The sequence below is a fragment of the Ranitomeya imitator genome, chromosome 9 (genome assembly GCF_032444005.1).
Source record: "Ranitomeya imitator isolate aRanImi1 chromosome 9, aRanImi1.pri, whole genome shotgun sequence".
NCBI lineage: Eukaryota > Metazoa > Chordata > Amphibia > Anura > Dendrobatidae > Ranitomeya > Ranitomeya imitator.
In genome coordinates, this window is record NC_091290.1 from 34,243,154 (window position 1) to 34,497,294 (window position 254,141).

At 44.0% G+C, this 254,141-nt stretch overlaps 4 protein-coding genes and 3 non-coding genes across 7 annotated transcripts; 6 read left to right on the forward strand and 1 right to left on the reverse strand.

The window, feature by feature from the left end:
- Positions 1 to 4,623: 4,623 nt before the first annotated feature.
- On the forward strand, positions 4,624 to 11,563 carry ZDHHC24 (zinc finger DHHC-type containing 24). Its single transcript, XM_069740565.1, has 5 exons — positions 4,624 to 4,708; positions 5,230 to 5,487; positions 5,641 to 5,918; positions 10,062 to 10,411; positions 10,786 to 11,563. The coding sequence occupies exons 2-4, from the start codon at positions 5,240 to 5,242 to the stop codon at positions 10,373 to 10,375; spliced, it is 840 nt and encodes a 279-aa protein (XP_069596666.1). The 5' UTR covers positions 4,624 to 4,708; positions 5,230 to 5,239; the 3' UTR covers positions 10,376 to 10,411; positions 10,786 to 11,563.
- Positions 11,564 to 16,624: 5,061 nt separating this feature from the next.
- On the forward strand, positions 16,625 to 30,229 carry LOC138649566 (serine/threonine-protein kinase D3-like). Its single transcript, XM_069740068.1, has 4 exons — positions 16,625 to 16,751; positions 21,200 to 21,389; positions 25,174 to 25,257; positions 27,168 to 30,229. Exons 2-4 carry the CDS (start codon positions 21,266 to 21,268, stop codon positions 27,191 to 27,193), a joined length of 234 nt encoding a protein of 77 aa, XP_069596169.1. The 5' UTR covers positions 16,625 to 16,751; positions 21,200 to 21,265; the 3' UTR covers positions 27,194 to 30,229.
- A 42,178-nt stretch (positions 30,230 to 72,407) lies between these two features.
- Positions 72,408 to 170,180, forward strand: LOC138649539 (serine/threonine-protein kinase D3-like). The gene is made up of 19 exons (XM_069740024.1): positions 72,408 to 72,504; positions 93,888 to 94,514; positions 128,894 to 129,032; positions 131,111 to 131,239; positions 132,573 to 132,757; positions 133,863 to 134,046; positions 138,538 to 138,621; positions 142,048 to 142,183; positions 142,629 to 142,740; positions 143,403 to 143,480; positions 145,197 to 145,440; positions 157,861 to 157,889; positions 159,191 to 159,263; positions 160,562 to 160,668; positions 161,439 to 161,600; positions 164,563 to 164,661; positions 166,497 to 166,764; positions 168,535 to 168,620; positions 169,440 to 170,180. Exons 2-19 carry the CDS (start codon positions 94,365 to 94,367, stop codon positions 169,617 to 169,619), a joined length of 2,445 nt encoding a protein of 814 aa, XP_069596125.1. The 5' UTR covers positions 72,408 to 72,504; positions 93,888 to 94,364; the 3' UTR covers positions 169,620 to 170,180.
- A 7,792-nt stretch (positions 170,181 to 177,972) lies between these two features.
- Positions 177,973 to 178,045, forward strand: TRNAV-UAC (transfer RNA valine (anticodon UAC)). Its single transcript has one exon. It is a non-coding gene; the product is annotated as a tRNA-Val (tRNA).
- Positions 178,046 to 179,886: 1,841 nt separating this feature from the next.
- Positions 179,887 to 179,959, forward strand: TRNAV-UAC (transfer RNA valine (anticodon UAC)). Its single transcript has one exon. It is a non-coding gene; the product is annotated as a tRNA-Val (tRNA).
- Positions 179,960 to 185,455: 5,496 nt separating this feature from the next.
- On the forward strand, positions 185,456 to 185,528 carry TRNAV-UAC (transfer RNA valine (anticodon UAC)). The gene has a single exon. It is a non-coding gene; the product is annotated as a tRNA-Val (tRNA).
- Positions 185,529 to 201,877: 16,349 nt separating this feature from the next.
- RCE1 (Ras converting CAAX endopeptidase 1) lies at positions 201,878 to 211,824 on the reverse strand. Its single transcript, XM_069740521.1, has 8 exons — positions 211,626 to 211,824; positions 211,440 to 211,542; positions 210,663 to 210,746; positions 210,501 to 210,579; positions 210,225 to 210,392; positions 207,819 to 207,890; positions 207,624 to 207,686; positions 201,878 to 202,927 (listed from the first exon to the last, which is right to left on the reverse strand). Exons 1-8 carry the CDS (start codon positions 211,796 to 211,798, stop codon positions 202,692 to 202,694), a joined length of 978 nt encoding a protein of 325 aa, XP_069596622.1. The 5' UTR covers positions 211,799 to 211,824; the 3' UTR covers positions 201,878 to 202,691.
- Positions 211,825 to 254,141: the final 42,317 nt, after the last annotated feature.

Below are 254,141 nucleotides of genomic sequence, written 5' to 3' on the forward strand. Positions count from 1 at the left end.
AGGATTATTTAGTCTAGAAAAAAGACGACTGAGGGGCGATCTAATAACCATGTATAAGTATATAAGGGGACAATACAAATATCTAGCTGAGGATCTGTTTATACCAAGGAAGGTTACGGGCACAAGGGGGAATTCTTTGCGTCTGGAGGAGAGAAGGTTTTTCCACCAACATAGAAGAGGATTCTTTACTGTTAGGGCAGTGAGAATCTGGAATTGCTTGCCTGAGGAGGTGGTGATGGCGAACTCAGTCGAGGGGTTCAAGAGAGGCCTGGATGTCTTCCTGGAGCAGAACAATATTGTATCATACAATTATTAGGTTCTGTAGAAGGACGTAGATCTGGGGATTTATTATGATGGAATATAGGCTGAACTGGATGGACAAATGTCTTTTTTCGGCCTTACTAACTATGTTACTATGTTACATATGGAGGCAGATAGTGAGTGACAGACCCTGCACTACATATGGTGGTAGCTAGAGAGTGACAGGCCCTGCACTACATATGGAGGATAGCTAGAGAGTGACAGGCCCTGCACTACATATGGAGGATAGCTAGAGAGTGACAGGCCCTGCACTACATATGGAGGACAGGTAGAGAGTGACAGACCCCGCACTACACATGGAGGACAGGTAGAGAGTGACAGACCCCGCACTACAAATGGAGGCAGGTAGAGAGTGACAGACCCCGCACCACATATGGAGGACAGGTAGAGAGTGACAGACCCCGCACTACACATGGAGGACAGGTAGAGAGTGACAGACCCCGCACTACACATGGAGGACAGGTAGAGAGTGACAGACCCCGCACTACATATGGAGGACAGGTAGAGAGTGACAGACCCCGCACTACATATGGAGGATAGGTAGAGAGTGACAGACCCTGCACTACATATGGAGGATAGGTAGAGAGTGACAGACCCCGCACTACATATGGAGGACAGGTAGAAAGTGACAGACCCCGCACTACATATGGAGGACAGGTAGAGAGTGACAGACCCCGCACTACATATGGAGGATAGGTAGAGAGTGACAGACCCTGCACTACATATGGAGGATAGGTAGAGAGTGACAGACCCCGCACTACACATGGAGGACAGGTAGAGAGTGACAGACCCCGCACTACAAATGGAGGCAGGTAGAGAGTGACAGACCCCGCACCACATATGGAGGACAGGTAGAGAGTGACAGACCCCGCACTACACATGGAGGACAGGTAGAGAGTGACAGACCCCGCACTACACATGGAGGACAGGTAGAGAGTGACAGACCCCGCACTACATATGGAGGACAGGTAGAGAGTGACAGACCCCGCACTACATATGGAGGACAGGTAGAGAGTGACAGACCCTGCACTACATATGGAGGATAGGTAGAGAGTGACAGACCCTGCACTACATATGGAGGATAGGTACAGAGTGACAGACCCTGCACTACATATGGAGGATAGGTAGAGAGTGACAGACCCCGCACTACATATGGAGGACAGGTAGAAAGTGACAGACCCCGCACTACATATGGAGGACAGGTAGAGAGTGACAGACCCCGCACTACATATGGAGGATAGGTAGAGAGTGACAGACCCTGCACTACATATGGAGGATAGGTAGAGAGTGACAGACCCTGCACTACATATGGAGGACAGGTAGAGAGTGACAGACCCCGCACTACATATGGAGGACAGGTAGAAAGTGACAGACCCCGCACTACATATGGAGGACAGGTAGAGAGTGACAGACCCCGCACTACAAATGGAGGCAGGTAGAGAGTGAGAGACCCCGCACTACATATGGAGGACAGGTAGAAAGTGACAGACCCCGCACTACATATGGAGGACAGGTAGAAAGTGACAGACCCCGCACTACATATGGAGGACAGGTAGAAAGTGACAGACCCTGCACTACATATGGAGGACAGGTTGAGAGTGACAGACCCCGCACTACACATGGGGGCAGGTAGAGAGTGACAGACCCCGTACTACAAATGGAGGCAAGTAGAGAGTGACAGACCCCGCACTACACATGGAGGACAGGTAGAAAGTGACAGACCCTGCACTACATATGGAGGACAGGTAGAGAGTGACAGACCCCGCACTACATATGGAGGACAGGTAGAAAGTGACAGACCCTGCACTACATATGGAGGACAGGTAGAAAGTGACAGACCCCGCACTACACATGGAGGACAGGTAGAAAGTGACAGACCCCGCACTACATATGGAGGATAGGTAGAGAGTGACAGACCCCGCACTACACATGGAGGACAGATAGAGAGTGACAGACCCTGCACTACATATGGAGGACAGGTAGAGAGTGACAGACCCCGCACTACACATGGAGGACAGATAGAGAGTGACAGACCCTGCACTACATATGGAGGACAGGTAGAGAGTGACAGACCCCGCACTACACATGGAGGACAGATAGAGAGTGACAGACCCTGCACTACATATGGAGGACAGGTAGAGAGTGACAGACCCCGCACTACACATGGAGGACAGATAGAGAGTGACAGACCCCGCACTACATATGGAGGCAGGTAGAGAGTGACAGACCCTGCACTACACATGGAGGACAGGTAGAGAGTGACAGACCCTGCACTACACATGGAGGACAGATAGAGAGTGACAGACCCTGCACTACATATGGAGGCAGGTAGAGAGTGACAGACCCCGCACTACATATGGAGGCAGGTAGAGAGTGACAGACCCTGCACTACACATGGAGGACAGATAGAGAGTGACAGACCCTGCACTACATATGGAGGCAGGTAGAGAGTGACAGACCCTGCATATGGAGGACAGGTAGAGAGTGAGAGACCCCGCACTACATATGGAGGACAGGTAGAGAGTGACAGACCCTGCACTACATATGGAGGCAGGTAGAGAGTGACAGACCCTGCACTACATATGGAGGCAGGTAGAGAGTGAGAGACCCCGCACTACATATGGAGGACAGGTAGAGAGTGACAGACCCCGCACTACATATGGAGGCAGGTAGAGAGTGACAGACCCCGCACTACATATGGAGGCAGGTAGAGAGTGACAGACCCCGCACTACACATGGAGGCAAGTAGAGAGTGACAGACCCCGCACTACATATGGAGGCAGGTAGAGAGTGACAGACCCTGCACTACATATGGAGGACAGGTAGAAAGTGACAGACCCCGCACTACATATGGAGGCAGGTAGAAAGTGACAGACCCCGCACTACATATGGAGGCAGGTAGAAAGTGACAGACCCCGCACTACATATGGAGGCAGGTAGAAAGTGACAGACCCCGCACTACATATGGGGGCAGGTAGAGAGTGACAGACCCCGCACTACATATGGGGGCAGGTAGAGAGTGACAGACCCTGCACTACACATGGAGGCAAGTAGAGAGTGACAGACCCCGCACTACATATGGAGGACAGGTAGAGAGTGACAGACCCTGCACTACATATGGAGGACAGGTAGAGAGTGACAGACCCTGCACTACATATGGAGGACAGGTAGAGAGTGACAGACCCCGCACTACATATGGAGGACAGGTAGAGAGTGACAGACCCCGCACTACATATGGAGGACAGGTAGAGAGTGACAGACCCCGCACTACATATGGAGGACAGGTAGAGAGTGACAGACCCCGCACTACATATGGAGGACAGGTAGAGAGTGACAGACCCCGCACTACATATGGAGGCAGGTAGAGAGTGACAGACCCCGCACTACATATGGAGGCAGGTAGAATGTGACAGACCCCGCACTACATATGGGGGCAGGTAGAGAGTGACAGACCCCGCACTACATATGGAGGACAGGTAGAGAGTGACAGACCCCGCACTACATATGGAGGCAGGTAGAATGTGACAGACCCCGCACTACATATGGGGGCAGGTAGAGAGTGACAGACCCCGCACTACACATGGAGGACAGGTAGAGAGTGACAGACCCCGCACTACATATGGGGGCAGGTAGAGAGTGACAGACCCCGCACTACACATGGAGGACAGGTAGAGAGTGACAGACCCTGCACTACATATGGAAGCAGGTAGAGAGTGACAGACCCCGCACTATACATGGAGGATAGGTAGAGAGTGACAGACCCTGCACTACATATGGAGGACAGGTAGAGAGTGACAGACCCCGCACTACATATGGGGGCAGGTAGAGAGTGACAGACCCTGCACTACATATGGAAGCAGGTAGAGAGTGACAGACCCCGCACTATACATGGAGGATAGGTAGATAGTGACAGACCCCGCACTACATATGGAGGACAGGTAGAGAGTGACAGACCCCGCACTACATATGGAGGACAGGTAGAGAGTGACAGACCCTGCACTACATATGGAGGCAGGTAGAGAGTGACAGACCCCACACTACATATGGAGGACAGGTAGAGAGTGACAGACCCCGCACTACATATGGAGGCAGGTAGAGAGTGACAGACCCCGCACTACATAAAAATCTGTACAAATATTTCCTGCTAAAAAAAATAATCACATTTTCGCTACGGACACTGCACTATTTTCACACACTGTCCGGGGATTTCCGCTCTGCAGTAACATACACACTCGGCTCTGCTATGTGCTGACACACTCTGACTCCTCCCACACAAGGGGCTGGTCACATGATCATGACGTCAGGAAAGGTCCTTCAGCCTCTCCAGATGAGGAGGACATGGGGAGGACGCAGCTCCTATAGTGACAGCTGAGCTCAGGACCTGTGTGTGGGTGTCCGCTCCTCCAGGGCCGGGTGTGAGGGGGGAACATGCACTAAATATGCTGCGTCTTAGGCCGTGTTCACACAATCAGTTTTCGATCCACAAAAATCGCAGCGTCTTCCAGTTCCTGTAAAGTGGATGGGATCTATAGAGATCTCCTGCCCACCGTGCGTTTTTTTTTTTTTGTACGGCACTGACCCCGCGGTGCGTGTTTCAAATCCGCGACATGTCAGCTTCTCTTGCGGGTGCGCAGAGTTTTCTCTGCAGATTTTCCCTATAGATTTGCATTAGATGCAGAAAATCAGTAGGAAAAACCCCCGTACGTTTGCTATTAGTGCGTTTTTATTTGTATAAATGTATTTTTTTAGACTTATTTCTAAAAGTTGGGCGGCACTTTGCACTTTTAATGCATTTTTTGCTCCAAAAGAAGGTAGTAAAAAAAAAAAAGTGCCGGTGCTAAAATTCTCACAGTTGTAGGAATTTTTATAATTTTTTACTTTTTTTAAAATGTTTTTTTTTCCCCCCAGGTATTTCAGCATGCCGTGCCCCCGCTTGGACCCCGCGCAGGTCTTACCTGTGATCATCACGTGCGTTCTTGTCTCCTCCGTGACACTGGAAGTGTTTTACCTAATCCTCGCTACCCCGGGGGGCGCACAGTTACCCCTCCTAGGGGCGGCATCGTACCTCTTATTTAACGTGGTGGGGAATATGGTGAAATTCGTCCAGAGTAATTCCACTATTAAAGGCGTCTTCCTGGAGCGTGGGAGCCTGGGGCAGGGCTGGCTGTGAGTACACAGAGTATATACTGAGAAATACAGTACCGATGTGAGGGTCGGGTCATCTCCGTGAAAATCACGCATTTATGTTTTTATTGACCTCTGCCATCCCGCCCTTTTCGTTGCATCCTCCCTTGTGACCATTGCTTTTGTCTTCTCTAGGTATTGCTATGGCTGCCAAACCCACATCCCGCCAAGATGCCACCACTGCTATAACTGTAACGTGTGCGTGCTGCGACGTGACCACCATTGCACCCTCCTTGGAACCTGTGTCGGCTACTCAAACTATCGCTACTTCTTTTGTGCATTACTGAACGGGCTGCTGGCGCTGCTTCTTGCCACCGTTCTCAATGCTGAAATTTTCATGAATTTGCTCCATCAGGGCTTCAGCTTCCACAGCCTCTTCTTGCTTCTTTTGCCATGGATGATGTTCATTACAGGTAAAGGTTTTCGATCAGCTTTTTTTTTTAAAAGGGTATGACTGTTCTGACCTTTAACAGGTATTTGGTGCACCCTTGGTGTGGCCGAGCAGTTCAGTGTATAGGACAGGCATTTAGTGCATCCCTGGTGTGGCCGAGCAGTTCAGTGCACTGCACAGGCATTTGGTGCCCCCCTGGTGTGGCCGAGCAGTTCAGTGCACAGCACAGGCATTGTGGTGCCCCCCTGGTGTGGCCGAGCAGTTCAGTGCACAGCACAGGCATTGTGGTGCCCCCCTGGTGTGGCCGAGCAGTTCAGTGCACAGCACAGGCATTTGGTGCCCCCCTGGTGTGGCCGAGCAGTTCAGTGCACAGCACAGGCATTGTGGTGCCCCCCTGGTGTGGCCGGGCAGTTCAGTGCACAGCACAGGCATTGTGGTGCCCCCCTGGTGTGGCCGAGCAGTTCAGTGCACAGCACAGGCATTTGGTGCCCCCTGGTGTGGCCGAGCAGTTCAGTGCACAGCACAGGCATTGTGGTGCCCCCCTGGTGTGGCCGAGCAGTTCAGTGCACAGCACAGGCATTTGGTGCCCCCCTGGTGTGGCCGAGCAGTTCAGTGCACAGCACAGGCATTGTGGTGCCCCCCTGGTGTGGCCGAGCAGTTCAGTGCACAGCACAGGCATTGTGGTGCCCCCCTGGTGTGGCCGAGCAGTTCAGTGCACAGCACAGGCATTTGGTGCCCCCCTGGTGTGGCCGAGCAGTTCAGTGCACAGCACAGGCATTGTGGTGCCCCCCTGGTGTGGCCGAGCAGTTCAGTGCACAGCACAGGCATTGTGGTGCCCCCCTGGTGTGGCCGAGCAGTTTATTGCACAGCACAGGCATTTTGGTGCACCCTTAAAGTACCTTCACACTGAACAACTTAACAACGATATCGCTAGCGATCCGTGACGTTGCAGCGTCCTGGATAGCGATATCGTTGTGTTTGACACGCAGCAGCGATCTTAATCCTGCTGTGAGATCGCTGGTCGGAGCAGAAAGGCCAGAACTTTATTTCGTCGCTGGATCTCCCGCAGACATCGCTGAATCGGCGTGTGTGACACCGATTCAGCGATGTCTTCACTGGTAACCAGGGTAAACATCGGGTTACTAAGCTCAGGGCCGCGCTTAGTAACCCGATGTTTACCAGTGTAAATGTAAAAAAAAAACAAACACTACATACTTACATTCCGGTGTATATCGCGTCCCCCGGAGTTCTGCTTCCCTGCACTGTGAGCGCCGGCCGGCCGTAAAGCAGAGCACAGCGGTGACGTCACCGCTCTGCTTTACGGCTGGCGCTTACACAGTGCAGGGAAGCAGAACACCGGGGGACGCGACAGACACCGGAATGTAAGTATGTGTAGTGTTTGTTTTCTTTTACATTTACACTGGTAACCAGGGTAAACATCGGGTTACTAAGCGCGGCCCTGCGCTTAGTAACCCGATGTTTACCCTGGTTACCCGGGGACTTCGGCATCGTTGGTCGCTGGAGAGCTGTCTGTGTGACAGCTCTCCAGCGACCCCACAGCGACGCTGCAGCGATCTGCATCGTTGTCTAGATCGCTGCAGCGTCGCTAAATGTGACGGTACCTTTAGTGTAGCCGAGCAGCTCAGTGCACTGCACAGGCATTTTGGTGCACCCTTGGTGTGGCCGAGCAGTTCAGTGCACCACACAAGCATTTTGGTGCACCTCTGGTGTGGCCGAGCAGTTCACTGCACAGCACAGGCATTTGGTGCACCCCTGGTGTGGCCCAGCAGTTCAGTGCACAGCACAGGCATTTGGTGCACCCTTAGTGTAGCCGAGCAGCTCCGTGCACTGCGCAGGCATTTGGTGCACCCTTGGTATGGCCCAGCAGTCCAGTGCACAGCACAGGCATTTTCGTGCACCCCTGGTGTGGCCGAGCAGCTCATTGCACTGCACAGGCATTTGGTGCACCCTTGGTATGGCACAGCAGTTCAGTGCACAGCACAGGCATTTTGGTGCACCCTTAGTGTAGCGAGCAGCTCAGTGCACTACACAGGCATTTTGGTGCACCCTTAGTGTAGCGAGCAGCTCAGTGCACTACACAGGCATTTGGTGCACCCTTAGTGTGGCCGAACAGTTCAGTGCACTACACAGGCATTTGGTGCACCCTTAGTGTGGCCGAACAGTTCAGTGCACAGAGCGGTCACAGAAAAAGCTTTATTTTCAGCATGAAACACCAAAATTAGACAAAAAACCACAGCATCAAAAACATTATAAAAACACATGTAAAAAAAAAATGCAAATAAACTAATTTAAATAATAGGTGCAGAAATTCTGAAACATTAAAAAAAGCAACAAAAGCTCATTGTGGGAATATAGCCGCCTAAAAGGGAACGTGACCTCAGAATATAACTTATTGTTTAAATCGGAATTTTACGTTATATTTACTTTTGTGATTTGTTTTTTACTTTCCTTATCATTCTCTATCCACAAAAACAAAACAGAAATCTTGCAATTTTAGGCTGACGGCTAAGACAAATACTAGACTCCTATTCTTTTATCTATGTAGAAGGCTTTTCAGAAGCTTCATTATCGTCACAGACAGTGTTACAATGGCAGGTATCACTTCTATAAACAGCAGATAATACAGGATCCAGCATTCAGAGCAGGCGATGTCACAGCTCACCTGCTCCCCCTCTCTTCATATTGATCTTTGCCCAGATAAAAGGATGCACAGATAATGTTTCTATACAAAACAATTAAAGTCTTAGTTAATGCTGGGGACACCACAGATGGGATGAGATTAGCAGGCTCTGGTCCGGCGGCCACGGACTACTTATTCAGACGCTTGATACGGCAACTGCAAATCTTTTTGATTCACTTTTATAGAGTTCGATCTGGAAAATTTTAAAAATTTGAAAAAAACCAACATGAAGTTACCATAAAATCCATCATTTTCTGGCGACACATTCCCTTTAACTGCAACGGGCTAACACGTCGGTTATGTATTATGCCTCTTCATTAAGTTTCTGGATGCATTGCTACAGTGATTATATCTATATTCTTCATCATTGAAAAGGTTGTCCTCACCTTAAAGGACAATTTAAACACATTTATTGTGGCCTATAAATAATTTTTTGCAGTTGTTTCATTAAATCTGTTGCACCGGATGCCTTTTATAGCCTCTATGTTGCACTGTCTATTACTGGCTGCAGAATGAGTTAACTGAGGATCCATCAGTGAGCTCGTTTCGACCATTTACAGGAGAGCTTGTAACTCTTTTATCTCTTCTTTTCCGAGCTCCTCTCAGCCGACTTATGAAACACAGACCACATGAAAGTTGAATGTGCAGGAAAACAAAGAGCCTGTGGAAGCCAAACAGCGCAAATGTTTTAAAGATGAAACCCAGCGACAATAATAAATATATATATATATATATATATATATATATATATATATATATATATATATTCCCAAATACATGCATTTAAGTGTTTCTTTTATGTAAATCCGTGTTTTGGAACTACAATATTTTGTAGCTGGGTTTCATCATTAAAACTTTTGCAGCGTTTGGCATTTTGATTTCCTGGAACGCTTATATGAAGTGAGGATTCTCCTGTGTCAGCGCCGGTAGTGGGAGTTTATGTGACTGCAAGTATGATCTATACATTCTCCTGGCCACATTCCGACTAGACTGTATAAAGCATCATCAAATGAATTGAGCGCTTCTGGATACAGTCTAGTCGGCATGTGGCCAGGAGAATGCATAGATCATACTTGCAGTGAATCCGTAAAGCGAGCAGTGCACTTGATGTATGAAGTTGTCGAACTTGTTCTGTGTCCGTAATTCTTACTCCCTACTAGTGATGAGCGAGCACGCTCGGATGCTAATAGAGTATCTTCGGCGTGCTCGAATACTATGTTAGAGTCACCGCGAGTGTTAGCCAGCCACTACATATGCAGGGATTACCTGTTTGTTGGGCAATTCCTGCATGTGTTGCTGCTGTCCAACAGCTCAAGGACTCGAACACAGTATTCCAGCATGCCGAAGATACTCTTAGTACTCGAGCATGCTCAGATAACACCTTATCTGAGCACGCTCACTCGTCCCTACTTCATTGTATATTCCGCGAAAGTTTTCTAACTTATGATTTTCTGTCCTCCGCAGGTCACGTCTCCGGCTCGGCTTTCGTATTTGCCTTCATTGCCGATACCTGCGTGGTCGGCTTTCTCTTTTGCCTTGCTTTCTTCGTCCTTCATTGTTTTATTCTTTACCGTGGATCAACAACCAAAGAGTGGTTTAGTGGGAATGACCGAGATTATGACCAGGGTTGGAAGAAAAACGCCAGGAAGTTTCTCGGAGAAAGGTGGTATCTTGTCTGGCTGTCTCCGTGGCTCCAATCAAGATTGCCTGGAGATGGAATTCACTTTGAGCCTAGAGATCCCTCATCAACTGGATCATCCAAAAACGTGGATCAGTAGCCAAACGGATGTGCACTCGGGCTCATTCCCCGACTTGTAAGTAGTTAATTCCCACATCCTTAGGAATACTGTTATACCCATGGAAGCACCATTCCGAGCAACACTTACCTGGGGTTTCGCACCACCTTGATATTGATGACCTGGTTATAAGTTACGTGATCAATATCAAATTGGTGAGGGTCCGTCACCCCCCACAATCAGAGGCTACCAACTCCCATCAGCAGCCAGATATAAACATTTCTAGCTGGTAAGTTCGGGTCACTAGTATGAAGGTGTAGAAAAAAAACACTTTACTAGTAGAAGTATTCTTAATAATTTGACTTTTATCATAAAACGGTGCAACGAGCAGCTTCAGCCTCCAGGTGAGGATACTGCATTACAAACATATACCTTTTCCTCTTGTTTTTTAGGTACAACCCCTGAAGTCGTGGAATAAACTGATGAACCAGAATGAATCCATTACATATGCATATTGCGAGGTTGCCTTATATCTGCACCTTTATAACGAAGGGAGCTGTAGAAGGTATATCCCTCCATTAGCACTGGTGCAATCCTTTCCAAAGACAAGCAATAGGACCGCATATGGAGATTTTGTCATAGTCTGTTTTAAACCCTTCACCTCTGTTAGTGGCTACACAAGATATATATATATATATATGTACATACATACATACATACATACATACACACATATATATATATATTAAAACAGGAATATTTTTTGCAAATAGTTTGCATTTTACTCCTTACGTGAAATTCATATTTTACAGAATAAATTTAGTTGTTCAGGTCGGAGTGATTTCGTCTATGGGAAGGTGAGAGGCAGGGGAAAGGAATAATAGGGATGATGGTGGGGTAGGAAATGTATTTATTTATGCATACATACGTTATGCAAATAGTCACTCCCACTTGTATAGGGGTCAAGTAGCTATAAAGTAGGTTTCCTTCTTACCCTGCAGCAGATGTATAAGCAGGACAGATTTCCCGGCTGGTTACTTTACATTACACATGTCATACCAGTCTCCTGCAATTTGCAAAAATAAGATTTTAGGAAAGAAAGAAAACGCATGGATTACCTAACTGCACATGTGATTTTAGCATCTAAACAAAACCTACGGTATGTCTCGTGCAGGGTATGGGGGTACTGCTTCTCCTTTTTTTTTTTTTTTTTTAGGGGGAGGAAAACAACATATCCAATTTTAGAATATGTGTACGTGCATCAGTTTTTACCATCTGCTTAGATACCATGCAGCAAAAAAAAACACAGGGAATTGCTATTATTTGCAATGCTGTTTTACTTTCCACCCCTCGTCCCTTGTACTTTATCCATTCTTACCTCTCCCCCTTGTGGGAAAGAAAAGGAAACCCCAATTTTACCAATACCCTTAATGTCACATTGTCATTTAAAATGATAAAGATTTGTTATTGTATGTTCTTCTGCCTTGTTTTGTTTCCAATTTGCACTGATAATTTTTAATAAAATCGATTTCCTTTTATAATAAAAGTGTAAGAATTGCATTAGTATTTATTTTGCGACTTCCCTGCTATCAAACAAGAACTGGCGTACAAAGTTATCAACCCATAGAGGTTGAATCGATCATAAAGTTGTTTTCTCCTTAGAGGGTAAAATTGCCAAGTGGCAGTAAAAAAAAAAAACAACTTTGCAATTTTCCTCTCGTTAAAAATCCTCTCCATTCTCCAGAACAAAAGGAGTTTTAATCCTAGAGTTTACTGCATTTATTGGTCACCACAGTAGTCTACCAGTGGTGGCTGGTCTGTTAGGCTAGGTTCCCATTGCGTTAGGGCAATCCGTTAAGCGCATAGCGCTAGCGGATTGCGCTAACGCAATGTTTATTTTGTGGCCGCGTTCACCGTCCCCGCTAGCGCAGATCCCCGATCTGCGGTAGCGAGGGACGGACCTCGGACGCTGCAAGCAGCGTCCGAGGTCCGTCACAAAAGAACGGCACATCGCTAACGCGTGCCGAAAATGGCACGCGCTAACGATGCGCTACAGGCCGAAATAACATTGCTGTCAATGGGTGCGCTAACGGACCCGTTGCACGGCGTTAATTGCGACATTTTCGCCGTGCAACGCTTTCCGTTAGCGCTAACCCATTAACGCAATGGGAACCTAGCCTAAGGCAATGAGCATAGTGCCTGCAAGCTCTTTGTTATAGTAGGCGCTGCTCTGGTTCTGGAAAGGCGTCAGTGACCCTTCGCTCCTCCAATGCTGCATAGTCAAAGTTGCCTCTTCGCAGCTCAGGAGACCAAGTTTGATGAGGTTTCTGTCCTGATGAAGAGGTCCTGCTTGACCTCGAAATGCGCTGACCATATAAACCTGTTTTATTAATACATTTTTATCTATTGGAAACCATTGTGGATTCATCAGCAGCAGCGCAGGAGTGACATCTACCTCCCGATTGTTTCACACAGCTTAGGAGAGGGCACAGTTTGGGCCAGCGGATCAACCATGCTGCTGGTCCAAACTATCAATCTCAAGAAGAGGAGTGCACTGACCCCCTGACAAGCTGATATCTGGGAGCCAAGAGAGCTCTTCGGTCCTGAAGATCTTCACTACTAGAGCAGTTGATGCAAATCAGCTACAAAGCACAACATGGCTCTCAGGACCAAAACTGTTATATAGTGAAGAACAATTCCCGGAAACCTTTGAACTACAGTAGTAGAAGAGGACGCAGATGCTGAAATCCGCCCTCAGGTGTCTATACTTCGTACAACAACCTCTAATATCCATCTGGGATCCCACAGATTTGACAAATTCTCAAGTTGGAAAAGTCACTTATCCAAGCTATCACCTCGGCCTGTCCAACATAGCTCGATCGTTTAGAGACACTAGAACTTGTGACAGACAGATGTAAAGGCTGGCATCATTGTAAAAAAATACCTAGTCTACCTCAGACTTAGATTTTTCTAGAAAGCACGTTATCCTCACTGAAGCCTACTTCAGAGAAATCCAATGCCTTATGAACAAAACCTCAATACCAGGAAACAGTGTGTTGAGAAAACTTTAGACATTTATCGACAACGGTGGCCTACTGGGAGTAGGAAGCCGAATTAAAAAAGCCAAAATGGAGTTTATGGAGACATTCCCTCTTATACTTCCTGGAAAGTGTAGCTTATTTAATTGTGCAGTGCTATCACAATCTAGTCAAACACCAGGGAAGACTACAGAAGGGACCATAAGAATTTCTGGCCTATGGATTGACTGCTCAATGAAACTCATGAGCAGTGTTATCTTTAAATGTATTACCTGTCGCAAGCCCCATGGTTCTTCTCAAACCCAAAAGATGACTGACCTACCAGTAGACAGACTCGGCATGGACCCTCCTTTTACCATTGTTGGTCTTGATGTGTTTGGACCTTGGTCAGTTGTTACCTGACGTACTAGAAGCGATCAAGTCCATAGTAAACATTGAGAAGGCATGTTTACCTGCATGTCTATCAGGGCTGTCCTTATAGAGGTCATTGAGTCCCTAGACACTCCGAGTTTCAATGTTCTCAGATGATTTACTGCCATCCGAGGTCCCATCAAAAACATACGTTCAGAAAGAAGTAGTAACATTGTTGGTGCAGCCAAAGAATTAGGGATTTCTTCAAATCTGGACTGCAAAACTATTAAGAGATTCCTTAGCGATCACAGTAGCACATGGATATTCAACCCACCTCATTCTTCTCACATTGGAGGGTTTTGGGAAAGAATGATTGGTGGAGTTGGAAGAATTCTTGACTCCACTTTTCTACAAGCGGGCACAGCAAGATTCACCACAAAAGCTTTATAAAGTTCATGGCCGAAGTTGTAGCTATAATAAATGCTATACCCTTAGCTCCAATTTCGAATGACTCTGAAGAGCCCTTATTATTGACTCCATCCACTCTCCTCACCCCCAAAACAGGGCTATTCAGCGCTCCTCCAGGAGAATTTGATGTCAAAGACTTCTACAAGTGACAATGGAGACAGGTACAAAGTCTTGCAAACACGATCAGGAACAGGTGGCACAAGCAATACTTCTCTACACTGCAACCACGGACAAAGTGGCAATCTATAAGGCCCAGTCTCAACACTGGTGATCTTGTTCTCGTGAAAGACAGTCAAACCCACAGAAAGCAGTGGCCACTTGGTCTAGTCGCCGCAACATTCCCTAGCAAAGACGTAAATGTAGAAGTGAGGATGATCAGAGGAGAAGAACCCAAGACGTTCCTCAGACCAATATCTAAACTCTACTGAAATCTACTCCTACCCTTTAAGGCAGGAGTGGGGAACCTTTTTTCTGCCAGGGGGGGTCATTTGGATATTTAGACAATCACTTGGGGGGCATACAAAATTATCAACTTGAAAGTTACTCTGCTATATTTGCTCATACGTTTCATTAACTCCGTAATGTGATGGCTGAAGCTGCTTCTCTTTGCTGTGGCTGTGATGTTACATGGTATAGATGATATTGCTACTCGCAAGTGATTTTCCAGATTTGTGTTGGTCTGGAGCGCAATTAAATATATTTTGCAAAGAATTTGCAGCAGTAAGTTCTGAATATAGATGTATATTACACTGCAGGCCTCCACACAGTGGGAAATCCATCTCTGCTCACTTTACTGTTATAGAATGCAAACAGTTTGGGTTCTGCAGTATACACATCACATAGGAAACACTGGGGCTGCAGCATGTACATCACATAGGAGACGCTGGGGCACATACATCACAGGATGGGCTGAGGTAAATACTTCACAGGAGGTATTGGGGGAACACATACATCATTGGAGGGACTGGGGCACATACATCACAGGAGGGGCTGGGGCACATACATCACAGGATGGGCTGAGGTAAATAATTCACAGGAGGTACTGGGGGAACATACGTCACAGGAGGGACTGGGGGCACATACATCACAGGAGGGGCTGGGGCACATACATCACAGGAGGGGCTGGGGCACATACATCACAGGAGGGGCTGGGGCACATACATCACAGGATGGGCTGGGGCACATACATCACAGGATGGGCTGAGGTAAATAATTCACAGGAGGTACTGGGGGAACATACGTCACAGGAGGTACTGGGGGAACATACGTCACAGGAGGGACTGGGGGCACATACATCACAGGAGGGGCTGGGGCACATACATCACAGGAGGGGCTTGGGCACATACATCACAGGAGGGGCTGGGGCACATACATCACAGGATGGGCTGAGGTAAACAATTCACAGGAGGTCCTGGGGGAACATACGTCACAGGAGGGACTGGGGGCACATACATCACAGGAGGGGCTGGGGCACATACATCACAGGAGGGGCTGGGGCACATACATCACAGGAGGGGCTGAGGTAAAAAATTCACAGGAGGTATTGGGGGAACACATACATCATAGGAGGGACTGGGGCACATACATCACAGGAGGGGCTGGGGCACATACATCACAGGATGGGCTGAGGTAAAAAATTCACAGGAGGTATTGGGGGAACACATACATCACAGGAGGGGCTGGGGCAGCCACTGGTGTTACTCTGCCCAAAAAGTGCTGGCGCAGGCCGTAATCCTTTAATCCACACGCCACAGCGTTCAGTAATGATCACAGTGTCTGTGGCAATTAAAGGGCTGGCCCGGAGAAAATGTCATGGGCCGTAAACGGCCTGCAGGCAGGAGGTTCCCCATCCCTACTTTAAGGAATAGAATGGTGCCATTCATTGATGCCAGGCGGGGAGTGTCATAGATTCAGCATTAAAGGGAATCTGTCACCGGAAATAACACCGTTAACTTGCAGATATGGGGTGAATTTGCAGGTTAACAGCGTTATTATGCTTCCCGGTTCTTGCATGTAGCAGAAGGGAGAAAATTAACTTTATTCTCCCTGTCAGCATTGTTTCAGTCACGGGGACGGAGTATACAGAGTGGCCCTTGTATCCGCGTCCCCGGCCCTGACTGACAGCAGAGCCCCAATGCAGGGGGTGTACCAGTCAGGGCTGAGGACACGGTTACAGCCGTCGCCCTGTATTCTCAGAGCAGTGACAGAACCGGCGCCGTCTCCGTGACTGAAACAGAGTGCCGGAGCTGAGAATAACAGTTAATTTTCTCCCTGCTGCATTCGGCTGCGTGCGAACTTCGGGCGGCATCATAACTCTGTTATCCTGCAGATTAACCCTATAGCGTTATTCCTGGTGACAGGTTCCCTTTAAGTTTCATTACTGAGTATTTATTTGCAGTGCACAGAGTCCATCTGGTGGCTGAATTTAAGCTTTCTGTCCCTCTGCACTTCCTGTCTCTTGCTCCATATTGGTGCATTGTAGGAAGAAGAAGCTCATTACCTCACAGACTGCTGTGCAGAAGACAGCCACCATTTTATTCCCCTTCCTCACAACATTTCTGGTAAGAAGGATTATGTGGTCTTTGTTTGCAGCCACCAGATACACAAGACTGTCACTCCTGCATTAGTCAGCTGCATTTATAATACTGGATAGCAGGCTGGTGCAACACCAACAGAATAGATATCCTATCTAATAAAAAGGAATAACGCTCTAATAGGATGATGAGGTCAGGGAAAGGCATAAGCTGGGTAAACTGTTATATATATTACATTTATTAAAGAATTGTGTGACAAATTTTGGTGCCCTTTTTTACCCATTTCCCCCTTGTGAAAATGTAAAATCTGGGGCTAAAATACAATTTTTGTGGTAAAAATGTAAATATTTTTTCTTCACTGCCCAGTGGTATAAATGTCTGTGACACACCCGTGGTGCCAATATGATCACTGCACCCCTATATGAATTTATTGAGAGATGTAGTTTGTAAAATGGGGTAACTTATAGGGGGTTCTGTTATTCTGGCACCTCATGGGCTCTACAGTACCAGTGGGTCATGGCACCCTCAAACCATAACAGTAAAATCTGCACTGTAATATGGCGCTCCTGCCCTTCTGAGCTTTGCACTGCGATTCAGAAGTAGTTACTGATTACGTGTAGGAGAAATTGCACAACAAACTGAGAGGTCAATTTTTTACTATTCTCCTATCAGTCCTTATAAAAATTAAAAAATTCGGGGCTAAAACAACATTTTACTGGAAGAAATGTAATTATTCTTTCTTCACCGCCCAATGATATGAATTTCTGTGAAGCACATATGGTGTCAATATGGTCTCCGCACCCCTAGATGAATTTATTGAGGGGTGTAGTTTGCAAAATGACATCACTCATGGGGGTTTCTTCTGGTCTGACACCTCAGGGGCTATGCCACGGTGACATGGCACCCTCAAACCAGTGCAGCAAAATCTAAAATCCAATATGTCCCTTCTTCCCTTCTGAGCTTTACACAGTGCCTCAAAAGAAGTTTTCCCCCCACACATGGGGTATTGGCACAATAAGGAGAAATTGCACAATACATTTTGCTGTCCAAATTCTCTTGTTACCCTTGTGAAATTAAAAACATTTGGGGCTAAAAGATAATTTTTGTGGAAAAAAATATTTCTTATTTTCACGGCTCTGCGTAATACACTTCTGTGAAGCAGCTAGATAAGTTTCTTGAGGGATCTAGTTCCAAAATGGGGTCACTTGTAGGGTGTTTCCATTCTTTATTCACATCAGGGGCTCTCCAAAAGCGACGTGGCGTCCGCTCTCAATTCCAGCCAATTTTGTGTTCAAAAAGTCAATTGGCGCTCCTTCTCTTCCGAGCCCTGCCGTGCGCCCACACAGTGGTTTTCCCCCACATATCGGGTATCGGCGCACTCAGGAGAAATTGTAGAACAAATATTAGGGTCCATTTTCTCCTGATACCCTTTTGAGAAAAAAAAATTGGTTCTTATGTAAAATTTTTGCGAAAAAAGTTAAATGTTCATTTTTTTCTTCCACATTGCTTCAGTTCCTGTGAAGCACCTGAAGTGTTAATAAACTTCTTGAATGTTCTTTTGAACACCTTGAGGGGTACAGTTTTTAGAATGTGTCACTTTTGGGTATTTTCTGTCATATAAACCTCTTCAAATGTATGGTGGTCCCTAAAAAAATGGTTTTGTAAATTTTGTTTGAAAAATTAAAAATCGATGGTCAACTTTTAACCCTTATAACTTCCTAACAAAAAAAAAACACGTTTCAAAAATTGTGCTGATGTAAAGTAGACATGTGGGAAATGTTATTTATTAACTATTTTGTGTGACAACTTTCTGATTTAAGGGCATAAAAACTAAAAGTTTGCAAATTGTGACATTTTCAAAATTTTCGCCATATTTCTGATTTTTTCACATATAAATGCAATTCATATTGTATACATTTTTCCACTATAATGAAGTAACATAGTAACATAGTAACATAGTTAGTAAGGCCGAAAAAAGACATTTGTCCATCCAGTTCAGCCTATATTCCATCATAATAAATCCCCAGATCTACGTCCTTCTACAGAACCTAATTGTATGATACAATATTGTTCTGCTCCAGGAAGACATCCAGGCCTCTCTTGAACCCCTCGACTGAGTTCGCCATCACCACCTCCTCAGGCAAGCAATTCCAGATTCTCACTGCCCTAACAGTAAAGAAAGAATCCTCTTCTATGTTGGTGGAAAAACCTTCTCTCCTCCAGACGCAGAGAATGCCCCCTTGTGCCCGTCACCTTCCTTGGTATAAACAGATCCTCAGCGAGATATTTGTATTGTCCCCTTATATACTTATACATGGTTATTAGATTGCCCCTCAGTCGTCTTTTTTCTAGACTAAATAATCCTAATTTCGCTAATCTATCTGGGTATTGTAGTTCTCCCATCCCCTTTATTAATTTTGTTGCCCTCCTTTGTACTCTCTCTAGTTCCATTATATCCTTCCTGAGCACCGGTGCCCAAAACTGGACACAGTACTCCATGTGCGGTCTAACTAGGGATTTGTACAGAGGCAGTATAATGCTCTCATCATGTGTATCCAGACCTCTTTTAATGCACCCCATGATCCTGTTTGCCTTGGCAGCTGCTGCCTGGCACTGGCTGCTCCAGGTAAGTTTATCATTAACTAGGATCCCCAAGTCCTTCTCCCTGTCAGATTTACCCAGTGGTTTCCCATTCAGTGTGTAATGGTGATATTGATTCCCTCTTCCCATGTGTATAACCTTACATTTATCATTGTTAAACCTCATCTGCCACCTTTCAGCCCAAGTTTCCAACTTATCCAGATCCATCTGTAGCAGAATACTATCTTCTCTTGTATTAACTGCTTTACATAGTTTTGTATCATCTGCAAATATCGATATTTTACTGTGTAAACCTTCTACCAGATCATTAATGAATATGTTGAAGAGAACAGGTCCCAATACTGACCCCTGCGGTACCCCACTGGTCACAGCGACCCAGTTAGAGACTATACCATTTATAACCACCCTCTGCTTTCTATCACTAAGCCAGTTACTAACCCATTTACACACATTTTCCCCCAGACCAAGCATTCTCATTTTGTGTACCAACCTCTTGTGCGGCACGGTATCAAACGCTTTGGAAAAATCGAGATATACCACGTCCAATGACTCACCGTGGTCCAGCCTATAGCTTACCTCTTCATAAAAACTGATTAGATTGGTTTGACAGGAGCGATTTCTCATAAACCCATGCTGATATGGAGTTAAACAGTTATTCTCATTGAGATAATCCAGAATAACATCCCTCAGAAACCCTTCAAATATTTTACCAACAATAGAGGTTAGACTTACTGGCCTATAATTTCCAGGTTCACTTTTAGAGCCCTTTTTGAATATTGGCACCACATTTGCTATGCGCCAATCCTGCGGAACAGACCCTGTCGCTATAGAGTCCCTAAAAATAAGAAATAATGGTTTATCTATTACATTACTTAGTTCTCTTAGTACTCGTGGGTGTATGCCATCCGGACCCGGAGATTTATCTATTTTAATCTTATTTAGCCGGTTTCGCACCTCTTCTTGGGTTAGATTGGTGACCCTTAATATAGGGTTTTCATTGTTTCTTGGGATTTCACCTAGCATTTCATTTTCCACCGTGAATACCGTGGAGAAGAAGGTGTTTAATATGTTAGCTTTTTCCTCGTCATCTACAACCATTCTTTCCTCACTATTTTTTAAGGGGCCTACATTTTCAGTTTTTATTCTTTTACTATTGATATAGTTGAAGAACAGTTTGGGATTAGTTTTACTCTCCTTAGCAATGTGCAATGTGCAATGTACAATATGTCACGAAAAAGATTTCTCAGAATCAGTGGGATCTGTTGAAGCGTTCCAGAGTTAGGACCTCATAAAGTGGTCAGATTTAAAAACGAGGCCCAGTGATTAACCTACAAAGTTTAGTTTTGCCTTATAGACAAGTCATTATATGGGAAAGAATGTTTCATATCATTTTTTCCTGTAAACTCCATTTCATCTTCGGTTTTGTATTTTTTATTGTCAGTTCGTAAAAGTGGAGTAATACTCCTGACAACATTGTTCCCACCAATTTTGCAGCGTTTTTTGACTTGCATTGTTTGATGCATTTCTAACAGGCATTGGAATAAGTGAAAAACTTAGCAAAAACACTGAAAGAACTGACTTTCTGCACATATCAAACTACTTCAAATCTATAAGGAAAAAATAGGCAATGTGTGCATGACTCTTGAGGAATCTCATTCACTTTGCAGATACTAGGAAATGCTGCAGTTTTTGTGGGAAAAAAACACACCAAAAATGCGGCAAGTACTTAATGTGTGCACCGGCACCGGCCTTGCCTTCTTTATATCGACATTGTGCTATACGGCTATCATTCTATAAACAGGCACATATAAGGTTTGTTGTCATCATGATACATTTACATAGAAGATTTTTTTTCCCTTATATTATTTCAATAGGGGAATACCAAGAAATCTTGTGTTCTCTTCTTCAAGGGGCGACTTATATTGAAAGATTGGCTGAACATGGATATGGACAGAGTGAAGGTCTCTCATACTTTCGAAGACCGTACATACACACGTCCCACATTTTGTCAACACTGCCAAGGTTTTCTTTGGGGGATGTTCAAACAGGGCATGCAGTGCAAAGGTAAATGTGTGTTATTCCACTTTTCATTTGTTCACCTCCAATGGTGTGTTTATCATTATTTTTGCAAACACCCGAGAAGTCATAATGGACGATCAGTGACTTTTTTTTCTGAAGCCGACCACTGACTGTTATATGTTTTATAGATGGCTGTAGTTTAATGGGGTTGTACGCTACTAGAACAACCCCTTCTTGAGCTAAATCCAGGCCAAAAAGGAAAAAATAGGTGGCACTCCGTAATGCAGTAAAACAATCCTTCCTTTATTCAATAGAAGTAGAACATTGATGCAGGGAGCTGGTGCAGCAGAGGACGACGGGTCCGAAAATAACTGGTTCAAAAATTGCTCTGTAAAGGGAAATCACAGATGTGGCTCTTGCCTCTTCTGTCTTGTTCACTTGAAAACGAAACCAATCTCCATAGGTGGAATATCACATTTTGTTAATCAATTTATTTCTTGTAGAACTCAGTTTGTTGTGTATGTCTTTTTCTGCCCGTGCAACAGGTTCTATATAGGAAAAACTATTAGGAACATTTTAAATCAATCTCCACAGGGACAGAATCAATGCGTCTAATTGAGCATATACGCGATGGACGTTATTCAGACCCGAAGGTACTCAATTTTGCTGGATTAGAAAGGGTGTCTTTACCAGACCAAGGTGGTGATTTAAAATGTACTTTTACGTAGGTAGACCAGGTGGATAATAAGCACAAATGCACAAGGTCCATGTGGCTTCAGTACCCGGACCCTTTGAAGCGTCGATTGACGCAAAACTGCCGTTGTCCTTCACTACACCAGCTCCGCTGCATCCATATACTATTTGTATTAAAGGGTTGTCTTACTGCATCAGGGAGTGCCACCTATTTTTTTCCTCTTTGGCCTGGACTTTGTACGACACTGATCATTTTCAGATGTTGCTCCCGGGATTTGGCAAGCCGTACACTGCTTGTCCGCCGAGTAAGCTTGAAAAGGTATGTAATAAGTAGTTTGGTGCTGGCTTACCTTATTTTACACGTCTTCTTGAACCTAATGTTCAGCCCCGATAAACAAACCTATACTCACCTCCCGTGCCTGCTCCATTCCAGCGGTGTCAACACTCGCGGTCCCGGGGCTGTGATGCGCTGCAATGAGACATGATGCCTGGCACTCAATCAGCGCCGGCGTCACTGTCCCTGCCTCCTGTAGAAATGAACATGAAGAGGAATTCCATGATCAGTTGCAGCGTCAGTTTGTAAAAGCACTGATTGGTCCCCAGGCATCATGTATCATACTACCACATCACAGCATCGGGACTGTGAATGCCAACACTGCTGGAAAAGAGCCGGCACAGGAGGTGAGTATAGGTTTGTCTCTTTTATCGGGGCCGTAATATTTAGTTTAAGAAGGGGTTGTCCTAGTAGTGTATCACTACCTGTATCACCGTGACTGACTGCACCCTCTCTCCCATATCACCCCCGATTGAGCCCCATCCCCGTAGCACCCCTGACTGAGTCCCTCTTCTCATGTATCACCCCTGACTGCACTCCCTCTCGTATAAACCCTGACTGACTGAGCCCCTCTTCCTCTATCACCCCTGACTGATTGAGCTACTTTTCACCCTGTATCACCCCTGACTGCACCCCTCCACCTGTATCACCCCTGAGTGATTGAGCCCCTTCTCACCCTGTGTCACCCTTGACTGAGCCCCCTTTTCCTGTATCACCCCTGACTGAGCCTCCTCTCCCTGTATCACCCCTGACTGAGCCCCTTCCCCTATATCACCACTGACTGCACCCCTCTTCCTGTATCATCCCTGACTGACTGAGCCCCCTTCATCATATTGCCCCATCTCCATGTATCATATCTGACTGATCCCCCTCCTTCTGTATCACCCCTGACTGAGCCCTATCTCTATATTTCACCCCTGACTGAGCCCCCTCTCCATGTATCACCTCTGAGTGACCTCCCACCTTCTATATCACCCCTGAATGAGCCCTATCTCTATATTTTACCCCTGACTGAGCCCCCTCTCCATATATCACCTGACTGACCCCCCTCCTTCTGTATCACCCCTGACTGAGCTCCCTCTCCATGTACCACTCCTGACTGAGCTCCCTCTCCATGTACCACCCCTGACTGAGCCCCCTCTCCATGTGTCACCCCTGACTGAGCCCCCTCTCCATGTGTCACCTCTGAGTGACCTCCCACCTTCTGTATCACCCCTGACTGAGCCCTATCTCTATATTTCACCCCTGACTGAGCCCCTTCTCCATGTATCACCTCTGACTGATCCCCCTCCTTCTGTATTACCCCTGACTGAGCCCCCTCTCCATGTACCACCCCTGACTGAGCTCCCTCTCCATGTACCACCCCTGACTGAGCCCTCTCCCTGTATCACCCTTGACTGAGCCCCCTCTCCATGTATCACCCCTGACTGAGCTCCCTCTCCATGTATCACCCTTGACTGAGCCCCCTCTCCATGTATCACCCCTGACTGAGCTCCCTCTCCATGTATCACCCCTGACTGAGCTCCCTCTCCATGTATCACCCTTGACTGAGCCCCCTCTCCATGTGTCACCTCTGAGTGACCTCCCACCTTCTGTATCAACCCTTGACTGAGCCCTATCTCTATATTTCACCCCTGACTGAGCTCCCTCTCCATGTATCACCTCTGACAGAGCCCTCTCCATGTATCACCCCTGACTGAGCCCCCTCTCCATGTATCACCCCTAACTGAGCCCCCTCTCCATGTATCACTCCTGACTGAGCCCCTTCTCCATGTATCACCCCTGACTGAGCCCCCTCTCCATGTATTATCCCTAACTGAGCCCCCTCTCCCTGTATCACCCCTGACTGAGCCCCCTCTCCCTGTATCACCACTGACTGAGCCCCCTCTCCATGTATTATCCCTAACTGAGACCCCTCTCCATGTATCACCCCTGACTGAGCCCCCTCTCCATGTATCACCACTGACTGAGCCCCCTCTCCCTGTATCACCACTGACTGAGCTCCCTCTCCATGTATCACCCCTGACTGAGCCCCCTCTCCATGTATCACCCCTGACTGAGCCCCCTCTCCATGTATCACCACTGACTGAGCCCCCTCTCCCTGTATCACCACTGACTGAGCTCCCTCTCCATGTATCACCACTGACTGAGCCCCCTCTCCATGTATCACCTCTGACTGAGCCCCCTCTCCATGTATCAGTCCTGACTTGAGACCCCTCTCCATGTATCACCCCTGACTGAGCCCCCTCTCCATGTATCACCCCTGACTGAGCCCCCTCTCCATGTATCACCCCTAACTGAGCCCCCTCTCCATGTATCACCCCTGACTGAGACCCCTTTTTTTCGAATTCACAAGTATTGTAGGAATGCTTCCTTCACTAGGGGCAATAATTCTGTTAGTTGCCTAACTCAATTATCTTAATATTTTGCCAGGACAGATCAGCTCCTTGGCGCTTCCGTTGGCACCCATGTTACATGCCCTGTCAGGCCTATATGTCTAAAAAGCAATTTGGAAGTCAAAATCTGCAAAATATACAGTAATAAAACACTGATATAATCTGTTTTTCTCCTTCGCCTCATTGGGGGACGCAGACCGTGGGTTAGCCAAGTGATATTTTTTGAACTGTAAAAAGAAACGAGTTCAGACATTGCAGTTGCCATAAATTTGCAATCCACATCCCATATGTTAATTTCTGCAATTAAGACATAAAAAGATGATGGCATAAATAATGGTCTTCCATATTTGCATCAAGGAGTGCACTGTATAGGCCTACAAATATTGTATTAATCTATTCTCTACAGACTGCCAATTTAATGTCCACAGACGATGTGTAGCAGATGTGCCAGATGAATGCCCGAGAGACACAACTAATACCGATGAAGAAGGTAGATGTGATACATAAAATATTCTTTCACCTTTTTGCACACAGTTTTGTTCATGTTATTGCTTCCTAATTGCAAAATGTATTAACTTTCTAACTATACTTCAATAACTATTTATTACTAATTTGTTGTTGTAAAGCCTGTGCTGCTGCTGTACATAGCTGGCTGTGATGCTAGTTCTGCCATACGTCCTAGCTATGATGTTACACAGCTTCTAGCTGATGTTTGACATAATTTATCTGTTTAAGCCCTTGTTTCGTTACGGTTCAAAGAATTGTGATGAATAAATAAATGCTCACACGACAATTGAATAAGATAAAAAATTAATTTACTTAATAAAAGATAATACATATAAACAGTCACTCAAAATAGCACATAGTCATACATTAAGGTACCTTTTCAAAAACCTGACCGGCACATCCAAACATAGACTCAGTGTGAACAGGTGCTGAACCTAGAGTCGCCAACTCGTATAGAGTTAAGTAAATAAGGCAGCACACTGCAGCGCTAGAACATACAAACTTGAAAAACGAAATTTGAACTGCATTACTGCACTAGAAATATGAAAAAATGAGAGCTTTTAGCGCATAAAAATGGCCAATTTGAAATCATTTAAAATATATAACATACAACACAGCCCTTTTCACATGTCTGTGTTTCTGCTGCAAGTGGCGTCATTTTTCACACGTACCAGAGACGCGTACACATGCATACCCATTATAATTTATGGGGCTGCACTCATGACCTTGTTTTCACACGTACCGTTTGACCCACACGTAGACATGTCCATTTTTTTTCGGTAGCACGAATGACAATACGTGCCGCACACGTGCACACGGATGACATGACTGTGACATCGGTGTGCCGCCTGTGTGACACATATAAACTGTAAAGCAGACAGCTGTGAGCTTATATTGTCAGGTTTGAAAGGTCCTTGGTTATTGGCCCCTTCCCAGCCTAAAAATACTAGTCCACGACCGCCCCAGAAGTGGCGCATCACATTAGAGGTGCCTATTATGGCACTTTTCCATGGTCTCTTCCCAATTGCCCTGTAGGGTTGGCAATCGGGGTAATGGTAGTTGGGGTTGATGTCAGCTGTGAATTGTTCAAAAACACAGCTGGCATCAAGCCCCGGGGTTAGTAATGGAGAGTGGTCTACGAAACACCCTCATTACTAATCAAAGAAAAACAAAGAAAAATAAACATATACACAGATACTTTAATTAAAAAAAACACTCCCTAACTATTTCCCAACTATGTGACTGCAGACTTGTGCATCCTTACAGGACGCAATGTATGGATTCTCCAGTGCTGGCTCCAGGAGCAGTGGGTACATTTCCTTAAGTATGCGATTAACATTCTAACAGTCACAATCCAACTACATGTGTCCAACAGCGCTCAAGTCACTTGTATTGAGTGAGGCTGCGCCTTCCAGGCTGCACATGATCGCATGTATACAGATCGCAATACTTGCGGTCATGTGTCCGCTCCGCTCCTGGTCCCGACACCGGAGAATTCTAACAGTGTGCATTGCGAAGATTCACAAGTCTGCAGTCACATAGAGTGACTGCAGACTTGGACCAAAACCTGGACAACCCCTTTTAAGATTGTGCTGTTTTGCCAATATCTTCACCCTCACCACCTTGTTATAGATGACCTGGTTATAGGGTAGATTGTCAATATTGGTCCGTCACCAGCTACAATAAGATGTTACCAACTCCAGCAGCAGCCGGATATAAACATCTCTAGCTGGTAAGTTTGGGTCACCAGTATAAAAATGTAGAAAAACCCCTTTAATAGTTGAAGTATTCTTAATAATTTGACTTTTAACATGAAATGGTGCAACGAACATCTTCAGCTTCCAGGTGAGAAGGATACTGCATTACAAATATACGTTTTCCTCTGTTTTTTAGGTGCAACCCCTGAAGTCATGGAATAAACTGATGGACCAGAATAAATCCATTCCATATGCATATTGCGAGGTTGCCTTATATCTGCACCTTTATAATGAAGGGAGCTGTAGATGATATATCCTTCCATTAGCACTGGTGCAATCTTTTCCAAAGGAAAGCACCATCTCTTGCTTGCTTATGTAACTGTGTAATAATTCTTCCACCTATATAACAAGATTTAATGTATACAATTATTGAAGCTGCAGTATGATCTTCTACAATATAACTATATGATAGGAGCTGTCTAATTATCATCAGTAACTGTTATAGAAGTTTCTGCCCTTTCCTGCAAAGAAATGTTTTGTGGCACAGTCCATGCAGTTTCATGGTACTGTAATTTCCAGTGACCCTGTTAGAAAACACAAAGCCACGTAATTCCCAAGGGTGGTCACCATTATTGGAGTGCTTTTATTTATGTGACCAAATTCTATTTACCATGATGTGCCTTTTTGTGAAATAATCTAATGCAAATACTGACGTGATTTGGACACATTTCCGGTCAATTTTTGGAGACCAACTTTTTGTTGTTTTTTTTGTTGGCTTCCGGTTATCTTTTGAGCTTTCCCATTGTCTTGTATCGTAAAGTAAAACACTAGCAGAAGTGACCGGTCGTTTCTTGGCGTTTTTAGATCCTAAAATCATTAAGACATTCAAAAGCCTGGACATATGAACAGCGAATCGTTTTTACATAGGATTGCATAGGTTCCTTATCTTTCAACATTGTTTTATTTTACCGCTTTTAGGCTTAGGCAGCAGATAGTGTCGCTATAGACCAGGGATGTAAAACTCAAATACACAGGGGTCCAAAATTAAAATTTGGAGAAAGTCGAGGGCCAACCTTGATATTTATTTTAAAAATGTCTATAATTGAGGAGGTATTACCTTATCAAATATATATATGAACTTTTTCATATGGAATCAAACTTATAGGGGTTGTCCCACGAACAAAGCATATGTTAGTGAATACATTTTAAAATAAAATATTGGAATAATATATTATGTAAGAGCAGTAAAAATCGTATGGCCCAATGGACTAATTTAAATATGTATTAACAAAGGATAAAAAAATCTTGAATAATACAGTAAGTATGTAGTAATATGTAATATAGTATGTAATATATATAAAATATGTAATATAGTAAGTATGATGCCAAAAAATGTGCCCCAATCACAGTATGATACCCCTACAGTGAATTCCTCCATAGTACCCTCCATACGCACACTATGATGACCCTTCTGCACCCCCCCTCAATCCCTTTGACAAAGAATGGTGACCCATCACAGTGTAGTGCCCCAACTGTGATTCCCACCCAACCCTCCATAAAGTATAATGGCCATGAAAAAAACTGCTCCATACAGTATAATGGCCCCACATAGTCCTCCATACAGTATAATGGCCCCATATAGTCTTCCATACAGTATAATGGCCCCATATAGTCTTCCATACAGTATAATCGGCTCCACATAGTCCTCCATACAGTATAACGGGGTCCTGCATTGCCTTCCATACAGTATAAAAGCCCCACATGGTGCTCCATACAGTATAATGGCCACAAAAAGTGCTACTCCATACAGTATTATGGCCTCATATAGTGCTCTATGTAGTAAAATTGCCACACATAGTGCTCAATATAGTGTAATGGATCCCACATAGTACTCCATACAGTATAATGGGCCCCATATATTGCTCCATACAGTATAATGGCCCCACGTAGTGCTCCATACAGTATAATGGTCTCACATAATGCTCCATACAGTATAATGTCCCCACCTAGTGCTCCATACGGTATAATGGCCTCACATAGTGCTCAACACAGTAAAATGGCAACAAAAAGTGTTCCATACAGTATAAAGGCCCCATATAGTGTTCCATACAGTATAATGGCCACAAAAAAGTGCTCCATACAGTATAATGGTCCCATATAGTGCTTCATACAGTATAATGGCCCCACATAGCTCTCCATATAGTATAATGGCCCCACATACCTCTCCATACATTACAATGGCCCCACATAGTGCTCCATACAGTATAATGGTCCCATATAGTGCTTCATACAGTATAATGGCCCCACATAGTGCTCTATACAGTATAATGGTCCCATATAGTGCTCCATACAGTTTAATTGCTACAAAAAGTGCTCCATACAGTATAATGGCTTCATATAGTGCTCCATATATTATAATAGGCCCACCTAGTACTCCATACAGTATAATGGCCTCATATAGTGCTCCATATTTTATAATGGTCCCACCTAGTACTCCATACAGTATAATAGGCCCCACATTAAAAAAACCCTCACCTCTGCCCGTTCCCCCGCTGCTCCTGGTCTCTTCAGGGTGTCTTCAGATCATCTGCACATCTCGGTACAGTGGGCACATTGTAATGATGTCATTGCACCCGCTGCCCTGAGACGTCAGACGCAGAGAGGTAATGATGGGAGAGGTGGCGTCATCTGACGATCCTCCCTCCCTCCATTTTGGCTTTCCACTGTATCAGCATCTAGGATGCCATTATAGTTGAAAATGCGATGTCGGGCAGGGGACCCCCAAGGGATTGCAGGCCAAATATACTTGAGGGATCTGCTCGGCATCGCGGGCCAAATATACTCACCCCGAGGGCCAGATTTGGCCCATGGGCCGGAGTTTGGCATACGGTATGTGTTTTAGACCATGTGCCCACTTGGCGTAAAGACTGATGTTTATACTGCGGTATTTTTTAGGGTTTTTTTTTTTGTGTGTGTACAGAAAATCTTTGCCATTTCTTACGCCACTCCTGAATGTCTTTGCCATTTTTTTTTAAGTGAATGGAATTGCCAAAGACAAAATCATAATAATTTACTCCCCACCAGTGCTATAGATATGTGCGCCGGTCGAGGGACTGGACATTGTTTGCAGTAGCAGCCTGAAGTCGTGCCAAACTAGTTAAAAGGCATACATACGTACATCTTAATGAGTCTTCTGCCTTGTTTTCTGTTTCTAATTTGCACTGATAATTTTTAATAAAAATCTATTTCCATATATCATGAATGTGTAATAATAGCATTATTATTTATTTTTTAACTTTTCTGCTGTCAAACAAGAACTGGCCTACAAAGTTATTAACTTTTAAAAGTTGAATCCATCTTAAAGTTGTTTTCTCCTAAATGGGTAAAATTGCAAAGTGGCAGTAAAAACAAACAACTTTGCAGTTTTCCTCTTGCTAAAAATCCTCTATGCTCTCAAGGACAGAGGGATTTTTAATACTGCATTTACCGACCACCTCTGCAGTCTTATCAGTAGTGGCCGGTCTTTTAGGCAAAGAGCATAGTGCCTGTATGTGCTCCTCTGAATCTGCCCAGTGTCCCTGCTCTCCAATGCTGCAGTGGCAAAGTTGCCTCCGCCTGCAGCTTAGGAGAGGGCACAAATCGGGCTACCATGCCTCTGATCCAAAGTATCAATCACTAGGAGTGGGCTGTCCCCCCCAGACAAGCTGGTATCCAGGAGCCAAGAGAGCTGTGTGGTTCTGAAGAGAAGATCATTTGAATGACCCATTAAGGTCTTAGGTACAGTACATGAAGAGGAAATAAGTGCAGCATAGAAGATGTGCTGATATTAATTAATGAAGCATCCTGGATACACACAGTGCTCATATCAAGCCTGTATTACTGAGAGGGACACTCCAGCAAGAAAACAATCTAAAACTTGGATCAGGCTGCAAACTGCATATCAAGAGGAGTAAAATGAATGAAGAGATGAAGATTACAGACTGAAGCTTGGTTATTTACTTTTAGTTAATAAAATCACACTGTCATGCAACATGGGGATATCAGAGAGTGGTCAGATCATATAGGAAGTAAATATTAAGCCTTGTTGTAAATATTTATACCTTCTCATTCATTTAAAGGGTTTGTCCAAAATAGGTGATAAATATATGATTGTTGGGAGTCTTGGTAATGATGTGAACACTGCTTCATTCACGGTCTATAGAAGTGGTGGTTGCACTTGTTCATTATTTTTATATTCACCGAGGGGTCTCCAATTCTCGGTATCCTTTATGGTCTCATCTGTTGTACCCCTACATTATCTATCCTGTGCATAACCAATAATTGATGGTGCACTGCATTGTAAAATAATATTTTGTATCGGGCAACAACTCTTCTGAATGCAAAATGCAAGTCTGTCGGATAACCAGCCGCATTCTACAGAAGGGCCAACAGGGGGAGGTAAGATCCCAAATATATCCCAACCGCAGGACACACCACTCTACTATGTGCATGTAGTATATGAGTGATACATTGATTAAACTGTGACATCACGGCAGAAGAGGTTTGATGCAGTGATCAGGATGGTCTCTCGTAGCAGAGTCCTGTAGGTAAGAGGACATCACACTTATCTCACTTCTCGCCTAAAACCAAAGTATGAAGTAGTTGTGGATATGGACGTTCCATAACTCGTCCCTTTTAGTCATTCATCCACTGTAGCCAGTTGTCAGGGGCCAGGATAGACATCCACCCATGGCTGTTAACTGGTTATATGGCGCAGTCAATCACTGACAGCAGCATTTAATACTTGCCGGCAAAAGCTCCTCACAAATCGCACCCATCAGCGCTCTTGTCATGTGATCTTGGGGCGCCGATGGGCTGTCATGACAGCCGGGGGTCTGCAGAAGACCCCTGTTTCTTGTCATTGTGAATTTCCTATGGACACCAACTCGTGAACAGCATTCATAGGAGATTGTGATTTTTGATCCACATACCACATGCAACTGGTTGATCACAGCTTCAAGTCTCATAAGGGGACTATTGAAGCCAGTAAAAAGTATGAAAAAAAGTTTAAAAAAAATAGTAAATAAAAAAAGCCACAAAAGTTCAAATCACCCCCACTGAAAATGAAACAATAAAAAAAAATACACGTTTGGTATCGCTGATTTATTAAATGGTTTAGTAAGAAAAAACGGATCGAAATTCCAGAATTTCGTTTCCAGAATTAGTTTGTTTTTTTTGTCGCTTCAACATTGCAATAAAATGCAATAACTGGCAATCAAAACATCATATCTACCTAAAATGGTATCACTAAAAACATCAGCTCGGGGTGCAAAAAATAAGCCCTCACCCAACCCCAGATCCTGAAAAATGGAGACGCTACAGGTATCGGAAAATGGCTACATACGCAATTTTTTTTTTTTACAAGTTTCAGATTTTTTTTTACCAGTTACAGATGCTTCTGACAAAATTAAAATATAATCAAAAAGTTAATTTATTTCACTTCTTCAATACAAAAGTCAAACTCGTCACTATATCACTTCTCCCCTATGCCTCAAAACTACTGGAACAACACGTCCATCTTGAACTGTCCTCCCATCTATCTTCCTGCTCCCTTTTCGACAATCAGGCTTCCGGTCACACCACTCCACTGAAACTGCCCTAACTAAGGTCACCAATGACCTATTAACTGCCAAGAGCAAGCAACACTACTCTGTCCTCCTTCTGGACCTGTCTTCTGCGTTTGACACAGTGGACCATTCCCTATTATTACAGACCCTCTCATCCCTTGGCATCACAGACTTGGCCCTATCCTGGATCTCGTCTTACCTAACAGACCAGACATTCAGCGTCTCCCACTCACACACCACCTCCTCACCTCGCCCCCTATCTGTCGGAGTCCCGCAAGGTTCAGTCCTAGGGCCCCTGCTCTTCTCCATTTACACTTTTGGCCTGGGACAGCTTATAGAATCTCATGGCTTTCAGTATCACCTCTATGCTGATGACACAGAGATCTACCGTGTTTCCCCGATAGTAAGACACCCCCGAAAGTAAGACGTAGTGGGGGTTTTAGCGGGGTCGGCTAATGTAAGACGTACCCCGAAAGTAAGACGTAGTAAATACCGTAGTGCTGAGTAGTGTCGGGGTCGGCCGAAACTCGATGGTTCCCAGGGTCTGAAGGAGAGGAAACTCTCCTTCAGGCCCTGCGATCCATATTTAAGTGTAAAATAAAGAATTAAAATAAAAAATATCGCTATACTTACCCTCTGACGTGCCCTGGTACTAACCGGGAACCTTCCTTCCTTCGAATCAGCGCTTCCAGGACCTGCGGTGACGTCGCGGCTTCTGATTGGTCGCGCGAGCGGTCACATGGGCGGTCGCGCGACCAATCACAAGCTGCGACGTCACCGCAGGTCCTGGGAGCGTTGATTCGAAGGAAGGAAGGTTCCCGGTTAGTACCAGGGCGCGTCAGAGGGTAAGTATAGCGATATTTTTTATTTTAATTCTTTATTTTACACTTAAATATGGATCGCAGGGCCTGAAGGAGAGTTTCCTCTCCTTCAGATCCTGGGAACCATCCAGAGATACCTTCCGATACTTGTGTCCCATTGACTTGTATTGGTATCGGTATCGGCGATATCCGATATTTTTCGGGTATCGGCCGATACTATCCGATACCGATACTTTCAAGTATCGGATGGTATCGCTCAACACTAGTACGGTAGTAAACTGTACGTTGGAAAAAAAAACGCAGACATACCCCGAAAGTAAGACATAGTGGGACTTTTCAGTGGTAAAAGAATGTAAGACACAGTCTTACTTTCGGGGAAACACGGTACATCCCTGGACCAGATATCACCTCCCTACTAACCAGAATCCCTCAATGTCTGTCCACTATTTCATCTTTCTTCTCCGCTAGATTTCTAAAATTTAACATGGACAAAACAGAATTCATCATCTTTCCCCCATTTCACGCAAACCCCCAACGAACCTATCCATTACCATTACAGTAAACGACTGCCCAGTCCCACAAGCTCACTGCCTCGGGGTAATCCTTGACACTGATCTCTCCTTCAAACCACATATCCAAGCCCTTTCCACTTCCTGCTGCCTTCAACTAAAAAATATTTCACGGATCCGTACATTCCTAAACCAAGAATCTGCAAAAACCCTAGTGAATGCCCTCATCATCTCCCACCTTGACTACTGTAACCTCCTGCTCTGTGGCCTCCCCTCTAACACTCTCGCACCCCTCCAATTTATTCGAAACTCAGCTGGCCGACTAATCCACCTGTCCCCCCGCTATTCCCCGGCCTCTCCCCTCTGTCAATCCCTTCACTGGCTCCCCATTACCCAGAGACTCCAGTACAAAACCCACAATCCACAACCTGTCTTCTCCATACATCTGTGACCTCGTCTTCCGGTACTTTCCTGCACGCAGCCTCCGATCCTCACAAGATCTCCTTCTCTACTCCCCTCTTATCTCCTCTTCCCACAATCGCATACAAGATTTCTCTCGTGCATCCCCCCTACTCTGGAACCCTCTACCACAACATATCAGACTCTCGCCTACCATCGAAACCTCCCAAAAGAACCTGAAGACCCACCTCTTCCGACAAGCCTACAACCTGCAGTAACCACCAATCGACCAAACCACTGCATGACCAGCTCTATCCTCACCTACTGTATTCTCACCCATCCCTTGTAGATTGTGAGCCCTCGCGGGCAGGGTCCTCTCTCCTCCTGTACCAGTTGTGACTTGTATTGTTTAAGATTATTGTACTTGTTTTTATTATGTATACCCCTCCTCACATGTAAAGCGCCATGGAATAAATGGCGCTATAATAATAATAAATAATAATAATAAACTTATATATTGTATAGAGTCATTACAAACAGTGATCTATTTCACATGTTTATTTCTGTTAATGTTGATGATTATGACTTACAGCCAATGAAAACCCAAAAGTCATCATCTCAGTAAATTAGAATAATTAACAAAAAACACCTGCAACGGCTTCCTAAGTGTTTAGAAAGGTCCCTTAGTCTGTTTCAGTAGCTCCACAATCATGGAGAAGACTGCTGACACGACAGATTTCCAGAAGGCAGCCATTGACACACTCCACGTTTCCATTTTATTTGAGCTCCAGGCTTCCCCAAAACTTTTGACTGCAAATTGACACCTAGCTCCTTATGTGCAGTTTTAAGTCAATGCATGTGTTAGATAATTACTAAACTGTAATGCATTTTGCACATAGGAAGATCTTGTTGTGTTTTCACTATTATGGCTTGAAGAAGAATATATGTATTATTTATTATGCTTTGCTTATATAGCACCATCATATTCAGCAGCGTTCTGCACACATTATCACCACAGTCTCCATCGTGGCTCACAATCTAGATTCCCTATCAGTATGTCTTTGGAGTGTGGAAGGTAACGGAAATCCTGGAGGAAACCCACGGAAACATGGGGAGAACATACAAACTCCTTGCAGATATTGGCCTTGGTGGGATTAGAACCCAGGACCCCAACTCTGCAAAGCCAATGTGCTGCCCATAAGTGATCACAGGTTTACAGAAGTGATCATCCCCTGGATCCCACAGTCCATGTTGTGGATCAATGAGCTATAACAGATGCAATCTATCATCAATACCTCCATGATGTTCTTTATACCCCGATGTGTCTGGGTGAAAGAGTGGTGTATTATCTCATGGTGAAAAAATGTAACTGAAGCAAAGCGAAAGATCACAACAGGATTAGCAGTCCTAGAAAAGATACAGCTAAAATACTAAATAGCAAAAACGTATAAAAGTCAGAGGTGACGGACCATGGAACGGAGAGAAAGCTGCCGTGGAAATGTCAGATCCTAATAATGGAAATTATTCTTTCTAGGCTGTAACCACATCCCAGGATATGAATAGAAGATTGAGATGCCATAGAACTAAAAAAAAACTTTTACGTAAATATGAAGCTGTTCAACATTTGTTCATATTGCGGGCGGAGACACAACACATTGTATTAAATACGTTGCAGCAGTTTCCAGTGATTGTTCTGGGAAGGTCACAACGTCTTAAACATTAAGAGTCACTTATAGATTTGCAATGAAGATTCTGGGACAAATTCACATAAATTGTTTCATATTCTTATAGTATCACCTCTACAATGTTTAACAATGTATTGCACAGACTAATATACAGTATGTAGTATGTACCAAAGGATTAGTTATATAGATGATAAAGACAAAGAAGCAACATCTGGGCATGAAGCCATGAACATTTATAGGGTTTAAAAGCTTCTCCGACACGCTTGATTTTGATTTGGGAGTTTGAACCTTCACTTTTCCTATTGGTCATATACAGTCATGATGTACACTGCTCAAAATAAATAAAGTGAACACTTAAACAATACAATGTAACTCCAAGTCAATCACACTTCTGTGAAATCAACCTGTCCACTTATGAAGCAACCCTGATTGTGAATCAATTTCTCCTGCTGTTGTAAAAATGGAACAGACAACAGGTAGAAATGATCAGCAATTAGCAAGACAGCAAGGAGTTGTTCTGCAGGGGGTGAACACAAACCATTTCTCTGTTCTTTTTCTTTTGGGCTGTTGTTTTGGTCACTTTTACATTTTGTCATTGCTCTCACCCCTAGAGGTACAGTACAGTAGCATGAGGCAGTATCTACAACCCACAGAAGTTGCTCAGGTAGTGCAGCTCATCCAGGATGGCACATCAATGCGAGTTGTGGCAATAAAGGTAGCTGTGTCTGTCATCACAGTGTCCGGAACATGGAGAAGATACCAGGAGACAAGCAGTACACCAAGAAACATGGAGGGGCCACAGGAGGGCAAAAATTCAGCAGCAGGACCACTACCTCCTTGTTTGTGCAAGTAGGAACAGGAGGAGCACTTCCAGAGCCCTGCAAAATGGCCTCCAGCAGGCCACTAACATCCATGTGTCTGCTCGAATTGTCAGAAACAGACTTCATGAGGGTGTTACGAGGGCCCGATGTCCACAAGTTGGTGTTGTGCCTACAGCCCAACACTGTGCAGGATGACTGGCATTTGCCAGAGAACACCAAGATTGGCAGATTCGACAATGGCGCCCTGTGCTCTTCATGGATGAAAGTTCACACTGAGCACATGTGACAGACGTGACAGAAACTGGAGATGCCAATGAGAACATTCTGCTGCCTGCAACATCCTCCAGCATGACTAGTTTGGCAGTGGGTCATTAATGGCGTGGGAAGAAATTTATTTGGAGGGTTGCACAGCCCTCTGTGTGCCCACCAGAGGTAGCCTGACTGCCATTAAGTACCGAGATGAGATCCTCAGAAGCATTGTGAGACCGACCATATGCAGATGTACTGGGCCCTGAGTTCCTTCTGATGTATGACAATGCTAGGTATCCTGTGGCTGAAGTGTGTCAGCAGTTCCTGCAAGATGAAGGCATTGAAGCTATGGACTGGCCTGCCTGTTCCCAAGGCCTGAATCCAATTGAGCACATCTGGGACATCATGTCTCGTTCCGTCCACTAATGCCACGTTGCACCACAGACTGTACAGGGGTTGGCGGCTGCTTTAGTCCAGGTCTGGGAGGAGATCCCTCAGGATAACATCCGCTGCCTCATCAGGAGCATGCCCAGGCTTTGTAGGGAGGTCATACAGGCACGTGGTGGCCACACATGCTACTGAGCATCACTTCCTTGTCTTGAGGCATTTCCACTGAAGTTTGATCTGCCTGTAATTTTATTTTCCACTTTGATTTGGAGTATCCTTCCAAATCCAGACCTCCATGGGATATTCATTTTGATTTACATTGATCATTTTTATGTTTTATTGTTCTCAACACATTCCACTATGTAATGAATAAAGATTTGCAACTGGAGTATTTAATGCAGTGATGTCTAGGATGTGGTATTTTAGTGTTCCTTTTATTTTTTTGAACAGTGAATATACCCAACAGTTAGCATTGTCTGAGGGGTTGCAGTTGCATCTATTCACCATATGGAGACATTGTGATGGCCCTCAGTATAGGATACAGTTAAGCGCACACAATGGAGATTGCATACTGTCCAGATGGGCTAAAAGGGCACAAGTTTGGCCTCCGTCTGTTGAATGGGCACCTATAGGAATTTTTGAAGAGGACTTGTCACCTTTCAAAACTGTCTAGTTTTTGTCCTGTTTTTATACCCCATGGTCCCCTGAGTATTTTTTTTAATCCACCATATGGTTTCAGAGATATGGGCCTTTTTATATTTAGTGATAATTTTTATTCTCTTCTCCAATGGGATGTTGCTCATAGGGTAATAAATAATGCAGGACAGCCCAAAGACACGCCCCTGAGGATCCTGTGAGCCCCGCCCCCCTCTGAAAATACCATAAAAAGAAGCACCAAATAAAAAAGCCCATGTCTCTGGTACCGTTTGGTGGATTAAAAAAATAAACAGAATATAATAAAACAACAGAATATTCAGGAAAAGAGTTGAAATAAAATAAGAGTGAAAAATTGTAAATTTTTGACCTGGTGACACTTCCGCTTCAAAGTTTTGATCAAGAACATTTCCCAGCATGTAGATTATCAGTGTGCCTTATGTAATGAAGACAAGAGTGCTTTACTACAGGCCGTATACAAAAGAGCAACATATCCCATCTCTACAATTATTTTTGTGATTGAGGAATTCAGACCCTGCGTATATTCCATACACATGGGGGACCACTTGTGACCCTTGAAAGGAAGTGCCAGGAATCTATAACACCGGAAAAGCCAGCTCACTCGTGTTTCGAGAAATGTCAAAGTGAATGGCTGCTCTTGCTGGAATTAGTCATAAGCCATGTAAAAACGCATTAGTTGTTCCTTAGCAACAATCTGTAAACTTCCCCCGAAAATAACAACAAAGGCTGTAGCCGGAGAGATTTCTGAGATTAATACAAAAGAAAATAACTTTTTCTCAGAAACAGTCGTGCTCTTGAAAAGTGAAAGGGGTGAACTGCAATACCAGACATGGCCAATAAACAAGAGTGGCGCTGTTACTAAAATATTTAAAAAAAATAAAAAAGGCAAAAAAATTTCCTTCACCCTTAAAGGGATTGCAAGGAATCACCTATCCATAAGACGAGTGATAAATTACTGATCATTGTATGTTCGACCTCTGGGACCCGCACCGATCAGCAGAACTGAGCTGTTTTATCCCCTTAGAAAAGAGTGCGCATGTCGGTGGTGACCGCGGCTCTATTCATTCTCTGTGGGGGCTGCAAGGAATGAATGGAGTGTGGCCACTGCCGTTCTTTATTCTCACTTGGTCCCAGCGGTCTGACTTTTTCACATTGGATTTGATGTTGATTTTGGGGCAGCTTCATCGACACGTCAGCTGTTCCAGTTGCACAGGTCCGTCCGCCTCTATCGCATTCCTGCAGAAGTCTTTAAACGCAGCTAAGGGGTTTTTTCTACCTTTTTTTTGCATTGTATTGTGACATCACATTCAGAACATATTTGTATGCATAGAGGTCATACAGATATATATACAGAAATATACCAGAAATCGGCCAGACGGTAAGACTAATCACTGTCTTCTCAATTTACTTGCCTTTCTTTTTCTCCCCTGCTCGTTAACCATGCTCACATTTCCCCCACTGTTTTTCTCCACTAATCCTCACTCTCCCCCACTAACCCCATAGCCTTGCACCCTCAAACCACATAACTATCTCCCCCTCTCTCTTACCCCCACCTCGCTTCATCTGCAGACCTGTTCTCTAACCTCAGACATCTACCACCAAAATATAATATAAGCCAATCACTCTCCTTCACCCACCTGCTTCTTTCTCTGCTTATTCTCACTGCTGGCGACACATTCCCCAATCCTGCCCCCCCCGCCTCATTCATCACTAATCCTCACCCCTATCCTCACACTATGAGAAACTATCGCAACCCCTCACACTTAAAATCTGTGCCACTGACCCCCACCCCCCTGCTTCCTCTCTCTGGGGCACTTTGGAGTGCCCGCTCTATATGCAACAAGCTCCATGTGATCCACGATCTCTTTACTTCCCGCAACCTTTCCTTCCTGGCCCTCACTGAGACCTGGCTGACGCCCCCTGACACGGCCTCGCCTGCTGCACTGAGCTACGGTGGCCTCCAATTTACCCACACTCCTCGCTGTGGCAACAGACATGGCAGAGGAGTTGGTATCCTTCTTTCTAAAAACTGTTCCTTCAACCCTATCCAACCCCCACCCTCCCTTATCCTCCCTTCTTTCGAGGTTCACGCTGTCCATATCTACTCTCCCTCCAATCTCCAAATGGATGTCATATACCGACCACCGGGCTCAGCCACTGCTTTCATCGACCAATTCTCCACCTGGCTCCTTCACTTTCTCTCTGCTGACATCCCAACCATCATCATGGGTGACTTTAATATCCCTACTGACACCCGCCAGCCAGCAGCCTCCAAGCTACTGGCCCTTACTTCATCCTTTGGACTCAGTGGTCCTCCACAGCCACCCACACAGACGGACATACACTAGACCTCATCTTCACCCGCCTCTGTTCCTTATCTAATCTCACAACCTCTCCCTTCCCCCTATCTGACCACCATCTACTCACCTTCTCATCCTTGTCCTCCTCACCTGCCCCCCAGGTCCAGCCATTACCACATCCTCGCAGAAACCTCGCCCATCTAGACATTCACAGACTCTCAGACTCTCTCCTACCACTGTCCTCCATATCTTCACTCCACGACACGGACAGCGCCACCGCTTTCTATAACTCCACCCTCACATCAGCCATAGACTCAGTCGCCCCTCTCATGCATGGCAGAGTGCGATGAACCAATAGTCAACCTTGGCATAACAAGCTCACAAAAAAACTTCGACAAGCATCCAGGGTTGCGGAGCGGCGTTGGAAGAAAACACAGCTGCCAGACGACTTCACTGATTTCAAGCAAGCTACATTTGACTTCAAATTAGCCCTCACCTCCGCTAAACAGACCTATTTCACTAACCTTGTATCTTCACTATCCTACAACTCAAAACAACTACTCAGCACATTTACCTCCCTCCTCTGCCCACCACTGCCACCTCCAACTCCCCTCATCTCCTCCGAGGACTTTGCCACCTACTTCAAAAACAAGATCGACCAAACAAGGCAAACCTTTACTGTTCCATCACCCCAACCACTCCATATACCTCTGCCCTTCCCTAATAACCTCCCTCTCCAACATCACTGAAGGAGAGCTTACTCGCCTCTTTTCCAAATCGCACCTCACCACCTGTGCACTTGACCTCATCCCCTCCCACCTGCTCCCCAACCTCACTAACATGCTAATTCCAGCCCTAACCCATCTCTTCAACCTATCGCTATCTTCTGGAACCTTCCCCTTGACCTTCAAACATGCCACCATCACACCCATCCTCAAAAAAACTAACCTTGACCCAACTGCTATGCCCAGCTACTGCCCCATATCACTGCTCCCGTTTGCTTCAAAACTCCTTGAGCAGCATGTCCATGCTCAAATATCCTCCCACCTCTCATCTAACTTTCTCCTTGACAACCTCCAATCTGGCTTCCTACCTCACCACTCCACCGAAACTACCCTGACAAAAATTACTAATGACTTACTCACAGCCAAAGCCAAAAGACAGTTCTCCATCCTCCTCCTTCTTGACCTGTCCTCTGCTTTCGACACAGTCGACCACTGCCTACTGCTACAGATTCTTTCTTCCCTTGGCATCAAAGACATTGCCCTGTCCTGGATTGCCTCCTACCTTTCCGACCGCACATTTAGCCTTTCCCACTCCCACACCACCTCCTCATCCCACCCTCTCTCTGTTGGAGTCCCTCAAGGCTCTGTCCTAGGGCCCCTACTTTTTTCCATCTATACTCTTTGGCCTAGGACAACTCATAAAGTCCCACGGCTTCCAGTACCACCTGTATGCGGATGACACTCAGATCTACCTCTCTGGCCCAGATGTCACCTCTCTTCTGTCCAGAATCCCGAAGTGTCAGTCAGCCATATCCTCCTTCTTCACCTCTCGCTTCCTAAAACTCAATGTAGACAAAACCGAACTCATCATCTTTCCCCCATCTCACGTATCCCCCCTACCTGACCTATCTATTATGGTAAACGGCATCACGCTCTCTCCCGCACCTGAAATCCGCTGCCTCGGGGTAACTCTCGACTCTGCCCTGTCCTTCAAACCGCACGTCCAAACTCTTGTCGCCTCCAACTCAAAAATATTGCTAGAATCCGTTCCTTCCTCAGCCCACAATCTACCAAAACTCTTGTGCATGCCCTCATCATCTCTCCCCTCGACTACTGCAACACCCTCCTCTGAGGCCTCCCTGCTAACTCTCTTGCACCACTCCAGTCTGTCCTCAACTCTGCTGCCCGGCTAATCCACCTCTCTCCTTGCTACTCCCCTGCTTCTCCCCTCTGCAAATCCCTCCACTGGCTCCCAATTCCCCAACGAATCCAGTTCAAACTACTAACACTGATCTACAAAGCCATCCACAACCTGTCCCCTCCCTATATCTCTGAACTAATCTCCCAATATCTTCCCTCACGTAATCTCCGATCCTCCCAAGACCTCCTTCTCTCCTCCACACTTATTCGTTCCTCACACAACCGCCTCCAAGATTTCTCCCGAATATCCCCCATCCTCTGGAATTCCATGCCTCAACACGTCCGACTATTCACCACCCTCGGCTCCTTCAGACGGAACCTGAAAACCCATCTCTTCAAGAAAGCCTACAGCCTGCAATAACCATTCTGCCGCCTCGCCATCGCCAGAGCCACCGCCTCGCCACCACCAGAGCTGCCGCACCCCGACCTTCTGTCTCTTCCCCACTATCCCATAGAATGTAAGTCCGAAAGGACAGGGTTCTCTCCCCTCTGTACCAGTCTGTCACTGTAAATTTGTTTACTGTAAACGATATCTATAACTCTGTATGTAATCCCTTTCTCATGTACAGCACCATGATATTAACCTTCGTCCGGCTGAGTAGGTACATTTGTAACTATTCCGTTTTAAAATTGCAATAACTTTTTTTTTCGAAAAGCCGTAGAGGGCTGAAATTTCGTGACATCTCTGCAGTTTTGGGCCAGAATATATTGGCCAAATTTCAATAAAATATATATGAAGATACAATTGTACCTCTGCAGCCTGTTAACGTTGTAAAATCATGCAGCCTAACGATTAATGGTGCTATATAAATAAATAATAATAATAATAATAATATATCAGCGTTCTATTGTATTGTTATCATGGTTATTGTTATAGTCATAGCAATGACCTATAAAAATACAACAACTACCATAACAACAACAACTATTATGTTATAACTGTCACTTATAGAAAAGCCTAAAGACAAAAAATGTGTTTAGATGTCAAAGTAATTAGGACACTTTTTTTTACAGCTATTTTGTCCTCCACAGAGGTGCCATATGCACACTATACCTCTGATGGTAGAAAAAAAACAAGATGTGAACAAAGCCTTAATGAACAAGAAGCTTATTTTTATTTTTATTATTATGCATTGCTTGTATAGCGCCATCATATACCGCAGCGCTTTACAGACATTATCATCACTGACCCCATTGGGGCTCACAATCTAGATTCTCTATCAGTATGTCTTTGGAGTGTGGGAAGAAACCGGAGAACCCGGAGGAAACCCACGCAAACACGGGGAGAACATACAAACTCCTTGCAGATGTTGTCATTGGTGGGATTTGAATCCAGGACCCCAGCGCTGCAAAATAACAGTGCTAACCACTGAGCCACGATGCAGCCCGTAACATATGTACAGTACAAGAACCAAGCTAATAACAAAACAAACTAGTAATCCACAAATATTATTCCAGCAACACATAAGAAAGGAAAGACAGTTGTGCCCTGATTCATCAAGGCTGCCATCTTGCGCTGGCATAAAATGCCCCAAAGTCTCGTAATTTGGTGGGTATTTCAGCCCCTGTGCTCCATTGCAAGGAATGTGCGCCAGTATTTGTACTGTCATAATTTTCGCCACTTTTTTGCCTTAAATAGTGACAAATTTGACGGCTACGCTCAGTCACGCCTCTTCTTCATTAAGCTTTATCCGCTTTTCAGAAAGTCAAAAGTTGTGTAAATGTTTTAAAAAAATTAAACAGACTTCTGTCGAAAATCATTCGACTATTTGGCTCCTTGAACTTTATTCCGCGCCTTTTAAAAGAGTGCACATCCATGGTGACTCAGTCATGTGTTTTGGACTAATTGATGATCTTTGCTCATAGCTTGTATGAAAGATGAAAGAATGAAGGAAAGATCCGTCCCACTCCAACTTAATTTGAGGTTTTTATTCATCAGGCATGCGCGGTCTTTTAAAAGATTGCTGAGGTTGAAATGTTGCATACCTGGTGAATAAAAACCTAGAAAAAAAAAACAAAGTATATCTTCTTTTTATTTCTTTGGTTTGTTTTGTGTTCTTGCACCCAGACAAACATCCAGTGTTTATTTATGGGTTGTTAATTTTGCCTTCGTGTGACATAATATACCGTAATATAAATATAATATACATTATAATGTAAGATGAGGCTGCATATACTAACACCTATATAAGCTGCAAAATCTACAGTAATAATAAAAATGCATGGGGTCTGCCAGGACATGTTGGAGTGAAGTTTCAATTACAAAGTTACACAGCACCAGAACCAAGTTCATTAGATATATACAGCACCAGAAACAAGCAGTACAGGAATCGATTGTAAAGTCAGGTTAGCTCTTTTGTACCACATAAAATTATAAGTCCAAGTTTACTTTAAGGCTACGTTCACATTTGCGGTGTTGGACGCAGCGTCGGCGACGCATACCCACGCATGTGTCATGCGCCCCTATCTTTAACACGGGGGGCGCATGGACATGCGCCGGTATGCGTTGTATTGCGTTTTGCGACGCATGCGTCATATTGACGCACAGAGAGGGCGCAGAAAACGCTACTTGCAGCGTTTTTCCGGCGCCGAAATTCCTGCTCTGTACGATCCTATGATAACGCATGCGTCGCAAAACGCTGCGTTGTGTATTTGCGTTGTTGGTTGCGTTGCGTTGCGCTGCGTCGCCGACGGTGCGCTCAACACCGCAAATGTGAACGTAGCCTAACATTGTCAAATGTATGCTGGGAATTATTTAGCCAGCAAGAATGCTACCATCCATCATCAATATGAAGACCATACAGCGACTATAGTACCGATGAGAAAAGGTCAAGACAAGTTCAGCAGTGATGTCTTCCTCGATTAGCATTATTCCTCTTACCAACTCTTCTCTATCTAGTCCAACTTTCACAAGCCATGAATTGTCTCTACAGAATTTGATTGGTTTTGCCGCCCAATACGCACTATTCTCCGATAATACCGCCACACACTGTTCCCCCTATATAATACAGTTCTACACTATTGTATGTGGCCCATTAAATATATTACTGCTATGCTTTGTGTTCTGTGAATATACTAGATGCATAAAGTGGCAAATACATCATTTTTTCCTCAATCTTAATTTACTTCTACGCTACCACATTGAGTCTAGAATCAAAGCCACTTTTCCGTCCATTGTCAACTGGATGTCCATTCTCCTTGTCAAAAGGTTGTGCTTCTATACAATGACAATCATCATGGGCCGTTTTAGACTGTAGGGGCACCTCCTCTTGAAAGAGGAACGGCTATAGCCAGTTTTCAGATAGTTTTGGGCTATATGAAGACATAAAACTAAATAGCAAAGCCACTAGAGACTCAAGGTCTACAAAAATTCAATTTTCAACAGCAGAAAAAAAGGCAGCAACACTTACCTGCCCAGATCTTGGAACAAATGCACTGAAGTGTGCAGCCAGCCCATAAAGCAAGATGTTAGCAACACAGGTGCAAAATACCAGATCAACAGCCACTCTCCACATACCCACTCCTGGAGGGGGTGACTGCCCAGTATGCAATTGCACAATAAAGGCCCACATAGGACGTTGTTCACACAATGGTACTGCATAGTGTCTGGTTCACAGCCTATTAGTCACGCCCATACTTTTCGATTAGGCGGGCTGGCCAGTACACTCTCAATGCATCCCAGTGCGAACACCCCTCATGCGAGACCGAACGTGTTTGGGCTTGGCTGCACCCCGAAAAATAGTGCAAAAATATACAAAAATAGTGAGGTATTGGTTGATATTGTGCACCTGTGTTGCTAACATCTTGCTTTATGGGCTGGCTGCACCCTTCAGTGCATTTGTTCCAAGATCTGGGCAGGTAAGTGTTGCTGCCTTTTTTTTCTGTTGTTGAAAATTGAATTTTTGTAGACCTTGAGTCTCTAGTGGCTTTGCTATTTAGTTTAGTGTAGGACTCGTAAGCGTGGGGACCCTTGGCGTGGGTTACGAGCTTGCGTATTTTGGCCAAAATATCAACCAATACCTCACTATTTTTGTATATTTTTGCACTATTTTTCGGGGTGCAGCCAAGCCCAAACACGTTCGGTCTCGCATGAGGGGTGTTCGCACTGGGATGCATTGAGGGTGTACTGGCCAGCCCGCCTAATCGAAAAGTAGGGGCGTGACTAATCGGCTGTGAACCAGACACTATGCAGTACCATTGTGTGAACAACGTCCTATGTGGGCCTTTATTGTGCAATTGCATACTGGGCAGTCACCCCCTCCAGGAGTGGGTATGTGGAGAGTGGCTGTTGATCTGGTATTTTGCACCTGTGTTGCTAACATCTTGCTTTATGGGCTGGCTGCACCCTTCAGTGCATTTGTTCCAAGATCTGGGCAGGTAAGTGTTGCTGCCTTTTTTTTCTGCTGTTGAAAACTATATGAAGACATTTTGTAAAAAAAAAAAAAAAAAACCAGACAGGTCAGGAGAGGCGTCAGCTCCTTTATCAAGAGACTTTGAGATGAAGTCCTTCTTGATTGTAGATGATCTCACTTTTTTTTCCCCTTAATTACAGTCAGTCCATATTGTTACCACTACTATTCCTGACACCTGCACCGTTTTCTTCCAAGACATCTTTGGTTTCTGTCTTCTGCACCCATTACGACCCTTTTTTTATTTTAAACGGAAGTGAAGTCAGATTCCGGACACGACTTTTTAATTAATCCAGATCTCAAACCAAAATCCTTAAAAATCCAGACTTCCGATCAAACCTCAAAATAAGTACAGACCCAGGAACAAAATACAGAACCTTAAATACAGACTAAAAACCGAACCCTTAAACAAATTTTGTAATATTCCCTAGATAAATTCAAACCCCCTGAATACAGACCCTAGACCGAAATACTAAACTGCATCTCAATATTTAACTCGTGGAGTCCATAATGCACCCATGATTCATAAATCACCATCAACGAAAAAAATGCCAGACTTTATAGTAATAAAACATCATCTTTATTAATTCATTGGTTTCATAAAAGTATTTAGTAAAACCTACACGCAGAGAAGGAAAAACAGGATGGGCGCTTAATGGAGCAGGTGGAGAGCGATGTGTGTAACTAGACCTATATATATCAGGCTGAACAAAGCAATCGCTCCCAAAAATCTATGTAGGATATCAAGTAGTGATCAGATGCAGCAATGGCAGAAGAAATACAGAGGTAGATGCAATATAATGGGGTAAAAACGGTATGTACACATACACACACATGTAACAAATGGCTCCAGAAAATAATTAGTGTGTATGTGTGTAACTTAGGCAAATGGGGTGAAACGCTAAAATAGCATGCCTCTAATATAAGTGAACCTCCATCCCCTACCATTGTGGTGAGAACACCTCGTAAAATACATCATAAGTAAATTACAATAAGTTGAACATGCACTAAGTGTTAAAAAATGGTTATTTCGCACATTTATTTAATCAGGACTATTCACCAGGTGCGTTACTCTTAGAGAAAAATGTCATGGTAGTCTCATAAAAAGTATAGTGGTTTATTGAATTGTCCACAGAAAAACCACATTGCAGCAAAACATAAAAGTAGATGAAATAGTTACGAACAGATTGTCCATGTGTAAATATCAGCGCTTGTTACTCATCTTTCCCAAGGTCCTGAATGGTAAATCTGTCTGTGTGTCCTCTGAAATCATCATGGCATGGAGTACAATCGTGGCATGGCTACCAGCTGTTGTTCCTTGTGACTTGTCTCATGTCCATGGATAATGATCGCAAAGGCAGGAGGTGACAGCCCCCATGTGACCAACCTCCTCCCTCCTAAGAGACGTTATTTATATGTCCCACAGATCACGTGTTCTCTGTATATATTGGTGTTAACTTATACTCGGAGCTACATACACAGAAATAGCTTTTTGTAATGTCAGCAAGAAGCAATGTGCTCAGTACAGAATAAGAATAATTCAATTAATTAATATTTAACACTAAGTGACTCAACGCTCCCAATTTATGATTCGCTGCAAAGGCTTCCTCCTGTCCACACTTCCTAAATTGAGACCCTAGTCAACACCCCCTAAATGCAGACCCCAGTCTTCACCCACTAAATACAGATCCCAGTCCTCACCCCAGAATACAGACTCCAGTCCTCACCCCCTAAATGCAGACCCCAGTCCTCACCCCAGAATACAGACTCCAGTCCTCACCCCCTAAATGCAGACCCCAGTCCTCACCCCAGAATACAGACTCCAGTCCTCACCCCCTAAATGCAGACCCCAGTCCTCACCCCAGAATACAGGCTCCAGTCCTCACCCCCTAAATGCAGACCCCAGTCCTCACCCCAGAATACAGGCTCCAGTCCTCACCCCCTAAATGCAGACCCCAGTCCTCACCCCAGAATACAGACTCCAGTCCTCACCCCCTAAATGCAGACCCCAGTCCTCACCCCAGAATACAGGCTCCAGTCCTCACCCCCTAAATGCAGACCCCAGTCCTCACCCCAGAATACAGGCTCCAGTCCTCACCCCCTAAATGCAGACCCCAGTCCTCACCCCAGAATACAGACTCCAGTCCTCACCCCCTAAATGCAGACCCCAGTCCTCACCCCAGAATACAGACTCCAGTCCTCACCCCCTAAATGCAGACCCCAGTCCTCACCCCAGAATACAGACTCCAGTCCTCACCCCCTAAATGCAGACCCCAGTCCTCACCCCAGAATACAGACTCCAGTCCTCACCCCCTAAATGCAGACCCCAGTCCTCACCCCAGAATACAGACTCCAGTCCTCACCCCCTAAATGCAGACCCCAGTCCTCACCCCAGAATACAGGCTCCAGTCCTCACCCCCTAAATGCAGACCCCAGTCATCACCCCAGAATACAGACTCCAGTCCTCACCCCCTAAATGCAGACCCCAGTCCTCACCCCAGAATACAGACTCCAGTCCTCACCCCCTAAATACAGACCCCAGTTCACAACCCTAATTAAGGACCACAATTCATACCCCCTAAACCATTACAGACCCTTTTAAACAAATACACGCCCACAACAAGCGATTAGACCCCATTAGACAAACCCAGAACCCATAAATACTCAGACCAGACCCCTCAGATAAACTTTAGACAAGATCCCCTAAAATAATACCAAACCTGGATAGAGCCCCTTAATTATAGACCCCAGACTATATGCATTATTAACCCCTAGATGCCACCTTGGTGAAATAGGAAACTCCTGCTGCACTTTAATAAACAATTATTCCCCTACTGTGGAAAGACGTCAGTGGCACAGAGAACACACAGTGCTGCCGCCATTTTTTATTGTACCTACAACTCATGACGTGCATACAATTGATATACTAGAAAAAGGATTGGGTTGTCATTTTGCTTTTTCCTGGTTCCGCAAGCCAACTATTATTGTAGCGTACAGTTTGAAAGAGCAAACTAGACTTTTTTTTTATAGGAATCAACTGTACAAGCTAAGATAGGAAACTACGCTTTCCATGCAATGAGCCTTAACGCTCAAAAACTGCTCAAATCTGTCTACGTTTCTGTCTTCAGTGTAGGATCAAATCTCACCTTATGCCTATAGAAGTTTAAGAAGTTCGGAGGCTGGAGAAGAGATGAGCAGAAAAAAGGCTTCTATTGCAGTGGGAAAAACTGCAAAAAATGCAGAAATCATAAATGCAGAAGGCACAGGACACCATATCCTGAAAAGTCACCTGATGGTGAAGTTACATTTTAACATCCAGTTCAGGGAATCAGCAATATTCTCATTCCTGGAGTCGGAGGAGATAACTTCCAGCAGGATTGTGCCTGCCTGCATTTTTTTTCTCCGTGGATAAGTTTATTAAAAATCACAGATACAATTTTTACTAACAAATAGATATCATGGGTAGCAAAATATGTATGCTAATAATTACACATTATCTGCACCTTCTGCGTCCGGTGATATAAAAATGACAGTCAACCCGGGTTCATACGAGTGTGTAAAAGAATCGCTCGAGTTTCATCATCCAGTTAATATTTTTCTCATTTCTCAATCCGTTTTTATACAGCAGCAATTATTAAAAATTTACAAGACCAAATACAGTTTCCTATATTACAGAACTGCAATGTGTCCGTAAGAATTGGATGCAATATGGTGGCTCCGTATGGAATTTGTTTGGGTTTTGGTTTTTTTTGCGCCGCTATGGGCGAGTCTCATCCGACACAAAGAAGAAGCTAGACGAAACTGTGATTTTTTTTCACCTGTAGTATCCGTCTGGGGAAAAAAAAAATGATTATCTGCACAGCCCTGTTGAATAATATCGGTTTGAGAGCTGTCCGTTTGCTGTCTCTTTTTTTTTTTTCATGGACAGCGAAAATATGGTTGGTCTCACCCGTTTACCTTCACGGACAATTAAATAATGTATTATGTAATTATTATGTATACCCCTCCTCACATGTAAAGCGCCATGGAATAAATGGCGCAATAACAATAAATAATAATAATAATAAATAAAGTTTTCTTTTCTTACGGAATGTTCAGAAAGTAATGAGCACTTGATATTCCTAAACAAACTTTAGACATTCTGTCTGTCTATCTGCACTACTGACCAATACTTTACATGTGTTTATAACTTACACAGATACAATCTGACACTTTAGATGCAATTGTTGTTTATTTTACATATAGCGAAACATTTGAGAAATGTAAACCTGCGCCTCCCGATGAAAATCTAAGTGCTTACTCCCGCACTACCTGCATTTTCAATTGCCTGCACATATTAATTGTAGGTAGAAAAGCTTTTTTGTTGGCTGCTGACGTGAACTGGGGGGTGGCCTTCACCATCCATAAACAGTTTGCATTGTCCACCTCTAAAATCCCTTCCTGTTTTTGGGGCAGTGATTTCCTTTTCTGCGTGGGAGGCTTTATTTATAGAACGGAGGGGGATCTGAGCTTATAAAAACCTTTGCAGGTAATAAAAGAACTCCACTTATCTGATCTAAACCATTCTCTTACAAAGCTAAATTTGGTATTTTTCTGCAATCTGACCTATAATTATAAGTTCATACAAAGGGTGACAGGTCCTTACTGTAACACGAGGCCAACAACGCAATGGTGCAACACATTTACTAACACTGAACGTATTTACCCAGGTCACGGCGTTAGTTGTTGTGCTTTGCATCCAGCAATGGACTGAGATGTCCAGTAAAATTAGTACTGGGACACTGTACACCCCATGTCACGGGTTTACCACAACAGAGAGGAACCAGAAGTCTGCAGCGTCTAATTTTTCCTACTCCTGCACTGGTTAGAAGCACTTCGCCTTGATATTAAACAGTGAAATTTTCTTTTAGCAATGCAGGGGTTAATCTGCTCAGTTGAGAGCTTCTGGAAGCTTTCCTGTGTTAAGGCTCTCAGCTGTTCACTGTTAGCCACTCCCCTCTCCTATATAATCTGGGCCCTGGCATGCACTCATTGTCAGAGGTAGCTTATGCTGCATGGCTGGAGGTTGTTGTTGGTGGTTGTTATTGGATAAAGCGTTTGGTGGATTTATCTGTGACTGTTGCTATGTTTTGAGTTTGTGATCATTCCCCTTCTTCTCCTACTTAGGTTTAACCCCCATCCTCCACTCCCCGGTGCATTCCCCTGTTGTTTATGTGTGTATATTTGTATGTTTGGTATTTTTCGTTATCCCTGTTCGCATTACCTTGTTAGTCTGGTTGATGTATTGCAGTACACTACTACTCCCCTCCTCCTTGGGTGGGGGAAGGGTACAGACTAAGATAGGATTCAAGAGATATGGCAAGGTATGTGGCCCCGACGTCTTCACCATCAGAAGTAATCTGGTAATCATTTCTATATGTTTGCACGACTTACACTGTCAACAAATTGTTCTTTTTATCTGTTTACCAAATCTAATTTGTTTATGTTTACTTATTTCGCTCCCTGATCTCATATCCCTGCCCTTCCCCTCCTCCCCTTCCTTGCCTATCCTACCTGGTTAAATATAAAATCCCAATAAAACTTTTGAAAAAGAAGTTATCTGGAGAACAGGATGAGCTAGGACGCCCCTAGCTGTAGGGACAGGTAAGTCCTGATACACCCGACAATAGGCTCATGATACCCCACTGAGGGTTGCACCTTGTTTCCCTGAGGGTCAGTCTGGGCCTGTTCACATCATAGCTTTGGCCTATTTGATCTCTCAAACATGCAGATTAAAAAAAAGACATGCTCTGTTGTCTTACCTTTTATAGATTTGTTTAAAGCCCTATTACCCCTCCCCCAACCAAAAAAAAACTATTGTCATTTGTTTAGCAAATGTCAGCCAATTACACTTGACCCAAAATTTAAATAAAGAAATAGGAAATGGTGTGGAGCATGGGCATACTTAGCAGAAGTCTTTCTTGTGCCCTCCTTTTTCTCCTACCGCCCAAAAAATGTATTTGGCAGAGTAGGTGGGGTCATGGTGAATACTTCCCAACTTGTAGAGGTAAGGACAGGGACATGCACTGAATCTTGCACACAAAAATAGTGTCCCTACCCCTTTCATGTCCCTCATACAGTCTGAGGTTCCCTCAGTGAATTCTCCCACAATATATTCCTATATTCCCCTCCGCACAGAATGATCACACACAGTACCCCAACACAGTACCCACCATCACAGTGTGATGCCCCCACAGTGCCCCTCAACACAGTATTATCATCTTCAGTGACACTCTGACACAGTAGTATGCCTTCAAAGTGCCCCAAACTGAGTATGAGGCCTCCAGGACGCTCCCCAATGCAATATAATGCCCCACAGTGACCCTAACACAGTATGAAGCTTATACAGTCACTCCACGCATGGCATAAAACCCCACAATGCCCCGTAAAACAGTATAATGCCCCCACAGTTTCCTCACACTTTCTGAAACCCAATAGTGTTTATTCTGGCAGCACAATGTCCTCACCGTGATCCTTACACATTACGATGCCCCCACATGCATTATGAGGCCTCACTATACCCCCAAACACAGTACTGATTGACAAATTTAAAAAACTATCTGATCCTCTTCCTTGACTAACTGTACCAGTCTGTGCTATGGCTTCATGCAGCAGGGGCAATCTAATGATGTCATTGAGTCTGCTGCACCAATATTATGGTGGTGCAGAGAGCTAGTGTAATGGCTCCCTGCTCCACCATTGTATTCAACTGAAGATAAGATATAAGATGCTGGAAAGAGGCCCCATAATGGTCATATGCTTTTATTGGTATGCCATTAGCTTGCAGATGTATTCTTCCTGGCATAAATCAGATATTATACACAATATGACTTCACATGCAGAATAATTTTTTCACAAATTTTTAAAACCTATTTAGAAAAATGTGATAATAAGGCTACGTTCATATTCACGTCTTTGGACGCAGCGTCGCGGACGCGACGCACGAAAGACGCATGTAAAACGCAGGCTTTTTTGATGCATGCGTTCAACCTTTTTTTATATATATAGGGTCTTTTAGTGTCTAGACACCGTCTATACAAGAACGCATGCGTCGTACAACACACAACAACGCAAGTACTTGCGTCTTCTGCGTTGCCAATACACTTCAACGGGGTTTTTGACGCATCGACAACGCAAATGCAACGCAAGTGTGACGCATGCGGTTTTTTAAAAATTTTGGACGCAGAAAAAATGCAACATGTTGCATTTGCGGCGCCCTGGCAGGTGCGTAGAAACGACGCATGCGGCGCAAAACGCACCAAAACGCATGACAACACATGCCCATGCATCCCCAAAGTTAAAGATAGGGACGCATGGAGCATGCGTTGTTTTGCCGCGACGACGCTGCATCCAAAGACGCGAATGTGAACGTACCCTAACATCTTAACAAGGTGCAGCTATTAAAAAAAATGTCATGACATCATCGCTGTATCAGGATGTAGAGACCGATATGGGATGAAGACAACTCATAAATAGGAGGCTGCAAAGGCCTGCAGGTAGCTTAAGGGTAAGTTCACACTAGGCATTTTTTTCAGCATTTTTTTTCTTCAGGAAAGAAGCTGCAGGTTCTTCTTGTTTTTTTCTTGCGTTTTGTTTGCTGTGTTTATGGCAAGTTAGATTTGTCTCTTGTATATGCTGATAAAGTTTAGTGTAAAAAAAAAAAGCCTACAGAATCAGGTTTTGGCACAAAAAAATGCAGCAATACCTGATAACTGCGTTTTGCTGCGAGTTTTCAGCATTTTTTTTCACCACCCATTCATGTCAATGTGTGCAAAATGCTGAAAAAAAACATGAAAGAAGTGACATGCTCTATTGTGCAAAAAAAAACATGCAAAGCACAAAATAATGATGACAAAAAAAATCTGATAGGCTTTGCCGGTACTGTAAAACATAGGTGAAAATTTGCATTAAAAAACGCTAAAAAAAGCCTTGTCAGAACTTACCCTTATGGGCTTTGTGCACTGCTGCTTTCCCAGGCACGTGATTGTAAAATGCTATGGGTAACACCATTAGTTTTTTTCATTGACTGAAGTGCAGCGCCCCAGAGTCCTGGTCGTTGCAGTAATGTCGCTTTGCCACTAAGGGGAGTGATGTTATGTCTGATTGCACTAAAGGAGTTCACCTGACCAGGTATCACAAGCACACATTACACTTCACACTCCGGCCACCAGGGGGAGCAAAAGGCACTATGTATTAGGCCACTCCTCACACTGGTAAAACTTGGGGTCGGATAGGAAGTTAGAACAGAACGCAGCCTGGGAGAGCTCCAGGGAGGACCTGCCAGGGGTGGGTTCCTGACAGGGGCCTAGCAGAAAAGATAGAGAGTGACGGAACCGCGCCTGCACTACCTTGCGGCTGGTATCCCAAGGAAGGACACGAAGAGAAGGATATTGTGGAAAAGTGAGAAACGAGATCAAAGCACAAAGGAGAGCCAGTAGGAGTCGTGCCCTGAGAACAGCAACATCCTACTGAGGCGCGTAGCCGGTGACCGGAACACCGAGGGAGTAACTGACTTCAAGCATTACTTCAAATACTGCAGGACAGTTGATTTTAGGTTGGCTGTCTACCATACATCACCTAAGAAGACATAGGGGGCAAGCGTTGAGAGGGGCGTCTCTAGGGTCCCAGAATAGCTCCGAGCCTTCCGTCAAACGGGTGCGTCCTATCCAGATAAACTTGGGGACGGAGAGAGAGAGAGAAAGAACGAACACGAGAGTTGTGAGGACTATCCCAAATGCTCAGCAGGGAAGAACTACAACACACAGGCGCTAGTGGTAGGCACTGATTTCCACCTGCAAAGGGAACTCTGGATGTGCCTTCGGACCGGCTGGTCTCAGACAGCCCTGTTAACAGTGCTCTGGATTGAGGATCCCGAAGTCTTCAGTAAAAGGTAAAGAGACTGCAACCCTGTGTCCTCGTTATTAACTGCGCCTCACATCATCGCCACCTACAAAACTGGGAAGCCCTGGGGACATACTTCGCCTGTGGGAAGGTATACCATCTAGCTGCCATTCCATCACCCCAGCGGACCCCTAAGCAGCGTCGGTCACCCTGACTAAATACCACAGGTGGCGTCACGAACCCTTGACAAACTATCATCACCCCTTTCATTGGACGCCCCTTAGCAGGGTCACGGACCGGGTCCAGCCACCGTGACAACCCCAGCACCGAGACAGAGAGGACCGGTACGGAGAACTTGTGGCCCTGTGTCTGGGGGCGCTCTAGAAGCATGATCAATATAGCAATACATCATGGTAGCTCATACATGGCAATTCTCCCAGAACGGCTAGGAGGCCGTTGCAAACATGGGAGTTCTCTGGTCATTGCTGAATCCTCCTAACTCCCTCACAACCCCCCAAACATGTTGCGGCCGCAGAGCTTTGCAAGTCACAATACAACGCCATTCATTGCGATGTAGCGCGGCATAGCGCGCTCTTTGGCCTGGTGTTGGTGAGCGAGATACGAGTATGTGCAGGGGTGGAACATGTGCTGTGGATTCGGCCCTAGTGAAAGGACTGATAATGGGAGACAGGCACATTTCTCCGATCCTTACCTACTGTAAGTATCTTGTTCTATTGCAAATGCTTCTAGGAGATTTTCTGGAGAAGCAATAATGAGATTTTCCTGTAACCTTCCTCCCTCTTCCTTCCTATGTATTTCCTTTGAATTCTTCCAGACAAACAGGAGAGACTTGAAGACACGGAATCCTGTTCCAATCATCGTGTCCTAGCGGATTACCACTTTTGAAACTGTTTTTGCATGTACGCCACTCAGTGTATGAAGGCGATACAAAGGAAACAAGAGTTCTTTTTGGAATCCTGGGGAAATTTTACTCAGGGCGACCCTTAATTATAATTCTTCACAGTGGAGGGGAGGTAACAGTTTACAGGCACACAGCTATGACACAGTTCGGAGCTGGAGTCGATCACAGAGGTTGTATTCAAGCTTATTTTCATCACACAGAATCACTTCTCTTCATGGAATGCTTCATCAACATATATGAAAGTCTCTTCACAGATAACTTCTCTTCACACACAGTGTCTTTACCTAAGCAGAACTGTACCTTCCTCATGCAGTGAGATGGGGGCAGGGGGATGAGTCCGGTGCTATAGCTCTCTCATTTCTATCTTAAGGTATTAAAGATGCTCCTGGCTGTCCTGACTGATTCTATGATTACAGCAAGAGCTGGACTATACAGTCTGTCTGATTTCACCTTTCACATGGATGTCCAAGACACAATAGCAACTTTCCCAGTATCCCCTGGGACTGAGCTAATCACTCTCTGTCTCCTCTAACCATTTTAACCCCTATAGTTGCTGGATGATTCTAAATCAAGAGTGCATATTTTATCTGTCACACTTTGATAAACGGTAAGAAAAGGCTTCTTAAGCCCACCAAATACGTGATTGTTAACTAATTAACAAAAGTTTTTCTAGCTTTCCATTAGGTTCACTTGTTTTTTAAGTCCTTTATGGCTGAAATTTTTTTAACTCATTAGATCACCATTAGGTGGAAATTACGATTTAGATTTTTCAAAGTTGCCTGAAAGAAAAAAAACGGTCATTGTTGCCCATAGCGACCACTGTTTAAAAGAACAGTTTAAGAAAATGAATGCTGAGCTCTGTTTGGTTGCTATGGGCAACTAAGACAGTTTTTATTTTAGGCCGTTGACATAAGTGAGGCCCCGTATGTGATTTTGACTAGAATAGATCTCTGCCCCTATACCCTTCAGTGCCAAAACCTAAAGAACGCAGCATATCCAGCTAATGTTCATCACAATAGACCATAAATAAGGGTCAAAGCTCTGATCTGTCCAATACATCCCCGAGGGAGACAAAAACGTCAATGACCTAGATGACCGAATCTGACGAAGTAGACTTAGCTGGGAAATTAGATTTACGTAAAAAAATTAGCTGTGATTCCAATCTTCCAGGAAGGAGTTAGAAGCACATATTTTCTTCACCTCTCCTCAGCCTTCCCCATACATCTTCCGATGCTGGTGGTCCTCCGATTGCGTCTTCTGTCTTCATTCTTCAGCCTTGTTCTTGTTCAGAGCCTTCGGTTCTCCTCTTCTCTAGATCTCGTGGATCATGTTGCAAGTCATTGATGGCATGGAACCTAGTGAAGAACACAACACCTAAGGCATTGAAAATGGAGAAGACAGAAGAGGGAAAAATTTGAGGACTGAGTGGACAGTATGGGGTGGGCTAAGGAGAGGTACACATAAGACTGGAGCTACATGATGACTTTGGCGGCAACACCTGCCATGTGACCAAAATTCGTTAGGTATCACTGCTACATCGCAGGACTGCGAACTTGACAGGTAAGCTGCAAGAGGTCCAATCACACTGGATTTTTTGCAACTTGCTTGACCCCATTCACTTGCATTGCGGTGCGATGTAGCAGCAACACCTAACGGACTTTGTAGCGCAATGAGTTTTGCAGCCTAAATCGCCCTAGCCTTAGTTTTTCTTAACCCCTTCCCAGCCATCATAATTTAGTAAAACTCAGTTGGATTCGTGCAAATTGAATCCCAAAAAGATCGGATTCATTACAATCTGAATTTTTGGGGAAATTCTTAATGAATTAGAATTCAAAGACGAAGAAAACAAATGCATCTCTACAGAGTGTAAAGCGTGAAGGAACTTTTATTCAGGCCACGTTCACACGTTCATTATTTGGTCAGTGTTTTACCTCAGTATTTGTAAGCCAAAACCAGAAGTGGAACAATCAGAGGAAAAGTATAATAGAAACATATGCACCACTTCTGCATTTATCATCCACTCCTGGTTTTGGCTTACAAATACTGATGTAAAATACTGACCAAATACTGCTAGTGTGACCGTGGCCTAATGGTGATAGTAATACTCACTGATCGCCGTCTTCTGCCGTTTTCAGAGGTGCAAATACTGCGCATGAGAACATGGCCGAACCGTGAGAAAAGGCGGTCTTCCTATCTTATAATGTGATGCAATATCATTAGGATCATTTGTGATCAGTGGGAGGTCCGGCCGTTGCATCTTCTTTCATTGTGCAGCAATACTTCTGAACGTTGGATAAACGTAGTGAAAAGGCCATGGCATTAAATCAGCGTTACGTTCCCTTCATCCCCAGCATCAGAGGTTGGACCTCTGCCAATTATAAAGTGTAAATTCTTGAAATTCACCATCACTTTATAATATGAAAAAACCCTTTTCCCTTTCAGGGAGCCCTGAGAGGGGGATGGGTAGTACCCAGCGGATGATTAGGCAAGGGAGGAATGTGCACTATGAGACTTGTCTGATCAGGAAAAAAAATTATGCAAGTGGTTTAACTGGACATAAGGATTTAGAACAAAGGTGACATTACTGCCATCAGACCTCTCGCCTCAGTTTTCCAAAGAGCTTGTATGGTTGTCTCCATTATATAGAACTGCTAAAATGCAAAACCTAAAACAGAAGCAAAATGAACATATACCCTGCTGCAAGTAAATAAGTAAAAGCAATGGTGTATATAAATAACAGCGGGGACTTGGTAAACACCATTTTTTATTTAAAAAAAGCATAAGGGTATGTTCACACGTTCCTGATTTCCATCCTTTTTTTTTCAGGACTGTTTTTTAAAAAACTGCAGCTCTTGGCAGAAAACGCAGGTCCTTTTTTTGGTCCTTTTTTTGTCCTTTTTTGATGCGTTTTTTAATCCTTTTTTTGATCCTTTTTTTTATGCAGTTTTCTATGCAGAGTCTGTGTGTTTTCTAGGAAGTTTTTTAGGGTTAAAATGGCTGAAAATACTCTAACCCTACCCCTAACCCTACCCCTAACCCTAACCCTACCCCTACCCCTAACCCTACCCCTAACCCTACCCCTAACCCTACCCCTAACCCTAACCCTACCCCTAACCCTATTCTAACCTTAGTGGAAAAAAAAAAAATTCTTAATTTTTTTTATTGTCCCTACCTATGGGGGTGACAAAGGGGGGGGGTGTCATTTACTATTTTTTTTTATTTTGATCACTGAGATAGATTATATCTCAGTGATCAAAATGCACTTTGGAACGAATCTGCCGGCCGGCAGATTCGGTGGGCGCACTGGGCATGCGCCCGCCATTTTGCAAGATGGCGGCGCCCAGGGAGAAGACGGCCGGACGGACACCGGGACGCCGGGTAAGTATAAGGGGGGGAGATTAGGGCATGGGGGTGGGGCATCGGAGCACTGGGGTGGGGCATCGGAGCACAGGGCGGTGGGATTGGAGCACGGGGGGGCGGGATCGGAGCACGGGGGGGCAGCCACACTCCGCCCACGCACTTCCGCCCGCTTCCCCGCACTTCCTGCTGCAGCGGTTCTGCACCACAAACCGCAGTAAAACCCGCAGATATTTTTTTCATCTGCGGGTTTTACTGCGGGTTTGACCTCACAATGGAGGTCAATGGGTGCAGAACCGCTGCGGCGCCGAAAAAAAGAAGTGATATGGTACTTCTTTTTTCCCGCAGCTATTCAGCGCGGCTTTTTTTTTTTATTTTCCGCATTGTGGGCACAGCAGTTCCTGTTTTCCATAGGGTACAATGTAATGTACCCTGCATGGAAAACAGCTGCGGACCCGCAGCGGGAAAATCGCGGCAATTCCGCATGAAAAAAAGGATCGTGTGAACTTGGCCTAAAAGACATTCTAGCAGCGTCAAGGTGCACCCAAATCAGGATGGTCCCAACCACTAGTATTAAAGCCATATTACACTGTGTGCAGAATTATTAGGCAAGTTGTATTTTAGAGGATTATTTTTATTATTGATCAACAACTATGTTCTCAATCAACCCAAAGGACTCATAAATATCCAAGCTTAATATTTTTGGAAGTTGGAGTGGTTTTTTTTTTAGATTTGGCTATCTTAGGAGGATATCTGTTTGTGCAGGTAACTATTACTGTGCAGAATTATTAGGCAACTTAATAAAAACCAAATATATTCCCATCTCACTTGTTTATTTTCACCAGGTAAACCAATATCGCTGCACAACATTTAGAAATAAACATTTCTGACATGCAAAAACAAACCCCCCCCAAAATTAGTGACCAATATAGGCACCTTTCTTTATGATGACACTCAGCAGACTCCATCCATAGATTCTGTCAGTTGCTTGATCTGTTTAAGACCAACATTGGTGCAGCAGCCACCACAGCCTCCAGACACTGCTCCGAGAGGTGGACTGTTTTCCCTCCCTGTAGATCTCACATTTTATGAGGGACCTCAGGTTCTCTATGGGGTTCAGATCAGGTGAACAAGGGGGCCATGTCATTATTTTGTCTTCTTTGAGACCTTTACTGGCCAGCCACGCTGTGGAGTAGATGGAGGCATGTGATGGAGAATTGTCCTGCATGAAAATCATGTTTTTCTTGAACAATACTGAATTCTTCCTATACCACTGCTTGAAGAAGTTGTCTTCCAGAAACTGGCAGTAGGTCTGGGAATTGAGCTTCACTCCATCCTCAACCCGAAAAGGTTCCACAAGTTCATCTTTGATGACACCAGCCCATACCAGTACCCCACCTCCACCTTGCTGGCGTCTGAGTCGGAGTGGAGCTCCCTGCCCTTTACTGATCCAGCCTCTGGCCCATCCATCTGGCCCATCAAGAGTCACTCGCATTTCATCAGTCCATAAAACCTTTGAAAAGTCAGTCTTAAGATATTTCTTGGCCCAGTCTTGACGTTTTATCTTATGCTTCTTGTTCAAAGGTGGTCGTTTTTCAGCCTTCCTTACCTTGGCCATGTCCCTGAGCATGGCACACCTTGTGCTTTTTGTTACTCAAGTAACGTTGCAGCTCTGAAATATGGCAACACCGGTGGCAAATGGCATCTTGGCAGCTTCACGCTTGATTTTCCTCAATTCATGGGCAGTTATTTTGCGCCTTTTTTGCCCAACACGCTTCTTGCGACCCTGTTGGCTATTTGCCATGAAACGCTTGATTGTTCGGTGATCACGCTTCAAAAGTTTGGCAATTTCAAGACTGCTGCATCCCTCTCACAATTTTTGATTTTTCAGAGCCAGTCAAATCTCTCTTCTGACCCATTTTGCCAAAGGAAAGGAAGTTGCCTAATAATCAAGCACACCTTATATAGGGTGTTGATGTCATAAGACAACACCTCTCCTCATTACAGAGATGCACATCACCTGATTCACTTAATTGGTAGTTGGCTCTCAAGCCTGAACAGCTTGGAGTAGGACAACATGTATAAAAGTATCATGTGATCAAAATACAACTTGCCTAATAATTCTGCACACAGTGTATGTGTCAAAGTAATGTCAATGTGAATAAGGGCAGGCCCCGAATATGGATACCCAGCAAAGTGTTCACATGATGAAATACAAAACTCAGTGGGAGATTTAATTAAAAGAGGAGTAATAACAAGAATGAAAAGCCTACTGCCGCACGATGCACTTAATTTATAAAGAGAGGTGCACGCACTTAATAAGTTAGGAGGGTCTCTTGTGCTGGAGGTGATTTGTGCTGTGATTTACCCTGATCTCTGGCATAAATTATAATACATTTCTTGGATTATGAGTGACCTCTCCCTTTCCACTAGGTATCACAAGCAGCAGAATATGTGAAAAAAAAGTGGCAAATGTCAAGTACACCGTGAAAACTGGCTTAGGGGGTGATAAAGCCAACTCAAACCGCAATGTAGTAACGGCTATGAGTCAAGTCAGCAGTCTTCCCCATGATTGTGGAGCTACTGAAACAGATTAACAAACCTTTATAAACGCTTAGGAAGCCATTGCAGGTGTTTTTTGTTAATTATTCAAATTTACTGAGATAATGACTTTTGGGTTTTCATTGGCTGTAAGCCATAATTATCAACATTAACAGAAATAAACACATGAAATAGATCACTCTGTCTAATGAATCCATATAATAAATGAGTTTCACTTTTTGTATTGAAGAACTGAAATAAACTAACTTTTTTATGATATTCTAATTTTGTGATATCCACTTCTACATATTTAAAATATTGAGAAAGCCATGTATCATTTCCTTTACACTTCACTTAATTGTACTGACCTGGAAATTCACATTCCCGGATCATAACGTCGTAAAAATGAAAACTAAAGAAAAAGAGAACAGAATTGGGTTTTTTCTATTATTTCAAGTCCAATTAGAAATGTTTCTGGTTTTTTTTTTAGTGAATTATATGGTAAAAGCTAATTTTGTCATTCAAGACTACAAATTATATTGTGAAAAAAGTACAAAGTCCTCGTTAAGACGCAAAAATAAAGTCATCGATCTTGGAAGAAGCTGAGGAAAAAACGAAAAACACAAAAATGAAGATTGGCGGTATCTTTAAGGGGTTAAACATATATAAATAAAATGAATATGCGCGTTCAAACACCTAGAAACGCACTTATCTGAGTTCACAAAACTCTTTTGTGTTTATGCCCCTTTTGTTAGAAGAGGGAAAATAATTAATTGTCCAGAAAAAATAACATAATATTTTTGCTTTGTTCATATATTAGATATTTTGATTAATGCTTTTGAAATACTAAACAGGGATGTCAGTAATATCATAGGTTAACGTATCAGTGGCCAGAAATAATGTTTTACCAAATGGTTAAATTCTAGCCAACCCAGCAGGCATTGGCTAACATATTTGTTCCTGGTCTCCAGTATTTAAAATGTATTTTTATTAATGATTAATACCTATTGTCACTTGATGTTAATAATTCCTTTTTAACCATATTAAATCCTGTTCAATCAGTTTGTACAAATTGTTCTTTCTTTTTCTTATCTTTGATAAGCCTTCACCATCTGTTCACCTTTTTCAGTTTTTGAAACCCTAATTTTATAGATGAAAATGCACCATACGCTACAATAGGAAACAATGCCGTCACATTAATTACAAGTGTGATAGATGACATCAATGCAGTGAAAGAAAAATAGTTTCAAGAGTTCCCCACTGTCAACCGCCCATTTGCTGCACACGTGACTTGGATGCGACTGTAGGGACTCCGCTTGTCGCACTAATTCGTCCACTCACCTATCGCAACAGGCTAAAAATGAGCTAAGTGTACCCTACAGCCAAGTCACGTATCAACACCACACTCCTTGCTGACACCACCGACTCTTTTGTTAGGCCCCTCGAGGACACGTGTATTGTTGTAATGTGTATTGCGACGTGCGGTATTGGTAATACTGTTGTGTTCTGCCTGACAGTAGGGAGAGTTAGGGTTAATGTTTGAAGCTAGCCCAGAGGGAGAGGTGCAAAAGTGAAGGGACAGACAGTTTCTTGTCAAGACCTCAGATAGGGTCCAGTGTGCGCCAGAAACAGATCTAAGGTCTGGACAGTAAGCAATGCCGCATAATATGGGTGCCCCAAAGTGAGAGGAGACCAAAACAGTGGTTAGTGTGATCCTGAGTAAAGAGGAAGAAAGACTAACACAAGGACAGAATGGTTAACCGGAGACGAGTCCTGGGATAGGATGCCTAGCAGTATGGGCCCGGGTTTATAACTCAGAGAGGTAATGGGCCAGGGTGGGACAGAGAGCATGAGACAAAGAGAGTGCCACAAGTAGGAATTCCAAGGTGTCAGAAATGGAGAAGCTAAGTACAGGTAATAATTCCTTTAAGAGGGAACAGGACACAGGTTGAGAATAGGCCTCTCACTTAGAGTAGTACTGTGCTGGGTAATCGTGAAGATAGAGGACTGACTGAGATAGAACCAAGTTATTCCAAGAAGTACAGGAAGAATGTACAGTATTTGAAGATGTTGAACAGGTTCCGTGTGTGAAAGGAAACGTTCATGAAGTATTGAACCCTCTATCTATTGTACCTAGTTCCCACCAAGTTGCTGTTAGGTAAAAGACGGTTTATTTTTGCGTGGTGGTCTCCCTTATTGAACTGTTCAACAACTGGTCCTGGCCAACCAAAGTCATCGGCATCATGTGGCCTGCAAGGATGTAGCACCCCCAACGCACAAGTCCACCCACCCAGCCAGGAACTCTATCTTCATGTGACATGATGAGGTGTAACAGACAAGTACCTCTCCCACAGTTACTGCCCCTCGTCATGATACATATACACAAGGCTATACTTTCCCTCTTTGAGGTGGTGGGTACGTTTTGGACAGTATGGAGAAAACTTATTACATTTTAGATTTTACATACTAAAGGTACAGTGCTTACAAAAATGCCCAGAAAGATAACAACAAGGAACAGAGAAGAAAAGCAAAAAGGATAAAGAAAACTTCTTACTTATTGGACGGGTGATAGTACCTGCAGAGGTGAACCGCTAGAACTTGGACAGATCTTCAATCCTGGATGTATCTCCTGGGTGTCTCTGGATAAGATATTATAAAAGGCTCTTATCCAAGCACCTTACCTAACCTCCTGGCCAGGTGAGAAGAGGTTGGCTAATTATATGAAAGGACATAATTCTTATATATTTCATATTTTCCCTTAGGACCCTCGTAGTGGAATAATATGACCGCCATAATTCCGAGCACACTTTCACCATCTCACACACAGCAAACATGACTATTATATATTTATAATTTGAGTTACTATTACCCAGGGTTGAAAATCCTGGCGCTTGAAACAACACAAGCGATGACGTGACTCAATGTCAGCTATATTTGTGACTTGTTTTGAAATCATATTATTCTAGAGATGACATTGAAATATTGCATTTTCATTGTGCCATCTTGATGCCCCTGGTCTAGGTACGGCTTCCTGTTGTGCCGTTATACTGGATTCTTATTGACCTAATCTATAACCCGCCTCTAAATATAGCATATGTTTAGGCAAAGACAAAGGTAAGCTGTGCAAAAAGTTGGATTTCAAACTTTTATTCCCAAGGTCTAGTTTTGTCTATAGAGCCCAATTGGACTTGGGCACTGGTATTTGAAGACGCCTAAAGGACTATCTACTAGTGGTGAACCAAAATGCCTGGATAAGGTGTTATCGGAGCATGCCCGTGTGCTAACCGAGTGTCTTCAGCGTGCTTGAAAAATATGTTTGAGTCCCCGCGGCTCCATGTTTTGAAGCTGTTAGACAGCCGCAACACATGCAGGGATGGCCTAACAAACAGGAAATCCCCGCATGGGTTGTGGCTGTCTAACACCCGGGAGACATGCAGCCGTGGGCACTTGAACATATTATTCAAGCACGCCGAAGACTCTCTGTTAGTACCCGAGTGTGCTCAGATAGCACCTTATCCCGGCACGTTCGTTCATTGAAGAAATCAATATTGCAAAGAGCAATAGTGGAGGAGGCTATGCTAAACCTTACATGGGGCCCAACACCAGCCGCCCCTTTAACAACCAAAGACTTCAGACAATGAACAAACCTAGAACCTAGCATAAAAACAAAATGAGCAAATACCCTATAGTAAGCAAATAGATACATAAATAAATTAAATAGTAATAGTACATATAAATAACATAGGTGACTTAGCGTAAAAGCCATCCCACCCCACGACAAGGTGTACCCAATCGGGACGAGCCCTAACTCTTGCAGTTCATGTAACAATGTGTCAGTAGACCTCAAATTAGATGGGGTCAAAGCAGGACCCAGACCCGACTGTTCAGATACCTCCCCATGGAAAGCTGTATAGATGAAATGAGCCACCCGAAAATGGGGAGCCGTGGCCTACATTTTACAAAGTAAAAAAAACTAAAGTAAAACCTATTAAATGAGTCAGAACACATGTTGATGTAAGTGAAATGTGTTGGTGCACGTTCACACTGTGGCCATTTAACAGACAGAACCTAGGATAAAAGCAAAATGAACATATACCCTATAGCAAGGGACCCCAACCTGTAGCTCGGGAGTCATATTTGGCTCACGATCCCATCAATTGTGGCTTGCGACTATCTGCCAGCTTGGTGCATTAGCTCCAGGTCTAGCAAACAGGTATGAAGAGTACATCTCAAAATGGTGAACTTTGTGAGTATCCCTGCACAGAAGAGCAGACCTGGATGCACAAATACTGGTCTTGGGGGTTTAGAGAACATTTAGATACGGTGTGCTGCAGACAGGATGATCCTATCGGTCAGAGGAGATGCTTGAAGCTGGATGTGACATCGTGCTGGGAGTGCTTGATGGGAGGGTGCTGATCACGGGTATTGTGTGAACCCCTGGATCTTGGTATACTACTTCGGGGTGATTTCTGTTAAAAATGCTTTGGTTATATTCATTATTCCCATAATGAGGGCTTTGGTTGCATTACTGTGAGGAGGGCAGGAGCTGGATGTGGTTCGCAACCCACTCTCGGAGCTGTATGTGGCTCGCGACCTTCTCACTGAACTGAATGTGGCTCTTAAGATCAGAAAGGTTGAGGACCACTGCCCTATAGTAAGTGACTAAGTAAAAACTGTTATACATGTAAATAACATACTGGACTTGTTTTGATCAAAAGAGTGTAAAAGCCATCCCAACACGTCAAGGTGAACCCATTCGGGACGGACCCAAATCTTGAAATTCATCTCGTTATGTGTCAGTAGACCTCAAAATAGATGGAGACAGAGTGCAAAAAAATTAACGCACTGAGTCAGCTTTAGGCCTCTTTCATATGGCAGAACAGCATATGCCAGCCTGTATGGCTTTACATGGTGCCTGTGTGTGGTTCTAAGGTGCCTCTATAAGATATTCCACCCTGGAGATAGTAAGATTTTTCTTACTATGGAGCATGCCAGGATTGACCCAGAGGTATATACAGTACAAACCAAAAGTTTGGACACACCTTCTCATTTAAAGATTTTTCTTTATTTTCATGACTATAAAAATTGTACATTCACACTGAAGGCATCAAAACTGTGAATTAACACATGTGGAATTTTATACTTAACAAAAAAGTGTGAAACAACTGAAAATATGTCTTATATTCTAGGTTCTTCAAAGTAGCCACCTTTTGCTTCGCTGACTGCTTTGCACACTCTTGGCATTCTCTTGATGAGCTTCAAGAGGTATTCACCAGAAATGGTTTTCACTTCACATGTGTGCCCTGTCAGGTTTAATAAGTGGGATTTCTTGCCTTATAGTTCATAGTGAATAGACTGTTAGAATTTGTATTATGGCAAGAAAAAAGCAGCTAAGTAAATAAAAACGAGTGGCCACCCATCATTACTTTAAGAAATTAAGGTCAGTCAGTCTGAAAAATTGGGAAAACTTTGAAAGTGTCCCCAAGTGCAGTGGCAAAAACCATCAAGCGCTACAAAGAAACTGGCTCACATGAGGACCGCCCCAGGATAGGAAGACCAAGAGTCACCTCTGCTTCTGAGGATAAGTTTATCTGAGTCACCAGCTTCAGAAATCGCAGGTTAACAGCAGCTCAGATTAGAAACCAGGTCAATGCAACACAGAGTTCTAGCAGCAGAGACATCTCTACAACAACTGTTAAGAGGGGACTTTGTGCAGCAGGCCTTCATGGTAAAATAGCTGCTAGGAAACCACTGGTAAGGACAGACAACAAGCAGAAGAGACTTGTTTGGGCTAAAGAACACAAGGAATGGACATTAGACCAGAGAAAATCTGTGCTTTGGTCTGATGAGTCCAAATTTGAGATATTTGGTTCCAACCACCATGTCTTCGTGTGACGCTGAAAAGGTGAACGGATGGACTCTACATGCCTGGTTCCCACCGTGAAGCATGGAGGAGGAGGTGTGGGGGTGCTTTGCTGGTGACACTGTTGGGGATTTAATCAAAATTGAAGGCATACTGAACCAGCATGGCTACCACAGCATCTTGCAGCGGCAATCTATTCAATCCGGTTTGCGTTTAGTTGGACCATCAAATATTTTTCAACAGGACAATGACCCCAAACACACCTCCAGCTTGTGTAAGGGCTTTTTGACCAAGGAGAGTGATGGGGTGCTACGCCAGATGACCTGGCCTCCACAGCCACCAGACCTGAACACAATCGAGATGGTTTGGGGTGATCTGGACCGCAGAGTGAAGGCAAAAGGGCCAACAAGTGCTAAGCATCTCTGGGAACTCCTTAAAGATTGTTGGAAGACCATTCCCGGTCAGGGCCGCCATCAGGGCATGACAGCCGTGACTGGCGTATGGGGCCCGGTGAGCAGAGGGGGCCCGCATCGGGCCCCGTCTCATCTGCTCACCGGGCCCCCCCTGCAGGCGCTGCGGGCGGCACACTATTGACGTGCGGGCCTGCGCCCGCACGTCAATAGTTAACAGCCGCCAGCCAGTCTGAGGCTGGCAGCTGAATAGGGCCCCGGCAGCAGTGCGCACTCGCCGGCGTCTGACGTCATTGTCAGCCGCCGGGCCCGGCGAGTGCGTCTGTGTGGAGCCAGGGGGGATCTTCGCCCGGCGCTGGAGCATGGCCAGGTAAGAAGTCGTGTTTTTTTTTTTCTGAGAGCGGCATCCAAGGGGGCCCAGGGGGCAGAATGCTGGACACACAGGGGCAGAAATGCTGGACACAGTGGGGCAGAAATGCTGGACACAGTGGGGCAGAAATACTGGACACAGTGGGGCAGAAATGCTGGACACAGCAAAGATTGTGCAAAGCAGTCATCAAAGCAAAAGGTGGCTACTTTGAAGAACCTATAATATAAGACATAATTTCAGTTGTTTCACACTTTTTTTGTTAAGTATATAATTCCACATGTGTTAATTCATAGTTTTGATGCCTTCAGTGTGAATTTACAATTTTCATAGTCATGAAAATACAGAAAAATCTTTAAATGAGAAGGGGTGTCCAAACTGTTGGTCTGCACTGTAGTAAAGTCTCTCTGACGGTTATCAGTACCGTATAATGGACCCGTACATGAGCCGTGAATGGGGCTGTGTATTAATTCATTGCACATAGGATAAACAGATACACAGAAAAATGTAAGTGGTTGCATTCTGTGGGTTCCAAGGTGTGCAAACGACATTTCTTCAGATTAGCAAGCCATGGCACATCCTAATGATATTGCATCACCTGTAATTTGGAGAAAATCTCTTTAATGACACATTGTGAAAGCTTAGCACAAGTAATGACAGTTCATTATTGGTTTCTTTTAAGTCACCAAACGCAGAACATCCTAACAGGAGGAGAAATACAAATGAAAGTGTTGTACTTTCCCATTTTTATTACCAGTTTCCCAAATGCATGCAAAAGCTGGAAAGTGTATACACGACCTTCACTACCGCCGCCGACACCGATAGCACTTGATCGGCAGGGGTGCTGGTTGTCGGACCCCGAACATTCAGACATTGATGTCCCATCCTATGGATAATCCATCAATGAAAAAGTAGTGGACAACCTCTTTAATACCTGTCCCGACAAAAAGATGGATGAACGCTGAGTTGAGTCTAAAGCGGTTTCTGAAGAGGGTATTTTTACGCACTACTGAATTTTTAGTCCTTTGGTAACCTACAGTAAGTCCCCCACCACCACGCAGACACATGTTACACTGTGGTGAAGGAGCAATCATGAAATTCCATTTATACACTCACTAAGATTGAATACTGTCCTGTTTTCAGGGCATGATGTACATTTTAAAAACCGTAGTTAAAAAACTATTGGCTGTGATTATTTTTTCGATATTTTACAGGATTACTCTAGGACTTCAATAGGAAAACCACATTAAAGGGGTTGTTCAACCTTTGGCTACAAGTTCTCTGCTGTTATAATTGCATCCACACATTGTTACCCCATCCCTTACTGAGGGACTGTGCACTTTTGCCAAGCCAGGGGAATGTGCAGGATCCCTCAGAGGGGAGGAGGTGCGAAACAAGTTGTAGTTTTTGGAGGAAGAGGTAGCTTCACGGAGGTCCTAGATACAGAGAAAAGCAGCATGCTCTCTGCAAGTCCAAGCTGCACAAGGCAGGGTATCAGTCCCTAAAGCACAGAGACTTCCAGAGTCTGTGCAAAACTGTGAGTCTGCTCTGTCTTTATATAACTAGCAGAAGAGTGCTTTTGCCTCAGAGATCAGCAACCGTGCAGATCTGACCAAAACCTTGTGTGTGAATTTTATGGACGCTTTTGGAACTATTTGCAGAACTTCAGTAAAAGGTACCAGCTAGTGACGAGCGAGTGTGCTCGTTACTCGAGTTTTCCGAGAATGCTTGGGTGTTCTTCGAGTATCTTGGGCGTGCTTGTAGATTATGTTTGTGTCCCTGTAGCTGCATGATTTGTGACTGCTAGACAGCCTGAATACATGTGGGGATTACTTAACAAACAGGCAATCCCTGCATGTGTTCAGGTTGTCTAACAGCCTCAAATCATGCAGCTGCGGAGACAAAAACATAATCTACAAGCATGCCCAAAATACTCGGAGAACACCCTTATATCCATTCACTCACTCATGTTACCTGAACCTTAAAAACATCTAAAAAATCAGACCTTTTCTCACCTTTGAAACTGCAAAAATTCTTACTGTAACTCTTTTTCGTTCTTTTCTGGTCTACTGCAACTCTGTACTGATCCGTCTCCCTTTAACCAAACTCTCTCCTCGCCAATATATCCCGAATGTGGCAGCTAGGGTCAGATTTTGGTCCAGCCGCTTCACCGATGCCTCCACTCTGTGCCAGTCATTACACTGGTTACCCAACCACTACAGAATACAATATAAACTCATCTCTCTCACCCACAAAGCTCTCCACAGTTCTGCACCACCCCTCCCTTAACTCTATCACCATACCCATGCCTTCCATTCTGCAGCTGATCTAAGGCCAACATCCTCCATAATCCGAACGTCGCACCTCCATCTCCAAGACTTCTCTTGTGCTGCACCAGTTTTCTAGAATGCTCTGATTAATACATAGTCCCCACTTTTTAAGCGTTCTTTAAAAACACATCTCTTTAGATAGGCCTATAACCTCACTTTACTAATCTAACTCTTCCCTGTTCATCTGTCTCCACATCCCCCATGGACCCAATAGCACAATGTAACTGCACTTAGACAGATCATGGCCAATGGCCGGATCATGCATCTTAGTATGAAAACCTTTATTAATTATAATGATAGCAGACCGTATATAACATCTATTGTGTCCCCCTATTTCCTTAAAGAGCAGGACCCTCGCTCCTGTAACTGGTGAACTATGTGTTACTATTTAATGTCTTTATTGAATGTCCATGTTCCTGCTTAATTGTAAAGTGCTGTGGAATATGTTGGCGCTATAGAACTAAAATTAATATTATACATACATAAAATATACAGTATATACACATATAAAGACAATACAAAACTACAGAAAAAGACACATAATAAAGCAAAACACACATCAACAAACAATGAGAAAAAGGAAGACGAGACACACAATTGTAAATAGCTCTCGGAGACATTGCAAGTCTCATAGCGTCGCTGTTCATCTAACTTTGTTGTAGATGCAAGAACAAAAAACTTTTTTTCCCTGATATTTTACAGTCAAGGAAACTCTAGGAAACGTAAAACTGCAAATGAAGTGCTTGGTATTCTTTTGCGACGTGATGCAAACATTGGTGAGACGTTTTTTTGTGGCGGCGACTTATCTGCCCAGTTTTTCCATTTCCTAATTGGCCACACAAGGCTTTTATTCGTGCACCAGGCGCACAGATGCCTCATCCTTCATGTCACAGCCTCATCTCCTGTATGAAGTGAAGGAACTTCCAAGCAGGGAGGGGAGGGGCGAACAGGACAGAGCAGCTCACGAATTTCCTGTCTCTGAAGAAGTTGTACACAGAAAATAAGAACACTTGAGATGTTCAGGGAGGAAGCAGCCCAGAGAGCTGTCACTGGCAGCACAAGAAGTTCTGAGCCATGGTAAGGAAACTTTCTTAGCGTTACTTTTTTGCTTTATATTATTACATTTGTATCCTTTCTTCTTTTTTTTTCTCTCTCTTTTACTTTAGGACTTTTTTCGCCTTTGCCTTCTGCACTTCCAGTCCCTTTCATGTTGCGGTTTCGCGTTGATTATGTTTTCGCTTGCCCTCAATTATTTGTCATCGCCTTTTCGTTTTCTTTCTTCTTTTATTTAACCCCGTATTTATCTTTGCTTTGATATATTTGATTTTTTTATCCGTCTTCCATGCCTATTCTTATGTTCGCTGCCTTTAGACTTGGAAGTACAGATACAACATAGAGACTTTTTTTCCTGATTTTTCATGATTCTTTCTTGTTTAATCATTGCAACATTTCATCATTTGAGGCCTTCAAACATTTTTTCCATTACTCTGTGTTTGAGATGTAGCTCTATCTTTATATTATTAGTTTGGGACCATAGATTGCTCTATGCTCCTGCTAGTCTGTAGCAAAGTGCAAGTGAATGCATTGTACCGCCGCGCGACCTCAACGAGCAAGAAGCAAAATGTCAAAATCGGTTTTGTGTTTTTTTTTTGCAACTTGCAGGTCGCAATGTGTCACAGTCACTGTAGCAGCGCCATGAAGCGCCTTTTGACCATGCGACATGTTTCGTGACCAAAGACGGCCGTGTAGCCTCCAGCCTTAAGAGTACCAAGGATAAAGCAAGTGATATATAATTATAAGGGCTCGTGCAGGCGACCATAATTTCCTAACATCGGATCGCACTCTGACCAATGTTTTCTATGGGGCTCTGCATATATCTGATTTTTTTTTTTCCCTCGGACCGAGCCTATCCGAGGAATAAAAATCGCAACATGCACAATTTGCATCCGATATTCAGATGCAAGTGAAAGAATGCATGGAAAAAAGTTGGACGGCCTTTGGATGACATCAGGGACTGACAGAATGAAGAAGATGGAGAAATTGTTTTTCCTTCTTCATCTCATCCGAGAAAATCGGATCAAATGCTGATCAGAGTGTGATTGGCAAATTCAGTCCGATTCTCTCGGATGAAAGAATATACGCTGGTGTGACCCCCTCCTCCCTTTTGCACATAGCCACAAAAGGGCTGCGATAGAAGTACATGGGGCCAACATCTTTAAATGGTTTTGTGCTAGACCCCATAACCGTGCCCCTTTTTACTGGCCTCGGCCCTTCCGGCCCTTTCCCACTACCTGAGTGTTGCATCTGGACATTGTGGCTCAGTTTGATGTGAAACCCGTCAGGAAGCCCTACTTTCTGGGAAGTGTATATGGGGCTTGCAGGATTTGCCAGCTTTTCCAAGAATCTGAAAGGTCTCTTTTTTTTCCCCTGGAGCATCCTGGGTGTTCCAGGAAAGTTGGCAAATATCTCCACAACAAGATGATCAAGTGAGCAAAGTATTACTCCTCCCTTTTGCACATAGCCATATTACCCCTCCCTTTTGTACATATTCGTATTACTCATCCCTTTTGCACATAGCCGCATTACTCCTCCCTTTTGTACATAGCCGCATTACTCCTCCCTTTTCTACATAGCCGCATTACTCCTCCCTTTTGTAAATATTCATATTACTCCTCCCTTTTGTACATAGCCGCATTACTCCTCCCTTTTGTAAATATTCGTATTACTTCTCCCTTTTGTACATAGCTGCATTACTCCTCCCTTTTGTACATACCCGTATTACTCCTCCCTTTTGTAAATATTCGCATTACTTCTCCCTTTTGTATATAGCTGCATTACTCCTCCCTTTTGTTCATAGCTGCATTATTCCTCCCTTTTGTACATGTTCATATTACTCCACCCCTTTGTACATGTTCACATTACTCCTCCCTTTTGTACATAGCCGCATTACTCCTCCCTTTTGTACATAGCCACATTACTCCTCCCTTTTGTACATAGCTGCATTATTCCCCCCTTTTGTAGATGTTCATATTACTCCTCCCTTTTGTACATATTCATATTACTCCTCCCTTTTGTACATAGCCGCATTACTCCTCCCTTTTGTACATAGCTGCATTACTCCTCCCTTTTGCACAACGGCTTGGATAGAAGTACATGGGGCCAACGTCTTCAAATGGTTTTGAGTGAGGCCCCATAACCGTGCCCCTTTTTACTGGCCTCGGCCCTTCCGGCCCTTTCCCAACACCTGAGTTTTGTATCTGGACATTGTGGCTCAGTTTGCTGTGAAACCCGTCAGGAAGCCCTACTTTCTGGGAAGCGTACTGTATATGGGGTTTGCAGGATTTGCCAGCTTTTACAAGAATCTCAGAGGTCTCCTTTTTTTCCCCCTGGGACATCCCGGGTGTTCCAGGAAAGTTAGCAAATATCTCCAAAACAAGATGATCAAGTGAGCAAAGTCAGTCACATGAGTCACATGCCAGGTGCAAAGCAAAGGAGTCTCGTGTTATAATTCAAGTCATGTAATTAAAAAATGTGGCCACAACTGCTGTCAGTGAGAAAATGACTTAAAAATGAGCACTTATCATTTTATGCTCCGTCGTTCCAGCCCAGTCGTGTCTTTTGCCCTCCCGCCAGCCTTCTGTTCATATGGCTGCAGCAATGATGTCCTGTAAACTTCAAGTGACCGCTGCAGCCACTCACCGTCCTTTCTTATTCGCCAGTCACATATCGCTGAGACAACCATTAGGTTAGAATATCAATTATCTAATATATAATTAGGATCAATTACAATTAATCTGTAATTTGATTATTTTCTAAAGATGATTCCATGTGAATTGAATGTCTTGAATTTTAGGAAATTCTTTACACATTGCAGAAGACTGTGCAGCTAGAGAAGGCTCATGTGACATAGCCGGGGGCGGACCTCCCCATAATACCTTGCCCTTATCACATCACATGGTATAGCACAGCCAATCAAAAGCGACTATCATAGCCCGTATAAAATCAGAGGCAGGGAATGCAGCTGCCATTTAAGAATAAATCTCTATTGTGAAAGGATGTCATAATTCACAGCTTACAAAAAGAAAAAGGGAGAGAAATGGATTAATTTTAGTTGAGCCTGTACATATAGACTTTTTCAACAATTTACACAGCGAAAAAAAGGGAACAGTTGCCGATGAAGTTGCTACTGGCTTTCAGCAGCTGAACAGTTTGACTGCTATTTTTTACGTATGGCGGAGCATCTCGGCATGCTTCGCTAGCGCCAAATGATTTTTTATTTCTATTTGTTACTTTCTTGAACAGATTTAAAGCAACCTTCCACCCTGGCAATGAAAAGTGGCTCTGTATTGTCATGTATAGTCACCTTCCCTAGTGCGCTAAATTTTCCTCCTCCATTGATAAAAGTGTTCCAGTCCACCTGTATCAAATATGGCCACAGGAGTGGTATCAGGTGCACAATGCTAAGTATTAACCATGCCTTCCTTGACTTTTCTCAGTGAAGAAGGCACCATGTCCAATATGTGCACACAACTTTTTTTTCTTTTTTTTCAGGCAGATTCTACCTTAGTTTCTCCTGAAGAAATGCTAAAAATTATGCCAAAAAAAGAATGCTCAAAAAAAATGCACTGCAATGTGAAAATCACTTGCTGTGTACACGTGCCGTGTTTTGCTCAAAGAAGTGACCGGTCCATTCTTCTGGCGGTTTCCGCTTGGAATTCGCCACTGTGATAAATATGGAATTAAAAAAAAAAAAAAAAGCGTTTGAAAAAACCACGGCAAAAGGCATCCAAAAAGTCATCAGAAAAGCTAAAAGATGTCATTCTCGTAGGGTGACGATATATGATAAATGTACAGTCACTTTTCAGTGCCAAGATGGTATAAGCTGGCTACTCGCCAGTGTGAGCGCTCGCTAAAAGAAAAAAAAAACAGATGTCCAATGTCACATATTAAGCAACAAAGATCACGTTCTGCCGCTGCTACACTGCAGCGTAATGCAAAAGAATGCTAGTCACAGAAAAATACACCCAATAGATTCTCATTTAGCTAAAAGAACGAATGGATCCTAATGGGAAGGAATGTCTAAAATCAAACCTTTAACTTCCCTTTACATGGCTGGGTGTGTAGAGTCTTAAAGGGAACCTAGCACCTGAATTTGGCGGGACCGTTTTTTGGTCATAAGGGCGGAGTTTTCGGGTGTTTGATTCACCCTTTCCTTACCCGCTGGCCGCAATATTGGATGGAAGTTCATTCTATGTCCTCCGTAGTACACGCCTGCGCAGGTGACAGGTTCCCTTTAATGGAGTTGTCAACAACTTCACTGTTGATGACCTATTTGACCTATTGGTAGGAAACGTCATCAATATCAGATCGCTGGGGATTCGACATCCAGCACCCCCCGCCCCCCATCACTAATTACCCCGATGCCACTTCTGGGGCAGCTGTAGGCTGCCATTTTTTGGCTGGGAAGGGGCCAATATCCATGGACCCTTCCCAGCCTGATTATAATATCCGACCTCAGCTGTCTGCTTTACCTTTGCTAGTTAATACAAAAAATGAAGGGGGGAGGGCCCACATAATTTCTCCCCCCCCCCAATCATTTATTCATTAGGTTAATACATGTACAGTAAACTAAATACATAAGGCACAAAGTATATAACTCGCGGAGATCTATCTATATCTTTGCACGCATTTAATGTGTAATTTATTTTCTGCATTCTATTCTGATACATGTCACACGGACACCACAGAAAAGCACACGGATGGTAACAACGGATCTTCTCGTGTACGTTTTTTTTTTTTAAGTGGACGTGTGAAGAGGGCGCTGAGCCATATCACACGGCCGTTTGGGGAGCGGATCCGTTACACTAAAATGTATCGCAGCAAAGAAACGGTTAATACATACAATGTGGGGAATGATCACAATGCAGGGAAGTACAAACACGTGAGCTAAGAATGAAAGCAGCACGGGAAGCACAACACGGGGGATCACTTCATTGGGAAATCGCTTTGTAGTTCATTTAACTTTTTTTTTTTGCATAAAGTTAAAGTTTAAAACGCACCATGTTTTAAAAAAATATGCAAAGTCAAAAACTCACCTCATCGTGGGAACTTAAACATTTTGCATATTTTGCATTTAAAGGAAGTAAATGTAAAAAAAAAAAATCTCTCTCCACTGTTGCACAACTTTCTTCTTACTATTATATAAGTAGGAAGATTTTTCGTGACCGCGTGTTACGCAACATTTGCATCATCAGATTCCAGTTGTGTGACTTGGCTGGTGACGCTCCACTGAAAACATGGAGTAAAAAGGACAAATCTAAAGGGGTCGTCCAACTGTGTCCGTCCCTTTTTCTTAGAATTGGCCGCCAATGAAAATTTGGTCTGAAGTGATTCTATGCTGACCGTCCCTTTAAGCTGTAACCAATGAGAAAAGCTGCAGCAACTGCTTAGTTTCTCAGTTGCACAACCACAGGTGAAATTAAAGGTTTTTTTTGCCTGTCTGCAGATTTTTTTGTAAAGTGCTTTACTCACCATCACCGGGTCCAGCACTAACTCCCCCCCACTCTGCTCCATGTGTGTTATTGTCTGCAGTTCTGACGTCACATTGACAGCGCTAAAGCCAATCAGCCAGCTCAGCAGCTTGTGCCGCCGACGAGCTTAGTTATCGTCTGCAGTGCTGTCAACATGACATAACCGCTGCAGACAATCAGATCAGACAGCAAGAACAGCGGAGACTCAATGCTGGACCCAGGGAGGGTGAGAAAAGCAATTAAAAAAAAAAAAACTTCAGCTGGGAAAAAATATTTCCAAATCTGGGAAACTCCTTTAAATGTTACTTTTTCAACCAAATACATAGGGATCCTGAACTCTGAAATGTTTATTTTAATCCAGAGAATCCCTTTAAAGGGGTTGTCCGGGACTTTAACATTAATGGCCTATCCTTAGTATAGGTCATCAATGTCTGATCGGTGGGGGTGCGACACCCGACACCATCACCCATCAGCTTTTCCCATAGCACAGCACCGTTGACTACATACTGGTCGCGGCTGGTACTGCACATCCGCTACCTATTCAAATCAATAAGGGGTGTATGTGCAGTACCGGCCGCGGCCACTATATAGTCAACGGTGCTGTGCTATGCAGCTTCGGCCAAACCGGGAAATTCTGATCTTCGATGGTGCCGGTGTCGCACCCCCACTCATCAGACATTGATGACCTATACTAAACATAGACCATCAATGTTAAAGTCTTAGACAACCCTTTTAAGTCAAATGCATGTTTTATTTTTTACTCCTTGACTATTTTGCCTGGAAGTTGGAAAGATGAATTTACAATACGGGATGAGACAAATACGGACTTTCCTAGTAATTCTTCACACAGTAATACCTGTCATGATTCCAATGGCAGGGAATCACAAAAGGACAAGCACCAACGAGCTCTAGGGTGATGGAACCTGAGCTGATCGCGACCCTAAACCTGAACACACAAATAACAATAGCCGGGGAACGTGCCTACGTTGATCCTAGACGTCTCGAACCAGCCGAAGATCTAACTTCCCCTATTAGAAGAAACACAGACCTCTCTTGCCTCCAGAGAAATACCCCCACAGAAATAGCAGCCCCCCACATATAATGATGGTGAAATGAGAGGAAGGCACATACACAGTATGAAAACAGATTCAGCAAAATGAGGCCCGCTAAAACTAGATAGCAGAGGATACAAAAGTAAACAGCGCGGTCAGCAAAAAACCCTTCAAAAAAACATCCTGTAATTACTTGAACTCATGTTCCAACTCATGGAACATGAGGAGCAATTACAGCCCACTAAAGCAACCAGCAGCAAAGAGACAATTATATGCAAGCTGGACAAGACAAAAATAAAGCAAAACGTGGAACAAGAAAATCAAAACTTAGCTTGTCCTGAAGATTACTGAAGCCAGAAGCTGAGGTAACAAAACACTCTGATAACCTTGATAGCCGGCGGGGAAATGACAAGAAAGCCCGGTTAAATAGGAAACTCCCAAATCCTAATAGAATAGGTGGACACCAGAGACAGCAGAACACAAATCACCCAGTACCATCAGTAACCACCAGAGGGAGCCCAAAAACAGAACTCACAACAGTACCCCCCCCTTGAGGAGGGGTCACCGAACCCTCACGAGAACCACCAGGGCGACCAGGATGAGCCCTATGAAAAGCGCGGACCAAATCATCAGCATGAACATCAGAGGCAACCACCCAAGAATTATCCTCCTGACCATAACCCTTCCACTTGACCAAATATTGGAGTTTCCGTCTGGAAACACGAGAATCCAAGATCTTCTCCACAACATACTCCAATTCTCCCTCCACCAGCACCGGAGCAGGAGGCTCAAGCGAAGGAACAACAGGTACCTCATACCTCCGCAACAACGACCGATGGAACACATTATGAATAGCAAACGATGCCGGGAGATCCAAACGAAACGACACAGGGTTAAGAATTTCCAAGATCCTATAAGGACCGATGAACCGAGGCTTGAACTTAGGAGAAGAGACCTTCATAGGAACAAAACGAGAAGACAACCACACCAAGTCCCCAACACGAAGTCGAGGACCCACGCGGCGACGGCGATTAGCAAACTGCTGAGCCTTCTCCTGGGACAACTTCAAATTGTCCACCACATGACTCCAAATCCGATGCAACCCATCCACCACCATGTCCACTCCAGGATAATCAGAAGGCTCCACCTGACCAGAGGAAAAACGAGGATGAAACCCCGAATTACAAAAGAAAGGAGAAACCAAGGTAGCAGAACTAGCCCGATTATTAAGGGCAAACTCGGCCAGCGGCAAAAAGGTAACCCAGTCATCCTGATCAGCAGAAACAAAACACCTCAAATAAGTTTCCAAGGTCTGATTAGTTCGCTCCGTCTGGCCATTCGTCTGAGGATGGAATGCAGACGAAAAGGACAAATCAATGCCCATCTTAGCACAGAACGTCCGCCAAAATCTAGACACAAACTGGGATCCCCTGTCAGAAACGATGTTCTCCGGAATCCCATGCAAACGAACCACGTTCTGGAAAAACAGAGGGACCAACTCAGAGGAGGAAGGCAACTTAGGCAAGGGTACAAGATGAACCATTTTAGAAAAGCGGTCACACACAACCCAGATGACAGACATTTTTTGAGAGACAGGGAGATCCGAAATAAAGTCCATGGAAATGTGTGTCCAAGGCCTCTTCGGGATAGGCAAAGGTGACAACAATCCACTGGCTCGAGAACAGCAAGGCTTAGCCTGAGCACAAACCTCACAAGACTGCACAAGAGAACGCACATCCCTCGACAAGGAAGGCCACCAAAAAGACCTGGCCACCAAGTCTCTAGTACCAAATATTCCAGGATGACCTGCCAACGCAGAAGAATGGACCTCGGAGATGACTCTACTGGTCCAACTATCCGGAACAAACAGTCTCTCAGGCGGACAACGATCAGGTTTACCCGCCTGAAACTCCTGCAAAGCACGTCGCAAGTCTGGGAAGACGGCCGACAAAATCACCCCATCCCTAAGGATACCAGTGGGCTCAGAATTTCCAGGGGAGTCAGGCACAAAACTCCTAGAAAGAGCATCCGCCTTCACATTCTTTGAACCTGGCAGGTATGAAACCACAAAATTGAAACGAGAGAAAAACAGTGACCAACGAGCCTGTCTAGGATTCAGACGCCTGGCAGACTCAAGGTAAATCAGATTTTTGTGATCAGTCAAGACCACCACACGATGTCTAGCACCCTCCAGCCAATGACGCCACTCCTCAAATGCCCACTTCATGGCCAAAAGTTCCCGATTACCCACATCATAATTCCGCTCAGCGGGCGAAAATTTTCTAGAAAAGAACGCACATGGCTTCATCACCGAGCAATCGGAGCTTCTCTGTGACAAAACCGCCCCCGCTCCAATCTCGGAAGCATCAACCTCAACTTGGAAAGGAAGCGAAACATCAGGCTGACGCAACACAGGAGCAGAAGAAAACTGGCGTTTAAGTTCCCGAAAGGCCTCCACAGCCGCAGGAGACCAATCAGCAACATCAGCACCCTTCTTAGTCAAATCCGTCAAAGGCTTAACAACACTAGAAAAATTAGTTATAAAACGACGATAGAAATTAGCAAAGCCTAAGAACTTCTGCAGACTCTTAAGAGATGCAGCCTGCGTCCAGTCACAAATAGCTCGAACCTTGACGGGATCCATCTCAATAGTAGAAGGGGAAAAAATATACCCCAAGAAAGAAATCTTCTGGACTCCAAAGAGACACTTTGAGCCCATTACAAACAAGGAATTAGCCCGCAGGACCTGAAACACCTTCCTGACCTGCTGAACATGAGACTCCCAGTCATCAGAAAAAAACAAAATATCATCCAAATACACAATCATAAATTTATCCAGATATTCACGGAAAATATCGTGCATAAAGGACTGGAAGACTGAAGGAGCATTAGAAAGTCCGAAAGGCATTACCAAATACTCAAAATGGCCCTCAGGCGTATTAAATGCGGTTTTCCACTCATCACCTTGCTTTATTCGTATAAGATTATACGCACCCCGAAGATCAATCTTAGTGAACCATTTAGCCCCCTTAATGCGAGCAAACAAATCAGTCAACAAAGGCAAAGGATACTGATATTTTACGGTAATCTTATTCAAAAGACGATAATCTATACAAGGCCTCAAGGACCCATCTTTTTTGGCCACGAAAAAAAAACCTGCTCCCAAAGGGGACGAAGATGGACGGATATGTCCCTTTTCCAAGGACTCCTTAACATAATCCCGCATAGCAGTATGCTCTGGCACTGACAGATTGAACAAACGACCTTTAGGAAATTTACTACCAGGAATTAAATCTATAGCACAATCGCAATCCCTGTGAGGAGGAAGCGAACTGAGCTTAGGCTCCTCAAAAACATCCTGATAATCAGACAAAAATACAGGAACCTCAGAAGGAGTAGATGAAGCGATAGAAATCGGAGGTGCATCATCATGAACCCCCTGACATCCCCAGCTTAACACAGACATTGTTTTCCAGTCAAGGACTGGATTATGAGTTTGTAACCATGGCAGACCAAGTACTAGAACATCATGTAAATTATACAATACCAGGAAGCGAATCACCTCCTGATGAACGGGAGTCATACGCATGGTCACTTGTGTCCAGTACTGAGGTTTATTCATAGCCAAAGGTGTAGAGTCAATTCCCTTCAAAGGAATAGGGACTTCCAGAGGCTCAAGACTAAACCCACATCGCTTGGCAAATGACCAATCCATTAGACTCAGGGCAGCGCCTGAATCTACATAGGCATCGACGGAAATGGATGATAATGAGCAAATCAGAGTCACAGACAGAATGAACTTAGACTGTAACGTACTAATGGCAACAGACTTATCAACCTTTTTTGTGCGTTTAGAGCATGCTGATATAACATGAGCTGAATCACCACAATAAAAGCACAACCCATTTTTCCGCCTATAGTTTTGCCGTTCACTTCTAGACTGAACTCTATCACATTGCATTGTCTCAAGTGCCTGTTCAGAAGACACCGCCAAATGGTGCACAGGTTTGCGCTCCCGTAAACGCCGATCAATCTGAATAGCCATAGTCATAGACTCATTCAGACCCGTAGGCGCAGGGAACCCCACCATAACATCTTTAATGGCCTCAGAAAGGCCATCTCTGAACTTTGCAGCCAGGGCGCATTCATTCCACTGAGTAAGCACTGACCATTTCCGAAATTTTTGACAATATATTTCTGCTTCATCTTGCCCCTGAGAGAGAGCTAATAAAGCTTTTTCAGCCTGAATCTCCTGGTTAGGTTCCTCATAGAGCAAACCCAATGCCAGAAAAAACGCATCCACATTAAGCAACGCAGGATCCCCTGGTGCCAATGCAAATGCCCAATTTTGAGGGTCACCCCGCAGGAAAGATATAATAATCTTAACCTGCTGAGCAGGGTCTCCAGAAGAGCGAGATTTCAAAGAAAGGAACAGCTTGCAATTGTTCCTAAAATTCAGAAAACTAGATCTATCTCCAGCAAAGAACTCTGGAATAGGAATTCTAGGTTCAGACATAGGAGCATGTACAACAAAATCTTGTATATTTTGAACCTTAGCAGCAAGATTATTCAAGCTGGAAGCTAAACTCTGGACGTCCATGATAAACAGCTAAGGTCAGAGCCATTCAAGGATTAAGAGGAGGAAAAAAAAAAAAAAAAAATATGCCTGGCTGCAATTAAGGCTAAGCAGCAACCTCAGAGGAGAGAAAAAAAAAAAACTTCCCCAGACTACTTTTCCTCCTACTTCAGCCCAAACATTTTGGCCGGCTTTACTGTCATGATTCCAATGGCAGGGAATCTCAAAAATGGACAAGCACCAACGAGCTCTAGGGTGATGGAACCTGAGCTGACCGCGACCCTAAACCTGAACACACAAATAACAATAGCCGGGGAACGTGCCTACGTTGATCCTAGACGTCTCGAACCAGCCGAAGATCTAACTTCCCCTATTAGAAGAAACACAGACCTCTCTTGCCTCCAGAGAAATACCCCCACAGAAATAGCAGCCCCCCACATATAATGACGGTGAAATGAGAGGAAGGCACATACACAGTATGAAAACAGATTCAGCAAAATGAGGCCCGCTAAAACTAAATAGCAGAGGATACAAAAGTAAACAGCGCGGTCAGCAAAAAACCCTTCAAAAAACCATCCTGTAATTACTTGAACTCATGTTCCAACTCATGGAACATGAGGAGCAATTACAGCCCACTAAAGCAACCAGCAGCAAAGAGACAATTATATGCAAGCTGGACAAGACAAAAATAAAGCAAAACGTGGAACAAGAAAATCAAAACTTAGCTTGTCCTGAAGATTACTGAAGCCAGAAGCTGAGGTAACAAAACACTCTGATAACCTTGATAGCCGGCGGGGAAATGACAAGAAAGCCCGGTTAAATAGGAAACTCCCAAATCCTAATAGAACAGGTGGACACCAGAGACAGCAGAACACAAATCACCCAGTACCATCAGTAACCACCAGAGGGAGCCCAAAAACAGAACTCACAACAAATACCCTAGCATTGTTTTTTGAGCCCATCTGAAAGGCGCAGACATTGGCCAGATACATCCGCTTATGCCGCATACGTCACAGATATACATCGAGATAAATGAATTATCTGTGACAGAGGAAGGAACCATTGTGAGTGCGGCTTTTGATAAATCATCTCTTACCTTTAAACTCTGTCCAGAGCCAGCTCAGAAATATTCTCATTTATTACATTTACTAGAGACGGAATGGAAAATATAGTCCTCCTGTTTCTATTTATTCCATTGACAATGCTATACCCGAGCGCCTTGTGATCAAATATCCTTTTTTTTCTAAGATTTTTGCACTGGTAAAATGCACGTTGGACTTTCTTATAAACCTAGAGGCACAATGGTCATTATGGGAAGCAGAAATTCCATATATTTCCTGTTACTGCCTCAATTATATAAGAGTTCATTCAGGCATCAGTTTTCCAAATAAGAGTTCTATTGGTGTTTTTTTATGTAACTCTCATACTCGGGCTCGGACTGGCCGGTAGGAGAACAGGGGAATCTCCCGGTGGGCCCCCAACCCCAATCTATGGGCAGTTCTTGGCATAATTCACCTGATTCACTCTGTACTGAAAAAATATCAGCCTCTCATTATTCATTTACCATACTACCTAGTTTATTATTATATAAAGATGAAGATAAATTTGTGAAAGAGGGTAGTGGAATATTTGCATGCGGGTGAAAAGTTGGACCCCCAAAGTCAATGTTACTGGTGGGCCCTTAGTACCCTAGTCCCACACTGCTCATACCTATGCTTTTCTAAGGAATTAGTTCACATGCCCTTTTTTTTCCGGACTGTGTGGTCTGCAAAAAAACACGGAAACTTGTCCAATGCCATACATTTTTCACGGACTGTTTGATAGGAAAACCTGAAAAACTTCCATTAGTTTTTTTTTCATCTGTAAAAATTTATGAAACTCGGACCAAACTCTGATGGTAAAAACTGACAGACGGACCAGGCTCTCATAACACCCCTGATCAAAATCACTGATGAAACTTGGACCAGATTTACGCACGAGAAAGATCACTGATGTCTGAATGAGCCTTAAAAAAAATGGCAAGTGGACCCTAGCGGGAGCAACAGGGGCATTTTACAATTCACCAAGTTTTAAACCATATTGACTCTTAAAAACCCATTAAATGTTTTTTTCACAGAGCCATCACTTACGGGAGGTTGACGTCCTGTACATCAGTCATTTGACCCTTGCAGCCAATCACTAGCCTCAGCATTCAGGTGACTGATGATCAGCCAATCACTGGCCTAAGCATTCAGATGACTGATGATCAGCCAATCACTGGCCTGAGCAATCAGGTGACTGATGATCAGCCAATCACTGGCCTGAGCATTCAGGTGACTGATGATCAGCCAATCACTGGCCTCAGCATTCAGATGACTGATGATCACCCAATCACTGGCCTCAGCATTCAGGTGACTGATGAGCAGCCAATCACTAGCCTCAGCATTCAGGTGACTGATGATCAGCCAATCACTGGCCTCAGCATTCAGATGACTGATGAGCAGCCAATCACTGGCCTCAGCATTCAGGTGACTGATGATCAGCCAATCACTGGCCTGAGCATTCAGGTGACTGATGAGCAGCTAATCACTGGCCTGAGCAATCAGGTGACTGATGATCAGCCAATCACTGGCCTCAGCATTCAGGTGACTGATGATCAGCCAATCACTGGCCTCAGCATTCAGATGACTGATGAGCAGCCAATCACTGGCCTCAGCATTCAGGTGACTGATGAGCAGCCAATCACTGGCCTCAGCATTCGGGAGACTGATGAGCAGCCAATCACTGGCCTCAGCATTCAGGTGACTGATGAGCAGCCAATCACTGGCCTCAGCATTCAGGTGACTGATGAGCAGCCAATCACTGGCCTCAGCATTCGGGTGACTGATGAGCAGCCAATCACTGGCCTCAGCATTCAGGTGACTGATGAGCAGCTAATCACTGGCCTGAGCAATCAGGTGACTGATGATCAGCCAATCACTGGCCTCAGCATTCAGGTGACTGATGTACAAGGGTGGGGGTGAGAAGATCTCAGTGCCAGCAGCAGCGCCGGGTATTGCTGTGCGAGACTCATCCGAGTCTCGTGCAAGTGAGTATGAGCCCTAAAATGTCATTTAAAAAGCTTGGGAATAGCCCACACTTCAGAAGGGTTTAGATCAGATAAGAAGAGAAAGCAACTCCTGCTTCAGGTGTTCAGTCAAGGTCAGAGGAGTGGAGTGAGGAAGTCCAAGACGGTGACAGGTTCAAGGTCAGCGGATGCTTAAATGGTGAAGGGCCTTATCAGCTTCAAGTCTTCCACACAGTGTGAACTTACATCTGAAGTTTCGCGGAGATGCTGGGGTGGTCCAGGACCTAGGACCCCTAAAAGGCATCAGATTTCGTGGCTCTTACTTCACTAAGTGGAAGAGGTCAGTTGGGTCATAGCGAGAGGGAAAGATGGTGGGCCTCAGAGAGGCTGTACTGCCGGATAGAAACCTCCAGGTACCAGCAGGGTCTGTTGAGGTTCTAGGTAGGCTGGGCAGGACGGAGGCGAGATCGGATAGTGCATCGGGCAATATGGAACATCAATCAAAGGGGACTTTGTCTCATACTGTATGCCGCAGCCGAATGTATCCGAATTGCAGAATAAAATCGAACCTGTTGAAGCGGACAAATTGACTCCCAGCGTGTGTGTTACTGGTACTGGTCCCATGGACGGAGAGGTATCAAGGACTCCTGAACGTCGAGTGCCCACAGCAACCGGCCCTGTGCCTTCCTTCAGATGCATGGGACGTCATCCCTTCCGGTGGAGCAGCAGGCGATTGGAGCAGAAAGTAACATTTATTTTTTTATTTTAGATCAATTCCCTTCCCTTTGGCAAATTATGTAAAGTTATATGTGGTTTTGTTTTTTTTTTTATAAGGAGAAACTAGTGTGTAAGGATACAAATACAACATGAAATACATAGTAAAATGAAAGATAGAAAATCAGATCACCTCAATTGCAAGTTGCCTCCCGCTGGTGCATGGAAGCATCACATTGCTAACGGATCCATATCATAAATTGCAAAAGATTCTACATTTCACTAAATCAGATCAACATGTGTCCAATGTTAAAGGGGCACTCCATAGACAATGCAACAACCAATACCATATATCATGCACGTAGGACAAGGAAGAGATCCCACAAGATGTACATAAAAATAGTAATTTTATGAATCAAGATTTTAAAAGGAATACATAAAAAAGCAGAAATGTCATTATAGGGGACTATATGAAAAGGTATGGGTACAACAGTAAGAGCAGTACATGGAAGGATGTACCAGAGAGGTGCTAGTCCAGTGATAGCCTATAATAAGTGTACAGCTAAGATGTTAGCCAATACCCATGGGTACAATGAAAACTGCTGACAATTAGGCCCCTCCAAATAAAGTTATGGTACCACAGGATCAAAAATAGATAAATGTAACAACTAAAGTTATATGGAAATCCAAATCAAGGTTAAAATGCTATGACCCCGAATACAGTAAGGCAGGAGCTGACCACATAGACAATAGTTAGCCGACCCAAAACCCCTATCAATCCAAAGAGGTTGGTCCAACCTCTTACATAAGCAACGCGAATGCCATAAACAGAGGTAATTACCTGTGAACAATAGTGGTCGTGGCATCCCCTCACCCCGACGCGCATTTCGCCGCCATCTTCGAAGGCCACATGACAGCAAATATGTGATATGTAAACTTCCGGCTACATTCAGACTAGACTGTTTCCAGCCCCATATAGTCGAGAATGTGGCCAGCAGTATGCATATTGCATACTTGCTGTCACATGACCACCCATTTCCATCCCCCGCACTGATGAATCATCGCAGTGTGCGCAATGTGAGAATTCACAAGTTTGCAGTCACATAGAGTGACTACAGACTAGTAAGTTAAGACTGGACAACCCCTTTAATTACCACACAGAAGCAGCAGTATTGAGGACATTATGCAGCAGTATTGATAGGTATAGGTATCAATCCAGCTCTAGGGTGAGGTAAAAGACTTGTTAGAAAGCTCAATAGAATCTTTGTGTGTCTTCTTCTACATTTTTTCTCACTTCTCCTCTCTGCATAGAGGATAATTACCGTATATACTCGAGTATAAGCCGACCCGAGTATAAGCCGACCCCCCTAATTTTGCCACAAAAAACTGGGAAAACTTGTTGACTCGAGTATAAGCCTAGGGTAGGAAATGCAGCAGCTACCGGTGAATTTCAAAAATAAAAATAGATGCTCCATATAAAGCTGTGCCACATATAATGCTGCATACTGTTCATTATTGCCCCATATAAAGCTGTGCCACATATAATGCTTCATATCGTTCATTATTGCCCTATAGATGCTCCATATAAAGCTGTGCCATATAGAATGCTCTGCACCGTTCATTATGGCCCCATAGATGCCATAGAAATCTGTGCCATATAAAATGCTCTGCACCGTTCATTATGGCCCCATAGATGCTCCATATAAAGCTGTGCCACATATAATGCTCTGCACCGTTCATTATGGCCCCATAGATGCTCCATATAAAGCTGTGCCCCATATAATGCTCTGCACCATTCATTATTGCCCCATAGATGCTCCATATAAAGCTGTGCCACATATAATGCTCTGCACCGTTCATTATGGCCCCATAGATGCTCCATATAAAGCTGTGCCACATATAATGCTCTGCACCGTTCATTATGGCCCCATAGATGCCATAGAAATCTGTGCCATATAAAATGCTCTGCACCGTTCATTATGGCCCCATAGATGCTCCATATAAAGCTGTGCCACATATAATGCTCTGCACCGTTCATTATGGCCCCATAGATGCTCCATATAAAGCTGTGCCCCATATAATGCTCTGCACCATTCATTATTGCCCCATAGATGCTCCATATAAAGCTGTGCCCCATATAATGCCCTGCACCGTTCATTATGGCCCCATAGATGCTCCATAGAAATCTGTGCCATATATAATGCTCTGCACCGTTCATTATGGCCCCATAGATGCTCCATAGAAAGCTGTGCCATATATAATGCTCTGCACCGTTCATTATGGCCCCATAGATGCTCCATAGAAAGCTGTGCCATATATAATGCTCTGCACCGTTCAATATGGCCCCATAGATGCTCCATAGAAAGCTGTGCCATATATAATGCTCTGCACTGTTCATTATGGCCCCATAGATGCTCCATAGAAAGCTGTGCCATATATAATGCTCTGCACCGTTCAATATGGCCCTATAGATGCTCCATAGAAATCTGTGCCATATAAAATGCTCTGCACCGTTCATTATGGCCCCATAGATGCTCCATAGAAAGCTGTGCCATTTATAATGCTCTGCACCGTTCATTATGGCCCCATAGATGCTCCATAGAAAGCTGTGCCATATAGAATGCTCTGCACCGTTGATTATGGCCCCATAGATGCTCCATATAAAGCTGTGCCCCACATATATATATGCTCTGCACCGTTCATTATGGCCCCATGGATGCTCCATATAAAGCTGTGCCCCACATATATATATGCTCTGCACCGTTCATTATGGCCCCATAGATGCTCCATATAAAGCTGTGCCCCACATATATATATGCTCTGCACCGTTCATTATGGCCCCATGGATGCTCCATATAAAGCTGTGCCATATATAATGCTGCTGCTGCAATAAAAAAAAAAGCACATACTCCCCTCTCTTCGCTCAGGACGCCGGCGCTTTCAATATTTACCTGCTCCTCGTGCGGCTCCGTCTCCAGCACTGACGCTCAGCAGAGGGCGCGCACTGACTACGTCACCGCGCCCTCTGACCTGAGCATCACTGCCAGAGGACGCTGGAGACGGAGCCGCACCGGAGCGAGGAGCGGTAAATATCACGCAGCGCTCCCCTCCCCGTATACTTACCTGCTCCCGGCGCGGTCCCTGGACGTCCCTGCTTCTTCCACCGCTGCATCTTCTTCCTGTATTGAGCGGTCACAGTTACCGATCATTACATTCATGAATATGCGGCTCCACCTCTATGGGAGGTGGAGCCGCATATTCATGACTGTAATGAGCGGTACCATGTGACCGCTCAATACAGGATGAATCTGCAGCGCTGGAAGAAGCAGGTGAATAGGTGAGTATAACTAGACAGCCCCCGCTCCCCCTCCCCTGCCGACCCCTGCGTATGACTCGAGTATAAGCCGAGAGGGGGACATTCAGCCCCAAAAAATGGGCTGAAAATCTCGGCTTATACTCGAGTATATACGGTAGATTAGTAACCTGACATCTCTCTGTGCTGGCAGTGGCCACATGATGGAATTTAGTTGTTTTTTTATTTTTAGAGTGCATGGTGAGTTCACTAGGAAACGTTGTAATCTATCTTATTGGAAAATTCTGTAATAAATAGAAATTTAATACAGTAGAATAAAGACATAATATTATAGAATAATATGTAGAAACTTTGTAACATATCTTGCTGAAATATATAGAAAGTGTATAGAATAACAAAATAATATTATAAATATATAGAAACTTTGTAGCATATCTTACTGTAATGTATAGAAACTTTATAGAATAAAGAAATAATATTATAAATAATATGTAGAAACTAATATATCTTACTGGAAAATTCTGTAATATATAGAAACTTTATAAAATAAAGAAATAATATTATAAATAATATGTAGAAACTTTATAACATATCATAGTATAATATATAGAAACTGTATAGAATAAAGAAATAATATTATAAATAATATATAGAAACTGTAATATATCTTACTGGAAAATTCTGTAATGTATAGAAACTTTACAAAATAAAGAAAGAATATTATAAATAATATATAGAAACTTTGTAACATATCTTACGGTAATGTATAGAAACTTTATAGAATAAAGAAATAATATTATAAATAATATATAGAGACTGTAATATATCTTACTGGAAAATTCTGTAATATATAGAAACTTTATAAAATAAAGAAATAATATTATAAATAATATATAGAAACTGTAATATATCTTACTGGAAAATTCTGTAATGTATAGAAACTTTACAAAATAAAGAAAGAATATTATAAATAATATATAGAAACTTTGTAACATATCTTACGGTAATGTATAGAAACTTTATAGAATAAAGAATTAATATTTTAAATAATATCTAGAAACTTTGCAACATACAGTGGGGCAAAAAAGTATTTAGTCAGTCAGCAATAGTGCAAATTCCACCACTTAAAAAGATGAGAGGCGTCTGTAATTTACATCATAGGTAGACCTCAACTATGGGAGACAAACTGAGGGAAAAAAAAAATCCAGAAAATCACATTGTCTGTTTTTTTAACATTTTATTTGCATATTATGGTGGAAAATAAGTATTTGGTCAGAAACAAACAATCAAGATTTCTGGCTCTCACAGACCTGTAACTTCTTCTTTAAGAGTCTCCTCTTTCCTCCACTCATTACCTGTAGTAATGGCACCTGTTTAAACTTGTTATTGGTATAAAAAGACACCTGTGCACACCCTCAAACAGTCTGACTCCAAACTCCACTATGGTGAAGACCAAAGAGCTGTCAAAGGACACCAGAAACACAATTGTAGCCCTGCACCAGGCTGGGAAGACTGAATCTGCAATAGCCAACCAGCTTGGAGTGAAGAAATCAACAGTGGGAGCAATAATTAGAAAATGGAAGACATACAAGACCACTGATAATCTCCCTCGATCTGGGGCTCCACGCAAAATCCCACCCCGTGGGGTCAGAATGATCACAAGAACGGTGAGCAAAAATCCCAGAACCACGCGGGGGGACCTAGTGAATGAACTGCAGAGAGCTGGGACCAATGTAACAAGGCCTACCATAAGTAACACACTACGCCACCATGGACTCAGATCCTGCAGTGCCAGACGTGTCCCACTGCTTAAGCCAGTACATGTCCGGGCCCGTCTGAAGTTTGCTAGAGAGGATTTAGATGATCCAGAGGAGTTTTGGGAGAATGTCCTATGGTCTGATGAAACCAAACTGGAACTGTTTGGTAGAAACACAACTTGTCGTGTTTGGAGGAAAAAGAATACTGAGTTGCATCCATCAAACACCATACCTACTGTAAAGCATGGTGGTGGAAACATTATGCTTTGGGGCTGTTTCTCTGCAAAGGGGCCAGGACGACTGATCCGGGTACATGAAAGAATGAATGGGGCCATGTATCGTGAGATTTTGAGTACAAACCTCCTTCCATCAGCAAGGGCATTGAAGATGAAACGTGGCTGGGTCTTTCAACATGACAATGATCCGAAGCACACCGCCAGGGCAACGAAGGAGTGGCTTCGTAAGAAGCATTTCAAGGTCCTGGAGTGGTCTAGCCAGTCTCCAGATCTCAACCCTATAGAAAACCTTTGGAGGGAGTTGAAAGTCCGTGTTGCCAAGCGAAAAGCCAAAAACATCACTGCTCTAGAGGAGATCTGCATGGAGGAATGGGCCAACATACCAACAACAGTGTGTGGCAACCTTGTGAAGACTTACAGAAAACGTTTGACCTCTGTCATTGCCAACAAAGGATATATTACAAACTATTGAGATGAAATTTTGTTTCTGACCAAATACTTATTTTCCACCATAATATGCAATTAAAATGTTAAAAAAACAGACAATGTGATTTTCTGGATTTTTTTTTCTCAGTTTGTCTCCCATAGTTATGGTCTACCTATGATGTAAATTACAGACGCCTCTAATCTTTTTAAGTGGTGGAACTTGCACTATTGCTGACTGACTAAATACTTTTTTGCCCCACTGCATCTTAGTGTAATATATAGAAACTGTATAGAATAAAGAAATAATATATGGAAACTGTAATATATCTTACTGGAAAATTCTTTAATATATAGAAACCTTATAAAATAAAGAAATAATATTATAAATACTATATAGAAACTTTGTAATATATATTTCTGGAAAATTCTGCTTTTTTCTCCACTTATGAGCCTCTTCTTAGTGGCTCCTAAGTGGAGAAAGAAGCAGAATTTTCCAGTATGATATAGTATATTACAAAGTTTCTTATAAATGCTCGTTCTATTGATTTATGCAAAGTTTGTTGAAAGAACAATTCTCTTTTGAAGGGAGACCGTCAGCACAAATGACTGTGTAAACCAACACAGCTGCTCGGTGCACTCAGGTCATTGCACCTTCTCCCATATCTGTTTTCCCAAAACTTTTCCCAAAAAGAAATGACAAATATTACAGGCTAAAGTCTGGTCGCTGACTGTATTCTTTCCTCCATGCTGCTGTTCCTTTCATGATCCTACCCATAATTAATATCCAGCTCGTTTTTCTTTGTTGTACAGAAAGAAGGCTGAAACAAAAATCAAGTGACAACGACTTAACCGCGCTCTTTAATGCTGGAAATCTTACCCCGCTAACATCAACACTGGACGTGTTAATCTTTTTGAAAGCCTTAAAGAAAAATGAGTAACGCGTGTTTGGATTTCTTGGGACTTCCTGGAAAGGTCTCAAGTTAAACATCAGAGGAGAACATCACAGCGAAACTATTATTTGCCGGATTGCTTTGATTTTTGCAACTCTTGGATTACCGGTCGGTAGAGTTCTACATTCCGTATGTTTACTTCTTCAGATTCGGTTCAAGAAACACTGGATTTCTGTTACGGATTTTTGGATCATTATCAACCGGAAGTGAGAGATGGGTTATTATAATGTGCGAGTTGCTGGTCGATAAATGTTTCCTTCCATTTGTGGGGTAAAAGGAGCGGAATACCCGTCTTCTAAGTTAGTATCACTTGGCGCCGCTCCAGTATTCTAAGTAGATGTTCACAATGACTTTGGATAAAGTTTCTCAGGGGAAAACAACAGTGCGGCTCCAGATAGGTCTATGTCGTGAGGCTTATCATCTACACCCAAGTGAGACCAACTATGTCACGCTGAAGAGACTTGCCATGGACCTCGTAGAAAAGAAGGTAGGTGCCTTATATCATTGTTAAAGTGGCTTTCTGAGCCCTGTCTGTTCTCCCCGGTCACAGACCGCTCCTGCCGGCGATTCGGCTGCTTCCGTTGATGTCGTATCGACAGAGCTCTGGCTTCTTATCCACTCTGCTCAGATAACGGGCTGTGACTGCCAACGTCATGCTGATTTACACCCGGCTCCCTGCTGCCTAACTGCGGGGAACCAGCAGTCAATCAGCATGACGTTGGCAGTTACGCCCCGTCAAGAAAGCAGCCCAGAAGAGGAAGAGCTGCACGGTTGATGCGAAGCAGCAGAATCGCCGGCAAGAGCGGTCTGTGATCACTCTGGGCCAGCAACAGGTAGAACAGGCAGCTAATTTTTAGGCCTATAGTAAAACAAAAATAAAATAGTCCAGGTTAGGAAATAATAAATGGCAGTCAATAAAATTAATTGGAGTCCATGTAAAACACAGACAGATCCTTGCAAAGTGGGAGTTGGCCCTTTAAAGGGAATATGTCACCTACTTTTTATAACCCCATCTGAGAGCAGCATGATGTAGGGCCAGAGACCCTGATTCCAGTGATGTGTCACTAACTGGGCTGCTTGGTGCAGTTTTGATGAAATCACTGTTTTTTTCTGCAGCAAATGTACCAGTTCTCTGCATGCTGAGCTCTGTATTACCCCACCCACACCACTGATTGGCTGCTTTCTATGTATACTGTGCATATCTAGAGAGCTGCCAATCAGTGGTGGGGGTGTGGTTAGAGTAGGAGGCACAATACACCTAGTCCTCCACCAGTGATAATATCCTGCTGATAAAACACTGATTTTATTAACACACAGCCTTTTAAGTGACACATCACTGGAATCAGAGTCTCTGTCCCTACATCATGCTGCTCTCAGACGACATAGCAAATAACCTGCTGTCAGATTCCCTTTAAATCAGGCCAATCTTTCTGACTACCTTCCTACATCCAATATTAGGATGACCATAAGCTTATAAGTCTGTAACAGGAGCCCTGCCGCTGGTCCCGACATAGTTGTCGAACATGTGAAACGGACCTTAAAGGGGAGTATCTATAATAGTCTTATACGGGCATATGGACAACCCCTTTTACAAGCTTGGTATTAAAGGCCTGAAGGTATACGTGAGATTCTGATGGTAACATGTCCAAATCGCCATCTACAACAATATCTACTGGTGAACTTGCATAGTTGTGGCTACGCGTGTATGCGACGACATCAAAGCAATAACCACAAAGACCAGAAATGAGCATTCATCCCCCGGGGTATGCAAACATGCAATATTAACACTGCCAGGATGGAAATGTTGGCAGAGAAGCGGTGCTTTCTCTAATAGCCACGGACGGGATCGCATTCTGTGCTGTGACAGCAGGAAAGCTTTTCCCAAAGGCAAATTCATGTGTCCCTCAAAAAGTTAATTTTGTCAATTTGAGGCCATTTGACATTTAGTTATTCCCCTATATAAGATATATCATGGCCTGTGCCCTGTGGATGAAGGTGAGACAGAGATATGGAGCAGTGAGGTCTAGGGTATGAAGATCCCAAAAGACAAATAAATGTAGTACCTGATGGGCAGCGCGGTGGCTCAGTGGTTAGCACTGTATGGTGGCTCAGTGGTTATAACTGTATGTGGTGGCTCAGTGGTTAGCACTGTATGGTGGCTCAGTGGTCAGCACTGTATATGGTGGCTCAGTGGTTAGCACTGTATGGTGGCTCAGTGGTTAGCACTGTATGTGGTGGCTCAGTGGTTAGCACTGTATGGTGGCTCAGTGGTTAACACTGTATGGTGGCTCAGTGGTTAGCACTGTATGGTGGCTCAGTGGTTATCACTGTATGTTGGCTCAGTGGTTAGCACTGTATGGTGGCTCAGTGGTTTGTACTGTATGATGGCTCAGTGGTTAGCACTGTATGGTGGCTCAGTGGTTAGCACTGTATGGTGGATCAGTGGTTAGCACCGTATGCTGGCTCAGTGGTCAGCACTGTATGATGGCTCAGTGGTTAGCACTGTATGATGGCTCAGTGGTTAGCATTGTATGGTGGCTCAGTGGTCAGCACTGTATGATGGCTCAGTGGTCAGCACTGTATGATGGCTCAGTGGTTAGCACTGTATGGTGGCTCAGTGGTTAACACTGTATGGTGGCTCAGTGGTTAGCACTGTATGGTGGCTCAGTGGTTATCACTGTATGTTGGCTCAGTGGTTAGCACTGTATGGTGGCTCAGTGGTTTGTACTGTATGATGGCTCAGTGGTTAGCACTGTATGGTGGCTCAGTGGTTAGCACTGTATGGTGTCTCAGTGGTTAGCACTGTATGGTGGCTCAGTGGTTAGCACTGTATATGGTGGCTCTGTGGTCAGCACTGCAGCCTTGCAGCGCTGGAGTCCTGGGTTCAAATCCCAACTAGGACAACATCTGCAAGGAGTTTGCATGTTCTCCCCATGTTTGTGTGGGTTTCCTCCGGGTTCTCCAGTTTCCTCCCACATTCCAAATACATACTGATAGGGAATCTAGATCGTGAGCCCCAATGGGGACAGCGCTGTTGAATAAGATAGCGCATAATAATGAATAATGCCGGGTACAAAAAATGCAACAAATGACCAATATAAATGTTGATCCAGTCCAAATGTATCCTAACTATAAGGAGATGTGCACACAGTCAGTATTTGCAGCCCAAAAATCTGCTGCAAATACTGACATGTTGGCAGGATAAAATGCAGCATAAAATAAATTGTGTTTTTTTATGCATTTTTAACACTTTTTTTTTTACCCACTCATTAGTATAGAGGAGATCTGCAGCAAAAATGCTGAAAGAATTGACATGTTGCAAGGAAAAAAAAGCAATGTGTGCATGAGACTGCAGGGATCTCATTCACTTTGCTGGTACTATGAATATCTTCAGGTTTTGTTACAAACCTGGGCATAAAAAAACACAACAGAAAAAGTGATAAAACCGCGACGTGTGCACAGACCCTAATAGGTCTTAAGAGGCTCTTCTGCCCCTACCAAAAAAAGTGTTGTAAATGGCTCTTGGAAAATTTGAGGCTTCCATGAAGATTTGGACACCAAAGATTATTCTATTGTAAGGTCACTATCATTTTATGATGAAATAGATGAAGAAATTCCATCTTCTGCCCCAGTCTTCCCATCGTCACAAAACGCCCTGCCTGATAGTGTCCTGTATTAAATGCAGGAAAGAGCAGTCACGTTCCCCTAAAAACTGCCCTGACGTAAACCCTGTCACCTTATCAACAGGTAGAACCTTTGTTATTACTTGTGCAACTTATGAAAGTTCTTTACCGTATTCATGAGGCCGAATGTGAGATAAGTGACGGTGACCTCACTTGCTATAATAACTCCATGAGTCAATGGTAATCATGAAGACGAGTCTACAAGATAGAACAATGGCGGGGATCCTGAACGTGTTCAGAATTGATAGGTGCTGCAACACATGTGCATTCATATCATGGAATGCTAGAATGGTTGAGTTGGAAGGGACCTCCAGGGTCATCATGTCCACCCCCTGCTCAGTGCAGGAGTCACTAACCCATCTCAGACAGATGTCTGTCCAGCCTCTGTTTGAAGACTTCCATTGAAGGAGAACTCACCACCTCTCGTGGCCGTCTGTTCCACTCGTTGATGACCCTCACTGTCAAAAACTTTTTTCTAATATCTAATCTGTATATTCTCCCGTTCAGTTTCATTCCATTGTTTCTCGTGTTTCTATGTACAAATAAGAATAAGGATGATCCCTCTACACTATGACAGCCCTTCAGATATTTGTAGACAGCTATTAAATCTCCTCTTAGGCTACGTTCACACTAGCGTTCGGCTAGTGTGCGTCGCGCTAGCGTCGGGCGACGCAGCGGCGACGCACGCGTCATGCGCCCCTATGTTTAACATGGGGGACGCATGCGTTTTTGCTTGTTGCGTTTTCCGACACGTGCGTCTTTTTTGACGCTAGCGTCGGACCAAGAAAACGCAACAAGTTGCATTTTTCTTGCGTCCGATTTTCGTCAAAAAACGACGCACGCGTCGAAAAACGCAGCGTTTTTGCGTGCGTTTGCACGCGTTTTTCGGTGCGTTGTGCGTCGCGTCGCCGACGCAGCGGCGCACAACGCTAGTGTGAACGTAGCCTTAGCCTTTTTTTTGCAAGCTAAACATTCCCAGATCCTTTAACCGTTCCTCGTAGGACATACTTTGCAGTCTGCTCACATCTCGGTAGCTCTTCTCTGAACTTGCTCCAGTTTTTTTATGTCTTTTGTAAAATGTGGTGCCCAGAACTGGACACAGTATTCCATATGAGGTCTGACCAAAGAGGAGTAGAGGGGGATAATTACTTCACGTGATCTAGGCTCTTTGCTTCTCTTAATACATTTCATTTTAACAACTTTGTTATAGTTTTAGAACAATTAGAGATGAGAGAATCTTTTGAAATTCAAATTCGCTTTGTCAAACATTTTCCCCATAATCCAATTTGACGAAATGTAAAGCCTTCAATTCGCCTGAAAACTAATGTGTAACACTCTGAGGTCCCCTGGGACTGTTCTGAACACTTTCCAAGCTCTTTAATGCCAACACACTCAGTAATTTCAAAGTGACCTCATAATGCAGATGGTATCTTTAATGTTTATTTAGTGTGTTAAAGCTTATATTGCTAAACTATGAGCTGTGACGTCCTCTCACTATCCAGATTCACTGCAAAGTGGCTGCTGCATTCCCTGCCTTTGCTTTTATACAGGCTCCGATGGTCCCCAATGATTGGCTATGCTATCACGTGTGATTTGATAGCTGCAAGGCACTAAGCACAAGACTGCCTGGCCGCTCCTGCTGTCACATGAGTCTTCCCTGGTTTATGCAACCTTCTGCTTTTTTGTAAATTGGTGGTTAACATTCTTTTGCTATTCGCGCAAATCATATCGCAAACTGTTCAAATTCACTGGGTCCAACAAACTTCGAAATTAATTCAATTTCCATCTCTAATAATTAAATGGTGATGTTGTGGAACTGAAGTGTATATTTACTCAGTATTATGGTTGTATACAGTCACCCATTTCTTCAATCCCCCTGTCCCCTCTTTTTACCAACCAAAAGCATGCAATTGGAAGTGGCTGACAGTGGTTCAGTCATTGGACTGTACGGTCGGCCAGACCCACCATAAATATTTACAATCTTGCAGAGGTATCTAGTGTCACATACCGCAGGTAGAAGAAGAAAAAAATTAAAGGGAATGTGTCATGCCGAAAATGGTCTTTGACCTGCAGACAGGATGTTATAGGGCAGGAGAAGCTGATCAGACTGATAGGCATGTCTATGCGAAAAGTTTTAGCAAAGTTTGTATTTTATTCATTAAAATCCCCAGTGTTTGTATGTAAATGAGTCCCGGGGGCGGTTCTATTCAGTGATTGACAGCCTTTCCTGTAGTGTAGATGCAGAGCTTAGCTATAGGACCGCCTACTGGACTCATCTACAAACAGACTCTGGGGACTTCAAGGAATATAATACAAGTTACACTGAATGTTTTCCCACATAGTGAGAGGAAATCCCTCCCCATGCCCCTTTATTGTCATCCTATTGAGACACAGTGCAGATCAGATTGTCAGTTAAAGGGCAGGGGTAGTGAATACAGCTACCAAATTGTATAGGAAGCATTGACTGTAATACCTCCCTGCACCATTCCGATGACAGGAAATGAGCGGCTGCAGGGAAGATATTATTTCCTTTTCTCCCTGTAGTCTCTCTTCCAGTTTGTCCCACAGCCATAACTTTTTTATTTATCTGTCCACATAGGCATATGAGGTCTTGTTTTTTTCGGGACGAGTTGTACTTTTGAATGTCTCCATTTATTTTACCATAGAGTGTACTGGAAGATGGGGGAAAAACCAATCCAAGTGGGGAGAAATTGTGAAAAAAAAAAAAACAATTCCGACATAGATTTTTTTGTGGGGGAATTGTTTGCAGTGTGAACATTTTGTGTTAAAAATGACCTAGCAATATAATTCTCCTCATCAGTATGATTACGGTGATACCAAACATGTCCAGGTTTTTTTATTCTTTCAGTGGTGGAAAAAAAAACATAACTTTGAAAAAAAAAATTTTTTTTGTTGTGTGGCTGTATTCTGAGACCTCTAACATTTTCATTTTGCAGTTGATGGATCAGTGTGAGACTTATTTTTTTTGTGGAAAAGAAAATGTTTTTATTGATGTCGTTTTGGGATAGATAAAATGTTTTGATGGCTTGTAAAACATTTTTTGTACTATTGCAGCGATCAAAAAAAAACATAATTTTGGTGTTGTTGAATGTTATTGTTAACAGTTTTTACCGATCTGGTTAATTATTTCTATATTTTGATAGATTGGACTTTTCTGAATGCAGCGATACCAAATATGTGTATTTTAAAAAAATTACATATTTTTAATAGGGGAAAAGGAAGATGATTTAAACTTTTATGGTTTTTTAATTTATTTATTTTTTTCATATTTTTAAAATGAGAAAAGAAACTGAAAGACAATAGCGCAAAATAGGGTCTTACCTGGCTAGTGGATGGAAGAACTAGAGGTGCAGGGATGTGGGACCAGAACACCATACAACACTCTTTTCACTTTTCACTATTGTTAATTGTCCCCTTAGGGGACTTGATGCTGAGATTGTCTGATCGCTTGTGCTCACTACTGCAATACCACAGTATTTCAGCCTAAAAATCACTGTCATGTTTGATGCCCCGCCACAGCTTGGAAATGTCAAGCATGGAGGTCTTCAACAGACCCCCCCCCCCAGCTTTCATCGCAACCTATCGACGACCCGCGATCACGTCAAGGGCGCGCTGATGGAATGACAGTGGTATTTAACAGATTAACAATTGTTAGGGGCAGGTCCTGGATGTAACACACCTGCTGACACACCGTGAGCCCTCTCCATATATTCACTCCCGACTTGCGCCAAACATGTACGGCAGGTGTCGTGATGGGGTTAAAAAGGATATCTACCTGTAGATTACCTCTATTTCTGGATATTACCATTTTTTTTAGCTGACAGGTTCCCTTTAAGGGACAATAATTGTAGCTATAAAATCTTGAACTGTTAATGTGCCATTGCCACATAATATGGGACATTCTGAGACGTTGTGTGTTGTGAATTCTGTGGCAGAGCTCCCTCCTGTGGTCACAAGTGGTACTTCGGCTGATTCTCTCTGTGAGCTTCTGTTGGTGGAGGGAAGTGGTACTGCGGCTTCTGAGTTTCCTCTCTCAGGTGATCTGGTGAGGTCGTTAGGTGCTTCTCTACTTAACTCCACCTAATGCTTTGATCCTGGCTTCCTGTCAATGTTCCAGTGTTGGACTTGCTTTTCCCTGGATCATTCCTGTGGCCTGCTGCTCTGCATAGCTAAGTTCTTCTTTGCTATTTGTTTGCTATTTTTTCTGTCCAGCTTGTCTAATTTGTTGCTGGAAGCTCTGGGACGCAAAGGGTGTACCTCCGTGCCGTTAGTTTGTGTAGACTGCAAAGTTACCTTTTCTATCCTCGATCTGTTAAGAAAGTCGGGCCTCACTTTGCTGAATCTATTTCATCTCTACGTTTGTCTTTTCATCTTAACTCACAGTCATTATATGTGGGGGGCTGCCTTTTCCTTTGGGGTATTTCTCTGAGGCAAGGTAGGCTTATTTTCTATCTTCAGGCTGGTTAGTTTCTCAGGCTGTGCCGAGTTGCATAGGCAGAGTTAGGCGCAATCCACGGCTGCCTCTAGTGTTGTTTGGAGAGGATTAGGGATTGCGGTCTGCAGAGTTCCCACGTCTCAGAGCTCGTTCTATGATTTTGGGTTATTGTCAGATCACTGTATGTGCTCTGACCGCTATGTCCATTGTAGTACTGAATTGCCTTTCATAACAGTACAGGAAGCCGAAAGTACTAATGATTCTCAATAGAGGGAAAAAAGAAGTTCTGAGACCATTTTTTTTTCTTTGCACTGTGTTTTGCCTTTTTTTTCCCCTAGACATTTGGGTGGTTCAGTACACAGGTGTAGCGATGGACATTAGAAGTCTGTCTTCATTTGTGGATCAGCTCTCGGCAAGAGTACAAAAGATTCAAGACACTATTGATCAGAAAGCTATGTTGGAACCAAGAATTCCTATTCCTGATTTGTTTTTTGGAGATAGAACTAAGTTTCTGAGTTTCAAAAATAATTGTAAATTATTTCTGGCCTTGAAACCTCGCTCCTCTGGTGATCCAGTTCAACAGGTTTTGATTGTTATTTCTTTTTTGCGCGGCGACCCTCAGGACTGGGCATTTTCTCTTGCGCCAGGAGATCCTGCATTGAGTAATATCGATGCGTTTTTCCTGGCGCTCGGATTGCTGTACGATGAACCTAATTCAGTGGATCAGGCAGAGAAAAATTTGCTGGCTCTTTGTCAGGGTCAGGATGAGATAGAGGTATATTGTCAGAAATTTAGAAAGTGGTCCGTGCTCACTCAATGGAATGAATCTGCACTGGCAGCTATGTTCAGAAAGGGTCTCTCTGAAGCCCTTAAGGATGTCATGGTGGGATTTCCTATGCCTGCTGGTTTGAATGAGTCTATGTCTTTGGCCATTCAGATCGGTCGACGCTTGCGTGAGCGTAAATCTGTGCACCATTTGGCGGTATTACCTGAGCTTAAACCTGAGCCTATGCAGTGCGATAGGACTTTGACCAGAGTTAAACGGCAAGAACACAGACGTCTGAATGGGCTGTGTTTCTACTGTGGTGATTCCACTCATGCTATCTACGATTGTCCTAAGCGCACTAAGCGGTTCGCTAGGTCTGCCACCATTGGTACGGTACAGTCAAAATTTCTTCTGTCCGTTACCTTGATCTGCTCTTTGTCATCGTATTCTGTTATGGCATTTGTGGATTCAGGCGCTGCCCTGAATTTGATGGACTTGGAGTTTGCCATGCATTGTGGGTTTTTCTTGGAGCCCTTGCAGTGTCCTATTCCATTGAGAGGAATTGATGCTACGCCTTTGGCCAAGAATAAGCCTCAGTATTGGACCCAGCTGACCATGTGCATGGCTCCTGCACATCAGGAGGTTATTCGCTTTCTGGTGTTGCATAATCTGCATGATGTGGTCGTGTTGGGGTTGCCATGGCTACAAGCCCATAATCCAGTATTGGACTGGAAATCTATGTCTGTGTCCAGCTGGGGTTGTCAGGGGGTACATGGTGATGTCCCATTTCTGTCTATTTCGTCATCCACCCCTTCTGAGGTCCCAGAGTTCTTGTCTGATTACCGGGATGTATTTGATGAGCCCAAGTCCGATGCCCTACCTCCGCATAGGGATTGTGATTGTGCTATCGATTTGATTCCTGGTAGTAAATTCCCAAAAGGTCGACTGTTTAATTTATCCGTACCTGAGCACACCGCTATGCGCAGTTATGTGAAGGAATCCCTGGAGAAGGGGCATATTCGCCCATCATCGTCACCATTAGGAGCAGGGTTCTTTTTTGTAGCCAAGAAGGATGGTTCGCTGAGACCTTGTATACCGTATATACTCGAGTATAAGCCGAGATTTTCAGCCCATTTTTTTGGGCTGAAAGTCCCCCTCTCGGCTTATACTCGAGTCATATACCCGGGTGTCAGCAGGGGAGGGGGAGCGGGGGCTGTGTAATCATACTTACCTGCTCCCAGCGCGGTCCCTGCAGTCCCTGGCTTCTCCGGCGCTGCAGATTCTTCCTGCACTGAGCGGTCACATGGCACCGCTCATTACAGAAATGAATAGGCAGCTCCACCCCCATAGGGGAGGAGCCGCATATTCATTGCTGTAAATGATCGGTGCCATGTGACCGCTCAATTACAGGAAGAAGCTGCAGCGCCGGAGAAGCCAGGGACTGCAGGGACCGCGCCGCAGCAGGTAAGGGGAGCGCAGCGCTATAATTACCTGCTCCTCGCTCCGGCTCCGTCTGCAGCGTCCTCTAGCAATGACGCTCAGGTTAGAGGGCGCTGTGACGTAGTCAGTGCGCGCCCTCTGCTGAGCGTCAGTGCTGGAGACGGAGCCGCAGAGGAGCAGGTAATTATTGAAAGCGCTGGCGTCCTGAGAAGAGAGGTGAGTATGTGATTTTTTTTTTTTTTATGGCAGCACCAGCAGCATTCTAAGGAGCACCTATGGGGCCATAAAGGTGCAGAGCATATATGGGGCACAGCATTATAAGGAGCACCTATGGGGCCATAAAGGTGCAGAGCATATATGGGGCACAGCATTATAAGGAGCACCTATGGGGCCATAAAGGTGCAGAGCATAAATGGGGCACAGCATTATAAGGAGCACCTATGGGGCCATAAAGGTACAGAGCATATAAGGGGCACAGCATTATAAGGAGCATCTATGGGGCCATAAAGGTGCAGAGCATATATGGGGCACAGCATTATAAGGAGCACCTATGGGGCCATAAAGGTGCAGAGCATAAATGGGGCACAGCATTATAAGGAGCACCTATGGGGCCATAAAGGTACAGAGCATATAAGGGGCACAGCATTATAAGGAGCACCTATGGGGCCATAAAGGTGCAGAGCATATATGGGGCACAGCATTATAAGGAGCACCTATGGGGGCCATAAAGGTGCAGAGCATATATGGGGCACAGCATTATAAGGAGCACCTATGGGGCCATAAAGGTGCAGAGCATAAATGGGGCACAGCATTATAAGGAGCACCTATGGGGCCATAAAGGTGCAGAGCATATAAGGGGCACAGCATTATAAGGAGCACCTATGGGGCCATAAAGGTGCAGAGCATATATGGGGCACAGCATTATAAGGAGCACCTATGGGGCCATAAAGGTGCAGAGCATATAAGGGGCACAGCATTATAAGGAGCACCTATGGGGCCATAAAGGTGCAGAGCATATATGGGGCACAGCATTATAAGGAGCACCTATGGGGCCATAAAGGTGCAGAGCATATATGGGGCACAGCATTATAAGGAGCACCTATGGGGCCATAAAGGTGCAGAGCATAAATGGGGCACAGCATTATAAGGAGCACCTATGGGGCCATAAAGGTGCAGAGCATATATGGGGCACAGCATTATAAGGAGCACCTATGGGGCCATAATCAAAGGTGCAGAGCATATATGGCACAGCATTATAAGGGGCATCTATGGGGCCATAATCAACGGTGCAGAGCATTCTATATAGCACAGTTGTATATGGAGCATCTATGGGGCAATAATGAACGGTATGGAGCATCTATTTTTATTTTTGAAATTCACCGGTAAATGCTGCATTTTCTACCCTAGGCTTATACTCGAATCAATACGTTTTCCCAGTTTTTTGTGGCAAAATTAGGGGGGTCGGCTTATACTCGGGTCGGCTTATACTCGAGTATATACGGTAGATTACCGCCTTCTAAATAAGATCACGGTTAAATTTCAGTACCCCTTGCCATTGTTATCTGATTTGTTTGCTCGGATTAAGGGGGCTAGTTGGTTCACCAAGATAGATCTTCGTGGTGCGTATAATCTGGTGCGAATCAGGCGAGGAGATGAATGGAAAACTGCATTTAATACGCCCGAGGGTCATTTTGAGTATCTAGTGATGCCATTCGGACTTGCCAATGCTCCATCAGTGTTTCAGTCCTTTATGCATGACATCTTCCGAGAGTACCTGGATAAATTCCTGATTGTGTACTTGGATGATATTTTGATCTTCTCGGATGATTGGGAGTCTCATGTGAAGCAGGTCAGAACAGTTTTTCAGGTCCTGCGTGCTAATTCTTTGTTTGTGAAGGGATCAAAGTGTCTCTTTGGTGTGCAGAAGGTTTCATTTTTGGGGTTCATCTTTTCCCCTTCTACTATCGAGATGGATCCTGTTAAGGTCCAAGCCATCCATGATTGGACTCAGCCGACATCTCTGAAAAGTCTGCAAAAGTTCCTGGGCTTTGCTAATTTTTATCGTCGCTTCATCTGCAATTTTTCTAGTATTGCCAAACCATTGACCGATTTGACCAAGAAGGGTGCTGATTTGGTCAATTGGTCTTCTGCTGCTGTGGAAGCTTTTCAAGACTTGAAGCGTCGTTTTTCTTCTGCCCCTGTGTTGTGTCAACCAGATGTTTCTCTTCCGTTCCAGGTCGAGGTTGATGCTTCTGAGATTGGAGCAGGGGCTGTTTTGTCGCAGAGAGGTTCTGATTGCTCAGTGATGAAACCATGCGCTTTTTTTTCCAGGAAGTTTTCGCCTGCTGAGCGAAATTATGATGTGGGCAACCGAGAGTTGCTGGCCATGAAGTGGGCATTCGAGGAGTGGCGTCATTGGCTTGAAGGAGCTAAGCATCGCGTGGTGGTATTGACTGATCATAAGAACTTGACTTATCTTGAGTCTGCTAAGCGGTTGAATCCTAGACAGGCTCGTTGGTCGCTGTTTTTTGCCCGTTTTGACTTTGTGATTTCGTACCTTCCGGGCTCTAAAAATGTGAAGGCGGATGCTCTGTCTAGGAGTTTTGTGCCCGACTCTCCGGGTTTGTCTGAGCCAGCGGGTATCCTCAAGAAAGGAGTAATTGTGTCTGCCATCTCCCCTGATTTGCGGCGGGTGCTGCAAAAATTTCAGGCTAATAAACCTGATCGTTGTCCAGCGGAGAGACTGTTTGTCCCTGATAGGTGGACCAATAAAGTTATCTCTGAGGTTCATTGTTCGGTGTTGGCTGGTCATCCTGGAATCTTTGGTACCAGAGAGTTAGTGGCTAGATCCTTTTGGTGGCCGTCTCTGTCGCGGGATGTGCGTGCTTTTGTGCAGTCCTGTGGGATTTGTGCTCGGGCTAAGCCCTGCTGTTCTCGTGCCAGTGGGTTGCTTTTGCCCTTGCCGGTCCCGAAGAGGCCTTGGACACATATCTCTATGGATTTTATTTCTGACCTTCCCGTTTCTCAAAAGATGTCAGTCATTTGGGTGGTCTGTGATCGCTTTTCTAAGATGGTCCATCTGGTACCCTTGTCTAAATTGCCTTCCTCCTCTGATTTGGTGCCATTGTTCTTCCAGCATGTGGTTCGTTTACATGGCATTCCAGAGAATATCGTTTCTGACAGAGGTTCCCAGTTTGTTTCAAGGTTTTGGCGAGCCTTTTGTGGTAGGATGGGCATTGACTTGTCTTTTTCCTCGGCTTTCCATCCTCAGACTAATGCCAGACCGAACGAACCAATCAGACCTTGGAAACATATCTGAGATGCTTTGTTTCTGCCGATCAGGATGACTGGGTGTCCTTTTTGCCTTTGGCTGAGTTCACCCTTAATAATCGGGCCAGCTCGGCTACCTTGGTTTCGCCATTTTTTTGCAATTCTGGGTTCCATCCTCGTTTCTCTTCAGGACAGGTTGAGTCTTCGGACTGTCCTGGTGTGGATACTGTGGTGGACAGGTTGCAGCAGATTTGGACTCATGTAGTGGACAATTTGACCTTGTCCCAGGAGAAGGCTCAACGTTTCGCTAATCGCACACGCCGTGTAGGTCCCCGACTTCGTGTTGGGGATCTGGTTTGGTTATCTTCTCGTCATATTCCTATGAAGGTTTCCTCTCCTAAGTTTAAACCTCGTTTCATTGGTCCGTATAGGATTTCTGAGGTTCTTAATCCTGTGTCTTTTCGTCTGACCCTTCCAGATTCTTTTTCCATACATAACGTATTCCATAGGTCATTGTTGCGGAGATACGTGGCACCTATGGTTCCATCTGTTGATCCTCCTGCCCCGGTTTTGGTGGAGGGGGAATTGGAGTATATTGTGGAGAAGATTTTGGATTCTCGTGTTTCTAGACGGAAACTCCAGTATCGGGTTAAATGGAAGGGTTATGCTCAGGAAGATAATTCCTGGGTTTTTGCCTCTGATGTCCATGCTCCTGATCTTGTTCGTGCCTTTCATGTGGCTCATCCTGGTCGGCCTGGGGGCTCTGGTGAGGGTTCGGTGACCCCTCCTCAAGGGGGGGGGTACTGTTGTGAATTCTGTGGCACGCTCCCTCCTGTGGTCACAAGTGGTACTGCGGCTGATTCTCTCTGTGAGCTTCTGTTGGTGGAGGGAAGTGGTACTGCGGCTTCTGAGTTTCCTCCTTCAGGTGATCTGGTGAGGTCGTTAAGTGCTTCTCTACTTAACTCCACCTAATGCTTTGATCCTGGCTTCCTGTCAATGTTCCAGTGTTGGACTTGCTTTTCCCTGGATCATTCCTGTGGCCTGCTGCTCTGCATAGCTAAGTTCTTCTTTGCTATTTGTTTGCTATTTTTTCTGTCCAGCTTGTCTAATTTGTTGCTGGAAGCTCTGGGACGCAAAGGGTGTACCTCCGTGCCGTTAGTTCGATACGGAGGGTCTTTTTGCCCCCTTTGCGTGGTTTTCTTTAGGGTTTTGTGTAGACCGCAAAGTTACCTTTTCTATCCTCGATCTGTTAAGAAAGTCGGGCCTCACTTTGCTGAATCTATTTCATCTCTACGTTTGTCTTTTCATCTTAACTCACAGTCATTATATGTGGGGGGCTGCCTTTTCCTTTGGGGTATTTCTCTGAGGCAAGGTAGGCTTATTTTCTATCTTCAGGCTAGTTAGTTTCTCAGGCTGTGCCGAGTTGCATAGGCAGAGTTAGGCGCAATCCACGGCTGCCTCTAGTGTTGTTTGGAGAGGATTAGGGATTGCGGTCTGCATGGTTCCCACGTCTCAGAGCTCGTTCTATGATTTTGGGTTATTGTCAGATCACTGTATGTGCTCTGACCGCTATGTCCATTGTAGTACTGAATTGCCTTTCATAACAGTTGTGCCTGCTCCAAATTACATTGTAAAATTCAAATATGTGCACGGAAGAGCCACGCTGATGCACTGAGCATCAATGCAGATCTCTCTTTATTACATCATTCGGTCAGTCTTTATATAGGTTATTAGTATTCATACATTGTAACAATATAATTGGCTCAGCTTATCTCTAAATATGTGATGGCATTAGCATATATACTTCTAATTGGCTAAGTTAACATTATTGACACCCAGTTTATGTCTAGGTGTTGTAATACCTCCCTTAGTTTTGTTTTCTCTGTTATCTCTATGTCTTTACACAAAGACATTCCTGAGACCCCCTCATCGGATCATAGACTCCATCTTGCAAGGAAAGAGATGCATCTGAACACATCATCTTTCCTCCATCTCATAGATCTTCCTTACCTGATCTATCTATCACCATTAATGACATCACACTTTCCCCCGTACCGGACGTCCGCAGCCTCGGAATAACCCTTGACTCTGCCCTGTCCTTCAAACCTCACATCCAAGCTCTCGCCACCTCCTGTCGCCTCCAACTCAAAAATATCTCCAGAATCCGTCCTTTCCTCAACCGTCAATCTACTAAAATGCTTGTGCATGCCCTAATCATCTCCCGCCTCAACTACTGCAACATCCTTTTCTGTGGCCTCCCTGCTAACATCCTTGCACCTATCCAGTCCATCCTTAACTCTGCTGCCCGACTAATTCTTCTCTCTCCTCGCTACTCCTCTGCTTCCCCCCTCTGCAAATCTCTTCACTGGCTCCCATTCCCTCAGCGTATCCAGTTCAAATTACTAATACAGACCTACAAAGTCATCCATAACCTGTCTCCTCCATATATCTCTGAACTAATCTCCTGATATCTTCCCTCACGCAATCTCCGGTCCTCCCAAGACCTTCTCTCCTCCACACTTATCCGCTCCTCACCCAACCGCCTCCAAGACTTCTCCCGAATATCCCCCATCCTCTGGAATTCTTTGCCCCATCACGTCCGACTATCAACCACATTTGGATCCTTCAGACGGAACCTGAAAACTCATCTCTTCAGGAAAGTCTACAGCCTGCACTGACCCCGCTGCCTCCTCACCACTACCGGAGCTACCGCCTCACCAACACCGGAGCTACCGCCTCACCAACACCGGAGCTACCGCCTCACCAACACCGGAGCTACCGCCTCACCAACACCGGAGCTCCTGCAACCCTCAACCTACTGTCTCCTTCCCCATAATCCTGTAGAATGTAAGCCCGCAAGGGCAGGGTCCTCGCCCCTCTGTATCAGTCCGTCATTGTTAGTTTGTTTACTGTAAGTGATATCTGTAACTTGTATGTAACTTCTTCTCATGTACAGCACCATGGAATCAATGGTGCTATATAAATAATAATAATAATAATGTATGAAGAAGTGAAGATGGAGTCAGGATAGATAAATATAAATCTAAACGTTGTATTAAAAAATACTAGAAAAGTGGAGAAATCTACGTCAGCTTGCTGAGATACATATTGAGAATCGTGTCTGCTTTGTAAACTATATTGCCAGTTTGGAAGAAGTCGGAATTTTTCTTTGACTTTGTATTTGAAGATACACACATTTCTCACTTTTCTGTGTGTTTTGGACAGATACTTCTTCTATATTTAAAACCACAGAGAGCGCTGCTCGGGTTTCCTGCAGTTTGGTTTGAGTTCACAGAATGTCTAAAAAAAAGAAAAATATTCTCCTGCATGCAACTGACAAGGGGGCCGCAAAGTAAATGTCCCCGGTATTCAATAAGCAGGACATTGTCAAGGCAGAACATTCATGTCACATTTATGTAGTGTTCCATCACATGCACATGTTTTGGGGTAGTGAGCTGCAATAAGGTACCCATGAAGGTGCTTAGGGATTTTACTTGTGCCTCTATTTGCCCCTAATATAGAGTCTTCTCCTATGAGGTTTAATATAATTTTGATAAAATGCAAAAAAAATAATAATAATGAGACATTCTGTTCTTGTATCATTGGAGTTTTACTTATGGCTCCGTACACACTAGACGTTTTTTTCAGCATTTTTTTTTTCTGCAGCAAAACCTAATCTCTTGGCAGGAAAAAAGCATGTTTTCCTTGTTTTAATGACTTCTTTGTGCATTTTCGGTATGCGAGATTGGTCTCTTGTGCATGCTGATAAAGTTTAGTGTAGAAAAAAGTCCTACTCTAAAGAATCAGGTTTTGACACAAAAATGGCATTTTGGTGCGTTTTTTCAGCGATTTTTCACCACCCATTGCTTTTAAAAAAAAAAAACACTGAAAGAAGTGACATGCTCAATTGTGCAAAAAACATGCAAAGCACAAAATACCGATGATAAAAAAAACAAGGTGCGTGCATGAGATTTCTGAAAACCCATAGACTTTGTTGGTACTGTAAAACGCAGCTGAAAATTTGCATTCAAAAACGCGTCAAAAAACGTTGCAACAACGCCTAGTGAGAACTTAGCCTTAAAGGGAAACTTGTGAGGTCCTCCATGCCGTCCAACCCAGCCGCATTCACCCTGCCTAACCAACCCTGTATTATTATTATTATTTATTATTATTATAGCGCCATTTATTCCATGGCGCTTTACATGTGAGGAGGGGTATACATAATAAAAAACTGTATAACGTTATGGTGAATTTAGGTTGTTTCTTTATATAAAAATTTCAGGAATGTGACAAATTTCCCAAAATTTGCAATTTTCAAACTTTGAATTATTAATCTCTTTAATCCAGATAGTTATAAACACATAAAAATAGTCATAAAAATTGTTTCCCTCGTGTCTGCCTTACATCAGCACCATCCTATAAAATGTTCTTTTATTTAGTTAGGAATGTTAGAAGCTGTAAAAATGTACTAGTAATTTTTCATTATTTTTCAAGGACATTTACTAAACCTAATTTTTTTTATGGACCATGCAATCGATGTAGATGAACTAAACGGAAAAAAAAAGAAAAAAGAAAAAAACAATTTCTTAGATCTCACACTGGGAAATTATCATTAGGAAAACACCCAGCATAATGAACTTTAAACTTTGAACCCTCTGTTCAAACAAGTCACATCAAAGAAATCCCGAGTCCAGGATCACACCGTCTGTCCCACATAAGAAGGACTGGTGTTGTTAATTCCTCCGGTACATGTACTTTAGAGTGATCTAAGGAAGTGACCCCTAGAATAAGTTCCTTAGCCCCTATGTTCATCCTTTTGTTGCCCCCAGAAATATTCCCTTTTTAAAGAAACTGCAAATTGTGATTTTATAAACAAAACTCACTAGATTGTTTTGGAAACTTTCTCCAACGCTTTATTCATACTGAATTCGCCATGCACAATTGTTTTGACTTTTTGGTAACTCGGATCAACCAATCAGAGCTCAGCTTTCAGTTTTTTTTAAATTGATCTAAAAAAAAAAAAAAGTAAAAGTTGCACTAAAAATAAACCCCTTTCTGTTTTACGATAAACATATGATGCAACTCTGGAGACTACAGATAAAGAATCATGCCGAGCTTGTTTGACAATCCTCTCCAAACTGTAGAATTTTAGCTTAGGTTATATAGGTTAAAAAAGTTGCATAAATTCATCAAATTCAACTTTTCTTGACCGATTCTACATTTTTACTGCTAGATTATAATCTAAGCGTTTGTTAATAGATTATCATCTAGACCTTTTAACATTCTGATACAGTATTTTCCACTACTTCCTCTTGTGATCAGGCTTTCCACAGTCTGACTACTGTAACTGTTGTGGTATGAATGCAAAAATAAATACAGCCCTATGGGGCAAAACAGGAAAACAAAGGAAACAAAATGCTGCAACACTGTCCATACGTTTGCGAGTAGCGACCCACTCTGGAGCACCACAGGATCATTCTTTTCTCCTCAGGACAAAAACCTCTGAAGATCCTCTCTCCAGCCCTGCTGAACCAAGACTGCTTCTGGAGTCCAGCTATTTAAGCCGCAGACCACAACCTAGGGTGGAGATAAGGTGGACATCCTCCCACCCGCTCTATGGATGTCCACATAAAAGCCAGCCCATTATACAAATTAGCTGTTAACTTCTCACCACACTTGTGTGCTGGAGGAAAAACTCTGAATTTTATATCACTGACGCCATGTCTCCCCTCCAGCACTTTACCAGTGACTTTGTCACACTGTAAATAACCCTTTCCTATTTTGATGTCTTAATCTCCTTTCCTCCTTAAGTAATGAATATCCGATGATTCTTGGTAAGGGTCTTGGAATGAATAAATCATGGGCCAGTTCATTGTATTGACCACAATTATATTTATACATGTAAATGACGTCACCTCTGAGGCTCCCCTGCTCCTCTGCTACATCACTGGGTAGCTCTGCAATACCACTGGCCAGTTCTGCCTTGGACATTGTCACAAACCCATCTCTTCTTTATCACTGAATTAAGTCTGTTGAACCTCTGCAAATGTAAGGGTTAATCGCAGTTTACTTTATTGTTGAAGAGTTGTGATGAAATATATGATATGGCCAGTAGACAGCAGCGGCAAGAGGCCGGAGTTGAGCGCTAGGGTTTTTGGCGGTTGGGAGAGTCTGGGTGGAAGTGAAGCTGTGGATCCATGAAGAAAATCTGGATAGGGCGGTGCAACTCTGGATCTGTTGTTGGTGACTCTGGAACACGTTGTTTGGCTTGACATGAGATGACTCGGTGAGGACAACCAAGTATACAACATCTTGAGCTAGACCATGTTAGACACTATCTCTAAGGACTTAAGGAAGCCATGTGTTGAAAAGATCTACAGTACGTTCCCTAACAGCTTCAAGACTGTGTTTCTGTCACTAAGGACTTTAGGTAAGTCCTGTATTGAAGAGATCGGCATTCCCTAAGAGCTTCAAGACAGCGTTTCTATTGCTGAGGACTTAGGGAAACTCTGCGTTGGAGAGTTCAGAATTCCCTATGGGCTTCAAGACAGAGTTTCTATTGCTAAGGACTTAGGGAAACTGCATTGGAGAGATCGGCATTCCCTATGGGCTTCAAGATGGTGTTTATGATTATTCGGGACTCAGCCAAGCACATATATAAATAGAACACCAAAAGAAGAAAGAGAGCGGCACAGCCCTTGAATCCGAGAAACAAGGTGGCGCACAACCAATGTGCATAGCAGTCTGAGGGATAGGGATGGAGGTGCAATCCGCAGGAAAACAGTCCAAGAGAGATTCAACAAAAGAAGAAAAAAGCAGATGCACTCACCAAATGCAGTTACAAGCGTCCTTTATTTCAGTACCAAACGGCACATTCTTCACGGCACGGGGGAGAGGAAAGTGAACAGGGAGAGTGCGGCAGGTAAGACGACGGCCGTTTCGCGCTACCTAAGAGCGCTTCTACGGGTCCATAACCAGACGGGAAGTGACGCTAGGCTAAGTAGGCAGAGAGATACGAACTTCACCTGCGTCACTAACCCGCCAGGCAATAGAAAAAGTGCACAATACATTAAAAATAGTTAAAAACAAAAACATAATACTGACATAAGGAAGAGACATATATATATAATCCTCCAATCAATATAAGATGTTAATATATAATGCCACAACTATATGACATTTAAATACAAAAAGTGTCCACAATATCTATAGCGGGAATGGCAGCATAGACACACCTATTAATACTGTTTATACACGAAGCTTGACAAGACGGTATAACAACATCACAGCGCTAAATAATATCCAAAAAGAAATTCAAATGAGACAGGGGAAAAGAAAACATAACGAAAAAAATGCATATAATGAAACCAGAGCTACAAAAATACAGACATGTCGACTCTGTCATTAAGGCCAGCTGGCCAGTATTATGTTTTTGTTTTTAACTATTTTTAATGTACTGTGCACTTTTTCTATTGCCTGGCGGGTTAGTGACGCAGGTGGAGTTCGTATCTCTCTGCCTACTTAGCCTAGCGTCACTTCCCGTCTGGTTATGGACCCGTAGAAGCGCTCTTAGGTAGCGCGAAACGGCCGTCGTCTAACCTGTCGCACTCTCCCTGTTCACTTTCCTCTCCCCCGTGCCGTGAAGAATGTGCCGTTTGGTACTGAAATAAAGGACGCTTGTAACTGCATTTGGTGAGTGCATCTGCTTTTTTTCTTCTTTTGTTGAACATATATAAATAGCCTTATAGACATCCAGTTACTTTGGAGAAAAGGCATCTTCTGTAAGAGAGACTTCGAAAACTGCTCCGAGTAGGTGATTATTAACATGTTGGCACAATACTGTTTTATTGATTTATGCATAGAAAGGGTCAATCATGTTGTATTTTCCTTGCATATTACTCGTATACTCTTAGTTTATACATTGTTTACCTATCATCCTTTCCTTTATTTTATGAACTGGTTAGTAAATATTCATATTATACTGTCTAATCTTTGTGTGTGTCTGCTGATGCCTGCTGTACCCCTCATCCTGTGGCCATACCTCGTCCACGTTTCTGTACCTCTGTCAGTTCTGCATTTGACTTGATAGTCAATATAGTCTCTATCTGTAACACATCATGCAAAAGGCAATAGTCTGCCATTATTTTCAGCAGCACAAGATGATGTGACGCCAAGAATGATTATTCTAAGTCTGCGGAATAATAATTTCACCCAATGAGCGATCATTTTGCTCAACCATCGGGTGACTGGCAGCCTGTTTATGAGCAAGATTATCATAAATGAGCAATCCTAAGAGCGCTCGCTGACGATAATCTTTCAGTGTAAACGCATCTTAACTTTGCTAACTTGATTTCATTTTTTCGTTTCCTATTGAGATTATTGTACGTCTGGAAAACTATTTATGACCCCTCTTAAGCCCCAAGGGTGGTTTGCACATTAATGACCAGGCCAATTTTTACAATTCTGACCACTGTCCCTTTATGAGGTTATAACTCTGGAACGCTTCAACCGATCCCGGTGATTCTGACATTTTTTTCTCATGACATATTGGGCTTCATGATAGTGGTAAAATGTCTTTGATATTACTTGCGTTTATTTGTGGAAAAAAAAACGGAAATTTGGCGAAAATTTTGAAAACTTCGCAATTTTCCAAATTTGAATTTTTATGCCCTTAAATCACAAAGATATGTCACACAAAATACTTAATAAGTAACATTTCCAACATGTCTACTTTTCATCAGCAGAATTTTGGAACCAATTTTTTTTTTTTTGTTAGGGAGTTATAAGGGTTAAAAGTTGACCAGCAATTTCTCATTTTTACAACACGATTTTTTTTTAGAGACCACATCACATTTGAAGTTGTTTTGAGGGGTCTATATGATAGAAAATAATGAAGTGTGACACCATTCTAAAAACTACACCCCTCAAGGTGCTCAAAACCACATTCAAGAAGTTTATTAACCCTTCAGGTGCTTCACAGGAATTTTTGGAATGTTTAAAAAAAAATGAACATTTAACTTTTTTTCACAAAAAAATTACTTCAGCTCCAATTTGTTTCATTTTACCAAGGGTAACAGGAGAAAATGGACCCCAAACGTTGTTGTACAATTTGTCCTGAGTACGCCGATACCCCAAATGTGGGGGTAAACCACTGTTTGGGCGCATGGCAGAGCTCAGAAGCGAAGGAGGGCAATTTGACTTTTCAATGCAAAATTGACTGGAATTGAGATGGGACGCCATGTTGCGTTTGGAGAGCCCCTGATGTGCCTAAACATTGAAACCCCCACAATTGACGCTATTTTGGAAAGTAGACCCCCTAAGGAACTTATCTAGATGTGTGGTGAACACTTTGACCCACCAAGTGCCTCACAGAAGTTTTTGATGCAGAGCCGTAAAAATAAAAAATCATATTTTTTCACAAAAATTATCTTTTCGCCCTCATTTTTTTATTTTCCCAAGGGTAAGAGAAGAAATTAGACCCCAAAAGTTGTTGTGCAATTTGTTCTGGGTACGCTGATACCCCATATGTGGGGGTAAACCACTATTTGGGCGCATGGCGGAGCTCAGAAGGGAAGGAGCGCCATTTGACTTTTCAATGCAAAATTGACTGGAATTGAGATGTGACGCCATGTTGTGTTTGGAGAGCCCCTGATGTGCCTAAACATTGAAATCCCCAATTGTAACTGAAACCCTAATCCAAACACACCGCTAACTCTAATCCCAACCACACCCCTAACCCCAACCACACCCCTAAGCCCAACACACCCCTTACCCTATTCCCAACCCTAACCACACCCCTAACCCTGACACACCCCTAACCCTAATCCCAACCGTAAATGTAATCCAAACCCTAACCCTAACTTTAGCCCCCAACCCTAACTTTAGCCCCAACCCTAACTGTAGCCCTAACCCTAGCTTTAGCCCCAACCCTAACCATAGCCCCAACCCTAGCCCCAACCCTAACCCTAGCCCCAACCCTAACCCTAGCCCCAACCCCAGCTCTAACCCTAGCCCTAACCCTAGCCCTAACCCTAGCACTAACCAAAATGGAAAAATGGAAATAAATAAATTTTTTAAATTTTATTATTTTTCCCTAACTAAGGGGGTGATGAAGGGGGGTTTGATTTACTTTTATAGTGGGGTTTTAGCGGATATTTATGATTGGCAGCCGTCACACACTGAAAGACGCTTTTTATTGCAAAAAATAGTTTTTGCGTTACCACATTTTGAGAGCTATAATTTTTCCATATTTTGGTCCACAGAGTCATGTGAGGTCTTGTTTTTTGTGGGACGAGTTGACGTTTTTATTGGTAACATTTTCGGGCACAGGACATTTTTTGATCGCTTTTTATTCCGATTTTTGTGAGGCAGAATGAACAAAAACCAGCTATTCATTAATTTCTTTTGGGGGGGGGCATTTATACCATTTGGTAAAATTGATAAAGCAGTTTTATTCTTTGGATCAGAACGATTACAGCGATACCTCATTTATATCATTTTTTAATGTTTTGGCATTTTTATATGATAAAAACTATTTTATAGAAAAAATAATTATTTTTGCATTGCTTTATTCTGAGGACTATATCTTTTTTATTTTTCGCTGATGATGCTGTATGGTGGCTCGCTTTTTGACAATATGACGCTTTCAGCGGTACCATGGTTATATATATCTGTCTTTTTGATCACGTGTTATTTCACTTTTTGTTCGGTGGTATGATAATAAAGCGTTGTTTTTTGCCTCGGTTTTTTTTTTGTTTGTTTTTTACGGTGTTCACTGAAGGGGTTAACTAGTGGGACAGTTTTATAGGTCGGGTCGTTACGGACGCGGCGATACTAAATATGTGTACTTTTATTGTTTTTTTTTTATTTAGATAAAGAAATGTATTTATGGGAACAATATATTTTTTTTCTTTATTTAGGAATTACTATTATTTTTTTTTTACACATCTAAATATTTTTTTTTTACATTATGACATTGTCCCAGGGTGGGACTTCACACTATATTGACAGATCGCTGATCTGACACTTTGCAGAGCACTATGTCAGATCAGCGATCTGGCATGCCCTGCTCCTGGCTTACCAGCGCCTGCTCTGAGCAGGCGCATGTAAGCCACCTCCCTGCAGGACCCGGAAGTAGCCCCGCGGCCATTTTGGATACGGAACCTGCAGGGAGGAGACGCTCGGTACAAGGTGAGCACATCGCCTTGTACCGAGGGTCTCAGGGAAGCCCGCAGGGAGCCCCTTCCCTGCACGATGCTTCCCTATGCCCCCAGAACGCTGCGATCATGTTTGATCGCAGTGTTCAGGGGGTTATTGTACCAGGAGCGGTCCGTGACCGCTCCTGGCACATAGTGCCGGATGTCAGCTGCGATAGTCAGCTGACACCCAGACGCGATTGGCCACGCTCCCCCCGTGAGCGCGGCCGATTGCATATGATGTACTATCCCGTCACTGGGAATTAAGTCCCAGGCCACCTTGATGGGATAGTACGTCATATGGCATTAAGGGGTTAATGTTTTAAATGCCTTTTGTGCAGACCCTGGGTCAGTGGTGCTGTCGTCTGTTGGCCCGAGACCACATGGACCAAGGATCATCCAACTGAAAGCCCGCTCGCCTTTCCGGTGTGCATAATACTACTCAGACAACACAGGGTGAGGGTAAAACAGTGTGGCAATAATTTATTGAATCTCTAACAGACAAATAACATATGGAACAGTCCCAGCAAAATACCCAAGATGGTGCAAACTTACAGGGTCTCACCCTTCCGCTGATTCGCCGGGATTAGAGCAGCTGTGACTTCGAGCTTCCAGGGCCTACTACCCCACCTGTAGCAGCCACAGAGAGGAGGCAACGACAAGCTTAGGAGGCTGACAGTCTACTGAGCTATGTGGCCATGTGACCGGAAGGTTACAACCTGGCTTCTCCGAATGTCTCCATGGAGCCAGGTGACCGATGGATCCCAATCTTGGCTTCCCCAATGCATCCATGGGTTCAATGATGGTCAGTGGAGCAGATCTGTATTCTTCCAGCTGGTGCCATGGTCCCCTAAGCTGACAAGCTGTAAAATTTTAAATCTTTGTTCCTCTTGATGGAGTCTGGTTGTCTTGGTAGAATGTTTCTTTATGGAATCAAAGTGTCCTGGCTGGTGTTCTGTCAAGTCTATTGATTATTTTGTGGGATGATATAAATGCCTTTTTATACTCACATCTGTGGCTCAGGTGATTATCCACAGGTCAGGGGGAAGGAGGGATGAGTATAACTCATTGTTTGAGTATTTAATCAATCTGCATAGTTAATTCTTCTCTGTTTTGCAGGTCAACATACTAGCTGGCCTGGTACAATGTTTAATCAACATATTAACAAACATCTATTGTTCAACTACCCTGCATCCCTGTCATCCAAGATAACAACACAATATGTCACAACAAACATTAACTCAAAAGTCAACATGCAGGGTCATCCGGACAATAGTCTGTGCTTCTTGACCAACCAAAGAAAACCACATAAATTCAAAAGTCATCATAAAGATAACATGCTATGCCTCCTGGCCTACTGCAAATAGATGTATGGATAATTAAGATTAAATGATGTGTTGTCAGACCTTTAATTTTTTTGCTTTAAAGCCAAGTTCACATGTCACAGATTTGTCCCAGATTTGCAGTACAGACTCCGAACCATAAGTTCACAGAGATTTTCAAAATCCCAGTTACACAGGGAAAACAAAATTCCCCAAGAAAATGAAAACAGGGTGCGGATTTTAAATCTGCATCGTGCTCCTTATTATGTAGATTTTCATTGCAGTTTTCACCCTATTCAATGTTAGTAAGAGGAGTAGGATGAAGTTCACAAACAAATCTACAAGTAACACATGAAGATTACATCTGCGGATTCGTTGCGGAATTTTTTCCGTAACATCCGATCATTGCCTTACTGTACTTAATTCTTCTTTATTTAACCATAGTGTTATATAGGTTGTTGCTATGTAATCTGACAGCAGCATGATGCAGGGGCAGAGACCTTGATTCCAGTAATGTATCACTTAGTTTACTGGGTACAGCAGTTGTGATACAAGCAATGTTTTATCTGCTGCAGATCTAGCAGAGCTCTGAATGCTCAGCCTTCTATAACCCCGCCCACACCACTGATTGACAGCTTTCTATGTATATTAAATATTTATAAAAAGCTGCTAATTATTGATGTGTGCAGGGTTGGACCTTGAGTGATGAGACACTTAGTCCTGTTGTGTTAATTTCCTGCTTTGAATAAAACTGCAACACGCAGCCTAATAAGTGACACATCACTGGAATCAGGGTCTCTGCCTCTACATCATGTTGCTCTCAGATTACATAGCAAATACTTGCTGACAAATTCCATTTAATTTAATGTGTATGGGGACCTCTAGAGTAGGTAAAGGCGTGAAGTAAGAACAATTGAGTCTGTAGGGCTGAAATGTTCATAATTCAACTTGGATTATTTATGTTCACTTTGCCTTTGGTTCCTGCTACTTTTGGAAGGGTCGGGGTCGATTTCCAGTTTCAAGATTAGCGAGACTTAGCATTAATATTCATCTCAATCTATCCCACCTTAGTATCCTCACATACTGTTGATATGTCGCTTTCTCGCTTGTCAATACAAATGTACCAATTTATATCAGCTTAGAAAATCCTGACGATTGTTAATGAACAATATGAGGGTCATTCAGTAACTGTAGCGCCATTCATTAACCAGCTGGATGATCCTCTGCACTAGCATGATGCTTCAGTTAAAGTAAAGCTGTGTGTGTATAGAACTTGTGGGGGCTTAGGCAGGGCTGGTGTTTGGGGCAGGCAGACTAGGCAGCTGCCTAGGGCCCCGCTGTCCCAGGGGCCCCCAGCCAGGGGCAGACATACTGACATATCCATAGCCTAGGGGGTCCTTACAGTTCAATAATACAGATCTCTGTGCCATCATATGGTGCTTTCAGGCATCTACAAATTCTAACATCACTGTATCCCTTCCATAAATGTTTGTGTATGGAGCTGCAGCAATGGCCCTTTCACTAGATACAGTAATTGCATGTATTGGTGAAAAATGTCACCACCCCACATTGTATTTTTTCTTCTGCTGCTTCAGTGCTTTGTTCAACACCCAAGTCTCGTGTTGCTTCTGATGTAACAGTTCACACCACACCTTTAAAGCCTTTCAGAAATGCCTTGTTCATAGTTAAATGTTTTTTTTCCCTTTAACCTCCCCTCAATACTTTTAGACAATACCGTGCATATTCCATGGTCTACCTCACCTGCATCATCTTCCTCTGCTACAAAGTTGTATTTTCTGTATTTGTAGGTGTGAAAACTATAGAAATGACGACATGTGGGTAAATGAGAGCAACAAAGCGACTCCTCAAGTGAGATCATTTGTATCCAGACTGTCTCCTACCCACACCGGGAGAATTATTTTATTTGGCCAATATTTGGAATTGTTGAGAAATTGCTCCTCGCTCGCCCATTTTGAGACATGAGTTTTAAAAAGTAATCTTTATTTTATTTATTTTTTTTATAATTTTCAGAAATCAATAGTACACATGAAAATATAAAACTTTGCAATATATCTTATCAGAGAAATCTGCTTCTTTCTCCTCCCGGACTGATCTTTCAATCTCAGAAATTCTCAATCCAGGGGTAAAATCTGTCTTCAGTGCATATATATTTTCCCATTACAGAGATGGGAGGTGACAGTTGGTGCTTGTAAAGTTCTATGGAGAACGTGCAGTTAGAATGTCTGTGCCGGCCCCTTGCTCCTCCCATCTCCATAGAATATTATAAGCACCAACTGCCATCTCCTAGCTCAGCAGTGGGAAAATCTGAACAAAGATTTTACAGGTTTTACCCATGAATTGTGAAGGAAAGTTCAGTCCAGGAGGAAAAAGAAATGGATCCGATAAGATATATTGCAAAGTCCCTTATTTTCATGTGTAATTTTGATTTATGAAATAAACATTTAAATTTAAGGGTAAAGGTCTTTGATAGTATTGGTCTTCACAAATGGGCCAAAGGGTCTTTTTGGGTTGCCCTTAGAGCAGTGGTGCCCAACTCCATTTCTAAAGAGTCACACATGGATCATGTTTTCTGGATATCCCAAGGAAATTGGGCGAATTTTATAGTAAGTTAATTATCCGATCAGTATGTTTGTAAAATATAAGAGAAAACTGGAATACCCGGAGAAATCCCGAGCAAATCCAGAGGGAACGTACAATCATATACAGATGTTGACTATGGCAGGAAATAAAGTTTATCCGACTTCATGTTTCTCCTTGCTTCAAATGTACAGATGACTTTAGTTTTAACCCACAACCTTTTCTTCAACTTTTCTCTCGCATGATTTACCAACCAAGTCACAATAAAATGTCACCAGTTATAACTATTAGCCTAGGTGCAGATGGTGACAGATACTATCATCGGAGAGAATCAGACAGATTATGTTAATGACACTCCGATCAGAGTGGGATACGATTCTCTCGGGTGAGGGGAAGATGGAAAACAAAATCTCCATCTTCTGCATTCTGTCAGTGTTTGGAAATGGGACAGCACTCAGATGTCATCCGAGTGCAGTTCAATGTTTTCCACAGACTCATTGACATGCATGGCCGAGTGAGATCCGAATAGCAGATCAAACTCGGACATGCAGTGGACATGTGCACGGCGCCGTAGAATAACATTCGTCCGGGTTTTGTCGGATCGCATGTGCCTGTCCTTAGTATAGTTTCCAATGTCATCCTTAGCCTTATAGCCAATTCTATAAATTTTCCCTAGATTGTGCCTATATCGGCTGTAATTATTACTGCAGCTGTAAGGGTTGTGTGACGCTAGTCACTATTCACGGACTAGCTATGAGGCAGACTGGTCAAGAGGGTCAAGATCAAAAGCCAGAGGGGTAAGTCAAACGGAAAGTCAGGGTCAAAGTCCAGGGTCTGGTAATGAAAGTTAGAATACTTCAAAGGCAAAATGGGTTATACAAACGAGTAGTCCAAGGTCCGGCAACAAAAGATCAGAATATCAAAATACAGAGCAACAGAGTAATACCACTGAGCTGAAGCTACATTTGGCAATTATCTGACAGTTGAATAGCCTGGCAATTACCTGGAAATGAAAACACCTGGAGGAAATCCAAACACAACACTGACAACCCGACATGTTCCTGCTATCTATAGGGCGGCTGAGCTGTCACTCACAGCACTGACAGCCAGACATGCCCCTGCTATCCATAGGACAAATGAGCAGTCACTCACAGCACTGACCGTCCGATACGCCCCTGCTATCCATAGGGAGGCTGACCAGTCACTCACAGCACTGACTGCCCGACACGCTCCTGCTATCCATAGGAAGGCTGACCAGTCACTCACAGCACTGACCGCCCTACACGCCCCTGCTATCCATAGGGCGGCTGAGGGGTCACTGATAGCACTGATAGTCCTACACGCCCCTGCTATCCATAGGGAGGCTGAGGGGTCATTGATAGCACTGATAGCCCTACACGCCCCTGCTATCCATAGGGAGGCTGAGGGGTCATTGATAGCACTGATAGCCCTACACGCCCCTGCTATCCATAGGGCGGCTGAGGGGTCACTGGTAGCACTGATAGCCCTACACGCCCCTGCTATCCATAGGGCGGCTGAGGGGTCACTGGTAGCACTGATAGCCCTACACGCCCCTGCTATCCATAGGGAGGCTGAGGGGTCATTGATAGCACTGATAGCCCTACACGCCCCTGCTATCCATAGGGAGGCTGAGGGGTCACTGGTAGCACTGATAGCCCTACACGCCCCTGCTATCCATAGGGAAGCTGAGGGGTCACTGATATTACTGATAACCCTACATGCCCCTGCTATCCATAGGGCGGCTGAGGGGTCACTGATAGCACTGATAGTCCTACACACCCCTGCTATCCATAGGGAGGCTGAGGGGTCACTGATAGCACTGATAGCCCTACATGCCCCTGCTATCCATAGGGAGGCTGAGGGGTCACTGATAGCACTGATAGTCCTACACGCCCCTGCTATCCATAGGGAAGCTGAGGGGTCACTGATAGCACTGATAACCCTACATGCCCCTGCTATCCATAGGGCGGCTGAGGGGTCACTGATAGCACTGATAGCCCTACATGCCCCTGCTATCCATAGGGAGGCTGAGGGGTCACTGATAGCACTGATAACCCTACATGCCCCTGCTATCCATAGGGCGGCTGAGGGGTCACTGATAGCACTGATAGCCCTACATGCCCCTGCTATCCATAGGGAGGCTGAGGGGTCACTGATAGCACTGATAACCCTACATGCCCCTGCTATCCATAGGGAGGCTGAGGGGTCACTGGTAGCACTGATAGCCCTACACGCCCCTGCTATCCATAGGGAGGCTGAGGGGTCACTGATAGCACTGATAGTCCTACACGACCCTGCTATCCATAGGGAGGCTGAGGGGTCACTGATAGCACTGATAGCCCTACACGCCCCTGCTATCCATAGGGAGGCTGAGGGGTCACTGATAGCACTGATAGCCCTACATGCCCCTGCTATCCATAGGGAGGCTGAGGGGTCATTGATAGCACTGATAGCCCTACACGCCCCTGCTATCCATAGGGCGGCTGAGGGGTCATTGATAGCACTGATAGCCCTACATGCCCCTGCTATCCATAGGGCGGCTGAGGGGTCATTGATAGCACTGATAGCCCTACATGCCCCTGCTATCCATAGGGCGGCTGAGGGGTCACTGATAGCACTGATAGCCCTACACGCCCCTGCTATCCATAGGGCGGCTGAGGGGTCATTGATAGCACTGATAGCCCTACATGCCCCTGCTATCCATAGGGAGGCTGAGGGGTCACTGATAGCACTGATAGCCCTACATGCCCCTGCTATCCATAGGGAGGCTGAGGGGTCACTGATAGCACTGATAGCCCTACATGCCCCTGCTATCCATAGGGAGGCTGAGGGGTCATTGATAGCACTGATAACCCTACACGCCCCTGCTATCCATAGGGAGGCTGAGGGGTCATTGATAGCACTGATAACCCTACACGCCCCTGCTATCCATAGGGAGGCTGAGGGGTCATTGATAGCACTGATAACCCTACACGACCCTGCTATCCATAGGGAGGCTGAGGGGTCACTGATAGCACTGATAGCCCTACATGCCCCTGCTATCCATAGGGCGGCTGAGGGGTCACTGATAGCACTGATAGCCCTACACGCCCCTGCTATCCATAGGGCGGCTGAGGGGTCATTGATAGCACTGATAGTCCTACACGCCCCTGCTATCCATAGGGAGGCTGAGGGGTCATTGATAGCACTGATAGCCCTACACGCCCCTGCTATCCATAGGGAGGCTGAGGGGTCACTGATAGCACTGATAGCCCTACATGCCCCTGCTATCCATAGGGAGGCTGAGGGGTCATTGATAGCACTGATAGCCCTACACGCCCCTGCTATCCATAGGGCGGCTGAGGGGTCACTGATAGCACTGATAGCCCTACACGCCCCTGCTATCCATAGGGCGGCTGAGGGGTCATTGATAGCACTGATAGCCCTACATGCCCCTGCTATCCATAGGGCGGCTGAGGGGTCATTGATAGCACTGATAGCCCTACACGCCCCTGCTATCCATAGGGAGGCTGAGGGGTCACTGATAGCACTGATAGCCCTACATGCCCCTGCTATCCATAGGGAGGCTGAGGGGTCACTGATAGCACTGATAGCCCTACACGCCCCTGCTATCCATAGGGAGGCTGAGGGGTCACTGATAGCACTGATAGCCCTACACGCCCCTGCTATCCATAGGGAGGCTGAGGGGTCATTGATAGCACTGATAACCCTACACGCCCCTGCTATCCATAGGGAGGCTGAGGGGTCACTGATAGCACTGATAGCCCTACATGCCCCTGCTATCCATAGGGAGGCTGAGGGGTCACTGATAGCACTGATAGCCCTACACGCCCCTCCTATCCATAGGGAGGCTGAGGGGTCACTGATAGCACTGATAGCCCTACACGCCCCTGCTATCCATAGGGAGGCTGAGGGGTCATTGATAGCACTGATAACCCTACACGCCCCTGCTATCCATAGGGAGGCTGAGGGGTCATTGATAGCACTGATAACCCTACACGCCCCTGCTATCCATAGGGAGGCTGAGGGGTCATTGATAGCACTGATAGCCCTACATGCCCCTGCTATCCATAGGGAGGCTGAGGGGTCACTGATAGCACTGATAGCCCTACACGCCCCTCCTATCCATAGGGAGGCTGAGGGGTCACTGATAGCACTGATAGCCCTACACGCCCCTGCTATCCATAGGGAGGCTGAGGGGTCATTGATAGCACTGATAACCCTACACGCCCCTGCTATCCATAGGGAGGCTGAGGGGTCATTGATAGCACTGATAACCCTACACGACCCTGCTATCCATAGGGAGGCTGAGGGGTCACTGATAGCACTGATAGCCCTACATGCCCCTGCTATCCATAGGGAGGCTGAGGGGTCATTGATAGCACTGATAACCCTACATGCCCCTGCTATCCATAGGGCGGCTGAGGGGTCACTGATAGCACTGATAGCCCTACATGCCCCTGCTATCCATAGGGCGGCTGAGGGGTCACTGATAGCACTGATAGCCCTACATGCCCCTGCTATCCATAGGGAGGCTGAGGGGTCACTGATAGCACTGATAGCCCTACACCCACCTGCTATCCATAGGGAGGCTGAGGGGTCACTGGTAGCACTGATAGCCCTACACGACCCTGCTATCCATAGGGAGGCTGAGGGGTCACTGATAGCACTGATAGCCCTACACGCCCCTGCTATCCATAGGGAGGCTGAGGGGTCATTGATAGCACTGATAACCCTACACGACCCTGCTATCCATAGGGAGGCTGAGGGGTCACTGATAGCACTGATAGCCCTACATGCCCCTGCTATCCATAGGGAGGCTGAGGGGTCATTGATAGCACTGATAACCCTACATGCCCCTGCTATCCATAGGGCGGCTGAGGGGTCACTGATAGCACTGATAGCCCTACATGCCCCTGCTATCCATAGGGCGGCTGAGGGGTCACTGATAGCACTGATAGCCCTACATGCCCCTGCTATCCATAGGGAGGCTGAGGGGTCACTGATAGCACTGATAGCCCTACACGCCCCTCCTATCCATAGGGAGGCTGAGGGGTCACTGATAGCACTGATAGCCCTACACCCACCTGCTATCCATAGGGAGGCTGAGGGGTCACTGGTAGCACTGATAGCCCTACACGACCCTGCTATCCATAGGGAGGCTGAGGGGTCACTGGTAGCACTGATAGCCCTACACGCCCCTGCTATCCATAGGGCGGCTGAGGGGTCACTGATAGCACTGATAGCCCTACATGCCCCTGCTATCCATAGGGCGGCTGAGGGGTCACTGATAGCACTGATAGCCCTACATGCCCCTGCTATCCATAGGGAGGCTGAGGGGTCACTGGTAGCACTGATAGCCCTACACGCCCCTGCTATCCATAGGGAGGCTGAGGGGTCACTGGTAGCACTGATAGCCCTACACGACCCTGCTATCCATAGGGAGGCTGAGGGGTCACTGATAGCACTGATAGCCCTACACGCCCCTGCTATCCATAGGGAGGCTGAGGGGTCACTGATAGCACTGATAGCCCTACACCCACCTGCTATCCAGGGTCCATAGGACACAGAAACTTGCGGAATCGTAACAGTTTGCAGTAACAGTTTGCACATGTGATATTTACAAATAATTTTTCCTTTCTCTTTTTCTTGAATTTTCAGTGTTTCTCTTAGTACTAGTGATTACAAAATTTGAGGCCAAAGTGAGCGGTCATTGATAGAACGATCCAAGCTCCCGTGAAATATTTGGCACATTCATACCGTCCCGTTCCTTCCTGTCTGGGTGCATCGGAGCACAGCGGTCATGACCTGCACAACAAGTTCTACCACAAGCCTGCACACTGACAAGAACAAAAACGTATTGAGAAGGATGTGCTCAAAAGTTGTTATGTATATTTTTAAATCTGGCTTCAGTCATTATAGTATATGGAAAAAAAATATATATAATTTAGAGTTATAGAGAAAATGGTAGCCGGGACACAATCTCCTAACTTATCAAGTCATCTTCATGTACATCCTATGCTAGCTCTACAACATTCCGTTGTGTTGACATTTCCACATATTTAGAACATCTAGACTCTTGACCATCATTAATCCTTTTTGTTTTCTTTTTTAGTACCCTGAATATGGATTTTTGGGAGTTTCCGAAAAGATTCAACTCTTTCGCCATAACCTGAACTCAGAAAATGTCCTACAGCGCCTTATACCCAGTAATTTTATTGGAGAGGGAGACTTGATTGAAGTTATTCTTCCTGGTGAGTATCTCACTGCTTTATTATTTTAACATTAGCTTAAACTTATTTTTAGTCTTTTTTTTTTTTTAGAAAGGGTAATTTTCAAAGCAGAATTTTGAGCCAAAGCCACAAATGGGAAATATAAACGAGTTATTGGTTTTGGCAAGAAAAAAACAAGTGCATAAAAATGCAGTGATCTTGTGAGCAGGACCACTAATAAGGGGCTCGTCTCATAGAATCATAAACTTTGTTAGACTCTAGAACAGACCAATGAAAGTATTGAGACCCCATAATAGCCCCTAAAATTAATTAAAAGACCAGAGCAGACACAGAAAGGAAAAATATATACTGACCAATCCCAGGTCCTCGTTAGTTTCCAGATGCCTTGGCTCGTAACGCCTTGCTGCTGGCTAGTGTCAGGACCTAGTGTGCCTGACACTGGGCTAGTTTGTACTGTGGAGAAGGAACGGCACCCCTTGTTTGAAGGTGCACGGATGGGGTCCCAACCCGTTACTTAGAGAAAGTCCAAGAATCCAGAACTCAATCAGGTGAATATACTTACAGTATGAAGAAGGTGTACAAAACCGTTTCGGTCGTTAGACCTTCATTAGTTGTACACTAAATGGTTCAATTAGATTCAGAGAGATTCAGAACATATAGAAAGTGCGTATCTGGCTTTTTTTCAAGCATAAGCTTGTGTTTAGGGAGAGAGCCTATTATAGTCCGCAGGGTCACGACTCCTGTGGCTGTGGTGACTGGGTTAGTTTGCATCTTCAATAGATCTATTGTTAACAGGTACGTAGATGCAGCAGCATAGACAAAAAACTATTTATTCAATTAATACAATTAAAGGGAGGCCTTCGGAGTATACAGCAACTCGGCATACTTGGCCCACTTGTCACACTGGACGCCTTCATTCCCGGTCCCCACTTTGTATTGTACGTATACACTACAAGAGATGGCTCACCCGAATGTTACTCCTTGCGGCCTAGTTGTTTCTCTTTTAACACTGGATCTGCTCACTCGACTCTGATTCCTTCTCCCAGGGCTGGTCTCTCGGTTCCTTTACTCGGGTTTGGTTTTCTGAGTCTTCACTTAGGTCTGGTCTCTCGGTTCTTCACTCGGTCTGGTTTATCGATTCCTTTATTCGGCTCTGGTCTCTCGGTTCCTTTACTCAGGTTTGGTCTCCCATGTCTTCACTTGGGTCTGGTCTCTCAGTTCTTCACTCTTTCTAGTTTATCAATTCCATTACTCGGGTCTGGTCTCTCGTAAGGGTAGCTATAAACCAACTACGCTACTCAAAGGACCATAGGTCTAGGCACCTACTCCTCCCCTTCTTGGCATTCCCAGGCCTTTTATAAGGCTAGGGTCACACTGTATCATGGCGGTACGTTTAACGGACTACGTTACACCGTGGCATAACGCGGTGTAACGTAGTCCGTTAACGCCGCCATTGATTGTAATGGCGAACACATCGCTAGCGCACGCCCACATTTTCAGCGCCGTCATTTGCAGCGTTCGCAGTCCGTTCCTCGCTAGCGCAGATCGGGGATCTGCGCTAGCAGAATCGGCTAACGCGATCCCTTTTGGGGCATTGCGTTAGCGCAGTCCGTAGCGCTATGCGCTAAACGGACTGCCCTAACGCAATGTGACCCTAGCCTAATACAGAGTGTATCCAGTGTATGTCTATATTCATTAGCTTATAAATCAATACTGCTTCTATCCTGCAGTTATTAGCTTTTTATGTGTGGTCTTCCTTATCTATAGTGTGTTTTCTCTGTCCTCCTTGAGACTGTTGGTCATTTTTCCCATTTCCACAGAGATCTGCATATAACCCCCTCCCCTCCATGCTGCTATCTCTAACACTGAGAGAAGGGAAGCAGGAGGAAGTGGGTAAGGGATTTCAGTGCTGCAGGCTTCACATGATGATGCGCCCAGGTGGCAGGGAACACATGACTGAGGCCATGTTTAGTCTTATACTTTGATCTTTATCAGCATTGACTCAATCACCATGTGCTGAATTTTAAGAATTTACCTTTGTCCATTGCCTAACATTTTACCAAGTGATTAACTGTCATCATTATTTTCTTTTTATACAGCGTCTGTGTCCCTCGACTTCTCGATTCGACCTCACATCCTTCTAGTTCACACTTACAAATCCCCAGCATTTTGTGACTATTGTGGAGAAATGTTGTTTGGCTTGGTGAGACAAGGCCTAAAATGCCAAGGTAATTTATAAAAAAATCATATCTCTCCTTCCAGGGATGATTTTAGCTTTTCTGAATTCCGGAGACAAAAACTCAAATAACTTCCACCTCCCTGCCCCCCACACACACTTCCCAGAGAAAAATCATTAGTACACAAAAATCCACACAAAAATAAAGTCTCAAATTGTCCTTCTCTAACTTGGGTATATAACACCAGTAAATAAACTGCACGCACAACTACATTCCAGCAGTGAAAAAACATCATACATCAGGGAACAAAGTATAGCACTGCACGCCAAGCCTAAGATACTGGCCACCGATTGCAGTGGAGGTCTGTTTTTGAGAATGGAGAGGATTTTTAATCAAAGGTAAAATTACAAAGAGGTTGTAAAAACAAACAACTAAGCAATTGTAACCCTTTATCATGATGAGAGTAACCCTTAAAGCCAGGGATGTCAAACTCAAATATGAAGAGGGACAAAATAAAAATCTTGGACAAAGTCGTGGGCCAACCTTGATATATATGCTAAAAAAAATATCCACAATATGAAGTTTTTCATTATAAAATAAATAAAAGTATTAAATAAATTAAATAAAAGTATTAACTTTTGGAATGATATTGGAATAATTATAATTATAATATGTTATGTAAGAGCAGTAAAAAAACATATTACCCAATGGCCTAATTTAAATATGCAATAACAAAGGATAAAAAACTTGAATATAGCAGATAATAAAGTATGATGCAAACAAATGTGCCCCCAAACACAGTATGATACCTCCGCAGTGAATTCCTCCACAAGCACAGTATGATGACCCTACTGTACACCCTCCCTCAATCCCCCAACAAAGAATTATGACCCCATTACAGTATGTATCAAAAAACTTGGCACTCAATAATGCTTGTAGAAAATAAAGTCATTTATTTTGCATCAGGACAAACAGATCAGCTGTAGCTCGTATCTTGCTAAACGTTTTCGGTCCTTTGTGCCAAAATCATCAGTATTAAAACAATAAAAGACCTGACAAATTTCAGTTGGTGGATAATGAATCTATAATATATGAAAGTTTAATTGTAATCATTACATTATGGTAAATAATGAAATTTAACACTATATGCTAATTTTTTGAGAAGGACCTGTATGTGTGTGCAACCATGATTAGCTCTTCAATGATTAGATGAGGTCAGAGATTATATAAGGGTTACGGTTGCTCAGAAATTTGAGATCTGAAAGTGAAAAGTCGCAAGCTAAAGGACAGAAATGCAATTTCTTAGTTTTATTAAAATAAATATTATTAATATGGTTGATAGTTTATTTGTGATTTTTTTTTTTACCTTCACATTGTTTTTCAGGCTGTGGTCTTAATTATCACAAAAGATGTGCTTTTAAGATACCTAACAATTGCAGGGGGGTAAAAAGAAGTCATCTTTCCAGCAGATCATTTACAGGAGCAAGTTCCATCACTAAACAAAGAGCTGTGACGTTACCAACCGGAGGCAGTCTGGAGGACCTGGGAGGACATAACTCAGAGCCGCAGGTAAAATGTGCCGTTTTATGGCCATCACAGCTATAACATATAACCAGGGTCGGACTGGCCCACCGGATAACCAGAGAATTTAGGCTTTAGTTTTTGCATACTAAGGGGTCATACTCATGGTTGCATTCTGGTTCTATGTATAATAACTAGTAGCAAGGACGGATAGGAAACCATACCTGAAAGCCAGAGACAACTTTCTTAGGCTTTTGTGCACACAAAGTCTTTTTGTTCAATTTTTGGAGCAGAAACTCAAAGTTTTTGAGGCTTTCTGAGACTTTGAGCAGGATCTTGGAGAGTTAATACTGAGATTCTGCTCAGTTACGACTTCAAAAATGACTCGAAAAACTCTGTGTGCACATAGTCTTTGCCACTAATTAATCTGCTCCTGCATAAAGCATAAAACTCGACAGAACGTGGTAAAGATAATGTCTAGGTCACAGCAGCCGCTAAGCATTTAGAAAGACAGGGTGTGAACAGCCTCTTCCATGCACTTGCTCAAAGGCACCCCCATCCTATTAACATTAGGTTACCTAAAAAGATAAGTTAAACCCTAATATCCGCTAGTAATGCTAATGGCATTTCCTAAACTTTAAACAAGCGTTCCCTCACCCCGACGCGCGTTTCGCCTCCAGTTTCTTCCCGGGGCGCCTGTTATTTTTTATCATTTGTGAAAGTAACAAGAAAACCACAGTAAGGGTATGTGCAGTTAACTATTTATGAAAAAGGAGCAATCTGCTCCCCTGTATAAGCGCACAGCAAAATAATCAGCAACAGTCCAAACAATAGCCGGCCCTCACATCATCTTAAAAGAATTGCTCCCAGGCAACATGTTTCAGACCTGCATGATCTGTTTTAGTTTTTGGGGGGGATCACAGTTTAGGAATGTCCAATAAATAGTTCTGATACTTAATCGGAAATTTCTCAGGACAAGAAATAGGAAGTTGAAGAGAGAACAGAGGAATCAGTTCCTCTGATTTTAGTATCAGATTATTTTTCCCTTTTCTTTTAGGATTGTTTAAATGTATTGCTGCACATATAAGGTTTGTTGTCATGATACATTTACTTAGAAAAAATCTTTTTTGTTTCTCTTCTATCGTTTTGACAGAGTACCACAAAGAAATCTCGTGTCCCCTCCTTCAGTGGGCGACCTATATGGAAAGATTGGCAGGACATGAACAGAGTAAAGGTCCCCCACACTTTCCAAGTCCACACATACACACGTCCCACAATTTGTCAGCACTGCCGACGTCTTCTTAAGGGGCTGTTCAGACAGGGCATGCAGTGCAAAGGTAAATGTGTGTTATTCCACTTTGGATTGATCACATTAAATTATAGATTTAGCATTATTTTTGCAAACATCTGACAAGTCATAATGGGCGATCAGTGCCTATTTTTTCTGATGCCGACCAGAGACTGTTATATGTTTCATAGACGGATGAGATTTAACCTCTGAGATGAATGCTTATCCTCTATGTGAGAAAAAGAAAAAACTCTGTACAGAGATCTGTGACGTTACCATTGCCTTATGTTACAATTATTGTAGCATTGTTTTTTTCTGGATCATTGCAACTTGAAGCCAGTCAACATTAACCCTGCTGTTGTTTTCGGTCAAAAACGACCGACCTTGAACTTCAATATTCTTTAAAATATTCTGCTCTGAAACCCGTGGCCAACCGACCCATCCTCATTTAAGTCAATCAACCACAAGTTTCAGAACCGCATCTTGAACACCCCCAAAAATACCAAAGTTCAAAATCGGTCTCCCCAGACCGAAGACAACAGCAGGGTTGGGCACACACTGAGCGGCCGAGCGAACTGTCAATCAAAGTGCTGGGGCAGTGACTATGCCTGCTCTGTGCACGCCTCTATAACTGAAAGCTGGCGGCTCCTGGGAAGAATAAAGTTAATTTCCTCCCAGTAGCCAGGATTTCAGTCCATTGGCCAGACAGCATTGGAACGCTATTAACCTTATGATAAATCCTATATCTGCAGATTAATAGCGTTTTGGGGACCTGACAGGTTCCCTTTAAATGCCTATCTACAGCATGCGTGACTACATGAAAAGTCCCAGTGCTCTTCTTTGCTGCTCCTTACTTGTGTACATAACCCTGAAGAATCTCCTGTCTACTCCATAAAATGTGATTTTTAACTTCTAGGAGCTACCGTCTTACTTTTTTGGGGTAAAAATTTTTTGATTACTTTGCCTCAATTTTAAATTTTAGTTTTTTGGGGGATGACATTTTTGGAGTGACCAATAGATAGTTCTGATTCTTAATCAGAAATTTCTCAGGACACAAAACAGAAGATTTTGAAGAGAGAACAATAGAATCAGTTGATTTTAGTAGCAGATTTTTTTTTTTACCATTTTCTTTTGCGATTGCTAACGGTGTGTGCACACGACGTCTTTTTCCAGTTGAAGTTTTCAAGAGGAAACCGTTTCAGGAAGCGCTATTTTTTTTTCTTATTTTTTTTTAGCTTTTCTTCTTGATAATTTTCTATGTGCTGTTTAATGTTTTTGATAGCAACATTTTTTGAGTGATTTTATACCATTTTGGAGGCATATTTTTGCCTGATTTTTTGTTTATGTACTTTTTTTTAACTTCATTTAACACTAAAAAATAATCATAGATTTTGAAGCTGGAAAAAAACTCAAAAAGACGCCTGGGCATCTTCCGGGCATCTATTGAGCCTTCCCATTGACTTGTATTGTAAAGCATAGAGCATCTTCAGAAATTACCTGAAGAATGAATGGGTCACATTTTTAACTACTCTGCGACTTTGAAAACCTGAAGTGGTTAAAAGACACTCAGAAATGTAAATGTTCATTATTTTGAGTGCTTTATTAGTACTTTTTAGGCAAGACTTGGAAGGGACCCACATGAGAAAAATGTCATGTGCACAAATCCTTAAAGTTTTCCCATCTTACAAGTGAAATTTTGAGCAACTGGATGTCAAAGATAACAGCCAGGGAACGGTCAAGCAGATCCCACCACTGCCACAAGTTTGTCACATATAGCAGCCGGGGTGTAGGGGAGCGGTCAAGCAGATCCCACCACTGCCACCAGTTTGTCACATATAGCAGCCGGGGTGTAGGGGAGCGGTCAAGCAGATCCCACCACTGCCACCAGTTTGTCACAGATAACAGCCGGGGTGGAGGGGAGCGGTCAAGCAGATCCCACCACTACCACCAGTTTGTCACAGATAACAGCCGGGGTGGAGGGGAGCGGTCAAGCAGATCCCACCACTGCCACCAGTTTGTCACAGATAACAGCCGGGGTGGAGGGGAGCGGTCAAGCAGATCCCACCACTACCACCAGTTTGTCACAGATAACAGCCGGGGTGGAGGGGAGCGGTCAAGCAGATCCCACCACTGCCACCAGTTTGTCACAGATAACAGCCGGGGTGGAGGGGAGCGGTCAAGCAGATCCCACCACTGCCACCAGTTTGTCACAGATAACAGCCGGGGTGGAGGGGAGCGGTCAAGCAGATCCCACCACTACCACCAGTTTGTCACAGATAACAGCCGTGGTGGAGGGGAGCGGTCAAGCAGATCCCACCACTGCCACCAGTTTGTCACAAATAACAGCCGGGGTGTAGGTGAGTGGTCAAGCAGATCCCACCACTGCCACCAGTTTGTCACAGATAACAGCTGGGGTGTAGGGGAGCGGTCAAGCAGATCCCACCACTGCCACCAGCTTGTCACAGATAACAGCCGGGGTGTAGGGGAGCGGTCAAGCAGATCCCACCACTGCCACCAGTTTGTCACAGATAACTGCCGGGGTGGAGGGGAGCGGTCAAGCAGATCCCACCACTGCCACAAGTTTGTCACAAATAGCAGCCGGGGTGTAGGGGAGCGGTCAAGCAGATCCCACCACTGCCACCAGTTTGTCACAGATAACAGCCGGGGTGTAGGGGAGCAGTCAAGCAGATCCCACCACTGCCACCAGTTTGTCACAGATAACAGCCGGGGTGGAGGGGAGTGGTCAAGGAGATCCCACCACTGCCACCAGATTGTCACAGATAACAGCCGGGGTGGAGGGGAGCGGTCAAGCAGATCCCACCACTGCCACCAGTTTGTCACAGATAACAGCCGGGGTGGAGGGGAGCGGTCAAGCAGATCTCACCACTGCCACCAGTTTGTCACAGATAACAGCCGGGGTGGAGGGGAGTGGTCAAGCAGATCCCACCACTGCCACCAGTTTGTCAGGGGACACAACTCAACTCCACTGCCTCCAATCATCAGGACAAATACGTAATTCACTGACGAGTGATTGGCGAGGCCACGGCTGCTTCCACTAGTAGGCCGGTTATTTTAGAACTCACAGTGAGCATATGGTATATTGTATACACATCCGATTCCAACACATGGACTATATAGCCTGATATGGTCACTGCCAACAATGCAAAAAACATAAATGAAACCACTACTAGCTGCCAGGCAACCAATCATTTATACAGGCCAATTGAACACACTTTACAGGTAGCGTATGACTTCAGGGGTGCGGTGTACAGAGCAAAAGGAAAGGCGCTATTACATTTTATCATTATGGAGGGAAGGGCTCTGATTGGGAAAATGGGGCACTTTCACAGTGAACTATGTCTTCCTGAATGATCAAAGACAGTGACCAAAACTGTCATTTTTATTAGCTCAATGCTATACCCACATACCTCTCCTTCATTAGCTCATATGGGGGATGATTGTGGCATTTGCTAGGTCTTTCAGAATTTGATAAGATCCCCAACTTACAGCATACCTTCACCCCTGCAGGTCCCAGGTGGTAGATATAGTCATCATGTTTTCTATTGTCATTTAATCTTTTTATAGATATTTAACATGACCTGGGTATCACCATCCATCGGACCATTATTATGTTGGAGGGGTTAGCATGGCCTTATGTTTGTTCCTTCGCTACACTGCTGAAAATATATCTCTCATAAATATTGGATTGATGCAAACCCCAATATTCATATCTGGACAAAGTGTCTAACTGCAGTTGTCCAATTTTTCTTTGAAGAGAAAAAGAGTTACCTCTGAATATGTTAGATTTTCCACTTCTCTGCCTCTTGAACATAGGGATCTCAGTCTTTGTGTCTGTTTCCCAGCAAATCTCCCTGCTGTAATTATGTGGTCACAGCAGGAGACCCCAACTTCAATGGAAATGGGTGTGATAGCTCTCTCTCACCTTTCCCTTGTCTTAAAGGGACTCTGTCACCTGAATTTGGAGGGAACAATCTTCAGCCATAGGGGCGGGGTTTTCGGGTGTTTGATTCACCCTTTCCTTACCCGCTGGCTGCATGCTGGCTGCAATATTGGATTGAAGTTCATTCTCTGTCCTCCATAGTACACGCCTGCAGAAGCCATTGGTAGGCTTGTCTCGCCTGGGGCAAAAATTAATTTAGCTGCGTAGTTCAATTATCTTAATATTTTGCCAAGAGAGACCAGCTCCTTGGCACCTCCGCTGGCACTTAGTCAATCCCTATAGATCTAAAAAGCAATCTAAAAGCTAAACAAAATCAACAAAATATAGAATATTAAAGACATAAAACACAGATAATTCAGTTTTTATGTGATATTTTTAGAATTATAAAAAGAAACGATAAATTGTGCAGAGGTCATACATTGCAGTTGCCATAAATTTTGATTTTCACATCCCATATGTTCATTTTTGTAGTTACGATGTAAAAAGAAGGCGTAAATCAATATCTTTCATATTTGCATCAAGGAGTGCACTGTCTAGGCCTAAAAGTAAATTAATGTATTTATCTTCTATTCTCTACAGACTGCCGCTTTAATTGCCATAGGCGATGTGTACCGGATGTACCAGATGAATGCTTGGGAGAGATAACTAATGCTGATGGAGAAGGTAGCTTTGATACGTAAAATATTTTTTCGCCTTTATACCTTTTCCCACAAAGTTTATTTTTCATGTTATTGCTTTCTAAATGCAAAATGTATTAACTTTCTAACTATACTTCAATAACTATTTATTACCAATTTGTTGTTGTAAAGCCTGTGCTACTGCTGTACATAGCTGGCTGTGATGCTAGTTCTGCCATACTTGCTAGTTCTGATGTTACACAGCTTCTAGCTGCTGTTTGATCAGGGTTTATCTCATCATAATGCACAATTCCACCTATTCTAGAGGTAGAAATTTGCCTCCCTACTTGTCAGACCCCTGTGCAGCTGCAGAGGTTGGATGAATGATATGTCCACCCCTGCACGGCGTCAGTAGCTGCATAGTCGGCAGAGCAGAGAGTGGTCACACAGGTGCTGTATCAGTGTATACAAAAAAGTAAGGTAGTACTGGCTTAAAGTTGTGCTAGTTTGACGGCAGCAGCTTTTTTGGATTCACAAAATGACATCCAACCTTTATTACTGGAAGGAACACACCCCTAAGTGTCCAGTCTGAAAATAGGAGCAGATTGCAAACTGGATATCACAAAAAGGAATAAAAAAAAAAATGGAAGATTGCAATTGTACAATCACGATCGTCGTTTTCAGATTTAGCATATGACACACATTTTATAGGAAATAAGTCATTAACTAAAACCACTGCGTAAACGGCTAAAAACTGGGTGAGGAACAGACGACCTCTGCTGCTAAGGTGAGGCTATCGAAGACAGTTTCATGTCACTGGTCATTCACAAAATTGGTATTTACGACACTCCTGTGGATGGTGTCCAAGTAGGATCCTATCCCATGTAAATCTTGTAGAAAACTTGGCACTCAGATAAATGTTGTAAGCAGATCATTTTACTTTGTGCAGGCAACTCAAAAATAAAGAAAGGTTTCAGTCCTACGATGACCTTCATTAGGCAGACAGAATGTCATTGTAGGACCTGTGAGATAACGCTACCTGAGTGGGTTGGGGAACACTCGCTTGGCAACGGGATTAAAGCACTCAGGCATGGTTTCTCACAAAACAGTCTATTTGGTTTATTTAGGCATCATAAACCGCACCGTAGGCCATGTTGCACATCACAGGCCTACAGAGAGTCCATAACATTTTAACTTGCCAAACAGTTTATTAACGTCCACGGAACACAACAAGCACCAACAGTCTGTTCCAATGGCAGATACTCGTCTGCCCGTAACCCCCTTTATCTGGAGTTACCTTACAGGAGCTCCTGCTCCACATGCTGACTCCTGTCAGTGCAGGATCCCAGGGTTGCTGCCTAACTGTGATCACCGTCCTTGTGACCAGGGCACTTCAGATAGTCCAAACCCACTGACGGAACTGTAGCTTCCCCAACACAGTAGCCATCACAGGCTCTGCAGATACGGCCTCTTCATGCGCTATTCATGAAATCCAGTCCCAGGCACTTCCAACACACAGGCCATCAGTCCATGGCCTCACCATGTGCTTCCAGGAATCCAGTCCACTCCAGGACATTCCAACACACAGGCCATCCAGGATCTTACACACTGGCCATTCCGGTCCATACACTCTGAACATGTGACCCAAACCATGGTCACATTATGTACCTGTAACCACTCCCATAGATGGAAGGTGTGTGTGGTTAGCCAGTCCCGCCCAGCTCTCCGACTAACCCTGCAAGCCTCCCTTTTAACTATACAAATACTTGTGAGACTTTAGGTCCCAGAACAATACTACAGGCTTACAGCGCAGACTCCCTCTGCGACACATACCGGCCATTTACAATCATGCCGGACACTGTTTCATTATCACCATTACAGATACGCCTCCATGCGTATCAGCGCCCCCTGGCTGTAACTTGGGTCACTGCATAAGAGACCAAAACACTTCTTTATTTTTGGATTGCCTGCACAAAATAAAATTATCTGCTTACAACATTTAACTGAGTGACAAGTTCTCTACAAGATTCACAAAGGCAACAACAGATAAGGTAGTTATAGTGCATCAGAAAGGTCTTTCTCAGGCAAAAATGTCAAGGTAGACTGGGGATCCTATATGTGTTGTTCAAGCTCTTTTTGAAGAAGGACCAAAAGATGAACCACACTATGGACTGTAGACGCCAAGGTTGGTCAAGGAAACTTGGTGCAGGGGATGAAAGATACGACCTACTTATGTCCAGCAGTGTCATCATCTCAGAACTGTCAGCAGGCAGTGGGACCCAGCTACAGCCATCTACTGTTCGGAGAAGTTTGGCCAGAAGTGGTCTTCATGGAAGAAATGCAGCAAAAAAGCCATACATTTGATATAGAGGAAAGGCCAAGTGACTCAACCATATATGAAAACATAGGACCCAGGGTGCATAAAAAATGCTATCAAGTGATCTGGACTGAGGAGTCAAAATGTGAAATAATTGTCTGTTCTAGAATTTTTTTTACAAAAAGACTGGAGAGCGGTGCAGTAATGAGTGTTTGCAGGCAACAGTGACGAAGGATGGAAGTACTTTGCAAGTTTGGGGTTGCATTTCAGCAAACAGAGTTGGAAATTAGGTAAGGTTTATCTGTCAGGATGTTTTTGGTGCCCCACCTAAGAGTAGCATGATATATGAGGGGAGACCCTGTTTCCAATGATGTATCACTTACTGGGTTGTTTGCTGCAGTTTTGATAAAATCACTGCTACATCAGCAGGAGATTATAATTTCATATCATCACAGGTTTCTCTGGTTCAGATCTAGTAGAAATAAAGCGGTTCTCGGAATGCTGAGCCCTGCTCCACTCCACACCACTGATTGGCTGCTTTCTGTGTATACTGTGCATAGGCAGAAGACTGCTAATCAATGGTGGTGTCACGGTTATAGAAAACCCATGAATTTGGAAGTCTACGTGGCATCAAGTTTATTAGTCCACCACTTATAATCTCCGGTGATTTTATCAAAAGTATGTCAAGCAGCCGAGTAAGTGATACAGCGCTGGAATCAGGGTCTCTGTATCTACATTATTCTGCTTTCAGATTAGGTGGGGAAAAAAACCTGGTGACAGATTCCCTTTAACGGTGAAAAATAACTCTGTGCTGATTATTTAAAAAAAAAAATAATAATAAAAAAATAGAAGAATTGATGGTGTTTTGGAGACAAAGAACAGTCCAACAAATATAGATTTCAGTTCTATTTATTTTTTTATCCACTCACTCTGCATTAAAATTGCTAAACCTAAACTATGAACACCTATGCTATTTTTGAAAGCGTCTTACTTTGCAGCATTTTCCCCCTCCCCGGCCTGAAACTCTTGGGCAGTACTGTATATGGAGGGGTAATATTATCATGACATATGTGCAGTATAAGTGCACTGTTTAATCCGTAGATAGTAAAATGTGTGATTCAACCCAAAATGCTAAAAATTGTTGTTATTTGGCAGATGGAGAAAACTGTAGCATAGAAGATGAGACTGAGAGACTAATCCCGCTCAGCATTGGTGCACAAGAGGAGGAGGACATATCTGTTAAAAGCACTGAAAGCACAGTTTGTCCTTGTGATAACCCAATGTTCGATAGGTAAATATGTCACTTACTTCTGCGTTTTTTAAGCTACATTATTAAAGGATCTCAGCACTGAATGACTGTTCAAACCAAGCACAGGTGCTCGGTGCACCCTTGGTGTGGCCAAACAACTCAATGCACCTTCTCAACTACTTGTTTTTTTTAATCTATCTCTGTGCTTATATGGCCAGAGCTGTCCATCAGGAAAAAGAAGGATGGACATAGATAAAAAAACGAGTAGGTGGAAAGGTGCATTGAGTTGTAAGGTGGAAAACAACTAAGTGGGAGCTGTTTGGTCACACCAAGGGTGCACCAAGCACCAGTGCTTCATTTAAAGAGTCCATTTGTGACGGCAGACCTCTTTTAATCGACCTTGTAAAAATGATGGATTATTAGCATTAGAAAACTGCACGTTGCGAAACTACCTATGGCTCATAAACATTGTTTTCTCTTTGGGTAGTAACTTCATCCCACTCATGAGAGTCGTACAGTCTGTGCGCTATAACAAGAAGAAAAACAGTTGCGTGCTGATGGAAGGCTGGCTTGTCCACTTTACCAGCAAGGACAGTATGGTGGGTAGAAAATAACTAAAAATTGGTTCATTTTTGTAAAAAATAGCTGATTTTACTGATGGAAACAAATTTGGCATTTTACAACAGAACACTGGACGTCAGTTAAGACTGATTCACACTTCCGAGCAAGAAAAAAATGGACCAGTTCTTCTGATCAGAGTGTGGTCTTAGTGTTATCAATTTTTCTCATACGCGTAGAAATTAAATTTAAAAAAAAAAAATTCTCCGCCTTCTTCATTTTCAGTCTGTGAAAATTGGACTGCACTCGAATGCCACCTAAGTGCAGTCCATTTTCCCGCAGACTGAAGAAGAATTACAGACAAGTAAATGGCCCCATAGACTAATGCAGATGGGCTACTGTAGAGGATTGGACAATTAAATCCAGTCTCACCTGCGCAGACACAACAGTACAACAAATTCAGAACGGCTTTGGAATTGCAAAATCATAAACTGACATTTTTTACAAAATCGTTCACATTCAATATTCTGTTATTTGACTCCGTATTCTGGAATCATACATAGCCACAAAAAATAAAACATCTTCAAAATAGAAAATTTATGAGTGAATAATTAACATTTTAATATTTCTTAATTTTATATATTTCTAAAAAAATGGATATTTCAGATTTTATATGTAACATGGTTTTCCATTTATTTTACAGAGGAAAAAACATTACTGGCAACTGGATAGTAAATATATAACCTTATTTCATAATGAAGCTGGTGGCAAGTTTTACAAGGTGGGTTCTTCCCTGTGCGATTTTCTATGCCTGCTTTTTGCAGGTGAATTGATTGCACTCCTTACATATGACAGTCTTTGTTTTTGTTTTTTAATAACTTTTTTTGTGCATTCTTCAAAATAATGATTAAAATGCAAATACAGTAAAAATGAGATTACCACATGTCATGTCTCAAAATGTGTATATTAACATAAGCTATAAATGAAGCTCTACTATTCAATAAATCAATACACGAAGCTTATATTAAAAATATATGTTTTTAAAATGTGACTACTCGGACAACTCTTCCTCAGTCCTGATTTTTCCCTGTTGTAAAATAATAACACCTTTACTCAGCTTATCAGTGTTGGCATTGGCTCTCCTGGGGCTCACGTAACACAATGTAACGTGATCCCTGCAACCAGTGACCACAGGTGTGTCAGATACTACAGACAGTCGCTCTTCATCTGGCTGCAGAAGGTCTGTGCGTTTGGCATTGCAGATGCCTTCTTAATCCTTCTGACTTTTGGACCCAGTGACAACCTTCCTCCAGCTCTTTGACACACCTGGACCTGGGTGTTTATAGACTCCCTGTCTGCCTCAGGAAGTCGCTGTTGATATTCACATTTTCCCTTGCGAAGGCTTGGAGCTATGGCAGTCGGCTTACTTCCTCTCTGGTGCAGTTACCTCTCTGAGTCTGTTCAAGCTAAGTTGCTTCCCCTTTGTTTGTCTCCCTTCTTCTCTTTAGTATACAGTGGGGACTGACCAGTGCTCATCCCCCTCTTCCCTTTTCACAGCCTAGCTATAGATAGAGATATACAGGGCTAAGGTTCCTGCTTGGCGATTGGTGTGGAACCAATATAGGGATGTTAGGAGAGGCAGGGTGCTATTAGATCTGCCTATGGGTCTCCATCCCCCCTTTCCTTAGCTTTTGAGCTTCCTTTCCCTCTTGTTGCTCTTAGTCTTCCCACACTGTGCGTGACACCACTTCACTCTCCTCTCCTTTGGACAAATTAATGTCCAGAGCAAGCGAGAGAGAAGACGCAACTCTCGCTTCTTTCAGAAGTCAATCATGTCCAAAGTGCAGGGGAGTGACGAGGCCGCTAATTAGCCTCAGGGATCGCATAACATATCAATGTCACGCAAGCCCTGGGAAAGCCAGTGCCAACACCACTGGACCGGCAACAGAGGGGATAACACCCACTTAGACTTAACTAAAGTTAACTCATTAGGTGCCAAATACTTTGATTCCTCAACAGAGGGGCTAAATTTAAGAAGCAAAAAAAAAAAATTTTTATTCCGCTCTCAGCCATTGTTACATCACGTGTCCAGCTCAACATGAAAAATTTGGTGAAAAGTCTCCTTTAACATGATTTAGGATTTAATAGCCTCTATGAGATATAAAGCACATTGGGGTAATATACACTTGAGTGAATTTAATAAGATCAGGAAAAATAAAAATATCATCCAATATATTGCTGGATACAACAGTGTTATACAGAATATTATTAAAGAGTTTTTTTTTATTGATGTATTGAATTTTGAGAAAAATCAGAGAAATGATGATAAAGCTGGGATGTAGAAAACACGGGAGGTCTTTTAACAAAGGAAAGAAAACAGCAAAAAATTCAATTTTTTTTTTTACAAAGAACCTATTGTATGAGACAAGGGAATAATACACAGACTTGTATAGTAAATAAAAATGTGGAACTTTTACAATTTACATTCCATTTTTAGGAACTGCCCCTTTCTGATATTCTCCACATTGAGATCTTTGACCGAAATGTCAGTGGTGTGACTAAAGATGGGGAGACGCCTCACTGCTTTGAGCTGCTGACAGACACCTTGGTGTATTATGTTGGGGAGCAGCGCCCCCACCCACACGCTGGAGATACCTGGTATAGGATGATTCGCCAGGCCCTGATGCCGGGGATGGACGTGAGTGCCACCACCAAACATTCAGTCCAGTCAAGTATTCCCGGTAAGATAATGTTCCAGATCTGTCAGCGTTATTGCTATGTGGTGCACTAAATAAATAATGCACATAGTATAAGAGAAGCGGGCACCACCATAATAATGGGGAGTACGTAATGACTAGTAAGAGGTAATAATTACTGGAAAAAACATGCTAGAAAAAGGCATTAAACAAAATAAAATTTTATTAGAAAGAAAGATATATACAACTGCATACAAATTAAAACAATTAATTTGCATTTTATTGCATGAAATAAGTATTTTATACAATAGAGAAACAGAACTTAATATTTGGTCCAGAAACCTTTGTCTGCTATTACAGAGGTCAGACGTTTCCTTTAGTTCTTGACCAAGTTTGCTCACACTGCAGCAGGGATTTTGGCCCCCTCCTCCATACAGATCTTCTCCAGATCTTTCAGGTTTCCTCCAAAGATTTTCTATTGGGTAAAGGCCTGGAGACTGGCTAGGCCACTCCAGGACCTTGAAATGCTTCTTTCAGAGCCAGTTGTCAGTTACCCTTGCTGTGTCTATAAGGTAATTTTCATGCTGGAAGACCCCGCTGTGACCCATCTTCAATGCTCATACTGAGAGAAGGAGGTTGTCTGCCAAAAACTCACAATACATCTCATCCATCCTCCCTTCAATACGGTGCAGTTGTCCTATCTACTTTGCAGAAAAGCACCCCCAAAGTATGATATTTCCCCCACCATGCTTCATGGTTGGGATGGTGTTCTTGGGATTGTACTCATCCTTCTTCCTTGAAACACAGAGAGTGTAGTTGATATCAAAAAGTTCTATTTTGGTCTCATCTGACCACATGACCTTCTCCTATGCCTCCTCTGGATCATCCAGATGGTCATTGGTGAACTTCAAACGGGCCTGGACATGTGCTAGTGTGAGGAGGGGGACCTTGCGTACCCTGCAGGATTTTAATCCATGGCGTAGTGTGTTATTAACAGTAATGTTTCAAACTGTGGTCCCAGCTCTCTTCAGGTTATTGACCAGGTCCTTCCATGGCTGATTCCTGACCTTTCTCAAAATCATTCTTACCCAACGAGGCGAGATCTTGCATGGAACCCCAGACCGAGGAAAACTGACAGCCATCTTGTGTTTCTTACATTTTCTAATAATTGTGCCAACAGTTGTTGCCTTGTCACCAAGCTGCTTGCCTATTGTCTTGTAGTACATCCCAGCCTTGTGCAGGTCTACACTTTTGTGCCTGGTGTCCTTGGACAGCTCTTTGGTCTTGGCCATGGTGGAGAGGTTGGCATGTGATTGATTGTGCGGACAGGTGTCTTTTATACAGGTAACGAGTTCAAACAGATGCAACTAATACAGATAATGAGTGCAGAGTAGGCGGCTCCTAAAGAAAATCTAACAGGTCTATGAGAGGCAGAATTCTTGCTGGTTGGTAGGTGATCAAATACTTATTTCATGCAATAAAATGCAATTTAATTACCGTAAGTAAAAATCATACAGGTGTAATTTTATGGAATTTATTTTTAGATTGTGTCTCTCACAGCAACTAATGTTTGGTATCTGTATGATTGTATTGACCTGATGAATGATATTGCCAGGTAGTTTACCGTATAATGAACACTGTAAATAAAAAAAACAAGAAACCATTGCAGAATTGTGCTTCTTTTGCAATTTTGCCACACTTGGATATTGTTTCCGATGTTACAGTAGATCATTTGATAAAATGAATGGTGTCATTCAAAAGTACAACTAGTTCCGCAAAAAACAAGCCCTCATACGGCTGCATGGTCTGAACAATAAAAAAAGTTATGGAAGAAGAAGAAGGAAAATGCAGTTTTGGAAGGAGAAGAAATAAATAAAAATGGAAAAATGGAAAACAGTCATGATGCCGAGGGGTTAATAATTAGACAATAATTTTTTTGCCAGTAAATATTTCTGATGGAACATTAAAAAAATTGCAAAAAATTTATATTTTTTATGTCTCTATCATTCTCTGAATAAGACTTACAAAATTAAATATCAGCTCCATTTTTAAATAATACAAATCCTATGTGCTCTGCAAAAAGAAAAGAAAGGAAAAAAATGGAGGTAAGGTTACCATTACTGAAAATGCCAATATTAATGGACCCAGAGTGGTGAAAGAAAAAAAAAACTTTTATACTCACCTTCCAGAGTAGTGAAGCTCTTCCTCATGCTGTACTATTTCACTGGACCCCTGGCATCAACATTCACTGGGGTCCTCACGTGACCACTACAGCCAATGGTTCACTGCTGATTGCCTGCAGCCTTCATGTGAGGTCAATATAGAAGAAGGCAGCTCGGAATGAATGTAAGGACTGTGTTCTGAGGCCAATGATTGGCTGCAGCAACCAAGCGATGTCCCCCCTGTTGTGAATTCTGCTCTTGGGCTCCCTCCATTAGTTATGAGTGGTAGTGCTGCGGTAGTTGGATCGCAGCATTTATCAGGTGTATCCATTTTTTGCAATTTGGGCTGGGCTATTTAAGTCCTGCTTTATCCTTTAGTCAGTGCCAGTTGTCCATTGTTTTTGGAGGATTCTCATCCATACTTGGTCTCTCCTGGTCTGCTGTTCATTTCTTCAAAGATAAGTTCTGGCCTTGTTTTCGCTGTCCACCTGCTGTGGACCTTATAGTCTGTGCATTTTCTTGTTTTGTTTTGTCCAGCTTTGTCTGTGAAGGATTTTTTGCAGCCTAGCTGTGTCTCTGGAGATGCAGATATATCCTCCATGTCTTTAGTCAGATGTGGTGTTTTGTATTTTCTGTGGTGGATATTTTCTGGTGTTTTAATACTGACCGCATTGTACTCTGTCCTATTCTTCCTTTTTAGCTAGTATGGCCTCCTATGCTAAATCCTGATTTCATGTCTGCGTATGTTATTTCCCTCTCCTTTCACAGTCAATATTTGTGGGCGGCTGTCTATCCTTTGGGGATTTTCTAAGAGGCAAGATAATTTTCCCGTTTCTGTCTTTAGGGGTAGTTAGTTCTTAGGCTGTGTTGAGGGGTCTAGGGAGTGTTAGGTACCCCCCACAGCTACTTCTAGCTGCGCTGCTAGTTCAGGGTTTGCAGTCAGTAAAGGTACCACCTTCTCCAGAGTCCGTCTCATGCTGCTTCTAGGCCACCAGATCATAACAGTACAACTGGCCAACAATGAGTTAAATGCATCTCAGAAGAAGGGAAGGAAGCTCTTGAGCCATTTTTTTCTCTCCAGTCTATTCTGTGTTCTCTGTTGTGAATTCTGTTATCGAACTCCCTCCTGTGGTCATGAATGGTACTTCAGCGAGTTCTGTCTATGGGCTCCCTCTGGTGGCTGTGAGTGGAGCTGCTGCTTCTGAGGTTCCTTCCACAGGTGACGTAGTTTATTCTTTGGCTGGCTGCTCTATTTAACTCCACTCAGATCGTTACTCCATGCCAGCTGTCAATGTTCTTGTACTGGTTCAGTTCGCTCTTGGATCTTTCGGGTGACCTGTCTACTCCAGCAGAAGCTAAGTCCCTGCTAGTTTATTATTTGTTCTTTGTTTTCTTGTCCAGCTTGCTATCATGATTTTGCCTTGCTAGCTGGAAGCTCTGGGATGCAGAGTGGCACCTCCGCACCGTGAGTCGGTGCGGAGGTCTTTTTGCACACTCTGCGTGGTCTTTTTGTAGTTTTTTGTGCTGACCGCAAAGTTACCTTTCCTATCCTCAGTCTGTTTAGTAAGTCTGGCCTCCCTTTGCTGAAACATGTTTCATTTCTGTGTTTGTGACTTTCATCTTACTCACAGTCAATATATGTGGGGGGCTGCCTTTTTCTTTGGGGAATTTCTCTGAGGCAAGGTAGGCTTTATTTTCTATCTCTAGGGGGCTAGTTGGTTCACCAAGATAGATCTTCGAGAAGCGTATAATCTTGTGCGTATTAAACAGGGCGATGAATGGAAAACAGCATTTAATACGCCCGAGGGCCATTTTGAGTACCTAGTTATGCCATTCGGGCTTTCTAATGCTCCATCTGTATTTCAGTCCTTTATGCATGACATCTTCCGAGAGTACCTGGATAGATTCATGTTTGTATATTTGGATGATATTTTGGTCTTTTCGGATGATTGGGAGTCTCATGTAAAGCAGGTCAGAATGGTGTTCCAGGTCCTTCGTGCGAATTCCTTGTTTGTGAAGGGGTCAAAGTGTCTCTTTGGAGTTCAGAAGGTTTCATTTTTGGGTTTCATTTTTTCCCCTTCTACTATTGAGATGGACCCTGTTAAGGTTCAGGCCATTTATGATTGGACTCAGCCGACATCTGTGAAGAGCCTGCAGAAGTTCCTGGGCTTTGCTAATTTTTACCGTCACTTCATCGCTAATTTTTCTAGTGTGGCTAAACCGTTGACTGATTTGACCAAGAAAGGTGCTGATGTGGCCAATTGGTCCTCTGTGGCTGTAGAGGCTTTTCAGGAGTTGAAGCGTCGTTTTTCTTCTGCCCCTGTGTTGTGCCAGCCAGATGTTTCGCTCACGTTTCAGGTCGAGGTTGATGCTTCTGAGATTGGAGCAGGGGCTGTTTTGTCGCAAAGAAGTTCTGATGGCCCGGTAATGAAACCATGTGCCTTCTTTTCTAGAAAGTTCTCGCCTGCTGAGCGCAATTATGATGTTGGCAATCGAGAGTTGTTGGCCATGAAGTGGGCATTCGAGGAGTGGCGACATTGGCTTGAAGGAGCCAAGCATCGCGTGGTGGTTTTGACGGATCACAAGAATTTGACTTATCTCGAGTCTGCCAAACGGTTGAATCCTAGACAGGCTCGATGGTCGCTGTTTTTCTCCCGTTTTGATTTTGTGGTTTCGTACCTTCCGGGCTCTAAAAATGTGAAGGCTGATGCCCTGTCAAGGAGTTTTGTGCCTGACTCTCTGGGTGTTCCGGAGCCGGCGGGTATTCTCAAAGAGGGGGTAATTTTGTCTGCCATCTCCCCTGATTTGCGGCGGGTGCTCCAGAAGTTTCAGGCTGAGAGACCTGACCGTTGTCCTGCGGAGAAACTGTTTGTCCCTGATAGATGGACTAGTAGAGTTATCTCTGAGGTTCATTGTTCGGTGTTGGCTGGTCATCCTGGAATCTTTGGTACCAGAGATTTGGTGGCTAGATCCTTTTGGTGGCCTTCTTTGTCACGGGATGTGCGTTCTTTTGTGCAGTCCTGTGGGACTTGTGCTCGGGCTAAGCCCTGCTGTTCTCGTGCCAGTGGGTTGCTTTTGCCCTTGCCGGTCCCGAAGAGGCCCTGGACGCATATTTCCATGGATTTTATTTCAGATCTCCCTGTCTCTCAAAGGATGTCGGTCATTTGGGTGGTTTGTGATCGCTTCTCTAAGATGGTCCATTTGGTACCCTTGTCTAAATTGTCTTCCTCCTCTGATTTGGTGCCATTGTTTTTCCAGCATGTGGTTCGTTTGCATGGCATTCCGGAGAACATCGTCTCGGACAGAGGTTCCCAGTTTGTTTCGAGGTTTTGGCGGTCCTTTTGTGCTAAGATGGGCATTGATTTGTCTTTTTCTTCGGCTTTCCATCCTCAGACAAATGGCCAAACCGAACGAACTAATCAGACTTTGGAAACATATCTGAGATGCTTTGTTTCTGCTGATCAGGATGATTGGGTGTCCTGCTTGCCTTTGGCTGAGTTCGCCCTTAATAATCGGCCCAGCTCGGCTACTTTGGTTTCGCCGTTTTTCTGTAATTCTGGTTTTCATCCTCGTTTCTCTTCAGGGCAGATTGAGCCTTCGGACTGTCCTGGTGTGGATACTGTGGTGGACAGGTTGCAGCAGATTTGGACTCATGTGGTGAACAATTTGACATTGTCCCAGGAGAAGGCTCAACGTTTCGCTAACCGCCGGCGCTGTGTTGGTCCCCGACTTCGTGTTGGGGATTTGGTTTGGTTGTCGTCTCGTTATGTTCCTATGAAGGTTTCCTCTCCTAAGTTTAAGCCTCGTTTCATTGGTCCGTATAAGATTTCTGAAGTTCTCAATCCTGTGTCATTTCGTTTGGCCCTTCCAGCTTCTTTTGCCATCCATAATGTGTTCCATAGGTCGTTATTGCGGAGATACGTGGCGCCTATGGTTCCCTCCGTTGATCCTCCTGCCCCGGTGTTGGTCGAGGGGGAGATGGGGTATGTGGTGGAAAAGATTTTGGATTCTCGTATTTCGAGACGGAAACTCCAGTACCTGGTCAAGTGGAAGGGTTATGGTCAGGAAGATAATTCCTGGGTTTTTGCCTCTGATGTTCACGCTGCCGATCTAGTTCGTGCCTTTCATTTGGCTCATCCTAATCGGCCTGAGGGCTCTGGTGAGGGTTCGGTGACCCCTCCTCAAGGGGGGGGGTACTGTTGTGAATTCTGTTATCAAACTCCCTCCTGTGGTCATGAGTGGTACTTCGGCGAGTTCTGTCCATGGACTCCCTCTGGTGGCTGTGAGTGGAGCTGCTGCTTCTGAGGTTCCTTCCACAGGTGACGTAGTTTATTCTTTGGCTGGCTTGTTGTGAATTCTGTTGTCGAACTCCCTCCTGTGGTCGTGAATGGTACTTCGGCGAGTTCTGTCTATGGGCTCCCTCTGGTGGCTGTGAGTGAAGCTGCTGCTTCTGAGGTTCCTTACACAGGTGACGTGGTTTATCCTTTGGTTGGCTGCTCTATTTAACTCCTCTCAGATCGTTACTCCATGCCAGCTGTCAATGTTTTTGCATTGGTTCAGTTCGCTCCTGGATCTCTCTGGTGACCTGCCTTCTCCTGCAGAAGCTAAGTTCCTGATAGTCATTATTTGTTCACTGTTTTCTTGTCCAGCTGGTTTTCATGATTTTGTCGTGCTAGCTGGAAGCTCTGGGATGCAGAGTGGCCCCTCCGCACCGTGAGTCGGTGCGGAGGTCTTTTTTGCACACTCTGCGTGGTCTTTTGTAGGTTTTTGTGCTGATCGCAAAGTTACCTTTCCTATCCTCTGTCTATTTAGTAAGTCTGGCCTCCCTTTGCTGAAACCTGTTTCATTTCTGCGTTTGTGACTTTCATCTTTACTCACAGTCAATATATGTGGGGGGCTTCCTTTACCTTTGGGGAATTTCTCTGAGGCAAGGTAGGCTTTATTTTCTATCTCTAGGGCTAGATAGTTCTTAGGCTGTGACGAGGCACCTAGGTCTGGTCAGGAGCGCTCCACGGCTATTTCTAGTGTGTGTGATAGGATTAGGGCTTGCGGTCAGCAGAGCCCCCACATCCCAGAGCTCGTCCTGTATGAGGTTTAACTATCAGGTCATTCCGGGTGCTCCTAACCACCAGGTCATAACACTGGCTGCTCTATTTAACTCCACTCAGATCGTTACTCCATGCCAGCTGTCAATGTTCTTGTACTGGTTCAGTTCGTTCTTGGATCTTTCGGGTGACCTGTCTACTCCAGCAGAAGCTAAGTCCCTGCTAGTTTATTATTTGTTCTTTGTTTTCTTGTCCAGCTTGCTATCATGATTTTGCCTTGCTAGCTGGAAGCTCTGGGATGCAGAGTGGCACCTCCGCACCGTGAGTCGGTGCAGAGGTCTTTTTGCACACTCTGCGTGGTCTTTTTGTAGTTTTTTGTGCTGACCGCAAAGTTACCTTTCCTATCCTCAGTCTGTTTAGTAAGTCTGGCCTCCCTTTGCTGAAACATGTTTCATTTCTGTGTTTGTGACTTTCATCTTACTCACAGTCAATATATGTGGGGGGCTGCCTTTTTCTTTGGGGAATTTCTCTGAGGCAAGGTAGGCTTTATTTTCTATCTCTAGGGCTAGTTAGCTCTTAGGCTGTGAAGAGGCGTCTAGGGAGAGTCAGGAACGCTCCACGGCTATTTCTAGTGTGTGTGATAGGATTAGGGGTTGCGGTCAGCAGAGCTCCCACTTCCCAGAGCTTGTCCTTTGTTGGTTTAACCATCAGGTCTTTTCGGGTGCTCCTAACCACCAGGTCCATAACAGTTCTCTTCCCTCTTAATCTCTGGGTGGCTACGGAACCTAGTATTAACATGAATGTTCAGGAGTTAGTTTCTCGGGTGGATCAGCTTGCTGCTAGGGTACAGGGTATTTCAGATTTTATTATTCAGACTCCTGCCTTAGAACCTAAGATTCCCACTCCTGATTTATTTTTTGGTGACAGATCCAAATTTTTGAGTTTCAAAAATAATTGTAAACTGTTTTTTGCATTGAGACCCCGTTCTTCTGGTGATCCCATTCAGCAGGTTAAAATCATCATATCCTTGCTGCGTGGTGACCCACAGGATTGGGCATTTTCCCTGGAATCTGGCAATCCTGCTTTGCTTAATGTTGATTCTTTCTTTCAAGCATTGGGGTTATTGTATGATGAGCCTAATTCCGTGGATCAAGCTGAGAAGATCTTGTTGGCCCTGTGTCAGGGTCAAGAAGCAGCAGAATCGTATTGGCAGAAATTTAGAAAATGGTCTGTACTGACTAAATGGAATGAGGATGCCTTGGCGGCAATTTTCAGAAAGGGTCTTTCTGAATCCATTAAAGATGTTATGGTGGGGTTCCCCACGCCTGCTGGTCTGAGTGATTCTATGTCTCTGGCCATTCAGATTGATCGGCGCTTGCGCGAGCGCAGAGTTGTGCACACTGTAGCGTTGTCCTCCGAGAGGAGCCCTGAGCCTATGCAGTGTGATAGGATTTTGTCTAGAGTTGAACGACAAGGATTTAGGCGTCAGAATAGGTTGTGTTTTTACTGCGGCGATTCTGCTCATGTTATTTCTGACTGCCCTAAGCGTACAAAGAGAATCGCTAGTTCTGTCACCATCAGTACTGTACAACCAAAATTTCTGTTATCTGTGACCTTGATCTGCTCATTATTGTCATTTTCTGTCATGGCATTTGTGGATTCAGGCACCGCTCTGAATTTAATGGACTTAGAATTTGCCAGACGTTGTGGTTTCCCCTTGCAGCCTTTGCAGAACCCTAATCCTTTAAGGGGAATTGATGCTACACCGTTGGCTAAAAATAAACCTCAGTTTTGGACACAGCTGACCATGCGCATGGCACCAGCCCATCAGGAAGATTGTCGTTTTCTGGTGTTGCATAATTTGCATGATGATATTGTGCTGGGTTTTCCATGGTTACAGCTACATAATCCGGTGTTAGATTGGAAATCCATGTCTGTGACTAGTTGGGGTTGTCAGGGGGTTCATGATCACGTTCCTTTGATGTCGATTTCCTCTTCCCCCTCTTCTGAAATTCCTGAGTTTTTGTCAGATTTCAAGGATGTATTTGATGAGCCTAAATCCAGTTCCCTTCCACCACATAGGGACTATGATTGTGCTATTGACTTGATTCCAGGTTGTAAGTTCCCTAAGGGTCGACTTTTCAACCTGTCTGTGCCAGAACATGCCGCCATGCGGAGCTATATTAAGGAGTCTTTGGACTCATATTCAGCCTTCTGATTCACCATTGGGAGCAGGTTTTTTTTTTTGTTGCCAAGAAGGATGGCTCCTTGAGACCGTGTATTGATTATCGCCTCTTGAATAAGATCACTGTCAAATTTCAATACCCTTTGCCTTTGCTTACTGATTTGTTTGCTAGGATTAAGGGGGCTAGCTGGTTTACTAAGATTGACCTTCGAGGGGCATATAATCTTATTCGTATTAAACAGGGTGACGAGTGGAAAACTGCATTTAATACACCCGAAGGCCATTTTGAATACCTAGTGATGCCATTCGGACTCTCTAATGCCTCATCTGTGTTCCAGTCCTTCATGCATGATATCTTTCGGAGTTATGTTGATAAGTTAATTATTGTATATTTGGATGATATTTTGATTTTTTCCGATGATTGGGAGTCTCATGTGAAACAGGTCAGGATGGTATTTCAGATCCTCCGTGATAATGCTTTGTTTGTGAAGGGGTCGAAGTGCCTCTTTGGAGTGCAGAAGGTTTCTTTTTTGGGCTTCATTTTTTTCTCCCTCATCTATAGAAATGGATCCGGTTAAGGTTCAGGCCATTCATGATTGGATTCAGCCCACATCTGTGAAGAGCCTTCAGAAATTCTTGGGCTTTGCTAATTTTTATCGTCGTTTCATTGCCAACTTCTCCAGTGTGTTTAAACCTCTGACCGATTTGACGAAGAAAGGCGCTGATGTGACGAATTGGTCCTCTGCGGCTGTTTCTGCCTTTCATGAGCTTAAACGCCGATTTACTTCTGCCCCTGTGTTGCGTCAGCCGGATGTTTCTCTTCCATTTCAGGTTGAGGTTGACGCTTTTGAGATTGGGGCAGGGGCCGTTTTGTCTCAGAGGAATTCTGATGATTCGTTGATGAAACAGTGTGCCTTCTTTTCTCGGAACTTTTCGCCTGCAGAACGCAATTATGATGTCGGCAATCGGGAGTTGTTGGCTATGAAGTGGGCATTTGAGGAGTGGCGTCATTGGCTTGAGGGGGCCAAGCACCGTATTGTGGTCTTGACCGATCATAAGAATCTGATTTACCTCGAGTCTGCCAAACGACTGAATCCTAGACAGGCTCGATGGTCCCTGTTTTTCTTCCGTTTTGATTTTGTGGTCTCGTACCTTCCTGGTACTAAGAATGTTAAGGCGGATGCCCTCTCTAGGAGTTTTTTTCCTGATTCCCCTGGGGTTCTTGAGCTGGTCGGCATTCTGAAGGAAGGGGTGATTCTTTCTGCCATCTCCCCTGATTTACGACGGGTTCTTCAGGAATTTCAGGCTGATAAACCTGACCGCTGTCCAGTGGGGAAACTGTTTGTTCCTGATAGATGGACTAGTAAAGTGATTTCTGAGGTTCATTGTTCTGTGTTGACTGGCCATCCTAATCAGACTTTGGAAACTTATTTGAGATGCTTTGTGTCTGCTGATCAGGATGATTGGGTGGCGTTCTTGCCATTGGCCGAGTTTGCCCTTAATAATCGGGCTAGTTCTGCTACCTTGGTTTCGCCTTTTTTTTGTCATTTTGGTTTTCATCCTCATTTTTCTTCAGGGCAGGTTGAGCCTTCTGATTGTCCTGGTGTGGATTCAGTGGTTGACAGGCTGCAGCGGATTTGGGCTCATGTGGTGGACAATTTGGTGTTGTCTCAGGAGGAGGCTCAGCATTTTGCTAACCGTCGTCGGTGTGTTGGTTCCCGGCTTCGGGTTGGGGATTTGGTCTGGTTGTCTTCCCGTCATGTTCCTATGAAGGTTTCTTCCCCTAAGTTCAAGCCTCTGTTTATTGGTCCTTATAGGATTTCTGAGATTATCAATCTGGTGTCTTTTCGTTTGGCCCTTCCAGCCTCTTTTTCCATCCATAATGTGTTCCATAGATCTTTGTTGCAGAAGTATGTGGTGCCCGTTGTTCCCTCTGCTGATCCTCCGACCCCGGTGTTGGTTGATGGGGAATTGGAGTATGTGGTTGAGAAAATTGATTCTCGTTTTTCGAGGCGGAAGCTTCAGTATCTGGTCAAATGGAAGGGTTATGGCCAGGAGGATAATTCTTGGGTTGTCTCCTCCGATGTTCATGCTGACGATTTGGTTCGTGCCTTTCATTTGGCTCGTCCTGATCGGCCTGGGGGCTCTGGTGAGGGTTCGGTGACCCCTCCTCAAGGGGGGGGGGGAAATGTTGTGAATTCTGCTCTTGGGCTCCCTCCGGGGGTTATGAGTGGTAGTGCTGCGGTAGTTGGATCGCAGCATCTATCAGGTTTATCCATTTTTTGCAATTTGGGCTGGGCTATTTAAGTCCTGCTTTATCCTTTAGTCAGTGCCAGTTGTCCATTGTTTTTGGAGGATTCTCATCCATACTTGGTCTCTCCTGGTCTGCTGTTCATTTCTTCAAAGATAAGTTCTGGCCTTGTTTTCGCTGTCCACCTGCTGTGGACCTTATAGTCTGTGCATTTTCTTGCTAGTTCAGGGTTTGCGGTCAGTAAAGGTACCACCTTCTCCTGAGTCCGTCTCTTGCTGCTCCTAGGCCAGCAGATCATAACACCCCCCCACCGAAAGTAGATGCTTCTGGGGACCAGTGGGAGTGGGAGCCAAATTTTGTTCCTTTATTGAACCATAGCAAAAATCATTTGTAGCCATGAACAGATCCTACGCGTTTCGGCGTGTCCACACTTAATCATAGAATTAGCTACAGATCAAATGTTACAACAAATATTTGATTGTTTTGTTTTATAAATATTTGTTGTAACAATTGTTTTGTAGCTTTGATTAAGGATGGATCCACTCCAAACCCATAGGCTCTACTCAAGATCATGGCCAACGACTACACGTGTTCTTAAATTTCATTCATTATAGGAATAACATTTTTAAGACAGGTGCTGGAATTCTATCAACGTTTTGGATCTATCATATGATTAATTTAGCTGTATGTGAAAAGATTCGGAAACATGGACAAATCCAACAGAATAACAATATAAAATAAGTTTCTTTGTATATATTTTGTATTTCAATAATTAGCATACGTTTAGTTTATGCTGATTTTTATGTGCCTCCTTTTCTTTAGGAGCATCTCTTGAACCACAGCAAAATTTGGTAAGTGTATCGCTGACTTTTTCCACTTTTCTTGGATTGTAGTTTGGAATTGTTAATGACTAGTCACTCAACTTGTGAGACCTCATCCTTGCTCTTAGGTAACATCTTATTAGAGATATCTGCTTTTTTCTACACTTAAGAGCCACGTCTTAATCTTTCTCTCTGCCTTTAAACAACCCATTATAAAGCTCAGTGGCCAATGTGAAAATAATTGTCATGGATTTACCGAGACAGAGAGTTGCCAGAAGACCACAGTGTCTAATTTCACGTACCCCTGCCTGAACTAATTAGAAGCATTTCACCATCAAATTAAGCAGTGCAGATTTCTCCTAGTAGCGCAGGTGTTAATGTGTTCACTTGAGAGCTGGTGAAGCTTTCCTATTTTGATGGTCTTAGCTGTTCAGTGTTGACCACTCTGCTCTGCTGTATATACTAGCCTCTCCCAATCAGGAATTGCCAGTGTTAGTTTCACACTGCCTGGTTTTGGAGTTAGAAGAGTTGGATGTTTAAGGAGGCATTTGAAGTGTTGTTCATAAGACTGTTGCTTGGGGATTAGTCTGTGTGTATATCCTCATCCTCTCATATTTGGTTTTCCCTTACTTTACTTCCCAGTGTTCCACTATGTTGTTTATGAGAGCATATTTGCATGTCTGCTATTTTTATTTATCCCTGTACATCGTCCCTTGTTAGCCTGCTTTGTGTATTCTTATAAACTACTACTCCCCACTTTCCTGGGTGGTCGAGGTGGCAATTTAGGGCTGATTAGAGAACTCAGCAAGGCACGTGGCCTCGGCATCTTCACCATCAAAAATAATCCGGGGAGCAGGGATAGCTAGGGCAGCCCTACCTTTAGGGTTAGGGAAGGAGCCCCTAGCCCAGGGATGTTCTGCAACAGTGCTGTGACAATAATTATAGTTTCAATTTTTTTTTCATATAGACAACATGCATACATAAAATATAAGCATTAATTTGCAAAAAAAATGTCTTATCCAGCAATAGAAAAGCTATAAAAACGTAATTTAATCAATATCTTATTTACTTATTATACCAGTCCTCTAAGTAGCCATACACACAGTAACTGTTGGCTAATCAAGTCTTCTCATGCAATTAATTAACTCCAATAGACACAAAAGATTGGAATTGTTGAAGTCCAGCATGCCCAATCCTTCTATTCATCGACCACTACAATTGGGGAAGGATAGGCTGTAATACAGCATAGGTGTCACTACCATAATCCTCCGGTATCATGAATTGAAAGCTTCCAACAAACATTTTCAAAGCAAATATTTCTTATATTTTAGGATATCAGTCATATGTATCAGATCTTCATAGATGAAGTTCTAGGATCTGGACAATTTGGCACAGTGTATGGAGGTATTGTAATATTTTCTTATTTGGTATGATTGAGTAATGTTTTGCCTTTCTTTCTGTGATTTATCAAGTTTTGTCCAAAACATAAAGGGTTGGACCACTAAGTTTTATGGCTTAGGATAGGCAATCACTATGTAATTTGAGGGGGTGCGACACATGGCATCCCGCCGATCAGCTATTGTCGGAAATTCTTTAAAAGGGTTGTCCACTATTAGGACAACCCCTTCTTCAAATGTTTGGCTCCAATAAAATTAAAAAAACTATACTCACTTCCTATGCCTGCGCCAGTCTAGCGGTGTCAGCACTTGCAGTCCCAGAGCGCTCTTACGGTGTTGTAACACATAGTACCTGGCGCCCAATCAGCACGGACGTCACTGTCCCCGTCTTTGTATCGTTTGAACATGAACGTCGCCAGTTCGGGAGGTGAGTATAGGTTTATTTATTTTATAAGGGCCAAACTTTTAGTTGAAGAAGGGGTTGTCCTAGTGGAGGACAAATCCTTTAATGCTGTCTGAACATAGCAACTCCATAATTTCTATAGTGGCCGCGGCCGGGTACTGCAGATCCACCCCCTATTCATATGAACAGGGGGAGGATCAGCAGTACCCGGCCGCGGCCACTATAGAAATGACTAAGGCTACATTCACATTAGCGTTGTGCGGGGCAGCGTCGGGCGCAGTCGCGGCGACGCAAGCGTCATGCGCCCCTATATTTAACATGGGGGCGCATGGACATGTGTTGTCTTGCGTTTTGTGACGCATGCGTCATTTTGGCCCAACTGTCAGGGCGCAGAGGATGCTGCATGATGCAGTTTTTTCTGTGCCAAAAATCATGCAAAAATGAACGCATGCGTCACAAAAAGCTGCATTGTGCATGCGTTGTGCGTTGCATCGCTGACGCTGCCCCGCAAAACGCTAATGTGAACGTAGCCTAAGCTGTGGTCCAGCATCATTCGAGAACTGCCAGTGCCAGGAAGCCAGGAATAGCTGATCGGCAGGAGTGACGGGTGTCATACCGCCACCGATCAGATATTGATTAATTATCCTAAGGATAGGCCATCAATAATAAAAACTAGTGGCCCACCTATTTAAATGTCCACAACAACAACATTAACTTTTAAGTGTTAATTCAAACATCTACTACAAGAAATATCATTTTTTTTCCAAAGTAAAGGTAATAGCACATTTACACATAGATGATGATACACTATATTGGTATATTAAGTTGCGAGATTTATCTGTGACTTTTCTTCCTTTTTGTCACTGTTTTTCATTATGTGGCACTTTATTTTGTTCTTTCAGGAAAGCATCGGAAAACTGGAAGAGACGTTGCAATAAAAATCATCGATAAACTCAAATTTCCCAGTAGGCAAGAAAATCAGCTCAGAAACGAGGTGGCCATATTGCAGGTAGAAAATAAGGATCTCTCAATGATATGTTACTGTCATATATACTTGGATTTACCCTCTCACTAAGGACTCATTCAGACATCCGTGCACATTGGTTCGATCTCGGACCACAAGGCACGGACTGGCTGCGGTTCTCCTGACCCGAGTGTCACAGGTGTATCAACATCATGCTGTACTTGAGTTGCTGATGCCTAAAAATAAAAATAATTGCCCCCTAAAGACGCTGTTTTCTGGCACAACATACTGTGGGCTTTGATCTCAAGTTTTAATAAAATGGATAATCCGCTAAAAATATAGGACCACAAGAGTTTACAATTTATATGGAAACGGGGCCCCAACTATCATGCATCATTTATGGTCCTGGTGTCCACATATAATGTATCAGATGGACCTTTTTTGCCTCCTCAGCAGAGGTGTAACTAGTTTACTATGCACCCCAGAGCAAACTTTTGACCGCCCCCATTGCTATTCCGCCCCCGAATAACTTTTCCATCACTCACATACTCCTTATACCCCAGCGCTGTGCACCAAAGCTGGAGCCCCACTTCCCATTCTTAACTGGTACTAACCACCTGTCTGGGCCCAGTAGTGGCACATCCCTTTCGATGGTGATCATCATGTCCCTGCCTCTCAGGCTCCATGGCTGGGTCTGATTGTGGTCCCGATATTTGCACCCCTACAGTGACAGCCTTTGTCTCCATATATACCAATATTTTATCATATATCATTGATATCCGTAAGAAGGATTGCTACTTGTTTTTATTTTTCAGAATTTGCGATGTCCTGGTGTTGTCGACCTTGAAGCCATGTGTGAGACCCCTGAACGTATTTATGTGGTCATGGAGAAATTGCATGGTGATATGCTGGAAATGATCCTGTCAAGTGACAAAGGTAGACTTCCTGAAAGGATTACGAGGTTTATTGCCACCCAGGTAAAGTGCTTAACACTCTCCACTAATATAAATAACTATTTTCATATCAAGTCACCTCACAAAAGACGTATGTTTGGGTGTCAAATTTATAAACTACTTCTGGTGCAGTAGTAAAGTCATATCAAAGCCATTGACATAATGCAACTTTTGCATGGCAGAGCCATAGGCAAAGAGTCGTTGAAGGGGCGAACAGAGACCCTCCTTGGTGTGACCACTAGAGATAAGCGGAACTGACTAGATTCAAATTTGCCAATTTTTGCCAGATTTATTTTTGACTTTTCAAGGGAAATTTGATTTGCAGCAAATTTATTTTTTTCGGAAATTGACTCCAGGGCATAATAAAAGCAAGATGTAGAATAAAAACAAACAACTAATATTAACCTCAGTGCCTCAGTATGGTCCTCAGCACTTCTTTTTACCACCGTTGTGTGCTGAAACCAATATGCTTCTTCATGTTAGGCCATGACTTCCAGCCATGGCTAGGTCAGAGACATCCCGACCTAGTCGCCGACAACATCGCTACAACATTGCAATGCGCACTCCTAGTTGTGGCTGGAAGTCCCAGCTTAGTGTGAAGATGCCCAGGGTTTCAGCGGTAAAATGAGGTGCCGAGAACTTAAGGGGAGAACGAGCAACAGAGGTGGCTGTAGAAGTGTCCAAGCATGGAGTTACAAAAAAAAAATCTACATTCTGGAGAATACGGATTTATGTAGTAAAATCGAATTCAATTTCACTCAAATAAATTTACCCAACTCTAGTGACCACGCTTTGCCTTCAAAACAAGATCAATTCTTTTGGGTACACTGGCACAGACTCAGGGATTTTATAGGATTAAAGTGATGTGTGTGAATAATCAATCATACCAAATGGATGAAAATCATCATCATTTTCATATGTACCGTATTTTTGGACTATAAGACGCACCCTAAATTTTGGGGTGGAAAATAGCAGAAAAAAGATTTTTATACGATGGGGGTCCGTCTTATTGTCCGAATTTAAGGTATCTTACCTGAGGGCCGACGGTGGTAGAGCGGGGTCACAGGAGGCATGGTCCCTTCCTCAGGAAACCAGTTGTGGCAAAAGTAGGGCAATACTGCAGTCCCGGGGTGCGATGCTGCGGGTACGGTGTCGGCTGTGAGGCAGAGCATGGAGCAGGGTCCCTTCTTTAGGGTGCTAGCGGCAGAAATGTGGCAACACCACGGCCCGGTGTCCACGGCGAGCAAAGCCAAGTGCATCACCGGTTTCTCGACAGCCATCTTCCTGAGGCCACGCATGCGCAGATTGAGATCTCGACGGCCCTCGGCTTCCGGAAAATGGCCGCCGAGATCGCAACCTGTGCACGCGCGGCCTCTGGCGGCCATTTTCCTGAAGCCGAGGGCCGCCGAGATCTCAGTCTGCGCACGCACCACCTCCCGCGGCCCACGTCTTCAGGAAGATGGCCGCAGGGAAACCAATGATGCACTCCGCACTGCCCACCGTCAACACTGAGCCTGAGCATCACCACACCTCTGCCGCCGATGGTTCTGCTGCTACATCACTGCCTCAACCCCACGGTAAGCCTGCGTTAGGACTATAAGACGCACCCGACAATTTCCACGCAAATTTGTTTGGGAAAAATTGCATCTTATAGTCCGTAAAATATGGTAGGTTGGAACATAGTCATTACTTGAAACAGAAACAGTTGTATAGAAGGCTTAAGGCAGCTAAACTCAGCTATGGAGGTGAGGTTGTAGAAAACAGTTTCATGTTACAGGTCATACATCATGCAAGACTGAGCTCAGCAACATCCAAGTAGTTATATGGCATCAGCAAGGTCTCTTGCAGGAAAAATGTCAACGCAGACTGGGGTTTCCTGATGTGCTTTTCAAGCTCTTCTGAAGAAACACCACGACATGGTGATGATGCTAGGAAACTTAGTGAGCAGATGTAAGACATGCATACATCCATTTGAAATTGGAAGATGCCCAGGAGTTCCATCAGTTCAGAACTTGCATAAACCAGTGGTATTTGGACACAGCTACACTCATCCACCTATTGAAAATCTGGCCAGAAGTGGTCTTTATGGAAAAATTGTCTAAAATGCCATAGTTTTGACATGGAAACAAGGAAAAGTGACTAAACTATGATCAAAAAACATAGCATCGGTGGTACAAAAAATGGCAGCAGGTTCTCTGGACTGAGGAGTCAAAATATGAAACATTTGGCTATAACAGTGGACAGTTTGTTTGGCAAAGGGCTGGAGAGCGGCACAATAAAGAGTCTCTGCGGGAACTATGAAGCATGGTGGAAACTCCTGCAAGTTTGGGGCTGAATTTTAGCAAATTGAGTTGGGGATTTGGTCAGGATTAATGATGTCCTCGGTGCTGAGAAATACAGGCAGATATTTATCCATCATGCAATACCATCAAGGAGGCATCTGATTGGCTCAAATTTATTCTGCAGCAGAACAAGTCCCCAATCATACGGCCAAAGTCATTAATAACTATTTTCAGAAGAAAGAAGAACAAGTAGTCCTGGAAGTGATGATCCGGGCCCTGCAGAGTGCTGATCCCCACATCATCCAGTCTGTCTGGGATTACACGAAGAGTCAGGAGCATTTGCACAAGCAACATCCACAAAAGATCTGGGGTTAGTCCTCCAAGATGTATGGAACAATGTCCTGCCGAATTCTTACAAAAATTGTGTACAAGTACCAGTACCTAGAGGAATTGATGCTGTTTTGAAGGCAAAGGGTGGTTTGGATTTCATGATTTATGATTTTTTTTTTTATTTACTTTTGTCTTTTGTTCATACACTTTGCTAATTGATAAAAATAAGCAATTAATATTTCTATTTATAAAACATTCTTACTTTGCAGTATTTTTGCCTAAGACTTTTGCACAGTCCTCTCTATAAGATACATTTAAAGTGTAATAAATTGCTTTAAAGAAATTAATTCACCATTTTTTTTCTTTTATAATAGATATTGGAAGCTTTACGCCACCTTCATTCAAGGAGTATTGTACACTGTGATCTCAAACCGGAGAATGTTCTCTTGGCAACAGAAGATCCATTCCCACAGGTAAGAGTCACAGCAAATGAAAAAAAGGATTGCTGAGGAAGAATATGTTCACACGATAAGTTGTGGGTGAGTTTTTTATGCTGCATATTTTAGAACAAATGCAAGAAACTAATTTTACTTAATGGGCGCAGAAAATCTGCAACATCAAAAGCTCATTGTGGGAACGTAGCCTCATAATTATCATAGTATTGTAGTGCACACATGTGGTCCTGCATCTGTACACAGTTGGGTTCATAGATCAATCACGTCTCACGTACATATGTATGAAAAATGCTGATTTGACTTATTTATCAGTGTATTGAAAAAGCCAATATTTTTTTTAACCACGTAAAATACATGTAAGTCATCAACGAGATGTAGTCATCAATGAATGAGAGGCAGTGTAACTGTAATTAACAGCCACACTTCATTATGGACAGCTGGGATTGGAAAAAATTGAATCACACTCGTTTAACCATTGATGTTCCGTAATAATTGCTAAATCCCAGGTCTGCATAGTAATAGTGTCCTTTAGCGCACCTCTTTGTCTCTAAATGGCAGAAAAAAATAGTTAAAAGTTAAAGTCATCTCATGTTAAATTAAATACGTAATTTAGGAAATTGTCCACTACTGGCCAACTCTTATTTAAAAGGGTTTGTCCACTACTAACCTCTTCTGAGTCCCTAATGTCTCCCTCCAGTAAAATAATAACACGTATACTCACCATCAGTGCCGGCGCCATTCCAGCAGTGTCAGCAGTGGCTCTCCCAGATCTCGCGTGACATAACAATGTCCCTGCCGCCAATCAGCACTGGCTTTGCGCTCCTACTGATGTAATTGGCATCAGCAGTTCTCACTTCCTCTGGATGTCTTGATTTGTCTGAAGGCGGGGAGGGGAGAGTGAAACCAGCGCTGATTGGCTGCAGGGATTGCGTGACATAAAAATGTAATGCGATCCCTGGGAGAACCAGTGCCGACACCACTAGAATGGCACCAGAGGTAACAATAGGTGTTATTATTTTACTTGGGGGGATTCAGAAGGGGTAGTCTTGTCTCGGTAGTGGACAATCTCATTAATATACACAAGAATGTGACATAAAAAAAAAATGGCACTCAACTCATGGACTAGTGCACCTCATTTGTTCTTAGCATTGTTTCTTCCATTCGGAAGAAATATGAACGCTGCAGACGATCAGTGGCCACTGAATGACCGCAGCACTCATGTGATCGTAGTGACATGTTCATCCCAACAGATTAGCAGGGGACACAATACTGAGTATGGAAGAGTGGTGTTGATCCAGAAGGTATCAATTTATTTTTTCCATCTTGAGGCCATTAATCAGCGTTTGTTCACAGAAATCACGCTGCAATGAATTTTTTTTTTTTTTATAAATGTATTTTATTTAATCAGAGTGACAAGACACATCATTGTGATATATCACAATATTTGTGTAAACAGGTACAATAAAGTTATCGGCTCAATTCATTGTAATGGTGAATGCTGCTAAAAACACAAAAAAAATAGAACGGAGGAATTTTTGATGCATTTCCCTATAAAATAAATTTAATTTAAACACTAAAATAAATTGACCTGAAAATAATGTCTAAAAAATGTATGCAGCTAAATAATTCCAAAAATAGTTAAGTAGTCTAAAAAAAATAGTTATAATTGAATAGCATGCAATGGACAAAACAAACAATTTTTGTAAAATTCCCACATTTTTTGGTCATTTTCATTCTGCCGAAATAAATCTGTTGCCTGGAAATGTTAACAAGTAGATCAGTTTCTGCTGATTGATTTGTATTATTTATTTTTATGCTTTTAATTTTAATATTCTTTTATATTTACCATTTAGATAAAGCTTTGTGACTTTGGCTTTGCTCGCATCATCGGTGAAAAGTCTTTCCGAAGGTCAGTTGTTGGAACGCCTGCATATCTGGCCCCGGAAGTTTTGAGGAACAGTGGGTACAACCGCTCACTGGATATGTGGTCTGTTGGCGTGATCATCTATGTCAGCCTTAGTGGCACCTTTCCCTTCAATGAGGATGAAGATATTAATGATCAGATACGAAATGCAGCATTTATGTATCCTAAGAATCCATGGAATGAGATTTCGAACGATGGTGAGAATAAGATTCACAAATGTTACAGAGATTGCGTTAAAAAAAGGAGTCAAAAAAATCTTAGGGGCCTTTGAACACGCGACACTTTTGTTTTTGCTTTTTTTTTTAGTCCCTAAACTTGAGTAAATGGTATTGTTGTGTCAGTGTGTTAAAACGAACTTCACAGCTGATAAATGCTGCCCAATCCACGGGGAGCATGTATCAGACACTGAAGTGGAGTGAATCAGCAGTGGATACCGGAGCAAACGGCGATGGGTGAGTATATTTAATTTGTAGCTAATTGAATTTGTTATGAAATTCCCCCCAAAAATTCAGATTTGCCAAGAATCTGAATTTTTAAAAAAATTTAAAAAAATTTTTGGAAGCTGTTAGGAAATTATAAAATAAATATACTCACCTGTGCTACTTGGTCCCCCGCTCACTTCAGAACAATCTACCATTCGGTCCTCTTAGTCTTTGGTCTGGATCTTCCGGTGTTTTCTAGACCTCACGTGTTCATACATGTCATTGAGTGACAATAATGTGCATTTCAACCCATTTGACAGCATGGGGATTGATTGTGTAGTGCCAAACATGATCACTTGAGGCCTTCAAAAGATCCAGAAGATTGACCAAAGATCAAGCCGAATCCCACAGTAAAGACTGAGCTAGAGTGAGCAGAGTCCTGAGTGGGGAGGTGAGGCGGCAGGACGGCTGAGCGGTGTGCCAAGGACAGGCAAGTATAATCTTGTATTATTTTTTAACCCTTTTATTCTTTTTTGTTTTCACCCTTCCTGAAAAAGTTTTTTAGTAGATTTTTTTTTCATCTCCATTCCTTGGTACAAAATAAGTATCTGAAATGCATGGCAATGTTTTTTTGTTCAATACAGATAATTATTATGCTTGACCTTGACCTAGCTTCCAAATGAGTGGATTTTGTAAGGAGTGTTTATTTTCTGCCCAAAATTGTTTTAGATCACATCTGAGGAAAGTGGGGAAACCATTTAGGGGTTTTTTGTTTTGTTTTTTACAACTAGGATAAACTATAATATTAAGAATAAAAGTGCAATAAATGCATGGACTATTCACAAATAAGTGTAAATCAAATCATTCTGCTTCTGAAAAGGGGATCTAAGGGTTAACTTTTCTCTTTGTGGAGTGTGACATGTCAAAGTGAGGAGACTTATAGGCCATGCATCCTCCTCTAGGAAATTAAGTATGCAAATTGTCTCTTCAGAGAATAAGATGACTAAAACTCTAGTGCCATCTATTAGAAGCAATGACCCTAAAAGTCAATATCGACTCTTTAACGTGCCTTGCCGCATGACTTAGGATAGAAGCCAAATCAGAATTTCATGGCTTTATAAAGTCTCCTCACTCTGACCTTCCAGGCTTGGCTTGCCACTTTCTACAAGGAGAAACGTTACCGCTTAGAACCCAGTCCAGAGCCTCTCACCTAGCCAAATCAGTTCTCATACTTTGCACTGATGAGGGGCAACACCCAGAAACATTGTGTCTGCAAACTGAGGTTCTGGTTTGGCTTTTATCCTGAGTCATACGCAAAGTCTCATTAAAGAGTCGATATTGAATTTTTAGGATCACTGCTTCCAATAAGTCGCGCTACAGTTCTAGCCCTCTTCAGTTTGCAGATTTTATACCTCTGAAAAAGAGCTTTGCAGTAATTTCCTCAGATTAAAAGTCACAAGTGTTATCTGAAATCTTACCTTTACATTCTTTGAACGAGCTGTCATACAAGCATGGGACATTTATTTTGTTTGTTTCTCTCCTTAGCAATCGCCCTTATTAGCAGCTTGTTGCAAGTACAAATCAGAAGAAGATTCAGTGTTGACAAGGCGTTGAGTCACCCGTGGATGCAGGTACAGGTTTTTCTTGGTTTATCCTTCCGAGTACAATAGTAAGATCGGCATGATTTTCCAACACTTGATTGTGGCCGATATTCAAAAATAAAAGCACTTTTTATTTAATTTCAGATTTATTTGCTTTTGGACTGATATTTGTTTATTGACTTATAATATTTTAAAAACCATAAAAAAAGTCATACTCACCTCACTGATCCCCCCTCCACCTAATTTGGAGTCGTTATACTATACAATATTTATTAAAAACTAAGAATTAATTAGTACAAATGAGTGAATCTTCTGACATTTGAATTCACCGGCTTCAATTAATTTTTCCCCCAAAATTAGATTTGCTTTAAATCGTAAGTGATGCAAACTTGCATGCAATAGCCTTAAAAAGTCATGGATGACACTTTTATGGAAAATAGAAAAGATTGTAGTCCGGCTCAACAGGACTGGATTTTATTTTTATTTTTCAAAAGAAAATATGGTGCATACAAAAGAAAAATTTACATGGTCGACATGACCCAGTCATGGGTCTCCTAGGATTGTAACCAACCTGTTTCAAGCCCTGTAACGCAACACAGTCTTAAAGAAGCACTCGCATCAAAATATGTATCCTCTTAATATATTGCAGTCATCATATTATGTAGAGCTGTGTACTTACAATTGCTCCTTTTGCCTTTCTGCCAGCTAATTCGACTATTTCACAAGTCATTTTCCGTTTGTAATGCATGACCTTGTACATTTATCGATTATGAAATGTACCATCTACAGTAAGTGTAAGGAAGCCAATATTTCTTTTCTACTTTACTGAAAACATTTTCTCAATTCCAGGATTTTCAAACTTGGCTGGACCTTCGAGAGTTAGAGACCAAAGTCGGGCAAAGGTACATTACTCACGAGAGTGATGACGCGCGCTGGCAGCAATTTGCAGAGGATTGTGGTATTAAATATCCACAACATTTTGTCATGGGACCTCAGTATGACGAAACCGAAGAGGAAGATGAAGAATAAATGTTAATATTATTTCTTGGTCAAGACAAAGACTTTGCACTCCGGGCAATATATTTAATGTTCCGTTTGTCACGGTTTTGTACTGTTCTGCATAACATGTTCAGTGCCATGAAGGTTTGTTAGATAAGGAGCCGTAACGGACAGTAATATAATTCTGATTATATATAAAATTATATTTGTAGCCATAAAAGGTTTGATATTTAATTCATTAAATCCAAAGCCATATTTGATGTTCTAAAATTCACTCTACCCAAACGTCATCTTCTAGAGCTAAATACTTTCCGTAAAGGTTAAGATCAGACTAAACTGTAGTTTTCTAGTCAGGATAGTTTTTTAGTAGCCAAAAATGCCTCTAACCAGTAAGGAATAATAGGCGCACCACGGCACTACCGGTATAGGGTGCTCAAGTAGGGTCAAGCTCCATTCACAAGTATCGCACAAAAACATGGCACTTCAGTTGAGAAAAAACTTCAATATTTTATTATGCAAAATGTACAGACATTTCGGTCAATATCAGACCTTCACCGGTGTACTTTGAAAAATAAATAAAGTATATCTGTCTATCGGCAAATTTTTTTTTTAATCTCAATAACAAATACATGTCAATTTGTGTCTCTATTTGTCAAAATGCAGACATTTATCCAAGCAACATCATATACCTCTTTAACAAGTTGTCCACTACTTGGACAACTTCTTGTCATACTCCTCGTTTGGCCGCCATACAATAATAAAGCCTACACTCACCTCCCGTAGCAGACGCTATTTCCGCAGTGTCGCCACTCGCTCTACCCGGGGCTCCTGTGCTGTTGTTGTGACGCCGGCGCCCAATCAGAGCTGTCGTCACTGTCCCTGCCTCCTTTTGAATCAAACAGGAAGAGGAAGTCAGAGATCAGCTGCAGCCCGGACTTCCTGTTCATGTTCGATTTGTCCGAAGGCGGGGACAGTGACAACAGCGCTGATTGGGCGTTGGGGGTCATGTGTCCCAACACCATGCAAAAGCCCCAGGAAGAGCGAGTGCCGACACTACTGGAACAGCGTCAGCATGGGAGGTAGTACAGGCTTTATTGTTTTATGGGGGCCAAACATTTTGATCAAGAAGGGGTTGTCCTAGTGGTGGACAACCCCTTTAATGTAATAAAGAGATCCAAAAGCAATATAGACAAAATAGTAGTATAGGTTCAAAGGAAGTGAAAGGGTGCTGCCGCACGCTAGGGAGACTTACATTGGAATTAATTCCCCAGATCCAAACTTTTTTCCTAAAGCAATTTCAAGGCTTCTCAAGAATCAGACTGATACAATTTATTTAAAGCTTTGACTAGATGATACCACTGGGTATAATTTGTGCTGGAAATACAAAAATATAGCTAGCAAAACTTCCAAAAAGTTTTTGATCTTAGCCTCCCAGGTAGAAAGAACAAAATCAAACTGACTACCCAGTAGATACTCAATTGGGCCCCATCCACCAAAATCAGTACCTCCCTTATTACATCAGCTACAGTCATGATTCCTCAATTATGGAGAGCAACCGACTGGCCTACATGTAGACTAAGACTAGGGTCAGACCACCGTATTTCATCTCATCCAAGAGAATCAGGCCGATCAGACTTTTAGAGAGTGATTACAGTGAGATCCGATATTCTCGGATGAAGAGAAGATGGAAAAAAAAATTCTCCATCTTCTCCATTGTGTCAGTCCATTAAAATTGGACTGCACTCAGATGTCATCCGAGTGCAGTCTGATTTTTATCCCCAGAGTTATTAACTTGTATGGCCAAATGTCATCCGAATATCTAATGCAAATCGAGCATGTGCACAGCCCCACAAGCGGCATCATGAAATTCTGATCCCCTTGTGCTAACTTTATAAAAGCATAACCCCATAGTCTGCGATTTCACACTCAAATCTGAGTGCCAAAGCGTCTGCTCACTTGTACTCAGCTTTATTTCTAACATTATTTGTCCCATTGTTCTTACAGTTGATTGTTTCCCTACTTAAGAAAAATAAATTTGCAAAAAATCAGCTTTCATTTCGAACATTAATGCCAGTTCAAAGAAAGAGAAAAAAAATAGTCTTAGTCTGTAAGTGATAAGACAAAGTGCAACGGATTCCTATATCTCTTGATTTGAATAGATCCCCAATTCCCGCAGGAGGGTCCGAAGGATCCTCAGTATTAATGACGACATTCAGGGGTCTGTGTCATCTAGTAAAATAGTTTCTCGATTTCCCTAGCAATATCATGTTTTTACGGAGATCCTAAAGTTTTCTACATTACTTTGTCCAACTATACAATTAGATGCCGATCATCCAAAAATATAAACTTTTTGGAAAAGTGAGTTGAACTTCATTTCTCAAAACTTTTCCACATTTGGCTTCTATGTGTCTCATTAGTAAATCTGACGCAAACTGCTTGGGGGAAAGAAAAGAGCAAGAATTGTAATAGTTTCTGCATAGGTTAGTAACAGCGTCTTCTGGCTGATACATTTATGCACACTAGTTATAGCCTCACCCTGTGGAAGGGCATCCCCTAGGCCCCAAGTCCCGGAGGGCACACAGACCCCATGCCTTGGTGCATATGGGGAGCGAGGACTTGGCAGAATCAGGAGATTCAGGACCAGAAGTACAGGTACAGTGGATGAATGTAGAAATGGCAGACTGAGGGTTAAAATGCTGAGCTGTGGGTATGCTGGGTCAGAGAAATAGAGCAAAAATGGTGGAGCACACAAGACACAGGACACTGGAGTCTTAAGGTACCTTCACACATAACGATATTGTTAACGATATCGTTGCTATTTGTGACGTAGCAACGATATCGTTAATGAAATCGTTATGTGTGACAGCGACCAACGATCAGGCCCCTGCTGGGAGATCGTTGGTCGCTGAATAAAGTCCAGAACTTTATTTCGTCGCTGGACTCCCTGGAGACATCGCTGGATCGGCGTGTGTGACACCGATCCAGCGATGTCTTCACTGGTAACCAGGGTAAACATCGGGTAACTAAGCGCAGGGCCGCGCTTAGTAACCTGATGTTTACCCTGGTTACCATGCTAAAAGTAAAAAAAAAAAAACACTAGATACTTACCTACCGCTGTCTGTCCTCCAGCGCTGCGCTCTGCTCTCCTCCTGTACTGGCTGTGAGCCGGAAAGCAGAGTGGTGACGTCACCGCTCTGCTTTCCGGCTCACAGACAGTACAGGAGGAGAGCAGAGAAGCAGAGCGCAGCGCTGGAGGACAGACCGCTGTAGGTAAGTATCTAGTGTTTGTTTTTTTTTACTTTTAGGATGGTAACCAGGGTAAACATCGGGTTACTAAGCGCGGCCCTGCGCTTAGTTACCCGATGTTTACCCTGGTTACCGGCATCGTTGGTCGCTGGAGAGCTGTCTGTGTAACAGCTCTCCAGCGACCAAACAGCGACGCTGCAGCGATCCGGATCGTTGTCGGTATCGCTGCAGCGTCGCTAAATGTGAAGGGGCCTTTAAACCCAAAACATAGGTGTACGTCTTAATTGGTCTAATATAGGATTAGGGAGATTTAATCACTGAGCCACTCCAGGCTATCTGCAAAACCCAACGTGGAGCACAACAGAGAGCATCAGGTCGAGGTGAAGGAAGCAGAGTCCCAGAGATAGCTGAAATCGGTGTTTAACAACTATAGTGAAGAAACACTATGGGTTAGGCTGGTTTCACATTTGCGTTTAAATCCGCAGCATTTAAAACGCATCCGCAAGTGGTGAAAAAAACGCATGTAAACGCGTACAAACGCTGCATTTTTTAGACGCATGCGGTTAAAAAAATGCCGCGTTTGTACACGTTTACATGCGTTTTTTCCTGCGTTTGCGCTTTTGGTACGCATGATGAGAAATTTCACAAGCTGGTTTTTGTTCATTCTGCTTCACAAAAATCGGAATAAAAAGCAATCAAAAATGTCACGTGCCTGAAAATGTTACCAATAAAAATGTCAACTCGTCCCACAAAAAACAAGACCTCACATGACTCTGTAGACCAAAATATGGAAAAACTGTAGCTCTCAAAATGTGGTAACGCAAAAAATATTTTTGGGAATAAAAAGCGTCTTTCAGTGTGTGATGGCTGCCAATCATAAAAATCCACTAGAAAACTCCTTATAAATAGAAATCAAACCCCCTTCATCACCCCCTTAGTTAGGGAAAAATTAAAAAATGTATTTATTTCCATTTTCCCATTAGGGTTAGGGCTAGGGTTAGGGCTAGGGTTAGGGCTAGTGTTAGGGTTAGGGCTAGGGTTAGGGTTAGGGTTAGGGTTATGGCTAGGGTTAGGGTTATGGCTAGGGTTAGGGTTATGGCTAGGGTTAGGGTTTGGATCCCTTTATCACGTTGATGGTGGGGGGGTGGCTTATCAGTGTCTAGACCTGTTTTTCTCTATTGAAACGCATGCGTTCAAAAACGCAACCAAACGCATGTGCTTAAAAACGCCGGGGGCTCTAGAGTCACGACCCAGAGGGTCCACTCTCGGATTTCTGTCCGAATACTTACAGTCACCTTGACGTGGTTGGATGGCTTTTGTGCTTTTTGATTAAAAAATGCTAAGTACCATTAAGTTTTTAACGTTTGCAGCAATATTGGAGTTCATATATTCATTAGTCACAGTGTGTTGGCTCATCGTGTACTGTATGTATAGGTAGGTAAACATAAGTCCCTCAAACTCAACCTATAGTTTAACATGATGATCCAGAGGGAGACAAAACCCCATGAGTCAGATGCTAATTGTCCCATAATAGGGGAAAAACTCCTTCCCAAATCAACATGCGACAATCAGAATAGTTCTTTGGATCAACGTCGCATCACAAAATTTAGCACCCATAACCTATAATATTAAATTTTTCAATAAGGTATCCAGGCCCTTCTTGCACTTTTGTAGCGAGTCAATCATTACAACACCATGTAGGGGAGAGTTCCATAGTCTCACTGCTTTTACAGTAAAGAATCTGTCATCTCTGCTCTTACAGTAAATAATCTCCTTCTGTGATTACGATTAAACCGTGTTCCTATAGATGTAGAGGATGCCCCTTGTCACCGCCACAGGTCTCTGTACTGTCTCTTCATATTTTTGTACATTGTTACAAGATCGCCCCTAAGCCTTTGTTTTTCTGAACTAAAAAACCCCAAGCTTCATAACCTGTCTTCGCGCTGCAGTCCACACTTTACCTTGGTTGAACTTTTTTGCACCTGTTCTTGTTCAGCTATGTCCATGTTATACACTGGAGCACGAAATCATAAAATGTGTAAAAAAAAAAAAAGTGAATTTGTCATTAACCAAACTGCAATGACTTCCAACAATCGGCAAAGGTTCATCAGGTTTCATAGTGTAGTGGTTATCACGTCTGCTTTACATGCAGAAGGTCCTGGGTTCGATCCCCATCATGTTTTTTTAATTTTCACAGTTTTTTCCCCCCTATGAACCTGTTATATATATAATGAAAATAAAATAATTGCCACTGATGATATATCATTTTACATAGGTAGTGATTAGGGAAACTGCAGGTCTTACATTTCATTCTCACATGTTAGATTATAAAAGTTTCATCCCTCCCATAGCAGAGGGAAAGAAAGTAAAGAAGGGTCTGGAATCAATTACTTTGTAAATAATGGCATAGCTTAACCTCTGGGAGACAAAAGCTTCAAGTAATATATGTGTACTTTTGTGTAAAGCTATGCACAGGCTGCCGTTCCCCCTTATAAAAAAAAAAGCCATTGTTTCACATGGAATATTGACTATTCTATAGTCAAACATTATAATCAAACATTAGCAATGTGTTTGTCCAAGTCGCTAAACAATTGCTGCCCCCTGCAGAACAATGGATATTATTATTATTATTATTATTCATTTTTATACAATACAAGGGATTATCATAAAATCTAGTACAGGGGGGCTCCCGGAGAAGAGACATTAATGTACAACAGGCCTCAAAAAAACAAATTTACTGCAACACGAAGCACAGGAAAAACTAAGGAAAGAAAACCTGAAAATAAAGCAAACACCCACCCTAGTGCAAGAAACCTACATCTGGAGGGAACTAGGGGGAGAAGGATGTCTAATATATATATATATATATATATATATATATATATATATATATATATATATACACACATAGATTATACATACATATATATGATTAGTTTTATGTTCACTGCTCTACATTATAAACTTCTGTGAAGCAACTGGCGGTTCAAGGTACTCACCACACATCTAGATACATTCCTTGATAGGTCTAGTTCCAAAATGGTGTCACTTGTGTTTTTTGTTACTGTTTAGGACAGTGTTTCTCAACTCCGGTCCTCAAGACCCACCAACAGGTCAAGTTTTCAGGATCTCTTAGTATTTCACAGGTGATAATTTCATCACCTGCTCCAGCATTACCTCCATCACCTATGGAAATCCTGAAAACTTGGCCTGTTGGCGGGTCTTGAGGACTGGAGTTGAGGAACACTGGTTTAGGTACATCAGGGGCTCTTGAAACGAGACATGACACTGGCAGACCATTCCATCAAAGTCTCCATTCCAGAACTTCACTCCTTTTCTGAGCCCTGCCGTGAGCCTAAACAGTATTTAACACCAACATATGGGGTATCCGTGTACTCAGAAGAAATTGCACAACAAATTGTATGGTTCAATTTCTCCTGTCACCCTTGCATAAATGCAAAAGTTGAGTCTAAAAATCATTTTTGTGGGGAAAATGTGATTTTTTTTTTTATTTTCACAACACAATGATATAAACTTTTGTGAAGCACCTGGGGGTTCAAGGTCCTCACCAGACATCTAGAAAAGTTCTCTGAGGGTTCTAGATTCCAAAATGGTGTCACTTGTGGGGGTTTCCACTGTTTAGGCACATAAGGGGCTCTCCAAACGCGACATGGCAGCTGCTAATTATTTCAGCAAATTTTCCATTCAAAAAGTCAAATGGCGCTCCTTCCCTTCCAAGCCCTGCTGTGCACCCAAACAGTAGATTTCCTCCACATATGGGGTATCAGCTTTCTCAGGAGAAATTGTACAACAAATTGTGCAGTGCAATTTCTCCTGTTACCCTTGTGAAAATGCTAAATTTTGGGCTAAAAATAATTTTTGAGAGGAAAATTTGATTTTTTTATTTTCATGGCTCAATGTTCTAAACTTTTGTAAAGCACCTGGGAGATCAAGGTGTTCACCGCACACCTAAATAAGTTCCCTGAAGGGTCTAGTTTCCAAAATGGTGTCACTTGTGGGGGGTTTCTACTCTTTAGGCACATCAGGGGCTCTCTAAATGTGACATGGCATTCGCTGATTATTCCAGCAAATTTTGCATTAAAAAAGTCAAATGATGCTCCTTCCCTTCCAAGCCCTTCTGTGCGCCCAAACAGTGGTTTTCCCCCACATGTTACTCTTTTAAAAATAAAAAAATTGGGGTCTAAAGTAAAATTCATATCGATGAAATTGTACGACTATCATGAAGTACAATATGTCACGAAAACAAAAAATCTCAGAATCACTGGCTGGGATCCATTGAAGAGTTCCAGAGTTATTATCACATAAAGTGACACCAGTCAGAATTGTAATATTTGGCCCGGGCATGAAGGTGAAAACAAGCCATCACATCTGATTTACACGCAGAAGGTTCTGAGCTTGATCCCCTGTTGATTTTACTTTTAAATATAAAATTATCCTTGGCAATCAAGTGATTTGACATCAACAACTTTAATTCTATAACATCGCTTCAGGTTTGATATTATCCTCATCATATCGTCTGCTTTAAATGCAGAAAGTCAAACCCGAGTAACACAGAACATTTCATCAGTGTTTTTATTACATTTCACAAGCGCCTGTTGTTCACATAAAGCCGAGAAATACTTTGCTACTTTCCAAACATAAATTACTCCGTGTGTATAATTGTCTATAGTGGTTGCTTTTTGGAGGGCAAAATAAGACAATGTCACTTTTTCTCGCTGTAGTCACAATTACAGCTGCTGGATAGACTTGATTTTTTCAAAATATTTTATTTAAAAGAAATAAAAAAAAATGTATTTAAAAAAAATATAACCCGATATTACAACAATACTGTTGAGTTCACTTTTAAAATATATCATTCCTCAAAAAAAACAGGACCAACTTCATAGCAAAATAGTTACATTGATTTTCAGAAAGAACAACCCAGGTAGAAACCAAAGTAACACATTCAATATTAACGTCATTTTAAGCAAAATCACTCATGTGTCGAGCTGCTGATTGGATAATAACAAGAAATAATGAATTTGTCATTAATCAAACAATAATTACTCCCAGTATAAAACTGTCCCTAGCAGCCAACATTCCGCTTCGGTAGCCAGTACTCTGCAGTCCTTCATCAGGTTTCATAGTGTAGTGGTCATCACGTCTGCTTTACACGCAGAAGGTCCTGGGTTCGATCCCCAGTGAAACCAACAAGTTTTAGGATTTTTATATGTAAAGTTAAATATTTGATACGGGTCATAAATAACTTATAAAGTTAATCAACATCAGCAACTTTAATTGTATGACCATTGCTTTACATTGCCCTCATCATATCGTCTACTTTAATGTCCTGGATTCAAACCCGAGTAACACCAAACATTTCATCCATGTTTTGATTACATTTCACAAGCGCCTGTTGTTCACATGAAGCCGAGAAATACTTTGCTACTTCCAAACATAAATTACTCCCGGCGTATAATTGTTTATAGCGATCGCTTTTTTTTTTTGTAAAACAAGACAATGTCAGTTTTTCCCACTGTAGTGACAATTACAGCTGCTGGACAGACAAAGTCCTGACTTCAATCACCAGTGGAGCCGTGAACTTGATTTTTCAACACAATTTAGTAGAAAAAATTAACCCGATATTACAACAATCGTGTTAAATTCACTCTCAAATTATATCGTTGCTCAAAAAGCAATTTCATAACAAAATAGTCGCAATGATTTACAGAAAGAACAAACTAGGTAGAAACCAAAGTAACACATTCAATATTAATTTCATTTTAAGCAGAACCACTCGTGAAGATGCTGATCAGGTAATAAAAATAAATAATCAACTTATCATTAATCAAACAGTAATTACTACCAGTATGAAATTGTCCTTAGCAGCCAATATACTGGCAAAATATATCTTCACATAAGTGTAAAATTGTCCCTGGCAGCCAATATACCGACAAAATATATCTTCACATAGGTGTAAAATTGTCCCTGGCAGCCAACATTTTGCTCCGATAAGGCAAACAGGAAAAAAAAAAAAAATCCAGCTTCCAAAAATATCAAGATTTATTGAGGATAAAATCCAAAGTCCAATGACATGGTTCACAGGAGAATGAGTAGCAGCAGGCTACGCGTTTCGAACAATGAGTTCTTTTTCAAAGCTTGATATTTTTGGAAGCTGGATTTTTTTTTTCCTGTTTGCCTTATCGTTCCACGTGATGACTGCACGGTATCCGGGCTTCCCCACAACAAATGCCTAATAGGTGAGCTGGTTTTTCACTATTTTTCCTTCAACATTCTGCTCCGACAGCCAACATTCTGCTTCAGCAGCCAACATTCTGCTCCGATAGCCAACATTCTGCTCCGACAGCCAACATTCTGCTCCAGCAGTCAACATTCTGCTCCGACAGCCAACATTCTGCTCCGACAGCCAACATTCTGCTCCGACAGCCAACATTCTGCTCTGACAGCCAACATTCTGCTCTGACAGCCAACATTCTGCTCCGACACGCAACATTCTGCTCCAGCAGCCAACATTCTGCTCCAACATCCAACATTCCGCTCCAGCAGCCAACATTCTGCTCCGACAGCTAACATTCTGCTCCGACAGCCAACATTCTGCTCCGGCAGCCAACATTCTGCTCCGACAGCCAACATTCTGCTCCGACAGCCAACATTCTGCTCCGACAGCCAACATTCTGCTCCAGCAGCCAACATTCTGCTGCGACAGCCAACATTCTGCTCCAGCAGCCAACATTCTGCTCCGACAGGCAACATTCTGCTCCGACAGCCAACATTCCGCTCCGACAGCCAACATTCCGCTCCAGCAGCCAACATTTTGCTCCGACAGCCAACATTCTGCTCCAACAGCCAACATTCTGCTCCAGCAGCCAACATTCTGCTCCGACAGCCAACATTCTGCTCCGACACCCAACATTCTGCTCCGACACCCAACATTCTGCTCCAACAGCCAACATTCTGCTCCGACAGCCAACATTCTGCTCCGACAGCCAACATTCTGCTCCAACAGCCAACACTCTGTAGGACTTCATCAGGTTTCATAGTGTAGTGGTTATCATGTCTGCTTTACACGCAGAAGGTCCTGGGTTCGATCACCAGTGAAACCAACAAGTTATATATTTTCAGATAATTTTATATGAACCTGATATATGTGTATTTGATACTGGACATAACACTTAGGTGTAAAGTTGTTGATGGCAGTCAGGTTTTAACCCCTTAATGACCACCAATTAGACTTAAAACTGACCTGAGATATAAGAGAATAGCATCTTCCGATAGGTGACAATCCTGGATCTGTCGGCTGTACACTGTCCCTCACAACTTGCTGCATCAGCCACAGTCAGCGTCGGAACCGATCATGGCTGTTTAACCCCTGAAATACTGCTGTAAATAGTGACTGTGGCATCTAGATGGTTAACAGGATGTGTGGGACTTCCTCTTTAGCCCCATCGACACCCTGAGATCGTCATCGTGTGGTCCTGATGTTTGCAATGGCAAATAGTGGCCTTAGAGTCTGCCGCCTACAGCGACCTGTTCAGAAGTTAGAAACATTTAGGTGGTAAAAATTCATTTTTTTTTTTCATTCCTTGTCATGTCACTTTGCATTAATGACTGAAAAGCATCTGAAGGGTTAATAAACTACCTGAAAGCATTTTTTAAAACGTTGAGGGGCCCATTTTTAAAAAAAAAAAATAGGAGCACTTTTTGGGGGATTCCAATATATAGGACCCCAAAAGTCATTTCAAAACTACGGTAAATTGGTCCCTTAAAAAAAAAGTTTTCTAAATTTCCTTGATTTTTTTTTAAATTACTGCTACATTTTTAACCCTTAAAAAAAACAAACAACATTTTACAAATGGTGCTGATATAACAAGAGGGAAATGTAATTTATTTATTAATGATTGTTTTTGGTGTGACTATCTGGATTAATGGAATAATCATTAAATGTTTGAAATTTGCAAATTTTTGGAAATTTTGATAACATTTCTGATATTTTTATGAATAAACACAAAACAAGTCAACCTAAAATTACCATTATTATAAAGTACAATGTGCCACAAAAAAACGTAAATTACTCCCTGTATAAAATATTCTGCAGCAGTCCCCTTTTTTGGAACAAACGCGATAATGTCACTTACTCACCTTTGTTTTTTTTTTACTGTGGTCATAATTATAGTTACGAGATAGACAGAAAGTCCCGGCTACAGTCGCCAATAAAACCATAAATCTGATATTTTGAAAAACTTTTCGTGGAAAAAATGACCCGATATTACAACAATGATATTGAATTCATTCTCAAAATATATCGACTAAAAGACTAATTTCATGGCAAAATATTCAGATCCTATTAAGAGAAAGAACAACCAAGTACTGATGAGTGAATGTGCAGGGATGAGGTGTTATCTGAGCATGCTCTGGGGCTGACCGCGTGTTTTTGGAGGGCTCGAATAATATGATCAACAGCCGTAACTCATGGAGGGATTGTCCAACAGGCAACTCATAGGAAAATGAGGGAGGTAGAGAGTCTAGGACCCCACGCGTTACCCCACAGAATGTGGCATAACTGGTGGAGACCTAAATGATCTGGTTGCTGACATCTCGAGAGTGCTGCAGTCTTTTAGCGTAAATACGACCTAGAAATATAATTCTCCCGGTCAGTCTGAGTACAGAGATACCAAACATGCATAGTTTTTTTTTTTCAAGTAACGAAAAAAAAAAATTCTGAAAAATTTATAAATAAAAAAAATTTGCTTGTGTCGCCACTATATTTTCTATTTGCAGGCTATGGAGCTGGGTGAGGGCTTGTTTTTTACGCCCTGAGCTAAAGTTTTTAATGATACCATTTCGGGATAGATACGATGATTTGATCGCCTGTTATTTTGCAGAAACGGAAAAACTGCTATTCTGGCGTTTAGATTTTTCTTTCTCTTATACTGTTTACCTCTTGGATTAATTTATTTAATATTTTGATAGGACTTTTACGAAACACAGCAACGTCACATGTGTGTATTTTTTTTATTGTTTTTATTCCTTAATTTTTTAATGAGAGAAAAGAGGGGTAATTTGAACTTTTATATATATTTTTTCATACTGTTAAATGGATTTATTAGTCCCCTTAGGGGACTATAACCTGGGATTGTCTGATCCCTTGTACCATACATAGCAATGCTGTAAAATGCAAAAAATAAATAAATCACGATCTCTTATGAACATCATAAAGGTGGATTTCACAGGAGGATCATAATGACAGGCACAGGGGGTCTTCAGCAGAACGCAGGTCATCACGATCACCCATTGACGCTGTAGCAGTGCTGATGAGTGATTAGAACAGCGTACCCCTCTGCCGGCGTGCTGTAAATGCAGCATTTAGCAGGATAACAGCCTTGGGCTGAACTGTTAAGGTACCTTCACACATAACGATATCGTTAACGATATCGTTGCTTTTGGTCACGTTGCAACGATATCGTTAAGGAAATGGCTATGTGTGACAGCGAACAACGATCAGGCCCCTGCTGGGAGATCGTTGGTCGCTGAACAAAGTCCAGAACTTTATTTCGTCGCTGGATCTCCCGTGGACATCGCTGGATCGGCGTGTGTGACACCGATCCAGCGATGTCTTCACTGGTAACCAGGGTAAACATCGGGTAACTAAGCGCAGGGCCGCGCTTAGTAACCCGATGTTTACCCTGGTTACCATCCTAAAAGTAAAAAAAACAAACACTACATACTTACCTACCGCTGTCTGTCCCCGGCACTCTGCTCTGCACTCCTCCTGCACTGGCTGTGAGCGTCGGTCAGCCGGAAAGCAGAGCGGTGACGTCACCGCTCTGCTTTCCGGCCGCTGTGCTCACAGCCAGTGCAGGAGGAGTGCAGAGAAGCAGAGCGCCGGGGACAGACAGCGGTAGGTAAGTATGTACTGTTTGTTTTTTTTACTTTTAGGATGGTAACCAGGGTAAACATCGGGTTACTAAGCGCGGCCCTGCGCTTAGTTACCCGATGTTTACCCTGGTTACCGGCATCGTTGGTCGCTGGAGAGCTGTCTGTGTGACAGCTCTCCAGCGACCAAACAGCGACGCTGCAGCGATCCGGATCGTTGTCGGTATCGCTGCAGCGTCGCTTAATGTGAAGGGGCCTTTAGAGGCAGAGGATGGCTGATTATGATAGCCATCAATAGCCCGGAAAGATGCGGAGACAGTGTATGACTCACATAGTACATCATATCCCACTAAGGGGTTAATACAGCTGCAAATTTGGCCTGACAAATCCTGATGTAACATACTGACCAAATACTGTTATCGTAGTATCTGACACATTTCTTAGCTTGGGGCAGAAGGAACGGTGGGGGAGGTGGCATTAGGTTCATCTGCGCTGGGCACCATAACATCTTGATCCGGCGCTGCACTCGCTTCTCTTTTTGTGCTGTTAAAAGGATTAACAGACTTAGGCTACTTTCACACTGGTATTTTTTTCAATATGTCGCAATGCGTCGTTTATGGGGAAAAAACGCATCCTGCAAAGTTGTCTGCAGGATGCGTTTTTGCCCCATAGACTAACATTAGCGACGCATTGCGACGCATTGACACACGTCGCAACCGTCATGCAACGGTTGCACCGTGTTGTGGCGGACCGCCGGGAGCAAAAAAAGTTACATGTAACGTTTTTTGCTGCCGACGGTCCGCCATTTCCGACCGCGCATGCGCGGCGGGAACTCCGCCCCCACCTCCCCGCACCTCACAATGGGGCAGCGGATGCACTGGAAAAATGCATCCACTGCCCCCGTTGTGCGGCGCATTCACTGCTAGCGTCGGAACCTAGGCCCGACGCACTGCGACGGGCCGAGTACGACGCTAGTATGAAAGTAGCCTTAAGGTACCGTCACACTGGACGATATCGCTAGCGATCCATGACGTTGCAGCGTCCTGGCTAGCGATATCGTCCAGTGTGACAGGCAGCAGCGATCAGGCCCCTGCTGTGATATCGCTGGTCGGAGCAGAAAGGCCAGGACTTTATTTCGTCGCTGGCTCTCCTGCTTACATCGCTGAATCGGCGTGTATGACGCCGATTCAGCGATGTCTTCGCTGGTAACCAGGGTAAACATCGGGTTACTAAGCGCAGGGCCGCGCTTAGTAACCCGATGTTTACCCTGGTTACCATCGTTAAAGTAAAAAAAACAACCACTACATACTTACCTACCGCTGACGTCACCGCTGTGCTTTCCGGCCGCTGTGCTCACAGCCAGAGCAGAGAAGCAGAGCGCCGAGGACAGACATCGGTAGGTAAGTATGTAGTGGTTGTTTTTTTTACTTTAACGATGGTAACCAGGGTAAACATCGGGTTACTAAGCGCGGCCCTGCGCTTAGTAACCCGATGTTTACCCTGGTTACCGGCATCGTTGGTCGCTGGAGAGCGGTCTGTGTGACAGCTCTCCAGCGACCAAACAGCGACGCTGCAGCGATCCGGATCGTTGTCGGTATCGCTGCAGCGTCGCTTAGTGTGACGGAACCTTTACCCATGATAGAAACTAGGGGAGGCATATTGGATATAGTATTTAAATCCCAAAAGTTTAAACAAAACTTCTGATCTCATTCTTTACTACTAATTGTTCCTGTGAAACGTATGCCTTTCTAATAGATGTTTTTTACATACGCAAGTTCCTTTTCTTACTTTGTATCTTTGCATGTGTTTTTTCTGTTTGTATTCACACTCGCCTGTTTGTTGAGGCTGGCTTTGCATATCCTTTGCCTTTTGTTTATGCCCTTTCAGGCTTGGACAAAGGACCATGTAGGTCAGAAACGCATTGCCTGGAGGCTCATCAAAACCCATTTGCTGCAATTTTTGCACTTTCTCATTACTTTCTATGGGCGAAAAAAATGCTGCAAAAACACAAAAAAAAAATTGACAAACTGCAGTTCTCAAGTTCGGTCGAGAAAAAAAAATAACATGCGTGTGCACGAGATTTCTGAAATCTTTTAGCTTTTGCTGGACCTGTAAAAAGCATCTTGTTATTTGCATTATAAAACTACTGCATGTGAACATTGCCTTACTGTCCAAATATAAATTACTCCCTGTGTAAAATTGTCTATAGGGGTCACTTTTTTGGTCACAAAGAAAGAAATTGTCACTTTTTCACCTTTGGTTTTTTTTTTATACTGTAGTAGTCACAATTATAGCTGCTGGGTAGGCAGAAAGTCCTGGCTGAAATCACCAAAGTCATGGACTTAATTGTTCAAAACACCTTAGAAGAACAAAAACTATCCGACCATTATAACAATCGTCTTGAATTCACTTTTAAAATATATCGTTCCTCTAAAAACAAGACCAATTTCATAGCAAAACAGTCGCATCGGATTTACAGAAAATATGAAACTGTCCCTAGCAGCCAACACTCTGCAGGACTTCATTTTTTTCATAGTGTAGCAATCATCACATCTGCTTTACGCACAGAAGGTCCTGGGTTCGATCCCTAGTAAAACCATTAACTCTTATATTTTTTAATTATTTCCTATGAACCTGCTATATGTGTTACCGGCGAAATATATCTTCATATAGGTGTAAAGTTGTCCCTGGCAGCCAACATTCTGCTCCAGAAGCCAACACTGTCAGGTTTCATAGTGTAGTGGTTATCACGTCTGCTTTACACGCAGAAGGTCCTGGGTTCGATCCCCAGTGAAACCATTAACTTTTGAATTATTTCCTATGAACCTGCTATATATTTAACGAAGGTAAAGTAAATATATCTTCACATAGGTGCAAAATTGTTGATGGCAGTGAAATTTGGATCTTTGATATGGTATATACCCCATGTTGTCGATCCTCTGCGTCTTCTCTTTTTGACTTCCCGGGTCACATGCGTCCTCTTCGACCTGCTTCGCTCTGGGCTTGGACTTCCAGCATGACTAGGCGTTGACGTCTGCATGGGAACACTCCGCTCAGAGCGGCTCAGCTCACTTATTGGCTGCCGCACTCTCGACGTGACATCGGGAGTAACGGCAAAACCACCAGCAGCCACTAGGACAGTGAGTACAGTGACTGATCTGTCCGGCTATTACACTTGGAATTAACCACCAAATTTAGATATGGTTACAAGAGTATTTGGTGCAACTAAGTTGGGGCACAACAGGAATAATGTGGCGAGAACCGATCCCCACCAAACCAATGCTAACGGCTGGATGGCACAGACCTACCACCGGTGGATTCACATGATAAAATTAAATACAAAGTTTCTCATCCTCCAAGGACACACAGGGAATGATTCTTCATTTGCATTTTAAGAATTTTTTTTTTTTTAAGTCTTGTGGCACTCATTGATGTTTCTGGGGCCAAATTCTTCAAAATGGCGAATATGGTTCATGAATTTTGAACATACTCAAAACTGCTATTTATTTCTGTATTTTACTTTTTTTGCGCCTAAAGAGAAAAAAATTGCACGTTCCACTGAAGTCATGCAAAATTTGTGCAAATATTTGAGACATACATAAAATCACTTTGGGGCAGACTGTGTGCAAAAAAAAAAAGTCACAATAGATGAAACGGCTACAAACTTCTGAAAAAAAAAAACCCACGTCCATATTGGCGAACATAAAAACAAAAACAAAATATCACATAGAAAATAAACTTCAGAAAAGGAGCCGGGCCTGATAATGTCCAATGACATATCTTCTGCTGAGCACTGAACATACTTAGCCGCATCTGTAAATCAAGTAAGCACGAGTAATGCAGCGGCCCTGTCACCTATAGGTACTGTGTCAAAGCTGGGTTCATATTGTGGGGCTAATGGTGCTGTCAAGGCAGGGAGCTTTTGAGTTAGCTCAAGAACTTAGTCACTTAGTCACCCAATTACCTCCCTACTTTGAACATTGCGTAGGGCTCGCATTATATGTATACCTGCCTAGTAGCCAGTTATGAATTGACTTACTCTGGTTAACTTGTTTCTGCCCAGCCCTAGTTTGCTTCTTAGGCCGGAGTCACACACAGTGAGGTATGGTCGAGTCTCGCAGGTTAAAAACAAGCTCTGGCACCAGCACTCCGGAGCGAAGCGTGCGGCTATATGTATTGCTGTGTGGCCGCACGCTCCGCTCTGGAGTGCTGGGGCCAGAGCTTGGTTTTAACCTGCGAGACTCAGCCGTATCTCGCTGTGTGTGATCCCAGCCTTACTTCTGACCTCAGCTCATGTTGTTACTACTCTGCTGCCTGACAATTCTGTTCTTGGTACTGGTTTGGATTTGTAATAATCCTCTGCCAGACTGCTCTACCGTCCAGCAGCCACTCCTTGGACCCCACCCAGGGGCCCCCTGTGTAAGTTTAAACCCATATACAGAGTTTACAGATGGAAGGTCAGGCCCCTGGGATCTGTTTGATAGATTAGGTAACACAAAGCCTGTCTGTGGAAGTCCTATTAAGAGATGCTAGGCCACCAAGCACCTGGATATTGGACAATCTATACACAAAGTACATATAAGTAACACGGCAACACCCTGGCCTCTGTCAAATTTCCTAAATTCAGTGGTTATTGAGTTCTGCATATAAAGTGGTTAAATAGTCGGATCATAGTGAGTTATGATCTCAAGAACTACAAGAGGAGCTTGGCTACCAGCTTTTTTTTTTATCAGTAAGATAGCAGACAGCAATTGCTCTAGGCATGAGCACTTCTCAATCATTGGCCTCCCCAGCTCATGTCCACTTCTTGAGCCTTCCATTGCTGCAAGATTCATGCTCATTACCAATAATAGTGCAGTGTATATGTCTCTAGGTCCTAGCTAATGTATGCACTCCATCTTTCCGGAGAAGATGGCTAGTAAGGACCTACCATCGTCAGTCTTGTAACAAAGCATATCTTAACATTAGAACTCTTGGTAAGAGGTTTTGAAACAGTCTGCTAAAATGAGAGATACCATCCTTCCACCTAATAAATTGAGATTTATGCTTTTATCTTTGAACGTATGGAAGAGGTCCTGCAAAAATGTGTTTGTAAAGGTTTCTTTCTTCCAGGCCATAACATCTGCCAGGCCTGTAAGCGCAACTCCATGCTCTGTCTGCAGTGGATCTACCCTTCAGCTTCCATATTGACAGTCTCACTAGAACCACTGCCAAATTTTTAGCCAAAGTTCCAAAATGCATAATCGTAATCAATCCATCTTATTCCAGTGATTTTGCCCTGAATGTTCTACTCATGAGAAACATAATCTCCTTTTCTCAATCTATCCTATTGTCTTGAGATTTGTGATTAGCGAACGTGCTGGGATAAGGGGATATCCGAGCATGCTCGGGGGATAACTCGAGCGTGCTCGAAAAATATTTGCGAGTCCTCAAGGCTGCATGTACGTGGCTGTTTAGCAACTGAAGTCACTTGGTTAGCACCACTGGGCTATCTTAATTAAAGGGGGTGTTAGGAATGGCTTTCTTCTTTCCTAAACCAAGAATCTGCAAAAACCCTAGTTCATGCCCTCATCATCTCCCGCCTTGACTACTGCAACCTCCTGCTCTGTGGTCACCCCTCTAACACTCTCGCACCCCTCCAATCTATTCTAAACTCTGCTGCCTGACTAATCCACCTATCCCCCCCGCTATTCCCCGGCCTCTCCCCTATGTCAATTCCTTCACTGGCTCTCCATTGCCCAGAGACTCCAGTACAAAACCCTAACCATGACATGCAAAGCCATCCACAACCTGTGTCCTCCATACATCTGTGACCTCATCTCCCGGAACTCACCTACATGCAACCGCCGATCCTCACAAGATCTCCTTCTCTACTCCCCTCTTCCCACAATCGCATACAATATTTCTCTTGCGCATCTCCCCTACTCTGGAACTCTCTACCCCAACACATCAGACTCTCGCCCACCATCGAAACCATCAAAAAGAACCTGAAGACCTACCTCTTCTGACAAGCCTACAACCTGCAGTAACCACCGATCGACCAAACCGCTGCACGACCAGCTCTACCCTCACCTACTGTATCCTCACCCATCCTTTGTAGATTGTGAGCCCTCACGGGCAGGGTCCTCTCTCCTCCTGTATCAGTTGTGACTTGTATTGATTAAGATTATTGTACTTGTTTTTATTATGTATACCCCTCCTCACATGTAAAGCACCATGGAATAAATGGCGCTATAATAATAAAAAGGAGATTTTTGTGTACTCACCGTAAAATCTTTCTCTTAGCCTCTAATTGGGGGACACAGGACCATGGGTATAATGCTGCTGTCCACTAGGAGGCGACACTATGCCTAATCTGAAAAAGATTAACCATGGCTCCTCCTCTGCAGTATACACCCCTGGACGGCGTCAGCCTTCTCCGGTTTTGTGCAAAAGCATTAGGAGGAATGTAACATGAATAACATAACCTTGCCTATAAGAAGGCAACTATGTACGAGCTCAAGAAAACAATGAGAACTCAACAGTAACAATGGCCTGGAAAGGGCAACAGGGTGGGAGCTGTGTCCCCCAATTAGAGGCAAAGAAAAAGAGATTTTACAGTGAGTACACAAAAATCTCCTTTACTCTGTCGCCTCATTGGGGGACACAGAACCATGGGACGTACCAAAGCAGTCCCTGGGTGGGAAGCAATGGACGAATATTGTGCAGACAGGCCCCTACACTTGGGGCACTGCCGCCTGCAAAACACATCTACCCAGGCTCGCGTCCGCTGAGGACTGGGTATGAACTCTGTAGTGCTTAGTAAACGTGTGTAGGCTACTCCAAGTGGCCACCTTACACACTTGTTGTGCCGAAGCCTGGTGCCGAATGGCCCAGGAGGCCCCTACCGCCCGTGTAGAGTGTGTCGTAATACCGCCTGGAAGAGGAGAATTCTTAAGGCGGTAGGCCTCTAGTATGGTGGATTTAATCCACCTGGCAAGGGTAGCTTTGGAAGCTGGCAGACCCTTGCGGCCGCCTTCCGGAAGAAGGAAAAGAGAATCAGACTTCCGGAAGGACGCAGTCCTAGACACATTTATACGCAATGCCCTGACAAGGTCAAGCGTATGCAGAGCCTTCTCCACTCTATGAACTGGGATCGGACAAAGTGAAGGCAGAGAAATTTCCTCATTGAGGTGGAAGTTGGACACAACCTTCGGAAGGACGGATGGGACCATACGGAGGACTACCTTGTCCTCGTGAAAAGCCAGAAAGGGCCTTCTGCAGGAGAGTGCTGTCAGTTCAGACACAACCTGCGTAGCGAGGTGATTGCCACCAGGAAAACCACCTTCTGGGATAGAAGGCGGAGCGGGACCTCCTTAAGGGGTTCGAAGGGTGGTTCCTGCAATGCTGTCAGGACTAAGTTAAGGTCCCACACTTCTAGTGGTCTTCTGTAGGGGAGAACCAATCGGGAAACCTCCTGAAGAAAAGTCCTTACTTGCGGCTTGGTAGCAATGCGCCTTTGAAAAAACACTGAGAGGGCTGACACCTGGCTCTTAAGCGACCCCAGGGACAACCTGGCCTCCAGACCCGATTGGAGAAAGCCAAGTAGTTTGGGGAGGGAATAAGGGAGTGGGGTCTGGCCACAAAATTCGCACCAGGTAAAGAAGGCTTTCCAGGTATGGTAATAAATCTTAGCAGAGGCTGGCTTCCATGCCCTGATCATGGTCCTAATGACGTCCTGACATCCGGCGAGAGCCCTGCCTTGGTTAGAACCCAGGTTTCAAGGGCCACGCCATCAAATTGAGGGCCCCCGAGTTCTGGTGGTAGAATGGGCCTTGTGATAGACGATCCGGGAGGTCGGGGAGGCGCCAGGGGGAGTCTACTGTAAGTTGTACGATGTTGGCGTACCATGTACGTCTGGGCCAGTTCCGTGTGATTAGGATGGCTGGAACTCCCTCTTGCTTGATCTTCCTCACCACCCTGGATATCAGGGGGAGAGATGGAAAAATGTACAGAAGCTGGAAATGGGTCCAGTCCTGAACCAGAGCATCTGCTCCAAGCGACCGGGGATCGCGTGTTCTGGCCATGAAGTTGGAGACCTTGGCATTGAAGTGGGATGCCATTTGGTCCACATCCGGGGTCCCCCAGCGATGGCAGATCTGGCGAAAAATTTCAGGATGGAGAGACCACTCTCCTGAGTCTATTCCTTGTCGGCTGAGGAAGTCCGCTTCCTAGTTGTCCACACCCGGAATGTGGACTGCCGAGAGAACTGACCCTGTGTCCTACGCCCAGTGGAGGATATGTGACACTTCTCGCATCGCCTGGGTACTGCGGGTCCCCCTTTGGTGATTCACATATGCCACAGCCGTGGCATTGTCCGACTGTATTCTGATGTGAGAGGCTGCCAGTAAGTGATTGAAGGCCCTCAATGCCAGGAGGATGGCACGAATTTCCAGGATGTTGATGGGCATGGTCGCTTCCACTGGGGACCACTTGCCCTGTGGTGTACAGGTCCTTCTCAAAAAGTTAGCATATAGTGTTAAATTTCATTATTTACCATAATGTAATGATTACAATTAAACTTTCATATATTATAGATTCATTATCTACCAACTGAAATTTGTCAGGTCTTTTATTGTTTTTATACTGATGATTTTGGCATACAACTCCTGATAACCCAAAAAACCTGTCTCAATAAATTAGCATATCAAGAAAAGGTTCTCTAAACGACCTATTACCCTAATCTTCTGAATCAACTAATTAACTCTAAACACATGCAAAAGATACCTGAGGCTTTTATAAACTCCCTGCCTGGTTCATTACTCAAAACCCCCATCATGGGTAAGACTAGCGACCTGACAGATGTCAAGAAGGCCATCATTGACACCCTCAAGCAAGAGGGTAAGACCCAGAAAGAAATTTCTCAACAAATAGGCTGTTCCCAGAGTGCTGTATCAAGGCACCTCAATGGTAAGTCTGTTGGAAGGAAACAATGTGGCAGAAAACGCTGTACAACGAGAAGAGGAGACCGGACCCTGAGGAAGATTGTGGAGAAGGACCAATTCCAGACCTTGGGGAACCTGAGGAAGCAGTGGACTGAGTCTGGTGTGGAAACATCCAGAGCCACCGTGCACAGGCGTGTGCAGGAAATGGGCTACAGGTGCCGCATTCCCCAGGTAAAGCCACTTTTGAACCATAAACAGCGGCAGAGGCGCCTGACCTGGGCTACAGAGAAGCAGCACTGGACTGTTGCTAAGTGGTCCCAAGTACTTTTTTCTGATGAAAGCAAATTTTGCATGTCATTCGGAAATCAAGGTGCCAGAGTCTGGAGGAAGACTGGGGAGAAGGAAATGCCAAAATGCCTGAAGTCCAGTGTCAAGTACCCACAGTCAGTGATGGTGTGGGGTGCCATGTCAGCTGCTGGTGTTGGTCCACTGTGTTTCATCAAGGGCAGGGTCAATGCAGCTAGCTATCAGGAGATTTTGGAGCACTTCATGCTTCCATCGGCTGAAATGCTTTATGGAGATGAAGATTTCATTTTTCAGCACGACCTGGCACCTGCTCACAGTGCCAAAACCACTGGTAAATGGTTTACTGACCATGGTATTACTGTGCTCAATTGGCCTGCCAACTCTCCTGACCTGAATCCCATAGAGAATCTGTGGGATATTGTGAAGAGAAAGTTGAGAGACGCAAGACCCAACACTCTGGATGAGCTTAAGGCCGCTATTGAAGCATCCTGGGCCTCCATAACATCTCAGCAGTGTCACAGGCTGATTGCCTCCATGCCACGCCGCATTGAAGCAGTCATTTCTGCCAAAGGATTCCCGACCAAGTATTGAGTGCATAACTGAACATTATTATTTGATGGTTTTTTTGTTTGTTATTAAATAACACTTTTATTTGATTGGATGGGTGAAATATGCTAATTTATTGAGACAGGTTTTTTGGGTTATCAGGAGTTGTATGCCAAAATCATCAGTATTAAAGCAATAAAAGACCTGACAAATTTCAGTTGGTGGATAATGAATCTATAATATATGAAAGTTTAATTGTAATCATTACATTATGGTAAATAATGAAATGTAACACTTTATGCTAATTTTTTTAGAAGGACCTGTATGTGCACCACACCCCAACCCATCAGGCTCACATCGGTAGTCAGAACCTCCCATTGACCTGTGAGAAAGGATTTCCCCTTTGCTAGCGAGGTTGGCTTGAGCCACCAGTGCAGGGACCTCCTGGTTGACGACGTTAGCCGGAACTCCCTGTCGAGAGAGAAAGGGTTCTTGTCCCAGGACTTGAGGATGGCTAGTTGGAGAGGCCTGAGGTGAAACTGGGCAAATCGTACCGCCTCTATTGCTGCCCCATCCTGCCGAGGACTCTCATGGCAAACAGGAGAGATTGAGAAAGTTTGCGGAGGAGGGTGCGAACTCCTAGGTGGAGAGCCAATGCCTTGTCCTTGGGAAGGAGCACTAGACCCCTGGAGATATTGAATAGCATTCCCAGGAAGGTCAGAGACTGACTCGGGGTTGGTGATGACTTATGTAGGTTGAATAACCAGCCCATGCGACTCAGTGTCGATTGTGATTGAGACGCTGAGCTCGCAGTCCTTGAAGGTGGAAGCCTTGAGGGGTAGATTGTCCACGTATGGAATGACTACTATGCCTCTGGAGTGCAGGATGTCCATGGTGGCTGCCATGACTTTGGTAAACACTCTGGGAGCCGTGGCGAGTCCGAACGGGAGAGTCATGAACTGGTAATGGTCATGGTCGATTGCGAACCTGAGAAATCTCTGATGGGCAGGTGCAATAGGTATATGCAGGTATGCGTCTTGTATGTCTATGGAGGCGAGATATTCTCCCTTCTCCATGGACACAATGATGGACCGAAGGGACTCCATGCGGAAGTGCCAGACCCATACATATTTGTTGAGCTGTTTAGGTCCAGTATGGGCCGTACGCTGCCTCCTTTCTTGGGAACTACGAATAGATTGGAGTAGAACCCTCAGAAGCGCTCGGCTGTGGTGACCGGTACTATGACTCCTGCTTGAAAAAGCGAGGAGACCGCTTGGTGGAAGGCATGAGCCTTGGCTGGTGGTTTTGGGGGACACAGAGGAAGAATCGGACCAGTGGGTTGGAGGCGAACTCTATCTTGTATCCGGAAGACACTAGTTCCTTGACCCACCTGTCTTCTGTAATAGACAGCCAGACTTGATGAAAGAGCAAAAGTCGGCTGCCTACGGGTGTGGTGTCTTCCGGAGTCCGTGAGTCATAATGAGGAGAAAGTCTGAGATTTTCCTTCTCTGGGCTTAGACTGGCCTGCTTTTGACTGCCAGGTCTTGTCCGACCTTTGCATCGAACGTGAGTTGTCCCTGCATGGGGAACGGTTACGATTTTGTGCTGGACGCGAAATGGACCAGCCCGAGGAGTTCCGAAAGGATCGGAATAGGGTTTGGTTATGCTTCTTGTAAGGCCGTTTAGGTTTCAGTTGGGGAAGAGAGGTACTCTTATCCCCAGTGGCGTTGGATATAATCGTGTCCAACTGTTCACCGAAGAGTCGCCCACTGAGGTAGGGGAGGTGCGTGAGGGACTTCTTTGAGGCTGCGTCCGCTTTCCATTCCCGCAGCCAGAGGATACGCCGAATTGTGATGGCGTTTGATGCTATCCCCGCTACACACCTTGCTGAATCCAGAGCTGCATGAAGCATGTAATCTTTGAACCGCTTGGTCCGACAGCTCAGGAGCGGATGCTTGGAGGTGAGCTTGTAAATGTTTGGCCCAGACCAGAATGGCCTTGGCAGCACAAACTGAAGCGAACGTGGGAGCCAGGGATGCCCCTGCAGCCTCGAAAATTCAAGGAGCCATGCGTTCTACCTTCCGGTCTGCTGCGTCCCTGAGGGTTGAGCTATCTGGCAGTGAAAGGAGGGACTGTGCTGCTAGTCTAGAGACTGGGGGGTCCACTTCGGGTGGATCTATCCATTCCTTGGTGTCCTTCTGTGGGAAGGGGTACCTTGCCTCCAGATATTTGCGATTAGCAAATTTTTTCTCAGGCTGTGAGAGCTGCTTTTTAAGGATCGCCTTAAACTCTGGGTGGTTAGAGAAAACCTTAGGCGGCTTCAGAGCTCCTTCAAAGTAAATCTTGTGTTCTGGGGCCTCTGGTAGCGGTTCAGAAATGTCCAGCACCCGATGGATGGAAGAGATTATGTCCTCCACTAGCACTATATTGCTAGGGATATTGGGATCAGGGACCTCTCCGTTTCCTTGTCTGAGTCGGAGTCACAGATGGTTCAGGGATTGTGGAGATCTGCATTGTCTGCCCCTGGAAGGGGACAGTCTAGATGACCTGGAACTACGGTCTCTCCCTAGAAGGGGATGACCATGTGCTATGGGATGACGCAGATGGACTTGACCTATGGGTCCGCTTGAGTCCTGACATAGGGAATAGCCATCTCGACTTCAACCGGGCACCCCATAATAGGGGGCCGAGGAAGGAGCCATGCCGGGAGTCTCGCAGGAGACCCACTTTTCTTCATCTGTTATCCTGTCGGAAAAAAGCAGAGTAAAAAAAAAAATTTTAGGTGTGCCTTCTACGCGACACTAAGCAAAAACTGGAGAAGGCTGACGCCGTCCAGGGGTGTATACTGCAGAGGAGGAGCCACAGTTAATCTTTTTCAGATTATGCATAGTGTCGCCTCCTAGTGGACAGCAGCGTAACACCCATGGTCATGTGTCCCCAATGAGGCGACAGAGTAAATAATAATAATTGGGAGGAAATCCGCTGCAGTGATTATATCGGCATGAACCTAATGGAATCTGTGCATGATCGGAAGTTATCAAGCAGACAATACGTGATTGCCCCTCACCTCCAGAAGTGTGAAAATGGGATTTGGTGAACAATCAATTTAAGATTCATCAACTCAGAAACACAAAAGAGGTTGGAAGGAAAAGCTTATTGATGCAATCTTAGAGTATGTTCACACTGCATCTCTTGCCAGTGGTTTTTAGAGCAGAAAATGCAGCTCCAAAAAAACATTAAAAGAATAGACCCATTGATTTCTATGTATAAACAACTTGCTGTTCACATGTTCAGGCTTTCAAACGACGCCAAGCATATAAAGGAAGAAACATGTCCATTCTTGTGTTTTCGGATAGGAAGACGTTCAATACTTTACAATAGAAGTAAATGAACAGACTGAAGTTTTTTTTCTAGCATTTTAACAGCATATTGTGCTTAAAAATGGAAAAAAAATGCACAGAAAACAAAAAAGCCCCAAAATCTAAATAAAACCAGTAGCAAAATGCTCAAAAGATTAAAATATATATATAAATAAAATCTTCTGCCTGTCGCGGAAATCCCGGGTCGCTGATTGGTCACGGCCAGCTGGCAGCGACCAATCAGCGACAGGCATAGTCCGACCGTGAATTGGTCCCTCCCTACTCCTGTCTAGTCAGTGCCCCCTCCATACTCCCCTCCAGTCAGCAGCCACATAGGGTTTTAGCAGTCCGTTAACGCAGCTATTAACCCTGTGTGACCAACTTTTTACTATTGATGCTGCCTATGCAGCATCAATAGTAAAAACTTTTTAACCCCTTTCTGCCAGCTGACGGAATAGTTCATCAGCTGGCAGAACCCCCGTTTCGAGGTGGGCTCCGGCGGTGAGCCCACCTCAAAGTCGCGACATGTGAGCTGTTTTGTACAGCTGACATGTGCGCGCAATGAGCGCGATCGGAATCGCGATCTGCCCGCGCCCATTAACTAGTTAAATGCCGCTGTCAAACGCTGACAGCGGCATTTAACTAACACTCCTGGCCGCGCAGCCAGAAGTGCTCGCACCGCTGACCCCCATTACATGATCGGGGGTCATTGGTGCATCGCCATAACAACCAGAGGTCTCCTTAAGACCTCTATGTTTGTTGATGGCCGATTGCTTTGAGCACCACCCTGTGGTCGGCGTTCAAAGCAACCCTGCATTTCTGCTACATCAGTGTTCCCCAACTCCAGTCCTCAAGAGCCACCAACAGGTCATGTTTTCAGGATTTCCTTAGTATTGCCCAGGTGAGAATACCATCATCTAGACAGGCAACAATTCCATCACCTGGGCCATACTAAGGAAATACTGAAAACATGACCTGTTGGTGGCTCTTGAGGACTGGAGTTGGGGAACACTGTGCTACATAGAGGTGATCTGTGCTTCACCTCTATGTAGCAGAGGCGATTGTGTAGTGCATGCTTCTAGCCTCCTATGGAGGCTATTGAAGCATGCCAAAATAAAATAAAAAATAAGTGTTTAAAAATATAAAAAAAAATAAAAAAATATATAAAAAGTTCAAATCACTCCCCTTTCGCCCCAATCAAAATAAAACAATAATAATAAAAAAAAACCTACACATATTTGATATCGCCGCGTTCAGAATCGCCCGATCTATTAATAAAAACAAAGGATTAACCTGATCGCTAAAAGGCGTAGCAAGAAAAAAAAAAAATCTATAAAATTACGTTTTTTTGGTCGCCGCAACATTGCATTAAAATGCAATAACGGGCGATCAAAAGAACGTATCTGCACCAAAATGGTAGCACTAAAAACTTCAGCTCGGCACGCAAAAAATAAGCCCTCACCTGACCCGAGATCACGAAAATTGGAGACGCTACGGGTATCGGAAAATGGCGCTTTTTTTTTTTTTTTTTAAAGCAAACTTTGGAATTTTTTTTTACCAAATAAAAGAGAACCTAGACATGTTTGGTGTCTATGAACTCGTACTGACCTGGAGAATCATAATGGTAGGTCAGTTTTAGCATTTAGTGAACCTAGCAAAAAAGCCAAAACAAAAAACAAGTGTGAGATTGCACTTTTTTTGCAATTTCATCGTGCTTGGAATTTTTTTTCCCATTTTCTGTTACACGGCATGGTAAAAGCAATGGTGTCGTTCAAAAGTAAAACTCGTCCCGCACAAAATAAGCCCTCACATGGCCATATTGACGGAAAAATAAAAAGGTAATGGCTCTAGAAATAAGGGGAGTGAAAAACAAAAACAACTCCGGGGCTGAATGTTCAAAATAATTAAAAAAAAAACAAAAAACAATCATTACATTCTCACCTTCTGGCAACGCTCCGGTCCCAAGACTGCTACATCATCACGTGTTATTGTCGCAATACATCCTTGGGACCGGAGCATCGCTAAACACCTGGCCTGGATCCGGTGGGCCGCCGGAAGAGGAGTATATAACTATTTTTTATTTTAAGTCTTTTTTTAACAGTGATATGGTGGCCATATTGCTATATACTACGTGGGCTGTGCTATATACTACATGGGCTGCGCTATATACTACGTGGGCTGTACTATATACTACTATACATATTCTAGAATACCTGATGTGTTAGAATCGGGCCACCATCTAATTATATATATATATATATATATATATATATATATATATATATATATATATATATATATATATATATATACATACATATATATACATACATATACATACACATACACACACGTATACTGTATATATACATATATACATACAGTACAGACCAAAAGTTTGGACACAGCTTCTCATTTAAAGATTTTTCTGTATTTTCGTGACTATGAAAATTGTACATTCACACTGAAGGCATCAAACTATGAATTAACACATGTGGAATTATATACTTAACAAAAAAGTGTGAAACAACTGGAATTATGTCTTATATTCTAGGTTCTTCAAAGTAGCCACCTTTTGCATTGATGACTGCTTTGCAGACTCTTGGCATTCTCTTGATGAGCTTCAAGAGGTAGTCACCGGGAATTGTTTTCACTTCACAGGTGTGCCCTGTCAGGTTTAATAAGTGAGATTTCTTGCCTTATAAATGGGGTTGGGACCATCAGTTGTGTTGTGCAGAAGTCTGGTGGATACACAGCTGATAGTCCTACTGAATAGACTGTTAGAATTTGTATTATGGCAAGAAAAATGTAGCTAAGTAAAGAAAAACGAGTGGCCATCATTACTTTAAGAAATTAAGGTCAGTCAATCTGAAAAATTGGGCAAACTTTGAAAGTGTCCCCAAGTGCAGTGGCAAAAACCATCAAGCGCTACAAAGAAACTGGCTCACATGAGAACCGCCCCAGGAAAGGAACACCAAGAGTCACCTCTGCTTCTGAGGATAAGTTTATCCGAGTCACCAGCCTCAGAAATCGCAGGTTAACAGCAGCTCAGATTAGAGACCAGGTCAATGCCACACAGAGTTCTAGCAGCAGACACATCTCTACAACTGTAAGGCTAAGTTCACACTTGCGCTGTGCAGTCCGTTCAACACATCCGTTAAACGGACTGCACGAACGCAAGTGCCGACTTTAGCACTGCGCTAGCACAGATGGAGCATCTGCGAGCTCCATCTGCGCTAGCAGTGACGGACCCGGAAACGCTGCAGCCCGCGTCTCGGGTCCGTCACTCAATGATGGCACATCGCTAGCACACGCCCATTGTGGGCGTACACTAGCTATGCATCTGCCATTGAAAGTAATGGCGGCATTAACGGACTGCGCTACTCCGCGTTATGCCACGGTGTAACGTAGTCCGTTAAACGGGTCACACTAGCGCAGTGTGAACACAGCCTTAAGAGGAGACTTTGTGCAGCAGGCCTTCATGGTAAAATAGCTGCTAGGAAACCACTGCTAAGGACAGGCAACAAGCAGAAGAGACTTGTTTGGGCTAAAGAACACAAGGAATGGACATTAGACCAGTGGAAATCTGTGCTTTGGTCTGATGAGTCCAAATTTGAGATCTTTGGTTCCAATCACCGTGTCTTTGTGCGATGCAGAAAAGGTGAACGGATGGACTCTACATGCCTGGTTCCCACCGTGAAGCATGGAGGAGGAGGTGTGATGGTGTGGGGGTGCTTTGCTGGTGACACTGTTGGGGATTTATTCAAAATTGAAGGCATACTGAACCAGCATGGCTACCACAGCATCTTGCAGTGGCATGTTATTCCATCCAGATTGCGTTTAGTTGGACCATCATTTAATTTTTCAACAGGACAATGACCCCAAACACACCTCCAGGCTGTGTAAGGGCTATTTGACCAAGAAGGAGAGTGATGGGTGCTACTCCAGATGACCTGGCCTCCACAGTCACCAGACCTGAACCCAATCGAGATGGTTTGGGGTGAGCTGGACCGCAGAGTGAAGGCAAAAGGGCCAACAAGTGCTAAGCATCTCTGGGAACTACTTCAAGATTGTTGGAAGACCATTCCCGGTGACTACCTCTTGAAGCTCATCAAGAGAAAGCCAAGAGTGTGCAAAGCTGTCATCAAAGCAAAAGGTGGCTACTTTGAAGAACCTAGAATATAAGACATATTTTCAGTTGTTTCACACTTTTTTGTTAAGTATATAATTCCACATGTGTTAATTCATAGTTTTGATGCCTTCAGTGTGAATGTACAATTTTCATAGTCACGAAAATACAGAAAAATCTTTAAATGAGAGGGTGTCCAAACCTTTGGTCTGTACTATACATATACATACATATATACATATATTTCAAAACTGTAAAGAAAAAAAAATAACTGAAGTTTTTAAGGTTTAAAAAAAATGATTTATTTTTTACCAAACGGAAAAAAAATGCAATAAACGTAAAGTGGTTATTAACTTTTGGCAAACAGGCTCAGTTGGGTATAAGAAACAAACAATTTGCGCTTTACTTACTATCCTCAGATTCCGCGCTACGTCTCTGCCACTGCTTCAATTTCTGCTTGGTTTCAGCGCTGCAGCCCATCACTGAGCTCATCTGTTCTGCACATGTATGCTGCACAAGCCAGTGAAATCAACTATTGACTGCAGCGGTGTTGCTGTGACGTCACTGCTGCAGGCACAGAACAGTCTGAAGCAGAGACAGTGCTGGACCTGGGGGAAGCAAGTAAAGCTCAGTGTTTTGTTTTATTTATTTTTATTTTTTAAAACCTGTGTCTGCTGGAAGAGCAACCTCTTTAATATCTCATCTGAAAACACAGTGGGTCTTTATATCCATAGTAATTCATTGCGGGCAGGGATAGAGAGAACTGTGCTGCCCACCATCCTCTCCTCTTGAAGATATGTGCTGTGATATAATGCATTGCATGGTCTTAAATGTGATTTAGGCTGTTGAGTAGTTTGCATGCACTTAGTTGGGTATAGACAGAGTCAATAGTTGGGACTAGCCCAGAATGGAAGGGACTACGTGGGAAGGCAGAAGACTATTTTCTGATAGTGAATCAGTTAGAGCCCCTAAGGTCTGACACAGTTTGCAGACTGACATGTTATAGTGTGTTGTGTGTGAAGAAGGGAGACCACAGGACATCAGATAATACGTCCTAAAGAGAAAGGAAACATATGAGACATTCGATAGATTAGAAGCCAGGTCAGGGAGGCCACCTAAACACCCAGGGGAAGTAGAAGGCCCACTGAAAGGGGGTTAAAAGCAGAGAAGGAATGGTTTCAGAAGGACTATGGTGAACATTTATCTACAGTGAAAGGGAGCTCAAATTGTGTATATTGAAAGGAAGGTCACCATATTGGGACCTAAACTCTCCTCCGGAGAGCAGTGGACATTCAAGGTTCTATAGAGGCGTCATACTCCATAGAATGGGGTCCTCTTTAGTCATTTGGGAACAGAGTAGCTGGGAGCCGCCATAGTGTCACACCTCGACGCGTGCCACCCTCACAGAGGACAATAAAGTCCCCCATCATTAGTGAATTGTCGTTGAGATGTAAGAGTGTGAAGTGCAAGAGAAATTAAGTAATACATATAACCAGGAGTGTCCATGTCTGCTTAATGCAAGAGAAACCGTTATGAAGAACTGTGTCTATTATCAGATTGACATAGTTCTCAGTAGAAAAAAAAAAAAGAAGAAGTTGAGGGAGACCAAAGTCCAACAATAAACTTATCTGGTCCTGGCCTGCCAGCAATAGTGGTACCATGCAATCTGCAGAGGCGTACCACCAAGGTAACAAGAGAATACACACAGCCAGGACCTCCATTTTCATATAGCATGCTAGGGCTGGGAACAATTGTGCCCCCGGCTATCGCCTCACGCCACGTTACACAACTAGAACCATATTTTTAGCAAAGCAAGTACCCACTCGCCAAGCCGTACTTTTATGGCAGAGAGTGCAGGAGGAGACACCGAACACAAATCTGAGATATTTGGATGAATAAAAGTGATCATTTCATAAAAACAAAAACAGAATATTGCTCTTATGTCAATGCAGTTCCACTAGACAAAAGGTTAAAAAAGACATTTAGTAGCAGCAGCTGCACCGTTTTCAATGTCTACAACCAACCGTTGAGCTAAAAATGCATTCTCCCTTTAGTTTGCGAGATCCTGTAGCAGCCTTTAGACGTTTGCATAAAAATAGAAGTCAACTTTCTTATTCAATAAACTTACTCCCGACATCAATAAAAGTTTAGATCAAGTATAGATACGAAGTCTCCTGTAATAACCAGAGTGAAATAGTGGTGTAAATTCAACAGATGTTTCTTTTTTTTTTTCTTTTTTTACCCAGCCATAAAAAAAAAAAAAATAAAAAAAATAAAATAGCTGATCATTTTACAGCTGGGTCCACATCTAATGTAAAAAAATAGAGCAATATGAAATAAATTTACATCCAAAAATATATGATATCTGGTGGCAAACAAACACTTAGTCCTAAAAATGTTAGTAGATGTGCAAGTTCAGTTATTTGCTTGTTATGGGGGGAGAAGTGCGTCTTCCAAAAATAAGAGCTCCTTTTTAAATAACATAAAGACGTCTCGCGTAAAACGGTTCTTCTTAAAGTTGCGGGAACTGATCAGTATCTATAACAAAAGTTCTGCCAACCAGGTATCAGGTACGTTCGCTCGGTGCAAAAATATTACCAATAAATGAGATATGTTCACCAAAATAGACCCCAATCGGTTTTTTGTTTTTTTTTCCAGCCATTATCACGGCCATGGAGTTCAAAGACCGTGTTTGTGGTCATAGACAGAGGGAGCAATGGTCTGTGGAGCGCTTGTCCAGTAGAGAGCAGATGGGAATGTCCCCGTACAAAATGGGATCCGTCATAGGATAGAGCAGCAGGAAAAACAAGACAACCCCAAGCACATAGAAGAAGACAATAGTTGCACGTTGCGGGTGATCCAAAGCTGTAAAAATGGCTGGGAATCCAATGTAATTGCAGAATGAATGGCACAGAACGGGTCCGATGAAGTGTCCTAGAAAAAAACAAAACCAGACGGGCCGGTCATTGCAAGATATCAGCTGTGCAAAAATAAAGTAAAAACACCTTCTCTATCATTCTCACAGCGGTTATGCACCAGAGCATCATATACGTTTTTACAGGAAAACTGGCTCCAGCAAAATGGCGAGAGGGAGAGGGAATGATTCCAGTGATGTGTCACTTACTAGGCTTTGTGTCAATGAAATCAGTGTTTTATCAGCAGGAGATTATCACTACAAGACTAGATGTCTTGTGCCTCCTAGTCCTTCTAATCTATGTAACCCCGCACCCCAGTCAAAACGAATTGGCAGCTTTATACATTGTACGTTGACAGAAAGCAGCCAATCAGCTGAGTTAGGCTATGTGCACATGTTGCGGATTAGGCTTAGGAATTTTTGGTGCGGGTTCTGCCTCTCCTGGCAGAAAACGCACCTGCGGATTTGTTGCGTTTTTTTGTGCGGTTCCGCAACGTTTTTTGTGCGTTTTTGCTGCGGTTTTCTTGCGGATTTGCTGTGGTTTTCTATAATGGAATGGGTACAAAAACGCTGCAGATTCACAAAAAAGTAGTGACATGCTACTTCTTTTAAACCGCAGCGCTTCCGCAGCGGATTTTCCGCAACGTGTGCACAGCATTTTTTTCTCATTGATTTACATTGCACTATAAAACAATTGCGGATCTGCGGCATTTCTGCACCGCAAAAAACGCTGCGGATCCGCAGAGAATCTGCGACGTGTGCACATAGCCTTAGACAGAGCTCCAAATTTGAAGCACCGCTAGATCGGCAGCAGAGAAAGCAGCGATTGTATCAAAATAACAGCATAGAGAGAAGCAGATGATACATTGCTGGAATCAGGGCCTCTTTCCCTACATTATGCTGCTCTCAGATTACATCGCAAAAACCTGGTGACAGATTCCCTTTAACCACTTATAGGTTTCAGAACTGTGACGCGGTTAGAGACGTGACATAAGACTGAACGTGTGCACAGCGGTCATTTTTACATTGCTGGGAACGATGTTGATTTTATGGGGGGCTTTTGTGTCGTGTGCACTTACCCTAAGGGTGTGGGCACACATTGCGGATTTACTGCGGATCCGCAGCGTTTTTTTCTGTGCAGAAACGCTGCAGATCCGCAAGTGATTTACAGTACAATGTAAAATAAATAAATAAATAAAAAACGCTGTGCTGATGGTGCGCAAAATTCCTCACGGAAAACGCTGCGGATCAAACGAAGTAGCATGTCATTTATTTGTGCGGATCTGCAGCGTTTTATGGACCCGGCTGCAGATCTTCTGATCCTAAATAAATATCCTCATAGACATATATGAGGCCGTCACATTTGGGTCAGGAGACCGGCAGACGGTCCGTACTCAGACTGTGAAACAAATGTGCGGAACCAGCGTCACTTGCGCTCAGACTGAGCCCTTGAGGAAGGGCGCACTCCAGTGTTATGGTTACTTTATACAGATCTTTAACCCCTTCGTGACCAGAGCTTTTTTTTTCCGGTTTTGAGTTTTCGTTCCCCTTCTTCCCAGAGCCATAACTTTTTTTTTCCGTCAATATGGCCATGTGAGGGCTTATTTTTTGCAGAATGAGTTGTACTTTTGAATGACACCATTGGTTTTACCATGTCATGTAACAGAAAACAGGAAAAAAAAAGTCCAAGTGTGGTGAAATTGCAAAAAAAGTGCAATCTCACACTGTTTTATTGATTGGCTTTTTTGTTAGGTTCACTAAATGCTAAAACTGACCTGCCATTATGATTCTCCAGGTCATTACGAGTTCATAGACACCAAACAGGTCTAGGTTCTATTTTATCCAAGTGGTGAAAAAAAAAATTCCAAACTTTGCCATTAAAAAAAAAAAAATAAAAAAGCGCCATATTCCGAGACATGTAGCGTCTCCATTTTTCATTCTCTCGGGTCAGGCGAGGGCTTATTTTTTTGCGAGCCGAGCTGATGTTTGTATCGATACAATTTTGGTGCAGATAATTTCTTTTGATCGCCCGTTATTACATTTTAATGCAAGGTTACGGCGACCAAACAAAACGTAATTCTGGCGTCTTGATTTTTTTTTTCCTCTCTATGCCGTTTAGTGATCAGGTTAATCCTTTTATTGATAGGTTGGGGCGATTCTGAACGCGGCGAAACCAAAATGGGTGTAGGTTTGATTTTAGTTTTATTTTGAATGGGGCGATTTGAACTTTTATACATTTTGCATTTTTTTCTTATTTTTAAAAACATTTTTCTTTAACTATTGTCATGCTTCAACAGCCTCTATGGGAGGCTAGAAGCTGGCATAGCCTGATCGGCTCTGCTACATAGAAGCGATCTGAGCATCGCTTCTATGTAGGAGAATTACTGCATTGCTATGAGCGCTGACCACAGGATGGCGCTCACAGCAATCCGGCATCAAGAACCATAGTGGTCTCCAGGAGACCTCTGATTGTCAAGCCCAAACACCGCTGACCCGCAATCACGTGACGGGGGTCAGCGGTGCGCGTATTTCCGGACGGATGTGCTTTTTAAAGGCCGCTGTCAGAGTATGACAGCGGCATTTAACTAGTTAATAGCCGCGGGCGGATCGTGATTCCACCAGCAGCTATTACGGGCACATGTCAGCGGTTTAAAACAGCTGAAATTTCCCCGCTTTGAGGTGGGCTCTCCGCCGGAGCCCACATCAAAGTGGGGGATACTGACATCGGCGTAATAGTAATAACTCCTGTCTTTTAGAAAAGAGAGACTAACTTTGACAGTAATATATAAAATATTTTAAAGCTGTGAATTGGCTGAAAAAAAAAAAAACAAACAAAAAAAACAAAACACTAAATTGCAGCCTGACTATAGGCAACTCACAATCACATGCATCTTAGGCTAGGTTCACATTGCGTTAGCGTATACGCTAAATGGATTGCACTAACGGACTGCGTTAACGCAATGTCTAAAAAGGGATCGCGTTTAGCGATTGCGCTAGTGCAGATCCCCGATCTGCGCTAGCGAGAACGGACCCCAAAACGCTGCGAGCAGCGTTCGAGGTCCATCAGAAAATAACGGAACATCGCTAACGCATGCCAAAAATGGGATCTGTTACATTGCGTTAGTTGCGCTATGTAACGGATTCCGTCAGCGGACACCCACTAACACAATGTGAACCTAGCCTTAAATCTACGTGCAGAAAGCATTTTTGCAAAGTTGTCAAAAAATGAGCACAACCTCCAATTTTTTTTTTTTTTTTTTATTTTTTTTTTAAAAGGATTTGGAGAGTTTCCGCTCACTTTCTGCTCCAAAACCGCCTAAAACAAACAAACAAAAAAAAAAAAACACGCATTGTGCATATACACTTGGGGTACGGCTACACAGCAGCTTTGGCTGCAATGTTGGTTGCAAGCCCAAAGATCGCTGCTGCTGCTGCTACTACTTTGCGGAGTAAAACAAGTGAATGTGATTGCATTGCAGTGAGAATACAAAGAAACAAAAACAAATCCAACCGTCTGAATATTTGTGATTTGCTTGTCAAGGTCTCAGCACCTTGCGGTTTGCAACACAGCCTCCATTACGCTCACATTATGCTGTGATGTACACGTGGCACAAAGTGATCTTTGGTTACATGACCGGTGTCACGGCCAAAGCCACTGTGTGACCCACTCAGGCCTTGTTTTGCAAGCTGCAAAGTGACCGAATGACAATTATTAGATGTCGTCTTCATGTCGTGCTCCCGGGTGAAAGTGGACAAAAGACTTTTGCCCATCACTCAGATATATCATGCAAAGTGTATCAGTCATTTTCCCCAGCTTAAAAACACAAACAAAAAAAAAAAAAAAACACATGAGCCATATCATGATAAATCTCAAACCAACATTAAAACTACAGTATTTAATAATAAAACAAAAAAAAAAAAAACAAAAAAAAAAAAAAAAAATTATATATATATATATATATATATATATATATATATATATATATATATATATATATATATATATATATATATATATTATATATATATATATATATATATATATATATATATTTATTTTTTTTATTTTTTTTTTTTCAAAGGCTCAGTTCACACTTTGAATACAAAACTCCCAGATACATATTGTGAGCGCACGAGGTCTGGCAGTAAATACGCCAAAAGACCCCGACCTCACCAAATCAGCTCAAAACAAACCATGCCAAAAGGAGAGCAATTCAGAGCAATGATTTATAAAACTAACTTTAATTGCCATAAATAATACAAAAACATATATCAAAATATTTTATTATCTAATGACTAGGGCACAGGATGTGTGCACTATGGAGCAGTTTTATAAGAAGTTATGAGAAGCCTAGGAGCATGTCAGGAAGTAAACATGGATTCTGTGCCTAAAATCTTTAATAAAACTGCTGAAATTCTGCCAAAAATGCAAGTATTTTAAAACATGTTCCCCATTAAAAATCCAGGCGAAAAAAAAATTTAAAATAAAATAAAATAAAATGAACTTGCTGCAAGTTTTTATTTTCAGAACCTTACTGTCAACAGCGCTGACCTTATGTGAACACAGCTTAAAAGAGAAGTATAACTGAAAGATTGTACATTTCTATTCTTTTGTTTGTTTGGTTTTTTTTTATCTATTATTACTTGTGGGATAATATTTTAAAAAATGGCAAGGAAACAAAGTATGTATCAGGACTAAACTGCACACGTTCTCACCTGTTCTTATGAAGATAAATGCGGTGTATGCTCCAAACACTGCAGTGTATGAAAACTGAAAAGCTACAAGAAAACAAATAAAAATGGCCTCAATTGTGCAAATTAAACAAAGCTAAAAAAATAAATAAAATAAAAACAAGACAAAAAGATAAAAATAAAATTCTAGTCATAGTCTGAAAATGCACCAATACATACCGGCAGACAGAAATATGCTCAGGACGGTACCTTGCCGAAACCTCAGCTGTTCGATGACATGATGAAAATGAGCTGAAAAAAAAAATAAAATAAAACTTTTGATGTTGCAGATTGTCTGCGCCCATTAAGTTAAATAGATTGTGCGGCTTCTTTTCGAAAAGAGGCATTGTAAAAAAACAAAACAAAAATTCATCGTGGGAAAGTAGTCAAGTTCTCAGTCAAGGTTTTAAAATGCATCATCTTTCTCGGTGGAGGATTTTATATTATGCAGACCTAAGATAATGGGATAATATTGGCTGCACACAGACTGTAAAAATAATTGCCTGAACTTACCCTGAGCCCAAATTAAGACAAATGTATCTTTGGCTCGTGTGTGCAACAGTCTGCACACAATATTAGTCTACATTGGGGGTAGGGAAAAAAAAAATTATAAAACATTGCTAATTATTTTATTAGGGGGTTTGTTTTCATTCCTGTAAAAAAAAAAAAAAAAAAAGAAAAGAAAAGGAAAACAGGCACACAAGTTGCTTCTAAACCCCAGATTTTGCCCAGTCTATTTTGTTGCCTCCAGTTGCATTAAAGGGAACCTGTCACCTTAATTTGGCGGGATTGGTTTTTGGTCATATGGGCGGAGTTTTCGGGTGTTTGATTCACCCTTTCCCTTGCCTTGCGCAGGCGTGTACTACGGAGGACATAGAATGAACTTCAATCCAATATTGCGGCCAGCATGCAGCCAGCAGGTAAGGAAAGGGTGAATCAAACACCCGAAAACTCCGCCCATATGACCTAAAACCGGTCCCGCCAAATTCAGGTGAATTTGGAGTACAGATGATGGCAGTGATGGGACAGCGCTAGTGATGAGTGAATGTGCTCGGATAAGGCGATCCCCTAGCATGCTTGGGTGTTAACCAAGTGACACCGGCGTACTCGAAAAATATGCTCAGTCCCTGAGGCTGCTGCAGGAGATCATTCTGATAAACACAAGACTCAGGTGCTGACCCATCACTGCCATCATCTGTACTCTAAAGGAGCTCTGATAGCCATGTAGCTATATATATCCATGTAGCAATATATATATTGTCTAAGGTTCACTTCTGTCTTTCTGTCTGTTCTTCTGTCCCGGATATTCATTGGTCGCGGCCTCTGTCTGACATAGAATCCAAGTCGCTGATTGGTCGTGGCAAAACGCCCACGACCAATCAGCAACGGGCGCAGTCCGGCAGCAACATGGCCGCTCCTTCCTCCCCGCAGTCAGTGCCCGCTCCATACTCCCCTCCAGTCAGCGCTCACACAGGGTTAATGGCAGCGCTAATGGACCGCGTTATGCCGCGGTGTAACGCACTCCATTAACGCTGCTATTAACCCTGTGTGACCAACTTTTTACTATTGATGCTGTCTATGCAGCCTCAATAGTAAAAAGATCTAATGTTAAAAGTAATAAAAAAAAAAAAAAATCATCATATACTAACCTTCCAGCGCCTTTCCCGCTCCTCGCGCGCTCCGGTGACCGCTCCATGCATTGCTATCTCGCGAGACCGCAATGCACTCTTGAGACCGGAGCGCACGAGGAGCGTCGGTAAACGCTTCCTGGATCCAGGGGCCAACAAAAGGTGAGTAATTTATTTTATTTTTTTAACAGGGATATGATGCCCACATTGCTATATAATAAGGGGGCTGGGCAATATACTATGCAGACATGCATATTCTAGAATACCCGATGCGTTAGAATCGGGCCACCATCTAGATAGAGAAATATATATATATATATATCTCTAAGTGTCATTCTTTAAAAAGAATCTGTCAATAGGATCAACCCTCCTAAGCCATTTGCATGGCCATGTAGCTCATAGAAAGTTGGGTAAAATGATATCGGCGATCTGATGACTTATTAAGAAAAGTATGGATTTCTCTGGAATATGTAAATGAGCTGTTAAGATCTATGGGCCGGACATAAATCTCTCTAATAATCTGTCTACAGAGCTTATGTTAAATGAAAGGCGGTGTTACCAGTGTGAGATAGTCTGCTCTCATGATATGCATATCAGTCATTACATGTCTCACACTGGTAACACTCCTTTAATGTAAAATAATCTCTGGATGCAGATTCTCAGGGAGATCTAAGTCCGGCCCAGAGATCTTAACAGCTCATTTACATATTGAATAGAATGTTGATTTCTCTGGAATAAGACATCAGATCGCAGATATCCGGGTATCATTGTATTCAACTTTTTATGACCTAGATGCCCACATAGACGGCATAAGAGGGTTTCTCCAACTGACAGATGCCATTTGATCAGTGTAACGTATGTGTTGTGGGACAAATCTGAAAATTTGCAACAGGTAAAATCTGCAACAGAAAAAAAATTTAAATGGAAACTACATTAATTTCTATAATTCTATACTTACCAATGCCAAAAAATAGTGGACATGTGAAAATAGCTGTGCCTGGACTAGTACATGGTACCAACATGGGCAACATGCAGGCTCTAAAGACCAACTCCTCTGTAAGAGGCGCAATCACCTGGTTCCGAAGCCATCGCATGTCAGTGAAACAGAGCATCCAGAAACGGGGATCTGCAGGTTGCAAGCAAGGAAAGGGACAAAAAAAAGACCCAGGATGAAAGTGCCATACAGAGTGTCCCAACGTTAGTGCCATGTTCACACTCCGAGAGAAGTACTTACCAAACGCAACTTTCAAGCCATCAAGAAAACCCCATGGGCAATCCAGAGACAGCTGGACCAGAGGGCCAAGGAACAAAATCTGCATGTGAAGACAAGAAAATGTGATAAATGCAACATGAAGGTGAAGCGCGAGGCTGCCAGTGCCAAGACGCCCAGTCTTACCATGGTAAGGAGCAGCGGTAACAAAGTGGCTGTGAACATCCCGTCTAAGCGGAAACCCATGAGAGAAAGTATGGCTGCCTCTGTCTAGAGAGAACACAGAATTGCACACGCTGAGTTTCTAATGTAGGAGAAAGTGGAACAGTTTTTTGGAAGGGCAAAAAAAAAAACCCACAAAACTTCCAAAACAGTAGAAAAAGAAGAAAAAACCCCGTTGGAAGAAGTATCACAGACAAAAGGCTGTTGATGCAAACACACGGTGTCTGCCATGTTTGTACTCCTGCACTTGAGCAGAACAGACCGCTAAGGGGGTGACGGCGCACTGCAGCAGGACAGACAACAGAGGTAGGACCAGCGGGCGCTCCGGCGGGGCACCCGGCGGAGGGGGCTCCGGCGGGGCACCCGGCGGAGGGGGCTCCGGCGGGGCACCCGGCGGAGGGGGCTCCGGCGGGGCACCCGGCGGAGGGGGCTCCGGCGGGGCACCCGGCGGAGGGGGCTCCGGCGGGGCACCCGGCGGAGGGGGCTCCGGCGGGGCACCCGGCGGAGGGGGCTCCGGCGGGGCACCCGGCGGAGGGGGCTCCGGCGGGGCACACGGCACAGGGGGGGCACACGGCACAGGGGGCGCACACGGCACAGGGGGCGCACACGGCACAGGGGGCGCACACGGCACAGGGGGCGCACACGGCACAGGGGGCGCACACGGCACAGGGGGCGCACACGGCACAGGGGGCGACGGCGGGGCACACAGCAGAGGGGGTCACCACACACTATTGTATTTACCTTGAACCCCGTTAACTCTTTCCAAACCCATAGAAACAGAGGGGACAGGCAGGACACGACCAGCACACTGGTGAACCTCCTCTTAATGACTGCAGGGTGATCTCTGGGGACAGAACACACAGGTATCACACACAGCCGGTGCTGCAGCCGGGGACGCTGCTCCCTCCGCCGGACCCGCTACTGTACCTGGACAGCTCGCTCTTCCACACATACAAGCTGCCCACGTAAGAACACGCCAGGGTGAGGCAGCAGAGCACGGACACCGCGCACAGCCCCGAGGCGGACACCGCGGCGTGAGCCTCAGACATGGCAGGTGAGAGATGGTAGGGGTACAGGACCTGTGATGACGTCATGGCCATGTGACCAGTCACGTGTGAGGAAGGTGCCGGCTCTGGAGTTATACTGCATGACGTGCGCCCGGCCGCCAGTTTGCAGCACTTGGAAAGTCCTCGTAGTGGGCGTGTCAGGGGAGTGGCCGTCTCTGGGAGATGCAGCAGCTCATTGGCTGTGCAGCTCCGTGCATTGATTGGCTGCCAGGCTGCAATAGGCCTGACGCTGATTGGTGCAGAAGCAGCAACTGGGGCAGGCTTTTAGCAGGTGGGAGGGGCGCGTTCAGGAGCTCAGCGCGCTCAGTCAGTGCGCGTGCGTCGGTGGTGGCTGCTGTATGTACTGTAGTGTGACCACAGCTGCTCCGGTGATATGATAGTGTCCCTGCCGGGAAAGAGACCGCCTAATAGGGAGGGAGGAGAGCGGCCAGGACCTCCCACCAGGGCGGGTCCTGCACCCACAGTGTGAGGGCTCCTCGGGGGTGGGGTATGTGTGAACGGCTCCTGCAGAGCTCACACCTCTACATGCATACCTGCCGCCTTTTGAAGATGGGAAAGAGGGACAAAGTGTGCGGCGCGCAATGCGCACCGCCGCAAATTTTAGGCCACGCCACTGACCACACCCATTTATAACTAGTCACACCCATATCCATGCCCCAACCACACCCATTTAGCACTGCTGATCACACTGTTCATAAAGAATAATTATAAACAAAAAAATATGGCCACACAGTGCTCCATACTGTATAATGGCCCCACATGATGCTCCATACTGTATAATGACCCCACATGATGCTCCATACTGTATAATGACCCCACATGATGCTCCATACTGTATAATGACCCCACATGATGCTCCATACTGTATAATGACCCCACATGATGCTCCATACTGTATAATGACCCCACATGATGCTCCATACTGTATAATGACCCCACATGATGCTCCATACTGTATAATGGCCCCACATGATGCTCCATACTGTATAATGACCCCACATGATGCTCCATACTGTATAATGACCCCACATGATGCTCCATACTGTATAATGGCCCCACATGATGCTCCATACTGTATAATGGCCACACATGATGCTCCATACTGTATAATGGCCCCACATGATGCTCCATACTGTATAATGACCCCACATGATGCTCCATACTGTATAATGACCCCACATGATGCTCCATACTGTATAATGGCCCCACATGATGCTCCATACTGTATAATGGCCACACATGATGCTCCATACTGTATAATGGCCCCACATGATGCTCCATACTGTATAATGGCCCCACATGATGCTCCATACTGTATAATGGCCCCACATGATGCTCCATACTGTATAATGACCCCACATGATGCTCCATACTGTATAATGGCCCCACATGATGCTCCATACTGTATAATGGCCCCACATGATGCTCCATACTGTATAATGGCCACACATGATGCTCCATACTGTATAATGGCCACACATGATGCTCCATACTGTATAATGGCCACACATGATGCTCCATACTGTATAATGACCCCACATGATGCTCCATACTGTATAATGGCCCCACATGATGCTCCATACTGTATAATGGCCACACATGATGCTCCATACTGTATAATGGCCCCACATGATGCTCCATACTGTATAATGGCCACACAGTGCTCCATACTGTATAATGGCCACACATGATGCTCCATACTGTATAATGGCCACACATGATGCTCCATACTGTATAATGGCCACACATGATGCTCCATACTGTATAATGACCCCACATGATGCTCCATACTGTATAATGGCCACACAGTGCTCCATACTGTATAATGACCACACATGATGCTCCATACTGTATAATGGCCACACATGATGCTCCATACTGTATAATGACCCCACATGATGCTCCATACTGTATAATGACCCCACATGATGCTCCATACTGTATAATGACCCCACATGATGCTCCATACTGTATAATGGCCCCACATGATGCTCCATACTGTATAATGACCCCACATGATGCTCCATACTGTATAATGACCCCACATGATGCTCCATACTGTATAATGGCCCCACATGATGCTCCATACTGTATAATGGCCACACATGATGCTCCATACTGTATAATGGCCCCACATGATGCTCCATACTGTATAATGACCCCACATGATGCTCCATACTGTATAATGACCCCACATGATGCTCCATACTGTATAATGGCCCCACATGATGCTCCATACTGTATAATGGCCACACATGATGCTCCATACTGTATAATGGCCCCACATGATGCTCCATACTGTATAATGGCCCCACATGATGCTCCATACTGTATAATGGCCCCACATGATGCTCCATACTGTATAATGACCCCACATGATGCTCCATACTGTATAATGGCCCCACATGATGCTCCATACTGTATAATGGCCCCACATGATGCTCCATACTGTATAATGGCCGCACAGTGCTCCATACTGTATAATGGCCACACATGATGCTCCATACTGTATAATGACCACACATGATGCTCCATACTGTATAATGGCCACACATGATGCTCCATACTGTATAATGGCCACACATGATGCTCCATACTGTATAATGACCACACATGATGCTCCATACTGTATAATGGCCACACATGATGCTCCATACTGTATAATGACCGCACATGATGCTCCATACTGTATAATGACCGCACATGATGCTCCATACTGTATGATGACCGCACATGATGCTCCATACTGTATAATGACCGCACATGATGCTCCATACTGTATAATGGCCACACATGATGCTCCATACTGTATAATGACCGCACATGATGCTCCACACTGTATAATGACCGCACATGATGCTCCATACTGTATAATGGCCACACATGATGCTCCATACTGTATAATGACCGCACATGATGCTCCATATTGTATAATGGCCACACATAATGCTCCATACTGTATAATGACCGCACATGATGCTCCATACTGTATAACGGCCGCACATGATGCTCCACACTGTATAATGGCCACACATGATGCTCCATACTGTATAATGACCGCACATGATGCTCCATACTGTATAATGGCCGCACATGATGCTCCATACTGTATAATGGCCACACATGATGCTCCATACTTTATAATGGCCGCACATGATGCTCCATACTGTATAATGGCCACACATGATGCTCCATACTGTATAATGGCCACACATGATGCTCCATACTGTATAATGGCCACACATGATGCTCCATACTGTATAATGGCCACACATGATGCTCCATACTGTATATTGGCCACACATGATGTTCCATACTGTATAATGACCGCACATGATGCTCCATACTGTATAATGGCCACACATGATGCTCCATACTGTATAATGACCGCACATGATGCTCCATACTGTATAATGACCGCACATGATGCTCCATACTGTATAATGGCCACACATGCTCCATACTGTATAATGGCCACACATGATGCTCCATACTGTATAATGGCCACATATGATGCTCCATGCTGTATAATGGCCACACATGATTCATACTGTATAATGGCCACACATGATGCTCCATACTGTATAATGGCCACACACGATCCATACTGTATAATGGCCACACATGATGCTCCATACTGTATAATGACCACACATGATGCTCCATACTGTATAATGGCCACACAGTGCTCCATACTGTATAATGGCCACACATGATGCTCCATACTGTATAACGGCCCCACATGACGCTCCATACTGTATAATGACCACACATGATGCTCCATACTGTATAATGGCCACACAGTGCTCCATACTGTACAATGGCCACACATGATGCTCCATATTGTATAATGGCCACACATGATGCTCCATACTGTATAATGACCACATGATGCTCCATACTGTATAATGGCCGCACATGATGCTCCATACTGTATAATGGCCACACATGATGCTCCATATTGTATAATGGCCGCACATGATGCTCCATACTGTATAATGGCCACACATGATGCTCCATACTGTATAATGGCCGCACATGATGCTCCATACTGTATAATGACCACACATGATGCTCCATACTGTATAATGACCACATGATGCTCTATACTGTATAATGGCCGCACTTGATGCTCCATACTGTATAATAGCCACATGATGCTCCATACTGTATGATGGCCACACATGATGCTCCATACTGTATAATAGCCACATGATGCTCCATACTGTATAATGGCCGCACATGATCCATACTGTATAATGGCCACACATGATGCTCCATACTGTATAATGGCCCCACATGATGTTCAATACTGTATAATGACCGCACATGATGCTCCATACTGTATAATGGCCACACATGATGCTCCATACTGTATAATGACCACACATGTTGCTCCATACTGTATAATGGCCACACATGATTCGCCGCAAATTTTAGGCCATGCCTCTGACTACACCCATTCATAACTAGTCACACCCATATCCACACCCCGACCACACCCATTTAGCACTGCTGATCACACTGTTCATAAAGAATAATTATAAACAAAAAAATATGGCCACACATGATGCTCCATACTTTATAATGGCCACACATGATGCTCCATACTGTATAATGACCGCACGTGATGCTCCATACTGTATAATGGCCACACATGATGCTCTATACTGTATAATGACCACACATGATGCTCCATACTGTATAATGACCGCACATGATGCTCCATACCAAGGAAGGTGACGGGCACAAGGGGGCATTCTTTGCGTCTGGAGGAGAGAAGGTTTTTCCACCAACATAGAAGAGGATTCTTTACTGTTAGGGCAGTGAGAATCTGGAATTGCTTGCCTGAGGAGGTGGTGATGGCGAACTCAGTCGAGGGGTTCAAGAGAGGCCTGGATGTCTTCCTGGAGCAGAACAATATTGTATCATACAATTATTAGGTTCTGTAGAAGGACGTAGAGCTGGGTATTTATTATAATGGAATATAGGCTGAACTGGATGGACAAATGTCTTTTTTCGGCCTTACTAACTATGTTACTATGTTACTATGTTACATACTGTATAATGGCCGCATATGATGCTCCATAATGTATAATGGCCACACATGATGCTCAATACTGTATAATGGCCACACATGATGCTCCATACTGTATAATGGCCACACAGTGCACCATACTGTATAATGGCCACACATAATGCTCCATACTGTACAATGGCCACACATGATGCTCCATATTGTATAATGGCCCCACATGACGCTCCATACTGTATAATGACCACACATGTTGCTCCATACTGTATATTGGCCGCACATGATGCTCTATCTTGTATAATGACCACACATGTTGCTCCATACTGTATAATGGCCACACATGATGCTCCATACTGTATAATGGCCCCACATGACGCTCCATACTGTATAATGACCACACATGTTGCTCCATACTGTATAATGGCCACACATGATGCTCCATACTGTATAATGACCACACATGTTGCTCCATACTGTATAATAGCCGCACATGATGCTCCATACTGTATAATGGCCACACATGTTGCTCCATAGTGTATAATGGTCCCACATGATGCTCCATACTGTATAATGACCACACATGTTGCTCCATACTGTATATTGGCCGCACATGATGCTCCATACTGTATAATGACCACATATGTTGCTCCATACTGCATAATGGCCACACATGATGCTCCATACTGTATAATGACCACACATGTTGCTCCATACTGTATAATGGCCACACATGATGCTCCATACTGTATAATGACCACACATGTTGCTCCATACTGTATAATGGCCCCACATGATGCTCCATTCTGTATAATGGCCCCACATGATGCTCCATACTGTATAATGACCGCACATGATGCTCCATACTGTATATTGGCCGCACATGATACTTCGTACCGTATAATGGCCACACATAGCTACTCCTACACACGCGGCTGCGCTCTGTACACTTTGCACACACAGCTCCGTTCCGCACACACGGCTCCACTCCATACACCTCATACACACACGGCTCCGCTCCATACACCTCATACACACGGCTCCGCTCCATACACCTCATACACACACGGCTCCGCTCCATACACCTCGTACACACACGGCTCCACTCCATACACCTCATACACACACGGCTCCGCTCCATACACCTCATACACACACGGCTCCGCTCCATACACCTCATACACACACGGCTCCGCTCCATACACCTCATACACATACGGTTCCGCTCCATACACCTCATACACACACTGCTCCGCTCCATACACCTCATACACACACGGCTCCGCTCCATACACCTCGTACACACACGGCTCCGCTCCATACACCTCATACACATACGGCTCCGCTCCATACACCTCATACACACACGGCTCCGCTCCAAACACCTCGTACACACACGGCTCCGCTCCATACACCTCATACACATACGGTTCCGCTCCATACACCTCATACACACACGGCTCCGCTCCATACACCTCATACACACACGGCTCCGCTCCATACACCTCGCACACACACGGCTCCGCTCCATACACCTCATACACATACGGCTCCGCTCCATACACCTCATACACACACGGCTAACTGCACAGACTTCTCCATACCTGATACGTCGATCTGCATTCACAGCAGCAGAGGCCAGTAACAGGGGAAGCTGTGAGTGTTTCCATCCCACCTTGCTCAGCCCCACTCATTCCACGCACGATTAGTTTACTAGCCAGGCATGATTAGCTCAGCATTCCACTGGTCTGCTGCTTATTGTGGCACCCAGGGCTGTGTTCGGCAGATAAGCCCTGGAGGTGGTGACTGACTGTGTTGTAACTTATGTACCTCAAAGAACAGAAGTGTCCCCTCTCAGTGTCTCCCTCTCTGAAGTTCTGTACTGCACGCACACTGGAGACTCACACAGGAACATACCGGGAAGGGGCGTGGCCTAACACAAGGGGGCGTGACACGTACCTCAAAAATGTCCCCTCTCTCCCTCTGAGCTGTACCGCGCACACTGGAAGAAAAACAGACTGCAGGGGAAGGGGCGTGGCTTAACACAAGGGGGCGTGACGGCTGCTTCTCCTGCTCTCTGCGGGAAGCAGAGCGTCCCGTGCTGGACAGCGGGGCAAAGCATCAAAACCGGGACAGTCCCGCACAATGAGGGACGGTTGGGAGCTATGCCATAGACGTAATTACATTGGGCTCGTTGCTGGGGTTGAGTACCCGAGTATTCTAATTTGCTCGACCCAAGCAATGAGCACCCGAGCATTTTAGTGCTCGGCCATCACTAGTCATCAGAAAAAAAGATGTGACCACAGACTGTTGTGGAACTGGTTCTATTAAAGGGAATCTATCATCAGGTGTTTGCTACAGATATAAGAGCAGCATGATGTAGGGACAGAGACCCCTAATCCATCGATGCGTCACTTGCTGGTCTGCTTGGTGCAGTTTTGATAAAATCCCTGTTTTTTCTGCTGCAACTCTGAATGCTGAGTCCTGTATAACCCCGCCCACACCACTGATTGGCAGCTTTTCCTGTGTACACTGTTCATAGGCAGAAAGCTGCCAATCAGTGGTGGGGGAGGGGTTACACGGAGGAAGAGGACTATGTGGCATGAGACAACGAGTCTCCTCAGAATTTCCTGCTGATGAAACAGTGATTTTTTTTCTAAACAACTAGAAGGAGCAATAAGTGACACATTGCAGGAATCAGGTTCTCTGTTCCTACAGGATCCCTGCTCTCAGATTAAATTATAAAAACCTACTGGCAGAATCCCTTTAAAACCATATAGGAGTTATAATTCCGATTCACAGTTTGTCCACAAGATCCCTCAGACCTATTACTTACCCGAAAGGCCCAACGCCAGTGTCCAGAGGCCGCACTTGTCACTTTAGAGCCAGCGATGTAACCAAGGCCACTGTAATAAACAAAAAGAAAGATGTCATCATTTCTGCACACATATACACATATAAATGTGTGAGTGTCTTTCTCTGACTTCTTCTTCCTGATTAAAGGGAACCTGTCACCTCAAATTGGCGGGATATTAAAATGAGTTTTTACTGGTCCGATGGGCGGCGTATTCTCTTCATTTCTCCACCCCGTCAGTCCCTGTTTTCCGCAATATTTTAGTGAATAAGAGTATGCGTACGCCATGCAGTCTTCGGTGGCGCACGTGCAGTATCCTTTGCCCTACTGCAGGCACAGCCAAAAAGCATTACTGTGCATGCGCCCGCGCACTATGTCCCGGAACACAGCAAAATACTTCCAGGACATAGTGCTTAAAATTGAAATCCTTGAAATTGTTTAAAAATGAAGTATTTCTCCCAGAATATTATTGTCATTACACATGTTTCGTTATACACACGTTTATTTCCTTTGTGTGTATTGGAACAGCATAAAATCAGAGAAAAAAAGCCAAATTGGACATAATTTCACACAAAACCTTAAAAATGGGCCAGGCGAAAGTGTTGGATCCCTCAACTTAATATTTGGTTGCACACCCTTTGGAATAAATAACTGCAATCAATCGCTTCCTGTAACCATCAACAAGCTTCTTACACCTCTCAACTAGAATTTTGGAAAACTTTTCTTTTGCAAACTGCTCCACGTCTCTCATTTCTCCCAACAGCAATTTTAATATCTCTCCTCAGGACGCACATTGTCCTGCTGGAAGACCCATGATCTAGGACACAAAACCCAGCTTTCCTACACTGATCACTATATTGCAATCCAAAATCCTGTGGTAATCTTCAGATTTCATGATGCCCTGCACACTGTCAAGGCACATAGTGCCACAGGCCACAAAGCAGCCACAAAACCTATTTGACCTTCCACCATATTTGACTGTAGGTACTGTGTTCTTTTCTTTGTAGACCTCATTCCAATTTTGGTAAACAGTAGAATGATGTGCTTTAACAAAAATCTCAACCTTGGTCTCATCTGTCCGCAAGATGCTTTCCCATAAGGATTTTGGCTTACTCATGTTCATTTTGTCACTCTAGATTTTTTATGCCTTTGTGTCAGCCATGGGCTTTCCCGGGTCTCCTGCCATAGCATTTCATTTCATTCAAATGTGGTCGGATAGTTTGGGCTGTGATATAGAAGATGCTAAGCACAGCCTAAATAGGGGAGGTGCACAGTCATAGGTGCCCAAACCTGAACGTATACAATATAAAGTGACTAGCACACTCCAGGGTGTTGTGATGCAAAAAAGTGGGGATTTATTACATACAGTAAATCACAAACGTTTCGGTCGATACTGGACCTTCATCAGAATACTCGGATTTGTCACACACTCTATTAACGGTGGATACCGCATTTATCCCTAGTGTCCCGGCGTACTGACAGCTCTTTTAAGCCTCAGCGCCACCTATTATTCTGACTCACCGTCAGTTGACCAGCCTGGTTCTGTTTCTTCCCGGCTTGTTACCTTTTTTTCCAGCATGTCTGATTGATGCAAATCCGAGTATTCTATTGTTTTTGGGGCCATACAAGTATACAATTATACCTAGCACACTGATGAAGGTCCAGTATCGACCGAAACGTTTGTGATTTACTGTATGTAATAAATCCCCACTTTTTTGCATCACAACACCCTGGAGTGTGCTAGTCACTTTATATTGGATAGTTTGGGCTGACACTCATGCACTCTGAGCTTGATTTTCTTTGGAACTTGATTGGGGCTGCTTACCCACCATCTGGACTATGCTGCATTGCAACCTTCCATCAATACATATATACCGTGCCTTGCAAAAGTATTCAGCCCCCTGGAACTTTTCAACCTTTTCCCACATATCATCCTTCAAACATAAAGATACCAAATGTAAATTTTTGGTGAAGAATGAACAACAAGTGGAACAAAATTGTGAAGTTGAACGAAATTTATTGGTTATTTTAAATTTTTGTGGAAATTCAAAAACTTAAAAGTGGGGTGTGCAATATTATTCGGCCCCTTCAACTTAATACTTTGTTGCGCCATCTTTTACTGCGATTGTAGCTGGAAGTCGCTTGGTGTCTGTCTCTATCAGTTTTGTACATTGAGAGACTGAAATTCTCGCCCATTCTTCCTTGGCAAACAGCTCGAGCTCAGTGAGGTTTGATGGAGATCGTTTGTGAACCGCAGTTTTCAGCTCTTTCCACAGATTCTCGATTGGATTGAGGTCTGGAATTTGACTTGGCCATTCTAACACCTGGATACGTTTATTAGGGAACCATTCCATTGTAGATTTTGCTTTATGTTTATGATCATTGTCTTGTTGGAAGACAAATCTCCATCCAAGTCTCAGGTCCTTTGCAGACTCCAACAGGTTTTCTTCAAAATGGCTCCATCCATCTTCAAATCAATTTTAACCATCTTCCCTGTCCCTGCTGAAGAAAAGCAGGCCCAAACCATGATGCTGCCACCACCATGTTTGACAGTGGGGATGGTGTGTTCTGGGTGATGAGTTGTGTTGCCTTTACACCAAACATATCGTTTGGCATTGTTGCCAAAAAGTTCAAATTGGTTTCATCTGACCAGAGCACCTTCTTCCACATGTTTGGTGTCTCCCAGGTGGCTTGTTGCAAACTTTAAATGACACTTTTTATAGATATCTTTGAGAAATGGCTTTCTTCTTGCCACTCTCCCATAAAGGCCAGATTTGTGCAGTGTCCGACTGATGGTTGTCCTATGGACAGACTGTCCCACCTCAGCTGTAGATCTCTGCAGTTCATCCAGAGTGATCATGGGCCTCTTGGCTGCATCTCTGATCAGTGTTCTCCTTGTTTGAGATGAAAGTTTAGAGGGACGGCCGCGTCTTGGTAGATTTGCAGTGGTATGATACTCCTTCCATTTCAATATGATCGCTTGCACAGTGCTCCTTGGGATGTTTAAAGTTCTGGAAATCATTTTGTATCCAAATCCGGCTTTAAACTTCTCCACAACAGTATCACGGAACTGCCTGTTGTGTCCCTTGGTCTTCATGATGCTCTCTGTGCTTCAGACAGAACCCTGAGACTATCACAGGGCAGGTGCATTTATACGGAGACCTGATTACACACAGGTGGATTTTATTTATCATCATTAGGCATTTAGGACAACATTGGACCATTCAGAGATCCACAATGAACATCTGGAGTGAGTTTGCTGCACTGAAAGTAAAGGTTAAACATACTGATCCACTAAGCAGATATTGAGCTGCATGTCGAATCAAAAAAGAGTGCCATATTTTTATTAATAAAAAGTTAGAAATTTATTGACACGAACAATACACATAATAAAACAATGCCTCAAAACCATACACAATATAATAGAAATAGGCGTTTTATAGAATTATAGAAAAGCACTAGGTAATATATATCTAATTGAACATTAATATATTTGGCACTAAAGCATGCTAAGAAAATTCTTAATAAAGTTCAATATTTATACTTTATTGCCTAATAATACCAATCCATATATTAATTCCATATCTCTAAATAATTTAATGGAGATATAGATTGTATCATTTGTATTAAAGGTATGCTAAAGAACCAACACAGGCACTTAAAAGCGCTACAGAAAAACAATGCATATAGGCACTGGGCACACTATTGCAAAACTCTTATTCACGGTATAGTTTATATCAAAATCGATTCAAAACCGTGACCACTGAATATATATATAGAGCCGCCTGAAAAAAAATTTTTTTAAACACTAGCCGCCGTATACATGGATAGATTTAAAGATGACAAACTGGCTACTATTGATACCGCAAGTCCGCAACTATAAGATTATTAATTGTAGCTACAGGGCAATTTGTTGTAGATATACACCTGCTGCTATATGGATACACGGTTACTACTAATGTAGTAACCGCTTACAGTGAGGGTAAAACAGCTGTAGAATATCAAAAGCCCAATTTGGCCACACAGAATACACTAGATAGATATATTCAAACACATACCATGAGTTGATAGCACTAGCTACAATAGACCAACCATGTAGAGCCGCTGCACATCCTGATTTCAACACCGCATGAGGTAAGTACACTCTATATCAAAGATATCCATCTATTGCTATAAACAGGATAACAGATGGTACTCAAAACTCTAATTAGAGCGATATAGCCACTCATGAATACATAAACAGACAGTGTGCCCATTAGCCGGTCCTAAATAGGTTGAACTTTATTAAGAATTTTCTTAGCATGCTTTAGTGCCAAATATATTAATGTTCAATTAGATATATATTACCTAGTGCTTTTCTATAATTCTATAAAACGCCTATTTCTATTATATTGTGTATGGTTTTGAGGCATTGTTTTATTATGTGTATTGTTCGTGTCAATAAATTTCTAACTTTTTATTAATAAAAATATGGCACTCTTTTTTGATTCGACATGCAGCTCAATATCTGCTTAGTGGATCAGTATGTTTAGTGTTGTATCGGAGTGTTACCCATCCTAAGGTGTGGCAATGGGTTTGGGTTATATGTTTACTGAAAGTAAAGGGGCCGAATAATATTGCACGCCCAGGGGCGGATTATCAGAGGGTCAATATGGACGGTAGCCCAGGGCCCAGTGGTCTGGGGGGGCCCTGGGCTACCGCACAGATTGACCCTCCACTAATTGTCTGAATGCCCGCCGGCATTTGTGTGCCCCCGGACCCGGTGGGCAGAGAGAGGGGGCCCACATTGGTTGGGAGGTGCGTGTATCAGCCGGTCAGCTGAGAGCTCCGAGTCCCTGCACCAGGCCTGCACAGCAGCACACCACATAATGGCTGCTCTGTGCACAGGACCTGTGATGAGGTCACAGGATGGGAGGAGTCAGGGGTCACATGATCGGGAGGAGGACCTCCGTGTACACGACTTTGCTGGTTGCCATGGCGCCGGAGGAGGGTAAGGCAGCGTATGTGTGAGGTCAGGAGGTGTTTACAGGGTGGATGTAGCAGAGCCGTGTGTGTACGAGGTGTATGGATCATCAGAGCAGCGTGTGAAAGGTCTATGGAGCGGAGTCGTGTGTGTACGAGGTGTACGGAGCACAGCCGCGTGTGTACAAGGTGTACGGAGCGGAATCGTGTGTAAGAGGTGTACGGAGCCATGTGTACGAGGTGTACGGAGCACAGCCGCGTGTGTACGAGGTGTACGGAGCGGAATCGTGTGTAAGAGGTGTACGGAGCCATGTGTACGAGGTGTACGGAGCACAGCCGCGTGTGTACGAGGTGTACGGAGCGGAGCCGTGTGTACGAGGTGTACGGAGCACAGCCGCGTTTGTACGAGGTGTACGGAGCACAGCCGCGTGTGTACGAGGTGTACGGAGCGGAGCCGTGTGTACGAGGTGTACGGAGCACTGCCGCGTGTGTACGAGGTGTACGGAGCACAGCCGCGTGTGTATGAGGTGTACAGAGCGGAGCAGCATGTGAAAGGTGTACGGCGTGGAGTCGTGTGTACGAGGTGTACGGAGCACAGCCGCGTGTGTACGAGGTGTACGGAGCACAGCCGCGTGTGTACGAGGTGTACAGAGAGCAGCCGCGTGTGTACGAGGTGTACAGAGCGGAGCCGTGTGTACGAGGTGTACGGAGCACAGCCGCGTGTGTACGAGGTGTACGGAGCACAGCCGCGTGTGTACGAGGTGTACGGAGAGCAGCCGCGTGTGTACGAGGTGTACAGAGCGGAGCCGTGTGTACGAGGTGTACGGAGCACAGCCGCGTGTGTACGAGGTGTACGGAGCACAGCCGCGTGTGTACGAGGTGTACGGAGAGCAGCCGCGTGTGTACGAGGTGTACAGAGCGGAGCCGTGTGTACGAGGTGTACAGAGCAGAGCCGCGTTTGTACGAGGTGTACGGAGCACAGCCGCGTGTGTACGAGGTGTACGGAGCACAGCCGCGTGTGTACGAGGTGTACGGAGAGCAGCCGCGTGTGTACGAGGTGTACAGAGCGGAGCCGTGTGTACGAGGTGTACGGAGCAGAGCCGCGTTTGTACGAGGTGTACGGAGCACAGCCGCGTGTGTACGAGGTGTACGGAGCAGAGCCGTGTGTACGAGGTGTACGGAGCGGAGCCGTGTGTACGAGGTGTACGGAGCACAGCCGCGTGTGTACGAGGTGTACGGAGCGGAGCCGTGTGTACGAGGTGTACGGAGCACAGCCGCGTGTGTACGAGGTGTACGGAGCGCAGCCGCGTGTGTACGAGGTGTACGGAGCGGAGTCATGTGTAAGAGGTGTACGGAGCCATGTGTACAAGGTGTACGGAGCACAGCCGCATGTGTACAAGGTGTACGGAGCGGAGTCGTGTGTAAGAGGTGTACGGAGTCATGTGTACGAGGTGTACGGAGCACAGCTGCGTGTGTACGGAGCGGAGCCGTGTGTACGAGGTGTACGGAGCACTGCCGCGTGTGTACGAGGTGTACGGAGCACAGCCGCGTGTGTATGAGGTGTACGGAGTAGTGCCGTGTGTGTACGAGATGTATGGAGAGGAGCCGTATGTGTATGAGGTGTACGCAGCGGAGCTGTGTGTGTGCAAGGTATGCGGAGCAGTGTGTGCAATGTGTATGGAGCGGAGCGGTGTGTGTATGAGGTGTACGGAGTAGTGCCGTGTGTACGAGATGTATGGAGCGGAGCCGTGTGTGTATGAGGTGTATGGAGCGGAGCCGTGTATGAGGTGTATGGAGCAGAGCCGTGTGTGTATGAGGTGTATGGAGCGGAGCCGTGTATGAGGTGTATGGAGCAGAGCCGTGTGTGTATGAGGTGTATGGAGCAGAGCCGTGTATGAGGTGTATGGAGCGGAGCTGAATGTGTACGGAGCGGAGCCGTGTGTGTATGAGATGTATGGAGTGGAGCCGTGTGTACGGAGCGCAGCCGCGTGTGTAGGAGTAGCTATGTGTGGCCATTATCATGTGCGGCCAATATACTGTATAGAGCATCATGTGTGGCCATTATACAGTATGGAGCATCATGTGTGGTCACTATACAGTATTATTGAGCATCATGTGCGGTCATTATAGAGTATGGAGAATCATGTGTGGCCATTATACAGTATGGAGCATCATGTGCGGTCATTATACAGTATGGAGCATCATGTGCGGTCATTATACACTATGGAGCATCATGTGTGGTCATTATACAGTATGGAGCATCATGTGCGGTCATTATACAGTATGGAGCATCATGTGCGGTCATTATACAGTATGGAGCATCATGTGCGGCTATTATACAGTATGGAACATCATGTGCGGTCATTATACAGTATGGAGCCTCATGTGCGGTCATTATAAAGTATGGAGCCTCATGTGCGGTCATTATACAGTATGGAGCATCATGTGCGGCCATTATACAGTATGGAACATCATGTGCGGTCATTATACAGTATGGAACATCATGTGCGGTCATTATACAGTATGGAGCATCATGTGTGGCCATTATACAGTATGGAGCATCATGTGCGGTCATTATACAGTATGGAGCATCATGTGCGGCTATTATACAGTATGGAGCATCATGTGCGGCCATTATACAGTATGAAGCATCATGTACGGCCATTATACAGTATGGAGCATCATGTGCAGTCATTATACAGTATGGAGCATCATGTGCTGTCATACAGTATGGAGCATCATGTGCAGTCATTATACAGTATGGAGCATCATGTGCGGCTATTATACAGTATGGAGCATCATATGCGGTCATTATACAGTATGGAGCATCATGTGTGGCCATTATGGAGCATCATGTGCGGTCATTATACAATATTATACAATATGGAGCATCATGTGTGGTCATTATACAGTATAGAGCATCATGTGCGGTCATTATACAGTATGGAGCATCATGTGTGGCCATTATACAGTATGGAGCATCATGTGTGGCCATTATACAGTATTGAGCATCATGTGCGGTCATTATACAGTATGGAGCATCATGTGCAGTCACTATACAGTATGGAGCATCATGTGTGGCCATTATACAGTATTGAGCATCATGTGCGGTCATTATACAGTATGGAGCCTCATGTGCGGTCATTATAAAGTATGGAGCCTCATGTGCGGTCATTATACAGTATGGAGCATCATGTGCGGTCATTATAAAGTATGGAGCATCATGTGTGGCCATTATACAGTATAGAGCATCATGTGCGGTCATTATACAGTATGGAGCATCATGTGCGGTCATTATAAAGTATGGAGCATCATGTGTGGCCATTATACAGTATAGAGCATCATGTGCGGTCATTATACAGTATGGAGCATCATGTGTGGCCATTATACAGTATGGAGCATCATGTGCTGTCATTATACAGTATGGAGCATCATGTGCTGTCATTATACAGTATGGAGCATCATGTGCAGTCATTATACAGTATGGAGCATCATGTGCTGTCATACAGTATGGAGCATCATGTGCAGTCATTATACAGTATGGAGCATCATGTGCGGATATTATACAGTATGGAGCATCATATGCGGTCATTATACAGTATGGAGCATCATGTGTGGCCATTATGGAGCATCATGTGCGGTCATTATACAATATTATACAATATGGAGCATCATGTGTGGTCATTATACAGTATAGAGCATCATGTGCGGTCATTATACAGTATGGAGCATCATGTGTGGCCATTATACAGTATGGAGCATCATGTGTGGCCATTATACAGTATTGAGCATCATGTGCGGTCATTATACAGTATGGAGCATCATGTGCAGTCACTATACAGTATGGAGCATCATGTGTGGCCATTATACAGTATTGAGCATCATGTGGGGTCATTATACAGTATTGAGCATCATGTGGGGCCATTATACAGTATTGAGCATCATGTGGGGCCATTATACAGTATTGAGCATCATGTGGGGGTCATTATACAGTATTGAGCATCATGTGTGGCCATTATACAGTATTGAGCATCACGTGGGGTCATTATACAGTATTGAGCATCATGTGGGGTCATTATACAGTATTGAGCATCATGTGGGGCCATTATACAGTATTGAGCATCACGTGGGGTCATTATACAGTATTGAGCATCATGTGGGGCCATTATACAGTATGGAGCATCATGTGTGGCCATTATACAGTATGGAGCATCATGTGTGGCCATTATACAGTATTGAGCATCATGTGGGGTCATTATACAGTATTGAACATCATGTGTGGCCATTATACAGTATTGAGCATCATGTGGTCATGTGGGGTCATTATACAGTATGGAGCACTGTGTGGCCATTATACAGTATCGAGCACTGTGTGGCCATATTTTTTTTTTATAATTATTTTTTATGAACAGTGATCAGCAGTGCTAAATGGGTGTGGTTGAGACATGGATATGGATGTGACTAGTGAATGGGTGTGGTCAGAGGTGTGGCCTAAAATTTGCTGCGGCGCGCAAACTTTGCCCCTCTTTCCCAACTTCAAAAGTTGGGAGGTATGGTAATATGTGGTCTGGAAATGGTGCGGTGGTATTTGTCCCTTGTATGTGCTATTATTCGATCACTGTGGTTGTAATTTGTGGTCTGGTCATGGTGCGGTGGTATTTGTTCCTTGTATGTGATATTATTGGTCAAGATATACCTAAATTGTATTGCAGATTTTAACAAATATTTCCTAGGTTACAGTAGAGTAGGGCCCGGCCCTTTTTCTGGAATAATCTGGTTCGGTATATCATGACCCCCGTCACATGACCCCCGTCACATCCCTAACCAGGGATTCAAGCTTCAGGAGGCTAATTTGCATATTCCAGGTGCCTTCTGGGAGAAGCGAAGTCTCCCTAAGCTAGAAGATCGTTGGGTACAGCCGGGACCAGCTGCTTCGAAAGCATCACCAAACCAGGGATTCAAGCTTCAGGAGGCTAATTTGCATATTCCAGGTGCCTTCTGGGAGAAGCGAAGTCTCCCTAAGCTAGAAGATCGTTGGGTACAGCCGGGACCAGCTGCTTCGAAAGCATCACCAAACCAGGGATTTTTGCCTGTAGGACATTATTGCAAGAGAGCTTGGCTGAGTAGATTACACAAGAAGGAAAACACACAGCAAGTCAGCAGGATCTAGGAGCAACATGGCAGATGTGACAACCTACATGGTGAGCTGCAGCATGTGCTACATGTTCACAGATCGACCAGAAGAAGAATCAAATTTCACCTGTCAGAAGTGTAGACTAGTGGCCCTTTTAGAAGAAAAGGTGCGGGGTCTGGAAGAAAGAATAGCAACTTTGAAACTCATCAAAGAGAATGAAGACTTTCTAGACAGAACAGAAGCATCTCTACTGGTCACAGAAGGTGAAAAAAGTGTCAGAGAACCTCCAAAAGCAGATGAGTGGAAGCATGTGACCAAAAGAAGCAAGAAGACCATGGAGAAATCACCAACCACACAACTGAAGAACCGATATCAAATCTTTGTAGAGGATGAAGATGGCACACCTAAGAATGAAGCAATACCAGCAAGCAAAAAAGAAAAGGGCACACAGCAACAAGTGACAGCAAAAAGTACAGCCAAGAAGCAACGAAGAGTGGTGGTGGTGGGAGACTCACTACTGAGAGGCACAGAAGCAGCCATCTGCAGACCGGACATAACTGCAAGAGAAGTATGCTGCCTTCCAGGTGCGATGATCAAGGATGTGACCGATAGGATACCAAAGCTCTTCAGCTCCAAGGACGTCCACCCATTTCTTCTGATACATGTTGGCACCAATGACACGGCAAGGAAGGACCTACCGACAATCTGCAAGGACTTTGAAGAGTTGGGGAAGAAAGTAAAGGAACTGGATGCACAGGTAGTTTTTTCTTCTATCCTTCCAGTAGACGGGCATGGCACCAGGAGATGGAACAGGATCCTTGATGCAAACAACTGGCTAAGACGATGGTGCAGACAACAAGGATTTGGATTCCTGGACCACGGTGTGAATTACTGGTATGATGGACTCCTCGCCAGAGACGGACTACACCTCAACAAACCTGGGAAACACACATTCGCCAGAAGACTCGCTTCACTCATCAGGAGGGCGTTAAACTAGAAGAAGAGGGGACGGGAAGAAAAACATTAGACTCGAACAAAGAAGACCCAGGAAAACATACTCAGAAAGGAGGTAAGAACATTTCTAAAACAATCCACAGTGAGGAGATTGGAACAAAACAAAATCCTCTAAACTGCATGCTCGCAAACGCCAGAAGCCTGACAAACAAGATGGAAGAACTAGAAGCAGAAATATCTACAGGTAACTTTGACATAGTGGGAATAACCGAGACATGGTTAGATGAAAGCTATGACTGGGCAGTTAACTTACAGGGTTACAGTCTGTTTAGAAAGGATCGTAAAAATCGGAGAGGAGGAGGGGTTTGTCTCTATGTAAAGTCTTGTCTAAAGTCCACTTTAAGGGAGGATATTAGCGAAGGGAATGAGGATGTCGAGTCCATATGGGTCGAAATTCATGGAGGGAAAAATGGTAACAAAATTCTCATTGGGGTCTGTTACAAACCCCCAAATATAACAGAAACCATGGAAAGTCTACTTCTAAAGCAGATAGATGAAGCTGCAACCCATAATGAGGTCCTGGTTATGGGGGACTTTAACTACCCGGATATTAACTGGGAAACAGAAACCTGTGAAACCCATAAAGGCAACAGGTTTCTGCTAATAACCAAGAAAAATTATCTTTCACAATTGGTGCAGAATCCAACCAGAGGAGCAGCACTTTTAGACCTAATACTATCTAATAGACCTGACAGAATAACAAATCTGCAGGTGGTTGGGCATTTAGGAAATAGCGACCACAATATTGTGCAGTTTCACCTGTCTTTCACTAGGGGGACTTGTCAGGGAGTCACAAAAACATTGAACTTTAGGAAGGCAAAGTTTGAACAGCTTAGAGATGCCCTTAATCTGGTAGACTGGGACAATATCCTCAGAAATGAGAATACAGATAATAAATGGAAAATGTTTAAGAACATCCTAAATAGGCAGTGTAAGCGGTTTATACCTTGTGGGAATAAAAGGACTAGAAATAGGAAAAACCCAATGTGGCTAAACAAAGAAGTAAGACAGGCAATTAACAGTAAAAAGAAAGCATTTGCACTACTAAAGCAGGATGGCACCATTGAAGCTCTAAAAAACTATAGGGAGAAAAATACTTTAGCTAAAAAACTAATTAAAGCTGCCAAAAAGGAAACAGAGAAGCACATTGCTAAGGAGAGTAAAACTAATCCCAAACTGTTCTTCAACTATATCAATAGTAAAAGAATAAAAACTGAAAATGTAGGCCCCTTAAAAAATAGTGAGGAAAGAATGGTTGTAGATGACGAGGAAAAAGCTAACATATTAAACACCTTCTTCTCCACGGTATTCACGGTGGAAAATGAAATGCTAGGTGAAATCCCAAGAAACAATGAAAACCCTATATTAAGGGTCACCAATCTAACCCAAGAAGAGGTGCGAAACCGGCTAAATAAGATTAAAATAGATAAATCTCCGGGTCCGGATGGCATACACCCACGAGTACTAAGAGAACTAAGTAATGTAATAGATAAACCATTATTTCTTATTTTTAGTGACTCTATAGCGACAGGGTCTGTTCCGCAGGACTGGCGCATAGCAAATGTGGTGCCAATATTCAAAAAGGGCTCTAAAAGTGAACCTGGAAATTATAGGCCAGTAAGTCTAACCTCTATTGTTGGTAAAATATTTGAAGGGTTTCTGAGGGATGTTATTCTGGATTATCTCAATGAGAATAACTGTTTAACTCCATATCAGCATGGGTTTATGAGAAATCGCTCCTGTCAAACCAATCTAATCAGTTTTTATGAAGAGGTAAGCTATAGGCTGGACCACGGTGAGTCATTGGACCTGGTATATCTCGATTTTTCCAAAGCGTTTGATACCGTGCCGCACAAGAGGTTGGTACACAAAATGAGAATGCTTGGTCTGGGGGAAAATGTGTGTAAATGGGTTAGTAACTGGCTAAGTGATAGAAAGCAGAGGGTGGTTATAAATGGTATAGCCTCTAACTGGGTCGCTGTGACCAGTGGGTTACCGCAGGGGTCAGTATTGGGACCTGTTCTCTTCAACATATTCATTAATGATCTGGTAGAAGGTTTACACAGTAAAATATCGATATTTGCAGATGATACAAAACTATGTAAAGCAGTTAATACAAGAGAAGATAATATTCTGCTACAGATGGATCTGGATAGGTTGGAAACTTGGGCTGAAAGGTGGCAGATGAGGTTTAACAATGATAAATGTAAGGTTATACACATGGGAAGAGGGAATCAATATCACCATTACACACTGAACGGGAAACCACTGGGTAAATCTGACAGGGAGAAGGACTTGGGGATCCTAGTTAATGATAAACTTACCTGGAGCAGCCAGTGCCAGGCAGCAGCTGCCAAGGCAAACAGGATCATGGGGTGCATTAAAAGAGGTCTGGATACACATGATGAGAGCATTATACTGCCTCTGTACAAATCCCTAGTTAGACCGCACATGGAGTACTGTGTCCAGTTTTGGGCACCGGTGCTCAGGAAGGATATAATGGAACTAGAGAGAGTACAAAGGAGGGCAACAAAATTAATAAAGGGGATGGGAGAACTACAATACCCAGATAGATTAGCGAAATTAGGATTATTTAGTCTAGAAAAAAGACGACTGAGGGGCGATCTAATAACCATGTATAAGTATATAAGGGGACAATACAAATATCTCGCTGAGGATCTGTTTATACCAAGGAAGGTGACGGGCACAAGGGGGCATTCTTTGCGTCTGGAGAAGAGAAGGTTTTTCCACCAACATAGAAGAGGATTCTTTACTGTTAGGGCAGTGAGAATCTGGAATTGCTTGCCTGAGGAGGTGGTGATGGCGAACTCAGTCGAGGGGTTCAAGAGAGGCCTGGATGTCTTCCTGGAGCAGAACAATATTGTATCATACAATTATTAGGTTCTGTAGAAGGACGTAGATCTGGGGATTTATTATGATGGAATATAGGCTGAACTGGATGGACAAATGTCTTTTTTCGGCCTTACTAACTATGTTACTATGTTACATGACCCCCGTCACATGACCGGGGGGGCCCACAGTGTGTGAACAGCCCGGGGCCCTGGCTACCCTTAATCCACCCCTGTGCACGCCCCACTTTTCAGTTTTTGAATTTCCAGAAAAATTTAAAATAACCAATACATTTCATTCAACTTCACAATTGTGTCCCACTTGTTGTTGATTCTTCACCAAAAATTTACATTTGGAATCTTTATGTTTGAAGCATGATATGTGGGAAAAGGTTGGAAAGTTCCAGGTTGCCCAATACTTTCACAAGGCACTGTATATAAATATCTGGCAAAAATTAAGAGACCACTGCACAGTTTTATAAAAATCACCATCTCTACATGTCTGACGGCCATTGCATTCCAGCGTCAGTTGAATTCCATCCAGAGTTCACCTCATTCCACTTAATGTGCTTCTGATTAGGTGATCACCGGAACCAAATCTTACTTAATGAAGGAAAGTATAAAAAACACTGCTGTGTTCACAATCCTCTTGCAATAGGACAAGCTGGATGGCAAAACAAGTGCTGGTGATATCCCAAAAGTAATAGGAATGAAAAAAATAACTTTTAACCGTGCCAAAGGAGTTGAAATGAAAAGTGTTGAGTGAGGAAAAGAAGGGCTCACTTCTAGCTTTACTAGTAGAGAGACACAGTGAGCGTCATGTTGCCTCCATCCTTAATACTTCTGAGACTGCAATCCATTACAACAAGGTCAAGCAGCAGACACTGGGGACAACAAAGCTACAGATCGGCAGATGGTGAAAACGACTCTCCACTGATTGGGATGACCGTCATCTTATTCAAATGTCACTCAGCAACTGCAGGATGACATCAAGTGACCTACAAAAGGAATGGCAAATGGCAGCTGCTGTGAAGTGCACGGCAAGAACAGTTCGTAACAGGCTCCTAGAGGCAGGACTCAAGTCATGTAAAGCTAGAAAAAAGCCTTTCATCAATGAGAAGCAAAGGAGAGCCAGGCTGAAATTTGCCAAAGACCATAAGGATTGGACCATAGAGGACTGGAGTAAGATAATTTCTCTGATGAGTCTAATTTTCAGCTTTGCCCAACATCTGGTCGTCTAATGGTTAGTTGGAGACCTGGAGAGGCGTACAAGCCACAGTGTCTTGCACCCACTGTGAAATTTGGTGGAGCATCGGTGATGATCTCGAGATGCTTCAGCAAGGCTGGAATTGGGCAGGTTATTCTTTGTGAAGGACGTGTGAATCAAGCCGCATATAAGGTTATCCTGGAAAAAACAGTTGATTCCTTCTGCCCAGGCAATGTTCCCCAACTCTGAGGACTGGTTTTTCCAGCAGGACAAAGCGCCATGCCACACAGCTAGGTTAATCAAGGTGTGGATGAAGGACCACCACATCAATAACCTGTCATGGGCAGCCCAATCTCCAGACCTGAATCCCATTGAAAACCTCTGGAATGTAATCAAGAGGAAGATGGATCGTCACAAGCAGGGCCGTATTTGCCACTAGGCACGCGAGGGCACGTGCCTAGGGTGGCGACATTGCGGGGGGCAGCACTTGAGCAAGGTGTTTTGTTTTTGTTTTTTTATAAGTCCCGGGTCAAAAATGTGACCGACGGCCTCGCCCCCCCGCCTCCGAGTCCCCCCACCTCCAAGTCTCCGAGTCCCCCCGCCTCTGAGTCCCACCCACCCTCCTTGAAGATGATACTCACCTGCTCCAGCGATGCCTGGTCTCAGCGTCTGTAGCGCGTCCTGAGTGAGCGGTCATGTGGTACCGCTAATTAAGGTCATGAATATGCGCATATTCATGACCTTAATTAGCGGTACCACATGACCGCACCGCTCACTCAGGAAGAAGGCGCTGCGACGGGACAGAGCCGGAGCCGGAGGGATGTCGGCGCGGCGTGTGGGACAGGCAGCTGACAGGTGAGTATGAGGGACGGGGGGCAGGGGGGAGGAAGGTAAGCCACCCGCGCCATGCAAGATGGCCCGGGAGAAGGAGCGGGGGAGGGGGTGGAGAGATGAGCCATGCAGAGGGAGGGAGGGAGGGAGGAATTATGAGCCATCAGCCATGCATAGGGAGGGAGGGGGGTTGGAATTATGAGCCATCAGCCATGCATAGGGAGGGAGGGGGGGAATTATGAGCCATCAGCCATGCATAGGGAGGGAGGGGGGGGAATTATGAGCCATCAGCCATGCATAGGGAGGGGGGGGGGAATTATGAGCCATCAGCCATGCATAGGGAGGGAGGGGGGGAATTATGAGCCATCAGCCATGCATAGGGAGGGAGGGGGGGGGGAATTATGAGCCATCAGCCATGCATAGGGAGGGAGGGGGGGAATTATGAGCCATCAGCCATGCATAGGGAGGGGGGGGAATTATGAGCCATCAGCCATGCATAGGGAGGGGGGGGGGGGAATTATGAGCCTTCAGCCATGCATAGGGAGGGAGGGGGGGATTATGAGCCATCAGCCATGCATAGGGAGGGAGGGGTTGGAATTATGGGCCATCAGCCATGCATAGGGAGGGAGGGGGGTGGAATTATGAACCATCAGCCATGCATAGGGAGGGAGGGGGGGAATTATGAGCCATCAGCCATGCATAGGGGGGGGGGAATTATGAGCCATCAGCCATGCATAGGGAGGGAGGGGGGGGGAATTATGAGCCATCAGCCATGCATAGGGAGGGAGGGGGGGAATTATGAGCCATCAGCCATGCATAGGGAGGGAGGGAGGGTAATTATGAGCCATTAGCCTTGCATAGGGAGGGAGGGGGGAATTATGAGCCATCAGACATGCATAGGGAGGGGGGGGGGGAATTATGAGCCATCAGCCATGCATAGGGAGGGAGGGGGGGAATTATGAGCCATCAGCCATGCATAGGGAGGGAGGGGGGGAATTATGAGCCATCAGCCATGCATAGGGAGGGAGGGGGGGGGGAATTATGAGCCATCAGCCATGCATAGGGAGGGAGGGGGGGGAATTATGAGCCATCAGCCATGCATAGGGAGGGAGGGGGGGGAATTATGAGCCATCAGCCATGCATACAGGGGGGATTATGAGCCATCAGCCATGCATACAGGGGGGGGATTATGAGCCATCAGCCATGCATACAGGGGGGGGGGGGATTCTGAGCCATCAGCCATGCATACAGGGGGGGGAATTATGAGCCATCAGCCATGCATACAGGGGGGGGAATTATGAGCCATCAGCCATGCATACAGGGGGGGGAGAATTATGAGCCATGCATACAGGAGGAGGGGGGCCATTATAAAGTATGGAGCATCATGTATGGCCATTATACAGTATGGAGCATCATGTGCGGTCATTATACAGTATGGAGCATCATGTGGGGCCATTATAAAGTATGGAGCATCATGTGAGGTCATTATACAGTATGAAGCATCATGTGGGGCCATTATAAAGTATGGAGCATCATGTGAGGTCATTATACAGTATGGAGCATCATGTGGGGCCATTATAAAGTATGGAGCATCATGTGAGGTCATTATACAGTATGGAGCATGATGTGCAGTCATTATACAGTATGGAGCATCATGTGGGGCCATTTGTTATGACCTGGTGGTAAGGACAATAATGGACCTGGTGGTTAAGAGCACACGGAATGACCTGATAGTTACTAATAATATAGGACGAGCTCTGAGACGTGGGAACTCTGCTGACCGCAATCCCTAATCCTATCACACACACTAGAAATAGCCGTGGATTGCTCCTAACGCTCCCTATGCAACTCGACACAGCCTAAGAAACTAGCTAGCCCTAGAGATAGAAAAATAAAGCCTACCTTGCCTCAGAGAAATTCCCCAAAGGAAAAGGCAGCCCCCCACATATAGTGACTGTGAGTAAAGATGAAAATTACAAACACAGAGATGAAATAGGTTTAGCAAAGTGAGGCCCGACTTACTGAACAGACAGAGGATAGGAGAGGTAACTTTGCGGTCAGCACAAAAAACTACAAAAAGACCACGCAGAGGGCGCAAAAAGACCCTCCGCACCGACTCACGGTGCGGAGGCGCTCCCTCTGCGTCCCAGAGCTTCCAGCAAGCAAGACAAAAATCAAAATAGCAAGCTGGACAGAAAAATAGCAAACCAGAGAAAAACAAGCAGGAACTTACCTTCTGCTGGGAAGACAGGTCACAAGAACGATCCAGGAGAGAACTAGACCAATACTGGAACATTGACAGGTGGCATGGAGCAATGATCTAAGTGGAGTTAAATAGAGCAGCCAGCTAACGAATTAACCTCATCACCTGTGGAAGGAAACTCAGAAGCCGCAGCTCCACTCACAACCACCAGAGGAAGCCCATGGACAGAGCCAGCCGAAGTACCATTCATGACCACAGGAGGGAGCTTGACAACAGAATTCACAACAGTACCCCCCCCCCCTTGAGGAGGGGTCACCGAACCCTCACCAGAGCCCCCCGGCCGACCAGGACGAGCCAAATGAAAGGCACGAACCAGATCGGCAGCATGAACATCGGAGGCAAAGACCCAGGAATTATCTTCCTGACCATAACCCTTCCACTTGACCAGGTACTGGAGTTTCTGTCTCGAAATACAAGAATCCAAAATCTTCTCCACCACATACTCCAACTCCCCCTCAACCAACACCGGGGCAGGAGGATCAACGGATGGAACCACAGGCGCCACGTATCTCCGCAACAATGACCTATGGAATACATTATGGATGGCAAAAGAAGCTGGAAGGATCAAACGAAACGACACAGGATTGAGAACCTCAGAAATCTTATACGGACCAATGAAACGAGGCTTAAACTTAGGAGAGGAAACCTTCATAGGAACATAACGAGATGACAACCAAACCAAATCCCCAACACGAAGTCGGGGACCCACACAGCGCCGGCGGTTAGCGAAACGTTGAGCCTTCTCCTGGGACAATGTCAAATTGTCCACCACATGAGTCCAAATCTGCTGCAACCTATCCACCACAGTATCTACACCAGGACAGTGTGAAGACTCAACCTGCCCTGAAGAGAAACGAGGATGGAAACCAGAATTGCAGAAAAACGGCGAAACCAAAGTAGCCGAGCTGGCCCGATTATTAAGGGCGAACTCAGCCAAAGGCAAAAAGGACACCCAATCATCCTGATCAGCAGAAACAAAGCATCTCAGATATGTTTCCAAAGTCTGATTAGTTCGTTCGGTTTGGCCATTTGTCTGAGGATGGAAAGGCAAGGAAAAAGACAAATAAATGCCCATCCTAGCACAAAAGGCTCGCCAAAACCTCGAAACAAACTGGGAACCTCTGTCCGAAACGATGTTCTCCGGAATGCCATGTAAACGAACCACATGCTGGAAAAACAATGGCACCAAATCAGAGGAGGAAGGCAATTTAGACAAGGGTACCAAATGGACCATCTTAGAGAAGCGATCAAAACCACCCAAATGACCGACATCTTTTGAGAGACAGGGAGATCCGAAATAAAATCCATAGAGATATGCGTCCAGGGCCTCTTCGGGACCGGCAAGGGCAAAAGCAACCCACTGGCACGAGAACAGCAGGGCTTAGCCCGAGCACAAGTCCCACAGGACTGCACAAAACAATGCACATCCCGCGACAAAGACGGCCACCAAAAGGATCTAGCCACCAAATCTCTGGTACCAAAGATTCCAGGATGACCAGCCAACACCGAACAATGAACCTCAGAGATAACTCTACTAGTCCATTTATCAGGGACAAACAGTTTCTCCGCTGGGCAACGGTCAGGTCTATCAGCCTGAAATTTTTGCAGCACCCGCCGTAAATCAGGGGAGATGGCAGACAAAATTACCCCCTCTTTGAGAATACCCGCCGGCTCAGGAACACCCGGAGAGTCGGGCACAAAACTCCTTGACAGGGCATCAGCCTTCACATTCTTAGAACCTGGAAGGTATGAAACCACAAAATCAAAACGGGAGAAAAATAGCGACCAACGAGCCTGTCTAGGATTCAACCATTTGGCAGACTCGAGATAAGTCAAATTCTTGTGATCCGTCAAGACCACCACGCGATGCTTGGCTCCTTCAAGCCAATGACGCCACTCCTCGAATGCCCACTTCATGGCCAACAACTCGATTGCCAACATCATAATTGCGCTCAGCAGGCGAAAACTTCCTGGAAAAGAAGGCGCATGGCTTCATCACCGAGCCATCAGAACTTCTTTGCGACAAAACAGCCCCTGCTCCAATCTCAGAAGCATCAACCTCGACCTGAAACGGAAGCGAAACATCTGGCTGGCACAACACAGGGGCAGAAGAAAAACGACGCTTCAACTCCTGAAAAGCTTCCACAGCCGCAGAAGACCAATTGACCACATCAGCACCCTTCTTGGTCAAATCAGTCAATGGTTTAGCAACACTAGAAAAATTACTGATGAAGCGACGATAAAAATTAGCAAAGCCCAGGAACTTTTGCAGACTCTTCACAGATGTCGGCTGAGTCCAATCATAAATGGCCTGGACCTTAACAGGGTCCATCTCGATAGTAGAAGGGGAAAAAATGAAACCCAAAAATGAAACCTTCTGAACTCCAAAGAGACACTTTGACCCCTTCACAAACAAAGAATTCGCACGAAGGACTTGGAACACCATTCTGACCTGCTTCACGTGAGACTCCCAATCATCCGAAAAGACCAAAATATCATCCAAATATACAATCAGGAATTTATCCAGGTACTCTCGGAAGATGTCATGCATAAAGGACTGAAATACTGATGGAGCATTGGAAAGCCCGAATGGCATAACCAGGTACTCAAAATGGCCCTCGGGCGTATTAAATGCTGTTTTCCATTCATCGCCCTGTTTAATACGCACAAGATTATACGCACCACGAAGATCTATCTTGGTGAACCAACTAGCCCCCTTAATCCGAGCAAATAAATCCGACAGCAGCGGCAAAGGGTACTGAAATTTGACTGTGATCTTATTAAGAAGGCGGTAATCAATACAAGGTCTCAAAGAACCATCCTTCTTGGCCACAAAAAAGAACCCTGCTCCCAATGGTGACGACGACGGGCGAATATGACCCTTCTCCAAGGATTCCTTTACATAACTCCGCATAGCGGCGTGCTCTGGCACAGATAAATTGAACAGTCGGCCCTTAGGAAACTTACTACCAGGAATCAAATTGATAGCACAATCGCAATCCCTATGAGGAGGTAGGGCACTGGATTTGGGCTCATCAAATACATCCCGGTAATCCGACAAAAACTCCGGGACTTCAGAAGGGGTGGATGACGAAATAGACAGCAATGGAACATCACCATGTACCCCCTGACAACCCCAGCTGGACACAGACATAGATTTCCAATCCAATACTGGATTATGGACCTGTAGCCATGGCAACCCCAAAACGACCACATCATGCAGATTATGCAACACCAAAAAGCGATTATGCAACACCAAGAACCATGCACATGGTCAAATGGGTCCAATACTGAGGCTTATTCTTGGCCAAAGGCGTAGCATCAATTCCTCTCAATGGAATAGGATACTGCAAGGGCTCCAAGAAAAAACCACAGCGCCTAGCAAACTCCAAGTCCATCAAATTCAGGGCAGCGCCTGAATCCACAAATGCCATAACAGAATAGGATGACAAAGAGCAAATCAGAGTAACGGACAAAAGAAATTTCGACTGTACCGTACCAATGGTAGCAGACCTAGCGAAACGCTTAGTGCGCTTAGGACAATCGGAGATAGCATGAGTGGAATCACCACAGTAAAAACACAGCCCATTCTGACGTCTGTGTTCCTGCCGTTCAGCTCTGGTCAAAGTCCTATCACATTGCATAGGCTCAGGTCTATGCTCAGATAATACCGCCAAATGGTGCACAGCTTTACGCTCACGCAAGCGTCGATCGATCTGAATGGCCAAAGACATAGACTCATTCAGACCAACAGGCATGGGAAATCCCACCATGACATCCTTAAGGGCTTCAGAGAGACCCTTTCTGAAAATTGCTGCCAGGGCACATTCATTCCACTGAGTGAGTACAGACCATTTCCTAAACTTCTGACAATATATTTCTACCTCATCCTGACCCTGACACAGAGCCAGCAAGATTTTCTCTGCCTGATCCACTGAATTAGGTTCATCATAAAGCAATCCGAGCGCCAGAAAAAACGCATCAACATCACGCAATGCCGGATCTCCTGGCGCAAGGGAAAATGCCCAGTCTTGAGGGTCGCCACGTAACAAAGAAATAATGATTTTCACTTGTTGAACAGGGTCACCTGAGGAGCGAGGTTTCAAAGCTAGAAACAATTTACAATTATTTTTGAAATTCAAGAACTTAGATCTATCACCAAAAAATAAATCAGGAATTGGAATCCTAGGCTCTGACATCGGATTCTGAACCACAAAATCTTGAATGTTTTGTACCCTTGCAGTGAGATTATTCATACAAGAGGACAGACCTTGAATGTCCATATCTACACCTGTATCCTGAACCACCCAGAGGTAAAGGGGAAAAGAGAGACAAAACACACTGCAAAGAAAAAAAAATGGTCTCAGAACTTCTCTTATCCCTCTATTGAGATGCATTAATACTTTGGGCCACCTGTACTGTTATAACCTGGTGGTAAGGACAATAATGGACCTGGTGGTTAAGAGTACACGGAATGACCTGATAGTTACTAATAATATAGGACGAGCTCTGAGACGTGGGAACTCTGCTGACTGCAATCCCTAATCCTATCACACACACTAGAAATAGCCGTGGATTGCTCCTAACGCTCCCTATGCAACTCGACACAGCCTAAGAAACTAGCTAGCCCTAGAGATAGAAAAATAAAGCCTACCTTGCCTCAGAGAAATTCCCCAAAGAAAAAGGCAGCCCCCCACATACAATGACTGTGAGTAAAGATGAAAATTGCAAACACAGAGATGAAATAGGTTTAGCAAAGTGAGGCCCGACTTACTGAACAGACAGAGGATAGGAAAGGTAACTTTGCGGTCAGCACAAAAAACTACAAAAAGACCACGCAGAGGGCGCAAAAAGACCCTCCGCACCGACTCACGGTGCGGAGGCGCTCCCTCTGCGTCCCAGAGCTTCCAGCAAGCAAGACAAAAATCAAAATAGCAAGCTGGACAGAAAAATAGCAAACCAGAGAAAAACAAGCAGGAACTTAGCTTCTGCTGGGAAGACAGGTCACAAGAACGATCCAGGAGAGAACTAGACCAATACTGGAACATTGACAGGTGGCATGGAGCAATGATCTAAGTGGAGTTAAATAGAGCAGCCAGCTAACGAATTAACCTCGTCACCTGTGGAAGGAAACTCAGAAGCCGCAGCTCCACTCACAACCACCAGAGGAAGCCCATGGACAGAACCAGCCGAAGTACCATTCATGACCACAAGAGGGAGCTTGACAACAGAATTCACAACAGTCATTTTAAAGTATGGAGCATCATGTGAGGTCATTATACAGTATTGAGCATCATGTGTGGCCATTATACAGTATGGAGCATCATGTGGGATCATTATACAGTATTGAGCATCATGTGCGGTCATTATACAGTATGGAGCATCACGTGTGGCCATTATAAAGTATGGAGCATCATGTGAGGTCATTATACAGTATTGAGCATCATGTGTGGCCATTATACTGTATGGAGCATCATGTGTGGCCATTATACAGTATGGAGCATCATGTGAGGTCATTATACAGTATTGAGCATCATGTGCGGTCATTATACAGTATGGAGCATCATGTGCGGTCATTATACAGTATGGAGCATCATGTGAGGTCATTATACAGTATGGAGCATCATGTGAGGTCATTATACAGTATTGAGCATCATGTGCGGCCATTATACTGTATGGAGCATCATGTGAGGCCATTATACAGTATGGAGCATCATGTGCGGCCATTATACAGTATTGAGCATCATGTGTGGCCATTATACTGTATGGAGCATCATGTGTGGCCATTATACAGTATGGAGCATCATGTGCGGCCATTATACAGTATTGAGCATCATGTGTGGCCATTATGCAGTATGGAGTATCATGTGTGGCCATTATACAGTATGGAGCATCATGTGCGGCCATTATACAGTATTGAGCATCATGTGTGGCCATTATACAGTATGGAGCATCATGTGTGGCCATTATACAGTATGGAGCATCATGTGTGGCCATTATACAGTATGGAGCATCATGTTCGGCCATTATACAGTATTGAGCATCATGTGTGGTCATTATACAGTATGGAGCATCATGTGTGGCCATTATACAGTATGGAGCATCATGTGTGGCCATTATACAGTATGGAGCATCATGTGTGGCCATTATACAGTATGGAGCATCATGTAGGGCCATTATACAGTATGTGGAGCACTGCATAGCCATTGTACAGTGTGGAGCACTGCGTGGCCATATTTTTGTTTTGTTTTAATGTATATGAAACAGTGTGATCAGCAGTGCTGAATGGGTGTGGTTGGGACTTGGATATGGGTGTGATTAGTTGTGAAATGGGTGTGGTCAGAGGCGTGGCCTAAAATTTGCCGCGGCGCACTACGTGCACCGCAACCTTTACACCTTTTTCCCTTCTTCAAAAGTTGGGAGGTATGGTACCGCATTTCCCAGATCACAGCAAGTACCACAAATCCCATAGGGAATGAATGAAACCAAACACAATGTTGCCGTAAGTGATCCGTTACATGGCAGATGCAGAAAAACTGCCGGATCTGCTGCAAAAGGCGACTTTCACAACAGCGATTCTTGCCAAAGTCACTGCCGATAGTGTCTTACTCACCAGAGGGGGAGGCAGCACTAAAAGTGCCTAGGGCAGCAGAAACTCTAAATATGGCCCTGGTCACAATACATCAACAGAAGAACTGCTTACATTTTTGTACCAGGAGTGGCATAAGGTCACCCAAAAGCAGCGTGAAAGACTGGTGGAAAGCATGCCAAGACGCATGAAAGCTGTGATAAAAATCATGGTTATTCCACAAAAAGTTGATCTCTGAACTCTTCCTGAGTTAAAACATTAGTATTGTTGTTTCTAAATGATTATGAACTTGTTTTTTTGTATTATTTCAGGTCTGCAAGCGATGCATTTTTTTGTTATTTTGACCATTTCTCATTTCCTGAAAATAAATACAAAATTTATTGCTTGATACTTTAGAAACATGTTGTCAGTAGTTTATAGAATAAAAGAACAATTTACATTTTACTCAAAAATATACATAGAAAGAGAAAAATCAGACAAACTGAAAATTTTGCAGTGGTCTCTGAATTTTTGCCAGAGCTGTATAATGTTCATTCCCCACCTGTCAAGCACAGGGAATATACGTAATATACACCTGTATATATGGGATATGTGTTCTTTCCTCTATTATCTACGTATATTTCATGTTCATTCCCCACCTACAGTTAGGTCCATTTATATTTGGACAGAGACAACATTTTTCTAATTTTGGTTATAGACATTACCACAATGAATTTTAAACAAAAATATTCAGATGCAGTTGAAGTTCCGACTTTCAGCTTTCATTTGAGGGTATCCACATTAAAATTGGATGAAGGGTTTAGGAGTTTCAGCTCCTTAACATGTGGCATCCTGTTTTTAAAGGGACCAAAAGTAATTGGACAGATTCAATAATTTTAAATAAAATGTTCATTTTTAGTACTTGGTTGAAAACCCTTTGTTAGCAATGACTGCCTGAAGTCTTGAACTCATGGACATCACCAGACGCTTTGTTTCCTCCTTTTTGATGCTCTGCCAGGTCTTCACTGCGGTGGTTTTCAGTTGCTGTTTGTTTCTGGGCCTTTCTGTCTGAAGTTTAGTCTTTAACAAGTGAAATGCTGCTCAATTGGGTTGAGATCAGGTGACTGACTTGGCCATTCAAGAATATTCCACTTCTTTGCTTTAATAAACTCCTGGGTGGCTTTGGCTTTATGTTTTGGGTCATTACCCATCTGTAGTATGAAACGACGACCAATCAGTTTGGCTGCATTTGGCTGGATCTGAGCACACAGTATGGTGGCTCTGAATACCTCAGAATTCATTTGGCTGCTTCTGTCCGGTGTCACATCATCAATAAACACTAGTGACCCAGTGCCACTGGCAGCCATGCATGCCCAAGCCATCACACTGCCTCCGCCGTGTTTTACAGATGGTGGTATGCTTTGGATCATAAGCTGTACCACGCCTTCGCCATACTTTTCTCTTTCCATCATTCTGGTAGAGGTTGATCTTGGTTTCATCTGTCCAAAGAATGTTCTTCCAGAACTGTGCTGGCTTTTTTAGATGTTTTTTAGCAAAGTCCAGTCTCGCCTTTTTATTCTTGATGCTTATGAGTGGCTTGCACCGTGCAGTGAACCCTCTGTATTTACTTTCATGCAGTCTTCTTTTTATGGTAGATTTGGATGTTGATACGCCGACCTCCTGGAGAGTGTTGGTCACTTGGTTGGCTGTTGTGAAGGGGTTTCTCTTCACCATGGAGATTATTCTGCGATCATCCACCACTGTTGTCTTCCGTGGGCGCCCAGGTCTTTTTGCATTGATGAGTTCACCAGTGCTTTCTTTCTTTCTCAGGATGGACCAAACTGTAGATTTTGCCACTCCTAATATTATAGCAATTTCTCGGATGGGTTTTTTCTGTTTTCGCAGCTTAAGGATGGCTTGTTTCACCTGCATGGAAAGCTCCTTTGACCGCATGTTTACTTCACAGCAAAACCTTCCAAATGCAAGCACCACACCTCAAATCCACTCCAGGCCTTTTATCTGCTTAATTGAGAATGACATAACGAAGGGATTGTCCACACCTGTCCATGAAATAGCCTTGGAGTCAATTGTCCAATTACTTTTGGTCCCTTTAAAAACAGGATGCCACATGTTAAGGAGCTGAAACTCCTAAACCCTTCATCCAATTTTAATGTAAATACCCTCAAATGAAAGCTGAAAGTCTGTACTTCAACTGTATCTGAATTGTTGTGTTTAAAATTCATTGTGGTAATGTCTATAACCAAAATTAGAAAAATGTTGTCTCTGTCCAAATATATATGGACCTAACTGTATAAAGCTCAGGGAATATAACATACACTTGTTTATATGGGATATGTGTTCATTCCTCTCTTATTTACCTACATTTCATGTTCATTCCCCACCTATCAAGCACAGGGAATATAATATACACAGTATGATGCTCCCACAGTGCCGCACACACAGTATGATACCCCCCCAGGTCTCTATACACATTATGATGCCCCTATGGTGCTCCACATACAGTATAATGACCCACACACACACAGTAGGATGCCCCTACATCCTCTAAGACAGTATGATGCCCTCCATGGCTCTCTATACACAGTGTAATGTCCCCACAGTGCCGCACACACAGTATGATACCTCCCAGGTCTCTATACACATTATGATGCCCCTATGGTGCTTCACATACAGTATAATGACCCACACACACACAGTAGGATGCCCCTACATCCTCTAAGACAGTATGATGCGCTCCATGGCTCTCTATACACAGTGTAATGTCCCCACAGTGCCGCACACACAGTATGATACCCCCCAGGTCTCTATACACATTATGATGCCCCTATGGTGCTCCACATACAGTATAATGACACACACACACACACACACACACACACACACACACACACACACACACACACACACACACACACACACACACTATGATGCCCCTACATCCTCTGAGACAGTATGATGCCCTCCATGGCTCTCTATACACAGTGTAAAGTCCCCACAGTGCCACACACACAGTATGATACCCCCCAGGTCTCTATACACATTATGATGCCCCTATGGTGCTCCACATACAGTATAATGACCCACACACACACAGTATGATGCCCCTACATCCTCTGAGACAGTATGATGCCCTCCATGGCTCTCTATACACAGTGTAATGTCCCCACAGTGCTGCACACACAGTATGATACCCCCCAGGTCTCTATACACATTATGATGCCCCTATGGTGCTCCACATACAGTATAATGACCCACACACACACAGTAGGATGCCCCTACATCCTCTGAGACAGTATGATGCCCTCCATGGCTCTCTATACACAGTGTAATGTCCCCACAGTGCCGCACACACTATGATGCCCCTACAGCTCTCTATACACAGTGTAATGGTGGAGCGCCCGCTAGGGCTGTGGGATACTCCTCACTGGGCCGGCAGTTTGTAAAGGGAACATGTCACGGCAGCAATGACCCGGTTCGTGACCCAGGGCGTCCTATAAAAGATGTGAGAAAGGGGAATAAAGTTTATGGGATTAAATGTTTGTGATGCCACCTGTGGTACTCGGCAATAAAGGTGATGTTAGCCAACGCTGCTTGAAGAATCCGCTGGGGTTGATGGTGATGCAGCAGAGTTGGTACAGCTCTCCACAGGAAGAGCTTTAGTCCCAGGGAACTTAGGTTGTAAAAGATGAAGATGCTGATGGTGGATGTGGTGCAGGGTGGATGGCGCAGTAAATAAGTGTGAGGACAAAGCAGGGTGCAGTTTCCAATACTTAAATCACAGTTGCCCCAGCCGGGGTGCTGTGTCCTCCAGGTCTGTGGTCCAGCCAGCTCTCAAGCAATTTTGGTGCGCTATCCAGAACCCTCTTTCTGAAGTTCCTTTCTCTGGGTGTCTCTCTGCGCTGGCTTCGCCTCTCCTGCCCTGCACCTGCCACTCAGTGTCCCAAGCCAGCAGCCTTGGATCTTGTCTGGCGGTGTGCACTAAATGCCCCAGGATCCTATATGGCTGCCTTTTCAGCGAATGTGTGTAGATGTGGCTGTGCTTCTTGCAAAAGCCACAGCCACTGGTTAGCTAGCTTAGTCCTTAGTTTCTCTACTAGAATAGGGTCGGTCCCCTGACTGTGACCTGGTCCCTCCACCTGAATATAGTCAGTGTGAATACGAGCCCCACGGGTGGACTTCTCTCTGCTCGTGCCTCTAGGACCCCTTCTGGGAGCTTCATTCTGCTTCTCCTCTCTTCTGTCTGTCAGGAGCTGCAGACCCTCATGTCTGCTCAGCTCCACTTCCCTTACCATCTCCTCTCTCCTTCCTCACAAGCTCCTCCCCTACAATACCTACCCCACCCAGTCCTCCTACACCCTTTCCTACCCAGCCTGGGATGAGGCCATCCTCCCTTAGGGTACGCCCAGGTGCCCCGACTGAGTTGCTAGTGTTGGATGCAGGTGTAGGGTTCTGTGCCATGCCCCCTCCTTACCTGAGAGCAGAATACCACACCTCTGGGTGAGGTGAAATACTCTGTGGTGACTGGACCCTCAGGGGCGCCACAATGGCATCACACTTGCCTGCATAAGCTGGTCTCTGTTGTCTGGTCACATTCCACGTATATTTCCAGTCGGCACTCAAATAAATGGTGATGCTCATGTCACGGGATGGTGTCCCACTCATGAATATATGTGTAGACCGCCACTCATGTATGTTGCAATCAACTCTAAACTTTATTCCGTAAAATCTTAAAATATCAGATATATGATGTATTTTGCACTGAAACCAAAGCCTTGTTCAAACAGTTTAGCTTTGGTCTTTACATCTCTTCATGAGTGTTTCCCGGTCACAAAACATTCTCATGTCACGTAACCCGAAGGTTCACGCTGGATCTTCAGTGTCTACATGGAATGGCGAAGTTGGGGATCTTTTTTCTCCTTGCTCAATCACTTTGTTCAACTGTACCCGTGTCCTAACAAGAAACATAAACTATAATGAAATGTAGGCTCTTGTAGAACTTGAGAACCTACTGTAACTGAGCATGTTGGAAGGGTATCCTTCACCAATGATCTCTCCTCGTCAGACAGAACCAATCATTTCTGCTTTCAAGACAAATATTTACCATTTCGGATAGACCGTAATCTCTGCACTTGTTCAGACAACACTTTAGACGTAGATCCAAATTATTTAGAATTTTAGTTAGAAATTACTATTTCACCAGCCGGGGATGACCAGGTTCTGTCTGACATGCAGCCCAGGACATTCCAAAATGTGAGTATTTACCCCCATCTGCTGGTAACACTTGTACATGAGAAAGCAAGCCGAGGCTTCGGGTAGAAGTGGAGACCCCTGCGTCTCATCATACAGTACTGTACAAAAATATAGAAAAACAGCCGCACACACATTTATTTATATATATATACAGTATATATATATATATATATATATAATTTATTTATTTAATTTATTTTTTACTTGTACCGAAGCCAGTTGTTTCTTTTTTTTATGTCTGAATTCTTTGCATCCTTTCTTGTATTATATGAGACAGAAATATTCTACGTTTAAAGAAATAAAAATGGAAATAGAGGTCAAAGATAGTAAGAATACATTTTCAATCCACTGCGGAGATCCTGGTATCACTTCTGTGCACCTCACTGACTTGGCATCGTTTGCCAGATTCATCCCCCGAAGCATGCTCTCATATCTAATCCATGCTGTCATTGTTTTCTGCTACTTTTCCGTGTTTGAAATCTTTACTATCTAAGTTTCTGGTTACAGTTTCTATCCACAGGATGGTACCTGGTAGATTGGTGGGTCGATTACCCCAGAGGTAATAAGAACAGGGGTCTTGTGAATCTCATGGTTCTCATCCATTCAGAGTCTATAGGACAGACGGAAATAGCAAAACCCGCACATTGCAGTTATTGCCGATCTAGGGGATAGATGAGATCTTGGTATAGCTGGAATCCCTTTTTAAATCTTAAAAGGACTCTGTCACCATGTTTTTCCTATCCCATCTGAGATCAGCATGGTGTAGGTAGGGGCAGAGACTCTGATTCCAGCGATGTGTCACTTATTGGGCTGCTTGCTGCAGTTTTGATAAAATCCCTGTTTTCTCTGCTACAGATCTAGCAGTTCTCTGAATGGTGAGCTCTGTACTATCCCTTCACTTCACTGTATGTTTTGCTGGTTCCTCCTCCTCTCACCTTCCCCTTACTGTTGGGGTTCCTCAAGGATCAGTCCTGGGCCCCCTCCTCTTCTCGTTGTATACTGCCCCTATTGGACAAACAATCAGTAGATTTGGTTTCCAGTACCATCTCTGTGCTGATGACACCCAATTATACACTTCTTCTCCTGATATCTCGCCTGCCTTTTTAGAAAACACCAGTGATTGTCTTACCGCTGTCTCTAGCATCATGTCCTCCCTCTATCTGAAACTAAACCTATCAAAAACTGAACTCCTCGTGTTCTCTCCCTCTACTAACCCACCTTTGCCTGACATTGCCATCTCCGTGTGCGGTTCCACCATTACTCCAAAGCAACATGCCCGCTGCCTTGGGGTCATCCTTGATTCTGACCTTTCATTCACCCCCTACATCCGATCACTGGCTCGCTCTTCTTACCTGCATCTCAAAAACATTTCTAGAATTCGCCCTTTTCTTACTTTCGACTCTGCAAAAACTCTGTTTCACTTATTCATTCTCGTCTGGACTATTGTAACTCTCTACTAATCGGCCTCCCTCTTACCAAACTCTCCCCGCTCCAATCTGTCCTGAATGCTGCTGCCAGGATCATATTCCTCACCAACCGTTACACCGATGCCTCTACCTTGTGCCAGTCATTACACTGGTTACCCATCCACTCCAGAATCCAGTACAAAACTACTACCCTCATCCACAAAGCACTCCATGGCTCAGCACCACACTACATCTCCTCCCTGGTATCAGTCTACCACCCTACCCGTGCCCTCCGCTCCGCTAATGACCTCAGATTAGCATCCTCAATAATCAGAACCTCCCACTCCCGTCTCGAAGACTTTACACGTGCTGCGCCGATTCTTTGGAATGCACTACCTAGGTTAATACGATTAATCCCCAATCCCCACAGTTTTAAGCGTGCCCTAAAAACTCATTTGTTCAGACTGGCCTACCGCCTCAACGCATTAACCTAACGATCCCTGTGTGGCCTATTTAAAAAAAAAAAAAAAAAAATGTTCTCATTCACTTTATGCAGTATTAGCCCTCTGTGTCTGTACTGCTACATACTTAAGCAGTTAACTGGTTCATGCAGCTTTACATGAACACACGAGCCTTACACTATAGCTGGTCCGAATAACTATAGCAATTGTCACCATCCACCTCTCGTGTCTCCCCTTTTCCTCATAGTTTGTAAGCTTGCGAGCAGGGCCCTCATTCCTCCTGGTATCTGTTTTGAACTGTATTTCTGTTATGCTGTAATGTCTATTGTCTGTGCAAGTCCCCTCTATAATTTGTAAAGCGCTGCGGAATATGTTGGCGCTATATAAATAAAACACTTACACACGTAGACCAATTCTAGTGAATGGGTCTGTCCGCATGTGAGTGTGTGGTTCCTAAGACCGTGTATCCGTGGGCAACATACGCTGACATGTTCGTTTTTGTTTTTTAACATCAGCACGGACTACAAAACGTCGTGCACCCTGATGACACATGGATGACACACAGAGATATACTCAACTGTTAACAGTGAGAGCAGGCGGTGGATGATGGGAGTGTTCATCATCCGCCGCCTGTGTTATAAATAAATACATTTTAAAAAAACGACGTGCGTTCCCTTATATTTGTGATAACCAGCCAGGCAAAACTTTTTTAAATTATTTAAATAATTTAAAAAAACAGCGTGGGGTCCCCTCCATTTTTGACAACCAGCCTTGCTAAAGCAGATAGCTGGGGGCTGGTATTCTCAGGCTGGTAAGGGGCCATGGATATAGCCCCCCACACACCAGCCTAAAAATATCAGCCCGCAACCGCCCAGAAAAGGCCCATTGTCACGGGGGTATTGGGTAGACTAAAGCTGATTACCCCGGCCACTGCGATATCCCTCAGACTAGGGAAAACCCTGTCTGTCCCTCTCCCAGAATTTACATTGATGGTGTGCTTGTCTGGGCCGCCAGGCCTGACCCTGACTCCTGTTTCAGCCCTATGCTGAAACCTCCACCCGCCACCCAGTGATAAGACCACACACCAACCTCCACAGAAAGCACAGACAGGGAAAACTAAAAAACGCACCACGCCGTAGACACACAGGAAAATGCAATAATGCGCACAGGGCAAAAATAAACACAAATATAGGAAGGAGAAATATGACAAAGGATAATACACCACCAGATACGATATTTCTTCTCCTAGACCACCACTCCAGACCGAGATCACCAGGCACAAGAAACAAGCTATAATCGGCGATGCCCAAAGTCCAGAATGACTATTTAAAGGCCACGGGCGTGACCCAGCCTCCAACCAGATTACCAGCCAGATTAACCCTGGATAACCTGGATAAAATCTAGCCGGCGCCACTGAGCGTATAGTGGACAAATGTGGAATTACCGCTGTCTGTCGGATGCCCTAATGTGAACAGCGTCCGACATGACACCCATCTATTAGATGCGCCAATTCTGGCACTTTGCCCGGCTCTCCCCAATTGCAAAGTAGCTGTGGCAAGCGGGGTTCATATTTGTGGGGTTCATATAAAATCACGACCATAAATTGGGAACATGACTGGCTCTATGTGCTCATCTGCATATGTCGCGTGCAGTCTGTCGATTTCCACGGACTCATTGACTTACATGGCCAAGGGCGATCCAAATCTCAGACCAAACACAGGTCCGAGGAAAAAATTGGACATGTGCCCTGCCTAGAAAAACCAAATCACAATAATGCGGAATCCCAGAAAAACATATACACCAACTTAGAAAAACAGAGATCCCTAAAAAATAACTTTTATTAATATGATTAAAAAAGACTATATTTATCCACAATCAATATAAAACAGTATTAAATGTACCTAGTGGACCCTAGACCGAGCTACAATGCACCCTGCCTGACAGTGGAGGTTGGCACCCTACTTTGCTGCGGTAGGCGCCCCCACTCCTCGACGGCTAGCCCTTACAAGCCCTATAAGGACCTATAATTAAAGAAAGACTAATTAGCCCTACTGAAATCTATGCTAATACCCTGCCTAACAGTGGAGGTTGGCACCCTACTTTGCTGCGGTAGGCGCCCCCACTCCTCGACGGCTAGCCCTTACAAGCCCTATAAGGACCTATAATTAAAGAAAGACTAATTAGCCCTACTGAAATCTATGCTAATACCCTGCCTAACAGTGGAGGTTGGCACCCTAATTTTCTGCAGTAGGCGCCCCCACTCAACGACGGCTAGCCCTAGGGTCCCTAACAGTCCCTAAAGTTCGGGATAGACAAAGAGATATGTCCCACAAACACCACTGATACCCGTAAAGGAGAAAAAACAAAAATAGAAAAAATATATCCAAAACAAAGAATAAATATATATCAAAAATATATATATACTAGCACCTTATAATACTAGTGTAGAAAGATGCTATGATGGAAAAAACATATACTTCAGGTGCTGTACAGTAACGATACCTTAAACCAAATGCGGGTATAC

Excerpts from the sequence above, each read along its gene's own strand:
- LOC138649539 (XM_069740024.1), top strand. The coding sequence starts at position 94,365 with ATGTTCACAATGACTTTGGATAAAGTTTCTCAGGGGAAAACAACAGTG. Across the intron at positions 134,047-138,537 it reads ACAGGGCATGCAGTGCAAAG|ACTGCCGCTTTAATTGCCAT; the intron begins GTAAATGTGTGT and ends TATTCTCTACAG. Across the intron at positions 142,741-143,402 it reads TTACCAGCAAGGACAGTATG|AGGAAAAAACATTACTGGCA; the intron begins GTGGGTAGAAAA and ends TTTATTTTACAG.
- RCE1 (XM_069740521.1), bottom strand. The coding sequence starts at position 211,798 with ATGGCCATGACGTCATCACAGGTCCTGTACCCCTACCATCTCTCACCT. Across the intron at positions 207,891-210,224 it reads TCCACTATTTTTTGGCATTG|CTCATTTTCATCATGTCATC; the intron begins GTAAGTATAGAA and ends TTTTTTTTTCAG. Across the intron at positions 207,687-207,818 it reads GAGCATATTTCTGTCTGCCG|CTTTTCAGTTTTCATACACT; the intron begins GTATGTATTGGT and ends GTTTTCTTGTAG.
- ZDHHC24 (XM_069740565.1), top strand. The coding sequence starts at position 5,240 with ATGCCGTGCCCCCGCTTGGACCCCGCGCAGGTCTTACCTGTGATCATC. Across the intron at positions 5,488-5,640 it reads AGCCTGGGGCAGGGCTGGCT|GTATTGCTATGGCTGCCAAA; the intron begins GTGAGTACACAG and ends TGTCTTCTCTAG. Across the intron at positions 5,919-10,061 it reads ATGGATGATGTTCATTACAG|GTCACGTCTCCGGCTCGGCT; the intron begins GTAAAGGTTTTC and ends TGTCCTCCGCAG.
- LOC138649566 (XM_069740068.1), top strand. The coding sequence starts at position 21,266 with ATGGATATGGACAGAGTGAAGGTCTCTCATACTTTCGAAGACCGTACA. Across the intron at positions 21,390-25,173 it reads ACAGGGCATGCAGTGCAAAG|ACTGCCAATTTAATGTCCAC; the intron begins GTAAATGTGTGT and ends TATTCTCTACAG. Across the intron at positions 25,258-27,167 it reads AACTAATACCGATGAAGAAG|GTGCAACCCCTGAAGTCATG; the intron begins GTAGATGTGATA and ends TCTGTTTTTTAG.